The 274,307-nt window shown below is 54.8% G+C and overlaps 9 protein-coding genes and 1 non-coding gene across 22 annotated transcripts; 6 read left to right on the plus strand and 4 right to left on the minus strand.

Moving 5' to 3' along the window:
* The first annotated feature begins 1,116 nt into the window (after window positions 1-1,116).
* On the plus strand, window positions 1,117-10,178 carry LRRC8E (leucine rich repeat containing 8 VRAC subunit E). Of its 3 annotated transcripts, none has more exons than XM_070491879.1 (3): window positions 1,117-1,237; window positions 5,640-5,782; window positions 6,944-10,172. In XM_070491879.1, exons 2-3 carry the CDS (start codon window positions 5,645-5,647, stop codon window positions 9,185-9,187), a joined length of 2,382 nt encoding a protein of 793 aa, XP_070347980.1. In that variant the 5' UTR covers window positions 1,117-1,237; window positions 5,640-5,644; the 3' UTR covers window positions 9,188-10,172. The 3 variants fall into 3 exon arrangements, with proteins under 3 accessions (XP_070347980.1, XP_014717452.3, XP_014717451.3); XM_014861966.3 differs by lacking the exon at window positions 1,117-1,237 and adding an exon at window positions 2,150-2,278 and having other exon boundaries at window positions 6,944-10,178; XM_014861965.3 differs by lacking the exon at window positions 1,117-1,237 and adding an exon at window positions 5,200-5,438 and having other exon boundaries at window positions 6,944-10,178.
* Window positions 10,179-11,438: 1,260 nt separating this feature from the next.
* MAP2K7 (mitogen-activated protein kinase kinase 7) lies at window positions 11,439-21,206 on the plus strand. Of its 2 annotated transcripts, XM_044753218.2 has the most exons (12): window positions 11,440-11,652; window positions 13,344-13,391; window positions 16,446-16,587; window positions 16,749-16,815; window positions 16,926-17,039; window positions 17,122-17,241; window positions 17,427-17,534; window positions 17,627-17,806; window positions 17,915-17,995; window positions 18,113-18,255; window positions 18,821-18,866; window positions 19,003-20,527. In XM_044753218.2, exons 1-12 carry the CDS (start codon window positions 11,529-11,531, stop codon window positions 19,135-19,137), a joined length of 1,308 nt encoding a protein of 435 aa, XP_044609153.1. In that variant the 5' UTR covers window positions 11,440-11,528; the 3' UTR covers window positions 19,138-20,527. The 2 variants fall into 2 exon arrangements, with proteins under 2 accessions (XP_044609154.1, XP_044609153.1); XM_044753219.2 differs by lacking the exon at window positions 13,344-13,391 and having other exon boundaries at window positions 11,439-11,652; window positions 19,003-21,206.
* A 197-nt stretch (window positions 21,207-21,403) lies between these two features.
* Window positions 21,404-25,132, plus strand: TGFBR3L (transforming growth factor beta receptor 3 like). The gene is made up of 7 exons (XM_070491880.1): window positions 21,404-21,715; window positions 22,656-22,792; window positions 22,869-23,183; window positions 23,811-23,937; window positions 24,044-24,202; window positions 24,411-24,483; window positions 24,942-25,132. The coding sequence occupies exons 1-6, from the start codon at window positions 21,493-21,495 to the stop codon at window positions 24,476-24,478; spliced, it is 1,029 nt and encodes a 342-aa protein (XP_070347981.1). The 5' UTR covers window positions 21,404-21,492; the 3' UTR covers window positions 24,479-24,483; window positions 24,942-25,132.
* A 483-nt stretch (window positions 25,133-25,615) lies between these two features.
* Window positions 25,616-28,944, plus strand: SNAPC2 (small nuclear RNA activating complex polypeptide 2). Its single transcript, XM_044753240.2, has 5 exons — window positions 25,616-26,187; window positions 27,206-27,325; window positions 27,451-27,519; window positions 27,821-28,175; window positions 28,269-28,944. Exons 1-5 carry the CDS (start codon window positions 26,005-26,007, stop codon window positions 28,598-28,600), a joined length of 1,059 nt encoding a protein of 352 aa, XP_044609175.1. The 5' UTR covers window positions 25,616-26,004; the 3' UTR covers window positions 28,601-28,944.
* A 1,310-nt stretch (window positions 28,945-30,254) lies between these two features.
* Window positions 30,255-131,546, minus strand: CTXN1 (cortexin 1). Its single transcript, XM_044753275.2, has 3 exons — window positions 131,536-131,546; window positions 31,646-31,750; window positions 30,255-31,282 (listed from the first exon to the last, which is right to left on the minus strand). The coding sequence occupies exon 3, from the start codon at window positions 31,260-31,262 to the stop codon at window positions 31,014-31,016; it is 249 nt and encodes an 82-aa protein (XP_044609210.1). The 5' UTR covers window positions 31,263-31,282; window positions 31,646-31,750; window positions 131,536-131,546; the 3' UTR covers window positions 30,255-31,013.
* Window positions 32,362-47,807, minus strand: TIMM44 (translocase of inner mitochondrial membrane 44). Its single transcript, XM_014861963.3, has 13 exons — window positions 47,651-47,807; window positions 45,828-45,929; window positions 42,553-42,723; window positions 41,472-41,552; window positions 40,599-40,748; window positions 39,225-39,364; window positions 38,878-38,963; window positions 38,136-38,228; window positions 37,900-38,024; window positions 36,446-36,496; window positions 34,011-34,100; window positions 33,271-33,381; window positions 32,362-32,912 (listed from the first exon to the last, which is right to left on the minus strand). The coding sequence occupies exons 1-13, from the start codon at window positions 47,696-47,698 to the stop codon at window positions 32,793-32,795; spliced, it is 1,368 nt and encodes a 455-aa protein (XP_014717449.1). The 5' UTR covers window positions 47,699-47,807; the 3' UTR covers window positions 32,362-32,792.
* Window positions 52,231-52,338, plus strand: LOC123279194 (U6 spliceosomal RNA). Its single transcript, XR_006517112.1, has one exon. It is a non-coding gene; the product is annotated as a U6 spliceosomal RNA (small nuclear RNA).
* ELAVL1 (ELAV like RNA binding protein 1) lies at window positions 73,986-108,958 on the minus strand. Of its 6 annotated transcripts, XM_070491881.1 has the most exons (8): window positions 104,519-105,086; window positions 102,911-103,046; window positions 102,698-102,838; window positions 95,526-95,713; window positions 85,523-85,626; window positions 83,558-83,711; window positions 78,593-78,818; window positions 73,986-75,526 (listed from the first exon to the last, which is right to left on the minus strand). In XM_070491881.1, the coding sequence occupies exons 4-8, from the start codon at window positions 95,695-95,697 to the stop codon at window positions 75,202-75,204; spliced, it is 981 nt and encodes a 326-aa protein (XP_070347982.1). In that variant the 5' UTR covers window positions 95,698-95,713; window positions 102,698-102,838; window positions 102,911-103,046; window positions 104,519-105,086; the 3' UTR covers window positions 73,986-75,201. The 6 variants fall into 6 exon arrangements, with proteins under 6 accessions (XP_070347982.1, XP_070347983.1, XP_070347984.1 ...); XM_070491882.1 differs by lacking the exons at window positions 102,911-103,046; window positions 104,519-105,086 and adding an exon at window positions 108,778-108,958; XM_070491883.1 differs by lacking the exon at window positions 102,911-103,046 and having other exon boundaries at window positions 104,519-105,072.
* A 4,544-nt stretch (window positions 131,547-136,090) lies between the features above and the next one.
* Window positions 136,091-139,889, plus strand: CCL25 (C-C motif chemokine ligand 25). Of its 2 annotated transcripts, XM_070491482.1 has the most exons (7): window positions 136,091-136,236; window positions 136,409-136,507; window positions 138,188-138,235; window positions 138,407-138,524; window positions 138,615-138,751; window positions 139,074-139,193; window positions 139,465-139,889. In XM_070491482.1, exons 2-7 carry the CDS (start codon window positions 136,435-136,437, stop codon window positions 139,482-139,484), a joined length of 516 nt encoding a protein of 171 aa, XP_070347583.1. In that variant the 5' UTR covers window positions 136,091-136,236; window positions 136,409-136,434; the 3' UTR covers window positions 139,485-139,889. The 2 variants fall into 2 exon arrangements, with proteins under 2 accessions (XP_070347583.1, XP_014717445.1); XM_014861959.3 differs by lacking the exon at window positions 138,188-138,235 and having other exon boundaries at window positions 136,096-136,236.
* A 1,664-nt stretch (window positions 139,890-141,553) lies between these two features.
* Window positions 141,554-206,030, minus strand: FBN3 (fibrillin 3). Of its 4 annotated transcripts, XM_070491886.1 has the most exons (65): window positions 205,849-206,030; window positions 203,953-204,166; window positions 203,754-203,836; window positions 203,120-203,218; window positions 202,868-202,963; window positions 202,539-202,634; window positions 200,585-200,782; window positions 200,350-200,475; window positions 200,099-200,224; window positions 194,953-195,105; window positions 194,667-194,849; window positions 194,194-194,337; window positions 194,001-194,120; window positions 193,741-193,866; window positions 190,972-191,094; window positions 190,591-190,866; window positions 190,244-190,297; window positions 188,635-188,760; window positions 188,424-188,549; window positions 186,932-187,051; window positions 186,651-186,788; window positions 186,452-186,502; window positions 186,070-186,195; window positions 184,198-184,422; window positions 183,894-184,019; window positions 183,488-183,616; window positions 182,313-182,438; window positions 181,224-181,349; window positions 180,983-181,105; window positions 180,703-180,828; window positions 179,583-179,708; window positions 178,177-178,299; window positions 177,920-178,042; window positions 177,332-177,457; window positions 177,091-177,213; window positions 176,279-176,401; window positions 175,765-175,926; window positions 174,800-174,868; window positions 173,246-173,371; window positions 167,990-168,115; window positions 167,463-167,612; window positions 164,776-164,847; window positions 161,423-161,548; window positions 161,043-161,168; window positions 160,574-160,699; window positions 160,154-160,270; window positions 158,493-158,621; window positions 157,879-157,998; window positions 156,476-156,601; window positions 155,490-155,642; window positions 155,279-155,344; window positions 154,949-155,074; window positions 154,159-154,278; window positions 153,915-154,037; window positions 153,173-153,307; window positions 152,880-153,005; window positions 152,121-152,327; window positions 150,912-151,037; window positions 150,321-150,443; window positions 150,008-150,124; window positions 147,488-147,616; window positions 147,278-147,397; window positions 145,618-145,852; window positions 144,858-145,011; window positions 141,554-142,537 (listed from the first exon to the last, which is right to left on the minus strand). In XM_070491886.1, exons 2-65 carry the CDS (start codon window positions 204,096-204,098, stop codon window positions 142,199-142,201), a joined length of 8,535 nt encoding a protein of 2,844 aa, XP_070347987.1. In that variant the 5' UTR covers window positions 204,099-204,166; window positions 205,849-206,030; the 3' UTR covers window positions 141,554-142,198. The 4 variants fall into 4 exon arrangements, with proteins under 4 accessions (XP_070347987.1, XP_070347988.1, XP_070347986.1 ...); XM_070491887.1 differs by lacking the exon at window positions 200,099-200,224; XM_070491885.1 differs by having other exon boundaries at window positions 141,560-142,537; window positions 147,278-147,616; window positions 194,667-194,846.
* Between the last annotated feature and the right edge of the window lie 68,277 nt (window positions 206,031-274,307).

A 274,307-nucleotide genomic window follows, 5' to 3' on the forward strand; every position in this document is an offset into this window, starting at 1 on the left:
GGAAGCAACCCAAGCGTCCATTGATGGATGGATGGATAAATGCAATGTGGTCCATCCATATGATGGAATGTTATTCAACCATAAAAAGGAAGGAAATGCTGACACCTGCTCCAATGTGAGTGAAACACGAAGACATGATGCTCAGGGAAATGAACCAGACACAAAAGGACAAATCCTGTGTGATTCCACTCCTCTGAGGTCCCTAGAGGAGTCAGGTTCATAGAGACAGAAAGTGGCATGGTGGGTACCAAGGGCTCGGAGAGGGGGAGCGAATGTTTAATGGGGACAGAGTTTCAGTTTTGCAAAGTTAAAAGTGTTCTGGAGATGGATGGTGGCAATGGCTGCAAAACGCTGAACGTGCTTAACGCCGCTGAGCTGTACACTTAAAAATGGTTCCGATGGCAAAGTCTACGTTATGTGCATTTTCCCCCAATTTTTTTTAAAGGCTGGGTATTATCGATGAGGGGAGACTCACACGCTACTAAGGGGAATGTAAATTGGGTGGTCTTTCTGGAGAACAAGTGGAAAGCGTTGTATGTGTGTCCTAGGACGCAGCCATTCCACTCAAGCATCTACACCTCGGCAGGTGCCATAGACCCCGCAGTATCCCTGAGCACCCACAGTCCCCGTGTGCAGGGGCAGTCAGAAGGGCCAGGGAGTCACCCTGTCCATCCCCTTTCCCAGAGCAGCCCTCAGCCTGGAAAGACGAGCTGGTACATCAATACTTCCACTCACTCACCTCTTGTTTGGGTGCCCACAGTGAGCTGCTCATCCAACCTCATTAACACACGTTCATTCATGTTCACTGGCTTCGTCTCTTTCCAATCTCACCTCCCCACTGCTCCACCACGCGTGTTTCCTGGGATCACCTTCCAGACAAACTCTTTGCGTGCAATTCCTTGTCTCAGGGTCTGCATCGAGAGGAGCCCAAGGTGGGCCAACAGCTCAATCATCCACCCGTCCATCATCGACTGAAGGCCCACTGTGTGCCCAGGCACCATGCCAAGTGCTGGGGACACAGCAGAGAGCTGAAGTGCCATGTGTCTGGGGCTCCTGGGGCTGCCATCCCAGTGACCTCAGAGCTCTTGCACAAGCACATGCAGTATGCACAGCCCTGTCACAAACTGACGTTATCTTGTTCCTTGATTTGTTTACCTGCTTACTGGCCATCTCTCCAGGCTAGGACAGAAGCTCTGAGAGCGAAGGGGGCCTCGCTTATCTTGTCAGCACAATGAAGGTTTGTCTTCGGGCTGCCTGTGCCTGATCCCAGGACTTCACAGAGGTCGGGTCCCTGAGGGTCGGGCTCATTGACGGGTTTCACAGAGGAACCTAAGCTTAGGGGGTCCCAATCCTCAAGGTTTCAGGTCTGGGGCTGCCTCTCATCTGGAGAATTCGTGGGTTTCTTGTTCCCAGTGGGGGAGGGGTCTCATCCACCCTAATCCAGGTCCCTTGAGTTTTGCAGGCAGAGCGGATTAAGATCCGACCACAGACGCCTCTGGGCTGAATTGAGCAATTTGTTAGTCTAAGACCCAGCCCAGGAGAGGAAAGAGTGGAGGTGGGGAGGCAGAGTCATCGTTTCTAGAAGCCAGCCTCCCAGGCCGGACTCCAGCCCCAGCTCCCAGAGCCCTCTAGCCCGGGGCGCCCCTTCTCCCGAGGACCTGGGAGCAGCTGCTCCTCCTCCTGCTCCAGCGGAGGGCTGGCCTCGAGGCTGGGCAGGGTCAGACAGGAGAGCACCCTCACTCTGCTCCCGGTGGCTGAGTGGTCAGAGCAGGAAGGCGGAAGCCCCTCCCCTTCCCTGGACCCTGGTCACCCGGTTCCTTGGTTGGGCCTGAAGGCCAGGTGGCTGCACCTTGGGGTGGGGGTGGGGATGGGGGGACGTAGCTTTCGCACCTTCCGGACAGTCTATGCAGCCTGGCTCCCAGAAGGGCGCCTGCAGGCTGGTTTTGGGAGCTCAGTGCCTCCAGCCCCCTTCGGCTTCCCCCACCCCGAGTCCGGCTCGCCTGCAGCCGAGCTCAGGGTGCTAAGGCCCCTGCTCCTCCCGCCGGCCGCTGCCCCCCGCCCCCTCGCGATCCCACAGCGCCAGAAGTGGGGGGCGACCTGGGAGCGCCCGGAGGGAGGCGGGGCCGAGATGGCTGGCGGGAGGGGCGGGGAGGGGCGGCTCCCGGGCTCCTGTCCCGCCCCCCTGACTCACCCAGGCTGGCCCGGGAACTCTGCAGGAGTCCCGGCCGCTCCGTTCCCAGGGATCCAGGAGTTGGGCCCAGCGTCTGGCCCCGGAGCGGTGAGTAAGGGGCTCTCCTCCTCTGGGGACTGCGATGGCAGAGTGGGGGTCGGGCCGGAGGGAGGAGCGCTCCACGTGCGGCTGGCACTAGGGCCGAGCCCGCCGGCGTCCGGGGCATACAAGGAGCTGGGGAGGGAGGTGGGGGCAGAGAGAGGCTCGGCCTGGGCCAGCCCAAGGGCGCCTGTCCAGGGAGCCCGGAGGGCCTGGCCAAGGACAAAGTGAAGATCAACAGGCTGGGCGTGACCCTGGGGGTCTTGACCATGCTCCCCTCTCCTTGGCTGCTTAGACGACCGCCACAACTCATCCTTGTGAGCCCCTCAATGTCCCAGAGCCCTACCATGTGGAGTCCTCACCAGGCTGCCCCTCTCTGGGAGTCTTGAGCTTCAAGACTTCTCTCATCCCCAAGTCTTGGCAGGGCAGCTTGAAGAAATACTGGGTTGGGAGTCCCCAGGCCTGGGACCCTACCCAAAATCTGCTACTTAGGTGAGACCGTCCCCCACCCAGGCCTCAGTTTCTCCCTTGTGTAAAAGCCAGAGTTTGGACCTTAGGCTCTCCAGGGGGTCAGAGCTGACAACAGTCGCTGTGTCTTCCTTGCCCCTTAGCATGGGAGGTGGGTGGGGATCGGGGCTGGACCAGGAGCCACCACCACCGCCATGTTTCTGGAGTCAAGCTGGGGGCTTGGGGAAGGTCTCAGAGAGGAGAAGCAGGGCTGAGGCATGGATGGGCGGAGCTAAGCCTGGGTAGGGGGTATGGACCTGATCCTAGGCTGATGAGAACCGCCCCCCTTCCCCCCCAGCCTGGCATGCAGATCAGCCGTCCTCCCATCTCTTCTCTGCCAGAACCCCCGTCTGAGGGGTTCTTTTGACAAAGATGCTGCCTCTCAGCGAGAGGTTCTCGCCCAAGATGGAACAGAGTGGATACAGAGGGGACTTGAGGGTCTCACCTCAAATGCCACCTGTGGCTGTGAAACCTTAAGCAAGTTATTTCACTCCCCGGAGTCTGAGAAAGGAGGTCCTGACACCCACGCTCACACAGTTGGGATAAAGCACTTCGGCATTGAAAGCACTGGGGGCTGTAAGTGGAGCGTGGCCCCGTTGTTGTTTTTCTCTGGACCCCCACCCCAAGAGCCCCTCTTCCTGGATCCTCCCACCATCCCTGCTCAGACAAAAGGGGCCAGTCTTGTGTCTGGGGAAGCTTAATGGCAGGTTCGGGACCATCAAGTTTGAGTCATGGAGACAGATAATGATAACCTCTGTGTCTGCCTCTGAGGGTGCTGTGTGTACACCTTGTTCCATGGGAGCCGCTGGGCCATCCACTGGGGATCCTGGGGGGTCTTTGCCTTCTTGCGTTCGATTGTGAACCCAGGATGCAGGTGGCGAGCTTCCACCGTCATGACATGGGTCCTAAAGGGTGGCATGGACTCACGGAGAAAGTTGGTCCCTGTCGGTCTGTGTGGCATTTCTGCCGCAGCCCCCAGAGTTGCTGTTCTTAGGTTAGGCAGCCGAGCAGGGTCCCTTGCAGGGTCCCAATGGGGTGAGGAGGACAGTGGGTGGCCAGAAGTGGAAGAGGGTGTATGGCTGGCTCCTTTGTCCTGGGTGTCCCTGCATCTCAGTGTGTTCTTGCACTGTGTCTTCACATGCACAAATTACACACTTTAGTGTGACCCCACGTGTCCCTTTTGGTGGCTGCAATGTACATTCAGCCCCCCGGGGGCTGTTGAGCTGTCATTCGGGTGTTGTTATCAGATTCCCTGGTGACTGAGACTGACTATGATGCACTGGGGTCTTTTCACCTGCCTTTTTGTTTGGACAGAGTATAAAGCTGAACGTGAGTGACAGGCCCGTATGTGAGCTAGCCTGTGCTCTGGGTCCCCCCTTTTGTGTGCCTGGTGCTGGGTGAGTCAGGCCTGAGTCAGGGGGCCTGGGAGCCTGGGAGCCTGGGTGTGGGCAGGTGTGTGCCCATCCCTTGCGTGCCATCCCCTCACAGGGTACAGAGGTGGGAGCCTCTGAGGGGATTTAGGGGTGAGGTGCTCTGCCCCGCCCTCAGCCTGGTGGGCGGGGCCTGCATCCTGTAACCCCGCCCACTCCACCTCGTCCTCACCCAGGAGTCACCCCAGGGTCTTCAGGGGACCAAAAAGGGAGGCATGGAGGTGTCAGAGCACTTGGCTGAGATGTAGGACAGGGGCCAGGTTCCCCCCAGGAGATGGAGGGAGTCTCGAGAACCAGCGGGCAGCCCAGACGCCTCCCTCCCTTGCAGAGCCTGGTGCCCAGTGACAGGGTGTCAGGATGAAGACAGCAGGCTCCATCAACCTGCGTGAGAAAGCCAGGGCTATAGATTGGGCAACGTGGATGCTGGGAGGGGGAGCCGGCCTAGGAGCCCCCTGGGAGGCAGTGGGGCTCTTGCTGTCTCTCTTTCCTTCGGCTCCCAGACTCAGGGAGAGGGGAGGACGGAGGCCCCCCGGCTGCCTGCCGGGGAAGGTAATGTCCCAGCTTGTGGCCCACGCCCCCGTGTGACTTGCTCCTGGCCCTCTGTATCCGGAATAATGATACCTTGGTCTAAAATGAAACCCAGGACAGACAGAGTGGGCCGGGCGCCCAGGAGCCTGGGAGCCCAGCCCTGTCCCAGTCGTAGGTGTCAGGCTGGCTTTCTCCCTGAGCGTTTTCCAGTTCCTGATCCTCTGCCTCTCAGAGCTCAGGTCTCTTGTCTGTCTCAGATTCTGGGCACTAGCCCCTTTAGAAAACTCAGGTGTCCTAGTCCCCCTGCAGGGCTGATCAGCCTTCAGCTTCTCAGTTCCCTGCCCCTGGGGCCCCGTAACCAGAGCCAGGCTCCAGCCGGCTTTTCCGGTTAGAGTTTGGAGGTGGTGCCCGGAGCGCCCCTGAAGGGGGTGGGGGGCCCACGCCCCGGAAGTCTCGAGCCTCGGCAGGATCTCTGGTCCCGTGGCTGAGACAGCCGGGACTGGCACCCGGATACCGGGTGTCTGGAGTGCGAGCAACAGAACGAGTGTTTGGGGCCTCGGCGTCACGGTGGGAGGAGATGCCTGGGTTCCGGGAGGAGGCCACACGGGCAGACTGGAGGACAGCGGCCCTGCGGACGGCCCCCCCTGAGCTCTGAGAGGGCAGGCAGAGTCAGATCGGGGCAGGGGTCCCGGGGAGCAGACGCGGTGAGAATGGGGGTGGCTTGGCTCCTGGAAGCAGGAGAGGTCCGGGGAGAGGGGAAGGGGGGCACGCGGCTGCAGGGATCTGCCAGACTTGGGATGGCGCAGCGCAGATTCGGAGCAGAGGTGTGTCTGGCTCCTCTGGGGACCCACTGCCAGGCGCCCCTTCCTGAGTCTCTGCACCCCCTGCCTCCTCCTCTCCCATAGGCAGCATGATTCCGGTGGCCGAGTTCAAGCAGTTCACGGAGCAGCAGCCCGCCCTCAAGGTGCTCAAACCCTGGTGGGACGTGCTGGCCGAGTACCTCACTGTGGCCATGCTCATGATTGGGGTCTTCGGCTGCACCCTCCAGGTAAGGGGCGGGGCCTGGCTGCCGGCTGCTGGATCTGGCAGGGGCTGCAGGGGCGGGGCCTACATGAGAGGCGGAGCCTTAGGCAGATAGAGGGGGCGGGGCCTGGATAAGGTACAGAGCCATAGGGATAGGGCTGGAGGGTCTGAGCCTGGATGAGAGGCAGCACCTTAGGGGCCCGGATAAGGGACAGAGCCAGATGGATAGGGGCTGGAGGGGTGGGGTCTGGTGAGAGGCGGAGCCTTAGGCAGCTGGCAGGGGCGGGGCCTGGATAAGGGACAGAGCCTTAGGGATGGAGGCTGAGGGGCGGGGTCTGGGTAAGAGGTGGAGCCTTAGGGCGGGGCCTGGACGAGAGGGGCGGGGCCCGGGGAATTCCGGAAGTCTTCCTGTTACGCAAAGACGGGGAAGCCTGAGGTCCACTGGCCAACAAATTCTGACCTCTTCCCATTTCCACCACCTCTGGCAGCCGCCCCAGAGTCTTCCGCATGGCTATGGCAGTCTACACTTTTAGAATACTCAGTTTTATCCCTGGAACCTAGAAAGAACTAGTTAACTCTATTAATTTGCTACGGACCGCTGTAACAAAGTAGCACAAAGTGGGGAGCTTAAAGAAAAATTCTTTGTTTCAGATCTGGAGAGTAGAAATCTGAAACCAAAGAGTGGACAGAGTTGTTTCCTTCAAGGCATGTGAGGGAGGATCTGGTCCATGCCTCGCTCCTAGATTCTGGCGGCCGCAGACATTTCTTGGCTTATTGACATTCTCCCTGTATCTTCCTATCATCTTCCCTCTGTGTGCGTGTGTGTCTGCGTCTGTGTCCAAATTTCCCCTTTTGACAAGGACACAGTCGTGTTGGATTAGGGTCCACCCCAACGGCCTCATCTTAACTTGATTACACCTGCTCTGCACAGACATTTCCCAACAAGGCCACATTCACAGGTATTGGGGTTAGGACTTCCATAGCTTTTGCAAGGACACAATTCAACCCAACTCTCTTTTTCAGACAAAGATCGATGCTCAGAGGTTTAGCGACTCTTCCAAAGTCACAGCCAGCCGGGGACAGTCAGGGATCTGAGCCTCCAGCCATCAGCCTGCTCCTCTCTCCCCGACTCCCCAGGCTGTCCCAGCTCCTTCACCCTCTTTTTCATTCTCTCCCCCATCCCCAGGTGACGCAGGACAAGATCATCTGTCTGCCCAGTCATGAACCCCAGGAGAACTCATCAGAGGCCCCGTGCCAGCAGCTGCTCCCGCGGGGGGTCTCGGAGCAGATGGGGGGCCTCCGGGAGGTGAGGGGCCTGAAGAACAACCTGGACCTGCAGCAGTACAGCTTCATCAACCAGCTCTGCTACGAGACGGCCCTCCACTGGTACGCCAAGTACTTCCCCTACCTGGTTGTCATTCACACGCTCATCTTCATGGTCTGCACCAGCTTCTGGTTCAAGTTCCCCGGCACCAGCTCCAAGATCGAGCACTTCATCTCCATCCTGGGCAAGTGTTTCGACTCCCCGTGGACCACGCGGGCCCTGTCCGAGGTCTCCGGGGAGAACAATAAGGGCCCCACCACTGGACGGGCGACGGTGGCCATGGCGGCCACAGCGGGTCCCGGGAAGGCAGGGGAAGGTGAGAAGGAGAAGGTGCTGGCAGAGCCTGAGAAGGTGGTGACTGAGCCACCGGCCGTCACTCTGTTGGACAAGAAGGAGGGTGAGCAGGCCAAGGCCCTGTTCGAGAAGGTCAAGAAGTTCCGCGTGCATGTGGAAGAGGGAGACATCTTGTACACCATGTACATCCGGCAGACGGTGCTCAAAGTCTGCAAGTTCCTTGCCATCCTGGTCTACAATCTCATCTACGTGGAGAAGATCAGCTTCCTGGTGGCCTGCAGGGTGGAGACCTCAGAGGTCACAGGCTATGCCAGCTTCTGTTGCAACCACACCAAGGCCCACCTGTTCTCCAAGCTGGCTTTCTGCTACATCTCCTTCGTGTGCGTCTATGGGCTGACCTGCCTCTATACGCTGTACTGGCTCTTCCACCGGCCCCTCAAGGAGTACTCCTTCCGTTCCGTGCGGGAGGAGACTGGCATGGGTGACATCCCCGACGTCAAGAACGACTTCGCCTTCATGCTGCACCTCATTGACCAGTATGACTCGCTCTACTCCAAGCGCTTCGCTGTCTTCCTCTCTGAGGTCAGCGAGAGCCGCCTGAAGCAGCTCAACCTGAACCACGAGTGGACGCCCGAGAAGCTGCGGCAGAAGCTGCAGCGCAACGCCCGGGGCCGGCTCGAGCTGGCCCTCTGCATGCTCCCGGGCCTGCCCGACACTGTCTTTGAGCTCAGCGAGCTGGAGGCGCTCCGGCTGGAGGCCATCTGCGACATCACCTTCCCCCCGGGCCTCTCGCAGCTGGTGCACCTGCAGGAGCTCAGCCTGCTCCACTCGCCCGCCAGGCTGCCCTTCTCCTCGCAGATCTTCCTGCGGGACCGCCTGAAGGTCATCCGCGTCAAGTGTGAGGAGCTCCGCGAGGTGCCCCTCTGGGTGTTTGGGCTGCGTGGCCTGGAGGAGCTGCACCTTGAAGGGCTCTTCCCCCCGGAGCTGGCTCGGGCGGCGACCCTCGAGAGCCTCCGGGAGCTGAAGCAACTCAAGGTGCTGTCTCTGCGGAGCAACGCCAGCAAGGTGCCAGCCAGTGTGACCGACGTGGCCGGGCACCTGCAGCGGCTTAGCCTGCACAATGACGGGGCCCGCCTGCTGGCCCTTAACAGCCTCAAGAAGTTGGCGGTGCTGCGGGAGCTGGAGCTGGTGGCCTGCGGGCTGGAGCGCATCCCCCACGCCATCTTCAGCCTGGGCGCGCTGCAGGAGCTTGACCTCAAGGACAACCACCTGCGGTCCATTGAGGAGATCCTCAGCTTCCAGCACTGTCGCAAGCTGGTCACGCTCAGGCTGTGGCACAACCAGATCGCCTATGTCCCCGAGCACGTGCGTAAGCTCCGGAGCCTGGAGCAGCTCTACCTCAGCCACAACAAGCTGGAGACCCTGCCCAGCCAGCTCGGCATGTGCTCTGGCCTCCGCCTGCTGGACGTCTCTCACAACGGGCTGCGCTCCCTGCCGCCCGAGCTGGGCCTCCTCCAGAACCTGCAGCACCTGGCTCTCTCCTACAATGCCCTGGAGGCCCTGCCCGATGAACTCTTCTTCTGTCGCAAGCTGCGGACGTTGCTGCTGGACTACAACCATCTGAGCCAGCTCTCGCCCCAGGTGGGGGCCCTCAGGGCCCTCAGCCGCCTGGAGCTCAAGGGCAACCGGTTGGAGGGGCTGCCAGAAGAACTCGGCAACTGTGGGGGGCTCAAGAAGGCGGGGCTCCTGGTGGAGGACACCCTTTATGAGGGCCTGCCGGGAGAGGTGCGGGAGAAGATGGAGGAGGAGTGAAGGTAGGGAGGGGTAGGTGGAGGTACAGCCCTTCCGGATGCTTCCAGCCCCGAATCTCTACCATTGTCTTCCAAAGAAGTGGCCAAATGGGCCCAAGCCAGGAGAGGAGGAGCAGACAAAATCCGGGGACTGGTTTGTCTGGGGAGAGACGGAAGGCTGTGGATTCCGGGTGGAACATAATGGACGGATTAACTCAGTCATAGGATTCTCAGACCAAAACCACACCCATGTCTCTGGGTGGCTGGTTTGCCTCCCAGCCCTGGGCCAGAACTGCTACCCTCCCCCTGGACATTCCAGCTCAATCAGTGCCACCTACTGGGTGGGGGTACATCCCAATGGGATTTCAACCCTCTCCCCTCCCCCCCAACAAAATGGCTTACATCTGGGTTCTCTCCCAAGGAGGGGACACAGACACAAGGGACCAGCACCTCCTCCCCTCCCACACCTTGATGCTAATCCCTTATTTATAAGTTGTTTGCTACGGACATGTGAACACAGAAAAATGGTTCTCCTATTTGGCTATGCATCAAAATCAACATGCCCAAAACAAAACATGTCAGGCCCCACCCTGAAAGACTGACTCAGGATGTTCGGCTGCAGCCAGGAACTTGTTTGTAAGTAAGCATCCCAGGTAATTCCGAGGCAGGTGGTCCTAGGCATGTATGTGGGGAAACGCTGACCGACAGAACAGTTATCTGGATGTCCGGAGCAGGGATCCTGAATGGGTTTCAGGGCCTAGAGCCTTGGAGAATCTACTGAAGCTGGCCACCTCCTTCCTTAGGAAAATGTTCATGTGCACAGAGTTCTGCAAACCACTTCAGGCAGTCGATAGATTCCCTCGGGTCCCCCAGAGGGCCATTCACGGACATCCTAAGGATGGCTGCGGAGGGTGCATTTTTCTGAGGACAGGCAGGGACGTTAGCTTTCGAACGTCCCTGTGGGAGGGAGCATCAGTGGGTGCTCAATAAATAATACTAATCACGAGAACTATAATTCCGAGCTGTGTCCACTCCTGCCATTGTCTAAGCCTTCTACTTCACCAGACCAGTTAAGGCAAGTGGCAACACCAACGTGCCAGAATCAAAGGTATGAGTCTGTCCTGGGAGCAGAGGCTGAGAGAGACCTCAGCTAATCAGAAGGAGAAAGCGGGTGGCATCTTCAGCCTAGCTTTTTTTCTGGAGAACCCTTTTCCCTCTGCCTTCTGTGTTATTCTCCCGGTTTGCATCTGCTCCATCCGTAAGTCATCACCAGAGGAGTCCCCATGAGCCTTCAACGCCATCACTGTTCCGGAACTAGACCAGGAGCCGACAGGGCACTTGGCACAGCTGCCTGACCCTGACCTCCTGGGCTCGGCCACCTCCCACGCGCCCGCAAAATGCGAGCTTCCCCCTGGCACCCAAAAGCAGAGGCAAGGGGCTCTCCGGGACCCAGGGTTCCAGGTGGGGACATTTTCCCAGCACCCTTCAGACCAGTTAAAGGAAATCTGTAGACTGCAGGGGGCGCCAGGCGGAGAGCCTAACCCCAAGCCCTGTCCTCTGCACTGTCCAGGGCCTGGGCTCACATTTCCGGGGCGAGACACATTCGGCAAAGTCTTAAAAATGTCCCACACGGGTCTGACCTGGAACTCTCTGGCCTTGACCTTGGCCCCGTCGCCGAGGTCAGAGGTCACGCCGCTGGATTCCCAGTGGCCCCAGCCCTACCCCGCCCCTCCCGCCTGTCCTCGGCCAACCCCGAGCTTGCTGAAATGGAAAGGGCTCCCCACGGGTGCCTAATTATGGTGAGGAGGCAGCAATTATGCATAACAGGGATCCTAATAAAGCACTGTCCGAGAAGAGAGAGGCAATTCCGAGAGGGCGTGGCTGCAGAGAGGGCCGGGCCGGGAAGAGCGAGGAGACGGAGGACACAAACCCGCGACAGGCACGGGAGACGGCTGCCGAGGAAAGAGCCAAGGCTGCGCACGCGCAGCACACGCCACGCGCGAGATTTCGTCTCCCCCTCTGTGGGCATGCGCGCCACTTTCCCCGCCCACCGCTCTCGGCAGAACGGCGAGTGGGTTTCCACAGGGCTCCTGCCGCCGGAGCGCTCGGGAATTCGCGCATGCGCAACACGGTGGGGGATTTGCACGTTGCCAGCAAAGAGCTCTAGGCGGCGTCATCCCTCTGGCTGCGACGCAGCACGCACGCGCAGAGGTTCTCACGAAGGAAGGGCGGGAGCGCGCCGCGGGCATGCGCCGTGCCGGGGGAGACGGCGGCTCGGCGGGGTCATCCGCGCGCAGGCGCAGTGCGGTGTTTGTCTGCCGGACTGACGGGCGGCCGGGCGGTGCGCGGCGGCGGCGGGGAAGATGGCGGCGTCCTCCCTGGAGCAGAAGCTGTCCCGCCTGGAAGCAAAGCTGAAGCAGGAGAACCGCGAGGCCCGGCGGAGGATCGACCTCAACCTGGATATCAGCCCCCAGCGGCCCAGGCCCAGTAAGCACGGCGGCGTGGGGGAGGGGGCGAGCGGGGCGGGGCGCGCGTCGCGGGAGGCCCCGCCCCCGCCGCCAGGCCCCGCCCCCGCTTCCGGGGCGCGCTCTCTCCTCCCCCCCCCCCCCCCCCCCCCCCCCCCCCGCTGTCGGCTAGCGGGGAGAGGGTCACGGTGCCCCGGGGGGCGTGGGGCAGCCCTCCCCGGCCTGAGGGTTCCCACTGGCGGCACTTGAAGCCCGGTTACCCGGGCCCAGGCCAGGCCCCCCGTCTGTGACCCGCCCCCGTCACCGTGATCCTCGGAGCCTCTGTCACCTGCTCCAGCCGTGCGCCCCCTACTCCACGCGAACGTGACCACGTCCAGGTCCCCGCAAACATGTCCACATTCTATTTGACCAGAGGATCCCACTCCCACCATCTCAGTGACTGTCAAGAGGCCCCATCCCCTCTCCCCGCCTGTGCCCTTGTCATCCGGTTCCGCGGATGATCCGCTCACACACAGGCACACACCTGGCCTGGGGACACTTGAGGTCACATAGAACCCCTGTATTCCTCTGACCAGATGACTCTCCCAGTCCCACCCTGTGACTGTGTCTGGCGATGCCTCCTTACCTGCCTGGCACTTTGTGATTGGGCTCAGCAAACTGCCTTCTGCACACTCTACCCGCATACACCAGGCCTCTTGTCCCCCTTTAGCTTCTCTGCCACCGTCTAGGCGACTCTCTTTAGCCCCTTCAAAAATACTCAACCCCCATCCCGGGGACTCGGTCACCCGGATTCAAGTGACTTCCCCTTTCCCGCACACCCACCTCCACAACCTGGGGACACCTGAGGCTACCCAGGCATTCCAGCAAACATGCACCTCCTTTCTGATCCCACTGTCTCATCTTGTCCTCTGTCCTCTGGACTCCAGAGCCATCCCTCTGGCACCCACACCAGGCCTGGGGTCACCATGAGCACACCTAGCGTCCAGAACCCCCTCCCCAAATTCTCTCAGCTGGAGGGCATCGATTTCCCCCTCCCCACAGACTTGATGGACAGCACCCCCCATACGCGCTTTTTGTGACTCTGACCCAGCAAGTTGCTCTCCTTTATGTTCCTTCCAATGCGATGTGACCTAGTAGCTTAAGTAACTCTTCGGGGGGTCGTCCTGATGGGAGGGGAGGACACCCCCATATTTGGGTACCCCAAGCACTTCCCGCTTACCCAGCCTGCCCCCCACCGCCCCTGTGTACGGTTCACTCCCCATCCCTCCCTCTTCTGACCTGGGTTCCTCCCTGGAGGGGTCTCTTGGGGCCCCAGAGAGAGCCCTGAGGTGGTGATGCTGGCTTGGACACTCCTGGAGCAGGACCTGGCCAGCACTGGAGGGTCCCTGCTGGGCTCTGCAGCGCTGCTACCCCGCCAGCCCCAGCATGGAGGGGACAGTGCGGGGTGCGTTAGGGGGTGGCCGTCCCAGGTGCAGAGAGAGGCATGGCGAGGCCCACGGCGGGCAGGCCCCCCGAGGAGCCCCCCTCCAGGCGTCTGTGTGTGCTCCATCCCATCCTCCCAGTCCTCCATCTCTGTCGGTTTCTCCCCATCTCTGCGGTGTGGTGCCTCGCGCCTCCCCCTCGTTATGATTTGATTTCTTTTCTTTTGGACAGATCGGTGGTTTCTGTTGTGATTTATCGTGGTGTTGTTTTTTTCTTCCTTTTCCCATCCAGTTATTGTGATCACTCTAAGCCCTGCTCCTGCCCCGTCCCAACGAGCAGGTACCAGCCTTTTTATCATCGCCGCTTGGGACGTCTGCACCATTGACCTAACCGCTGCCCCGGCCGCAGAATGCCTTCCCCACCCCCCCATGCTGCGTGTGTGCGCGTGCGCATCTCCTCTTTCTCTCTCTCTCTCTCTCTCTCTCACTTTCGCCCCTTCCACACGGTCCACGTCCGGCCGCCTGGCCTCTTCCTCTGTGTCCTGTCACCTCTCGCCCCTGCCTTCCTCTCGGGCACAGGTTTGGACTCCCTGGAGGAGGAAACGGGCGCCCTCGTTGACTAGGAGTCATGACTAGGGGCATGCGTGTGTGCCAGTGTGTGTATGTGAGAGGGAGGGAAAGTGGGGCCAGTGGGGGGACTGGCCTGTTGAGCCATTTCGACACTTCAGCGAACACCGATGGCCCCTGTGTGCTGGCCTGTTCCAGGCACCAGGGACACAGCAGTGAATACAAGGGACCGGGTCCATGCCATTGTGCGGCTGACACTGGGGGTGGGGCGAGGAACAAGGAGCCCACTCCCAATCAGGGAGCCTGGAGAAGGTGACGGGGCTCGGAGAAGAGGCGGGACAGATCAGGGCTGGGGTCCTGCAGGGGACGGTCGGGGAGCCTCTAGAGTAGGTGGCGTTTGAGCCTCATGGGAGGTGGGGGGACATGTGAACCGTGGCCGAGGGAACAGCCCCACCAAGGCCAAGCGCAGGTCCAGCAGGTCTGGGAGCGGATGAGTGTGGGATGTGCCTGTGTGTGGATGTGCGCGTGTGGGAGACCTGGCCGGCGGTCCTGGTGTGTAAGTGGGACTAGGTTGGCCAACTGTGTGTACACAGTCTTGGCGGGGGCGGGGGGGGGGGGTCGCTGGCTCTGTCAGAGGCTCTGTGGCATGTCGTCTGCCTGTCTGCATGTGTGTGGGAGTTTGTGCCACGCCGGGTGTGCGTGCGTGCGTGCATGTTGGGCTGACAGCCTGGTACATCTGTGGCTCCTGATGGCCACATGCCCCTGTGTCCTCTCTTGTTCTCTCTCTTTCTCTCCCTCCTTCCGTCTCTCTCTCTCTCTCTCTGTGTCCCCCTCTCTCGTGCAGCTGCTGTCCCTCACTCTGCCCTCCCGCCCTGCCGTGTGGTGCATCACCACTCCTGTGACCTCTGTTCACTGGGCCTTCGTGTATCTCCACTGACCCCCACCTTAGTCACCCACACCAGCTCCCTAAGATCCCCATGTGCTTCAGTTTGTGGGGCCAGCTGGAAGCCTCTGTCCCCCGACAGCCTTTTTCCGGGCTCTGGGGCAGCCTCAGGGGCCTGGGAGACTGTGTGAGGGAGGGGACCCATCGGGCACCGGGAGATGTGGAGAGGGCAGTAGTGTGGTCCTCGCCCCAGAGAGCTGACAGTGCAGGGCAGAAAAGGGGCCCAGGTACCCCCAAGGGGCAGGAACCTGGCAGTGTCTCCAGCGAGCCCAGATGCAGGGGGAGCCCCAGAGGTTACCAAGCCAGAGAGTGAGGGCTTAAGACCCTGATTCCGGCCCTGCTGGAGCAGAGATGCAGGGATGGGGCAAAGCGGGGCCGGAGCAGCAGAGAGGGACCGCAAGAGGCGAGGTCACTGGGCCTGGCCATGTCCTCGGGGTCCCCAGAGCTCTTCGTTTGCTCCTGCCAGGCTCTAGCCAGTCCTGCACCCATTCTTGAACTGCAGGCCAGGCTTGTAGACCTGCCCCCTTGCTCTGGCTGCAGTCAGGGGCCAGGGCCAACGGGGCAAGGAGAGTGTCCGGCTGCCAGCAAGTCAAGCCTATTTGTCCTTCCCCGTTGATCACCGGGCCCGTCACCAGGTGCCTGCAGAACTGTGGGAGGGAACGGTGGGCCACAGCAGGGAGGTGTGGAGAGAGAGGAGGGGGCAGTAGCTGAGGGGTAGGCCACAGGCTTCCCTCCACGGACAGGTGAACCTGGGAGAATGTGTGTAGCTGCCGCCTTCCCCAGCCAGGGACCCCTCTCTGGAGTGCCAGGGCCCCTGGGCTATGGGGCGTCACTGGAGCACCGTCTGTCCCCTCCAGGGGCCACACTGGCCTCCACTTCCCTACCCTGTGGCCAGCCCAGCCAGGGAGGCTGCTAGTCCCTCGGGGAACCTGCACTCCTGTCCTGGGCCCCTCTCTGGCCTGTCTCTGCAGCGCCTCCTTTGGGCCCCAAGTCTTGGCTCCCATCTGTCTGTTTGTCTGTCTGTCTCCCACCCACTCTCCCACCCCTTAACGCCGCCTGCCCGTCCTGGGGTTTCCGCTGCCTGCCCGCTGCCTGCCTGCCTGCCTGGAGCATGCCCGAGCTGTCCGCATGCAGGCTGTTGGAAAGAACCAGACCCCCTCGCCTGGCCCAGCCCCCGCCCCCCTAGTCCCACCAGCCCCTGGAGGGGCTGTGCCACCTGGACCCCCTTACCCGAAGGACACAGGCCCAGCCTGGGGTTCTGCCCTGGCCTCCATTGGCCCCAGCTCTACAGGCCAGGCTGGGAGGCTGCCAGAGGGTGGCCCCCCGACCCTGGAATAAAATGTGGGGTGAGGCAGCCAGAAGCCTGGGTCCCTCACCCGCTGTCTCCCCAGGGTGGTCCGCCTCCCTCTGTTGGGCAGCCAGGTTCAGTGCTGCCCACAGGGCCAGAGCCCAGGCTGATCGTGGCGGGCGTTCCCCCCTCACATGGTCCAGAATGTGGGCGCAGTGGCCCTGGGCCTGCTTCCCAGGCAGAGGTGGGGAGGAGACGGACACACCAGGGAGGCCGCCTGGCTGAGCGATGCCATCAGCCTCCAGGCCTCGTTTTTCTGTCAGCATAGACTTGGGGACACACCCTCAGCCTCTGGGGACCAGCCCTCCCCGCCAGCCCACTGCATCTCCTTCCAGGTTGGGGGTAGGAGAAGGCACCCCAAGAGTGGTTTGGGGGTGGGGAGCTCCTCCGGCCCAGCAGGGAGGGGCAGTGCTGGCCTACCTGAGGGATGCCAGGGAGGGGAGGACCAGGGTCCTAAGCCCCCCAGAATGCCAGCCCTGGAGCTGGGGCCAGCTGGGAGCTCACCCCCTCCCCGCCCCTGGTTCTCACCCCCCCAGCCTTGCAGCTCCCGCTGGCTAATGATGGCGGCAGCCGCTCCCCGTCTTCCGAGAGCTCCCCGCAACACCCTACGCCGCCCGCCCGGCCCCGCCACATGCTGGGGCTGCCACCCACCTTGTTCACACCCCGCAGCATGGAGAGGTGAGCTGTCTGAGTGGGGCCGCTGGCCAGTGGGGGGGTCGGGAGGCGCGTGTCAGAGGACGGTGGTTTAATCTGTGGGAACCCCGGTGTGTAGGGGGCCGGGGTGGCCTCGGCTCGGCCAGGATCCCCCGTCCACCAACGCCTACTCCGTGTCCCCCCAGCATTGAGATTGACCAGAAGCTGCAGGAGATCATGAAGCAGACGGGCTACCTGACCATCGGGGGCCAGGTACCGCCCTGCCCTTGGCCCCTGGGGTGCGGGTAGGCCACACCTGGGTAGGTCCTTGGGGGCAGGGGGCAGAGGCCCGACCCCCAACTTGGGCTCTCCTTCCTTCCCAGCGCTACCAGGCAGAAATCAACGACCTGGAGAACCTGGGGGAGATGGGCAGTGGCACTTGCGGCCAGGTATGGAAGATGCGCTTCCGGAAGACAGGGCACGTGATCGCCGTCAAGGTGAGCCCCCTCCTCCCCACCCCCGCCCCGGGTGGCCCCCACCCTGCGTGCTAAGGCTCCCCTCCTCTCCCATCCCATGCAGCAAATGCGGCGCTCGGGGAACAAGGAAGAGAACAAGCGCATCCTCATGGATCTGGACGTGGTGCTCAAGAGCCACGACTGCCCCTACATCGTGCAGTGCTTCGGGACCTTCATCACCAATGTGAGCCCGCACCTGCCCACCTGCGGGCCCCGGGCCCAACTCCCTCCCCGAGGGTGGGAGGGGCTTCCCTGCCAGTTCCGAGCATCGCCCACCCCCCCGGCCCTCCCACCCCCTGCCTGGATGGAACCATCTGGGGTGGGCAGGAGGATGCAGCAGCCCCCAAGCCACTTCCTGCTGCCCCACAGACGGACGTCTTCATTGCCATGGAGCTCATGGGCACGTGCGCCGAGAAGCTCAAGAAGCGGATGCAGGGCCCCATCCCCGAGCGCATCCTGGGCAAGATGACGGTGGCGGTGAGCGGCAGGGCAGGGGCACGGCCGGGCAGGCGGGTGGCCCTCAGGCCCTGGCCCCCCCATCACTGGTGCCCGCCCCATCCCCGCCGCAGATCGTGAAGGCGCTCTACTACCTGAAGGAGAAGCACGGCGTGATCCACCGAGACGTCAAGCCCTCCAACATTCTGCTGGACGAGCGGGGCCAGATCAAGCTGTGCGACTTCGGCATCAGCGGCCGTCTCGTCGACTCCAAAGCCAAGACGCGGAGCGCTGGCTGCGCCGCCTACATGGCAGTAAGTGGGGGCCCAGCAGCGCTGGGCTGGGGGGCTGGGGGACCACCCGGGGGCACGCCTGCCCCAGCCACAGGGGACATCCTCCCCTCTCCCCTCTCCCACTGGCAGCCTGAGCGCATTGACCCTCCAGACCCCACCAAGCCAGACTATGACATCCGGGCCGACGTGTGGAGCCTGGGTATCTCCTTGGTGAGATGGGGCCCTGTTTCCGAGGGCTGGGGGCCAGGTCTTCTCTGGACACGGAGGGAGGGAGCCAGGGCGGGCCAGAAGCCGTCCTCCACCTGGCCAGCTGCCATCTCTGTCCAGGTGGAGCTGGCGACGGGACAGTTTCCGTACAAGAACTGCAAGACGGACTTTGAGGTGCTCACCAAGGTCCTGCAGGAGGAGCCCCCGCTCCTGCCCGGTCACATGGGCTTCTCAGGGGACTTCCAGTCCTTCGTCAAAGACTGGTGAGGAGCCCCCGGCCCGGCCCTCCGCGCTGGGAGGCGGGACGAGGTCAGGTGTGGCCCCGCGCTCCTGGCAGCCAGCCGGGGGATCCGGGGCCCGAGGGAATGGAGGGGGTCCCCCGGGTTGGGGGTGGGATAGCCTTGAGTGAGGAGGGGCTGGTGGCAGGGACTGCACACAGGAGCCGAGCTGAGCCCTGGGGGCCATGAGTTGGGTTTGGACTCGGCCCGAGGGGACAGCTGGCCTTGGGGGCATTTGGCAGGGTGGACCCTGGGCTTCCCCACGGGACAGTGTGAACTAAGGGCTTGGAACAGAATTCTGCGTGCCGAGTGTCTCCCCCAGGGAGCCCCCGCCCCTCTCCCACGGGCACCTCACAACCCAGTTCAGGCTCTCAACTGGTGGGAGGCCCTCCTGCCACTGGGGGCAGGCTTCCCACTTGTCAGCACAGGGCCAGAGGACGCAGTGGCTCCTTCCACGATCCTGCAGCCTCCTGGCTCCGTGGGAGGGCAGCTGAGCACGGGGTGCCGGCCTCTCCCTGACTCTCACCTCTCTTCCCTCCCCTCTCTCCAGCCTTACTAAAGATCACAGGAAGAGACCAAAGTATAATAAGCTACTTGTGAGTACCTGCTCTCCCCTCCTGTCCAGGCCCCCGCCCCGGTCCCCTCCCCACCCGCCCTCAGATGGATGCCCAGGGCCTGAGCGCCAGGCCAGCAGGGAAGCGCCCTGGGCCTAAGCCCCTCCTCGGCCTGCAGGAACACAGTTTCATCAGGCGCTACGAGACGCTGGAGGTGGATGTGGCATCCTGGTTCAAGGACGTCATGGCGAAGACTGAGTCGCCCCGGACTAGCGGAGTCCTGAGCCAGCACCACCTGCCTTTCTTCAGGTAGCCACGTGGTGGCGGCCAGCCCTGCCGGGGGCCAGGGGCATGGCCACAGGCCCCCCTGCCCCACCCGGCCACCCAGCTGCCCGCCAGGGGAGACCTGGGACCTGGACGGCCGCCAAGGGCTGAGGACAGAAAGTAGGGGGCGCCGAGCCACCCCCGACTCCCTGCCCACCAGCCGTGGACAGACGGGCCACCAGGCCCAGCCCTTCCTGACCCGGGCTCAGCCGGCCGTGCGTCCCCCGACAGACACTGTGAACGGAAGACAGCAGGCCGCGAGCAGACTCGCTATTTATTCAGCCGTAACCTCTGGGCTGGGGCGGCCCCCAGGGGCTGGGAGAGAGCCGCCCGTCCTGCACCCTCCCACACTCGCCCCCGCGGGCTCTCCCCTCCGCCTTGTCCCACGCACACGCTTCCTGGCCCCGTGTCCCTCTCTCTGTCACCTCCCTCTCTACCTCTCTGGCTTTCCCATCGCCTTCCCTGCCTCTGCCTCTCTCCTGGCCCAAGCCTGCCCCGCTACCCGCGGGACCCCTGGGGCCACAGGCCACCAGCGAGCAATGAGTGGCGTCCTGGCCGTGGGAAGGCGTGCTGAGCATTGCGACTGCAGCCGGCCCTGGGCCGGTCTCTCTCTGTCTCTCTCTCTCTCTCTTTGATCTCAGGGGGTCCTTTTTGGAGTTTATTGTATTTTATTGTACTTGGTGGGGCGTTTGGGGGTGGGGGGAGGAGAAGAGCTCGTCTCATGGGGTTTGTCGGTACCTTCAGAAACTTTTACCAAAGTCATGTTGAGCTGCTTGTGGGGGAGCCCCCACCTGCCCACCCGTGGGCAGTGGAGGGCTGGGGGCCGAGCCGGGGGGCCTGGGCCGCTGCGCATTATCGGCCCAGCCCAGCCCAGGAGAGACTGGTCCTGAAGGTAGGCTCTGGGGGCTCCTCCTCCCTCAGGGCTGGAGACTGGCCACAGCTTGAGGGGGTGAGTTGAGGACCTCAGGGGGCGCGGAGGGAGCCCAAGGGGCCGTGGCCACCCAGGGTGGCCTTCAGGGAAGGCAGGCGCGGGGCGAGGTGGAGGGCAGGAGACGCCGGTGCAGCAGGGAGGCGGCAGAGGGAAGGGATGGCGGGAGTGGGGGCCGCGGGGCCCAGGGAGGCAGGACGGAGGGTGCAGGGAGTGGATGCGGGGGTTCTAGGACGTGTGACAGGGACAGAGGTGGGCAGGCCGAGGGCTGGGCGTGCGGAGGCAGTCACGCCCTCATGGTGCCCCTGAGCGCCCCTCGACTCACCCAGGGCTGGCCAGTCCCTAGCCCGCCTGGAGGCCAGGCCATGGTCCCCCCAGCCCTCCGCAGCAGCCAGAGCAGGAGGGGGGGGGGTCTTTCTTTTTGTTGGTCATGCATGCAAATCAAGTGGACAACAAACAAAGTAACAAAAAAAAAGAAAAAAAAAACCCCACAAAACCATAAAAACCAACCACGCCAAAGGTGAGGCCCCTCGCTGGATGTAGCCGCCGCGTCTAGACTTAGGCCGCCCTGTAGCCTCTATCCTCTGACTCCTTACTCGCCATAGTCACAAGATGCCGCATGTTTCAGAAGTACTCCAAGTCATCCTCTCTCTGCCCCCCGGGGGCACGGCCACCTTCTCTGGCCCCAAGTCCCCTTTGTGAGGGGATGGGGCAGGGTGGGGGGCCACAAGCCCGGTCTCCGCTCCCTCCCTGGCCGGGCCCACAGCCCCAGGGGCCTGAGCGGGGAGCCCGCGCAGACCCGAGCCCGGCTGCCTCGGTTTCTTTTTATTTAACTTTCTTTTCTGTTTTGTGAGTGTGTGTCCCCCCCCCCTTCAGTGTTAAGTGGAAGTCCTGGGGGAGCCTCTGTTCCCCCTCTCCCACGTCCTCCCCTGCGTCACCGGTCACCAGCCATCCCTCTCAACCAGGCAGAGGGCGGAGCCGGCAGGCAGGGGCCTGGGGCGGCCTGGCCCAGCCCACTGGCCCAAGACCCCTCTCAGGCCGCCAGTATTGCCCTGTCCGTTTTTAAAACGAAACGCCCTCGTTTGTAAATCCTTAGACGCTTGAGAATAAAACCCTTCCCTTTTCTTCCACTGAGTCTGTTGTGTGTCGTGGGCATGGTGGCACCTGGCAGCGAGGGGTGGGAGAGGGCTGGGAGCCCTGGCCTTGAAGGGGTGGCGGCTGGGGGAGCGGTGCCATTGTAGCCAATGAGGCCTCTACATCGGGGGTAAACTGAGGCAGGGTTGGGGCTGGTAGCGGGTGTTTGTCGTGACTTGTCAGGCATCAAGTGGCCAGTGTGAGGGAGCTCCCTCCGCCCCCAGTAGCCTCAGGTCATCGGAGAGAGCCCTTAATCCCCGCAGGCCTTGGGCTCCAGCTCTGATGTCAGCCCCTCAGTGCCCCGCCCCTTGGCCTGCCTCCTGCGGTGGCCACCCAGCCAAGGCCAGGGCTGCCTGCCCACCTGCCGGCCCTGAGTGCTGCCCCGGCTGGTGCCTCTGCTGTGAGCCCTTGCACACTCGCCTCCGCCAGTCCAGCATGCTGGGTGTCACTCTCCTGCTGCTGGCCCTGCTCCCGGGGACGACCACCTTGCCCAGCCGGCCACCTGGTACGTACGGGCTGGGGACGTGGACCGCATCACACTCGGGTTCCCATGTGGCTCTTTCTCAACTTGTCCTCTCGTCCATCCTGCCTGGGGGAGCAGAGGTGGGTGGCAGGTGGGTCTGCCCCTGTCCCCTATTCTAGGTCCTCTGGGACCCCCAGCTGCTTCAAAGCCCCCAGCAACCAGGGTGAGGCCCAGGGCTGTGGGGGGCGCGGAGTGGTGTACAAAGGCTTTAGGAGGTGTGTGCGCATCCTGAATGGCGGAGAACCTCGGTTGACAAGGACCCCAGCCAAGGCCTCCTGAAGCAGACAAGTATGTGTGTGTGCGCCTGCGCGCATGCACCCCTGTGGGAGCTCCCCAGAGCCGCCCCCTGTGCGGCCACTGCTCAGCCTGGGCGTGGGGAACCTGGGCCAGGAGAAGCCCCAGTCCCTTGGGATGGGCCGGGCTCGGGCTGGGCCAGAAGGGCTAGGGAAGAGCACCTTTTCAGCTCCCTGCTGATGGCAACACATCCCTCCCCTTAGAAAGGGAAGGGTGGGCCAGCACCCTCCCCCCAGGCCGGCCCTGCTGCAGCCCCAGAGCCCCTCGCTTGCAGAGCGTCTGGGACAGGAGGACCTCTGAGCCCACCCAGGCTGCCCCTTCACTATGGGGGCCCCTCAATCCCTCCCCGCCATGATTCCTCGCCCCCTGCGTGTGCAGAAATCTAGGCCCTGGAAGCGGGGCTCCTCCCCAGGGGCGCGCAGCTTTGCACCCGGCCTCAGCGTCCGGGCTGTGACGTCCAGAGGTCTCCAGGTGAAGGGGGCATGGAGCCCAGCATGGGGGAATCCTCCACCACGGCTGCACCCGTTTCTCAAAGGAGGCAGCGGAGGCGAGCAGGTTAGGGGACTTGGCCCAATGGCCCAAGGGCAGCGCGTCTTCCCCGCTCTGTGCTACCCTCTCTCCCCGTCAGCGCCCCCGTTTCCCGCGGCGCCTGGGCCCTGGCTGCGCCGACCCCTTTTCAGTCTGGAGCTGTCGGACTCGGAGGACGCCTTCCCGCGCCGCGGGGGGCCGCTCGAGGTCCCGGCCAGCAGCCGCGTGTTCGTGCAGGTGCGGACGCGGGGCGCCCGGGAACCGGGTAGGGGCAGGTAGAGACGGCCTACCCTGACCGCGACCCCGCCCTCAGGCGGCCCTGGCCCGCGCCTCCCCGCGCTGGGGCCTGGCCGTGCACCGCTGCTCGGTGACACCGTCCTCGCGTCCGGCCCCGGGGCCCGCCCTGGCCCTGCTGCGCGGGGGCTGCCCCGCCGACGCCTCGGTCGCCTTCCCGCCGCCACCGCCGCCGCCGCGCCCCGGGGCCGCCCGCCCCGCGCGCTTCAGCTTCCTCCTGCGCCCGGTCTTCAACGCCTCCGTGCAGTTTCTGCACTGCCAGCTGAGCCGCTGCCGCCGCCTCCGGGGAGGCCGCCAAGCGCCTGCGTCTCTGACGCCGCCGCGACCGTCGCCGGTGCGCGAGCGCATGGCTGGGTGGCCAAAGACCGTCGGGGGCTGAGCATAAACGCTTCTGGCATCTGAGGGAGGAGCTCCTTGGGGTTTGGGGATCTGGGGGTCGGGGCGCTTTGGAGCCGGGGGCAGGGGTCCCTCGGAACTGGGGTAGGCACTGGGTCTCTCTCGGGCTGGAGCCTGGGCGCAAGGATCCCCGAGGGGCCCGTGGGGCTCTGCTCAAGGGTTCCTCGGGACAGGGAGTGGTCACTGAGTTCCCTCCTGGGCCGGGCTCTGGGATCCCCTTGGGCAGGGTTCCAGGGTCCCTTGGGCGGGGTTCGGAGGTCCCTCCAGGGCTGGGTGGCTGGATGCAGAAGGTCGCTAAGGGGCTGAATCTCTGGGCTTCACAGGTTAGGTGCTCAGAGAGCTGGGTCGCGTGACCACCTTCAGCCGCTGAAATTTGGGGTCCTTGCGGGCCGGGAGCCTGGCTGCTTGTATATCTCAGGGGCTTGGTTGAGGGACCCCCAAAGGGCCAGACTTCCAGGGGTCTAGTGGCGGGACTCCTGGTTACAAAGGGTACTGGACACTAAGATCTCTTGGGATCCTGGATCCCGGGGCCTGACGTCGCCATCTCTTGCCTCCCCTCCCCCAGTGTCTGCCTCAGGATGAGGCGTGCGCGGGCGCCGGCAGTGGCAGCGGCGAGAGCCCGGGTGCTGACAGCCCGCACCTGCACACGCTGACGCAGCCCATCGTGGTCACCGTGCCGCGGCCGCCCCCCAGTGAGCGCGCAGTCGTCTTCCGCGGGGGTCTCTGGGGCCGGCCAAGGGGGTTTGGGGAGGACCCCTGGGGGGCCTGGACCCAGTGTCAGCGTTGTACTCGCCACAGGGCCCCCCAAGAGCGTCCCCGGCAGAGCCGTGCGCCCCGAGCCTCCCGCGCCGGCCCCGGCGGCCCTGGAGCCCGCGCCGGTGGTGGCGCTGGTGTTGGCCGCCTTCGTGCTGGGCGCCGCGCTGGCCGCCGGGCTCGGCCTCGTCTGCGCGCACTCAGGTACCACCCTCCGCCCGCCGAGACCTCCGCCCGGCCCCTCGCCTGTTCCCGCGCGTCCGCACCCCGGGGCGCCGCGATCCCCGCGTGCCGGGCCCGACCATCCCTAGACTCGCCTCCGCCACGCTCGCAGCAGCCCCCAGGGGGCGCCCTTGCCCCGGCCCCGCGCGCAGCAGCCCCTACCGCTCGGCAGCCAGCCTCTCCCTTCCAGCGCCCGTGCCCCCCGGCCCGCCCCCGAGAGCCTCGCCCAGCGGCCTCCAGCCCAGGAGGCCCCAGTGAGGCAGGTGAGTGTGTGTGTGCGTGTGTGTGTGGGGGGGTGTCACGTGGGGATGGTGGGACAGCTGGAGGAGGGAGATGATGACAATGGCCCTTCAAAGCCCTTTCTGTGCCAGGCAGGGTTCTAAATGTTACGCGTTTTAACTAATTTAATCCTCATAACCTTCAGGTAGATACTATTATAATCCCCGTATGAGAGATGAGAAAAACGAGATACTCTCTCAAATTAAGTGAACTGTCCAAGGTCACAAAATTTGATGAAGCTGAGATTCGAACTCACGCATGAGTCACTCGCGGCCGACTGGGGGCTCTGTGTCGCAAGAGGGGGGTCCTGAAACCTCAGACTCGTACTAGGCGAGGGGAATTCGGCACACAGACTGATGGGGAAGCCAATGATCGGCTGGGAAGGGGGTGGCCTGCCTTGTGTCCTCTTCCTCGCTCAGCCTGGGTCGCCTCCTCACCCCAGGGATGGCGCGCCCCCAGCGGGGTTCGGAGATGTACCAGCCACGGCCTCGGACCAGGCCTGCCAGGACTGGACGGGCTGTCCTGGACCTCGGACTCGATGGGACCACGATCCCTGCGCCCCGCCCCCCTCGCTCCTCCTCCCCCCCTCCCACCTGGGCTCAAAATAAACATCTGGTCTGATCCGCAGAAGTCTGAACTCTGGGTGTGCCTGCGGCGCGGGGGTGGGGCCAGGAAGCAGAGGCCTGGGGCCAGGACTGGGGGATGCGGGATGGAAGAGGTCCAGACTGCAGGGGTGGGGCTTGGGGGCGTGGCTCATAGGCCCACACACACGTGTGCAGATCCGGGCCGGGGGAGAACCAAGGGCGTTTTGTCCCAAACAGAAAGCGACCAACCTCACCGGCTGAAGTTTTAAATAGGCCCCGCCTCCTTCCTCCACCCCTGCACCGGCCCACCCGCCTCCTGCGTGTTTCCAAACCAGGACCCTGCCCCCGCTAGGCCCTCGCTCCCCGGCCTCTGCTCCAGGCTCTTCCACAGTCGAGAGCTTCAAGGTCTCCTGCCCGAGCACCTCCCCGCCCAGAGCACAGACAACAGGGGGACTATTAGCTCCATTTTACAGATGAGGAAACTGAGGCTCAGCACGGCCGCAGGGCTCCATCACCTGCTCAAGGTCCCCAGGGCTGGTCGACCCCCCGAGCCCAGGCTCTTGGCTACGACTGGACAGCTGCCTTCGGCCAGGGCCCACCGCTCTTCGAGAAGCAAAGTACACAGGCGGTTCAAAAGACTCAGTCCAAGAACGGAGGAGGGCGCGAGATCGGAGGGCTCGGCTCCGGGACGCGAAGGGGACGACACGCGGGGTGGGCAGGCTTCTCGTTCGCCCCGCCTCCGTTCGGAGGCCGCTCTGCCCACCATTTCCCATCCAGGCGGCTCCAGTCGGCCCGCCAACGCGGAGCCACGCCCCCACCTGCTTCCGCCTCGGCGCGGTGCTTTCTGGCCCCAGCGGCCTCCGTAGCCCCGCCCACCGGGGAAACGGCCCTGGAGCGCCGACACCGCCTTCCCGCGCCGGCATGAAGCCCCCGCAGCGGCGGCGGGCAGCCCCGGCGCGCTATCTTGGCGAGGTGACCGGCCCCGCGGCCTGGAGCGCCCGTGAGAAGCGGCAGCTGCTACGACTGCTGCAAGCGCGGCGGGGCCAGCCGGAGCCCGACGCCGCCGAGCTGGCGCGGGAGCTGCCGGGCCGCAGCGAGGCCGAGGTGAGGGGTCCCGGGAAGGCCCGAGGCTGGAGGCGGGGCCAGGATGGGTCCCGGGCGGGGCCTGGGTGGGCGGGACGAGGTGAGGCTTAGGGGCGTGGCCTGGGGATAGGCGGGACGAGGTGGGGCGGGGGCGGGGCCTTGGGTGGGCGGGGCGAGATGAGGTCGGGGGCGGGGCGAGGCTGAGGAACCGAGTGCGTGCCGGAGGAGGTCGGGACTCGTGGAAGGCTGGGTGGTGGGTGCGTGTGAGAGGCTGAGGGGCGGGGCGAGGAGGTAAGGCTGCGGGAGGCTGAGGGGCGGGGCGTGGGCGTTGCGAACGCGAGCCTGGGGGCGGGGCGAACTTGGGGGGAAGGCGGGGGAAGTGGGCGGGGCCTACGTGACGCTGAGAGGCGGGGCGAGGAGGAGGCAGTGCTGTGGGAGGCTGAGGGGCGGGCGGGGCGGGGCGAGATGGGGGCAGTGCGTACGAGAGGCTGAGGGGCGGGGCGAGGAGGAGGCGGTGCTGTGGGAGGCTGAGGGGCGGGCAGGGGCGGAGCCTACGTGAGTCTGAAGGGCGGGGCGAAGAGGAGGCAGTGCTGTGAGAGGCTGAAGGGAGGGCCAGGGGCGGGGCCTACGTGAGGATGAGGGGCGGGGCGAGGAGGAGGCAGGGCTGCGGGAAGCCGAGGGGCGGGACGTGGCCGGAGCGAAGCCCACTAATAGGGCGGAAGGCGCAGCGGGAGTGAGGTCGAAGTCAGTCGGGCAATGGGCCGGAGTGACCGTAGCGAGGAAATAAATAGGGCGGTGCTTAGCATGGGGGTGGCCCTGGCTGCGGGGAGGAGCCAGAACCGGCCCAGGCCTTCCATCCTTGTTCGTAGCTGGTCCCACCTGGGGCCTTGGCCTGCGAGCCCCCGAGCGGACTCACTGCGACCCTTCTCACCGGGCTAGCGGGAGGCTAGGGAGCAGTGGCCGACCTGGAGCAGGCAGTGGGCTCCTGCTTCTCTCCCCGAGCCCTGGGCTTACAGAAGGCCGCCTCCTCTCTCCCCAGATCCGGGACTTCCTGCGGCAGCTCAAGGGTCGCGTGGCCCGGGAGGCCATTCAGAGGGTGCACCCAGGTGGCCTCCAGGGCCCAAGGCACCGGCAAACACAGACTCCGGCCCCCATCGAGGTGTGTCAGGGCAAGGAGTTGGGGAGGATAACGCTGTCAGGGGGTCCCTAGGAGGGGCAGGGCTGTGGGGGCCCCTGAGGGTTGGTCCCCAGGCCGACCAGGCCCCTTCTGGTTGCCCCCCCCAGGTGTGGATGGACCTGGCTGAGAAGCTGACAGGCCCGCTGGAAGAAGCCCTGACTGTGGCTTTCTCCCAGGTACAGCAATCCCCCGGGCCGGCCGGCGTGTCCCAGGGACAGGGTCATACCTAGCTAGGAGTCTAGATGATGTGGACCTGGGTCCTGGGCCGTCTTTCCCTCCAGCTCTGTGCCTCTGGCCAGTCCCTGGACACCCTGAGCCTCAGTATCCCCGCTTCTGAGGCCAGCTCCTGGATGTGACCCTTCTTCAGGGTGGCAGGGACGATTCGGTGAGCAGGTGGGGGTCCCAGCCGAGTGCAGGGCCGGGGAGCCGCCGATCAGAGGACTTCCGCCTTTCCCCACTGATCTCTCTGCCTGCCAGGTGCTCACCATCGCGGCCACGGAGCCCATCAGCCTCCTGCACTCCAGGCCCCCCAAACCCACGCAGGCCCGCGGAAAGCTGCTGCTGGTCAGCGCCCCCGGAGGGCAGGAGGCCCTGGGCCCTGAGGCCCCTGGCCCCGCCCCTAAGACACATGGCTCCACCCCTGAGGCTCCTGGCCCCGCCCCTGAGGCCTCTGGCCCCGCTCCTAAGACTGTTGGCCCAGCCCCTGAGGCGTCTTCGGAATCCCTGGCCGGCCCCTCTACTGAGGAAGATTTTGCCGTGGACTTTGAGAAGATCTACAAGTACCTGTCGTCCATCTCCCGCAGCTGCCATGGCCCTGAGCTTTCTGCAGCTGGTGAGAGGAATGGGGGCGGGGCTGTGGGGTGGGGGGCCCAGGCGGCAGGCCCCACCCTCCCCTCACCCCCGCCCTCCCTCCCTCCATCACCAGAGTCCGCTGTGGTCCTCGACCTGCTCATGGCCCTGCCCGACGAGCTGCCTCGCCTGCCCTGCGCTGCCCTGGTTGAACATCTGGCGGAGACGTACCTACGCCTGACGGCCCCCCAGCCCGACCCCGCCAGTGGGGGCCTGGGGCCCGCAGCCGAGGATGGCGGGACAGGCTCCGGGGGGGAAGAGGAGGCCGGCCAGGCCGTGCCCCAGGCTCCTGAGAATGCCGGGCCCAGCGAGCCGAGATCCACTTGGCAAGCAGCTGGGGTCTGTCCCCTGAACCCGTTCCTGGTGCCCCTGGAGCTTCTGGGCCAGGCGGCCACCCCTGCAAGGTGAGGGCCCGGCAGGCAGAGGACACAGCAGACATCTGTGAGGCCCCTGGCCTCAGGCCTGCTCGGGCTGGCACGGGCTTGTCAGGATCCGGTCACGGGGGAAGATCCCTGGCACGATGCAGCACAGAACGGAGTGGCCTTGGAGATGCTCGATACTGCGGGGGTCTCAGAAGGCGAAGCGCAGTGGTACAGGGGTTCGCCCACGAACTCAGTGGGCTGAGGGAGGGGGCGCATGGGGGGGGGCAGGCAGCTGGGTTAAAACCACTGTCAAATACTGCCCCCAGTCCCTTCCTGCGTCCTCTGTTCTATTCCTGTAACTGTCAATAAAGTTCTTGTCAGTACTCTCTTTCTCCTGTGAGTTAAAGATGATGGCAGTGGGGGCCCAAAGTGCCAGAGCTTGGGCTTCTGGGGACCGAGGCGCGGTCATCAGCAAAGGCTGCTGCCTCCCCGTCCAGTCCGATGCTGCCTGCAGTGACCTCAGTGTGGCTGTGAGGGGACTGCTGGTGACAGTGTGCCCTACAGGTGTCAGGGAAAGGTTTTCAGAGTGAAGTGACCTCACATCATACAGATGGAAGGGAGAGGCCAGCAGAGTGAGGGCGGCCAGGTGGGAGGAGCCAGGACCCAGGCCCGGGGCCCTGGGGGTTAGGGGTGGGCTCCCCATGTGGCAGGCGTGGGAAGGGAGGGCAGTGAGTCCCTGAGGTGGCCTTGGGGAAACAAGGGGAGAAGGGAGACAGGGAGGGGGAGCTGGAGGGGCCTTAGGATCAGAGAGGGGCCAGGAGTCCTGGCTGCTGCCAAGGGCCCCAATTCCCCGGGGTGCTGCTGGGTCTCCTGGCACCGGGTCCCTCTCCATCAGCCTCCCTGAGGGTCTGGATTCAGGGGCAGGTGGGAAGGGTGGGGAACCAAGTGTCTCCTCCCCGCGCCACCCTCCCTCGAGCCCAACTAGTCCTCCGAGAGCCAGTAAATTTTCTGCCCGCAGCCTGTGCGTTGACACAGCTTTCCTTTTATAGACGCGCTTGCTTCTCCCCACACACGTTGTACACAGCTCCCCGGGGGCGTGCCACTCATCCCCAAGGCGGGCGGCCGTGGAGCGGAGCCAACCTGCTCCGTGCACGCGGCCCCACAGCACCAGACCCAGGGTCCCCAAAGTGCCCGCGGCAACCATGGGCAGGAGGGACCAGCCTCAGAGATTTGGGGCTGCAGCGGTGGTCACGGCGCCGGGAGGCCGTGCCAGTTCTCGGAGACAACCGCTAGGGCTGGCTGAGGGTGCCTCATCTCAGCTCCCCACGGGGCTAAGGCCATTCGACCGCCCGGAGAGTCTCCCCAAGTCAAAGGAAAGAAGCAGGGGGGGAGGGGGGGTGGGGGGCTCTTGGCTGTGCCTGGAGCTGGGAGGATGGAGACAGGCACGCATCAGTCCCCCCAGAGCGTGGGTCTGGGTGTTCCCGCAGAACTGGACAGCTGTTAAGAGCGTGCAGAAGTCAGACCCAGGTTCAAATGCCAGCCCGGCCAGAATCCAGGCACGTGGCATGGGCAAGTCATTCAAGCTGCCTGGGCCTCAGTCTCCTAGCCTGTGGAACGGGGATGCTAACGGGCTCGCCGTCTGGGCCCTGAAGAGGGCACAGGCCATGCGCCCGAGGCGAGGCACTAACTTAGCACGCTGCTTGGCAGGTAGTAAGCGCTCAATAATAGCTTTTATTGTCACCATCACTCAGAGGCGGGGAATGAGAAGGCATGGGGAGGCCCGTGAGGGGATGGCAAGAGGGATCAGGGTGAAGTGGCAGGAGGGCCAAGGAGGGGCGGAAGCGGTGACAGAGGGAGGGGGCGCTGACCTGAACTGGGGCCCGGGCTGGGGGCGGGAGGGAGCCCGCCACGCTCTCCCCCCACGGAAGGCGCCACGCATCCTGGACACAGCAGCCGCTGTCGCTCTTCAGGCTCGGTCTCCGGGGCAGGCTGCGCAGCGCACATTGGTATGCAGCGTCCACCCGTGGGCCCAGGAGAGCCTGCCCCGCAGGGCCGGAGCCCAGGGAGGGGCTCCACGCTTACGGGGGGCGGGGGAGTGAGGATGGCCAGACGACAGGGCAGGGAGGGGGTACAGGAGGGTCCCCACATCCAGGAACGGCCATGACACTCATGCTCGGCGGCAGGACAATAGCAGAGCCACCTACACGCTGAGGCGGGGCGGGGCGGGTCCTCTTCCCACCCGGGGCCGGTGGGTTACGGAGCGACAACAGGGCGGGACAAAGGCACGAAGTGGGGCTCCGGCCTGGCCAGGAGGGAAGATGGGAGGGTCTGAGCGGGGAGGGGCTGGACTTCTCCTAACGCCCCCGCCCCCTCGGGCCGGGCTCCGAGGCGGGATCCCGAGCGCCCCGGTCGGGCAACCGGGGGAGACCCTGCGGAGGGCAGGCCCGGGTCGCCCCAGCTCAGACCAGCGCGTAGTCGAACTGCCCGCGCTCGAGCGCCTCCTTGTGGTCGGTCCAGGACGAGGCGGGCATGCGGCTGTAGGGGTCGAGCAGGATGCGCACGCAGCGCACCATCAGCAGCACCAGCACCACGAGCAGACACAGCACGAAGGCGAACACGGTGCGCTGCTCCGCGTCCAGGCCCGCGCCCACCGGGGGCCCCGTCGACGGCGGCAGCGGCTCGGGGGACAGTGTCCACGTCGCGCTCATGGCTCACATCGCCGCGCGCCCTGTGGAGGAGGGGGCCCGCCAGGGGCGCGGGGATGAGGCGGCGCCCTCCCGCGGTCCCGCGTCGCCCCCTCCTGCCGCCGCCCCCACCCGCGCCCGCGCCTCCGTCCCCGGGCTACGCCCACGCCCGGCCCGCGGGCACGCCGCCGCCGCCGCCGCCACGCCGGGACCCAACTCCGGCCGTGCGCCCAGGTGGGGCGCCGACAGCGGGGCCGGGAGCCCCGACCGGCCCGGGCCGCGCACAACAGGTGCGAGCGCGCGGCCCGCGGCGCGGCGGGGACGAGGCCCGGCTCCCGCGCCCGCTCCCTTTGTTCTCGGCGGCCCGGGGACCTCCTCCCCCGCCCCCGCCCCGCCGCGCCCCTCACCCTGGCCTCCACCGCGACCGGGACCGAGCGCCCGGCGGCCGCGCTCTCCTCCAGGACCCGCGCCGGCTCCGCTCTCGGCCTCTCCCCGGCGGCGGCGGCGGCGGCGGCGGCGGCGGCCCGGGCTCAGCCCACCCCACCCGCCCCTGGAGCGGCGGAGACCGAGGCCAGCGAGCAGCGCGCGAGCCGGGCCGCCGCGGCTGTTCCCATGGCGACGGGGGCGGGACCGCAGCGGGGGGCGGAGGCTGCGCAGGGAGCGGCGCGCGGCCCGCGACCCCGCCCCGGGCTCCGCGACACCGCAGCCCCCGTCCCGCCCAGCCCCGGGGAGTCCGGGCGGCCAGGAGCCTTCCTCGGCATCCCACCTGCAGCGCCCGCACCCCCATTCTCCTCTGCGATGGACCCCACACCCAGACTCCCCATTTGGGAGACCCCAGTGCCCCTGAGCATCACTCAGGGGCGCCCAAGCTCCCCAGTCCGGGGACCCCGGCGCTCAGGGACACCAGCCAGGTCAGCCTGGATTACTGGGAGTAACCCCCCCAGCTTTTCTTGCCACCGGCCCCCCGCCCACCCCGCCCGGTGGAGGCAGGGTCCTGAGCAGGCAGGGTGCTCCCCTCTAGGGCTGCCGATCCTCCGGTGACCTTGACCGCCTCCCCATGACCACCCGGTGGGCTCCTCCCCCCAAGCCCCAGCTCCCCCTACGCCAGTGACAGACACCTGGGACCACCCAAAGGGCTCTCCTGCACGTTGCCATTTTATTCTTATTTCCATATCTCCGGGTAGGTACAGGATGACCGTAAGGGCACTAGTGAAAACATGGAGCTAAAACGGCCTGGCTGACTGGCCGCAGGCAGGCCACACCGAGGCGGGCCTGGGCCCACCACCCTGCCCCCGAGGGAGTCCGGGGCCGGGCCTCTTGGCACTGTCTCGCCTGTGCTCCTTGGTGACCTGATGGCCAGCAGCCTCGCAGGTCAGAGGGCAGCACAGCAGCTGGCACTGGGGGAGCAGCCCTCAGCAGCACCCCCTCCCCATCCAGCCGGGAGGGAGCAGGGCGAGCCGACAGTCGGGTCCTCAGAGGTCCAGGGGCTGCAGGTGGACGGCGGCACCCCTGTGCATCCGCCACGGGCTGATCCGGCCCCGGAGCGCGGGCGCGTCAGAGGATCTGCTCTGTACTGGAGGCGGAGATGTCCAGCAGCCGCCAGGCCGCGTAGGGGTTGAGCTCGTCCTGGTCCCGGCAGAGCGCCCACACGTACAGCATGCGCAGCACCTTGTCCTGCAGGGGCGTGGGAGTGAGGGCCGCCGCACAGCGGGCAGCACCCACACGGGCGAGGGGCTGTCAAGAGGGGCGGGCCCAGGCTGCCAGGGCAGGACAGGGGGACGCTGGGAGGGACCTGGGAGGGGTATGGGGTGTCAGCCTGGGTCTGGGGCCAGAGCAGAGGCTACAACTCAGGACTTGGTAAAACTGGACAGGCCGGTTGCCCTTTGACCTCCTCACAGCACTGCCCTGCTGTCCCCACACCATCACAGAACCTCCTGGCTCTGAAGGGCCATCAGTGCGGGTTGGCCAGAGGCTGGCGTCCAGCCGGTCCTGCACGGGGCACCCGCCCCGTCCTGCTGCCTCCCTCACTCACCGGGTCGCCCTCCACCACCTCGCCTTTGGGGTTCTTGACAACCATCACCAGCTGGGCCTGGAAGGTGATGATCAGCACGGGGCCCTGCTCCATCATCTTGCCCATGGCCAGCTGCAGGGGGCCGACAGGGCGGGTGGGCCTCAGAGAATGCCCCCAGCCCTTCCCTGCAGCCCCCTGCCTTCGGGGGTGCTCCCAGGAAGTGGCGGCGGCAACTCAACTCATCAGGCCAGGCCCCAAAGGGAGCCAACACTGTCCCCAATGTGATCTGGAGTCTGAAGGGCTGGGACCCTGTGCCGGCTCCCCCGTCGGGCTGTGCGGGGCCCAAAGGCCTCACAGAGCTGGCCCCGCACACAGGCCGGGGAGACGGAGCCAGTGCGGCACATCTTCATCCCTCACAGGGCGGAAATCAGGGCGCCACAGCAGAGCTCACCCTTGGGGGCCTGAGGAGCCCTGAGGGAGCCCTGCCCTGCCGAGGGAAGGAGCAGGGATGGCACTGCCTCAGGGGGCCCCGAGGTCCAGGCAGCAGCACCCCCTGTGCCCACTGCTTGCCTAATAGTCCAACCAGGGGACCACGGAACCCTTTCCCTGAAAAGGAACCCCGGAGGTCACTGAATCCACGCGCCTGCCATGCTGGAACTCCTCCAGGGACAGTGGGCTCACTCCTCCCTGCTGAGTGCCATTCTGATTAGCACACCTTCGCAACCCCGGGGCCGACCTCGTCCCCCGGAGGGGACACTTACGTCAATGTTGTCGATGTCCAGGATGCGGGAGTGGAACTGGAGGCCCAGCGCCTTGGCCTGCTGGATCGGGTGGGCCAGCTGGCTGTAGGTCTGCAACGAGAAGCCGGGAAGCCGACAAGCCGGCACGGATGGCCAGCTGAGTGTGAGCCACGCCACGGTGCCACAGCACAGGCAAGGGCTGCCACCTGCACCCCCAGGGGCCGGGGCAGCGTCCGGGCAGGCTCCCGGCATTGGTTCATGCTCTCAGCTCTTGCCCCTTCCAGAACCAGCTCCTGGCACCTGGGTGAGCCAGGCCAGGCCGGGGGCGGCAGATGCCAGGAGCACGGGTCCGAGCAGGGAGGCTCGTGCCCCTACTGCTGGCCTGGACCATAGACTCCCCTCGTTATAAACAGCACTGTATCCAGAGGACCAAATGCAAGTGTCTCCCTCGGTGAGTGGGGGACCCTCCCGGAACACCACCTGAAATGCACTGCTGAGGTAAGTCGAGGCCTCGGGGTGACCTGAAACGTCCCCACACTCTCCCTGCTCGGCATCTCGCCCTGGAATCACGCGCTTTTTCTAGGATTTGTCCTAACCACGGGCTGCTCTGGAACCAACTGTCTGCTCCGCCTCCTTCCCACCGCCCAGCCCCTCGTGGGCGGCTGTCGGCCACTGGCAGCCTGTCCCTCCCACGGGGCCTGCGGCGCCTCCAATGACACTCTGAAGCCCCCTGGGTCTGCTCCCAGGCCCAGGACACAGCCCCCTGGCCATGTGCAGCCTCGCATCTCGACAACCAGGACGGAAGATATTCCGACAGCATCGAGTTTTTATGGAAAGAACTGATCCGCCAAGAAAAATCAAAATGGTGCCAATCCAATTTCTTGTGCAGTGGCTTAAAGATGACATTTGAAAAACACCTCTGTGAGAGCGGCTGCAGCCTCAGCTGCGTTTCCAGGGGCACCACCAGCTCCCTGGCAGAGATAATCAGCCACATCCTAATGGTCCCCGAGTGAAAAAACCACACTCCTAAATGCCTTCTGGATTAGTCACCGTGCAGGGGAGTAGTTAAAAGAAAACCTGCCATCTCCTCTGCTTTTCCCAAGCTGTTTGTGAGCTGGGTACAGAATAGCATCAGCCGAAAAAGACTCTACAAGGAAGCTGGCAAAAAAAAAAAAACCACGAAGACACAGGCTGGGGAGCGAGCAGGGTGAGGCAAGGTGGTCGGAGAGCGTGGAGCCCTGAGGGCACGGGGAGGCTGCCAGGAGGGGCAGATAGTGTGTGCTCCTGGGGACACCTGACCAGCCTCCACGCAGCCCGTCGCTGACTGTGGCCCTAGGACCCTGAGCCCTGACCCCGGGGAACAGCCGGTCAGGACACATGGCTCCTCTTGGGGCGGGGGGAATCCTTTAATGTCTGTGGTTTTTCGTTTTCAGGTTTTTTTTGGTGAGGAAGATTGGCCCTGAGCTAACATCTGTGCCAGTCTTCCTCTATTTTGTGTGTGGGATGCCGCCACAGCAAGGCCTGGTCAGCAGTGTGTAGGTCCACGCCCGGGATCCAAACCTGCAAACCCGGGGCTGCCAAAGTGGAGTGCACGAACTTAAACCATGATGCCACCAGGCCGGCCCCTCCATGTCTGTTTTCATCTGTGTTTTGGGATCTTGCCCTGAGAACAGCTAATGAAGCCATCCAGCATGTCGTGCATCCCGGAGCACTGCCTCTGTGTTCCAACTCGACCCTCAGGACCCCCGCAAGAGGGCACGATGATGCAGTGCTGGCCCAAGGGAGGGACGTGACAGAGGCTCGTGGGGCCACTCTTTCCAGCACCCACAGTCACCACGCGTGGGACCCATGCACACTCAAGGAGTGTTGTCGAGCGCACCCCAATTATTCGTTGTCCCTTTCAACCTGCTCCCTGACCTCTGGGCCCCCAGCCTGCACCCCAGGCCACCTTGGCCAATGGAGCCTTGCTTTCTGCCACTCAAGGCCACCGGAAGGGGCAGGAATAGGGCCACACGGAAAACGGCTTCCTCAATCCCTCTCTTAGGATCCTTTTTCCTCCCTATGAGCCTTCCAAACCAAATTTATTTTATGATGTGAGGTTTCTAGATGACCGACTATAAGGCAGGAGGAAGGCCCCAGGCTGGGCTTCAGGCCGAGGGAAGAGGGAAGAGGCAGGAAGGAGCTGGAAGGATCCTCCCCGACCAGGAGTTCAGTCTGGGAAGGACCAGCCACCTGGCCCCACGGACAGGGATGTGCCCCACATGTTGGGGGGCGGAAGGAAGAGAGGTGGCTCTGTGCCAGCCGAGCCTCAGACACGAGGATCCCCCTGGCGACCAGGACACCAGGCCCCGGGTGCCCTTCCTGGATCCCACCACCCAAGTGGATTTTCTCCAAACTGTGATTTCCTTTTAAGCCTAAACGAGGGGGGAAAAAAGGGAAAAAAGGCAAGTACTCACAGCCTCATAGCACCAGTCTTTGAGAATATCGAGCTCTCCAGAAATCATGGCCTAAAAAGAGAAAAACAAAAAATCAGCGCTAAGATGAGTGGGCTTTCCCGGCAGGAAGCGTTCTCCAGCGGGAATCTTTCCTCTGTGGCTCCCGGCCCCTCGGGTTCTGGTTGGGGAAAGAGGGGGACCTGGGCCAGGCTGCATCAGTGGGTGCTCCCTTCCCAGGCCCTGGGGGGGCAAAGCCCCTGTGTGGGGGACTGCGGGAGGCCCAGGGTGGGCCCCCAAGGGCCTGGTAGAAGGAACAGGAGGGTGGCAGCCTGGGGGGCTCTCGCCCTGCCGGGGAAGCTGAGCCAAGGGGGCGAGGAGCTGCATTCTGCCTGCCCTGGGAACGAAGCTCTGCAGAGCCAGGCCCAGACCGGGACAGGAAGCCTCCTATCAGTGAGGACAGCCGGGGGGAGGGGTGGGGGCAGAGAGGGAGTCCTGGGGGGGGGGTCCCCAAGGTGCGATGGGGGTGCCTGCACAGACGGCGTGGGGGAAGAAGGGGCCAGGCGCCCTGGGAACCTGCAGGGAGGCTGGGCTGAGGCCTTCCCTCGGAAGGATCGGCCAGTGCTCGGGCTGCTGCTTTTGGGAATCACTCCATTTCTACCTCCTCCCAGCCCTGCCCGAAGGGGCGTGAGGGACCTAGGAAATTGGAGGAGGGAGAGGGGACCACAAAGCGGTGGCAGGAGGAGGGGCTGGGAATCCACATGGGGTCGGAGGGCCTTTCTGGGTTCCCCTCAGGGCCTTCCAGAGGCCTGGCTAGACTGGGCTGGAGGATGCCCAGGCTCTGGCCACATCTTGGGGGCCGCAGAGGGGCAGAGACATAAGTACCAGCCAAGCTCCAGCAGGGGACTTGTGAGGGCGACCTTGAGCAAGCAGCCCCTCCTCATTTATGAGCCAAAAGGAGGGGCGAGGACACCAGATGGGCCTCGGGATTCCCATAGACATAAGACCTCCGAAGAAAGCCCCTTTTCCTGCCTCCCCGCCCAGAGGGTCTGGCCTGAGCCACCAGCTTCTCCCAGGCCTCCTCCTCCCAGGCCTGCAAGGGCCCTGGCACCTGGGACACAGACCCCGGGCCCCTGGCAGCTGCTCAGGACAGGCTCGGGCTTCAGGAAAGGGGAGGGAGGCTCCAGGCCGGGTCTCAGTGGGCGTGAGGGGAGGCGGGCCTTGCTGCCAGGCCTTGAGAAGAAAACTCAGTCCCTGGAGCAGACACACCACGTGGGCGAGGCAAGAAATGTCAGGGCCACTGTCACCGGGACCAGTGGGGGCCACAGGGCCAGACGCCTTCCCAGAGGTGCTCGGCCCTGGCGGAACCCTCACTCAGGCCACAGCCTGCAGGTTTTTGACCTGCACAGCCAGGGCGGGCAGGCTGGAGCCCAGGGAGGCAAGGCAGGGGCAGGGGGCCTGCTGGGCTGGGCACCCACCTCCAGGACGTTGGGGATGATGTCGTTCTCGCACTGCTGCAGGAAGCGGTCCTTGTCGAAGGCGGGGTCCACCCGCAGGATCTCCGTGAGCACCTCCGACATCTCCGTCTTCGAGAACAGGCCCCCTGGGGGCAGCGGGGCCAGGAGTGGGTTGGAGCCAGGAGTGGGTCGAGGGCTGGGACCCCTCCCCGCTGCCGGTCCCGGGGGACGGGATGGTTCTGGGGCAGCCCACTCACCCAGCAAGTCCGTGACCTTGTCTGTCAGCGCCCGGGAGGCCCGGATGAGCGCGTTGTCGCTTTCGTCGTACCTCATCTTCATCTCAAAGAACCCTGGGAGGACAGGGCAGGGATCAGGGCCCCTTCTGGGAAGACACCCCCACTCCATGACTCCCAGGGCCCCTCGTGGCCCCTTGAGATCCTCTCTCAATTGTGATCAGGGCTGTGTGAACCATGAGGGGCCACCCCCGCGGGCTGGTGCTGTCACCACACAGGATGTGGTGATCCTTACAGGACAAGGGACAGGGGCGTGTAGCAGGGCCCAGATGAGGGCAGAGGACTCCAGGGCTGTGAGTGGGCGGCGGCTCCATCAGCACAGGGTTCCTGGGCTAGTGTGGAACCCACAGCCACACCCACACGGAGGCGACTATGCCTGGCCGCCCCACTGCTACCACTGGCCCTGGCTTTAGCAATAACAAAGATGGTGACTCAGCCCCTACAGGAGGGCCCCGCCCATCAGCCTGAGATTCCGGGGGCTTCCCCTCGGCCCACGTGGGCAGGGCCGCCTGGAGGCCTGTGTTTTGCCCCCACTGTGCTGCTCACTCCCTGGGTGACCCTGCAGAAGTGACAGGTCCTCTCTGACCCCTGGTCTCCTCCTCTGTGAAACGGGGGTCTGGCTTGCGCTCAGCACACAGGGAGTGCTCTGTGAGTGTCCACTGTCACCACCCCGCGGTCATCGAGTCTGGGGGCCATGCCCACTCACGGTTGAACACCACGTTGTTGTCCCTGAAGTCTTTCCACTGCTGATGCCACTTGGAGTCCTTGTGCAGCACGACCCCCAGAGCCTCCCTGGGGAAGACGTGCTGGTGGTGAGCAGCACCCTGCCCCAGCCCAGGGGCCGCGACCACCCCGGCCTCATCTCTCCCCTTCCCACCACCCCACCCTCTCCCCCAGATCCTCTCGAGGGAGCCAGGGAACCTGGGGCAGGAAAGACACTCCAGAAAGTGACTTGGGGAGGAGCCATTTGCGGGCCCTGGACTTGGACCACAGCGCAGGGGCCGAGAGGGAGGCATAGCGGGCAGCCCCGGCCCGTGGCCTGCTGGTACCTACTCGTTGGGCTCAAACACTTTCTCTTCTTTGAATTTCTCTCCTGCAAACTCTTTCCTTTTCCTGAGCCGCTCGGGCCTCCGGTAGGGCCCAGTCTGCCCAAGAACGCTCTCATCAATCTCCTTCTTCACAGACTCCACGCCCTGGAGGAGAGCACAGCCCGCGCGGTGAGGGAGCTCGGGGACCTTCCCACACCCCCAGACCACTGCCATCGGCCTGTGCAGTTGGGCCCAAAGTCGCGGAGCGCCTGCTCTGAACCTCAACCTCGGGCCTGACGACACTCAGCTCAGAGTGCCCCCAGCCTGGCGCAGGGCAACGACACAGCCAAGCCACGGGGAAGCAGACACGGGGGCCCAGGGAGACCCCAACTCTGCCTGACGCCCGCCCCTCCCTCCAGGAGCAGCCAACATGCCTCTGGCTGCCCCTAGCTGACCCTCAGACTCCAGACTGCCTCCTCTCTCTCCCTGGAACCCCAGGGACATCCCAAGCACTGCCTCTGTCCCTCTCCCCTCATCTGAGCTGACCCAGAGCCTGTGGATTCCACCTCCTCAAACCTCGGGAACCCATTTCCCTCCCATTCCCCCCGCAACAGGCAGCTGTGCCCGGGTCACCCAAGGCAAACTCTGGCCTCCTTTGTTGCACTGCCGGAGTCCTCGCTGGGTGGCTGGGCCTCTCCCACACTCCACAAACTTCCTTGGCTTCTTGTCACCTTCCACAGGAAACCCAACCCCCCTGCAGGGCCCACAGGACCGGTCCTGATGGGCTCTGCTCTCCCTGGGCTCCCTGCAGTGGCTCTGGCCACACCAAGCCACAGGGGGTGCCCCAAGCTGGCTGTGCCCGCCCCCCTCTGCATGGCCTGCTCCCTCCACCCACAGCACCCAACTCCTGCCTCTCTCAGGAGAGGAGGGTCCCCTCCGAGAAGCCTCCCTGGCCCCGTGTTCCTCTGTCACATGTCACTCAGGAACTGCCTGTCCCCATCCCCCGGCACCCTGGAGAACAGGAACTCGGACTTTCTCTCCTGTGCCCCCTTGGCCAGCAGAGGACCCAGCTCACGGTAAGATACAACAGGCATTTATTGAATGAATGCAGGACCTCGAGTCACCCGGGGCCCAGCAGATCTCTGGGTCACGGACACCAGCTAAGGGAGCGAGCAGCTGAGGGTGGCCCAGAGGTTCCTGGTGTGTGGACCTGTAGCTCCCTAGGGGCTGGGCCTTACCGGAGCCCACTCAGCCAGGAGGGGAGGAGGACCTGGCGCCGAGTGGGCCCTCCTGACAGGCCCACTGTGCTGCCCTCGGTGAGCCTGCTCTGTCCGTGACTGAGCTGGGAGAGGGCACTGCGGCTCTCGGATGCGGCGCGGCCTGAGTCCCGGCCGCTCACCTGGGAGAGGGCCTTGAAGGCGGCGGTCCTGCCCAGCTTCTCGCTGCCCCTGGACACCGACTCGGCCGACTGCTTCGCGGTCTTCGCAGCTTCTTCCACACCCTCTTTGATTTTCCGGCCAAAGTCACTTCTACTGACTTCGTCAAGACTCTACTGAGACAGGGCGGGGATGGGGTGGGGGGTGTCAGCACGGCCACCCTCAGGCCCGCAGGAGCTCCCCTGGTGCAAAGGCCAGGCCAGCCCCCCAAGGAAGGAAGAGGCGCTCCAAACGCATCTGACACGGGGACCCTGAGACTCGGCTGCTGGAGAACACTGCATACAATTTCTGGGGTGCTGGACCCTCGGGCTCCCCAGAACAGAGGAGTGCTGAGCCCCCGAGCCGAGAGGTAAGAAGGAGGGTGAGGGTGTGCCCACCCAACATCACGGGCCTCCAGGGGCCCAGAACCAAGCAGAGCCCGGGCCCCTCTCTTCTACCCACAGAACAGCAAAACCAAAACAGACACAACCCGAGAGGCCGCCCAGCCCCGAGGAGCCACACTCTTACCCCAACCCTCACCCGGGGCGGTGTCCCCTCCCCTCCGTTCCCGGGCAGGAGAAGAAATGCCCACTTTCTCTCCTGCCCTTGCTGGTAGCACACACAGCTCTAACTCAGCGGTGACCTGCTGTGAGCCCGCCCATCCCCTTCCTGAGGGGCGGCGTGGATGTGAACGCCAGAAGCTTCCTGACCAGGACGCTCTTCCCTTGCTCGCCACCCACACCTGTCCGTCCGCGGCTGCCAAGTCATGCCTGGCCTGGCACCAGCTCTGCCCACTGCGTCCAGCTCCTCTCCCTGCAGGCGGGTGACACAGGGCCCAGGAGCCCAGAGACCGTTACCTCCTTCACAGTGCCCGTGAGCTCCCCGAGCTTCTTCTTGATCACCTCGCTCGTCCGCACCGTTTCGGATTCGATGGTTTTCTACAGCACAGGACATTGTTGCTTTCGGTTATAATACAGCAATTATCATAAAACCAAAGATCCAAAGAAGCGTTTTCTCAGCAGCCCCTTCCCAGGGCCCCTTGCTGCACCACAGCCTGGGGCTCAGCAGCTGACGGCTCACGGCCTCCGACCCTCCTGAGCACAGAGCCCCCACCCCGCGTCTGTCTCTGGTCTTGCCCATCAGCTGTTCGGCAACGTATCTCGGGGGGCTCTGCTCTCAGCATTATCCTCTTGCCCTGCCCCCTGCCCAGCCGCTGCAATGGCTCCTGAACCCTGGCCACCCTGCCCCGACATGAGCCCTCAGCGCACCTCTCTTACTTAATGAAAAGCAAGGGCGATCTTTCACCAGGTTGAATCCCCCACAGGCGGGACCCACATGGGTAGTTACATCCGAGTGACCTGACCACGGCCTGATACGGGGGCCAAGAGAACAAAAAACCGAGGGACCTGGGGCAGGGGCCCACAGCCTGAGGCTCAGCCGGCCATCGGTGAGATGAGGACGCTGTACCGCCTCACAGAGCCCTTACACGGCGGATGAGTAAAGGACACCAAGCCCACTCATGGTGGCGGGCGCTTCGCAGCTGCTCACTAAGAGACAGCGGCGGCAAGGAACAATTACGCCAGCATCGGACCCCACTTTCCACCCTCTTTGCTCAGAGGGCTACGACCAGAGGCTCTCGGGAGCAGCGCATCTCCAACCCCGGGCTCGAGGGGTCACCAGGGACCTGTGGAAACGCGGCCGCTGATCCAGCAGGTCCAGAGGGCTGTGAGAGCTTGCATTTCTCACAAGCTCCCAGGAGAAGCCGGCGCTGCTGGTCAGCAGACCCACGCCTGTCCCCTCGCCCCCTATCATCAGGGCGGTGACCTCACCTCCACACAAGCCTCCCCTCCCCCAGTGCCCCGGCACTGAGCCCCTCACTGTCTGGGGGCTCTGGAAAGAAGTGTGCCCCCGAGGGAGACCCGGAGCAAAGGGACTCACATATTTCCTTCTGGCTTCCTGGAGCGCATCGGACTCTTCCAACTTCCTGGCCTCATCTCGGAATTTTTTTATACTTTCTTTCATTTCTTTGTTTTTGGCTAATTCTTGTTTGATATTATCTAGCAATCCGGAGAGAAAGCCTTTCCTGTTTCCAGAAGAATAGGATCTGGACTAGAAAGAATGCAAAAGAAATGGAGGATTTTTCAGTTTTCTCCTTTCTGCTGATAGAGGTTTAACGATGAACATCTTTTTTAAAAACAGAGATAAGACACATTTAAAAAGTGGCAGGCAATAAACTGTGGGACATCCAGACCAGGGAATATTAGCGCAAAAAAGAAACGGGCTCTCAAGCCAGGAAAAGACATGGAGGAACCTTAAGTGCGTATGACTGAGTGAAAGAAGCCGATCTGAAAAGGCCACATCCTGGATGATTCCAACTCTATGACATTCTAGAAAAGGCAGAACAATGGAGACAGTAAAAGCCAGGGGTTGGGGTCTGGGATAAACAGGCAGAGTACAGAGAACTTTAAGGGCAGTGGGATGACTCCGCATGATACTGTGATGGCGGTTTGCCAAACTCACAGAATACAGATGGACCCGGAGGGTATGAGGTTAAGCAAAATCAGCCAGACAGAGAAAGACAAACACCATGTGATTTCACTCATATGTGGGAGATAAATGAACACATGGATAAGAACAGATTAGTGGTTACCAGAGGGGAAGGGGGTGGCGGGGAGGCTGAAAGGGGTAAAGGGGCACATACGTACGCTGACAGATAAAAACTAGACTATCGGGGGTGTGCAAGATGCAGTCTACACAGAAACCGATATACAAGAATGTGCACCTGAAATTACACGTTATAAACCAGTATGACCTCAATAAGATATATTTTTTTAAAAAACCTCAGAAGCCGGCCTTGTGGCATAGTGGTTAAGCTCGTGCGCTCAGCTTCGCAGGCCCAAGGTTCACCAGTTTGGATCCTGGGCACGGACCTATGCACCACGCATCAAGCCACGTGGCGGCAGCGTCCCACATAGAAGAACTAGAAGGACTTACAACTGGGATATACAACTATGTGCTGGGGCTTTGGGGAGGAAAAAAAGAGGAAGATGGGCAACAGATGTTAGCTCAGGGCCAATCTTCCCAAAAAACACCACGTCACAGAATAGGATGTACACAGAGAATGAACTCTGACGTCAACTAGGGACTTCAGTTAATAACAATCTATCAGTACGGGCTCCTCAGTTGTAACAAAGGTACCACTTGCTGCAAGGCGATAATGACAGGGAAGGCGGTGTGAGGTGGGAGGAGAGGGGGAGAGGAGGCTGATGGGGACTCTCTGTACTTTGTACTCAATTTTTCCGTAAATCTAAGACTGCGCAAAAAAATAAAAGTCTATTACAAACAAAACCAAATGCCAGGCTCCTTCTCCAACAGAGAAAACACTGGACGAGAAACAGGCACAGCCTGGAACTCTCGTGGAGATGCAAACACCCTCACGTTAACCCAAGGCAAAGGTCAACATCCAAAGGGGCCCCCGCCCCACAGCTGGAGCTGAAAGGACTCTGTGGTCCCTCATCCCAAAGGTGACACACGGCCCTACACCCAGGGCTTCTGGGGCCAGATAACTTCTTCTTTTGGGACCACTCCCAAGTCCTCATTTGGGACTTTTTTTTTTTGGAAGATTAGCCCTGAGCTAACTACTGCCAATCCTCCTCTTTTTGCTGAGGAAGACTGGCCCTGAGCTAACATCCATGCCCATCTTCCTTTACTTTATAGGTGGGACGCCTGCCACAGCATGGCTTTTGCCAAGTGGCCATGTCCACACCTGGGATCCGAAACGGTGAACCCCGGGCCACCGAGAAACGGAACATGCAAACTAAACTTCTGTACCACCGGGCCAGCCCCACCATTTGGGACTTAATGTCACCCAAGGGCCTGGGGACTGGCACAGACCTCTCTCTCGGCCCACAGGGTCCCAGTCACTGAGATTCAAAGCTCAGGGTGTCCCTTCATAGGAAAACCCAACACACCGGGAGGCCAGACCTAGGGAGGCCAGAAGAGAGCCTGAGACTCCGCTCAGGGCACAAGAGCCAGGGTTGGACACTGCCCAAGACACGGGCTCCAGGGTCAGACAGAGCCGGGTGAGACACCAGCTCTGCCACCTGTGTAACTAAGAGCAGCCCCAGAAAAGGGAAAGCATAAAGAATGATTGTGAGAATTCAGGTCACAGGTGGCTGTATGTGCTCAGCTGCTCCCACCCTTTCCCTGGGTGTGCTGGGTATGCTACAGCGGCTGGGGGCTCACTCTACCAGCTTTGGGGAGACTGCCTCCCTGGCCCCCATCACACAGGGAAAGCGGTATCAAACCTGGGTGCCACTCCACAGGTGGGGTGGCCGGGCCTGGCATGGGCAGGCTGCCGTCTCATCTAGCTACGCCCCGGCCAGCCTTTCTCCAGGGGAAGTCCAAGTTCCAAGACTGCTGGGGACAGCAGCACCTAGCAGCAGCCCTGCCACTCACTCCGGGCCCGCAAACTGTGGGTGAAGGGGGCGCTGGACAACTACGGGAAAGGGCCCCAGGGCCTGTGCCACACCCACAATGGCCCCAGGACAGGATGAAGGAGCTAAACCCTGAGTGAGGCAGGGGCCTCACTCACTGCAAGGAGGCGGCCGGCTGAGGGAGAACAGAGGGAAGGGCGGGTGCGGGCTGCCCTGAGCGTGGAGGTTTGGGGGAGAGCGTCAGGTTGTGAGTTTCCCTCCTCATGGTGGGGAGGCACCCACAGAAACATAAGGAGGAGTGACCGGGAAGGCAAAAGCTTTAGAAAATGCCACCAGTGAGGAACAACATCAAGGATGGGGGCGATGCAGCCGGGGGAAACTGAGCCCCAGGAGCTGATGGGCGACTGCTCAAATGCCTAGAGGACTGTCACCCAGAAAAGGAACAACCTTGCCTGGTGAAGGACTCCCGGGCAGAAGCCACAGTGGGTGGATTTCAGCCCAGTATGGGGGATGCCTTTTCTAGCCATCAGAGCTGACACAACGTGCGACTTTGTGAGGCAGGAGCCCCAGCCCTAACGACGTTGGGAACTTCCCAGGATACCAAGAGGACCAGGCATGCCGGGCTCTGTAAATCCAAAGGCTTTGGATGTGGAGCATCTGCCAATCAGATGCCACTGGCAGTGTGGGCAACATCCCGCAGCCCTCTGTCCTGTCAACCAGGTCAGAGTTTTCAGACCTCCCCCTACGGTCTGCTTGCTCTTGTCCCCAGCCACTCACCAGAGGCAGCTGTCCACCCGGCCGGCGTACCTGATAGGTACCCTGGGGTAGTGGCACTAGGTTGTGGCTGGACAGAAACTGGACTCCACTGCCGAGGCATCTCTAAGTGGGGAGAAAAGAGAAAGCTCCATTCAGAAAAGTGGGCGACAAGGAAGGAAGCTGGCCACACTAAGAAAGCACCGGTCGCCTGAGAAGCGTCCACTGATTTTTACTGCATGTCTGCCACATGGTGGGTGCCCCGGGATCCTCCCATCTTCTGAGAAGCCAGTGGAATCTGCTGGAAGGAGAAAACACTAGATCTGCACCTCCAGGGTTATCTCCCTTCCCACCTCTGAACCGGAGGGGAAACCTGATGGGTCCCAAGAAATGCCAACCTAAAGGGGAAGAAGCCTGAATGTGCCAGTCCGATTTAATCCCTCAGTCTGAAAACGGGCATGCTGAGCTTTGATGCTGGTGACAAGCGGTCTTCTCTCACCAGCCCACCCTACTTCTGCCGGCCTTGGAAGACAAGACACTTGAGCTTTCAGAGGTAAACACTAATGACTTATTGCCCCAGGAGCAACCCTGGAATGAACCTACAATGTCGTGGTCCAGGGTTGGGCTGCAAACAGGACAACTTAGGGGAGTCGCTTGGGCAAAGAGCCAGCTAACCTGAAGTGAAAGGCATTTCTTCTACCAAATGATGAACTTAAGCTCCAGGAGGAAGGGCCTGTGTGGGTCCTATTTGATGCTGCACCCTAGTACCCAGCACGGAGCCAGGTGTACTGATGTCAACGACCCGACAGAACCACTCCTCCATTTCCACATTCCCTGGGCCCTTCCTGTCCCTGTCCCATGCCTCCTGTCTCCAGGACCCCTAAGCAACATCCCAGACTTATACAGATGCCACCACCTCCTACAGGTACTTGAGAGTAACTCTCTGGAGTTTAAATAACTGACTTTACTTCTCTATCTGCCTTCAGCCATTGATCCTGGAGCCACTGGCTTCAGCATCTTAACGAGAGGTGGATGGCTGTCTGACTGGGTTGAGAAATCCCACAGCAGGACCAAACTTGAAGCTGGCTCCCCCTGGTCTTGCACCCAAATGTAAACACGTGTCAGTTCAACCTCTAAAACTTGACTCAAAGGGGCCAAGAAAAATCAGTGGTGAGTCAAAGACACCATTCTCCGGACACTCCGAATCCTATGAGATCTTTGGACCAGGCTGACCTGGTCCAAAGCCGCCACTAGCTCTGAAACTGTGGGCAGGCTGCTTAACCTGAGTCTCCAGTTTCCTAACCTGGGAGACAGCGACAAGCAGCAGCAACAGACCTATTTTCTCAGCGCGCTTCACACGCCTTGACTCCCGCCGCCCCTAGGAGCCCAAGCTCTGAGCCGGGGTGAGAACTACCTCCGGCATTCTCACGCGAAGGATTAGGAGAGGCGATGCAGGAGATGCCCTCGGCACAGGACCTGGCACACAAATGTGAGCAGTGACTGTCACGGATTTTTGCCTTCTCTTCCCTACTTTTTCTGCACTGGGCGCCGAGGCCACCATGCACTCCCCGGTGCACGTGGAGTCTGATCAGGAGGGGAGGGGCGATCCGCTCTCCGCCCGGTTCCGCGCATTGCCGCCCCCGGCCGGGCCAGCTCGGCCCCCGCCCTCAGGCCTCGCTCCGGGCCCCCCGCCCAGGCCTCGGCTGACTCAACGAGCCAACCCCAAGCGTCTCGCCGAGCCTAGGGAAGGGCCGCGAGGGCCAAGCGCCTGAGGAGAGGAAGAGCCTGGAGGTCGAGAGCCCAGAGCCCTCGAGGCCCGCCCCGTGCGGCCCCGCACGTCCGCTCACCCGCGGGCAGCGGCACCAGCCTCCCCGCAGCGCCGCCGCTGCCGCCATGTTGGAAGAGCCCCTGTGACCTTCTCGCGGCGCGCCCCGATGGCGTCATCCACCGCCTCTGCCTGGAGCGGCGTGGGTCTGGGAAAAGCCGGCCCCGGGGGGGCGGGGCATCGTGGATGGAAAGCCCTCTGATTGGACAGGGCTTCCCAAGGGGGCGTGGCCCTGGGGAGAGGTCGGCAATGGGGCGGGGCTCGATACGGGGCGGAAATTCCGAGAGAACTAGGCCTCTGATAGGGCAGAATTTCTGAAGAGCGGGGTCCGTGATGAGACCCGGGGGGCGGGCACTCCTCTGAGGCGGAGACGTATGGTTGGATAAGACTACGAAGGGGCGGAGCCTGAGGGCGCGGATTCTGTCTGCAGCAGCAATTTCCCTACACGTGGCGTGGCGTTCGGTGGAGAGAAGGACAGGTAGGCTGTCCACAAGGACCGACTCAGGTGGATCCTGATTTTCTGACTGATGGACTGAACGGCGGACCAGCCGGATAATGACTGACTCTGGCTCTCACTGACAAGGAATGACTGACAGTGACCGACAGACGGACCAGTGGGATGCTGCCGGAGCAAGAGCGGAGGAGCCCACATTTACGTAGCACTTTGGGAAAGGCGCCTGTTGGTTTTGGTCCAGGACAGGAAAGGGAAGCTGAGATCAGGCTGGATATGTGGGCCAGTCCTCCATCGATTCAGTGTGAATGGACACCCCTCGCGCTGGAGAAGCTCAGGGCTCTGGCGTTTCAGTGCTTCCATACTGTTTACCTATTTCGAGAATGCCGCCACCAAGTGGTGGCACCTTGACATGTCCGTGCAATCTAAGGCTAGGGAGAGGTGGGGATCTGGTCCCTTGGGGGAGTTAATGCCTATTGCATTTGCTTATTGAAGCCATTTCCATTATTAAACATGCTAGGGTCTGTGGGACTCGAAAGGGAGGCAACATACACTCCCTGGCTTCAGAGTTGGATAGACCTGCATTCTCTGTCCGTCAGGAGCTGCACCTCGAGGTGGTAGCAAGAGATGAAGATTTCCACTCTAGCTTTGTTTGAAATGCCTTTACTCCAAGAGGAGCAAACTGGTTGAGCGATTTGGATATACAGGTTTGAGAAGAAATCTGGCTTCTTAGCTGTAGTTGAAACCATGGAGGGGGACACACCCAGGGAGAGTGTGTCAAATGGGCACATCAAAGACCCAAAGGTAAATAGAGGAAGAAGAGCCCTGAGACTGAGTAGGGCTGGTCGGCAGGTCGGGCGAGGACCCGGAGGGCCTTGGAAAAGGCAGCTGGAGTAGGCAGTGCTGAATCCTTCCGAGAACTGAGGCACGGCGGGAACTTTACCCATCGTCCTTTATGTTTTGCAACATGGAGGTGCCTGGCGAGACGAGCAAGAGAGTTTTGGTTGAATGAACACTGTAGAAGCCAGATTTCAGTGGGGTGACATTTTTTTTACAGAGGTGTGCTGGAGCCAGCATGTAGCAGCTGGTGACAGGCAACTGTCAAATTTCCAGGAAATTTGGAACCAGTTGTTAAACACAGCCATTGTTTAAAAGTCGATTATATATGCACCCCAGTGTTCATCACAGCATTATTCACAATAGCTGAGATGACGGAGCAACCCAAGTGCCCATCAAAGGATGATTGGATAAAGAAGATGTGGTATATATATATATATAATGGAATACTACTCAGCCATAAAAAAGACAAAATCATCCCATTTGCAACAACATGGAAGGACCTGGAGGGTATGATGTTAAGCGAAATAGGCCAGACAGAGAAAGACAAACATGGTGTGATTTCACTCATATGTGGAAGATAAACAAACACATGGACAAAGAGAACAGATTAGTGGTGACCAGAGGAGAAGGGGACCAGGGGTGGGGGAAAGGGGTAAAGGGGCACATATGTATGGTGATCGATGAAAACTAGACTATTGGTGGTGAACACAATGCAGTCTACACAAAACTGATGTGTAATAATGTACAGCTGGAATTACACAATGTTATAAACCAATATGCCCTCAATAAAATAATTTTTAAAAATTCCTTGTGTAAACTTCTAACCAAATGGATTCTATTAAAACGAAGGTAATAAATACTCAAAACTCATTCTTTTTTTTTTTTTTTTTTGAGGAAGGTTAGCCCTGAGCTAACATCTGCTGCCAATCCTCCTCTTTTTTGCTGAGGAAGACTGGCCCTGAGCTCACATCCGTGCCCATCTTCCTCTACTTTATACGTGGGACGCCTACCACAGCATGACTTGCCGAGCAGTGCCGTGTCCGCACCCGGGATCCAAACTGGCAAATCCCAGGCCGCTGAAGCGGAACCTGCAAACTTAACCTCTGTGCCACCAGGCCGGCGCCAATCAAAACTCATTCTTAATTATTTTGCTACATGTTACTATCTGTGCTGCTGAGGCTGTTTGGTTATATCGTATCTGCATGCTGGAAATACTACATTGTGTGTGCTGCTGGTTGCTTACCAATTCCGTGTTTAACGACCCCACCTGAGTAGCTTGAAATCAGCCGTCGTGGGATATTTACACTGCAGGAATTGGCAAACACTACAGATCAGGAGCTTTTCGGTTTGCTTGAAGGCCAGTTATTCAGCATTTAACCAGCACATAGTGAGAGCGAGCACAGACTCCTCTGAGTTCTCTTTGCTGGGAGTAGAAGGTGAAATGATGACAGCTGGGGGGACATCCGGGCAGGAGTGAGGCTGGCTGGTTTGTTTTTCCCATCTTTTTATTTTGAAACATTTCAAAGGTACCAAAACGTTGTAAGAATAGTATAATGCACACTCCTATTTCCTTCACCTAGCTTCATTTCACCCCGCTGGTTGTAACATTCTGTCTATTATATATACAAACAAATGTATACAAACGAAGTTACTTGTTTCATTAAAGCATTTGAAAGAGAGTTGCAGACAGCATGACACTTCCCCTTCAATACTTAAACTTGTATCTCCTAAGGGCATTCTCCTCAAGGCCACAAGGCTGTTGTTACCCCAAGACATTTATCGTTGATTAAATAATTCAAATTCAATCAAGTAAAACTTGATTTTCTTTCCCCAATTTGATCACTTTTTTAAAACAAATCTAGGATTCATCAAGTTTCATTTATTGCACTTGGTTGCCACCACTCTTTCAGCCTCCTTTAACTTAGAAAAGTCCCCTTGCTTGTTTTGCACTGGAGTGGGGGGAGGAGTGTGGGGGTGGCGAGGAGCCTTTAACAATTTTGAAGGCCTGTTGTCTTGTAAAAACAGCCCACATTCTAAAGTGGACCGATCGATTGGGCATGATTGGGTTCCAATTTGGCCAAGAGCATTCCACTGGGAATGGTGTGGACTTCCCACTCCATCCCAGGAGGCGGCCCGTGATGTAAGCTTCTGATGCCTGGTTTGACGGTGATGCTGAGCCTGCTGGCTTGGTTAAGGGTTGGGTTGTTTTTAACAGGAGAGGCAGGAGTGTATTTACACGCAGAGCTGCTGGGCATAAAGAGCTAGAGGGAGGAAGAAGTTGAAGAGATCCAAGGGGAGGAGAGACGGCGGTGCCTAAGGGAACCAGTGTCTGAGAAGATGGGTTCGCCCTGCACCTCTTTCCCTGGGAGGGACAGGGGAGGGTGGGAGCCGGTGGCTGGGAGGTCTGCTGCTGGCCCAGGATGACATCAGAGGGATGGCCATCAGTGCTTTGTTCCAGCCTGTGAGGAGCGGGGAGAGAGCCCTGCTCTGCATCTGCCACCCTGGTCCCCAGTGGGGAGGGCCAGGGTGTGAGGCTGGCGCGGGCAGAGGATGCTCTTCAGGCGGCCCCAGGCAATGACTTCTGGGTCTCTACCCCTCTCCCCAGTGTGTAAGCCCTTTGGGGATTGGACCCGCACGTCCTGATGCGTAGCGCAGTGCCTGACACACAGTAGATGTCAATGAATCTGTGTACTGACAAAGTGAATGAAAGAAAGAGCTCCTGCAGGACGTTATGTGAATGTCCTAGAAGACAGAAGACTTTATTTATAGTGAAAGTTTCCAGGCTGGCAATGGGCTCCAAGTGGTTTTTACTGGGTGGGTGTGGGGTGGGGGGTCAGTGATATCAATACCAGCTAACATTTTGCTTGTTTTGTTTTTTTTGAGGAAGATTAGCCCTGAGCTAACATCTGCTGCCAATCCTCCTCTTTTTGCTGAGGAAGACTGGCCCTGAGCTCACATCTGTGCCCATCTTCCTCTACTTTGTATGTGGGACGCCTACCACAGCTTGCCAAGAGGTGCCATATCCGCACCTGGGATCCAAACCTGCGAACCCCAGGCCACCTAAGTGGAATGTGTGAACTTAACCACTGAGCCACCAGGCCGGCCCCCCAGCTAAGGTATAATAGCACTGACCAGATACCAGGCTCTGTGCTAAAAGCAGTCCGAGCATTTTCCCATTTAAGTCTTCCAACGGTCTTTTGTGAGTAGAGTCTTACTTTCCTATTTCTGCAGAACAAGTCACCACAAACTTAGCAGCTTAAATTAACACCTATTTAGCATCTCACAGTTCTGGAGGCCAGAAGTCTGGCTGGGTGCTCGCTTCGGCGACACATACACTGACATTGGAACAAGACAGAGAAGATTAGGACAGCCCCCTGCATAAAGATGACACGCAAATTTACGAAGCGTTCCGTAGTTTTATGACAATGGGCATATGATTGACAAAAGTGTACTGAACACTTAAAAATTGGTTAAGAGCTCCCCTCTGTCTTTCCAAGCTGGGAAGAGAGCCCTCACCAAGGACCGAATCTGCTGGCACCTTGGTCTTGGACCTCCCAGCCTCCAGAACTGTGAGAAACAGATGTCTGTGATTAAGCCACTCGGTCTATGGTGTTCTGTTAGCGCAGCCCGAACTGCCTAAGACAGTCGGTCCTACCCCATCAGTGGACCAAGCTGCGTGCCCAACGCTGCCCGGCGTGGTGGCAGGGTGCAGGGACCCCTCCACCACTGTTCAGTGAGTGTGCACTGGATGGGCTGGGCATTGTCCCTGGCAAGGCCAGGAGCAGCATACGGATGGAGACGCTCCAGGAGCCGCCCTCTGGAGAAGCATCCAGAAAGCTGGGAGTGAATCTGTGGTGCTCATCCAGGAAGGGCAAGATTTGGGGTTAGAATGATCACAAATTGGCCCAAAACATAATGGCTTGACAGAGAGCAGAGTGGGGGTTGCTGGGGATCCCAGCAGGGAGATATTGGTCAATGGGTGTAAAGTCTTAGATGGCAAGATAAACAAGTTCAAGGGCTCTGCCATGCAACACAACACCTCTAGTTAATAAGACTGTATTGTGTACTTGAAAAATTTGTAAAGAGGGTAGATCTCATGTTGGGTGTTCTTACCTCCGCCCAGAAACCCCCCCAAAATGAAGGCACACGAGGAAACCTTGGAAGTGATGGATGTGTTTATTACCTCGATTGTGGCGATGGTGCCGCGGGTGTATATGGATGTCCAAACTCGCCTGATTGTACCCATTCAATATGCGCAGGTTTTGTATATCAGTTATACCTTGTTAAAGCTGTTTTAAAAATGTAACGGCTTCAGGCAACAAATATGTACACTCTCACAGTTTCTGTGGCTCAGGAATCCGGGTGGGCCCCAGCTGGTCCTCTGGTCCCAGGTGTCCTACAAGTTTGTGGTCAAGCTGTGGGTGGGGCTGTAATCGTCTCGAGGCCCAGCTGGGGAGGTTCTGCTCCAAGACCACTCAGTGGCCGTTGGCTGCATTCAGTCCTTTCCGGGCTGTCGCATGAAGGGCCTCAGTTTCTTACAGTCCGCTGACTAGCGGCTCTCGTCAGTTTTTGCCACGCGTGCCTATGGCAGCTTCCAACATGGCAGCCAGCTTCTACCCGAGGGTGCAGGAGAGGACCAGCAAGACAGAAGGGGCAGTCTTTGGTAACCCGGTCTCGGCTGTGACATCCATCACATTTGTCATATTCTGTTAGTTAAAATGGACTAGGTCCTGCCCACACTCAAGGGGAGAGGCTCCGACGAGAGCATAAATATAGGAGGTGGGGGTTATGGTGACCACTTTAAAGGCTGCCCTGCCCCCCACCCACGTCCCTCGGGCAATCAGGGATAACTCAAGCTTTATCCGTTATAATTGCACCATAGCAGAACCTGGGACGTAGGCAGTTTCCATCTTTTTGTACTTAGAGATATCCTTCTTGAACTATGTAGTTAGCATTTTTTGTTCCTGTTCCTTGAAAACTGGAAGCAAAAAAGGCTCATATGAGCCATGACTAGTTATGTTGATGGCTTGTGCTCTTAACAGGATGTAATATGATGAGAAGGGCCCTTCTCCTCTGTGGGCCTGCTCCCCATCACCCCAGGCTAACCGGGAGAAAACCATCAGACAAAACCAACTGACAGAGAATTTATAAAATTCCCACCCAGGCCTCCTTAAAACTGTCAAGGTCATCAAAAATAAGGAAAGTCTGAGAAACCATCCCTGCCCAGAGGAGCCTAAGGACACATGACAGTGAAATGTTACATGGGCTCCTGGGGTAGAAAAAGGACACTAGAGGAAATTCAAGAAAATCTGAATAAAGCCTGGACTTTAGTGAATTATAATGTATCAGCATTGGTTCATTAATTGTAACAAATGTCCCATACTAATCAAGGTATTGCTAATAGGGGGAATGCTGTGGGGGACACGAGAATTCTCTATATCATCTTTGCAATTTTTCTATAAATCTAAGTGTTCTAAAATAGAAAGCTAATTTTTAAAAAAACCTACTTGCTATTTGTACGGTGTAAACTTTGGTATACAAATCAATTATTTCATTAATCACAACATTCACATCCTCTGTGTCATTTTTTATGAATAGATGCATAAATTTAATATATTGATCTTCACTAAACGGTACTGTATTCTCAACATAGAATTGATTAAAAAACAATTAGCGACTCTTTTTTTTGTTGTTGAGGAAGATTAGCCCTGAGCTAACATCTGCTGCCAATCCTCCTCTTTTTGCTGAGGAAGACTGGCCCTGAGCTAACATCCATGCCCATCTTCCTCTACTTTATATGTGGGACGCCTACCACAGCATGGCTTGTCAAGCGGTGCCATGTCCGCAGCTGGGATCCGAACCAGTGAACCCCGGGGCCACCAAGGCAGAATGTGTGCACTTAACTGCTGCGCCACCGGCCTGGCCCCAACTTCTTTCTTTTTTTTAATATAAAACTATTTTTTAGAGCAGTTTTAGGTTCATGGCAAAATTGAGTGAAAAGTACAGGGAGTTCCCATATACTATCCCCCCCCCCCAGCATTCCTCACGATCAACATGGTGCCAGAGTGGGACATTTGTTACAACCGATGAACCTATGTGGACACGTCATTGTCACCTGAGTCCATAGCTGACATTGGGGTTCACTCTTATTTTATTCTTTTTTTTTTTTTAAAGATAGGCACCTGAGCTAACAACTGTTGCCAATCTTCTTTTTTTCCTGCTTTTTTCCTCCCCTAATCTCCCCAGTACATAGTTGTATATTTTTTAGTGGGACACTGTCTCAACCTGGTCTGCACCCAGGATCTGAACCGGTGAAACCCTGGGCCACCGCAGCGGAGCGCGCAAACTTAACCACTTGGCCTCGGGGCCGGCCCCAATATTCCTTTTTTTTTTTTTTTTAAGATACGCTTTTTGGGGGTGGGGTGGGGAGGAAGATTGGCCCTGAGCTGACATCTGGTGCCAATCTTCCTCTTTTCTTTTTTCCTCCCCAGAGCCCCAGTATATAGTTGTATATCCTAGTTGTAGGTCCTTTTAATTTTTCTAAGTGGCATGCCACCACAGCCTGGCTTGATGAGCCGTGTGTACGTCCACACCCAGGATCCGAACCAGCAAACCCCAGGCTGCCGAAGCAGAGTGCACGAACTTAACCACTAGGCAACCGGGCCAGCCCCTAGGGCTCACTCTTGGTGTTGTACATTCTAGGGTTTGGATGAGTGTATAATGACACGTGTTCATCATTACTGTATCATAGAGAGTATTTTCACTGCCCTGAAAATCCTCTGTGCCCCACCTGTTCCTCCCTCCCCCAGCCCCTGGCAGCCACTGATCTTTCACTGTCTCCGTCGTTCTGCCTTTTCCAGAATGTCATAGAATTGGAATCATCCAGGATGTGGCCTCTTCAGATCGGCTTCTTTCACTCAGTCATACACATTTAAGGTTCCTCCATGTCTTTTCATGGCTTGAGAGCTCATTTCTTTTTAGCGCTGACCAAAATCCCATTGCCTGGGTGTCCCACAGTCTGTCCGCTCACCTGCTGAAGGGCATCTTGGGTGCTTCCACGTTTTGGTGATTATGACTAAAGCTGCTAGAAACATCCATGTGCAGGTGTTCGTGTGGCTGTAAACTTCATCTGGATACGTACTGAGGAGCGCGATCCTGGACCGCTCATCTCTTTTTCTGACATTCAATTTACCAAAGGATGATATTCAATTCTCATTGCAATTACATTTCTGTCAATTTCTGCCATTCCTAACATAATGTTTTTCATTTTGTCTTTTTGTGAAGCATATAGGTTTCGTAATGCCACATCTCCAATGTCATTGTAATGTTTACCCTTATATAACCTAGTTCATCTTTTTTGACCTAAATGATATTTATTCTAGTATTAAGATTGCCAACCAGATAATCTTCATAACAATAACAGCTGCGACTTATTGAGCTCTCACTGGGCCGGGCAGGATGCCAACTGTCCACAGACTGGCTTAGTTAGGCCCTTTTTGACTATAAAGAACTGGAATGAGGGAGACGGGCGTCTAACCAGCCCTTGTGGGCAGAAATGGACACTCCCTCTGGCCTCACGGAGACTAGACCAGGTCGTGGGCACATCCTTAGCAAGACTGCTGCCTCCGGCTGACTCTTCTTCCTGCTCCCTTTCTCCCGGGGACCCCCTTAACAGCCCTTATGGGCTGAATGGTGTCCCCAAGTCCATATGTTGAAGCACTAACCCCCCGCACCTCAGAATGTGACTGCCTTTGGAGATGCGCCTTGAAAGTGGTAATTAAGTTAAAATCAGGTCGTTAGGGTGGGCCCCTATGTGGTATGACCGGTGTCCTTATAAGAAGAGGAGATGAGGACACAGACACGCTCGGAGGAAAGCCCATGTGTGGACACAGGAAGGAGATGGCCGGCTACACACCAAGGAGAGAGGCCTCAGGAGACACCGACCCTGCCGACACCTTGATCGTGGATGTCCAGCCTCCGGAGCCATTATTGTGTAAGCGACCCAGTCTGTGGGACTTTGTGGGGGCAGCCCCTGCAGAGTCACACAGCAGACCCTCTGCTTCATCCCTCGGGCTTGGAGCCCCGGCCCACGCCCAGTTTCGGCTGCCCACAGGCCTCCGCCATCTGTCGGCCTTCTGTGTGGCTTCCTGCCCACTCCGCTGCCTCCTCTCCCTGGCTGACTCTCCTCCATCTCCTGTTCTCTCTCTCGAGGGATATTAATAGCTGCTGGCACCGGTGGCGCACCTCCTCTCTTCCAGACAGTGGGCTCGGCTCTGGGGAGCGGTGTCTTATTTAGCGCCATCCCACAAGCCTCTGGGGCGGATGCTATCATTAGCCCTCTCACACAGACAGGTGCCCAAAGCTTGTAGAGGGGAAGGAAGTTGCCCACAGCCATGCGACCAGTGCTGAAAAGAGAATCTGGCTGACCCGGCCAGGGCAGGACCTGTGTCCCGGCCACAGCACAGACCTCTGGCCTGTTGGCCATGTGTGGGCAGGGCCACCTGGCAGAAAGGCTGGGCATATGGCAGGCCTTGAATGTTTCTTAAAATCTGTGAAGCTGGGGGCCGGCCCAGTGGCTCAGCGGTTAAGTTCACACATTCTGATTTGGTGGCCCAGGGTTCGCTGGTTCAGATCCCAGGTGTGGACCTACACACCACTCATCAAGCCATGCTGTGGCAGGTGTCCCACATATAAAGTAGAGGAAGATGGGCATGAGTGTTAGCTCAGGGCCAGTCTTCCTCAGCAAAAAAAAAAAAAAAAAAAAAAAGAGGAGGATTGGCAGCAAATGTTAGCTTTAGGCTAATCTTCCTCAAAAGATAAAAAATAAAAAAAAAATCTGTGAAGCTGGTGGTATTAGTCCCTATTTTCTGGGCAAGGAAGCAAAGGACTCCAGAAGCTAAGGAACTCAAATGCTATGACGGGCGAAATCGGAGGTGTTTTCCAGAAGCTGTAAGGGCAGCTAGACTCTTGGAAGCCTGCCTCAGGAAGGGATGACACAAGCCGGGGGTGCCGCCGGAATGTTTCAGGGCGAGGGAACGGCCTGTGGAAATGCTTGGGTGGGGACCAGACCTTGGGGGTCGCACAAGCCGGGAGCTGTTGGAGACCTTGAAACGGGGCGTGAGGGGTGTTGTTGAAGCCTTACAGACAATTCTGTTTTGCAGCAGTGAGGGGCCACTCTGGGCGTTAGGAGAGAGACCACGGCGTCCTGAACTAGGGGACTTGGCAGGTGGGCCCACTGGGAAGCCAGGGGGCCGAGTGGCCAGGACTCAGCGACTGCGTCATGTGGAAATCTGCTTGTCATGGGGCAGGGCGGGCGGCACAGCCCATCCTTGAACCACCCGGCTTTCGGCCTCCAGGAGCACAGAGCAGTTGCCCACCGCGCAGGGCCCACAGCAGGTGGCGATCAGGAGGGGCTTCCAGCTTCTCTGCTGGTCCTCTGTCCCCCACTCCCTGGGGGCCTCCTTCTCCTAGCCAGTGGGACCCGCTCCCACTTTGGGACCTCATCTCTCTTCTCAAGCTTATTCGTGCTCATCGGAACCCAGGTGGGACCCGAGTGGAATAGTCAGTAAGCACCAATGCAGCCCCTCGAAGGAAATCAAGGCTTTGCAAGACCAGGCTGGGCCTCTCAGCAGTCAGCAGGGCTGACTTCGGGGGCCCTTTCAAACGTTTCCATTTCTTTTAAAATTAGATGGAAAAACCCCCATCATCCAGCTGGATTATATTCATCTTTACGCCAACGCAGTTGTACAATATCATTTTTAATTTGTTTTTCTTCAAAAGATGGGCCCTGAGCTAACCTCTGTTGCCAACCTTTTTTTTTTTCTTCTTCTCCCCAAAGCCCCCCAGCACATAGCTGTATATTCTAGTTGTAGGTCCTTCTGGCTCTGCCATGTGGGACGCCGCCTCAGCATGGCCTGACGAGCGGTGCTAGGTCCACATCCAGGATCTGAACCAGTGAAGCTGAAGCTGGTGGCATTAGTCCCCACTTTCTAGGCAAGGCAGCACAGGACTCCAGAAGCTAAGGAACTCAAATGCTATGACGGGCGAAATCGGAGGTGTTTTCCAGAAGCTGTAAGGGCAGCTAGACTCTTGAATGTTTGCTTCAGGAAGGGATGACACAAGCCGGGGGTGACGTTGGAATGTTTCAGTGCGTGGGGGTGACGCCGGAATGTTTCAGTGGAGGGAACGGGGGCGCCAGTGTGGGGCACAAACTTAACCACTCAGCCACGGGCCCGGCCCTCTAATTTTTTTTTTTTTTTTTTTTTTGAGGAAGATCAGCCCTGAGCTAACTGCTGCCAATCCTCCTCTTTTTGCTGAGGAAGACTGGCCCTGAGCTAACATCCATGCCCATCTTCCTCCACTTTATATGTGGGATGCCTGCCACAGCATGGCTTGCCAAGCAGTGCCGTGTCCGCACCCGGGATCCAAACCGGTGAACCCTGGGCCGCCGAAGCAGAATGTGCGCACTTAACTGCTGTGCCACTGGGCCGGCTCTCTAATTTGTTTTTTATATGGAGGATGAGACCCATGAAGGCAAAGCCTGGGGCCCATGAAAGGCACAATGGGGTGTGTTTTTAGCTTATTTCTTGGGCCTTATCAAGCTAGGGTCCGTCTCTTCAGTCTTGGGTGCAATTATCAACCCCCTGTCTGTTACCATGAGCTTTTCAGAAAGGGAAGATGGGGCGGGGAGAAGAGAGAACAAACAGTGGGACGGAAGAGATGTCTGCACACCCACGTTCATAGCCGCGTGATTCACAATATCCGAAAGGTGGAAGCAACCCAAGTGTCCATCAACAGATGAATGGATAAACAAAATGTGGTCCATCCATACAACAGAATATTTATTCAGCCATAACAAAGAAGGAGATTCTGTTTTTTTGTTTTTGTCTTTGGTGAGGAAGACTGGCCCTGAGCTAACATCTGTGCCAATCTTCCTCTATTTTGTAAGTGGGATGCTGCCACAGCACGGCTTGACAAGTGGTGCGTGGGATCCGAACCCACAAACCCCAGGCTTCTGAAGCAAAGTGTGTGAACTTAACCACTATGCCATTGGGCCGGCGCCCGGAAGAGTGAAGTTCTGCAACATGGATGATCCTGAAAACATTTGCTAAGTGAAATAAGCCAACAGTTTCTGAAACGCATGGAGCCCCACACGCAGAGGGCCATTCCCCTCCCAGCGTGTGAGTGGGCTTCACACACAGATGTGACGGCCTCGCCCCCGCTGCTGAAAATACCTTATGATACACAGATCCACAGGTTTTCTTGAATGTGCACAGAGGACTCTGAAGGGACGCCCACAGGCAGCTCGAGGAAGGAGAGCTGGGTGGCTGGGAAACCTGAGACGGGGGGGTGTTTCATTCAAGGGTCTCTGCACCTTGTAGGTTCTGAACACGACTATTAAAAATAAACATGGCGGGGGCTATCCTTGTGGCTCAGCGGTTAAGTTCGCATGTTCTGCTTTGGCGGCCTGGGGATCGCCGGTTCGGATCCCGGGTACAGACATGGCACCACTCGGCACGCCATGCTGTGGTAGGCGTCCCACTTATAAAGTGGAGGAAGATGGGCACGGATGTGAGCTCAGGGCCAGTCTTCCTCAGCAAAAAGAGGAGGATTGGCCACAGATGTTAGCTAAGGGCTAATCTTCCTCAGACACACACAAAATGGTTAAAGTGACAAATTTTATGTCTTACCACAATAAAAAATTAATAAGTGTGATTATAATAATAAAAAAAAGACCCAGGGGCCAGATGGGCCCTATGACCCTGGGCAAAGCATTTCACCTCTGGGTGCCCCAGGCTGCAGACCTGTAAACTGGGCATACTAGGCCCCGGGTGTGGCTGGCCCAGCTGCGTTGTGCTCTGCATTTGGAGCAGGGTGACGGGAGCATCTTCTCGAGCTGCCCTGTCCCTGGGGGTGGGGAAGGGAAGCACGTTCCAAGGGGTTTTAAAACGTCGGTTTATTATTATTTGGTTATGATGAGGACAACAGATCAGGAGACCATGGCCATTGAAAAGACACTTTGTTACTCACAGATCCCAAGAAGTGGGGGCACACACACCAGGCAGGGCCACACGGGGAAGCACCAGGGTGGGTCAGGGGGCAGAGGGAGGGGGGAGGTGGGCAGGGGACTTTTCTGTGGTTTTCGTAGGAAGGAACAGGCGAGGCAGGGTAAGCAGGCTTGGGATGGGCTAGTCTGAACGATCCCAGTGGCTCTGGGGTGTGGACTCTGTCCGTGGTTGTCTGGCACCTGGCCCTGGGTGATCAGGGCATGGGAGGGCAGCCCTGAGTGTGAGAGTCCCATAAAGGAGTGCCTTGGGGTGTGGGCTCTGGATTGGTTGGTTTGCCCATGAAAGGCACACTTTTTGGCAAACCGCTGTCTCTAGAAATTAGCCAGTTCTGGGAGGGTCGCTCTGCCAGATCAGCAAGGTCCCCGGATGTCAAAGCATCAGGAGACAGACAATAAAGGACACGGCTAATACGCAAGGAAAAGGAGTGGCGTGGCCAAAGGGCAGAGACGGCAAGGCTGGAGCAGGACCGGGGGCTGGGAGTCACCCTCCCATCGGGAAACGGCCGATTCCAAGACACGGATGAAGTGGGAGGTTGCGTCCTCAATGCCAGGCCCCCTCTCTCCCTCCCACGCCCCCCACCTTTGAGCCTTCTCTGGAATGGAAGGGTGGAGGGCATTGTTAGGACCAAGCTTGGGGGCCTGGATGACCATACCAGCACTGCGGGAGCTCTGTCTTCCTTAGGCTTCTGGCACATTCAGCCACATCTGCCGATGGAGCCGCCCCAGGAGCCCTGCCCCCCTGCCCTCAGCTCCTCCCGTCCTGCTCCGCCAGTGGCTTCTCACTCCTCGTCCCTCCTCATGCCACGAAATCCCCGATGTCCCTTGACCACATCCATCCAGACTCGGCCCGTCTGCTGTGCCTTCTCGTGGCTCCCCGTTCTTCACGGGCGTCGACCTCGCTGGCGGGTCTTCGCACGTTTGGTTGTTTCTCGTGTCTTTCCTACGAGGCCAGCGCCCCTCTAACGATCCGTCGTGAAGGGTCAAGCTTTCGTCTTTGCCTCTTTCAAAATTTCCAACCTGCTGTGGTTCCGCTGTGCGTGGCAGGGACGCAGCCGGGAGGACGCTGAGTGACTCTGATGACACCAAAATTGGTTTAGACCCTGGCCGAGGGGCCGCGTCCATTGAGTATGCCCTTGGATGTCGCGACAACGTCAAACTGCTTCACACCTTTCTAAACAGTTCTGCTCGAATCCCGCGCCTGCCTTGTGGGTCGAGCTTGACCAGTGTCGCGTGTGCTCAGTGAGGACAGGGACTGCCCTTTGGGCTCATCTTTGGACCCTCAGGACTCGCACACAGGAGGCTGCTGTGGGGGGAGTGGTGTTCCCCACAAATTACATGTTTGCAGTCCTGACCCGCAGCCCCTCAGAGTGGGACCTTCCTGGGAAGTAGGGTCATTGCAGATGTAATGAGTTAAGATGAGGTCACACTGGAGCAGGGTGGCCTCAAATCCAGTGTGACTGGTGTCCTTATAAAAAGGGGAATTGGACGCAGAGGCGCACAGGGAGAATGCCACGTGAAGATGAAGGCAGAGATCCATGGGAGGCTACGAGAAGCCAGGGACCGCCAATGATGGCCAGCAACCGCGAAAGGCTGGGGGACAGACATGGAACAGATTCTCCCTCACGCCCTCAGAAGGAGCCAACCCTGCAGGGACCTTCCTCCGGGACTTCCAGACTCCAGAGCTGCGAGATGAGAAATGTCCATTGTTTGAGCCACGCTAGCAACGAACACACGGATCTTCAGTTCATATCTGCTGGAAGTGTGCCAGCCGACCCATTGAAGTGCTGAGGGGGACACCCCTGTGGGCTGAGCACCCACGATCAGGTCAGCTGGTCTATCGCACGTGTCCAACTCTCGGCAGCTGAAAGTCCTAAGAGGATTTCTGTTTTTCAATTGAGGTGAAATTCACATAACAGAAAATTCACCATTTTCAAGTGAATGAATCAGTGGTATTTTGATTAATTTTTTTTTTTTTTGAGGAAGATTAGCCCTGAGCTAACATCTGCTGCCAATCCTCCTCTTTTTGCTGAGGAAGACTGGCTCTGAGCTAACATCCGTGCCCATTTTCCTCTACTTTATATGTGGGACGCCTACCACAACATGGCTTGCCAAGCAGTGCCATGTCCGCACCTGGGATCCGAACCGGCGAACCTCGGTCCGCCGAAACGAAACGTGTGCACTTAACCACTGCGCCACCGGGCCAGCCCCTCAGTGGTATTTCGTGCATTCACATTGTTGTGTAACCACCACTTCTATCTAGTTCTAAAACATTTTCATCAACCCAAAAGGAGACCCTGGGCTCACTGATCAGTTGCACCCAGTCCTTCCCCTCCAGCCTCTGGCAACAACTTAACTTTCTGTGGATTTACCTGTTCTGGACATTTCATATAAATCGAATCCTGCAACATGTGATGTTTTGTGTCTGGCTTCTTTCCTTTAACATATTTTCTAGGTTCCTCCGTGCATGTATCAGGACTCAGTTCCTTTTGATGGCTGAATAATATTCCATTGTATGGATACACCACAATCTGCTTACATTCATGTGTTAATGGACTGACTGCTCTAAAATGTTTCACGTGGTGAATATGTGTGGATTGAATAAAAGAATGGTTGGGGGGCCGGCCCCGTTGCTGAGTGGTTAAGTTCGTGCGCTCTGCTTCAGTGGTCCAGGGTTTCGCCGGTTCGGATCCTAGGCGTGGACATGGCATTGCTCAACAGGCCACACTGAGGTGGCGTCCCACATAGCACAACCAGAAGCACCTACAAGTAGAATATATAACTATGTACCAGGGGGCTTTGGGGAGAAGAAGGAAAAAAAAAGAAGATTGGCCACAGTTGCTAGATTAGGTGCCAACCTTTAACAAAAAAAAAGAGTGGTTGGAAGGGTAGAGACCAAGGCTGAGTGAACTGGGGGGCAGAGGCCCAGGCCCGGCTGCCCTCTGTAGGGGCCAGGAGTCCAGTGGGGAGTCTGGATCAGCCGTGGGAGCGTGGGAGTGGAGGGGCGTGGGGTCGGTGATGGGGGGTGCGATGGGGAAAGAAGCAACTTCATCCTGAGGGTGGGAGCATGTGGGAGAGTATGGGGCTGGGGTTGCTGGCGGGCAGTACCCAGGTGGCAGAGAAGACAGACAGACAGCCACCCAGAAACCCTCCGACGTGATGAGAGAGTGGATCCCAGCTGGGAGCAGACCCGGACACACCGTCCAAAGGGAACGGCTCCTTCTCTAGCCGAGGGAGCTGCGCTGGGCTGCGGGCTTCCTGCCTCCAGGGGCGCAGGGCCGGGGCTGACGGCGGCAGAGGCCCCCAGGTTGGGTTGGGACCCCAGAAGGGGCAGCGCTCCACTGTGACACTTGGATCAGGTGAGGGTGGAGGCCAGAGTTCTGCCCTTGGAACCACATGCCACTGCCCTTGCTCCTCTTTGCACCCAGTACCGTCCGCCAGCAAACACACTGTGGACCGGATCCGTGCAGCTGTGTCAACACCAGCTGTGGGGAGCAGGTTTCTCCCCACCTGGGCACCGGGGGCGAGGGAGTCTTGGCTGCCCAGGGAGGCCTGCCGGCTGCATGCAGCAGGTGGCGCGAGATGCAGCCAAGGAGGGCAGTGTCTGGCCCCGGGGGCCGGCCTCATGGGCAAGTGACCCATGAAGACACACATGGCCCCATGCTCAGTCTCATGCTCTGCTGTTGCTGTCCTGAAATTTTTTTTTTGCTTGAGGAAGATTAGCTCTGAGCTAACATCTGTGCCAATCTTCCTCTATTTTGTACGCAGGATGCTGCCACAGCGTGGCTAAGTGGGGTGGGTTTGCACCCAGGATCTGAACCCACGAACCCCAGTCGCTGAAGCAGAGCACGTGTAACCTTAACCACTCGGCCACGGGCCCGGCCCTCTAATTTTTTTTTTTTTGAGGAAGATTAGCCCTGAGCTAACATCTGCCGCCAATCCTCCTCTTTTCACTGAGGAAGACTGGCCCTGAGCTAACATCCGTGCCCATCTTCCTCTGCTTTATATGTGGGACGCCTGCCACAGCATGGCTTGCCAAGCGGTGCCATGTCTACACCCGGGATCTGAACTGGTGAACCCTGGGCTGCTGAAGCTGAACATGTGCACTTAACCACTGCGCCACTGGGCTGGCCCCCATTGTAATAATTTTTAAGTGCACAGTTCAGTGGCATTAAGCACATTCACATTGTTGTGCAACCATCCCCATCATCCATCTCCGGAGCTTTTTTATCGTCCCAAACTGAGACTCTGTCCCCATGAAACACTGGCTCCCCACCCCTCCCCCAGCCCCTGGCACCACCATCTACTTCCTGTCTCTGTGGATGTGACTCCTCTGGGGACCTCCTGTGAGTGGGATCACACAGTGTTTGTCCTTCTGTGTCTGGCTCATGTCACTGAGCATCACGTCCTCAAGGTTCATCCACATTGTAGCAGGTGTCAGGATCTCCTTCCTTTTCAGGGCTGAATAATATTCCATTGTATGGCTATAATATATTTTGTTCATCTGAAGTTCTTAACAATTTTCGAACAAGGGGTCCCTCATTTGCATTCTGCACCGGCCCCCCAAAATTATGTAGCCCATCCTGCTGGCCAGTAAATCCAGCAGGAGAAATCCTCCTAGGCCATGTGACAGCGTGCTCTGTCTCCTCCTCTCTGAAACTCACTCCGGGGAACTCAGGGGCGGGCGTGGGGGGCAAACGACGAACCCCCCCATGCACTGCTCTGGGGAAGAACTCAAGACCCAACGACAAACCCTCTTATGGGTTGAATTGTGTCCCCTGAGAAAGAGGCGTTGGAGTCCTAGACCCCAGGACCTCAGAGTGTGGCCTGATTTGCAAATGGGGTCTTTACAGAGGTGATGGAGAGGAGGTCGTTAGGGTGGGCCCCAATCCAACAGGACCAGTGTCATAAAAAGGAGAAATGTGGACCCAGACAGACATGCACGGAGGGGAGACGGCCGCATGGCTGGATAGATGCACATACAAGCCAAGGAATGCCACCCCTTCCTCTGAGAGTCACACGGGGCGGGCACAGGGTCACTAGGGCTGTCAGCCTCAGAGCCCCCAGGGCCGTGTGAATCCATCTGCCTGCCTGCAGGATGCTGGGGGCGGCTAGGATGTCCTTGGCCTCCTCCTCCCTCTGTCCCCAGCCTCCACCATCCTCCCGACGTGCTGCCCACTGCTTCCAGGCTGATGCCTGGCTTTTTAAGGATCTAACCCGTGCCAGGCACGGAGAAATTTAAAGGGCCTGGAACGGCGGGAAGGAGAGAGAGGAGAGAAGGGGCGGGGGTCCACACACATCCTCTCTTTAAATTCAAAATGATTAAGATGGCATCTTCCTGAGGCAAAGGGTTTAAAAACAACCTGCTAAACCCTGAAATTTTCTTTTTTTTCTTCGGTCACAAAAGCAGATGAATGGAATGTTTTAAGATGAAAAAAAATTACCAAAACAAAAAACAAAAAACAAAAAAACCCAGGGGCCAGCCCCGGTGGCGTAGTGGTAAAGTTCACGTGCTCTGCTTTGGTGGCCCGGGGTTCACAGGTTCGGATCCGGGTGTGGACATGGCATCGCTTATCAAGCCATGCTGTGGTGGCGTCCCACATATAAAGTAGAGGACGATTGGGACAGATGTTAGCTCAGGGCCAATCTTCCTCACCAAAAAAATAAATAAAAATCAGAAAGCCTATTTAAGGTCTATATCTTTCTTTTTCTGTGGGTCTGGGCCCTGGCTGCCTCCACAATCAATCAATCGTCTTCCTCCTATTTCATCTTCGCTATCCACGCAGTATTTTGATATCTCCATCTTGGATGTATCATTTTCTAAGATCCCCTTTATCTATTCACTTTTTATTTTCTCCTTGAAACGCCACACTGCGGTCCATTGCTCATCAGCCGCAGCCTCCTCTGTCAGAGGACGTACACCACCGCCAGATGCCCCACGAAAACCCTTTTAGTGGCCTTGTCCCTGCACAGGTCCTGGCCCAGCGCATGGGACCAATAAGACATGGTGGCCCAGGAGGTGGAATTTAAGCTGAGGAGACCATAAAGGGGGCAAAGCCACTCCCAGCACGGGGAACAGCACGGGCGAGGGCCCAGCATCCCAGACACACGGGCACCAGTCCCCCTTGCCTGCTGGCCTGACCTTGGCGTTCGAGGCCTCCACCGCCTTCCCCAGGCCAGCCTGCTGGGGAGACTAATGAACCTTCGAGAGACAGACACACCCCTGTCCCTTCCCCAGAGAGGCCTGTGTGCTCACCTACACCTGCTTTCAGAGCATCTGCCCTGAGATTCTCGTTCCAGCCTGTGTGGCTCTCCCAGGGGAGTCTGTGGCCCCAAGGCAGTGCTCCGGATCCCTGAGGGGTCCCCGTGTGAACTTTCTGGTTGTCACATGTTCTGTATGTCAGGTCTGACCATCCTGATCATGCTGTCCGCCTGGGATGCGGCCATTTTATTTATACGGATGAAGGAGAAAGCTTCCACTCACTGTGGGTGAGAGCTGGCTTAGCAAGCCCCCTATGCTGGATCCAGAGTCCTCCCCGAGGGGCCCTGGTGCTCCAGACCCTGCACAGACTGATTCTGGGGCCTCGCTCCCCCTGGCCGTCTGCACCCCGCAGTGGCTGGCCATTTGGCATGGGTCGGGGGTGCGTGGTTTGCACTGTGGTGCCACAAGCCCTCCCGTGCGGCTTGACTGACAGAGAGAGGGGTCTTTGCGCCTGAGACACCACACTGGCTCCCCTCCCAATGCCTCAGCGCTGTGCCCACCCCCACCTTTTGCCCTGGGTCCCTCCAACTGGAAAGGACCCTTCAGCAGCCCGTCCCGAGCCCTGGTCCCTCCATGCCCAAGCAGCGGCTCTGCTCTCTGAGCCTCGGTTTCCTCTGCGACCCCAGCCCTCGCGCCCCAGGACCCAGATGCTGCCACCTTCAGACTCTCCGGGCCCCTCACCAGCTCCTTCAACTGGGGAAAATCCATCAGACAGAATGCAGCCCTTGGAGTGAAGGGGGAAGGCAGAGTGTGAAATTCCAGAGTCTTCGAGAAGCCCAAAGGCAACCTGAACACTCCCGACCAGGGGTGGGTGGCAGGCAGGGCTGGCGCGGTGGGCGTGCGACCATGCAGTCACACGGGGCCCTGAGCTGGGTCTAATGCTCTGCTGTCGCCGTCTTCAAGTTCTCAATACTTTTTAGGACACGAGGCCTACAAATTCCGTCCCAGTTCTGGTGGCAGGTTACGGGGAGCCCTCAGGCTCTTGGGGGACACTGTCCCAGGAGGTCCCAGAGGGAGGGAGCTGGCTGTCTGCTCCCTCTGCGGGGGCTCGAGAGGGATTCCCTTGCTCCCTTGCTCTGGGTGGCTGAACCATCCCCAGAGAACCTGGGGCTGGGTCCTGGCCCCCTGGACTGTGCCCACGGGCACCTGAGTGCCTCCCCACCCCTGTGTGCTTCTGCAGGCAGAGCTCCCCACCTCGAGGAAGCATCGTGCCTCCTCTGTACCTCCAAATTCCCATCCCCGACGGAACCCCAAAATGGACAGTTCAGAAGCACAAAACTAAGCGGCAGCCCAAACCTAGGACGCTCTATACCAAAATGGTAAAGAAAAAAAAAATCACCAGCACTGAATGGCACCCGTTTTCCAACTGGCTAAGCTTCTGTTGTATCATCTGTAAAATGGGTACATGGACAAGGACAATAACAGTGACACCTTCCTTACAGGGCTAGCAGAACGCGAAGTGCTCTGTAAAGCAAACAGCACGGCTAATAAGGGATGGGAGCTGGCATTTCCCACCAGTACTTTCTAGCGACTTCGGGAGCCCCTGGTTAGCTGACTCCCGCTCAGAGGCTGCTGGCCCGAGGCCCTCCCCTGCGGCCCCACATGCCCCAGCCCTCAGCACACCCACGCGGGGGTCTTTGGTCTCTTCTCTTGGACCCCCAGCTGGGTGCTGGGGGAAAGCAAGCTGTTAACTCGGGATCAAGGCTCCCCGCCAGCTTCGGTTTTGCTGGTGGGTTTCCGAGGGCTTCACAGAGCTGGTGGGACAGAAAGCCCGGGGCTGCCAGAGGCTCGCAGCCGCACGCCACCACCGTCTGTCCTGCTCCGAGGGGGCTCCAGGCCAGGGGCAGAGGGTAAGGGGTCAGTCAGCGTGCTCCCCAGTCCCCAGGAAAAAACACGCTCATGTCACAGCTCGGTTCTTCTTAACTAAATGCAACCTGTGGCTCTCCAGGACAACACTGCTGTCCATGATTTTTCTCTTTCTCTTCCAGAAATCTTTTTAAGTTGAGCTAAGAAATTATTGAGGTCAAGCAAAGGTAAGGCGTTGTTAAGCACACCCCTGCTTATAGCACCCTCTTAAACCTCTTGCTTTTCAAAGTAGGTCCCTGGACTCTTGGGCTCACCCAGACCTGCCGGAGACCACCCTGCTTTTTCACAAGGCCCCAGGGAGGGGGATGCACACTCCGATCTGCTCCGAGAAGCCCTGCTCTCCGATGCACGGGAAGGGCTGACACCCAGGACCCCTCTCCTCCGGCACAGGTGCAGACGGTGCCTGGGACTGCCCGGGCTCCAGGAGCCCTTGCTGGAGGCCCTGCGTGGGACCCCAGGTCTGAGCACCCGAGGGACACCCCTGGAGCCACCTGCGGCTGGCGTGTGGCCCTTCTTCGTCTTCTCTACGAGGGACACGGGCTGGATACGCTGAGGCCTCTGGGGAAGTTGTGGGCTCTTGAGCCACATCTGGGACAGAGGGAGATGAACACAGAACTACAAGACCCCCACACACAAGGAGGAAAACCCGGTGACTTCAGAAGAGGCTACGGAAGCACCCGGTGGAGGGAACCATCCACAGGTCCCAGCTGAGCCCGCCAGGGGCAGGGAGCGTCGGGGGCTGCTCTCTCTGTGGACCCCAATCTCGCTCCTTGGATGCTTCTGGAATGCCAAGTGGCCTATCTGATCTGCTCTCCTTGACACGAGGATCCTACGGGGTGGGTGTCAGGGACCCCATTTCACAGAGGGGGACTCTGAGGCTTGGAGAGTCAGTGGCTTGGCCGCATCTCACACTGGGTAGTGATAGAGCCGGGATTCAGACCTAAGACTCTGACACTCAGACCTGTGCGCTCCAACCTGCCTCCAGGTGACTGAGAACTCGCTTTCCCATCCCCAAAGGAGATTAGTGTCAGAAGACCCTCGGAACGGCCACAGGGCTCAGGTGTGGGGAGCAGATGGACAGGCAACAAGCAGGGACAACACACAAGGCCCACAAACCTTTGAACTTGGAGAAGCAGGGGGGCTCTGGGTCTCCAAGGGGAGGGGCTGGCTCATGAGTGCATCCAGGGAACGGGCAACATCTGGGCAGGGGCAGAGGGCCGCGGGGAAGCGTGTCCCGGTGTCTTCCCCCCTATACTCTGGGCTGGGCTGTCCGGGGCTCCCTCTCTCCCCGCGTGGGTCAAGACCGTGGCCTGGAACGCAGGGGACAGCTTGGTGGAGGGCGGCCCATGCTCACCTGGGGAGAAGGGAGCCGCGCTTTCCTCAGCGTGGGCTGCGCGTAAGGCACACACCATCACCCCCACACCACCACAGCTCAATGATCCCACTTCATTTATTACCAAAATAGCACACAGTTCCAATCACAGTGAACATACAGTGTTTAACACAAACCTGATACCTGTGGAAAGAAGTCAGGATTCGGACAATCGAGTCGTTTGGAATCGTAAGCGACACCCCAAACCGTCAGCACTCCATACTCCAAAAATACGCTTTTGAGAGGTTTGGAAACTGAATTAAAATGTCTACACAGCTATGAACAATTGTTTAATAAAACTTTTTCATGTTTCCATTACATGTAAATATATCAATTTGGCATCTCTATAAAAACTCTGAAAATGGTGCAAAAGTTTCATTCTCTTTGAGAAAGCCATTGACAAAAAATATTCACACTTCACTAAAATTTTGAAAAATGGTCTTCTTTCAAAGCTTCTTTATTAATCTGAAATCTTCTGGATTATCAAAATCTAGGTTTGCTTTTTCCTCCTAAAACACTAAAGAACATTTATTCACAAGGATAAAAAGGCAAATGGGGGGATGGAAAACTGAGAAGGGCTTTTTTTTTTCCTGAAAATCATTAAAAAAAAAAAAAGCTAGTTACATAAACATCCTCCAAAGAACACAATGAGATTCATTTTATTGGTGACTTTTGGACAGCAGTGTCATACTTTATTGAAAACAAACCCATGTAAAAACAAAGTTAAAATGAAAAATGGTACCTGAAAAATAAATTATTTCATATAAAACAAATCAATAACTTAAAACACACTAATATACAAAACGTCTACCATCTATCGTACAACACGGGAACCGGTTGGTGAAGCGGCCCCCCAGAGCAAGTCACTGTAAACGGAACATCACGCGGTAAAGAGATGGCCCCCCCGACGGACAGGCCTTCCCTTCTGGTGGAAGGAAATGTCACTGCTCAAACCATCGGTCCCCCTCACTTAGGTCTTTGCGGTGACTTACAAGTAATTTATTTTTAAAAAAATGACCAAGCAGAAAACTGAACTATGTCATGAAAAGGCTGTGGGAAAATAGAGGATACAGTCATCAGAAGTCAGAGGCGAATGAGAAAGGCTGGAAATGTGGCCCTCGCCTGAGGTCTGGGATTCAAGTTCCGCCGCCACTGTAAGGAAGTGTCTGTTATCCCTGCCACGCGCCAGAAAGCACTGTGACTTCAGCTGGGACCCGGACCTGGGAAGCTGATGAACAGCGGGGCTGCCTCAGGTCCCAAAAGGTGCCTTAAGTCCTGGGAAGATGGAAGAATTTCGGGGGGAGGGTGGGGCTGGGGGATGGGGAACAGAGGCCCTCGGCAGCTCATTCTTAGCGTCTCCTATGTAACCAGGAGGGCTGCAGAAAGCACAGAGAAATAAACTCAGGCTGAATCCCATGTGAAATGGAACAGCGGGGTGATGCCAACTCTGATTTTCAAGGTCGACAGCGGACTGGGGTAAGTCACGTCTTTGCGACAACTTAGACACAAACGGCCCTCGTTTGGAGGCAAAACCAGGATAAGTTATTGCCAATAACAGTCTTCGGATTCGCCTACTTGTCTGGTCCAGCAGGGACCGCCCTGCAGACCCCGGATGCTGGCCGTCCAGCACCAACACCAAGTGCAGACTCTCAAAGGTTAAGGCAGCTGCCCTTGGCCAGGGAACGACTCACCTTCGGGGAAGAAAGAAGGCAGAACGCACCCAGCGCCATCTGCCCACGGGCTGAGAGAGCCCAGCTTTCAGCTATTCTGGCGAGACGGTGGCCGTGTGACTAGAGGCACAGCCAGCGCAGAGAACCTCAGCGTGGCATGTTGCCCAGAAAAGCTAAGGAAGGCAGAGCCAAGGGGAGGAGAAGGGCTAAGTCAACTGGAACCAGGTTCACAGATGCGGAGCGGCTCAGCGAGCAGCTCCCAGGGGAAGCGACACAGGTCAAAAGAGAACTCGATCAAAGCCTCTTTGGCATTTATGTACCAAATCAAACCTCTGACAAATCAACATTATCTACTCTTCATTCATTTTCATCAAAACCCCCAACTAAAAGGACAGCACTCATTTTGCGAAATACAGATACGACTGATAGATGCAAAAGACTTTTAAGAAGTTTCTTTTGGATTGTGACTAGAAAAAAATGGGGTCTTCCTTTTGCAAACAAGCCTAGAGAAGATGTCAGGAGCTTTCTGGACACAGGGCCAGCATCTGGTACCCCGATGGGAGTGACATTGCCTAGCGGGAGTAACAGGTCAAAAGCGGAATCCTTCCACACAGTTCGGCTAATTAAAACTCCCAGAGAAACGCGTCGGGGTTTTTAGCTAGAAGGCTGCTCAAAGAGTGGAGACCACGTAAAAAGAGAATTTTACGGAACTGAGAAACTTCAGGCAACGTCCACAGGTTCATATACACTTCATGTCTCCTTCTCGCCTGCGCCAGCAGCAGAATAATCAATATGGTTCAGACAAAAGGCAGGGGAGGGAGGCAGCCCCAGCGCTGGCGGCAGGCCCACCGCACTTCACAGCTTACGTTTCCGACAGATTTCTCGTTAAGAAACCGAACACTAGCGGGGGCTGGCAGGGCTGTGGGTCAACGAGGAGACTTAAAGGTCGCCTTCAGGATTGGGAACCTCATCTTCATGGAGACGTTGGCCCGAGGCGAGCGCAACCCGAAAGCGTGTTCTCTCAGGAAAACACCTTGGTCCCGGGGTAACAGCGCTCTGGGGCGGACAGAGTGGGGACCCCCTTGGTGTCGGATCCAGGCAAACAGGCCTTGGCTCTGGGTTCCAGGAGGAGGCACGTAAGCTGGCTTTGACTTAGGATCTGGAAACTTCTGCGGGAGGGCAGAGGTCCTCCGGGGCACTTGGCCAACTGAGGAGACCAGGCCTCCAGGTACGAACCTGGCCTTTAGTGGGAAAAGAGCACGGCAGCCTCTTAAATTTGGGGGGCTCATGCAAGCAGCTGGCAGCCCCTCCACGAAGCACGAGAGACACGGGGTGGGGACGGGCAGCCTCGAACCGTCCAAGGGCTTCTCAGAACACTGACCTGCTCTGGAGAAGGCTGCGCCCAGGGCCCACTTTTTTTTCCATTTAAATAAATAAATAAATAGATATAGATAAACAGATAGATAGATAAATAATACCGCAATTCCATGACATCGATAACCAAGAAAGAGCCTATGGTTACACGTTTTTAGTCTCACGTCGAGGTTAAAAACTGCTGGTACTAGGCTGTCCGGGTCTGGACCCTCTCTGTACATTAGGACACCTGGCCTGACCTACTCCCCAGGCCCTCTCTCTTCGCCTCTTCCTACCGGCTCCCTGTTTGACAAAACGCCATCTGTGACCACACGTTCTCAAGCCACAGACTCGTAAATGCTTTGTCTCCAGGCAGGGCTTTGTTTCTTAAGATCTCATGAACCCTCCCTGAATGCTGGGCTGTCTGGACCTTCCCTAGCCAAAAAGAAAGAAAAGGTAAAATAAAAAACAAAACAAAATTCGAGCAAAACAAAATCAAATTTAATGGTCTTAAATGCAAGAGTAAAAACAAACAAAAAACACAAAAAAGCAAAAGAAAATTAACAGAACAGAACAACCCCAAATGTCAAGGCAGTTATGAAGAGAACTTGCAGGGTTAATCTTTAAAACTACAAATCAAAGGCTTTTTAGTTAATAGATACTGGCAAGAAGTAAGTACTTTTCTGCTGAGTGTTCATACGAAAGCGGAGATTCCAAACAGAGTCTGGCTAAAGTAGAAAAAGGTCTAGCGCTCACGAGAAGGGATGCGAGAGATACAATGCTCAAATGTTTCCGGGTTCTTAAAAAATAGAGCGATCTGAACGCATTCGAGCCGTGTTCGATGCTCTGGGAAACTGGAGAGAGGATCGTGAACCACAGTTATCCGACGTGTGTGGCACAGCATGCAGTGTGTGGACAGGGATTCGGGTGGCACAGTGGCAACCCGTCTTCAGGCGTGCCTGCGGCTTAGATCTGACTCTGGAATATACTGGAGTTTCCCTGAAACTCTTTGGTCCATTCCCATTGGCGCCTGGGCTCACAAAATACGTTCGTGTCCTTCTCTGGAGGGCCCGGCCCAGCCCGGCGTGTGGGCCCCCTCCCCGGTGGTGGCCCACGTCGGTCGGGCCCGCTGCCGCTGCCAGGACCACTGGGCAGAGCCCGGGGGGCTGAGTGGGCAGGAGGTGGCAATGGAACCTGCTTGGGAGAGCCATTTCCTGTCAACCAAAGCAGAAATCGCTTAAAATGGTGAAGCGGTGGAACGCACACCCAGCATCTGTCTAACGGCTTTAGTCTCAAAACTCAAACTAGAACTAAAAGATCATTTCGTTTGGTTTTTTGTGTCCAGTTTGTGGCGAGAGCGAATGAAACGGGTGTTAGACAGTCTCAGAAGTTAAAGCATGCTTCAGTTTCACCACCATCCCGAGGGACTGGCTAGTCAACAGTCTACTTAGATTTCTGTTTAATATATATTTTAAAGGAAATAACTTAAGAAACTTAAAATTGGTCTAACATGGTGGGATTTCAAACATTTGAACATGTCGGTTGCATCCCAGAGTATAAAAACCTTTTCACTTCTCATTTAGACTAAGACAAACACTTGTGAGAATTGGCGCAAAATGAGTTGTACACTAACAAAAAAGGTTCAACTTCTTCACTCTTAATTAGCTACTCCGTACAAAAAAAAGCATGAGCGAGTTATTTGTGGGACTTGTTGGTTTTGAAGGAAACCTGTAAGATTTTGTCCCCCAGGCGGTAGCCGTTCAGACTTGCTATGGCCATCGCGGCTTCTTCATAGTTTGTCATGGTCACAAAGCCAAAGCCTTTGCACTTGTTGGTGTTGAAGTCGCGAATCACTTTCACGTTAGTGACGGCGCCAAAGGGGCCGAACATCTGCCAAAGGATCCCCTCATCGGCATCCTGGCCGAGGTTGTAGATGAAGATGCACCAGCCCGAGGAAGCGTTGCCTGGGACATTGACCCCAGAAAGCCCGCTCATGTGATCTACACCCATAGGGGAGAACCTAGCAAACAGAGAGCACAGCATTCAGGTCAAGGTCAGTGCCGGCCAGCACGCCACCGCGGGGGACGGCTCGGGCCCTGGCCTCTACACAGCCCGGTGTGAGGTGCTCGGGCCTGGCACCCCCACCAGTCACAAACCAAGAGGACTTCAATATGGTGGCGGGGGGAGGGGTGGGCTCCCTGCAGGGTCGAGAGCCTTCTCTTGGAGCAGCGGCCTGTTAGTGGCCTCCGACCAGCCACTCCCTCCACCCCTGCCACCACAGAGGTGGGGAGGGCCCTGTTTAGCCATTCCGTGCCCCCCAAATTTTAAATGATGGAAGCTTCTCCGCATCCTCCCAGCTGCTGTGACATCCTCAGATCTTCCTGGAGGAAACTGCTCATACCCTATGTCTGTGTATGTGCGTATGTGTGGGGGGGACTAGATTTTTTCTTTTCTTTCCTCCAATTTTGCACGTTCCCCTCGTGACGACCCTCCCTCTTTGAGGGTTCAGCAGTGTCTGGTTGCCATACACCCCTGGGGAGGGCCACTGCAGGGTGCAAGGGAATTCCCTCTCACAGTTCCGGGCAACCTTCTGTTGCTGGCTCAGAACATCCCAGAAGGGCCAGGGGCAGAACTGAGGGCTGGGAACTACAAGTTCACCCAGCTTTACTAAACATGTGGGACCCTTTCCAAAGCGACACTTTCAGTGACATCACAAATAAGCCTTCTACAACTGTGCGGCCGTTGCAATAAGGAGTAAGGGAGGTGACAAAATTGTTTCTGAAGCCACGTGACCCTCTAGATATTTCACAAATTAAAAAGTAACAGTCTTCAGGTCAATTTAAGAATATCTGAGCACGACACAGCATCTGTGAAGCCACACAATGCAATCAGAGAAATACCACCTGCTCCAAAATAAAATCGGGCTTCGAGCTGTGGGGCTGATTGGGGTAAGTGGGTGCCTTCTAGCACCATTCAACAGATTCACTCTCAGGGGCCGGCCCAGTGGCACAGCGGTTAAGTGCGCATGTTCCGCTTCGGCAGCCCAGGGTTCACCAGTTTGGATCCCGGGTGTTGACATGGCACCGCTTGGCAAGCCATGCTGTGGCAGGCATCCCACATATAAAGTAGAGAAAGATGGGCACGGATGTTAGCTCAGGGCCAGTCTTCCTCAGCGAAAAGAGGAGGATTGGCAGTAGTTAGCTCAGCGCTAATCTTCCTCAAAAAAAAAAAATAGATTCACTCTCTCCACAGATGTGAGAGAAGAGTGATCAGCCTCAGGTTGCAGCCCACGGATCCAAGGGCTATTTTTCATGCAGTTATGGAAGAATCAAGACACATTATTGGCCATGGTTTTGAATCTTCGAGAATACTTTTAAACAGCCCCAGCCGGGATGTCTGAGTTGGTTAAACGACTCAGGTGGCTTGTCAGTGGTACTGAGTCTGTCTGGACGACTGTGAGACCACAGCACCACCAAAATGCGGGTGGGAAAGGGAACCCGAGCACCTGTGTGACATTAAGCCAAGCTGGTTCTCAATGAGAATGGAAAGAGGCTCCAACTTGGAGAAAGACCTCCTTCCCTCCATGTTTCGTAGGATATCGAATGCAGACCCGAGCTATTACAGTGAAGTCTTTATAGAGCGACTATGCTGAAAAGAACCTGCGGGGACACGGTACTGTCTTCATTGACATGACTCATCCTCATTAACCACTGTTGGCTGGCCTTTCCCCTCTAACTGGAGCTGACTTCCTTCATCGTGACTGTCGTGAAACCCACCCTTCCTTTTCTCTGATGGTACAAAAGGAGAACTGACTCTTCCTTTATTTGGGCCTTTTTCCGACGTGATAAGAACTGACTGCAAACTCCTCTCCTGGGTGTCTCTTCTTCTCCTCTCTCTGCCTCTGGTGGTGGCTTTGCCCTCCCTCCCCTTCTTCCTCCCACCTCTCCTCACTGTGTCCCTCTGGCCATCTCGATCCCTTTCCTGCCTGACCAGCACTTGCTCCTGCTCGTCTCCCTTTGTTCCCCACTCCATGTTACTGTGTCTTCTCCTCCTCCAAGCTTCCCTGGTTTTCCAGAGTTCCTGGGGAACTCACTGAACGCTGCCGTCCACACATCCCGCCTGGTCGGTGGTGATGCTCACGGCGTCACCTGATTTTCAAAAGCGGATTTAGCTCGCTTCTGTGCAAAGCCCTTCCCCCGCCTGTGTCTTTAAATTAGAAACGCCAGGGAAGGAAGGCCAGCTTTGGAAGCTGGGCTGGGCTGAGAACTCTGGATCGCTGGCCTGGGAAAATAACAGCTCGCAAATCGGCATCTGTGGAAATGGGCAGGGTTTTACCCACCCCCACTGCTTAAAACAAAGATGGGACACCTGAAAAGGTGCGGAGAAAAATCCTTAACACACCCGAGATAAGCCCTCAGGCCACTTCTTGAAGTTTTGACAGAAACAAAACAAAACGGCCCCGAAATTGGGGTCTCCGCTCTTCGAGAGGTGGTTCACCCGGGATCCTGGAGTCCAGGTTACTGACTGTCAGTGTCTCTGTTCTACTAGATCCTGGCAACCAGAATCACTTTCAATAGGGAAAGACTCAGGACTCTGGGAAGACTGTTCACCTCTAGGACAGGGCTTCTAAACAGAAGGTGTGTAATATTCAGATCCCAACACGACTCCACAAGCCAGGTGACGGGAAAGGTCTGCCTTGGGCCCGCCTGTTCAAACACTCTGGCAGGACAGCTCTCGCTGTCACATAGAACCATCTTTCAAACTCACGGCTCCACTGTGGTGTCACTAGAAACTGGACACCGGAGCGCTAGGCACGCCCTCCCTGGGGCCTGGTTGGAGCTGGCACCCACTTTTTGATGGCAATTAAAAACTACATGCCCGTGGAAACAAACAGCTGTCACACAGACACCTTCTGGATGCAGGTGGAAATGATTCTGAACATGGCTTTCTGACGCGATCGGCCTGGCATGCCCAGCGGTCCCCATTGCACATGGTCACCCAGCCAGCCGGGCTGGGACCGCCCTAAGGAGCAGAGCCGGTCTGCTGGGAACGGCTGGACAGGGGAGCGTGCCGCCGCCTGACCCACCTGAATCTCTGCGCCTGGTGATGGACGGGGCCTCCGAACCGTCTGGCCGGCGAGTGGTAGAGCTGGGAGAGCAGCGCCACGTTTTTGTTCTGGTTGGGGTTGGCGGCAAACTTCACTGTAATGGGCTCAGAGGAACCTGGGGGTTTATGACCATTGAAACTGGTAATTGCCTCTTCCGCTTCCGACCGTTTGTCAAACCGGATAAACGCAACCCCTCTGGACAAACCTTTTTAACAAACCAACAAAAATGGAGTTAGGGGGAAAAAATGCAAGGAGTTTTCAAACTGAAAAGCAAAAGTCAAGTCAGTCAGTCTACTGTGGTTCAGACTGGATGCTTGCTTAATGAGATAAACAAAAATGAAACCTAAATATGGACGCTAATGAATTTAAAAAAACCCAAACAATGACTAATAAAAGATTAAGGTTTCAGACTTTCTTTTGAGTTGAGGCACCAACTCCACAGTCTCGGTGCCAAAAGGTATCTTGGCGACAGACATCCCAAACAGACACCCAAACCTGTTTCTTGAAAAAAGCCACGTTAGAGGAGATTACATCCTTCACCACTATTTCGATGCCAGGTGCCCACCACAGCATGGGCACACAGACGTGCTGAGAAGCAGGCGGATGACGAGGGCCGGGTGAGGGATCTGCCAGGGCTCTGGTGTCCCCCGAGACTCCCTCGGGCCATGGAGTCCTGCTATCAAGTCTCTCCGGACACCTGCTGCCGAACTCTCACTCATCTCTTGCATGAGGTCCTGAGACCCCCTGCGGGCCCCAAATTGCCACTCACTCTTGCCCCAGAAAACTGCCCCAGCACACACAGCAGTGCTGACACCTGCCCACAGACCCTGGGCGGGTTGGGAGCCCTGCCGTAGGCCCACTCCATACCTGGTCCTGTTCCTGCGTGGGAAGGGCCAGGCCCCCCCGGCTCGGCCTCCGGCTGCCTTGGGAGGGCGCCTTCTCTTGGCAGTTAGACTGAGCCACCTGAAGGCCATCCCTGGGTCCCTGCTGTAACCCAATCCCTCGACAGAGCGAGAACGTGACCCTGGACCTGGCTGCCTGAGAGCAGGGCCCAAGGGCAGAAGGCAGCATTGGGTCAGCCTGGTAGGAGTGAGATCCGAGCAAACTGGATGCGAGAGGGCTCAGCCACTCTCCACCCCATCCATCCACATTCTGGGCCTGGCGGAGCGATGAGGACACCTCGAGGAATGGGGTGGGGCTAGGGTGAGGGAATGCAGAGCCATGGTGAGGCCTGGCTCCTCCTCCTGGGGAAAAGAAACTGGGGTCAAGCGTGAAGGGCAAAGTATAGTGGGGAGGTGACAGCTGAGGGCCAGAGGAGGGCGACGTCACTGGGCTGGAGTCACAGGAGTGCCCTGGCAGGGGAGGCAACAGGGACAGCCCTATCCTGGACACTCAAGTTCTCGACTGCCAGTCACAGGCCATCCTAAGTCACACTCTCTTCTCTGGACAAAGGCTTTGAGCACGCGGTGAATGACAGTTATCAAAGCATGACAGCCCTGGGCTAAGGCCACCGGCTAAGTGAGCACAGGGACGTCCCCCAGTCAGCTATGTCCCAGCACTGTTTCCCACAGGGTCTCACCAACTGTCCCCATGATGGGCACAGGGCATGGGTCTCCCCAGTTGGCCCACAGGCCATGGAGGGACATGCAGAGATGCAGGCACCCCAGGTGGGGCACTGAGATGACAAGCATCAGTGCAAGGCACGGTCACCCCCTCTGGGCCTAGAATTCCACCTCAGGCCTGACGTGGATGCGACACTGTGGGCCCTGTTTGAGGCGACAGCAGTCAGGGACCCTGAGGCCAAGGATTCTTTCTTTACAATGATCACCGACCGTGGACGCCCCAGGCTGAGCCCTAAGGCCCACACCCCAACTCTCCAACTGGGAAACTCCTTCTGGGGGGTCCCCCCAGCCCAGCAGCTCCTAGTGGCCTCAAGGCTGCCCCCGCACTGGCTCCACGACTGTTTACATATAAACGTCAAATTCACACAGCCAGAGACACTGGCTGACTCAGTGAGCTCAGACCTAGCAATTCCCACCTGTGCCAGGAAAGTTCCAGAGCCTGAGCTCATGCTAAAATTTCAGTTCAGAAGGAACACCTGAAAACACGTACTTGGCACACACTGTTTTTATTGACTCTTCAACGCGTGAACAGCAGCTTAGACGGGAAAACTGAAGAGAAACCTAACTCGAGGCTAATGGGACTGAAAGCATAGTCGGTGGGCTCCCCGAGAGCTGCCCCGGGGCGGCGGCTCCATTCGATGCAGCAGGACCTTGCGACCAAGCAGAGAGAAAGTGTGCGTGCAAGCGGGGCTCCCGTTTGCTTGTGTAAAACGACTTTCAAAGGAAAACTGCCCAAGCGAAATGAAGAAAACCCCAGAAAGAGAAAGAGAACGTTATTGAACATCAGGGAATGTAAATTCACTAAACGATCTGATGAATGTCTACTTTTTCAAGATGGTTCTGTTTTTCTTCTAGTGTTTTTTAGAATTAAGAGCAGAGACTAATAAATGGCACGATCTCCCGATGAGTAAAGTATAAAGTTTACAATTAAAATGAAGGAGGAAAGAAATTAAAAAAAAAAATTAAGTTCCATCAGCTTGGGAGGTTAGGAGCTTCCTCGTTTCTTTAACCCTCAAAGGCACGTCATCTGGGGGCAAACTCGACACGGAAGTCTGTCTGCCACGCTCTCCTCTGTCCCAGCCCCTCGTGGGCTCCATGGGGTGCCAGCACCGAGCAGCCTGGCCCAGCAGAGGAGCCCTGGGCTGGTGGCCTCCTCTAGAGCAGAGGGAGGGCCTGGAAGCTCACAGTCCCGGGGGCTCAGCCTTCTGCCTTCCGATCCTACTCCCCAGGCCGGGGGAGAGCTGTGAAGAGGGAGCCCCTGGGACCCCCTCATCTCTGCCTTCCCTCTGCCTCCCTCCCGCCCACCTGCAAGGATTCCACAACAGACAGAGGTGTGGGGTGGGGGTCCCAGGCCCTTCGTGCAAGTGGCAGAGGCTGGCAGGGAGGCCTGAGGGAGAGCGAGGGTCCTGTGCAGCAGGCTGAGTCTTGGGGGCAATCCTGAGGTGCCCCAACCCTCTAGGAGACAGTGGCCTTGCAGAGGGAAGTGAGGCCAAATCCCCAGCAGACAGACAAGGGGAGCTGTCTGCAGAAGTGGCCTCCCTCGGGATGGTGGGTACAAAAGCTGGGTGGCCGGGTGCGTTCCCGGGGTGGGTGGACTCTGACCCAAGAGAGCCAGGTGCTGCTCAGCAGCGCTGGGCTCTGGCTGAACAGAGACAAGCAGAGGCACAGCAGTCCTCGGGGAATCTAAAAAGGATGTGGAGGCAGAACGTGGCCCAGCACAGTCACCCTCTCTGGGTCCCCAGGCGGCCCAGTAGATGCTCTTATGCAGGTGGGGCTGGGAAGAAATACGTGCAGCCAACTGGACGGTTCTTGCTCAACTGGTACCTGAAGGTACGTAAGGGGGGCTTTAGGGACCACAGGAAACTATTCTGGTGCGGATGAGGGGGTTTACACCAAGGAAACGGCGTCCCCACCCCACAGCCCAGAGCGAAGGTGTGAATGGAGGAGGAGGCTTGGGTGGAGCCCACATCCCTCCAGTCTAGCCTGGTGTTGGAGCTGGGGTCTGGGCCAGGCCACGGGGGCTGGGGGGAGGCAGAGCTCCCACGAAATGCCAATGACCTGTGCCTTCGGACCAGGCTCCAGAAGCCGCGTCTCCTCCTCAGGCTCCTGGGGGACATGTTGTGTCCAGTCCTTTCAAGGCCAGGTCCTGGCCTAGTCCTGGAGCCGGACGGCAGGCAAGGCCAGCACATGTCCAGCTGGGCTGCCACAGCTGCGGCGGGAGAAGGAAGGGCAAGTGACAAGGCCACCCGCCTCAGAGCACAGGGCTGAGGGGACGGGGGAAACGTGTGCACCTGCAACCCCTGTCTGTCACAGGACAGGAAGGCCCTGCCTGTCTGCGCCAAGGGCAAAGGCCGCTCTGCTCCCAGGGGTGTGGCTGGTCTCTGGGAAAGGAGGTTGCCTCAGAGCTACGACTTCCTGTGACCCAACGACCCAGGGTCTCCTTTGATGCCACAGCCAAGGGACTGCTGAGCACGCTGTGTGCTGTGTGAACATAAAAATCCCCTGCAGACAATTCCGCTGGCTTCCCTGAGCTCTGCGAGCACAAATCCTCCTTTCTAGCTGTCAGCAGATTCCCACTCCAGCTGGGCCGGAACTGAGGAGTCGGAAGCAGGGATGGCCCAGACGGAGCGACGCTCAGGGCTTGGCAGGGGGCATCCCGGGCCCAGGCCCTGGGCCTACAGGGCAGGCGGGCAACCTGATCAGGGCTGGACTGCGCGTCTCCTGCCCCGCTGGGGCTGCTTCTGCAGGCATGCGTGGGTCCCCGGCTCAGCTGTGCCTGACTGCTTCATGCAAAGCCCAGAGCCCAAGCTGCTCATGTCCTGAACTGAGATGACCCAAAAGGGGCCAGCCAAGTGGCCGGGACTGTCAGCGAAAGGAGGTCACTGCTCTGAGCTCTGTGCGGGGGAGGATGGAAGAACACTCATCGGAAGCAGTCACCCCTGAAGCTGCGGGGCCTCTGGACCCTGAGTGAGGACAGTCTCATGCCGCACGCTGTCGTCTGCAGCAAGAACAGCGGCGAGCGGCTGAGCAGTGGCCTTGTCACCCCCTTCACAGGCCAGGCTGGATATGCGGGCACCTGAGGGAAGGTGCCAGAATCTCTTGTTCTCATCATAAAATGCTGGCCTAACACATGGGCTGCTTTCATGCTCTTTATCTTCCCAGACTCGTACAACAAAAGCCAGCGCCTTCTCATTTCGCTTCTGTCCTCAATGGTGGAATAACTAATGACACTGAAAATCTAACAGTGGTGTGTCTTCCCCAGGAAACCTGGCCCCCCAGCTAGAGGAGAACCTCACCGTGTGACCCAGGCCACCCGCCGTACCTGTGGTCTGATCCACAAGGACCCGGGAGTTGATGATGCGCCCGAACCGAGAGAACATGTCCTCCACGTCCTTCTGGGTCATGGTCCTCGGGAGTCCGCTGATGTACAAGTTGGCGTCTTTGATGACCTCTGAGCTTGGGCGAGCGTACGACACCTTAAAACAAAACCGCTTGCTGGAGTCTGGGCAAGTGCGTGGGCCGAGCATCGAGGGAGGGTGTCAAACTTTCGGGTGAGAAAAAGCTGCCCTATGGTAGGAAATCACGCACAGGACTATTTGTCCTCCTCGGGACATCTATCGCTCGCAGCAGCGCGTGTTGGCAGCTCACAGCGGCCGGGGAGAGAGCTGGGCACTCGGCAGCGTCTTCTCGCCCAGCCCTCCCAGCCCCTGGCGAGGGGCCGTGGGCCGAGTTCCCGACCTCAGGGAGCGCACGACACATCCTGTGCCTGCACGGCACAAGGTGGGCCTGGCAAATCTGCCGATGAGCAAGTGTCTTCCTGTCCAGGGATGTTAAGACACCGAGCACTCAAGATCATGAAGAGTTTAACGGCAGGAACGGACAACCAGCCTCTGAGCTGAACATGCGCCGCCACAGCCAGACTGTAAGACCTCCCTGGCAGGTGAGTGGAAGTTCGGGTTCCCAGCCCACTCTGCAGAATGGAACTCGGGAGGCCCAGCCGCAGCCTCGGGACCTGGAGTGCACAGGCACACAAGTGGCTCTGAGCTCAGATGAGCCGAGGAAGCCCTGCCACTGAGCAGGTCCCAGGAGAGACCCTTCTGGGTGCCCAAGTGAATCAGAGGGGCAGCTTCCTGGGGGGGGACGGGGTGGGAGGATCTGGCAGGTCCAAAGGCTCAGGTAGGACAGTCGCATTCCAAGTGGCTTCAGGTGGACACTGGCAGGCACGCGTCTCAGGAACAAGAGCTAACTTGCCAGGTCTGTGGGTAAGGGGTAGTGGGCACAGCAGCTGCAGGCTGCTGCAGGAAGCAGGTCGGGGGTGCGGCCGGGACAGCGGGAGGTGGCATATTCCAAACGAGGGCTGAGTGGGGAGTGAAGGGTGAGAAAACATAAGGTTTGCCTGCGGGAGGAGCTGTCCCAGATCACGGGAGCCTGAAGACTGACACCTGGGGACAGGAGGTGGGGCCCCGGGCCGACAAAAGGAGGGTAGGTGGCAGCAGGTTGACAAGAACAAGAAGGCAGAGGAAAGCTGCCCTGTGAGACCTGGAGGACTCACCGACTCGGCCCAGGAGCCAGCACAGCCCTTGCACTGTGAGTGACACTGCCGACGCTCTGCCCAAGACACCCCCTCCGGTCACTCCACAGCTCCGTCTCTTCCCTCAAGTCAACATGAAGTCTCCCACAGACACGTCACCTCCCCCCAAGCACCTCCGTGACACTTACCTCTGCCACACGTGGCTTCCATATTCCCACTTATTGTTTGCATGCGTGCACACGGCTCCATGAGGGCGCGGGATTTGTCTGCATTGTTCACTGTCCAGCACACAGTAGGTGCTCAATAAACATTTGCTACGTGAGTGTTGAATGAACTGGCTGGGATGGGGCATGAAGGGAGACCTGGGCAGGGAGGCCGGGGGAACGAGACGGCCGCCACTGCAGGAAGCCGGGAGCGGGCAGGAGGGCCGGGCTCGGCACGGGATGGAAACATCGCGGCCAGGAGAGGAGACAGGCCCCTGTGTAAGTGCACTGCATGGGGACCCTCCCTTCACGGAGGGGGCTGAGAAGGCCATGAGCCACCAGCATAAGGCCGTGGACCGGCACCACATTGCATGCATCTGACCCGCAATGCCTTGACTCCGAGCAGATGGGAGCCCCCTCCGATGCTCTGACAGCATCGTGCTGACGATGCCTTCGGCAGCGACGGGACCAAGGGGGCCACGCATCCAGGCCAGGGCTCGGCATACACTCCACCCGGGAGAGGCATGACCGAGGAGTGAGTGCAGCCTCTCACCTTAATGGTCTTTGACTGGAGCCGCAGGCCGTTCAGCGTGTTTACCGCTCTCTCGGCGTCCTTTGCAGTCACGTAGTTCACAAAGCCATAGCCCAAGCTGTGTCCTGTGCCGGGGAAGAGGCGGACATCGGTAAACCGACCGAGAGCGAGCGAGAGCGCCCGGGGGACGAACAGGAAGATGTCCCGCTGGGCTCACAAGGACGAGTCAGCAAAGACAACGAAGACAATGCACTGAAACGCTGGAGCCACGGCCGCCAGGAAGCAGGGCTAGAGACGGTGCTGACAAGCCATATGATGGTTTATTTGTCACATTCTCTGCAATCAACAAACGCTACTTTTCTAACTAAAAAAAAGTCATCTATAAACAAACACTGTGATACTTGACAGCACCCTGGGGACCCCATCACTGAAGCAATGACAATGAACGGTCCCACTGGTGGTGGGTGCCCTGTGGGGCTCCAAGGGGGCCTTGTAGGGGTACGAGGAGGATGGTCGCAGTGAGGAGGAAGACCGGCAGGTGGGGAGAGCCTCGTGACGACCAGCTGCCTGTGTGTAGGCATTGCTCTGCCACTTGCGTCCCCAGAGCGGGAAGGCTTGCTGGGCTCCGGCGCCACCCAGCGTCAGTTCCCCTTCCTTTCCTGAATCTGTGACCCAGCTGGGGAGCACAAGGAGAAGCCCGAGCCGAGAGAAGTCCCCGCCCTCACAGCCTAGCCAGGCTTCCAGGGCTCCCCAGGGCAGCAGCCTCCACTGTGACAGCATCATCAGCTACAGTCTGGGGGAGCCTTAGCAGATGCGAAAACCTGAGTTCTTCCCAAAGACATCCAGGGCGACAGGTAGGGTGTCCCCATCCCTGTGTGTGAAAAGTGCAGAAGCAGTGGGAGCGACCACCCACTGGACACATGGGAGGGACGCAGCCCAGCAGGGGAGGGGCTGTGGGGTCTCAGAGGGAAGCATCGGCGGGGGGTCGGAGGCGGAAGGAGCCTTACAGAGGCCTCGTCAAACACTTTCACTGCAGGAGGAGCAGGGGGAGGCTTGGAGAACAATCAACACCCACACCCACACCCACGTTGGTGGGCACTGCTCTGCGCACAGAGCGAGCGAGCGGTGAGCGAGACAAAGGCCCCCCGCACGGAGCTTTGCTCCACTCCTCTGGGTGGCGGAGGGCGACAACGAGCAGGTGAGAAACAAGAGCAGGTCTTGAGCCACACTGAACACTGGCTCAGCCCACCGTGCCAGCCACACCCAGGCCCTCCGGCTGAAGATGAGACCTGGAACCCGGGGGAAAGCCTAACCCAGTTTTGCCACTTAAAAAAAAATAAATCAATACACTTTATTTGTTGGATTTAAAGAAAAATGACAAAGATAACACAAAGCGTTCCCATAAACCCCACACCAGTCTCCCCATTAGTAACATCTTAGACTACGATGCTGCATTTGTTACAACTAACGAACCAGCACTGATAGATTATCAACTACAGTCCATACTTGATTCAAATGACCTTAGCTTCCCCCAATGTCCTTTTCTGTCCCAGGATGCCACCCAGGACCCCGCGTGACATTTAGCTGTCATGTCTCCTTAGGCTCCGCTGGGCTGGGTCAGTTTCTCAGACTTGCCTTGTTTTCGATGACCTTGACAGCAAGGAGGCGGCTTGGGTGGGAATTTCATAGAATCTCCCTCAATCTGGGCCCGCCAGATGTTTTGCTCGCGGTTAGACCTGGGAGACAGGTTTGGGGAGGACCCTCTTCTCATGACATCACATCAGGGGTGCATGCACGGGCCTTACCATGCTCAGGCTGACCTGACCGCGGGCTGACGCAGCAGGTCGCCAGGTTTCTGGGGTCATGTTTCCCCACCCCTTCCGTCCGGAGCCTTTGGAGGGAGTCCCTCTGCGCAGCCCATGCTTAAGGAGGCCTTGAGGAGTTGGCTCTCCCTCCTTCAGGCGCAGCAGCTAGAGATTATCTGCAATTCTGCACGGGCCATTTTCTTCTTTTAAAAAAAACCTGACCCTCCAAACCCAAATTTCTAACAAAGCTCCACGGGTCTCAGAGACTCCAGTCCTGAGCTGTAGACAGTGGGGACCCCCGGAGGAGCAGTGCCATGGGGCCCAGGGCTCATCCAGCAGGAGGGTCAGACTCGCAGCTCGGAAAATGACAGTGGGCTCCAGGTCGGGACCCTCAGGGTCCCTGCAGATGGGCCAAGCAGCAATATGAAGCTGAGAATGCAGACTGCCCGCGGCACGATTCCCGACCCAGCTCCAGACTCCCAGCCCCGTCCTCCTAGGCCCAGGCCCTACGACTCCTCCACCTCTCTGGCTGGCACCAGTGCACTTGGGTCTCCTTGTCTTTCTGCTCTGCCCACAAAGCCCAGCCCAACTGGGACCACCTGTCTCACTGGGGACCTAAGCGCCGCTGGGAAAAGCAGATGCCGACGAGGACCCAGGCCCAGGCCCTGTGCCATGTCTTCAGCCGCAGCCGGTTCCCCTCAGCTTATCAACACGGCCCTGCCCAGCCCCAGTTCCCAGTTCCTCACCACTCTGGTGCTTGGGGCCCCAGCTGGCCTCCTGGGGTGGTCACTGCTGACTGCCAGCACGCTCCTCACCAAGGCTGCCCACGCGCTCGAGGGCCACCCCACTGACAGTCTCAGGCTGCTGCCCCTGAGCTCTCAGCACTGGGCACTGCTGACTGGCTGAGATGTTGCCTCCTCCAGGATGTGACAAAATGCCAGGTTTTCTTTCTCTCCAGGTGTTCCTTCTCAACGGTCCCTCCTCAGGCTCCTCGTCCTCTGCCTATTCCATCGAGAAAGTCCCCAAGTTTCTGCCTTTGGCCCTTGTATCCGTGATACACTCTTCCAGGGTGACCTCCTTGATCACCAGTAGCTGCCAATGGCACCTAGGAAGTCACACACTCCAGATGGCCACTGTCTCTTTCCCAGCCCTGCTGCCCCTCCTGTCCTCCCCAAGGAGCCGACGCATATTAACTGAGCACGTACTGCATGCCAGGCCCTGGGCTTGGCTGGCTAAGGCTTTCATGGGGATCAGGAAGGACGACGGTTGTGCCTTAACGAAACATACATCCCACGGGGCAAGGCGGACACACCAGCAAGAAACAATGAACAAAGCTGGCGCACAGGCGCTATGAGGAGTCTCCGCTGTGGCGTGAGAGGGACTGACAGACGGGCTCTTGGTAGGCAGGGTCAGGAGCGCCCTCTGAGGAGGAGAGATGTGAAGTATGAGCTCGGGATGGCCAGGGTGAGCATTCCGGACAGAAGAGCACGTGCCAAGTCTCTGAGGGGGAGAGGCCTCTGGTGTGTTCCAGGAAATGAAGGGTGGTCAGCGCGGCTGAACGAGATGAGCCAGGGGACCACCCCGGAGGGGACTGCCGGGCAGAGAGCGAACACGGTGGGCCCGAGGCTGGTGCAGAGCCCTGGGGAAGCCTGTGAGCGGGACCAGGGCAGGGGACGGCATGCACCAGGGCACAACCGGCAGAAGAAAGACACACCAAGGGGACCTCTGGATGGGCCAACGTGGGAGGGAGCTCCAGAGGGGCCCAAGTTCCCTACAGCACCAGGCAGCAGCTGTGCACACCCCCATTCCTGGGGCTGGCTCTGTCCCTCAGAGTCTGTTGTCCCCTGAGGTGGGCACCCGATGGTGGCCAGAGGGAAGGCAGGTGAGGCACGAAGGGCAGCCCCAAGTTTTCACCCACCAGATGGGGCCGTGGACTAAAGTGCTAACACGTGGCTGAGCGCCCAACTCCATCCTCGCCATCACTAGACACCAATGGCTCTCCAACTCGGCTGCTAGCTAGCATCACAGGGCGGCCTCTGAAAACTATCATGGCCCGGCCACATCCCGGACCAATTAAAGTGCACTGAGGGTCGGGTGGCAGGAGTGGGGTGGCTTCCAAGGTCCAGCCCAGGTTGAGACCTGCTGCCGGAAGTACACGAGGAGAGGAGGGTCTGCCAGTCGGTGGTCAGAGCAGGTGCCTGGCAGAGGGCCCTCACCTCCCAAAGCACCCTCTAAGCCACGGTTTCTCCGCATTTCCCTTTCTCCAGGCTGGGGCAATGACTCAGGGCCCAGGATGTCAGGCAGGGGTGGGATTGTGCATCTCTAAGCTCCTTCCAGATGATTCTCCTGCCCCCTCCCCTGTAGGCGCGATGGAAGATCAGCCCTGAAAGAGGGAGGTCGGGGGTCTGGTGGGGGGGTAGAGCGTGGATCCCGCCCAGGCTGCTGGGGCTGAGGAAGGTCGGGCCTGCCTGGAGTGGGGGCTGGGGTGTAGGGGGCAGCCAGAGCCCCAGATGGGAGATGGGGTAGAGGGGGAGGGGTGCGAGATGAAGGAGGAAGGCAGCAGAAGTGAAAGGCATCAAGGATGAGCAAACCCGGGGCTGAGGCCTAGGGCTGTCCAGAGGCGGCACGACCCCCAGCTCTCACTTCCCCACCTTGGAGAGCGACCCCCACCCGCCCTTCTGGCCACAGGGCAGTGCTTCTCAGTCCCGGTTCTCTGACTTGCCTGGGCATCGCCCTCCCGCTGGGAAGGTAAAACCAGATGTTCCAACACCCCAGGCTGACTGATGCCGTGGGCCTGGGTGGGGCCTGGGTCTTGTGTTTCTGCTGCTCCCCAGCTGCTGCTGTTGGTCAGGGCCGGCACCCCGAGAGGCGCTGGCTGGAGAACACTGAGGCTGCCTGGGCGCCGAGCAGCCCTCACGCGGTGTCAGGCGACCCCTGGGCGAACGCGGGCCAGTGCTCCTCCATCTCCAAATATATTCTTCTCTCTTTAGGGTTAAGACCAAGAGATGACTCCAGGGCAGACCAGAGCAGCCAGCTGTAATGTTTTAATACCTTCAAGGGGAGGACGCAGGAGAATCATCTGGAAGGAGCTGAGAAATGCACACTTCCACCCCTGCCCGACAGCCTGGCTGCGCAGGGCCCTGGGGGCTGCGTCACTGCTCAGCGTGGCCTGTGGAAATGTGGAGGGACAGGAGCCTGCTTCTCTGACTGGGGTACAGGGCTGAGGGAGGTGAGTGCCCCACGGACAAGGTGCTCCTCTGCCATGTGGGAGGGGAGGCGCAGCGGGTGCTTCCTTCAAAGGTCTGTGGGGGCTCAAGAGAAGACTTCACCGGGGGAGAGATGGGCCTGGCGGACAAGTGAATGAATCAGGCGATGAATGAGAAACAGGAAGGAGTTTGGGCAAAGGAGAAGAAAGGGACTTTATAAAAGAAGTACAAAAAGCCAGTAAACCTGTGGAAACAGATGAACTTTACTAGAAATGCGAATCATCATCAGGATCAGGTGTCATTTTCCACCCAGGCTGGCCAAGATGAGAAATCTCGCCAGGCCTAGGGGAAGGCAGGGCCAGGTGGAAGGGCATGGAAAGGGTGGAAGGGCATGGAAACAGGAGACACCCTGGAGGGCAGCTGGAGATGCGGCTCAGGAGCTTTTAAAGGTACACGCTCTCCCATCTGCTGGTTCACTTATAGGGAGATTTTCCACAGAAGTAACAGCGAGCAAAGATTTGTGCCAGGATATTTATCTCACTAGGGCTTATGAATATGGGAAAGTGGTTACAACCTATTGAAGACTCAGAACCTCGACATGGGCCAGCCCTGGTGGCCTAGTGGTTAAGTTCAGTGTGCTCTGCTTCAGTGGCTTTGGCAGTGTTCCCAGGTGTGGACCTACACCACTCATCTGTCAGTGGCCATGCTGTGGTGGCAGCTTATATACAAAAAGAGGGAAGGTTGGTAGCGGATGTTAGCTCAGGGCGAATCTTCCTCAGGGAAAAAAAAAAAAACCTCCACACAACAGAATACTATGTCACCGTTATGATGATGAGAAAGCTGTGGTCAGTGATGGAGAAAAATGGTCACAGATACAGGAAGAAACATTTCCCGCACAGCTTGGGTGGGGCGAACCCATTTTTGTAAAAGCACATGATTGCTTACGACCATGAATATGCAAAGAAAAAAGCCTGGAAGGACACGAACCGTGGTGAAATTGTGGGAAATCTGAACTTTCCTTCCTGCTTATCTCATATGAAATTTCTTATTTTTAAGGAACAAAGGTGATTCACATTATGAACAAAAAAGTGGTCAGGCTGGCTAGGTGTGGAAGGGCATTCCTGCAGAGGGAACAGTATCTGCGAAATCACAGGAGTGGAGAGTAGGGCATGTCTGGGAAATGACAAGCAGCTCGGTCCAGCCCCTGGAGGGTGAGTGGGAGTGCAGTGGCTGAAGGGAGGGGACAGTCCCCAGGAGACCTGGGTACACAGACAGCGGTATGGGCTTTATCCTGACCAGAGATGCATGGCAATGTGACAGAGCTGAGCAAATGGGCTGGAGGCTGGGGACTGAGTGGCCAGCATGACAGTCCGGGAGGGTGGAGGCTGGCTCCTGGTCCCCCGTGGGCCATATGGCATCTGGAGAGGGACCAGACAGCAGGACAGAGAGCAGGGCAGAGCTGCACAGTAAGGCTGGCTAATGATTGTGGACGGAACAGGCAGCAACAAATGCACGTCCCCAATGCGGGGGCTGGGGCCGGGATGGCAGGAAACACTCTGAATCTTGAGGCCAGCATGTCACACATTTCTGGCATCCCAGCCACTACCCAGGCCCTCATTCCCCCTGTTGCCAGTGCCTGGCCCATGGTCGGCACTCAATAACTATTTGCTGAGTAAATCAATGTCCAAGCTGATCTCCATTTTCCTCCAATCCCTACATTCATTCACTCACTCATTCAACAAACACTGATTATGGTCACATCTAGGGGATACAACAGGGCCTCTGTCTCTGAGAACCATACAGACCTACTGGACTAAAAAGTTCCAACTTCAGTGCAGTGTAGAAACCCAGGTGCAGGTCTGCCCAGTTGCTATGGGAACCAGGAAGAGAAGCATCTAACACTGACCAGGTCAGGCCAAGGGAGGCTCCTAAAGCAGGTGAGTGACAGGGTCACCTCTGGAGGGCTAGAGACTCCTCCGTGGTGAAGAGAGCAGTCTGGAGGGAGCACAGGCGGCCAGTTAAGAGGCTAGAGCGCTGTGCAGGCAGAAGACAATGTGGCCTGGTCTAGGATGGTGGTAAGGGACATGCAGGAAAAGGGATGGAAGCATCCAGAAGGATGAATGCCAGGGACACACGGCAGAGGTCATGCTCTGATTTCTGACTGGAGCCACAGAGTGCACAGTGGTGCCATCTGCGAGGATGGGGCTGCTGGGAAACAAGTGGCTGGCTCGTGGGAGAGTCAAGGTCAGTTTGGAAAACATTGCATTTGGGGGCTGAGGAGTCGCAGGAGGGCTGGCTGGAGGAGAGGCGGCAAACCGAGGGTAACTGTAAGCGGTGGCGCTGCATCCGCTCACCCCTGTCTAGGCTGAGGAAGGAGAGGCCTGGAATAACCGTGAGGACCGCCTAAGTCATGGCTGGGAAAGAGCTGCAAGAGAGGCAGAGTGAGGCCTCTGAGGTGGGAGAAAGCCAGGGAGGGTGGTTCATGGAAGCCACGGGAAGGAAGCTTCTAGAAGGAAGATAAGAGAGTCGATTTGACAGCTCTGCGAATGGCAGGAGAGGAAGGACAACAGCTAGAGCAGTGGTTCTCCCTGAGGGGTGATTCTGTCCCCCAGGGGACACTTGGCAATGTCTGGGGTCATTTTCTGGTTTTCACAACTCGGAAGGTGCCATTGGCATCTAGTGGGTGGAGGCCAGGGGTGTTGCTGCTCCATCCTACAACACACAGGACACGCCCCGCCAAAGATTAGCCAGCCCCAAATGTCAACAGTGCTCCAGTGGAGAAACCCTGAGCTAGAGGAAGTCGGGAATCTCAGCAAGGATTCTTTACAGAGACTGGAGCACGTCTGAACGCTGGCGGGGCCATCTCGGAGAGACCCAGAGAAGTGGGTACTTGCATAGCTTGAGGTTCCTAGGACGCCAAGAAGGGAAGGGATCCAGGACAGAGGTGGAGATGGCTGTTATTTCCCTGTGAAGTAGCAGGCGGTCATCAGCTGAGAGCGAAGGGGGCCTGAGGGAGAAAAGGCACAGAAAAGGTTGTTGTGGGGCCGGGGAGAGCCCGGGCTGCGAGCTGAGCTTGGCTGGGGAGCTGACGCGACGGGACACCTGCCAGGATGTGCGACCCTCTCTGGGGAGGGCAGCCTGAGCTCGGCCAAGAGACAGCCGTTGGACGAACGCATCCACAATCCAGGGTCCACCAGGGCAGTGGACTAAAGGACAAAGGGGCGGTGAAACATAAGGCTGTGGTCCCAGGACCAGCCAGCGAAGCTTCTAGACACTGGTGGCAGGAGGGAAAAAGAGAGAAGGCAGTAAGCTTGTCACAAAACTACATTCACTAAATTTAAGAACTGCTAGCAAGATGCCGAGCTGAAATGTGAGGCCAGGCCCACCTACTCCACAACTCCTGGTGCGCCACGCTTATCCTGCCCGAAGATAAGAAAAAGTTTGTTTCTGAACTGAAATAATTTCCAAATGACACTTTTGTTGCTTTTACAGGTTCTCAAAACCAGTTGTCTCCCGGCCAATCTCCCCAATCCAGGTGTTCCTGTCAACAGAGCTCACATTCCTCTGACAATCACAACAAGTGAACAGACAAAGACTCGGGTACCGTGACAATGCCTGCGAACCCAGACTGCAATGCTCAGGAAGATGGAGGGTGCTGAAAATTCCCTTCCGCCAGAACGTAAAAGGACAAAGGCAAGACTTGTTAGCAGCACCGGAGAATTTCAAAACCTCTCTGAACAAGGCCTCTCTTATTCAGGATAGTCTCCCAGAACAGGAGAGAGAGAGTGGCTTCGAAAACATTCTAACGCTGCTCAATTTTGTGTATGATTGCAAGTCCCTCTTTAGAAGACGTTTATGAAATCAGCCTCTCAGAATTGGAAGGGTCCCTAAAAGACTTCTGAGTTCAAAGCCACCCTCAGATGAACGAATCCCTGTACAGCCTCCACAGCGGTCGTCCCGGGACAGGCACCTTCACGCGGCTGGCAAAGGCCAAGGCGACAAGCAGGACAACGGGTACATGGGGTTCAATATATTACTCTACTTTTATGCCAATTTGAATCGAATAAGATATTATTGTATTTCCAAACTAAAAATCATTTTTTACTCTTAAATGATTTTTCAGGGTAGGGAGTCACAGACCCACAGCCCAGGGTGGCAGCCAGAGCCCTCCCAGGGGGACTGTCCTTTCCTCAGCGCACCAGGGCAGACAGGAGGAGGGGCGGCAGACGATCTGGCCTTCCCATGTTTCCCTCCAGAGTCCTGGAAGCATGGCTCTCAGGACAGGGCCGCTCTGTGCGGAGGGCCTTACTGGGTACTGGGCCTCTGCAAACCCCTATGAGGCAGGCAGCACCAGGATGTAGGAGCCACCAGCCCACTTTATGGATGGGGACACTGAGGCTTGGAGGTCACACTTCGAGGGAGTGGGAGAGCGGGGCTTGGAGCTGGCCTGCCAACCCCACAGCCCGCCTGCTGACCCGCTCCCCGCCCCGCCGAGTCCAAGCGTGCTGCGTTTCACATGTTCAAGGTCACGGCCTGAGCATAGTCAGCTCGGCTCAAAGCTAAGGAGCGGTTGCCGATGGGGACCCAGCGCTCTGCGGTGAGCCTGGGGAGACAGACAGGGACGGGCCTGCCTGGGCTTGCCCCGGGCGGGGCACTGGCCAGAGTCCCTTCCACGCGTGGGGCCAGGCCAGGCCAGGCTGTCCTTCTTTGGTCCCTTCCAGCTCTCAGAGCCGTCCCCGTTTCTGGCATCTCCTCACTTTCCCTCCTCTCCCACCGTCTTCCTCTGTATGTGCCCTCGGTCTTACAGTGAATTTTCCCTCTTTTGGGAACCTATGTCCACTCCTACACCAAGCCGGTGGCAGAATAGAGCTTGAGATAAAAGTGAAACTCCACAGCCATCACCTCCAGGCTGCGGCCCTTCTGCCCCGAGGGACACTGCGGTCACAGGCCGAGAGGACAGAGCCTCGCAGACGGCCACGGGAGCCCCTTGACCCACATGGCCGGTGTCTTTACCTGCCACTTTGTCCCGAATAAGCTTTGCAGATTCAACTTCCCCAATACTGCTGAAGAGACTTCGTAACTCATCCTGGGTCATGTTCTGAGGGAGGTAGTTGACAATTAAATTCGTTCTCCCGATGTCATCCCTGCAGTCTTCGGCCATGTGGTCTTCATAACCATTAGACATCGTATTTTTAAAAAATCTGCGGAGGAAGAGAAAAGCAGGTACATTCCAGATGTTCACACTGCAGCCTATTAAGGCAAGACGAACGGCTGCCTTAGCATTTAGACGGTTCTCTTTCCAACACTACCAGTTCAACTTACGTCCACACGAGAACCTGCATGTGGAGGCTGCAAGCAGCTTTACTCGGAGATGCCCCAGCCTGGAAGCAACCAAGATGCCCTTCAGTGGGCGACTGGAGAAACAGTCTCCCCTCGTCTGGTCCATCCACACAATGGAGTGTTATTCAGTGATAAAAAGAAATGAGCTATGAGGCCACACAGACAGGAAGGCATCTTAAACGCACGACACTAAGTGAAAGAGAATAGCTTGAAAGGCTACACACGGTATGATCCCAATTATACGACATTGTGGAAAAGGCAAAAACTATAGAGACAGCACAAAGGTCAGTGGCTGCCAGAGGCTGGTGGAGGAAGGAAGAAGAGCTGGAGCACAGAGGATTTTTAGGGCAGTGAAACTGGTCTGTGTGATGCTATGTTAGTGGATCCACGTCGTTATACACTGTACGTTACCCATTACACATCACCCAACCCACAGAGGTATCAACACACAGAGTGAGGCCTAAAGCAAACTGTGGGCTTTAGCTAAGGTCCATCAATACTAGCTCACTGATTACAACAAAACACCACACTCATGCCACCCCATGAAGAATAGGAGAAACTTCGTGTTGGGGGAAAAGGCCTACGGCACACTTTCCTCCCCACTTTTCTGTAAACCCAAAACTGCTCTAAAAAATAAAGTCTAGGGCCTGGACCTGTGGCCTAGTGGTTAAGTTTGGCACGCTCCACTTTGGTGACCTGGGTTCCGTTCCCAGGCGTGGACCTACACCACCTCTCTGTGGGCATGCTGTGGTGGTGACCCACATACAAAATAGAGGAAGACTGGCCCAGATGTTAGCTCAGGGCGAATCTTCCTCACCAAAAAAAATAAATAAATAATGTCTCTCAAAAACAAAACAACTCTAAGTTCAACCATTCCCACTGACTAGAGGGCTTCGAAGAAACCTGCAGACAATTTCAGCAGCAGAATTCAAACTCCTGTAAAAAGTGTGGGTCCTCTCTCTCTCTCTTGTACACAGAAATTTCTGACTCTTTCTCTCGTCTCCCCTTCTGTTACCAATGCAGCTGGACACTGAGGAGCCTGTGGTGTGTGCCTGAGCACCTCAACCAACCAGACCCCGTCTGTCCCAGAGCAGGCAGGCAACGGACCTTTGCACCCCATGTCCCAAAGGCCATAGCGACTGAACTGGGAGGGAGGTGAAGCTCTCTCTACCAGCTGGAGGAAGCTGGTCTCTAAAGTTTGCAGCTTTGGAATGCCTGCAGGCGCCTGCAGAAGTCTGCACTTGAGTGACCAGCGTCAGACAACACCGATGGCTTCACAGCAGTCCAGATCAGTGCAGCCGAGAGCACCGCCTGTGCTTCTGAAGGCACAACTCACAGTGGGTTTGCTCACACGCACAGCCGTGCGGCCGCCTCTTCTCAAATGGCCCCTGCCCCGGCCTCTAAATCCACCGGTGCTCACCCCTGTGGGGCTGAACGATATCGCTGAGGAAAAGGCCCTGCTGCCCATCGGCCCAGAGGTCTCAGGGCCAGCCCACTCCTTGCTCGGGATGCCGGCTGCCCAGCTCTTCTCTCATGCTTGAAAACCCAGTGCCCACTGTCAGGAGCAGTCAGCCTCCTGTAAAAAGCCAGCAGTTACATAAAAACCCGAACACATCTCCTGCCCAGCGAACCCCCCCAAGCCCCGAACCGCCACGGAGAGGGGAACTAGGTATGGTTGATCATTGCCTGCTGGAAACGCTTCAGGCCTCCTCTGCCGTTCTACTCTCTAACTTGTTTGGGACCGTACGCAACGTGCAAAATTAGTCTCATCTCCTAGCATTTCCCAAACTTTTTGGGAAACGTTCCATGCGCCCTGCTCTTTATAAAATAGGCTATGGCGTCAAAAGCCATAAAAGAAAGATTAGAAAGTTAGACTTCACAAGATTAAAAGCTTCTGTTGGCAAAAGGCCGCATAAAGAGATAAGCAGCAGACGAGTAGAAAACACTTGCTCCCTGTTATATTATTTAGATCGAAGCTTCTGCCCGCTGGGGGATACTGGGCAGTGACTGGACACATTTTTGCTTATCACAACCGGGGGTGGTGGTGTGCCACTGGCATCTGGTGGGTGGAGGCCAGGGATGCTGTCGAACATTCCACAAGACACAGGACAACCCCCACGACCAAGAATTATCCAGCCCAAAACGTCAGCACTGGGAGGCTGAGAAAACTTGATTTAGGGCATCTGCAAATTAATAAGAGAAAAATGACATCTCACTAACAGAGAAGCAGACAAGGGATATGAGCTGTAATTAATAGATGCCGGCAATTCAAATGGCTAAGAAACCATGAAAAGAAGCTCAACTTCACGAACAATGAGGACAATGTGAAATAAAAAGAGACGCCACTCCCTGCCTGTCAGAGGGAATACAATCCAGGACGGATAAACTCCAGGGTGAGGGGTAAGAGAGAAACAAGCCCTGTACACCAGATCCGAGGGTGACAGGGTACCACCTTTTAGGAGAACTTGGCAGTGGCTACCAACATTTGTTGGTGGTGTTAGTAGCTTAAAATGACAAATGATCATCATTTCTCACAGCTCTATGGGTCGGCTGAGTGGCTCTTCCGGTCTAGGCTGGCTTTGCTGAATCCAGAGATTGGCAGGTGGCTATCTAGGCTGGGGCAGGACGGTCTATGACGGTCTTATTCACAGGCCTGTGACTGGCAGGCTGGGTGGCCGGGGACCCTCAGCTGAGGGAGGACAGGCCACCACGTGGCCTTTCATCCTCTAGAAGCTTGTCCCGGGTTTCTTCACACCGTGGTTCAGGGTTCCAAAGAGCAGAAAGAGAAGGCAAGGCCCAATGCTTAGCAGCTACTAACATCTTTAACGTGAATGCTCCCCTCTCGCTCAGTGCTGTAGGAATCTGTTCTGCAGAAACCATCACACATGTGTAGGGGAAGGTGTGAGAGGAACACACGACCCCACGGCTGGTAAAATAACGCCCTGGGTCGAATCGAAATCTGCACTGGGGGGATGGTTAAATACACACCAACGTTCAGGAGCGAGCACGGGACCACCAGCATTACAGGGTTTAAGGATGAGAAACTCTTGAGTCTGTTAAGCTGTCTGTAGCCGTGAGACCTTCCAATAGATCATTATCTCAAAAACCAACCAACCAACCAACCAACCAAAACATCTGCTGACGCCTGAACCAAAGCGCAAAGGTTAAGTCTGAGGAACTAAACGCACACTGAGGTTTGCTCGAAAGGCAATTTGGACATTTCCCTCCTGCCTCCCTCTTTTTTCTTGATCCCTCCCTCTCTTCACCCTGCTTCTGAGTTAGGCATCTACTCTTCTGCCTTCTCCCCTCGCCTGCTGTCACGGATGATGAACTGGGCAATAATTACCCAACCCTCATTATCCAGAGTGGGGTGTCCTGCCTGGTAACAAGTTAACTTTCTAAGACAAGGGTCAGCGAAGCATGGCCTGTGGTCAAATTCGGCCCCCTGCCTGTTTTTTTTTTTTTAAATCAACAAAAAGGTTTATTTTAGCGTGAATGACCTTACATTGTGACATGAGCACCGTTTACATTTTATGATATTGCTTACACAAACAAAGACTCAAGTCTACATGACGATAAATACTCTACGGTGGCTTTCTGCTGTCACTGCCCAGGGGTTCCTCACTAATAACTGGTGGGAACCCCAAGCAGTGGGCCCAGAGATGGTGACGGCTTGGACCTGGTGGGCCTAGCTCGCTCTGGTCCTGCCTAGCTCTGCTGCTCCGTTCCATCCTCCACACATTCCTATCCCTACACTTGGGATTGCATGTTTTCTTTTTTTTATTGCGGTCATAATAGTTTACAGCATTGTAAAATTTCAGTTGTACATTATTATTTGTCAGTCATCATATGTATGTGCCCCTTCACCCCTTGTGCCCACCCCCCAACCCCATCCTCTCTGGTAACCACCAATCTGTTCTCTTTGTCTGCGTGTTTGTTTATCTTCCACATGTGAGTGAAATCACGCAGTGTTTGTCTTTCTCTGTCTGGCTTATCTCACTTAACATAATAGCCTCAAGGTCCATCCATGTTGTTGCAAATGGGACGATTTCGTCTTTTTTATGGCTGAGTCGTATTCCGCTGTGTATATATAAACATATATGTAAGTACACACCACATCTTCTTCATCCAATCATCAGATAATGGGCACTTGGGTTGCTTCCACGTCTTGGCTGTTGTGAACAGTGCTGCAATGAACGTGGGGGTACATAAGTCTCTTTGAATTGTTGATTTCAAGTCCTTTGGATAAATACCCAGTAGTGGGATGGCTGGGTCATATAGTATTTCTATTTTTAGTTTTTTGAGAAATCTTCATACTGTTTTCTAGAGTAGCCGCACCAGTTGGCATTCCCACCAGCAGTGGATGAGGGTTCCCTTTTCTCTGCAACCTCTCCAACATTTGTTGTTTTTTGTCTTGGTGATTATAGCCATTCTAACACGTGTATAGGCGATATCTTAGTGTAGTTTTGATTTGCATTTCCCTGATGATTAGTGATGTTGAATGTCTTTTCATGCCATCTGTATATCTTCTTTGGAAAAATGTCTGTTCATATCCTCCGTCCATTTTTTGATTGGGTTGTTTTTTTGTTGTTCAGTTGTGTGAGTTCTTCTCCTGCCTGTTTTATAAATAAAGTTTTATTGGCACACAGCTACTCTCATTTGTTTATGTGTATTTGTGGCGGCTTTTGCACTACAGTGACAGAGTCGAGTGGCTGTGACAGAGACCATATGGCCCACAAAGATGAAAACATTTACCATCTGGCTCTTCACAGAAACAGTGTGCCGACCTCTGTTCTAAAATGTAAAAATAGAAAATTTCTAGGAGAAAATCTTTGTGACGCTGGGTGAGGCAAAGATTTCTTAGATACCAACCATTTAGAAGAAAGTGATAAACTGGATACCGTCAAAATTTAAAACTTCTGCTCTACGAAACACACTGCTAGGAAAATTACAATCCACAGACCTGAAGAAAATATTTGCAAATCCCATATGTGAAAGAGGACTTGTATCCAGAACATATCTTTAAAAACTCTCGAAAACTTAATAAGAAAACAAACAACCCAATTTAAAAAATGAAGACTGAAACAGACACTGTCCCAAAGAAGACATACGGATGGCAAATAAACACATAAAAAGACGCTGAACGTCACTGGTTATTAGGGAAATGCAAATTAAAAGCACGCTGAGATACCACCACCATTTAGAATACCTAAAATGAAATAAAATGAAAGCAAACAACAACAAAACAGACAATACCAAGGTCTGGTGAGGCTGTGGAGAAACCAGAACTTTCACGCATTGCTGGTGGATTCTAAGAGTGTTAGAGCAGTTTTGGAAAACAGATTGGCAGTTTCTTACAGTTAAATACACACCTACCACACAACCCAGAAATCCTACTTCTGCTCTTCACACAAGAGAAATGAAAACCTGTGTTGACAGAAAAACCTATGCACAAATGTAGCAGCTTTATTCCAAACCGCGCCAAAAGTGGAACCACTCAAATGTCTCCCAGCTGTTGGTGGATAAACTATGGTATACCACACAGCGGAATACTACTCAGCAGTCAAAAGGGATTACTACTGGTCACTCAACTTGTGTGAATGTCAAATACACTTTGCTGAGGGAAAGACACCAGACGCGAAGGCTACACACTGCATGATTCCATTCTGGAAAAGGCAAAACCACAGGGACAGATCAGCGGTTCCCGGGGCAGGGAGAGGGGGAAGGGCTGACACACAGTGGGAGCACCACAGAATATTTTTGTTTCTTGGGTGATGAAATTTTCCCACGTCTTGATCGTGGTGGTAGACACGTGACTCTGCATTTGCCAAAACTCACAGGAGTCTACACCAAAAAGAGTGAATTAAAAAATATGTTTAAAAGGACTTAGAAAGTGAACCTTTTGCATTGCAGCCCCATTCCACAGCACGCTGGCTCCTCCTGACACACCCAGTCGAGGCAGGGAAGGCCTCCGTGGGCCCAGTTCTTGGGCAACTTGGCAACAACGGGAAAACCAAAACCCCAAGAGCACAGTTTCTCGGTACTTTGGGGCCACTCCATCCTGTTCTCTGGGTCCCTTCCCCTGACATTTTCCAAACCAGCTTCTGTCGCCACAAGTTCCGACCACAACTGGGCCTTCATCCCCACCCAACAATCAATGACTCCCAAGCCGTGGCCACTTCTGGCCGTCTCGGGGCTCCCGGGTCCTGTCTCCTCTCCCTGAACGCGTCTCTCCACGTGGAAGTCCTGCAGACTCCTCGGGGTCAACACGTTCAGCCCCACCAAGCCAGCTTCCCCTTCTGGCTCTCCGTCAGTGGTATCACCATCCAGAGGTGACATTATGTTGCTCAGGATCAGTCTTCACATTGTGAATAAGTGGCAGGGCCAGGCCTCAAGCTGTCACTACAGAACAGTCTCCCAAGGACGAAACACAAGGCCCTTCTCGAGGGGACCCGCGCCTGCTCCCCACCCCTGACTCCCACTCCTCTGACTTCTTCCCAGCGTGCCACACACCTTCGTATTTCAGTGTCCTTGTTACGGCTGCTCCCTTTGCTGCCCTGTCCATCACCTCCCCCCTTACCTTTACAGAGTCCCCCAGGACAACAGGCTGCTCTAGTCCCAGGCCCCCGTACACCATTGGTGTAAACCTTTACTACGACACGAATCACTCACACTCGGAATTATTTGCTTTTCTCCCACATCACTGGGGAAAGCTTTGAGGGCCAAGGTTACATCACTGTCACCCAACAGTCCCCAGGCAAACCCAGGGTACCTGGCACACTGCAGGTGTGTCCCTCAGGCACACACAGCAGGAGAGGGGGACAGACGCTGGGTCTTAGGCTCACCCGGGAATCGTGTGTACCGGCTACCTTCTTCGACGTTAAAGCAGGGCAGATGGAACTGGACTGACGGTTATTAACATATTCAGTCTCTCACTCCTTTAGGATCATCCATCCCATCGCATCCCATCCCACAGAGTCAGTCAACTGCAAAAAGGAAAGCTGGTTTAGCACAGCACTTCCTGTCGGCTTGGAAACGCTTCCCGTAACTGGACTCACCATGGAGAAGTCCTGTTTGGGTATCTCTGAGGGTCTGCAGCCCTGTCGCACCATTTCAAACAATCCTGGCAGTTACTGTTTTATTTAGACAATCCTGGGTGACTCTGGCGATGCTGTTCATGTCAGTGGTACAGTCCTGTGCCACGGAACGACAGACCACATATATGATGGTGGTCCCGAAAGATTAGTCCCATACAGCCTAGGTGGGCGGTATACCTATCTATACCATGTAGGTTTGTGTAAATATACTTTATGATGTTTGCACAACAGAAAAACTGCCTAACGACACACGTCTCAGGATGTGTCCCTGTTGTTAAATGACGCATAGCGGTATAGCCACTACATAGAGAGGGAGAGAGATGTACATAAATGACATGAAGATACACAGAGCTGGTATTTGCCTAAGGCAGCGAGACTGGTTTCCATTAGGCACCATGAGAAGCTGTCGCATCTGAGAGTCACAGAGGACACTATCTAAACTACTTGGGCCAGTGCAAAACTAGAACAGTCAAATATATCCTCAGGCTTAGCCCTGACACTTCACACACCAGATGATGGCGCCTGGACTCAATTATTGCTCAGGTCCTTTCCGGATAGAAAATTCTGAGTTCTTCAAGGTAATAGTCTTCGGAATGGAAGGTCACCCAGGAAATGCTCTGGTGCCAGAAAAAAGCCGAACACACCAGCTGACCCAATTACAGCGTCGCCGAGAGGCGAGCGCCCAGGCGGACAGCGCACCCGTTCCCCACTCGCCCCTTCCCACAGCCCATGGAGGGGAACGCTGCCGGCTGGGGCGGGCCCAGCCCCGTCCTGGCAGTTCCAGACCCCGGCTGAGCAGTCCGGGGGAGAGGCAGAGCAGGTGCCACCCGGCATCTGGCCCAGCCGAACCGCTCAGGGGCCGAGGGGACCTGATCAGCTCCACGGCCCTGTTAAGAGCCCCGGCTTCTTCCTGGCTGGTCAAGGCCACGGCAGGGCTCTCTCAGAACTACATGGCAACCTGGCATGGCAGGAGACACCCAGGGGCTTTGCGGTCTGACAGATCTGAGCTCCTGCACGAGCCCTACTGCTGACCGGCTGAGCTCGTGTGGGTAAGGCACGTCCTTTCCCGGAGCTACAGGTTCCAGGTCTGCAAACTGGGGATGTGCAGCCTGCTTTGCAGCACCCACCTCACCACCCGCCTCCAGGCCCACTAAGGAACACTCCGGCCCTGTTCCCCTGCGACCCTGGAAAAGATCCACACCTTCAATGCCATTTCTAAAGGGCCTGGATCTCATGGAAGCCACGGGGTGGTTAGAGCAGCCAGGGCTCACACCACAGCACCCCACGGGAGGACCACGGGAGGTCTCATTCGCAGTTCCCTGCTCCACCCCACACCAGTGGCACCCTTCACCTTGGACCAATCAGCTGGCATCTTGATATGTTCGCTGGAGATTTGAACCCGATTCAAATCTTGTCCCCTTACTCCTACTTTGTTAACAAAATCAAGGTGAATGTGGGTATCCCCCCACCTCCCTGTCTCCAGCCACAAGCACTGTCCTCTCCTCTCCTCCCCTGAATTACTTCATGTGGTGGCACACGCACACCTGTCTCCCAAGCCACCCGTCTTACCCCTGTACCGAAGCAAGCACCAGGTTCCACCAGTTTCACGTCTGAGACATGTCTCACTCTCCCCCGTCTCTTGCCTTTGTCCTGGTTCGGGTCCCTGTCCCCTCTTGCCCACACCGACCTGAGTGGTCTCCCTGCCGCACCGTTATTTCAAACTCAGCCTCACTGAACCCAACTTGGTGTTTTCCCTCCAAATCACTCCTCTCCCTTCAGTTTTCCTGTTTCTCTGCCCCATGGCATCCCTCTGGCCTGGGGCATTCTGGACTGTTCCCTCTCCTGTGACTTCCTCCTCCAGCACAAATGCCTCTGTGAAGGGTGGCTGGAGCCTGTCTCTTCCGAGCTTCCTTTAAATCCTTCCTTCCCACAGCACAGACCAAGGCCCAGCCGTGTGCCAGGCACGGAGCAAGGCGCTGGCCGGGAGTGTATTAGATAAAGATGCAGTCTCAGTGCCGAGCCTCAAGGGCAGGCCTCTACCAGGCCACTCCCGTACTGCAGAAGCCTCTGGACTGGCCCACTGGTCCTGTCTCTCTCTCTCAGAAAAGCAATCCTCCAAGATCACCTCTGGACTGTGCCCAGGAGCCCTCCACCACCTGACCCTGGCACACTTTTCTAGATTGATCTCCAAGTGCACATTCTCGACCCTCTGCCTGGCCAAGCTGATCCAGTCAGACTTCCGGACCTCCGTGTGCTCTCCTCTCCAACGCACTGGGGCCACTGGCTGCACCTGCCCGCACCTCTCCACTCACGACGACCAGTGTGGACACGAGCTCTTTCACCACCAACCACCACCCAACCACACACAGGCATTTCTTTCAACACTCTCCCAGCGCTGTCCCGACCCACTGCTTCATCCTTTTGTTTGATCTCCGGCATCTGTCTTTTCGCCCCAATTCAGGTCATAAGTTCCTCAAGGGGGCAATTTCTTCCACTTCTCCCTACTCCTCGGTGACAATGAACAAGAGTTATGTTCCAGGTTCGCAATCTATAAAAGTGGGATCGTTGCCTTGGCCAACACACACTGAGGCTCTGAGTCGAGAGGGAAGGACAGTGGTTAGAGAAGTGAGTCCCCCCAACATGTCCAGACATGGACACTACCTTCTGCCACCTTCCTGCGTCACTGTCTCTAGACCCACACAAGAGCCTTCTACTCCAATGATGGGCTTTCTTGTCCACGTCCACGTTCTAAATTGCTCCTTCTTTGCCTTCACGGTTTCTCTCAGTGCCCACTCTCCATCTACCGGTCACTCAGGCAGAGACCCAGAATCGTCCACCGCCGTTCTCTCTTGCTCATGTCCCACACCTCAATACCCACCAAGTCCCTGTCTTTCACCCTCCAACTGTGTCTCAAACCATACCCCCTCTTCCCCAACCATGACAACCCGCGGTCATTTTTACAACTTTTCTTATCTAAAGGAAGGTAATCACCTCTTCACTGGTTTGCTGGCCTTCAGCTTGATCTCCCTCTAACTCTTCCTACTGTGTGCAGACCTGACTCCTTCATGGTGTGGACTAAGACTGCCCAGTAGACACCCCTGGCCTGGCCTTGCAGGCCCCCAGCCAAGCCCTCCGCACACCAGCTGCGTGAGGACAACTGCCACTCCTCATCTCACCTTTCTGGTCCCTGAAGGATAAGACCCCATGGCTCCCTGGGTAAACCGAGCTGTTCCCACCGCCACGCTTTTGCCTGAGCTGGTCCTGCCTCCGGGAAGGCCCTTCCCCACCGTCTTTGTCTGGCTAACTCCTCCCCCTCATGCCTGACCTCCTCCAGGAAGCACTCTGTGATCTCCCTTGCCCACCAAAGCTAGGTTATGGTGCTTTTCCTGTGCATCTGTATCAGCCAGTTGTAACCATCACCACATGCACCAGAGTGGGCTAAAACGGTCCACACATACTCTGTAACCACCACTGCTTCCCCAGAGCCCAGCACGGGGCCTGGGACACAGCAGGAGCCGGGAGAGTTGGTTAGAGGCGGGAAGGAAGGCTCACTTCCCCTCTGCAGGCTGGTTTCCTCCCGTCTTCCCAAAGCCTCTGGCGGGCCTCACTGCCCCACCACTGCCACCTAGGGACCAAAGGAGCTAACTGCACTTCTCTCACCATCCAGCATCTAACTCGATTCAGTAAATTGAATGGGACAGCGACACAAACCAGGGAACAGTTGACTCCTGTGGGGGTGGAGTGAGCACTGAGCTGGGCCACACAGCAGGAGGAAGAGATCTCTGGGTGGAGGAGAACAGCACTGGAGGCAGTGGGAGCAACAGGCAGAGAGGGTCGGAGTGGAGCCTGCGTGCAGGCGAAATCAGAAACGCACGGAGGGTTTGAGTATGCAAGACCTGGAATCCCAAACTTTGGCTTTTAAGCCACCTAAACAGGTAAAAAAAAAATTAACTTGTTTTTTTGCCACCCAAGGACTTTTAAATCAGGAGTGACACTATCAGATCCGTGTTGATAAAAGACAACTTTGCTGGAGTGTGGAAAGAGGCAGAGAAGGGAGGCAGAAAGCACGTGAAGCAATAAAACGAGCATCAGGAAGACAGCATTTTCATAATCCTCTTGTGTTTCACTGGCTGCCACATGACCTCAGACTCGACACATTCGAACTGAAATTCTGCCCCTCAAAACCAGCGCTCCAACGTAAACTTTACTTATTTCCACGTTTTGAGATGTTCAGAAATCTTGGCCTCTTTGTGGACCTTGAAGTCACAGAATCTTATAACAGATCCCAGCACAGAGCTTTGCACACAGAAGATGCTCAAGGATAACTTAACGGAATTCTTCCTGGGGTCCTCTGGACCCTTGTGATTATAACACTGGTAAAACCCAGTGATTCAGAGTAAGGACTCAGAGGGACCTGCGTTCGAATCCCACCTCCATCACTTCACTGTGCAAGACGGGTCTTAGCCAGCAACCCATCTAAGCCTTGGTTTCTTTGTCCCCAAAATGGAAATTACAACAGCACCTGCCTCAAGGGCTGGAGATAAACATCTGTGAAGTGTCAAGCACACAGAGAATCCTCTCTAAATCCTGGTGACTATTTATAACATCATTTATTCAGTACCCACCATGCACAGGCCCTGCAGAAAGCTACATCCTTAAATCGGCCCAGCAGTATTCTCGTCCAGCCCATTTCACAGATGGGCAAACTAAGGCTCCCACAGTTGAGGTTGGATCCCGAGGCGTCGGAGATGGGTTGGCGGAACTTTGAGTGAAAGATTATTTAGTCCGGTGGCGGCTGTCACACGTGTATGTGTATGTACGTGTGTGTGTGAGATACTTCTGTCAATGTCTGAAGACATTTTGGATCTTCATAACTGGGGGGGCGGGGATGCTGCTGGCATCTAGTGGGTAGAGAGCAGGGATGCTGCCCAACATCCCACAAGGCACAGGACAGCCCCCAAACCCAAGAATTATCAGACCCAAAATGTCAGTAGTCCTAAGGCCGAGAAACCCTCCTCGAGTCCCACCATCCTCCCCATCTTCCCACTTCTGGAGCACTGGCCGGCCGGATCCCAGGTGAATACTTTCAGAAAGGGGGGGCTCTGTCTCTCCAGGGGCAGCGCCTGCAGAAGTTGTTCCCCGCCTGCCCTGCACACAGTAGGTACCAGAGCTCATCTGGATAAGACCAGCAGCAGAGGACGCCGGAAAAGGAAGAGCATCCATCCCCCATTGTTCAATAGCTTGCAGTTTTATGTTTTCAACACACACACACCTTTTACACATCCAAACGTCCCACGCCCCAAAAACAGCTTTGTTAGAGATGGCGTCCAAGAAATCTATCTATTTTCCAGGACTCTCATGCCTGCGGAAGGGTTTGCACACTTCTACAAGGACCTCGGGGCAGCCGCGGTCCCCTGACAACGACCACAAAAGAATCTGGAGGATTCCCCAGGGGAGCGAGCCCGTGGGCCGTGACCCCTGCGCGCTGAGGGCGCTCGCCGCGCTCCCCAGCCTCTGGCCCCGCTCTCCCGCCCCCAGATCGCCAGCTTCCCAGCCCACCGGGGCCCCGGCCGCCAGGCGCGTGCCCACGCCGCGTCCCCCTCGCCGCCCCTCGCGGCGGCCGAGGAATCCGGCCCGGGGCCCGTCGCCGGCGCCCACCCCGGCCGGCCCCCGCCCGCCCGCCCGCCGCGGCCCGCACGCGGCACCTCCGCCCCGGCGCGGCCTGGGCCTCGGCCGGTGCAGGCCCGCGGGAGCCCGCGGCCCGGTCAGGCGAGCTCAGGCCTGCCGCGGCCTACCCCATCGGGCGCCGCCGAGGGCCCCCGCCTCACCTGGACGCGGGCGGGCGGGCCCGGGGCTGCTCCGGGGCGGGCGGGCGGCGGCGGCGGCTCGGCGCTAACGGCTCCGCTCGGCCTCGGTAGCGGTGGCGGCGGCGGCGGCGACGGCGACGGCGGCGTCGGCTCCTCCTCAGCGCGCACGACCCGCTCCGGCCCGCGGCCCGGACACGCCCCCCCGGCGCGCGCGCCCATTGGCCGGCGCCCGCCACGGCGCGCTTCTCATTGGCTGGCGTGGCTGTCGCGGCACCCCGGGGCGCGCGGCGGAGGCGGGACTTCCGGCCGGCGCCGCCTGCGGAGGGCTCGGCGGCCGGCGGAGACGCGGGTGGCCGGCGATGGCCGCGGAGGGGGCCGGCGGGGGCCAGGCCCACGGAGGCCGGCGGAAGGCGGTGGCCGAAGAGCCGCGTCCCTGGTCGAGCGCATGCCGTGCGTCCCGCGCCCGTCCGTCTCGCCGCCGCCGCCGTCACCGCCCTGCAAGGTAGGAACGGTCAGCGCGCCTGGGCTGTGGGGACAGGACCCGGGTTCGAATCCCGGCCCCGACGTTTCCGCACTACGTGCCGTTGGGCCGGGGCTGACGTCACCTCGCCTGGCCTCAGTTTCCTTAGCTGGTGTGGCGAGGAGGCGGGGCATGGGACAGCGTTCGATTAGTATTGACAGCAGAGCTGGTGGGTCCCCAGAGGCTCAGCCTGACGTTCATTCATTAAAATGTGATTGAGCTCCTGCTACGTGCCAGTCGCTGTGTGGACAGGCAGGCAAAAATACCTGTCTTTTCTGGGCTGACATTCTAGACCAGCGCTGTCCAGTAGAAATATAAGCGAGTCCCAAATGTTGGCCACATGCATCATTTAAATTTTCTAGGAGCCCCGTTAAGGGGGAAAAAATTAAAAAGAAACATGGTGATGTTAATTTTAGTAATGTGTTTTATTTAACCCAATTTCTGTCCAAAATGTTTTTTCAACATGTGATCAATAAAACGATGAGATCTTTTACATTGGTGACCCCCCTTCCCCCCGTCTTTGAAATCTGCTGTGTCTTCTACACTCACAGCACACCCCGAGTTGGACTGGCTGTTTTGCAAGAGCCCAACAGCCCCCCGTTGCCAGTGGCTACTGCAGCGGGGCCGTGCAGTGCTGGATGGGGCGGCAGAAAGGAAATCAAGTGGAATGGAGAAGAAAAAGTCAGCTGGGAAGGAGCGTGAGGGATGTGGCGGTTGCGATTTGAAAGAGGGCGGTCGGGGAGGTTGAAAAGATGGCCTTTGTAGACCAACTGGAAGGAGCTGAGAACACTAAAATAATCATGCCATTCATTGTTTAGTAGGGCACTTGTCCAGTAGAACTTCCTGCGATCGTGGCCCCGTTCTTTATCAGCACTGATTTCGTAGCCACCAGCTCGCTGTGGCTTTTGGGCAGTTGTCATGTGGCTGGTGCCACTGAAGAACTGAATTTTTGATGTATTTCATTTTTACTCAATTTAAAGAGTCACGTGGAGCCAGTGGCTCCTGTAGTGGATAGCATCGATTTAGGAGAACGGTGGCGACTGCTGTGAGCTGAGCCTGTATGGCTTGCTAAATGCTTTATGCAGGTTCTCACGGGTAATCTTCAAAATAGCCCTCTGAGAAGGAAGCTGTCATCATTGTCGCCATAATGAATGAATGAAGTCTTTCGTTCATTCATCTATACTTTATTAGTATTATCATTGATAGACTGAAGTTTTTAGAACAGCTTAAGATTTACAGAAATACTGCAAAGGAGGTACAGAATGACCATTTTCCCCACACCTGGTTTTCCCTGTTAGTTACATCTGTTATTAGTCTGATACATTTGTTAGACTTAATGAACCAATCTTGATATGTTATTATTAACCAAAGTTCACAATTGATTTAGATTTCCTTTGTTTTTACCTAATACCCTTTTTTCTTTTTCAGAATCCCATCCAGGATGCCACATTACACTTGGCCGTCCAGTCTCTTGTATTTATTTGCTTTTTCGAGTTATTAAGTGACGTGTAACATTGTATTTGTTTTAGGTGCGGAACATAATGATTGGATATATTTATGTATTGCAAAATGATTACCATCCTAAGTTCAGTTAACATCCGTCACCAAACATAGTTGCCTTTCTTTTTCTTGTGATGAAAACTTTCAAGATCTATCCTCTTGGCTGACCTCTCTCTTGGCTCGTCTTGGCTGTGCCAGATTCTCAGCCTTCCCTTGTTCTTGATGCTCATGACGGTTTGGAGGAGGACTGGCCACATATTTTGTAGGATGTCCCTCTCTAGGAATTCGTCTGGTGTTTTTCTCCTGCTGAGACTGGCGTGATGGTTTTGGGGGAGAGAGACCAAAGAGGTGACATGTCATTCTCATGACGTCATATCAAGGATGCGTACTGTCCACGTGATTCGTGCCTGTCGCTGTTGGCCTTGATCCCCCCGCTGAGATAGTGTCTGTCAGGTTTCTCCACTATAAAGTTACTCCCCCGCTCTCGGTGTTGTATACTTTGGGAGAAAGTTGCACAAACATAAAGAGTAGGGGTGTATGTTTCCCTTCCCGAAGGGTGGATAGCTACATAAATTATTTGGAATCCTTCTGTGTGGAAGGTGTATCTCTTTTCCCCATTTATTAGTTTATCTAATCATTTAGATATATCAGTATGGCCTGCTGGGTAATAATTTTATACTCTGGGTTAAAACCCAATACTACTTTATTTTCTCACTCAAGTTGTTCCAGCGTTGGCCACTGGGGGCTCTTTCACTTGGCTCCTGTAGATCTTTGACACGCTCCCATGTGTGTGTTGTGTTGTTTTGTTGGTTTTCTTTGGAGCGCTTCCTTGCTTTCTGGCACGACACGATGCTCCATTCTCATCCTGTGTGTTTCTTGCCCCAGTCCTAGAATCAACCATTCCTCCAAGCCTGGTTCCTTTCACTGGAGAATGATGTTAGAACCCAAGATCTGGGTGCTCAGAGTGTTGATTGCCACTAGAGTGTCGTTTCTTTTAGATCATCAACGCTTTTTTTTTTTGGTGAGGAAGATTCACCTTGAGCTAACATCTGTGCCAGTCTTCCCCCATTTTGTATGTGGCTCGCCACCACAGTATGACTTGATGAGTGGTGTAGGTCCATGCCTGGGATCCGAACCCATGAATCCAGATTGCTGAAGCAGAGCATGCCGGGCTTAACCACTATGCCACTGGGCCAGCCCCCATCAATACTTTTTAATCACCCACAATGCACCCGGTTCAGGAGCTCAGCCCTGGGGATATGACAATGACTGTGTGAGATGTGGCATCTGCCGTTGTGGGACTCAAGTCAACTTGTGGGGACAGGCTGAAGAGGGCAGCTCCACCACTGACTGGCTGTGTGACCTTGGGTGAGTTATTTAATCTCTGAGCTTCAGCCTTCCCATCCGTGAAGTGGGGGTGATTATAATACTTCATGAGGGCACTGTGAGAATTCAGAGAAATCACCCACTTTTAGAATCTCTGAAAGAGAACCTGGCATAAAGTGCTTATTAAGTTTTCTTCTTAGTAATAGTAATAAGATCTCACAAATAATTACAATCTGCAGAGGTTCAGAGTACCAGCAAAGCATGTAACAGGAGAACCTGACTTCATTTCAAGGTGGCCAGGGAAGGCTTCCCAAGTCAGTGGTGTTATGGCTGAGGCAGGAAGAGTAAGTCACCAGGCAAAGGAGGGCAGAATGTTTCGGCAGGAAGAACAGCAAGTGCAAAGGCCCTGAGGCCGGCAGAAGCCCGGCACACTTAGGAACTGAGAAAAGGCTGGTGGTGGAGACATGGGCCAGACAGGAGACTAGGGGGATTGGAAGGGGCAGGCCACACAGGGCCTGGCTGGCCATGATGAATTGAGACCCAATCCTAAGAGAAAGGGGGGTGTCTTGTCTGAGTACACATGTCTAGTAAGGACAGAGCTGGGATTTGAACTCAGGGCTGCTTAGTCGCGGAGCTCTTTATTTCCCTGGTCTGAGTTTGAGATAGGAGGTTCTTGTGTGTTGTTTTTTTTTGAGAAGAAGCATAGTTTGGGTTCTTATGGGTCAGAATCAGAGTACACCCCAGCCACCGAAGTTCCAGGTTGTTCTTGCCATCCCCCACACACAAGCTCTAAGGATCTATGAGGGGAGGAGATGCCAGGACGGCCCAGCATGAGCCCTGCTGTTGAGGACATCACTGCCCCAAGGGAGAGAAGGACACGCAGACACAGAAATTCAAGCGGAGTGACAAGGGATGGGCCCAGAGCACCGCTTCTCGTGGAGGGCATGCCTGAGCCGGAGGACGGTGGGAGTGAGGGTCTGCCAGCCAGAGGAGGTGGAGGTGGGGCTTCCAGACAGAGGGACCACCAGAGCAGAGGCCCGGATTTGTCCCCGAGGGCCGTTCAGGGAGCAGAAAGCTGCGGGAAGTGCTGAATGTGGGTTGTGAGGGAAGAGGACCAGGAGATGGGACTGGAGCCCCAAAAGGGCTCTGGAGAGTCAGGCCGAGAAGGTGGGACTCTGTCCCAGAGACCAGGAGCCGGCAAACCACAGCCCGAGTCGGCCCACGCCTGTTTTTGCACAGCCTGTGGCTACAAATGACTCGTACATCTTTAAAGGGTTGGAAAAAAACGAAAGAAGCATAGTATTTTGTGACGCGAGAAAATTACACGAAACGCAATTTCAGCGTCCATCAAGTCTGATAATAACACAACCACGCCTGTCATCCGCATGTTGCCTGTGCTGCTTCCAAGGGACAACGTCAGAGGCAGGTTTGCTTAGGCAGGGCCTCCTTCATGGCTGTGCAAACCGTGTAGTCACACAGGGCCCCGCGCTCCTACTGTCACCGCTCTGAAATTCTTAATAATCTAGAAATGAGGGACCCCGTGTTTTTATCTTGCGCTGAGGTCTGAAAATTACGTAGCTGATCTTGGCGACAGAATCGTATGGCCCACAAAGCCTAAAATCTTCGCCAGCAGGACCTCTTCAGAAAGAGTGTGCTGGTCCCGCTGTGCTGGGCAGAATAACCACCCCCGAAGATGTCCATGTCCTAATCTAGAACCCGTGACTCTGTTACCTTACCTGGCAAAAGGGCCTTGGCAGATCAGATGAAGCCGCAGATCTGGAGACGGGGAGATGATCCTGGATTATCTGTGTGAGACCAATATCAGCATAAGAGGGAGGCAGGAGGGTCGGAATCAGAGAAGATGTGACAACGGAAGCAGAGGTCAGTGACGTCATTGCTGGCTTCGAAGGTGGAGGAAGGGGCCGCAAGCCAAGGAATGCAGATGGTCTCTAGAAGCCGGAAAAGCCCAGGAAACAGATTCTCCCCCAGCTCCTCCAGAAGGACCGCGGTCCTGTCTACACCTAGATTTTAGCCTGGTAAGACCCATTTCAGTCTTCTGACCCCCAGGACCGTAAGATAATAAATGTGTGTTGTTTTAAGCTGCCACGGTTATAGTCATTCGCTACAGCGGCCATAGAGAACTGGTCTACTAGCCACAGGCAGTGGGCATCTGAAAAAATTTGTCTCTTAGCCAAGAGTTTTGCATGAGAGACATACACAAATTCTTTGCTTATTTACTTATTTGAAGGAAGGGAACCAGAGAGAAGGGGGGTATACATGCTCCAAAGAAGGGAGAGGTAGGGCGGGAGGCTGTCAAGACAAGCCGGGGAGGGATGTCAAAGGCCGTGGCAGGCGGAGGGGTAGGGGGAGAATTCCAGACACTTGAGAGGTGGGATCACCAGGACTTGGCGACCAGTCGAATGTGGAGAAGACGGTGGCCGATTCATTAGCCACAACGATGTGGGGGAAAGCCCTGACATTTGAGCCGTATCCAGGGCCCCGGGTCGGGGTGGGGGACGTTTCCAGCACAGAAGTGTTTAAATGTCAGGTGAGCGGTTCACTGGCCAGCTCACAAAGCCGAGACATTGAAGCAGAAGGCTTGTTCTGAGAAGAGAAGCCAAGCAGGCCAGAGCAAGCCCAGAGAACCTTCTGGCACTCGAGCTCTCTGGGGGCCCGACTTCGATCTGATTCCGTCTGAAGTGCGAAGCAGGTCGCTCATAAATCCAAGAAGCTTGATTTCTTTTTTCTTAGGCAGCTGAGTTTATTTTCAGATTAACAATTTGGAGTTCACGTTCCTGGGTGGTTCAGAATGGGAGGAGCAAACAGCCGAGGGTGCTGACTCCTTCCGGGTGCGGGTCCCCGTGGTTCCTATTCGTGCACCTTTCTGCCCCGCCGAGCCTGGCCCTGGAGCAGGCACAGAGGTGCAAGTTTTCCTTTGGGAACCGCTGTGCTAATATTCCCCAAGACACAGTTTGCTTGTTTGTAAAAGCAGGTGACACTGCCACCTTGGGGACACGAGTGAAGCAGGCACCGAGCAGAGCATCTGACACACCGGGACCACCATCACGCCAGCAGCCCTGAAAGAAAATTCTGTGCCGAACGCCCCAGACAGCAGGAAGGGCTCTGCTTCTTGTCTCAAGATTCGTGGCCCCTCGGACACCGCCACTTGAGATGATGTGGGGCTCTGACCTGAGCGAGCTGACCAGTTTTGTTTTCTAGAATTATCTTTCTGGATCTGACCCATAACCCTTCCACTCCAGTATCTTTCTGGCAAGAATATCAGGGCGAATTTTATCTCCCATAGGGTCAAAGGTTAGAAAAGGCCCCCCAGCCCTGATTCCCAGGGTCACAGAGTGGCCTGGTTTCCCCTGTCATCCCAGAGTGTTATGATGGTGACCACTTTCGCCTCCAGCTCACACGGTCACCCTTCTCACTCCTACAGTGACACGGTCGTAGCCGCTATATCACCTTTCCAGTTTTCACTTTTAAGATTTCCAGGTTTTTTCTAATCCAACTGTTCTTTTTCATGACGTACGAGTTCTCTTTCTTCCTTTGTCTCTAAGTGTTTTACAGGTATTTGTCAGGTTTTCTGCAGCACTGCTTTTCAAAGCTTTTTTTTACGTGCAAATTCACTGGTTTCTAGTATACTGACAAAGTTGGCTTCTGCACCCGCCCCCCCGCCCCCGGCCCGGCAACTCCCATGCTCCCATGTCACAAACCCTCAAACCTCCCGGCTCCCCAGATGGAAGGTCCAAAAGCACCCCCAGCGGCGTTCTCAGCTCGCCCCACGCGTGCCGAGCTGTGAATGCACACAGTTCAGAGCAGATTGCACAAGGTGAACAAGCCAGATGTTATCAGTCTATTAGAAGCTCACGCAAGTTGATAAGAAACCAAGGAGCGAAGATCAGAAACGCTTAGTTCGCAGGAGGAGGGGGAGAGTCAACAAACTCCAGAGCAGCTCTTCCCGGTGTCGAGGGGGCCCTGCGGGGGACGGCTGGTCAAGCGAAGGTCATCCAGCCCCGCCAGGACCCCGCCATCCTCAGAGGGGGCGGCTGTGTTGATCAGAAAGACCCTTTGCAAGCTATCCACCCCCCATAGAAAAGGGCTCGTCGGCTGACCCTGCAGCTGTACCACTGACAGTTATCCCTAGCCACCAAAGGAAGGGCTCTCGGCGCAGAAGGACGGCTCTTCCCATCTTTAATGAGTCACCTTCAGGTTGGCAACGATCCGGACGCCTGGCGCTGGGGCCGGCTTGGTGAACTGCGTATCCGTGAGAAATGGCGGGTTGGAGGAAGAGTGGCTCCTGGGCTCTCGGCCGAGCCCTGTGTAGACGCAGTTGATCCTTGCAGTGCGCCTGTGAGTTGGGTCCTGTGACCCCCCGTTTTGCAGCAGGATCAAGGGGGCCCAAGGTCATACACTCCCAGAAGAGGGGCAGGAAGGGGCCAGAGGCGGGCCCGTTGGAGCTCAGACCTCATGCACAGAACCTTGGTGCCCAACGGCTCATGATGTAAGAGAAAGAAGCAGGGTACCAAAGGGCACCTGCACTCTGCACAGCCTGTTGCCAGAGAGGTGGAGGGAGAGCAGAGAAGGAAACTGGATGGACCGCCCTGAGGGAGGCCCTTCCCGGGGGGGATGGCAGGAGAGAGGTCAGACAGAGCAGGATGCAGATAAAAGGTGGGTGTGGCCTGGGGGAGGGTTTGTCTGGACCACTCTGGGGAAGGAGAGCAGCGCCATGTGGTGTCTCATGGGTTCCCCGTAGCATCTGCAGGTGTGATTTCCACTTCCGCATCCAGCCAAGGCCCAGCGGCTGAAGATGCTCGAGTTTGGAGGGAAGTGAGGCACCTCAGTTGTGCAGTTCAAGTGATGGCTTCAGGTCCACAAGCAACAGGGAAGGAACCAAGGCTGTGGAGAAAGGGTCCATCTTGATCTTTGTTCCGTCCCCACGTCCCTAGGCACCTGGTGTGCATCCTGGGCGTATCAGCTCCCTGTCTTATTTGGGTGCATCCTGGGTGCCTGCTCGGGCTGCCAGAACAAAGCAGCACGGACTGGGTGGCTTATGGACAACAGAAATGTACTTCCTCGCAGTTCTGGAGGCAAGGGGTGCAAGATCAAGGTGTCAGCAGGGTTGGTTTCATTGGGGCCTGTCTCTTCCCTATGTCCTCACGTGGTCTTCCCTCTGCACGCGTCTGTGTCCTAGTTTCCCGTTTTTGTAAGGACACCGGTCATGTTGGATCAGGGCCCACTCTCATGACCTCGTTTTAACTTGATGGCATCTTTAAAGGCCAGATCTCCCAATACAGTCGCTTTCTGAGGCCCTGGGGGCTTGGGGCTTCAACATCTGGATTTGTGGGGACGCAATTCAGCCCGTAACTCTGGGGGAGCATGCACCTCTTTTGCAGCCCAACTGGGTGTTGGCCCTTGTCACCCCCGGGCACTGCCCTGTCTGCCACAGGTCAAGGAGGCAGGATTCTGGGGTTTGGACACCCCATTCTCTGGCAGATAGGGCCGACCTAGGCTCAGGGAGGGGCCACGTAGAAAGCCACAGAGGCTGGCCAGAGCAGCCACACCCGGTGCAGGGGCAGTCGGCGGGGCGGGGTAGTGGGGGGGGAATCCAGGAACCTGCGATGGGAGGGATGGGATGGGCCGTCTCCCCAGACCAGCCCTCCCACCGCCAGGAGCAAGGGTTTTCCGGGGCTCCCCCCCCAGGGAAGTCCCTCTGGACACACGCTTGCCTTCCTCCTCCCCTCTGAGCCATTGCACTGGGGCTTTCTCTAGCCACAGCCCCGCTGCCCTCTTCCCCCTGGCCCTTCCCCCAGACACACAGCTGCTCTGCTCCCACCGCGCCTGCCAAGATGAGGATGGCAGCAAGGCACCCAGCGCAGGGGCTGGCTCTCGGTTAGGCAGTCAGCAAACATGAGCCCTTCTCTTCCCAGTCGCTGTGAGCTCCTTGAGGGAACAGCTGTGTCCTGGCGTCCCCAGCGCCCGGCACGGGGCCTGGCATCCAGTAGGCAGCAAAGGTTTGCTGACCGAATGAACAAGCAACGAACCCTTCTCACGAGGGACGATGACAGTGAGACGCCAGCCTGGGTTCGTCACGTGCCAGCAGAGCCCACATCCGTCTCCCTCTTACTGGATCAGGCCACCCAAGCGGGGGGTCCCTTCCACGGTGGGTGACATGGGCACCCCACTTCTGCCCCGGCCCAAGGAGGACCTGTCTGACTCCAGGGGTGTCACTGACAGGAGCATTTTGGGGCGACAGCAACAAGGAGCCAGAGGGCACGTGCACCACTCCGAGCTCACCCTCTCCTCCTGTCACGAGGGTCCTGTCCGCTCCTGACCCGTGTCTGTGAATGAGCTGGCTTGTTCCCCATCCAGTGACAGCACAGGCTCGACACGTGTCCTTAGCACACTGTCTGCCTCGCGTGCCTTCCCAGGGCCGCGGGGACCTGGACTCTAGAGTGGGTCGGGCTCGGGGGACGGGGAGAAAACGCTCCCCTCTCAGCTCCGTCCTCCTCCTGAGCCCAGACCAGGCCTGCCTTTGCATTTCAGAGAGAGGAGCGTTCCACCCACGCTAGTGCTTCCCTTTCGGGGCTGGCCAAGGGTCAGGAGGAAGTAGGAACAGCTTTTCCCAAGAAAGGCAGGGCAGGGGTAGACAGGCCAAAGGGCACTGAGCAAAACCCTCCATCAGGCAGGGGGTATCTCTCTCCACACTGCTGACCTTTGGGCCCGAGGATTCCTCATGATGGGGGCAGAACTGTGCACTGTGGGACATTTGACAGCATCTCTGGTCACCCCCCGACAAGCGATGACAACCCAATCTCTTTCCAGACAAGGCAGGTGTCCCCTAGGAACCGAATAGGCCTGGGTGAGAACTGCCACTTTGCAGAACGGAGCCTGGAAAGGGCGCTCCGTTGCCCGGGTTCCCGTGCCGATGGTAAGGGTCGTCACATCCAGGTCAGGTATTCAGGGAGCCAGCTGTTCTATGTGCCCTGTGCCCTGTGTCAGGAATTCTCCATGCCCCCTCCCCCTCCCCAGCCGCCGTCTTCCAGAACCGAGTCCACACACCACATCCCCCAAGTGGTGTCCCTGGAGCCCCCGTTTTAGGAGCTTGACCGCCACGGGTGCTGTGGGAACAAAAGAATGCCCTCTCCCAAGATATCCACGTCCTGACCCCAGAACCTGGGGATGCGGGACCTTACCAGGCAAAAGCGATTTGGCCGGTGTGATTAAGTTAAGAGTCTGGAGATGGGAGACGAGCCTGGATTGTCTTGGTGGCCCAGTGTCATCACAAGAGGCCTTATAAGAGGGAGGGAGGAGGATCAGAGTCAGAGAAGGAGACGGATGTTGGAAGCAGAGGTCAGAGAGACATCGGACGATGCTACGCTACTAGCTCGGAAGACGGAGGAAGGGGCCACGAGCCAAGGAAAGCAGGCGGCCGCTGGAAGCTGGAAGAGACCAGGAAATCGATTCCTCTCGGGAGCCGCCAAAAGGAACCAGCCCTGCTGACACCTTGCCTTTTGGGACTTGTGCCTTCTCTGACTGGAGGATAAGACATCTGTATTGCTCTGAGCCACTGAGGGTGTGGCGATTTGTTACAGCAGCCACAGGGAACTCATACAGGTGTTCACGCTGAAGGCCTGAGTCAGAGGGAGCAGGGCAGTCAGGCTGGCATTGGTCTCTCTTGGCACGAGCTTCGTTGCACCGTGGGGCTGCTGTGTCTCCCACTGCGTGCATCTCCCACTTGATGGCGAAGACTCAGTGTAGGAAGGTTTGGGAGTCCGGCTTTGGGTGGACCCAACTTTCTTAGGCTTAGAGCACTGAGATGGAGAAGCAAACACAAGGACCGCTTCTCCCCAAATTAGAAAAAAAGTTACGCATAAAGATCAAAAAGCTTCGCTTCATGAGGCTGATTTTGAAAGGCTGCCCACGTTCTTCAATGCGTCCTGGGTTAATTTTTCTCTCCTTCTTCTCTAGAAGACATCTCTGATTTTTATAGCCAGTGTCAGAGGGAAGATGCGTTTCAAGTTGCAGAAGTTCACAAATGGACACATGGTCTACAAGGCATCTCCAGCCCCTTCATCAGCAGCCGAAATGCCAAGGGAGGGTTCGTATGGCCTCTGCCGGATCCATGAGGAAGGGACAAGGGACAGGACCTTGAGAAAAGGCTCCTGTCTCAGAGGTGATAGGAAGTGGGGGGGACAGGACACAAAGGGGGTTGTGTTTCTGAAGCGAAGGGAGATAAGAGCCCTAGGGAAGAAGTGGCCAGGGGCCAGGGAGCGAGGGGCGGCTGGTGGGCTTCACTGGGAGCTGGTGCAGGAGTCCGGGAGCGGGATGTGGGGGAGTGGGAGGTGACAGGGGGAGGGGGCACTGGGATGGCAGGTTTCTTTGGTTCGGGGAGACCTGAGAGCAGTCCTTGTCGTTTATCTGCTGCCAAAGGAATGGCTGTGGAAATGGGGAAGTGGGGACAAGAGGTGGTGAGAGAAGACAGCATGAGTGTAGTCATCACATTGTTTATTTTCCATATCTTTGATGCTTCGACATCTTGAGGCCTTGTTGATCTGGGATGGACTGCCCCCCCCAGGACCAGCTAATTCCTGGCGACAGCAAGAGACTCGCCTGTGAGCGCACCCTTCATGTGCAAACCAACCAATCCGGAGCCCACAGCCCAACTCCCTCTGTCATCAGCTCTCACACTCAGGGCCACTCTCCCCTGCCCCTATCACCCCAGGGCCAGACGACCAGGGCCAGCCCCTGTGCCCCAGAGCCGCTGGGATCGTTCAGACTAGCCCATCCCAAGCCTGCTTACTCTGCCTCGCCTGTTCCTTCCCGCGGAAACCGCAGTAAAGGCTCCTGCCCACCTTCGCCCCTCCCTGTGCCCCCTGATCCACCCTGGTGCTTCTGCGTGTGGCCCTGCCCAGTGCATGTGCCCCCTCCTCTTGGGATCTGTGAGTAACAAAGTGTCTTTTCAATGGCTGTGGTCTCCTGATCCATTGGCCTCGCCATAGCTGAATTAATCATAAACTGACATTTTAAAACACTGAGGGACTGAGCTGTCACTGGAGAAGGGCAGAAAAGAGAAAGTCGGGGTACAAGGGAGGTAGAGGGAGCAGCTGTGGGGCACACGGGTCCCCTCATCCCAATGATACTGGAGGATGGGGCACGGATCTCTCGGCCAGAAGGTGGAGCTGCCCACAGGCCTCCTGGGAGCTCACACGTGACCCAGCAGGTCCTGTTGTCCCGGGACCCCCATCAGCTTTGGACCTGAGTCAGTGTACCTCAGCCCTCCAGAAGTCCCACCGTGTGAGCCCCACGAAGTTGAGGGCATGGCCAGGAGGGCCAGGCCTTGTGGCCACTGTGCTGGCCGGCCCGGGGCCTGCCCCCAGCAGCCAGGAGGAAGCTGCCACCTACGTGATGGCTCCAAGGAGATGTGCTGGCCACTTACCTCCAGCAACAGCCCCAGCCCACAGCACCCAAACACGTCCTTGGTAACCAGCCTCCACGTCTGCTCTGGCTTCCAAAGGCGGCTGTGGGAGCGATGCCCAGCAGCCCCGGGCCAAGCACCACACCACCCCAGCCGCCCAGCCCCACCTGCTGCTGCTCGTTGGGTGCAGCCTGGGGCCCCGTGGGGCTCTGGGCTCCTCGCCTTACCCATCCCTTCCTCTGTAACAAGACATCACATGGCCCGGTGGCTGGGAGCTGCCAGACCTCTGCAGTCAAACAGACCCAGCCTAGCATCTCAGCCCTGACGCCTGGGGCACACGACTGACCCACCCGAGCCTCGGTCAGTGCATCCGTGGGTATAAATTCATCAGTCCAGGTCCCGGCACATAGCAAGCAGATGACAACGGTGGTTGTGTTATTCATTATTACCACTGAGAGATCGGGGCCAGCCAGGGTCGGTGGTACTTAACACACACACACAGCAACACAGCGCATGAGACAGATCTGAAACTTGGATCCCTACTTCCTCCCTGGGGCAGTGGTTCTCAGCAGGGGGCAGGGGAGACACTGATTTTTGTCTGGGGGCATTTTCTTTTTACTGAGTCCATAATAGTTTACAACATTGCGAGATTTCACTTGGACATTATTACTTGTCCATCACCACGTATGTACTCCCTTTCACTCCCTTGTGCCCACCCCCAGCCCACATCCCCCTGGTAAGCGCTAAACTGTTCTCTTTGTCCGTGTGTTTGTTTATCTTCCACATATGAGTGAAATCATGTGGTGTTTGTCTTTCTCTGTCTGGCTTATTTCACTTAACAGCATACCCTCAAGGTCCCTCCATGTTGTTGTGAATGGGATGGTTTTGTCTTTTTTATGGCTGCGTAGTATTCCATTGTGTATATATACCACATCTTCTTTATCCAGTCATCAGCTGATGGGCACTTGTGTGGCTTCCACATCTTGGCTGTTGTGAATAGTGCTGCAATGAACGTGGGGATGCCTAAGTCCCTTTGAATTGTTGACTTCAAGCTCTTTGGCCAGATACCCAGTAGTGGGATGGCTGGGTCATATGATATTTCTACTTTTTACATTTTGAGGAATCTCCATACTGTTTTCCACAGTGGTTGCACCAGTTTGCGTTCCCAACAGCAGTGGATGAGGGTTCCCTTTTCTCCACATCCTCTCCAACATTTGTTGTTTTTTGTCTTGGTGATTAGAGCCGTTCTAACAGGTGTAAGGCGATATCTCATTGTAGTTTTGATTTGCATTTCCCTGATGATTAGTGATGTGGAACATATTTTCCTGTGCCTATTCGTGTCTGGGGGCATTTGGGGTTGTCATAACTAGGGAGCGATGCTAGTCGCATCTCGTCGGTCAAGGTCAGGGTTGCTGCTGAAAGTCCTACAATGCCCAGGACAGCCCTTGAGAGCACAGAAGTGTCCGGCTCCACATGTCAATAGTGCCAAGGCTGAGAAGGCCAATGCTAGAGTGTAAGCTGTCTGATGCCAGGGAGTTTTGTTTGTATCATTTACTGTGTAGCCTTGCCTTCTAGAACAGTGCTTGGTACATAACAGACACTCCATAAACCTTTGTGGTACTTGAGCTGTCCCCATCTAGTGGGGTGCTGGCACCTGCTTGCAACATCCCTGGACCAGTCCATGGCCCCATTGCGGCTCCAGCACTGCACACACACCCACCTCGTAAGCCACCTGCCATGATGACTGAGTCCCCCTCTCAGGTGCACCAGAACAGGCACCAGGACCTGGAGGCCACCATCCACCACCAGACCAACCCGGGACTCTGTGCCTTCTGCATTTACTTGTCCATGTCTTTCTACATTGACCACAATGAGGTGGCTTTGAAGAACATTGCCACATATTTCTCTCATCAATCTCACGAGGAGAGGGAACGTGCTAAGAAACTGATGAAGCTCCAGAACCAATGGGGTGGCCGAATCTTTCCTTAGGGATCAAAAAAACCAGATGGTGACGGCCAGGAGAGCCGGCTGGATGCCACGGAGAGTGTGTTACCCTTGGGGAAAAAGCATGAATCGGTCACTACTGGAAATGCACAAAGAGGCGACTGACAAAGACGGCCAAGCCACTTGTGTGACTTCATTGAATGAGCAGATGAAATCCATCAAAGAATGGGGCCACCATGGAACCAACTCGCGCAGGACGTGGCCCCAGCACACCCGGCGTGGCAGAGTATCTTTTCCGCGAGTGCAGTGTGGGGGACAGAGACGATGAGACTGAGCCTCAGGCTGGCTTCCCCACCGCCACAGTCACTTCCGTGGTCTCCAGGCAGTGCCTGCATGTTGTGTTTACCGTTACTTTTCCATAAGTTGTGCTAAACATCCACTTCAGCTCTTTCTTTCATACCATTCCTTCAAATAAAGTAACTTGGTACCTCCTCCCCAAAACAAAGCAAAAATTCCTCGTTCTTGAGGAATTGTGTTTTCCTGTTTGGACCTGTCTGGGGTCGCTGAAGGAATGGTGCAAGGCGCTGGCCTTCATTTCAGCTAACCTGTAACTCTCAGAGCAGAAAAGGGCTCTGCAAAGAGCGTTCCTTGAGAACACTGAAAGGCAAATGGACAAGGGGCCGCCACCTGAAGGGAAGGATTACCATTGGGACAAACCACAGACGTGCTGCTGAAAGCCTGAGAGAAAAGGCTGGAGAGAGTTCCTTTGGCGAACAATGGCTTGGAAAACCCCCCACGTGTAATGGGATCTCGAGAGCTGTGCACACGCCCAGGGCAGGATGCGTGCTCAGAAATGACTGGAGGAGACCCTAAGCGTTCACCTGCAGCTGGTCTTTAAGTTTAGCAGAAGCAGGAAGTGAAGGCTAAGGCAGAGCTGTAAACAGCCTGGTTAAGCGCTGAAGAGTCAACACAGAGTCAGTTTATGAAGACCAGGAGAATGATTTTTCTCTTTTCTTTCTCTCCTTCTCCTTCTCCTCCTTCTTCATTTCCAAAATCTCTGTCAAACAACTAGCTCACCAGAAGCTAAAGGACCAGGCATTTCAGAGACCATACACAACAAGAAATGCAGTCTTGAAAATATTTTAGAGGGACAGGCACGGTGGCATAATTATTAATTTCGCATGCTCCGCTTCGGTGGCCCAGGGTTTGCAGGTTCATAGCCCAGGTGCAGACCTAGCACCGCTCATCAAGCCACGCTGTGGCAGCATCCCACATGCAAAATAGATGAAGACTGGCACAGATGTTAGCTCAGGGCCAATCTTCCTCAAGCAAAAAGAGGAAGATTGGCAATAGATGTTAGCTCAGGGCCAATCTTCCCCACACGTACAAAAAGTACATATTCTATTTTAGAAAAGTCACTAAGCAAACAACCCACAGCAATCAACAACAACAAACCCAGAGGAGAGGGATGAATCTGATTTCCAGAGTTACCACATTTTAATGTTCAAAATGCCTATTTTTTTTTGAGGAAGATTAGCCCTGAGCTAACATCTGCTGCCAATCCTCCTCTTTTTGCTGAGGAAGACTGGCCCTGAGCCAACATCTGTGCCGATCATCCTCTACTTTATATGTGGGACGCCTGCCACAGCATGGCTTGCCAAGCAGTACGTAGGTCCACACCCGGGATCTGAATTGGCGAACTCCTGGCTGCTGAAGCAGAACGTGTGAACTGAACTGCTGCACCACCATGCCAGCCCCCCAAATGCCTATTTTTAAACAAAAAAATTTAGGAAGCATGCTAAGAAACATAAGAGTATGGCCCATTCAAAGGAAAATAAGAAATTAACAAACTGTCCTCAAGGAAGAACATACATTAGACTTACTAGACAAAGACTTTAAATCAGCCTTGTTAAGTAGACTCAAAAAGTGAAAGGAGACCCCAAAGAACTAGAGGAAGTCAGGAAAATGATGTCTCATCAACAAGAGATAGAAATTATAAAATAGAAATAGAAATTCTGGAGCTGGAAACTACAATAACATGAAAAAATTCACTAAAGAGTTTCAACAGAAAATTTGGGCAGAAGAAAGAAACATGAGCTTGAAAATAGGTCAACTGAAATCACCCAGTTTGAGGAGCCAAAAGAAGAAAGAATGAACAGAATCTGAGACTCCTTTGGGACATCATGAAGTGTATAAACACGCATATAATGAGAGTCTCAGAGGGAGAAAAGAGAAAGAGAAAGGCTGACTGAAGAAATAACAGCTGAAAACATCCCAAATTTAATAAGTCATGAATCTATACATCCAGGAAGCTCAACTAACTCCAAGCAGGATAACTCAGAGAGATCCACACCAAGATGTTATAATCAGTTTGTTGCAAGATAAGGACAAAGGAAATCTTGACGAGAGAAGTGACTCATCACATATGTGGGATCTCCAATAAGATTAACAGCCAGCTTCTCATCAGACATCAAGGAAGCCAGCAAACAGTGGAAGACATTTAAAGCGCTGACAGAAAAAAACCGTCAACCAAGAATTCTGTATCTGGTAAAACTACCCTTCAAAAATGAAGGAGAAATTAAGATGCTCCCCAAGAAACAAAAGTTAAGAGAGATTGTGGCTAGTAGACATGCCTTACAAAAATGCTAAAAGGAGTCTTTCAGGCTGGAATCAAGGATACTGGGTAGTAACTCCAAACCATATGAAGAAATAAAGAACACTGGTAAAGTTAACTACAGAAGCAATAATAAAAGCCTGTGTTATTTTATTTTTGGTTTGTAACTCTTCTTTTTCCTACATTATCTAAAAGATAAATGCATAAAAGAAGAATTATAAAGCTATATTAATGGGAATATAGTGTATAAAGATGTAACTTGTGACAATAACAATATAAAGGGGGAGAGTGGAGCTGTATATGAGCAGACTTTTGTGTACTGTTGAAACTCAGTTGGTATTAATCCAAACTAGATTGTTACAAGTGGAAGATATTAACTGTCATCCTTAGTTGACCAGTAAGAAGACAACTAAAAATATACAAAAAAGGAAACAAGAAGGGAACCAAATGGTACACTACAAAAAAATCAAACAGAAAAGAAAGTAGTAATGAATGAATTGAGGAACAAAATAGGTGTAAGACATACCTTTAAAACAAATAGTAAAATGACAGAAGTCCTTCCTCATTAGTAATTGTATAATATAATGGACTCTCCAAAGAAAAGGCAGAATGGATAAAAAATGTGATCCAACTTCATGCTGTCTACAAGAGACTCACTTTAGATCCAAAGACACAAATAGGTTGAAAATGAAAGAGTGGGTGGCCGGCCCCATGACTGAGTGGTTAAGTTTGCATGCTCCACTTCGGTGGCCCAGAGATTCACTGGTTCGAATAGGATCCTAGCATCGCTCATCAGGCCATGCTGAGGCAGCGTCCCACACAGCACAACCAGAGGCACTCACAACTAGAATACACAGCTATGTACTGGGGGGCTTTAGGGAGAAGAAGAAGAAGAAGAGAAAAAAAAAGAAAATTGGCAGCTGATGTTAGCTCAGGTGCTAATCTTTAAAAAAAAAAAAAAGAGAGAGAGAGTGGGGAAAGGTATTTCATGCAAATAGTAACCAAAAGAGAGCTGGAGTAGCTATACTGATATCAGACAAAATAGATTTTAAGTAAAAAATCATCACAAGAAACAAAGAAGGATATTACATACTGATAAAAGGGCCAATCTTTCAAGAGGATTTCACAATTACAAACCTATATGTACCAAACTATAGAGCCTCAAAATATATGAATCAAACATTGGCAGAATTAAGGGGAGAAATAGACATTTCTACAATAATAGTTGAAGACTTGAATACTCCAATTTCAATAATGGTTATAACTAGACCTAATAGATATATACAGAACACTCCACCCAAAACCAGCAGAGTACACATTCTTCTCAAATGCATATAACACATTCTCCAGTATAGACCATATGTTAGGCCAGAAAACAAGTCTCTATACATTTTAAAAGATCAAAATCATACGAAGTATCTTCTCTGACCACAAGGGAATGAAGCTAGAAACCAGCGACAGAAGGAAAACTGGAAAATTCTCAGATATGTGGAATCTAAACAACATACTCTTAAATACCAATGGATCAAAGAAGAAATCACAAGGGAAATTAAAAAATACTTGGAGATGAGTGAAAATGAAAATACGACATACCAAAACCTATGGGACGCAGCAAAAGCAGTGCTCAGAGAGAAATTTCTAGCTGTTTAAGTGGCTGCATTAAAAAAGAAAAAAGATTTTAAATTGATAACCTAACTGTATACCTACAGGAACCAGAAAAAGAAGAGGAAGCTAAACCCAAAGCCAGTAGAAGGAAGGAAATAAAGATTATAATGGACATAAGTGGAATAGAGCATAGAAAAACAGCAGAACCAACAAAACCAACAGTTGGCTCTTTGAAAAGATAACAAAATTGACAAACCTTTACCTAGACTAACAAAAAAAGAGAGAAAAAACAAAGATCTAAATTCAGAAATAAGAGTGGGGACGTAACTACAGACTTTACAGAAATATAAAGGATTATAAGAGAAGACCATGAACGATCGTACACAGTCGTACGCAACAAATGAGACAATCTAGATGAAATGAACAAATTCAAACTGACAAAACCAATTCAAGAAGAAATAGAAAATTTGACCAGTTCTTTGCGCTACTTTAAGGACCCTACTTTTCCCCTTAAGCCAGTGGTTTTCAAACTCTTTTCAGAGACCCAAGGGTTCCCACAAGTCTGGGGTGGAGGGGAATGGGGTGAGAGTGCTCTGAGGGTCCCAACCACTGGTTCAACCACACAGCTCCATTTTGATTTGTTTTCTCTTTGGGGAGGGGGGTGGGGAGTGATGAATTCTGCATAGAATTTCTTAATGAGTTGTACCCCGCCCCTGGATTTGACCCCGCTAACCCTACGACAAGGAATCTGGTGATGTGGAGGCAACAGGACATCAGGGCTGAGTGAGGGGCAGTGACGGGCTGGGCTTGCTCTGAGGGGGTTAAGTCCAACTGTGGTGGTCACAGAGAGCTGCAGGTTTTGACAGAGTCCTGCCTGGCTGGTCAGGCAGGTGCCTGTGGCCATGCAGGAGGAGGGAGGCTTGTCTCACTCCCAACACTGATGGCCCTGGGTTGCCATTTGATTGCAGCATCCCCTGCAATTCCCTATGAATTTTAAGATCTGCTTTGCCATTTCTGCAAAGAACGTTATTGGTATTCTGATAGGGATTGCATTGAATCTGTCAATTAATTTAGAAAGTGTTGCCATCTTAACAATATTAAAGCTTCCAATCCATGAACATGGGATGTCTTTTGTTTATTTAAGTTTCCTCTCATTTCTTTCCACGATGTCTTGTGGTTTTCAATCTCTGGGTCTCACACGTCCTCAGTTACATTTATTCCTAAGTGTTTTATTCGTCTTGATGCTATTGTAAATGGAATTGCTTTTTAAATTTCCTTTTCAGATTGCTCATTGCTATTGTATAGAAATGAAACTGATTTTCGTGTGTTGATCTTGTATCCTGCAACTCTGTTGACTTCCTTAGCTCTAATAATTTTGTGTGTGGATTCTTTGGGATTTATTTCATATATATGGAGATGTCATTTGCAAATAGAGATAGTTTTACTCTTCCTTTCCAGTGTGTCTGCCCTTTATTTCTATTTCTTGCCTAACTGCTCCAACTAGAACTCTCAGTACAATGTTGAATGGAAGTGGCAAAAGTAAACATCTTTTTCTTTTTCTTTTTTTTTTAAAGGTGGGCACTTGAACTAACATCTGTTGCCAATCTTGTTTTTTTTCGTCTTCTTCTTCTCCCCAAAGCCCCCCAGTACACAGTTGTAGATTCTAGTTGTAGGTCCTTCTGGTTGTGCTATGTGGGATGCCACCTCAGCATGACCTGATGAGCGGTGCCATGTCTGCACCCGGGATCCGAACCTGTGAAACCCTGGGCCATCAAAGCAGAGCACGTGAACTTAACCACTCAGCCATGGGGCTGGCCCCAGACATCTTTTTCTTGTTCCTAATCTTAGGGAGAAAGCTTTCAGTCTTTCATCACTGAGTATGATGTTAGCTGTAGGTTTTTCATAAATACCATTTTCAAGTTGAGGAAGTTTTCTCTATTCCTAGTTTGTTGAGTGTTTTTATCATAAGAGGGTGTTGGATTTTGTCAAATGCTTTTTCTACATCACTTGAGATGATCATGTAGTTTTTCCTTCATTTTATTAATGTGGTGTATTAAGTTGATTGATTTGCCTATGTTGAACCACCCTTGCATTCCTGGGATAAATCTACTTGGTCATGGTGTATAATCCTTTTGCTATGCTCCTGGATTTGTTTTGCCAGTATTTTGTTGAGGATTTTGCATCTATGTTCATAAGGATTATTGGTCTGTAGTTTTCCTGTGATGTCTTTGTCTGGCTGTAGTGTCAGGGTAATGCTGACCTCATAGAATGGATGAGCTAGGACATGTCCCTTCCTCTTGGGGAGAAGGGAGAATTTCTTGGGAAGAGTTTGAGAAGGATTGGTGTTGACTGCTCTTTAAAGGCTTGGTAGAATTCACCAGTGAAGCCATCTGGTCTGGGACTTTTCTCTGTTGAGAGGTTTTTGATTACTCATTCAATCTCCTTACTTGTCAGTGGCCTTTTCGGATTTTCTATTTCTTCTTGAGTCCATGTTGGTACTTCCTTTCCAGCAATTTGCCAGTTTCGTCTAGTTTATCTAATTTGTTGGCATGCAATTCTTCATCGTATTCTCTTATAACCCTTTTTACTTATTTCTGTAAAGTCAGGAGTTATGTTCCCACTTTCATTTGTGACTTTAGCTACTTGTTTTTTTCCCTCTTGGTCCCTGTTCTGTATCATCTCAGCATTCATCACCTGCTATTGTGACCCCTTTGTTAGTAAAATGAAACATCTCCATGACAGTGGGGACTAGTCTGTCTTGTCACTGCTGTAACTACGCAACCTGGCACACAGCAGACCTCGGTAAATATTTCCTGAGTTATTTCTCGCTTGTGTACGGCATGACAAGGATCGGAAAGGGGCTTCCCCACAGCCCCCAGGAGAAGACAGGCTGTTGACTGTTGAGTCTTTTGTCTGAGCTGATGCCTCTCTGGTGCATCTTCCACATGACCTTGGCAGAGCTCAGACACGGACCTGACCACCACCCTCCCTGGCTAAATCCCTCACTGGCTCCCCAGTGCCCTCACGATGAAGGTCACCCTCCTTGGCTCAGCATGTGAGGCCCTGAATAGCCTGTCCCCTCCCACCTCATCTTCCGCTATCTGTCCCCCCATCTCCCACGCCAGCTGTTCTGCACTTGGCAGGTCCCTCTGGTGTCCTGCTTTGTCTGGCCTCTGACTGACACCTGCTTGTCCTTCAGGTCTCCGTTCATCGGTTGTTCCCTCTGGAGACCTGGTGGGGTGCCCTCTGCACGTCCACAGGCTGGGTGTGGACGTTCCTCTAAAACACTGACCATGCAGTCTTGCAGCATCCCGTGAGCATCCCCCTGATAGCTGTGAGCCCCACACAGGGAGTGGTGCATCTGTTAGCTGCCCTCCGTCTCCAGCTCTCTGCACATCACTTGGCATCAGTTTTAAAATGTAGGTTTTATTATTATTCAGCCACGGTGAGGCCAACAGGTCAGGAGACGGTGGCCATTGAAGAGATAATTTTTTACTCACAGATCCCAAGAGGAAAGGGCACAGAGCACCAGGGTGGGCCAGGAGGCAGAGGGAAGGGGCCAATTGTGGTTTCCACTGGAAGGAATGAGTGAGGCAGCATAAGCAGGCTTAGGATGGGCTAGTCTGAATAATTCCAGAAGGCTCTGGGGTGTAGGGGCTGTCCCTGGTTGTCTGGCACCTGGCCCTGGAGTGACGAGGGCAGGGGGATAGTGGCCCTGAGTGTGAGAGCCCCGGGGGGGGGGGGGGGGGCTGTGGGCTCTGGATTGGTTGGTTTGCGTGTGAAAAGTATGCTGGCAGGCGAGTCCTTAACTTTCTCCGGGCATCCACCAGGTCTGGAGGGGCAGTCCTTCCGGGCTCAGCGAGACCCTAGTTATCAAAACGTCAGCATAAAAAAGACAGGCGTGGAGCACAGAGGACTTTTAGGGCCATGAAATACTCTATATGATACCAGAATGATGCATCCATGTCACTATACATTTGTCCAAACACATAGAATGTACAACACCAGGAGTGACCCCTAAGGTCAGCTATGGGCTCTGGGTGATGATGACATGTCCACGCAGGTTCATCATTGATAACAAAGGTCCCACTCAGGTAGGGGAGGTTGATAATGGGGAAAGCTGTGCCTGTGTGCAGGCAGGGGGAATATGGGAAATCTCTGTACTTTCCCCTAAATTTTACTGGGAAAACACTCTTAAAAAAAGGCTTAAAAATAAAAGTATAAAAAAGAAACAATATAAAATTATGAGTTGACAATTATCTGTGGCTAGAACTTCACTGTTCAGTAAGGTGGCCACTAGCCACATGTGGCTCTTCGGCACTTGAGGTGGGCTGCAAGTACATTTCAAGTACGATAAACCATGTTTTTTGTTTTTTTCTGAGGAAGATTAGCCCTGAGCTGATATCTGCCGCCAATCCTCCTCTTTTTGCTGAGGAAGACTGGCCCTGAGCTAACATCCGTGCCCATCTTCCTCTACTTTATACGTGGGACACCTACCACAGCATGGCTTGCCAAGCGGTGCCATGTCCGCACCCAGGATCCGAACCGGCGAACCCCGGGCCACCGAAGTGGAATGTGCACACTTAACTTCTGCACCACCGGGCCGGCCCCACAAAAAACCATGTTTTGAAGACATGTGCAAAAAAGAAAAATACCTCGTCAATCATTTTCATTTGATTACATGTTGAAATGGTAATATTTTGGATAGATAGGGTTCAATAAAATACACTATTAAAATTTAAAAATCATTCATTCGTTCTTTCATTCATTCATTCATTCATACAGCAGCTGATCAGTATCTGTGGGATGATGGGGTCAGACCTGGGCTTGGAATCCTGGGCCCCTACTTACTTGGTCAGGCAATTTAACCTCTCTGGGCCCCAGTTGAATTTTTTCCCCCTGTAAATGTGGATGAATATTTATAGGGTTATCCCTACCACGCCAGGATTTGTGGCATTGATCCTAATCTCCAAGTATCTTGCTTTGTTATCTGCTGCTTGTTTTGTCTGCTCTGCCCTGGGACCATCTATCTCCTTCACTACTTGCCCTGGCGCCCAGCCCTGTGCCTGGCACACAGTAGGCACAATACCTGGTATACAGTCGGCGCTGTTTGCTGAATGACTGAGATAACAAATGGCCCCCAACAAGTGTTCAGTGAGGATCAGGCACATCACTGTCATCTTTCGTGGCTGGGACACCTCTGCTTGCTCACTGCCGTCGCCCCAGGGCCCAGCATGTGGCTGGTATGGAAGAGGGTCCAGAAAGCTTGTGTGGAAGGGGTGAATGGTGCTTGAAGAGAGACTCAGGATCCTCTGGGATCCTCTCCTCCCAGCCCACCACCCTCCCTCCCCATGCCTCCCCTGCCCCAGCTGGCCCGGCCCCCACTTGTCCAATCAGAGCAGGAGAAGCCCAAAGACTGAGGTCAAGGTCATGACCAGTGCCAGTAGCCCAAGTGCCCTGCCCAGGCCGTTGCTGTGGCTGCCCCCTGGAACACAGAGGCAGCCTGGGGAGGAAAGCCCGTCAAACTGGCCTTCTAGGAGGCAGCAGGGCCAACCACATCGGGGACACAGCGAAAGGAGTCACACAGAGACAGTCTATAAACCAGGTCCCTGAAAGCTGGGCCAGAGGCTTGCCAGGCATCCTGGAAAAAACCCTTTCCCCTCCTTCCTCCAGTTGCCTGGCAACCGCTGTGCGTCTGGACCAGGGCAAGAGGCGGCTGGGCACAACAGGCATCCAGGCCTGGCAGCCAGGACGCATGGGGTCTGGTCTGCTCCCCATGAGATGCACAACAATGTGTGTGTGGGGTTGCTCTTCTCTCAGAGGCCACCTGAGCTGGGACCTGGAGGCACCAGAAGTTAAAAAATTGTAGGCATTATCAGGGGTGGGGGTGGGGAACTGATATGCAAAAGTAACTGCGGGAGGACCCCCACTTCAGCAGGTGGTGCTTCTTTCCTGATGACCCCTATGCCTCTGCTCAGTGGCCCTCCCCCATTAGGGGACTGTCCCCTTTTCCTTCACAGTATTTAAGAAATACAAGTCAGATTTTCCTGGCAAAAAACAAAACAAAAACAAAAACAAAGGTAAATGACTTGGCCTCCCTGACCCTCAGTCTCTTCCTCTGTAAAATGGGCCAAGTTGAGCCCCCTGGGAGGGCCCTCCAGCAGAGAAAGGAGAGTGAGCCGGGCCTCAGCCTCCAGAGGAGGAGTTGGCATTTCCCCTCAGAGAGCCCACTGCTGGCTTCATTCTGCAGTAGGGCCCCTGTGTGTACCCACTAGAGGCACCTTCTTTTGGGGTGCTGCCCAAGCTGAGCCACGCTCATGGAAGGAAGGCCTCCGCCTGCCCTTCCAACCCTGCAGGCCCCAGGGTGTGGTCAGTCCCTGAGTTTGGCTCAGCTGCAGGCTGGAGACCGCCCCCAAAGGCCCCCATCTTCAGAGCTGGTGACCAGGAGGCAGGGGGAAGCTTCTGTCCCCCAGCTGCACCCATTTCATCCATGCGGAAGATGAGGGTCCGCTGCTGGCACAGTTCAGCCCTAACGCCTCCAGCAGCTGTAGTAACGGAAGAGGCTTCTCCTCTCCCCCAGTTCGGCCCTGACCTTGAAGATCTGGCCCTCGCACTCAGCAACTCCGGGTTTTCATTCAAGGCCTGAGCATCCGTCCCTGAGCATCCCAGACGCCGCCCGGACACCCGGGGCCTGAGCCGGGTCCAAGAGCGCGCAAATCCCTGTCTGCCCCGCGTCCTGTCGCCAGACGCCCTCCTCCCCGTTAAGGCTGCCGGTGGGACGAACAGTGAGGGGCGGGGAGGTGGGCTCACTCGCGGGGGACCTCCGCCAAGTCTGGGCAACGCCTTGGCCGCTGCCCGCCCGCGGGGCAGGCGGGGACAGTGGGCTGGAGCGGGGAGGCTGGCCCCGGCCTGCCTGGCCGCGTCCCCACGCCCGCAGCCACGCCGAGCCGCGTCCCGGCTCAGCCTCGTCCACCGGGGGTTGCAGGACCGCTGCATCTTGGCCTCTCGGGAGGGGCGGGGCTAGGCTCGTAAGCTCCGCCCCGCTCCAAGCCCCGCCCCCTGCACGCATGTCTTTCATCAAGCCCCGCCCCCGGAGCTTGACGCCCCAGCCAGTCCAGTCCCGGCACTAAGTGCCATTCATCAAGCCCCGCCCCTGGCCTAAGCCGCACCCATAAATCCCCGCCTCCCGGAGCCACGGCCCTATCTTTAAGCCCCGCCCCCGGCACAAAGTGCCTATCTTTAAGCCCCGCCCCCGATCTAAGCCCCGCCCACCCCGCCTCCCGACCTAGCTCAGCGAGCGGGCTCCTAGCGGAGCAGGAAATGAGAAAGGAATGCGGTGGTCTATACGGGCAACAAAAAGTTAAAGCAATCGGATGCGAGCAATAAAAAGTTAAAGCCATCAGCTGTGAGCTCGCTGCAGAGACCCCTTCCCCCTGTGTCACCCCCACCGCTACCCCCCGACACCCCTCTTCCCGGTGGGCCACGCTGACCCAGGAAAGAAGAAACGCCTTCTGGACGGGTTTTGCTTCGCTTCCTGCCCGCGCGCTTACCTGGGGCTCCCGGCTTCTCTTCCACAACCAGAGCATTTCTTTGTTGTCGTGGTTGTTAACAGCGGTTTCGTTGAGATTAGTCTCAAGATAATGTTCGGGAAAATTCACATACGGGCATTGCCCACCCCCTTGAAAGTCTACCGTCCCGCGGTGTTTACGGTATTCGCAGACCGAGCCGCGCGACCATCACCGCTAATTTCAGAACAAAACAAAAACCCTTTCTCTGTCACCTCCCTGTCTCCCCTCCTCCCAGCCCGTGGCAACCACGAATTTTGCTTTCTGTTTCTATGGATTTGCCTGTTCTCAAAACCTGGACATTTTCTGTGAAACGATAAGTCACCTGCGTGCAAGGAGAGAGAAATGGGGCGAAGTTAGGGCTCTGGGGAACAGGTGGCTTGGGGATGGGGAGCAGAGGTGAAGGTCTTCCCCTGGCTCTAGGTGGCCTGAGTCCTGTCCACGGGCAGCCAGTGTCCACCCAGATGTGAGAGGAGACAGGCCGGGAGAGAGAGGAGACAAGGCCCTTCAGAGAGAAAGCCGGGGTGCGGGCTGAGACGCCTGGGATGGGATGCAGGAAGGGAGGGCGTCACGGGGCAGCCAGGCTGCAGGTGGCCTGGTCAAGGTCGGGGCTGGGTCTGTCCATCTGTGCCCATCTGCCTCTCATCACCAAGAGAGCCAACCCTTGTCTGTCCCTCGTGCAAATAGTTAGCTGAGGGAGTCACTGTTGCCTGCCTGGCTCTTTGACTTGGGTCCTCTTGTGCCCAGTCACCCAGGACCCCCTCCAGGGCACCCCGACGCTGGAGAGAGGAGCTAGAAAGAGAAACAGGGGAGCAGGGAGGAGGGGCACGGAGGCAGAGGCAGAGTGGGAGAGGAGGTGAGAGAGGAGGAGGGCAGGTGGCGGCAGGGTGGGGCTCCCTCTATAAAGGGAGAGCCTGCCGGACTGGAAACCAGACACCTTGGGGACACCCCAGCAGGACCGGCTCCCTGGACCCCCTAGGTTCTGGTGAGTTTTCACCCTGCCTCCCGGCTGAGACCAGCAGCAGGTCTCTCCAGCGCGAATTGTCTCCCTCCTGTGCCACCTGCCTCCCTTGCAGAGGGCCGAGGGGTGTTCCCAGTGCCCACTGCTGTCCACTGGGGTCCTCATCACCCTCCCACCTCCCCCATTATCGCTCAAGGTGCCCAAGGAGGACCAGCCAGCGCTATGAACCCGTGGCTCTTGGCCTGCCTGGTGGCCTGCTCCGTGGGCGCCTGGGCCCCCACTGTCCACGCTCAAGGTACTGATTTGGGCCAGACCTGCCCGGCCCCCCTGGAGCTCCCCTCTCCCCATCCAACCTTCTGCACCGGCCTACTCCCCCACCCCACCGATTTGCCCCTCCCCTCCTCCAGAAGCCTCCGCTGACCCCATCTCCACCACGGAGTTCTCTGACGGACAGCCCTCGCCCCAGGCGTGCAGAAGCTCCTGGCATTTGTACAGCTCCTTTGGGGTGCAGGGTCCCCAGCGCCTCCTTCCAGAGCCCCTTGGTGGCTTCTTCACAGCCCGTCACTCAACGCCTCCCTCAGGCACTCCAGCCGGCCCAGGGGCTGTGGGGAGCGGAGGGTGGCTCCCAGCGGGAGCCAGGGTCGAGCTGCAGTAACCTGCAGGGGCTGGCTGCGAGTTCAGAGCCCCGGGACCCACGGGGGGGGGGGGGGGGGCGCTTCTGCAGTGTGGCTCAGAGTTGCTACTCAGCCTTTCTGAGCCTCAGGTTCCTCCTCTGAAAGTGGGACTCGGAATTCCCACTGCAGAGATGGGACGTGAGGATCTGATGAGCCGATGCCCGCAAAACTCTCGGCCCAGTGCCGGCAACAACAATGATAACCATGACTGTTATTAATGCGGAATCCCGTTCCCCCTTCTCCCCAGATTAGGCCCTCGAGGATTTGGGTGACTACAGGACGGTTCTGGGTACGCAGTGTCCTCCAGGAGCCCTGCCGCTGTGTCCTACATCCCTATGGGCTCGGGGGAGGCAGCTGAGCCCTGGCAGCAGGCCAAGCAGGGCACGGCCCCACCCTCGGGCCCCACCTGCCCCTCGCTGGGTCTAAGAGGCCCTAACCCTGCCCCCAGTAGACCTTAGCCTTTGCCCGGGAAGGGGCTGGGCTTCGTTCCCATTGTCCCGTTATCAGAGGCCCATTCCAGGAGCCAGGCCCAGCCCGGGCCCTTTGATCCTGGGGGCAGAGTGGCCCCCAGCCCTGGCAACTGTGTGCCTGGCACTGCGGTCCAGGGTTGTCTGACTCCACTACCCCTTGCGGGGGGGCCAAGGTTGGGGGATGCAGGGGGCCCTTGAGCCCTCCCCCTCACCCCTCCGCTGTGCTCTGTCACGGCTCAGACGTGGCCCCTGGAGAGGGGTCGGCAGAGGACCTGATCCCAGAGGACCTCAAAGGCCTCTGCACCAACTCCTGCATCAACCGTCCTCTGCTCACTCCACCTGCTCAGCCTCCCAGACCCACTGGGGCACCGGCACCTCCTCCTCCAGGCAGCCGCCCACTGCAGGTCCCCGTGTTTTCCCCTCCCCGGGTAGATCAACTTCCTGGTCTCCCCCTGAGGCAGAGAGATCCCCATGACAACGCCGGGGGGCCAGTGGCATTCCCTTCTGTGTTTGTCTAGACATCCGGTGCCTAGTGGGAACTCTAAATGCCTTTGTTCGACCAACGGGTAAACGAACAGGGACCTCCCAGGTTCTAGCTGGGTAACTCAGAGTGGTCCCTCTGATGGGGACAGAGAGGAAGAGCTACTTGAGATAGCCCTCGGTGGGGAAGGGCTAGCCTGGAGCAGGAGCCAGGACATCAGGAGCAGGCCCCTCGCTCATTTTAGGAGGAGGGGCTAGGTTGGGTGCCCCCGTGGGCCTCTACCCCAGAGCAGGAGTAGACGTGGCCTTGGTCCCCCGCTCATTTGGTGTTTCTGGGCCCTTCCTGGCCAGGGCCTGCAGCTCACCTTCTGCCAGCTGTCGCCATATCAAGGGCCAAAGGTGAGCTGAACGGCTTCCTGATCGCCTGGGCTGTCCCTCGGCCTCCACTGAGCCCGGGAGGGTCGTGTTGTAGGCACAGGTACTCACGTCTGTGGCCATCCCTGCAGAGCACACACGCAGCCGTGCACATGCACGTGCAGATGTGAGCCTGTGGGTGGCATGTGGTTGCAGGCGTCTTTGAGGACTGCTGCCTGGCCTATCACCGCCACGCCAGGCTGGCCGTGCTCCGGCACGCCCAGGGTTACCTGCGCCAGGAGGTAACCGGGAGCTGCAACCTGCCTGCGGTGATGTGAGTGGAACGGTGGGGACCGGGGGAGGAGCTCACACACACCTTGGCTCCCCAGCACCCCTTACTGGGTACTCCTCCCCCACCCGCCAGATTCTTCTTCCGTCAGAAGCAGAGGATGGTGTGTGGGGACCCACGGGCCAGGTGGGTGCAGAAGGGGATGAAGATCCTGGATGCCCGGAACAAGGCCCCCTCAAAGCCCCACGCAGGTGCCCAGAGAACCTTCCAAGGTGGGTGAGACCCCAGCCCAGCATTGAAGGGCCTCCCCTCCCTGCTGTGGGCCCCTGAGCTTCTCGAGGATGGAATCGCAGCCTAGCATGACAACAGCTGCCCCTACCCCAAAGAGAGCTAGTTGCTGGTGAGTTGGGAGACTGAATGAATGAGCAACTCTTTCAGTCAAGACACTTGTAATTGCTAGAGATGGAAAATTCAAACAAATGGCAAATGCCTTGGCTCAAATAACCAGCCAACGGCTTCAGGCTCAGCCAGATCCAGGTGCTCAAAGGGACTTGGCAGAGCTCCTATCTATTTCTCCTTCCATCTCTTGGACAGGCTCTCACTCTGGGGTGAAGAAGTTGAACTCTGGACCCTCCAGGCTACCACTGTTCATGTTTAGGGGTCCCACCAGAAGCAGCAAGAAGAACACCTCCTTCCCGAGAACAGCTAAACCAGGTGAGGACTCTGATTGTGTGACCATTCCTCCACCTGTCACCGCAGCTGAGGGATGAGGGCTTATCATCAGCAAGCTGAGTCAGGGGACTCACCTCCAGGACCAAGGAGGGCTGGCTCTGTGGTCAGCCCTGCAGATTCACACGGGAGGGTCCTCGGGGGCTGGTCACTACCGCGCCCCAGCCCAGGGGCCTTCGGCGAGTGCTGAAATGAAACCAAGAGCCACAGGGCCCCCGGCTCCACTCCAGTCCCCGTCACCTGCCGGCCTCTCCAGTCCCACCTGCAGGACAGTGAGCCGCACCTCTCCAGGACCAGCCGGCCCAAGCTGGACTGCATCTTCCTCCGCCACGCCCATTGCCCTGCGGCCCTGGCTGCCCCAGCTTCTCTGCCCTTCAGGTCAAATCCTAATCCCCATGCCTGAGCCGCTGCTGTTTCCGTCCCTGTCACCCCTGCCAACCCCAGCTCCCCAGGCAGCTGGAAGGAGGGGGCTCCGGGAACCAGAGCGAGCCCTGGGCAACGGGCCTGGTACAGAACCGTCGGGATACGTTGTCCACCCGCAGCCTCCTGCCACTCACCCCAGGCCCCGCCTGCTCTTGTCCCTCTGGGTCCTTGCAAACCTCCAGTTTGTCCAAGGACGCCCCCTCTCCCAGGACATTGTGCTTTTCCATAACGTTTCAATAAACCCTTGGTGGGGCGTCATCTCCGTCTCTGTCACCTTTCATTTTGGGGTGCAAGTTGCTGCCCCAGCCTGGGTTGCATCCCACGTGGCCGCCCTCCCCCCTGCCCCAGCCCAGGATCTGTGTCCTCAGCCCTCACGACAGACGGCTATGTGCCCCGGGGGCCGGGCGCCAGGCGTGCTGGCTGCAGGCCTGGGTGTGAGTCCAGTTGGTGACCTGGAGCAAAGCGCTCACTCTCGGCCCCTCTGTCCTGGCCTAGAAAACAGGGTCCTGTGCTGGCTCCGTCCAGATTCCTGGGCTAATGGACCGGGGAAGCCCTCTGGGAGAGCTCTGATGTCAGCTCAGAGGCTCCTCATAAGTCAGGGGAAACAGAAGCGGGCTGAGGAGGCCGGCCCCATGGCCCAGGGGTTAAGTTTGCGCACTCTGCTTTGGCAGCCCAGAGTTTGCCAGTTCAGATCCTGGGCGTGGACCTACGCACCGCTCATCAAGCCATGCTGTGGTGGCGTCCCACACAGAAGAGCTAGAAGGACCTACAACTAGGATATGCAACTATGTGCTGGGGCTTTGGGGAGAAAAAAAGAGGACGATTGGCAACAGGTGTTAGCTCAGGGCCAATCTTCCTCACCAAAAAAAATGCATACCCTGAAAAAAAAAAAAAAGAGAGAGAAGCGAGCTGAGGACAGAGCCCCAGGGCCAGAGACTAGTGACTACTCTGCACGAGGCAGGGCCACACCTTAGGGTCCACTCACCCAGATTCCAGCCACCCATGAGTGGAGTACTGTTCTCAGGCAGCCTCAGTTTCCACCAGGACAGAGAACATTCCGGATGAAAACCAAATGCACCATCCCTAGAGGACAAGAGGCAGTCTAGGGCCAGGGGCCAGGTGCAGACTCAGGGACCGTGGGTCTTCTACGCTGTGGGGGCCCAGGGCAGATTCCACGAACTCTCCAAGCCTCGGCACCCCCCGCCCCCTGTAAAATGGAGCCATAACTGCCTGCCTCATACACGTTTGTGGGGACTCAATCCGCTACCCTGTGACGTGCACACGCTGGCGACGTGTTAACACGATGAGCATCCCAGCTGTCAAGCTCAGCCACCGCATCCCGTAGATCCAGCCCAACTCGGGGTGGAGCAGGAGGCCGTGGGGGGTGACAGCAGGGATGCTGGCACAGCTGCCTGACACTGAACCCGGCTCTGCTACCTGCCACCTGTAATCACCTTGGCCAATCACTTAGCCTCCCTGAGCCTCAGTTTTCCAATCTGTACAATGGGGATGAGAAACACAGCGTCTATTCCCTGGGGCTGTAGGGATGACCAAGTGGGTCAACAATTGTAAAACACTGAGAACGGTGGCTGGTCCATCGCACGTGGCCAGGAAGTGTGAGCCATTATCACCAGGACTGGTGAACCCACGAGGGCTCCCGGTGGTTACCCCGACTTTGTGCCAAACGCACTGGTCTGAAGTTGGCAGAACCTACTTGCACCCCGAGACCGTGTCCCTCATTCCCAGGTGGAGGGTGGTCCTCACCCACCCTACATGCTTTCTCCCTGGAGCCCTGGCTGAATTTCATCCTTCTCAAAGCTTCCTCCCTCCCAGGGCCTCGGCCTCCCCCACGCGTGAGCCTGGCCTGGTCCTGCCAAGGCCAGCATCTGCTTACTTTGAGAACGTGCCAAGGGGCCAGACTTAACCCAAAATAACTTTATTGTTGTCTCTGCTTCGGATATAAAAGCACCCTCGCAACCCCAGACCAGCCCCCTGGGGGCATGAACGTGGCTGCGTGTCACCAGCCTCTGCTCGGAAGGACGAGCCCCATGCCCACCCCAGCTGCCTGTTTCCGTTGTGCTGACCCGGGGGCTAGCCTGGGTGCAGTGCAGAAGTTTACGCCTGAGATTGACCAGTACAGTGAAACACGGGGGCCCCCTTGACCCCGGTTGTTGGAGATGCAGGATGCACATTACAGCTTCCAGCTGTCCCCAGGAAAGACGGAGTGTGGGGGTCCCCCGGGCCGAGGCTGGGCACGCTTGAGGTCGTAGCGTAGCATTTTGCTCTTCCTGAGTTTCGGGGTCCCACCTGGTCAGCCATTGCTGGGAGATGGATTGCTCCCAGCTCCAGAATCGCTCATCTCTGGAGAGGAGGATGGCAAGGGAGCTCTGGGGCCCACGGAGGCCAGGACTTTTCACCGGGATCTCTCACGGTGTGTAGCGAGCAGAGAGTGACATGGAAGTTTCCCCAAAACCCCGTGGAAAGAGGCATGGGTTGAGCGGTGCCCGGGCGGTGAGTCTGGAGAGGGGGCTGCGGGAGGGGCCTGGGGCCAGGCAGGACCCCTCCCACTACAGCAGCTGCAGCCGCACCTTCAGCCGCAAGGCCTGGCTGCCAGGCCCCGGCCGCCTCTCTGGCCTGGGGCCCCGGGGCTCTGCCACGCTCACCACCTCCAGCTCGTAGGTTCCAGGCCCCGGCCTCCGACGCCCCAGCTGCAGGATGCTGAGGCGGTGGAGGTGACGCACGCGGAAGAAACCTCGCTCGTGGCCGCGGGCAAGGACGTAGCGCACCCGGCCCCCCAGGCTCTCCAGCGCCGGCCGCAGCTCCAGGATGTGCTCGGCCCGGCCCAGGCGTGAGAGGTTCAGGCCCATGGTCAGCGGGGTCTCCGAGTCCAGGCTGGCCAGGCTCACCTGGGGAGGAAGACCAGGTGGATGGTCAGAGGCCGGGAGAATGGAAATGCGGTGGGCAGGGGGCCACAGGGTCACAGCCAAGGGGGCATTTCAGCCCATCTCTAAAGTGGAGGACGACGTGGACCACTCTCTGCCTTTGACTTCTGTCTCATCCTCCATCTACAGAGCCATGAAGGCAGTGGCTGGTCCCCAGGCGGAAAGCAGAGGGGCACATAGGCAGCCGCTTTTCCACACCCCGACTCCAGACTCCTGGTCTCGGCTGGGGGGCTTCAGATTCCTGGCAGCCAAGCAAATCGAGGATTTGCTCTCAAAGACCCAGACAGGGCGTCGTCAGAGCCCTGACACTCGGAGGCGGCCTGGGGTGGCTGGACTTACGACCCAGAGCCTTGCAGAAGCAGCCAGCCCCAGGAGGACACTGCAGCCAACACAGTGAGAGAAACACAAGACGGGGCCGGGGGACAGAAGAGCCGCCCAACGGCTTCCCGGTTCCCGGAGGCCCCTATACTTCCTGCATCTGGGCCATTTGAGAGCCCTGCTGTGTGGACGACAAACCCCTCTTTATCTGAGCTCCTCTGAGCGCGTTCCCGGTCCTGGCAGCCAGACAGAGCCCCCATTAAGCCTGCAAGCCTCAATGACAGGCTAACCCGGGCTGGGGGATGCAGCCAACCCCACAGGAGGCTCTCTGTGTTTTCTTCTCCTTTGCTCTGGCCAGGGCTGTGTTTGTGCCGCCAAATTGACACACGGATGGGGTGATTTGCTGTTGCATTAAAGTGAAAACTCTTTCCGTTTCCCCACCCCTGAGTTCTGGAAGCTTCCACCCTTCCCTGGGGCAGGTACTCAGACGTGCACGCTCACTGACCCCTGCTGGCAGCCTGTGGGTATTGCAGGCAAAGTCACAGCCCGGCGCCCTGGCCCGAGTGGGCTGGTGACCATCCCAGGAGCCCTGGCAGCCACTCCACTCGCTCTTAGTGAGCTCCAAAGGCTGGCAACACAAACCCAGCAGACACAGGGCTCCATCCTTGCAGAGCTTACAAAAAAATCATACTAACTCTGGGATAATATATGCAGCCACCGTGTTCCCAGCAAGGGGAAAAATACAGGGGAGGGAAAAAGCCAAAGTAAGACATTCACATCTAGTTCACTGAATATTGACAGCCCCTCACACCCCACCTTCCTATCCTGCTTCTGTCTTCATTTCCCCCAAAGCATTCACCGTGGGTCCTATTTATCACGCATTATAAAATGTGTTTTACTGATTTCGTGCCTGTCTCTGTATTAGGATATCAGCCCCCTGGGGGGCAGGGACTTTGGGGATTTTTTTGTTCCTCGTTGCTCCAGTACACAGCGCAAAGACCAAGGCTGCTCGTAAAGAGAAGGCCGCACAGTGGAGCCTGGAACCCCCGCTCCGCCACTTTCAAGTCTTGTCACTTGGGCGCGTGAGCTAACCTCTCTCAGCCTCAGTTTCCCCATCCATAAAGTGGGGATGATAGTGGCGTCTACACCTCCCAGGGCTGTCGTAAACACCGAGAGGCTGTGAGCGAAGGCAGAGCCCTTGGAGCGGCACCCGCATCCAGCAGGCGCTTAATAAATGTTTGGTTTTCAGAGCTTTTGGGGGATGGCGGCAAGACCAACCAGCGGTGGCCTCAGGGACTGTTCAGCTGAGGGGCGAGCAGACCAAATCTGGGGCAAACTGCCCTCCCCACACAGCCTGGTGGGTCAGGGTCATGGAGGTCAGGCTGTGGTGGCCCCAGGAGGCAGGAGGGACGTGGCTGCAGGCCTGCTCTGCCGTCCCTGAGGGCGTGGGGACGACCCCTGTGACTTCTAGAGACAAGGTGCATTCAAGAGGCTGGAGTACAGCTCCCGGTGCATCATGGGTGCTGGAAAGGGGCGCAGAGGTGGCGGATCTGAAGGGAGGGGTGACAATGAGACTCTGCTGGCTGCCCTGGACCCCGCTGGGGCTAAATCCAGAGGGGCCCTAAGGGAGGGCTTCACCAGCCAGGAGTGCGGGGGGGACAAGCATCGGGGACCAAGGCATTTTTCCTGCATCCAAGTGCCACGCAAGGGGGCCAGAGAAAGCATCAGAGCCAAGCCAGGGTCTGTGTGGGAGGTGCCTGAGTGAGGTGGGGTGCTCAGGGGCCTGTGTCCCCCCAGAGAGCCCCCGGGGGGAGTCTGGGTCTGGCTAAGTGCAGGAAGACCTGGGAAGGCACCATGACCCAGGGGGACAAGATGGGACATGGAGTCTGGTGCCCCACCCTTGGCCTGTCCCCCAGACGCCCCTGCCACAGACAGTGCCGCCACGCCTGGCGCATCCCCCTGGCACCTGGTGGTCCCCGTGCACGCTGCGCCGAGGCCGGTCACGAGCTGGGAGGCCGTTGATCTTGCACTCGTAGCAGGCTTCAGGCGGGAGCAGCTGGGCGTCATCATCTGGGGCGTTCGGGGGCTCGGGGCTGAAGCCCAGGCCGGAGACACAGTGCCTGGGCCAGGACAGGGCACGGCGGGCTTCAGGGACAGGCTGGTGGGAGCTCCCAGCCACCCCCCATCCACCTCCCATGCTCCACTCAGAGCCACACCGCCTGTGTGGGAAAGTGTGGTGTGCCGATGTGCTGGCGTGGCTTGCCATGCATCTACACAGGGTATGTGTGCGTGTGTGCCTCCCTCGGCTCACCCAGGCATAGGTGTGGACCTGCATGCATGCAGGGGTGCATGAATGCACCTGAGGGTCCCCAGAGGCATGTGCATGTGCAAGCCTGCATCCTGGGACGCTGCAGCATGCTTGCACATGTGTGCACGTTGGGATAGATGAACGCACCAGGGTGCCTGGGCATGTTGGCAGGTGTGTGAGCTGTCTACCCACTTAAGGGTATTACAGGGACGTGTGCATCTACCACTGTGGGCGTGCAAGCATACACGAGCGGCAGGAGGACAATGACACCATTGTGGGGTATGAGGTTGTGTGTGCACACGGACATGTACTGCTGGGCCTTTGTGCACGTGTGCATATGCACAGGTGCACACCCTGTGTGGGTGTGCACTAGTCCTAGGGTTTGAGGGTCTCTGTGCACCTCGTTCAAGCCCCTCACCCTTGCCCTGCCCGGAAGTAGCCCCGGGGACAGCCGCACACGAAGCCCCCGGGGGTGTTGGCGCAGCCGTAGCTGCAGGGGCCGCCCCGCAGGGCACACTCGTCCACATCCTGGCAGCCCCCCAGGGCCTGGTCGAAGTCGAAGCCAGAGGGGCAGACGCAGCGGAAGCCACCCAGCGTGTTGTGGCAGGAGGCGCTGCCGCAGGCCGCGGGCGACAGGACACACTCATTCTCATCTGCAGGTGCCGGGGGGAGAGATGACACAGGGGGACGGGGGGCGGCCTTCGCATCCCCAGAGCCCTCCACCCACAATGCCCCCTGTGCCCTCTCGCCAACTCCAGCACCCAAGGCTGATGTTAAAACCCCAATCGAGCTCCCCATGACCCCCACGTTAGGTCTGTGCCCCCTTTTACACTCCTCCAGGCCCCCCCAGCCCTGTAATTCTCCTTCAAAGCATTTCTCAAAACTTCCCAGAAATCCTAAACTGTGGGCTGACCTAGAACAAGGCTTCTCATTCTTGACACAAGTGACATTTGGGACCGATGGTCCTCTGTGCTGGGGCCCGGCCCGGCCCTGGAGGATGCTGCCCAGCATCCCTGGCCTGCATCTACTCGATGCCAGCAGCAGCCACCACCCAGTTGAGATGAGCAAAAATGTCTCAGAGACACTTTAAAATGTGCCCCAGGGGGCACAAAGGGCCCCAGTGGAGAGCCACTGGTTTAATTAGTCCCCGTCCCCACCACAAGACTGGACAACGGGAGGGGAGGGACAGAGTCTGTTTCTTGGCTCACTTCCGCATCCACAGGGCCCAGTGCAAGGCAGAGCCTGGACAAACCATTGCCAAAGGAATGAATGAGTAAGCATGCAGAGGAGACAGGCAGAGAATGAGGAATTGGTGGCAGAGGCGACGACCTGTGGGGTCCCCAGGAGACAAACTTTCCCCCCACTGGGTGCGGGAAAGATGAATTTAGCTGAAGACCCACCAAGAGGGGCAGGAGGAGGGGCTGGAAAGAAGGCAGTGCTGGCGAGAGGGGACAGCTGTGTCACAGAAGCCACGGGAGGAGAGATTGTCCAGGAGGGACAGGCAGTGGGGCCCGGAGCAGAGGAGGTCGAAGATGAAGACTGAGGAGTGGTGACAGAGAGGTCACAGGAGAGTGAGCCCAACGAGGGTAGAGAATGAAAGCCAGACTGTAGGGGAGGAATGAGGACAAGGCTGTCATTAGCGGGCTCTGGAGCAGCATAGAGAAGCATGCAATGGGAAAGGTTGGGGGGCAGAATGCTAGCCCCCCAAACTGAGGGCCTCTGCACCAGCTATGACAAACATGTAGCACGCACGCCCCCATTCCCCATTGCCGCACCCAAGGCAGACATTGCTAATCAGTCACAGCACTCTTTGCCAGTGATCACAGGCACCGCCTCAGAATCTTTCTCAGCTGAGCCCTCCAGGCCACTGCGTCCTAAGAAAGGGCCTTGAATGTTGCCTTGCTGCCTCTGCAGCTCCCTGGCTCCCAGCCTCCCCAGCAGTGGGGAACTTACTACCTTCCAGGCCGGCCCATCTGATCTTTAGGTAGTTGTGCCTTATCACAGTATCCCGCTGGGTGGTGGCTCCTAGTTGTCCGCTCCAGATGGATTCTGGCCTCCTCCCAGCCCCCTCCACTCACCCACACACTGGCTCCACTGGGAGTGCGGGGTGAAGCCCTGAGGGCAGGCGCAGCGGTAGCCCCCCAGCTCATTCTGGCAGCCGTGCTGGCAGCGGTGGGGCCCGTCGCATTCATCCACGTCTTCGAGATGGCAGACAGGGAGAGGGGGCTCACCCGGCGGCCTCAAGGACCACCTCCCAGGCCCGGAGCCCACCCAAAGCCCAGCTCTACCTTCGCAGCCACGGCCCGAGCTGTCCAGAGCAAAGCCTTGAAAGCATTCACAGCTGAAGCTGCCCGGGGTGTTGTGGCAATGTCCACGGGGGCCACACGGGCCAGGCTGGGTCAAGCACTCATCGTTGTCTGCAGAGGACAGAGAATGGGCAGGGCCACCTGGTGGTTAGGGGGCCACTGTGTGGCTTTGGGCAAGTTCACTTACCTTTCTGTGCCTCAGTTTCCCCCTCTGTGAAATGAAATCTGTAACCGTTCCCCCTTCACAGAATTGCCATGAACATTTAAGACTGCACACATAGAGAACTTGGTCTGAATCTCATCTGCACCACCTCAAAGCTGTGTGACCTGGGGCGAGTGACTTACCCTCTCTGTGCCTCAGTTTCCTCAGCTGTAGCATGGAGATGATAAGACCTACCCGATCACGTTTTTGCAAGAATTAAATTAATCGAATCACGGAAAGGGCTTAGGACAGGGCTCAGCCTGGGAGTAAAAGATTAACAAACCCCTTCTCCTTTCAGAGGAAAATGACCTGGGGTCGCTGTTGTGCTCTCTCCTCTTGGAAATGTGAAAATTGTGGGATGTCAGCCAGTGTGATGGACTGAATGTATTTGGCCCCCTCAAATCCGTATGCTGAAGCCCTAACCCCCCGTGTGATGGCATTTCGAGGTGGGGCCTTTGGCAGATGATGACGGTTAGATGATGTCACGAGGGTGGGGCCCCCATCACGGGATCAATGCCCTTATAAGGAGAGACACCAGAGAGCCTCTCTCTCTGCCACGTGGGGACACAGCGAGAAGGTGTCCGTCTACAATCCAGGAAGCGAGTCCTCACCAGGAACCAACCCTGCTGGCACCTTGATCTTGGACTTCCGGGCCCCAGGATGGGGAGAAACAAATGTGTGCTGTTTAAGGCCCCCAGTCTGGGCTGTTTTGTCTGGCAGCCCGAGCTGAGACAGGCTGGTTACTGGACGATGCTGGTCTGGTGGCAATGGCCCGGGGCTTGTCAATTGCGTTTCGACTGGGATTTTAGAGAAGAAAAAATACATTTTGGGGCCGAGAAGCCTAGTTTTGGCTTCCCCGAGTATGGAGATTCTTGACACGAGGCACACCCCTTTGGGGACCTGGAATCTCCCTTGGGTATGAGAGGCATTGGGACACAGGACTTCTGAGCCAGAGTGGCTCCTGCCGCTGCCCGTGGTCTCTTCCCTGCCGTGTAAGCTGTCACTGCAGGGGCCACAGACTAGCCCTGGATTCCCCCCCGAGAGAAACATCTGGCACCACCGGTGGCTTCTTCCCCTTTGTATCCAGCAAATTGACCCACAGGTCCAGGTGACCTACTGCGGTCAGGTGAGTCTGACCTTCTAGTTCAGTCGTCCGCAAACTGGGGCCTCGTGAGATGGATCTGGCCCTCTGGCTGTTTTTGTCAATAAAGTTTTATTGGCACAAGGCCACGCCCGTTCATGGACAAACCATCGATGGCTGCTTTTGAGCTACAGCATTGAGTTGTCACGACAGAGACCACGTGGACCACAAAGCCAAAAATATCTATCAATGGGCCCTTTAGAGACAAAGTTTGCCGACCCCTGATCTCGTTAGCTTAAGACCACCCACCAGGAGCACAGGCAGAGAAGCATGAGCCATGAATGATCTGCAGCCCCCAACCCGTGGTAACCATGCAGTGGGGACCCTGGCTGAGAATGTCAACGCTATTCTAGCAAGAGAAGAAGTCCCAAAGGAGTCTGTTGTGTGTATGGTGCACGTGGGACATGTGTGCGCTGGCACACGGGTCTGCGTGCGTACACGCGCACAGCTGCACGCATACAAATGCCGTGTTGAGGCAGATAGGAAATATTTGTGACTTTGTTGCAACTACTTGGCTCTGCGGTTTGGGCGCAAAAGCAGCCACAGATGACACGTGAAGGAATGAGCGTGGCTGTGTGTCAATAAAACTTTATCAACAAAAGCAAGCAGGGGGCCAGGCTTGACCTGGAGGCTGGCATCTGCTGACCTCTGGGCTAGAGCACTGCCTGGGACACAGTAGGTGCGCAGTTGGCGCTGGCTGAGTGGATTAGTGGGAGGCTGAATGGGGCCACTCTCGGCCAGGCTTGGCCCTCGGGGGACGCCTGGTTCTCTCAGGTCACAAGATGCTACGAAGTGATGGAAGGGGCAGATGCCCTGGCAACTCTGGCTTCTGAACCAGCTTCCCCTTTGCACCACTGGTGTGGGCCCCAGGCTTTTGGGAGCCCCCTTGGGAGACCCTATGAGAGAGACCCAGAAGACACTGGTCAGGGGCAAACGTAGATGTGGGCCAACGTCAGAGGCACTCCTGAGGGTGGACCTCCAAGGACCCGAGGGCAAGGAAGGAGACTGAGGTTCTAGACGCCACCAGGATATGAGCACCGACAGAGCAAGGACTTTGTCCCAATCACCCCCATGTCCCCGGTGTCTGCCACGCACTGGGCGCTTGGTGCTTATTTGGAGAACAAACCAACAGAGGCCAGGGACGTGTGAGGGCACTTACCGAAGCAGGCCAGGTGGCGCTGGGTGAAGCCGGGGGGACAGTGGCAGGTGAAGGAGCCGACGGTGTTGGCACAGAAGAACTGGCAGTTGTGTTGCCTGGAGGAGCACTCGTCCAGGTCTGCGGCACAGATGGCCCAGGGGGCTCAGGGCAGGGCCCAGGCGAGCCGGGGGCTTCCCAGGGGAAAGACCCTGGAGATGGCGCCCGACACCATGCAGTGGGAAGGGCAGGAGACCGCAGGGGCTGCGCCAGGGGCATCCCTGGGGGGGCGGGGCCAGAGCCCCATGTGGCTTGGTGGGGGACGGAGGGTCATTACCTTTGCAGGTCCTGCCGTCGTCCTCCAGCAGGTAGCCACGGGGGCAGGCGCACAGGAAGCTGCCCTCCGTGTTTTTGCAGAGGAAGATACACGGCTTGGGGGTCTGGCTGCACTCATCCACATCTGGAGGGCATCAGATAGACATTCCCAGGGGCTCAGGGCCTGGGGACTCCACCCCGAACTCTAGCCATCCAGAGTCTGTGGGCTTACACGAGGAATTGGCACTTTTTCTGTTTGGCTTTGCAGGCCATGCGGTCTCGGTGAACTGCTCAGCTCCGCCTTTGCAGCAGGCAGACAGCCACAGAGGGTCAGGAAACAAACAGATGTGGCTGTGTGCCAATAAAACTTTATTGACAAAAACAAGTGGAGGGCTGGACTCAGCCTGAGGGCCAGAATTTGCTGACTCTCGACTTAGATGAACGCCTGCCCCACGACATAACTGAAAGTCTGAGGATGCACAAAGGAACAGCGGAAAGTGGCCCACGTGGGGTCGAGGTGCAGGCAAGGACCAGGAATGCTCTGCTTCTGGTCTCGCTGTGGCCAGGTGCTGTGCAGAGGGGCCAGGCAGGGTCGGGGACCGGGGGAACTCACCCAGGCAGGTTGTGGCGGTGGCATCTGGGGTGTAGCCAGCCTGGCAGTGGCAGCGGAAGGAGCCCAGGGTGTTGATGCACTCGCCGTGAGGACACAGGTTGGAGAGCATGTGGCACTCGTCCACGTCTGGGGACGAGCAGGGCTTGGCTGGGGTGGTCGCCTCGGGTCACCGGGGCCTGCCTCCTCCCTTCTCCCAGGAGCCTCTACTTCCCCTCCTGCCCCTGGAGCTGGGGGCCTGGTCCCCAGGGGACCCCACCCTCAGGCTGTGGTTTGTACCTCTGCCAGCAGGACACGCTGATACAGTTCCTTCCACTGGACACTGAGAGCACCCGGGGAGACACAGCCACCCCACAGTCTCGCCAGTGACATCGCCTCAGGGCACCCACACCCACACACGAGGAAGCACGGACAGGGACACACGCATTGCACACCAGGCACATGCGCAGACACGCCTGCAGAATCCCAAGGACACACAGGATCCTCTGTCCCCGAGATGCACCCTCGCAAGGGCCCTTCCTTCTCAACCCCAGATGTCACTGCTGCTCACTTGGGGTCACCTGTCTCCCCCTGACACGCTCGATGAGACACAGTCATGGTCTCACGATACACTCACGCTCACTCCCACACACGTAGCGACCCTCGCAGACACTCTCTGGAACTCAAAACACATCGACTGGCTCGCTCCCTCTTAGCACCTCCCACACACGGGACACACAGCAGCTCCCCCCTCACTAGAACACACACACATTTACAACCTCACACGCAAGGATGTGCACGCTTTCACATGCTAATACACAAATGCTCATTAACCAGCATGCACACACATGGAATGCACACCAGCTCACTCGCTTTCACACACTAGCACATAGACAAGTGCTCACTGAAAATTGGCACACACAGGAAACACATCGGCTCACACACTTTCACACACACGCTAATACACAAATGCTCACAAATCAACTTGCACACACAGGGAGTGCCCATCAGTTCACAAGCTCAATAACAAGCCTGTACACACAAAGAACACACACGCATGGTTTGCACACCTACTCACCCGTGCACCCAAGTTTATGCACACCCACAGAGCAGGCTCTGGCTCACACCGGCTCACACACGTGCCAGCACAGAGATGCACACACACACACTGGCTCACACACTCTAGCAGCCGCTGGAGTGCCGACACACGACCGTGGACAGCTCCGCACCCACCTCGGCCCTCGGCGGTGTAGCCCGAGCCGTGGGGGCACAGCTTCCGGTAGGCAGAGGTGCCAGGCAGAGGACAGAGCTCGCAGCGGGGCCCCCAGGCACGGCCACCCCCGCAGCAGCACTGGGCCCTGGTGGCCGCCTCACCGCCGCTCAACCGAGCCTGGCACGCGACCTGCAGCACCTCGGAGAAGCAGGGGCCCTGCCGGATGTCTGCGGAGAGCAGAGGTTGGGGAGATGGTGGGGGGGGGGGGAACGTGCCACACGGGTCCCCCTCCCCCGTGGCATCCGGTGGCATTGAGAGTCTACACAAGGGCTCCCAGACGTCTCTGACACGGCTGTGTGTGCTCAGGCTGCAATCGCTCAAGCTGTTGTCGCCTAGAGGGTTAACTGCCCTCTCTGGGCTGGGGCTGGGGCCGGGGCAGAAGCTGCAGACCCAACGATGGGAGGGATACCCTGGGGCTGCAGGCGCCGGGAAGCTCCCAGAGGGGAGAACGGATGGTCAAGGGGCAGTGCGGAGGCTGGGGACCATTTTGGGGGAGGCAAGAAGTGGTGGCATCCTGGACAGATGGGGGACAGAGCAGAAGGGTGACATCCAGGGACACGCGGGAAGTGGAGAGAACAGGGGAGGGACATGGTAGACACGTGTGTCCAGATCGGCTCAGCAACCCACTGCGTGCCCCGTTGGTGCCCCGGCCCCCGGCCCCGCCTCGGGGAGCTCCCAGGAGGCAGGAGGGACGGGCGGCAGTGCCTGGCCACACTCACCGTGGCACACAGTGAGGGCGGGGCTGGGCTCGAAACCCTCGTCACAGTCACAGCGGAAGCTGCCCGCGGTGTTGACGCAGCGGCCGTTGGCACAGAGGCTGGGCTGGACGCGGCATTCGTCGTCATCTGAGGCGGGAGCGATGAGGCAGGCCGGCGGGGAGGCCAGAGCCCCCGAGCCAGCCTCCCCCACGGCCAGAAGGGCCCCTCCAGGGTTGATGTCTGCCCGCCTGCACCCTCCAGCTTTGAGCTTTCTCCTCTGCGGCGGTCCCCACACCCCTGAGGCACCGTCGTACCTGTGCAGCCTTCTCCGGAGCCGGGCTGGGGCCGCATGCCCGGGGGGCAGACGCAGGCGAAGGTGCCGATGAGGTTCTTGCACAGCATGCCCCGGGCGTGGCAGTCCTGCTGGCCGTCTGCACACTCGTCCACGTCTGCGGACGACCAGGGACAGCTGGAGGCCAAAACTGGGTGCCCCAGGGCCTGGCTGCAGGCTGTGGGGACCAGGATCCCGCCCCCCCCCAGGGGCCTCAGGCGGTGTCCATCCCTCCCTTGACCATCCCAGGCCTCCTGAGAAGCCAAGGGCATCAGGACGGCCCCAAACCCCTGCATCCCCTGCCCACATCAGGCTCTGTGGATCTGTCTGGCCTTCACCACGGTCCTTGGAACACTGAACCCAAAATAGCCCTGGAGAGACTAAGTCCAGCCCAGAATGTCTCACCTTTGACATGTGGGACCAGAAAATTCTTAGCAGTGGGAGGGCATTCTGTGCATTGTAGGATATTTAGCAGTCCTGTTGGACTCAGGACCCTGGGAGACTTTTGTATCCCATTTTCATAACAACACAAGCAGAACCACCACTCACAAAACAGCGCCCATTGCACACTCACTTGCCTCAGCTCTCCCTTCACTTCAGCACTTATTGCTCATTCCCACCCTTGGAGGCACAGGCTCTTATTTTTGCATTTTCTTTCAGGACCAGGGCATGGGAAGCCCCGGGGCCCTGCCCATCACCCACCCGCCCACGCCTGTGGATCCTACCTCGGCACATGGCCCCGTCATCCCGCAGGGTGTAGCCGGCCGGGCAGGTGCACACGTAGGAGCCCTCGGTGTTGTGGCAGCGGAAGGCACAGAGCAGGGGATTCAGGGAGCACTCGTCGATGTCTGGGGAGGCCAGTGGAAGTGCCGGCTGGGCGGGGTCTGCCTGTGGGACCCCCGCTCCCTCGCAGGCCAGCCCCCTGTGCCCCCGTCACACAGCCCAGGTCCTGGGCGGGCAGGGTCGTACCCTCGCAGGTCATCATGGGGCCGGGCTCAAAGCCATCGGCGCAGGCACATTCGAAGCCTCCAATGACATTGGTGCAGGTCCCTTCCCCACAGGGGTGCCCGACGGAACACTCGTCTATGTCTGGGGTGGGGAAGGGGAGGTCAGCGCCTGCAGAGAGCCCCCTGTCCTTGATATTATTCTGTCTGCCTCCCCCTCCGACTGCCACACAGCACGTAGGGCCAGATGCGGTGCACCTCTGGGCTGGGGGCAGGGCAGGCATGCCGTCTGTGTGCAATGAATGCCTGACTGAATGAGTGAGCAAGGGAGTGAGTGAGTGGATGACTGAGCAAGAGAGTGCATGAGAAAATGAATAAGTGAATGAGTGAATGAATGAGTGAGCAAGACAGCACATGAGCAAAAGAATAAGTGAATGAGTGAATGAATGAGTGAGCAAGAGAGTGCATGAGCAAATGAATAAGTGAATGAGTGAATGAATGAGTGAGCAAGACAGCACATGAGCAAAAGAATAAGTGAATGAGTGAATGAATGAGTGAGCAAGAGAGTGCATGAGCAAATGAATAAGTGAATGAGTGAATGAGTGAGCAAGAGAGCACATGAGCAAATGAATAAGTGAATGAGTGAATGAATGAGTAAATGAATAAGCGAATGAGCGAGTGAACGAGTGAGTGGACCATGGAGGGAAGGCAGGACCGGGTTGGGGGAGTTCAGTGGCTGAGGGACCGGATCCTGCCCCGGTGGCATCTGCCCTGCCGGCTCCGCCCTGTCCTTTCCTGGCGCACTGGTCACCCACCCTGACAGCGGACGCCCGTGAAGTCCAGGCTGTAGCCAAATGGACACTCGCAGCGGAAGGAGCCGTCGGTGTTGACACAGAGGCCGTTGGCACACACGCCGGGATTCTCCGCACACTCATTCACGTCTGTGGGAGGCCAGGGTGGGGGACGAGCACAGCTTCTGTCACGTCCTGGCCACACTCAGGGTCTCTTGCTTCCCTCCAGGCTGGGGGGTCCAGGGCCCCCCGTTGGTCAAGGAGGGAGCCTAAGCCTTGGGAACCGGGCTGAGCTGGGGAAGGTAGGGGGCACGGAGGCTCCGGGGGGCTCTTCCACGCGGGTGAGGGGCTCACCTTCCCGAGAGTCGTCTGGGCCTGGGACCGCCCCGTGGCCGAAGGGGCAGAGGTCCTGGAAGGCAGCTGGACACGGAGAGGGGGAGGGGTGAGGGTCAGGGGTCAGGGACAGTCCCCCAGCTCCCCCGGAGTGTGTGCAGGGGAAGCTCAAGGAGGAACAGAGAGGAAGCCGAGCGCGTGGCATGGCAGGGAGCGGACGGGGCAGGCTCACCACTGCCCTCCTGGGGACACAGCTCACACGGCTCGCTCCAGCCCTCGCCAGGCCTCTGGCTGCAGCAGCACCGGCTCTTGCTGGTGTTAAAAGCTTTGGGCACCGAGCACTTTCCAGCCTCGAAACGGGTGAAGCAGAAACTCTGCCGGGTGTCTGTGGGGTGAGTGCCCAGAGAAACGCTCGACGGGCCCTCAGCAGTGCCTGCCTGGCAGGTGCCCCCACCCCCAGTCTTGGGGAAGGGCGTCCGACCCCACAGCGGCCACGCGGAACACTCAAGGCCCCTGGCCATGGTGATTGGCTCAAGGATGGACGTGTGACCCACGCTGGCCAATGAGGGTCAGCCCTGGGGTTTTTGTTGGACCCCTGGGAATCGCTTCCAGTGACACCCCACATTCATAGCTGTGGGGGTGCCCCCGTGCCAGGGAGAATGTCACTCTCAGCCCTTTTATTCCTGGATCAGAAGTCCCTTCCTAGAGAAGCGAAGCGACCCATTCCAGAGGACCCTGGACTTCAGACGCCAAATCCTTGTCACTGACCCCCCCATCCTCAGCCCTGGACTGCCGCCATCAGCCTGAGAAGTCCTCACAACAAATATCGCCCCGCCCTCCGCCTCCTTGCCCCTAACCTGAGAGAGAAGAGGCTGGCTCAGGTTGGGTGGGGCTAGCCCACCCTGGACAAGGCTAGCCCGGCTGAGATGAAGCCAGCCCAGGCAGGGCAACCGTAGCCCATACAGGACAGCCCAAGCCCAGGGGACCAGGCTAGCCCAGACTGGACCAGGTTAGTGCTCCGTAGAAGTGACCCGTCTGGCTAAGAGGTTGCATGGACAAGGGCGACCCCACTACTGCAAAGAAGCCCCTCCGCCCAGGCAGAGCTGCTGGAGATCCGGACAAGAAACTGCAGCTTCCCTTTCTGGGTGTCCCGACTCTGCCTCCCGTCACCTCCCACCTTTCTCCTAATCCCTGCATGCTCCCTGGACCCAGACCCACCAAAACAACGATGCCCGCTGTCAGACAGGACAAAGTCAGGTGGGCAGAGGCAGTGGAAGCTCCCAGGGCTGTTGGCACAGGTGCCAAAGTGGCAGAGGTTGGGCTCCTCCAAGCACTCGTCGATGTCTGGAGGGGCAGGGACACGAGCTGGGTGGGGTGCAAGCAGGCCCAGCAACCAGGGCGGGGCAGGGGTCCCCAGGGCTCAGTATGAACCAGAGCACTAGGTGGACAGCATGGGGGTGGGGGGAGTCTTTCCTAGAAGGTGTCTCCGGGGTGGAGGTCATGGTCAGGCAAGGTCATCTCTAGAGACTAAATGTGTACAAAGCTAACTGAGACCGGATGAAGTCAGCCTACAATGAATGGAGTTAGCTCACGTTGTACTAGGCTAGCCCAGATAGAACAGACCAGAGAAAGTCAGGCCATGCTGGTCCAGGTTAGCCCAGCTTGTACAAGACTGGCCCAGATGGATTGGACCAGAGGAGGCCAGATGAGACTAGTCCAGGTTAGCCCACAATGTATGAGGCTAGCCCAGATGGAAGACTGGACCAGAGGTGCTTAGGCTACACTGGTCTAGGTTAGCCCAGCTTTTACAAGACTGGCCCAGATGGGCTGGATTGAAAGAGGCCAGACGAGACTAGTCCTGGTTAGCCCACACTGGATGAGGTTAGCCCATCTACTCAGACCAGCCTGCTCCAGGTTAGCCCAGGTTGTACAAGACTGGCCCAGATGGTTTAGACCAGAGGAGGCCAGACGAGACTACTCCAGGTTAGCCCACGATGTATGAGGCTAGCCCACATGGAAGACTGGACCAGAGGCGCTTAGGCTAGACTGGTCCAGGTTAGCCCACATTGTACAAGGCTAGCCCATCTGCTCAAGCCAGATGGGTCCAGGTCAGCCCAGGCTGTACAAGGTCTAGCCCAACTGGAGGAATGGACCAGAGGTGGTCAGGACAGACTGGTCCAGGTTAGCCCAGGTTGTATAAGGCTAGCCCAGCTGGATGAATGGAGAGGTGGTCAGGCCAGATGGGTCCAGGTTAGCCCATGTTGTACAAAGTCAATGGGGGATTACACAACTGGAGCCCAGGGCAGACTGGTCCTTGACCACCACTCATTGAGTGAAGAGTTCTACATTCGGGTAATCGGAGGTGCAGTGTGAACCCACACCCATGCCCATTTTATAGGATTCACAAGGAAGCCTGTGGGCCCCAAAGAGAGAGAGCCCTTAACCGGAAGTCCAAAAATGATCCTAATAAGAACGATGTGTGGAGCTGTATTGGACCCTGTGCTAAGTGCGTCTCCACCCTCATCACCATCTCAGCTGGAATCCCATTTTACAGATGGGGAAACAGAGGCCCAGAGATCCCTCTCTGGCCCCAGAGCTGGGAGGTGGGGCCAGACACTCACCGACGCAATGGTCACTCTGCACCTGGAAGCCAGGGGGACAGATGCAGCGGAAGGAGCCCTCGAGGTTCTGGCAGGTGCCTGGCAGGCAGGCTCCCACAAGGCTGAGACACTCGTTGGTGTCTGTGGAGAGGAGGAGGAGGGGGCTTGCCTGGGACTGGGACCAGAACCTACAGTCACTGCACGATGGACGAGGGTCCCAGGACAAGCCTTCCCTGTGGCAGACCTGGATGAAGGGCTCGAGACTCAGGAGAACAGGGACTTCTGGGGAAGGATGTTCTGGGTCCTGGTGTGGATTATAGGTGAGGCTGAGTGGTGTCCAAGGGAAGAGGGAGCAAGAATCCTAATCTCGAGCCACGTGCAGATCCCTCTCACAGTGTCCATGGCATCCAATTAACACCTCTACTATTCCTTACTTCAGAAAACTTAGATTTCCAAGACAGCCTCACCCTAAATCGCAAACCCTATGAAAACATAGGTCTGATGTGCTGGGTTTATTCCTTCTTAAAAATAAGCACATGGTTATGAAATAGAACCATGCTCCCTCAGAAGGACCAACCGCAGGTGAACCTGGAGCAGGGGCTGGCTGAGACGGCTCCCAGCACTGTGCGACTCACCCACACAGTTCTTCCCATCAGCCGAGAGCTCGAAGCCATCCTGGCAGAGGCAGTGGAAGGAGCCAGCCGTGTTGATGCACTGGCCAAAGCGGCATACCTGTCCTGCCAGGGTGGTGCACTCATCCACGTCTGCAGAGGGGAGATGGGCAGGTGGGGTCACTCACAGCACTGGGGCTCTGAGCCTCCCTGGCACTTCTGTTCACAACGAAGTTAAGTTCATGGCAGTGACTACAATTTGTGCCAGGCTCTGTATATCAACCTCCCAACTACCCTATGAGGGAGACACTAATATTTTCTAATATGAACATTTTAATGCTATGAAGTTGCCTCAAGGTGCTTCCTTAGCTGCACCTCACAAATTTTCTGATGTTGTGTTTTCATTTTCATTTAATTGAAAATATTTCTAAATTTCCCTTATGATTTCTTCTTTGATCTATGGATTCTTTAGGAGGATGTTGTTTAATTCCTAACTATTTGGGGATTTTCTGGGTATCTTTCTGTGACCGATCTCTAGCTAATTCCCTTACATTCTGAAGACATGCTTTGTGTGACTTCAGTTGTTTTAAATTTGTTAAGATTGTTTTTATGGCCCAGAATACAATCTTTCCCGGTGAACGTCCATGTGCACTTGAGAAGAACATGTGTTCCGGAATGTTCTATGAATATCAATCAAGTCTAGGTGGTTGGCAGTGTTGTTCAAGTCTTCTATATACTTACTGATTTTCTATTTGTTCCCTCTATTACTGAAGGAGGAGTGCTGAAGTCTCCAACTATAATTGTGGATTTGTCTATGTCTTTGTCAGTTCTGTTCATTTTTACTTTACACGTTTTGAAGCTATATTGTTAGATGCATATGCATGTATGATATGTGTTCTCAGAGAATTGATTCCTTAATCAATATATAATGTCTCCCTTTATCTCTGGTAATATTCCTTGTTCAGAAGTCTATTTTGTCTGATATTAATACAGGTAGGTGCTACTATTAATCTTCTTTTTTCTTTTTGGTGAGGAAGATTTGCCCTGAGCTAACATCTGTTGCCAATTTTCCTCTTTTTGCTTGAGGGAGATTCGCTCTGAGCTAACATTGGTGCCAATCTTGCTCTATTTCGTATGTGGGTCCCTGCCACAACATGGCTGCTGATGAGTGGTGGAGGTCTGTGCCCGGGAATTGAACCTGGGCTGCCAAAGCAGAGTGTGCCAGACTTAACCACGAGGCCATGGGGCTGGCCCTTAATCTTCTTTTTAAAGAGGAGGAAACTGAAGCACAGAGAGGAAATGACTTGTCTAGGGTCACACAGCTAGCAAGTGGCAAAGCTGGGATTTGAACTCACATCACCTAATCTTGGAATCCATGCTCCTAATCACTGCACTAAACTGCCAGCATCACACCCCCTAGGTCCTGCCTTCACTCTCCACCTTCCTCTCCATACTGCCCATCTGCCTCCCATCAACCTGAGCATAAGCTCTAGCCAGGAACCCCCAGCAACTGAGAATTAAAGGTGTGTGAGGAACTCTGTGGGTGACCCACTTTCCATCCCCTGGGGGTGTTTTTCTGGAAGGATCCTTGGCAAGAGATCCTTTATCTCAGAGGGGTGCCCTCAAACCAAGGACCCGCTTTTCGGTGGGGAACAGAGGCCCGCCTGCCAGCCTGGGTGGCTCACCTGTGCAACCTCCACTGTGCGTCACTGCAAAGCCGGGGAAGCAGAGGCAGGTGTAGGAGCCGACGAGGTTCTTACAGGTCCCGTTTCCACAGGGCTGCCAGTCACACTCGTCCACGTCTGTCAGAGCAAAGCCCCCGAGCCCCGCCCAGCTCACCCAGGGCATTGGGCAGCTCGGGGAGGGAGGGGCTGACAAGGACCCCAGGACTATCTATTGCTCCCATTTTACAGATGGGGAAACTGAGGCACCGGGAGGCGAATAAGCCATTGTCCGCAAGGTCTTAAGCACCAAGACTCAAACCTGTGAGTCTGTGCACCAGGATGGACACAGAAGCACCGTCCCCACCCTAGAGGAGAGTAGACCTATGGCCCCTCACCCTGGGCAGCCTGGCCTGTGAGGAGGAAGCCAAAGGGGACACTCACCCGTGCACAGGGTCTGGTCCGCTGAGGCCCGGAAGCCGGGGTGACACAGGCACGTGTAGCTGCCCTCTGTGTCCACGCAGTCGCCGTGGCTGCAGACATTTGCGATCTCCCGACACTCATTCCGTCCTGGGGGAGGGCGGGCAGTGTGGGGTCCCCGGGCCCCCTCACCCGGTGCTTCCCTGAGCCCGTGCAGGCTGCGATGGGGCCGCCGAGGCCTGCCAGGAAGCTCCCCATTCAAGCCGCTGCCAGCACCGTGCCTGGTCTTCACCTCCTGTTCCAGCCCCGTGACTCCAGTATCAACAGATGCCCTCAGCATCCCCACCCGCCCACAGTACAGCCAAGGAGAAAGGCCTGGACAGAGCCAGGCCCTCCCCAAGTCACAGTGGGAGACAGAGCCTGGCTTGGTCCCATACCCCATGCCCTCACATGGGGCCTCCCCACCCCATGCCCTGCTGGGGTCCCCGCTTACCCACGCAAGCCCCGCCTGGCAACAGCTTGTACCCGGGAGCACACTTGCAGCGGAAGCTGCCGGGGATGTTGACGCAGTCGGCATTCTGCTGGCAGGGGCCCTCCCCGTTGGCACACTCGTCCACATCTGGGGACAACGGCCAACAGGGCGGGGGTGAAGAAGGATGCAACCCAAAATGCAGCCCCAGGCCTCAGAGGGGAGGGTCTCTCCAGAAGCAGCCAGAGAAAGAGGGAAGGTGGTCACGGGAGATGGAGGGCCCCCCCCGGAAAGGCGTTAGCCCCGTTACACAGAAGGGGAAACTGAGGCTCGTGGAGTTTCAATGCCTCGCCCAGAGAGCACAGGGGGCGGCCGGCATCCCACCCGGGCTGGGGAGGCGGCACCTTCGCAGGCCAGCAGTGCACTGTTGTAGCTGAAGCCGGTGCGGCACTCGCAGCGGAAGCTCCCGATCTGGTTGATGCAGACACCGTGGGCGCAGACGGCAGGGATCTCCCCGCACTCGTCGATGTCTGGGGAGGGCGGCGGCCGTCAGGGGTGGCCCAGCCCCGGGGAGATGCCTGGAGACCCTGAGCTAAGGGACCATGCAGCCTGGGAGGAGAAGCAACCTCGAGCCGGCACACAGTCGAAAAGCCCTGCTGTGGCCAAAATATACCCTCTCCCACCAGAGAGAGATCAGGATGCGGGAGGAGAGACGAGAGCAGAGGGAGAGAGCATATTTCACAAGTAAAAATGCACATCTGCCATGGCCCAGCAAGCCTGCTTTGCGGGGTCTACAGGCAGCAAGCTGCGTGGGGAAGTCCTGAGACGAGGTTTGCAAGAAACTGGAAATATCAGCAGAGGAATGGATGAACACAACATGGTCCACCCCTACAGGAGAATATAATTCAGCCTTAAAAAAGGAATGAAGTGGGGCCAGCCTGGTGGCGCAGTGGTTAAGTTCGCACGTTCCGCTTCAGCGGCCAGAGGTTCGCCGGTTCGGATCCCGGGTGCGGACACGGCACCACTTGGCATGCACTGGTGTGGTAGGCATCCCACATATAAAGTAGAGGAAGATGGGCACGGATGTTAGCTCAGGGCCAGTCTTCCTCAGCAAAAAGAGGAGGATTGGCGGTGGATGTTAGCTCAGGGCTAATCTTCCTCAAAAGTGAAAAAAAAAAAACAAAACAAGAATGAAGCACTGACACCTGCTATGCCATGGATGAACCTTGACAACATGATGCTCAGTGAAAGAGGCCGGTCCCTACAGAACAAATACTCTAGGACTCCATTTATAGGAAATGTCCAGAAGAGACAAATCCATAGAGATGGAAAGCAGATGGGTGGTTGCCAGGGTCTGGGGAAGGACAGAACGAGGAGTGACTGCACATGGGGACGGGGTTTCTTTTCACATAAGGAAAACGTTCTAAACAGATTGAGCTGATGGTGCACAATTCTGTGAATACACGAGAAACCACTGAAGTGTACACCTTAGATGGGTGAAGTGTATGGTAGATGAATGATTTCTCAATGAAGCTGTTATATATAAAAAAGAATCTGGAAGCAACCTAAGTGTCCATCCCTGGGGGACCAGCTCGTGACCCAGGAAGGGTCAGCACCTCGGAATACTACACAGAGGGACTACGAGGGCGGCGGTCTGCATGGAATAACCTGGCAGGTTCTTTACGACCCATTGCTGGGTGCAAAAAGCAACTTGCAGACAAAATACAGGGAATCACAGAATTTACGTTGACTCCCCAGAACACAGTTTCATACATTTTCACGGGGGAATCTCTCTGTGTATCTAAATGTGTGAAAAAAGAAACACTCCCGGTGTGAGGCACAGGAAACTTGCGAGAGTGCGAAGGACACTTAGATTTGAGGTGGAGACTGAAGAGGGAGTGAATCTCGTCCACCTTGTTCCGATCGTTTAAGATAAGGAAGATACAGCCGTGGGAATAAAACAACTGGACATGGGTTCGTTAATTAAACACCACACTGGTGAAATCTGGCGTTCAGGTATTAAATGGCACAAAACCTCGCCAAACTTAAAAAGGAAGGGAATTCTGACACAGGCTCGAATGTGTATGAACGCCAAGGACGTGATGCTCAGTGACGTGAGCCAGACACAGAGGGACACACACTGTGTGGGCCACTCACAGGAGGTCCCCAGAGGAGCCACATCCACAGAGACAGAAAGTGGATGGGGGGCCAGGGGCTGGGGGAGGGGTGGGAGTCAGTGTTTCATGGGGACAGAGCTTCAGTTTGGGGAGATGGAAAGTTCTGGAGACGGATGGTGAGGATGGTTGCACAACCATGTGAACGGGTTTCATGTCACTGAGCTGTGCACTTAAAAACGGTTCAAATAAAAAAAAACGGTTCAAATAATAAATTTTGTTATGTATATTCTATCAGAATTTTTAAAAATGAGTAACAATTTAATAAAAATACTCTCACTGTAGACCTGAAACCATAAGGTTTCTGGAAGAAAACGTAGGCAGTACACTCTTTGACATCAGTATTAAAAGGATCTTTTCGGACACCATGCCTTCTCAGAGAAGGGAAACAATAGAAAGAATAAACAAATGGGACTTCATCAGATTAAAGAGCTTCTTCAAGGCAAATGAAAACAGGATTGAAACAAAAAAACAACCCACTAACTGGGAAAAAATATTTGCAAGTCATATATCTGACAAAGGCTTAATATCCTTAATATATAAAGAACTCTCGCAACTCAATCACAAAACATCAAACAACCCAATCAAAAAATGGGCTGGAGACATGAACAGACATTTCTCCAAAGAAGATATACTGATGCCCAATAGGCACATGAAAAGATGCTCATCATCGCTGATCATCAGGGAAATGCAAATCAAAACTACACTAAGATATCACCTTACACCCGTTAGAATGACAAAAATATCTAAAACTAATAGCAACAAATGTTGGAGAGGTTGTGGAGAAAAAGGAACCCTCATACACTGCTGGTGGGAATGCAAACTGGTGCAGCCACTATGGAAAACAGTATGGAGATTCCTCAAAAAACTAAAAATAGAACTACCATACGATCCAGCCATCCCACTACTGGGTATTTATCCAAAGAGCCTGAAGTCAGCAATCCCAAAAGTCCTGTGCACCCCAATGTTTATTGCAGCACTGTTTACAATAGCCAAGACGTGGAAGCAACCTAAGTGCCCATCAACAGACGAATGGATAAAGAAGATGTGGTACATATATACAATGGAATACTACTCAGCTGCAAAAGAGAACAAAATCATTCCATTTGCAATAACATGGATGGACCTTGAGAGAACTATGTTAAGTGAAATAAGCCAGCAAGAGAAAGATAATCTGTATATGACTCCACTCATATGAGGAATTTAAAACTATGGACCAAGAACAGTTTAGTGGATACCAGGGGAAAGGTGGGGTGGGGGGTGGGCACAAAGGGTGAAGTGGTGCACCAACAACGTGACTGACAAACATTAATGTACAATTGAAATTTCACAAGATTGTAACCTATCAATAACTCAATAATAAAAATAAAATTAAATTAAAAAAATACTCTCACTGTTTTTTTTTTTAATAAAGGGAAGTGTCTGGGGGCAGATTCCTGGCCTGACCTGGGGAGCTGGAAGTGTGGGGGGCATGGGGTGGGGGAGGGTGGAAGGGAAAGCGTTATGGGGGAGAGGAAGGGAGAGGTTAGGACTCCGCGGACAGAGGAACCTGGAGCTATGAGTGAGGAGGCGCGGTCACTCACCGAGGGGCTTCCCCGTGTGGATGTCAATGACGAAGCCGGGCACCTGGTTTCCGCACAGGATCTGGTAGTCCACTGGGCAAAGGAGAACAGGATTGGGAGGTGGTGCTGGGGCTGCAGGCTCTCCCGGTGGGGGACACCCCTTCCTCCTGCCAATACCTACGGCCTCTTCCATCCCTGCCGCCTGGTCCTCACCTGGCCTCTGATAACTAGTCCCTCTTGCTCCCTCCTCTCTGACCAGCCCTGGGAGGGTTAAAGACGACCAGCCGGTCATGCAGTGTGATCTTCCAACAGAGAGACGCCACCCTCGCATCTCTTCCCTACTTGAGTGCCACCAAGCACGCCCCGCCGCCCTCGCCATAAAAAACAGACTTTTCAATTTGGACCTCAAGACCCTCCCCCTCCCACACCAGCCCCACCTTTCCTCCAACAGTAACTCCCGTGCTCCTGTCACACTGATTTCGTTACACGTCTGAACATGCCCTGCTCCATCACGCCACCACACCTTTGCCCATGCTGTTCCCTTTGCTGTTCCCTAGCAAGGCTCACTTCAACCTTGAGGGCTCAGGGAAGCCCACAGGGAAGGCTCCCTTGGGCTCCCCCTGACCCACCACTCTGGCCCCCAGGCACCTGATGGCACCAGCCTTGGGCTCTCCTGGACAACGCAGTCTCTAACTGTATCCCACTTTTGACACCAAGATGCTGGCTGCTCCATCCCCAGGCAAGGCGGGCGTCACCTGACAGACACGGGGAGGCATTTGGGAGGTGCCACTCTGCTGCCCTTCCCCAGGTCCCTGCCCCGGCCCTTGCTTGCTCTTCTGGTGCATCGTGATGAGAACAGACCGATCTCAGCCTCATGTCCTGCCTCCTCATGTCCTATGTGCACCTCAGAATCAGGTGCACGAGGTCCGGGCAGATGCTTAAGTCCCAGCACATAACTTGTGGGCAGCATCTGGTCTGTCTTGACAATCCCATAACCAGACCTGGGTGCTCACGGCTTCCTCCCAGACTGCAGAGCTTGCATCTGCTTTATTCTAGAAGCCAGAACAGGGCATGGCACCCAGAGATGGCCAGGAGTGACCCCTTCCTGTTGCACTGCTCTGGGTTGAACAATGACCCCTGCCCTCCACCCCCAAAGTTCATGTCCACCCAGACACTCTGCATGTGACCTTTTTTGGAAATAGGGTCTTTGGGGGATGTAATCAAATTAAGATGAGGTCATCATGGATTAGGGTGGCCCCAAATGCGATGACTAGTGTCCTTATAAGAAAAGAAGAGACACACAGAGACTCAGGAAGAAGCCATGTGTGATGAAGGTAAACATCAGGGTGATGCAGCCACAAGCCAGGTGAACACCAGAGAACGCCTGGAGCCACGAGAAGCTGAAAGAGGCAAGGAAGAATTGCTCCCTAGAGCCTCTAGAGGGAGGGTGGCCCTTGCCTCGCCTTGATTTCTGACTTTTAGCCTCCAGAATTGTGAGAGAATTCTGCATTTCTGGGTTCTTTTTTTTTTTTTTTGGTGAGGAAGATTGTTGCCAACATCTGTGCCAATCTTTCTCTTTTATGTGGGACTCTGCCACAGCGTGGCTTGATGAGCGATGCTAAGTCCATGCCTGGGATCTGAACCTATGAACCCCAGGCCGCCAAAGTGAAGTGGGTGAACTTAACCACTATGCCACGGGGCCAGCCCCTACATTTCTGTTTTTTTTTCAAGCCACCGCGTTTGTGTAACTTGTTACCACAGCCCTAGGACACGAATTGTCTTCGCTTGCGCTGCTAGAATGAAATGCCATAGACAGGGGGTTTCAGCAACAGTTCTGGAGGCTGGAAGTCTGGGATCAAGGTGCTGGTGGATTCAGTGTCTGGTGAGAGCCCGCTTTCCGGGTCACAGATGGCTCTTTTCTTGCTGTGTCCGCATATGGGAAGGAGAAGATGGTCCCACTCGTGTGTCTCTTATAAGGGCACTAATCCCATTCACGAGGGCACCTCCCTCATGACCTCACCCAGCCCTCATCACCTCCCCAAGACGCCACCTCCTAATACCACCACCCTGGGGATTAGGTTCAAGACATGAATCTGGGGGGACACACACATTCAGGCCATAGCCCCAGTATAACGGTAACCCCCCAGTTGCCCCCTTCCAGCCACTGCAACATTCCTGTGCCTCTTTCTGAAATCTGGGCTGGCTGCTAGAACATTCTAATAGATCTCGTCCCAGCTGCCAAGATACTCTCGCGCTCAGTCCTGCCTCCAGGCTTTTGCTCGTGCTGTCCCCTGCCTGGAACACCCTTCCTCATCCTGACCGACATTTCGTCCACTCAGCCCAAAGCTTCCCCGAGTCTGCCCCTTCCCCAGCTCGTGGGGCGCCTGGTTCCTCAAACCAGTTGTGCATTTTCTTTCTGGCCCCAGGCACTCACCAACCCCCCGAAATAGTCTGTGAGACGTCAAGAACCTTTACCACCAATGAAGCCTTCCCCAGTTATCCTGAATCCAGCAAATCTGCAAAACGGAAGGAAGGAAACCTCACCCACCCCAACAGCATTGATTTCCATACACTGGGGCATAATTGTAACTCTTTGGCTTGGATCAGAACAACGCAGACTAATCGGGGACCCCTAAGCGGGATGTGCCTCCTTAAACATCGCACCGAAAAGGGCCAAGCTGGAAAGAAGGCAGAGGAGGGGCACTCACGGCTGGCAGGGGTGGGGCAGGCCTCGCAGGGTCTATTCCAGGCCTGGCCAATGTTGTAGGAGCAGCAGCACATCTTCCGGGTCATGTTAAAGGCCAGCTCATTCCAACAGGTACCGTTGTAGTGCCGGAAGCAGACACTCTTCCTCATGTCTGCAGTTGGGGTGGGGAGATGAGTGTCAGTAAGAAACACCCAAGCCGGAAGAAGAGAGAGCCAGACATGTGGAAACTCATTCACAAAATAACTGGCCTGACATCTCTCCCCCAACACACTTGGGGGTGCCATTCACGTTTTAGCCTTTGTTGGGCAGTGCACAACCTGGACAACCATTCATGGCAGCCCTGGGCCACTGAGACCTGCAGCCTCGTTCAACGCTGCATACCAGCATCTCAGATACACTCACCCTCCCTCTCTCTCCTCCCCCAACATGCCTCTGCACACTCTTCCAAGGCTTGAGACTCCCAGACTCCCTTCCACACCCGGTGCTGATTGCACAACTTCTGGTGTCCCCCATCATCACGCTCCGTACCCATGCAGTTGTTGCCGCCATTGCCTTGCAGGTATTCCGCAGGGCAGACACATGTGTAGTTCCCCAGAGTGTTGTAGCAGGTCCCAGGGCCGCAGATGCCCGAGTGCACAGAGCATTCGTCGATGTCTGCAGAGGAGGGAGGAGCAGTGTCCCGGAACCATCCAGATAACTCCCCGTCCCAGGGGCGGTGGAGCCACTTCACTACGGGCTTGAGTTTGGTTTCAAGATTAGTTTAAAATGCATAGACATGTTAGTGATGCAGAAAGATAAGACATGGTGTTAAGCAGAGGAAAAGGTTTACTATGATCCCACTTCTGTTAAGAAAAAATATAATGAAAATTGACCATTCTTTTTCACCATTCACCAAAATAAACTCAAAATGGATCAAAGACCTAAAGCTGAAACCTGAAATCATAAGGCTTCTAGAAGAAAATGTAGGCCGTACACTCTTTGACATCAGTATTAAAAGGATCTCTTCGGACACCATGTCTTCTCAGACAAGGGAAACAATAGAAAGAATAAACAAATGGGACTTCACCAGACTAAAGAGCTTCTTCAAGGCAAAGGAAAACAGGATTGAAACAAAAAAACAACCCACTAACTGGGAAAAAATATTTGCAAGTAATACATCTGACAAAGGCTTACTATCCATAATACATAAAGAACTCACACAACTCAACATCAAAAAATCAAACAACCCGATCAAAAAATGGGCTGGAGACATGAACAGACATTTCCCCAAAGAAGATATACGGATGGCCAACAGGCACATGAAAAGATGTTCATCATCGCTGATCATCAGGGAAATGCAAATCAAAACTACACTAAGATATCACCTTACACCCACTAGAATGACAAAAATATCTAAAACTAATAGTAACAAATGTTGGAGAGGCTGTGGAGAAAAAGGAACCCTCATACACTGCTGGTGGGAATGCAAACTGGTGCAGCCACTATGGAAAACAGTATGGAGATTCCTCAAATAATTAAAAATAGAACTACCATATGATCCAGCCATTCCATTACTGGGTATCTACCCAAAGAGCTTGAAGTCAGCAATCCCAAAAGTCCCATGCACCCCAATGTTCATTGCAGCATTATTTACAATAGCCAAGACGTGGAAGCAACCAAAGTGCCCATCAACAGATGAATGGATAAAGAACATGTGGAACATATATACAATGGAATACTACTCAGCCGTAAAAAAGAACAAAGTCGTCCCATTTGCAACAACATGGATGGACCTTGAGGGAATTATGTTAAGCGAAATAAGCCAGATAGAGAAGGATAATCTCTGTATGACTCCACTCATATGAGAAATTTAAACATGTGGACTAAGAACAGTTTAGTGGATACCAGGGGAAAGGTGGGTTGGGGGGTGGGCACGAGGGGTGAAGGGGTGCACCTACAACACGACTGACAAACAATAATGTACAACTGAAATTTCACAAGATTGTAACCTATCATTAACTCAATAAAAAATAATAATAATAAAAAAAAGAAAAAATATGACCTGAGCCCATGAGTTAATTATATTATCATCAAGATGAGGGCAATCCTGTCCTTCCTAACGTGAGGTGAGAGGAAGCAAGCGCCCCATGGAGGAAGCATTTTTGAAAAAATAAAGTTGATTCTCAAGCTGATCAATTCTCTCGTCCAGAGGCAGGAAACTTTTTCCGTAAAGGGAAGAAAGTAAATTATGTTCAGTTCTGAGAGCCAAACAATGGTCTGTGACATAGCTCTTCCCCCTGCTGTTGGGTGTAAAGGCAGCCACAGATCACAGGGAAAGACACCAGCATGGCTGTGCTCCAAAAAAACTTGATTTATGGACAGTGACATGTGCATTTCATGTAATTTTCATGGGTCACAAAATATTATTCTTTGGATTTTTTTCAACCATTTACAAAGTGTAAAAAGCATTCTTTTTTTTTTTTTTTGAGGAAGATTAGCCCTGAGCTAACTACTGCCAATCCTCCTCTTTTTGTCGAGGAAGACTGGCCCTGAGCTAACATCCGTGTCCATCTTGTCTCTACTTTATACGTGGGATGCCTACCACAGCATGGCGTGCCAAGTGGTGCCATGTCCGCACCTGGGATCCAAACCGGCAAACCCCAGGCCGCTGAGAAGTGGAACATGCACACTTAACCACTGAGCCACCGGGCCAGCCCCCATGTAAAAAGCATTCTTAGTGGGCTGCACAAAAACAGCTGGTGGAACATGGGTGTGCGAGGAGTGACAACATTAAAAATGGGAGAGTAGGGAACACCAGGGCTCCATTCCTCCACAAAAACCACGATTGAGTTGGCAAAAAAAATTGACAAAGTCAATTTCTGCAGGACTCTGAAATCTGGTCAAAAACTTACAGTAACCAGGGGGTCTGATATATAGGATAGGATATCCTAAAGGACCCACAAAATAAAAACCATTAGAGCTGCTAAAGGAAGTCAGCGTGATTGCAGAATACAAGATCAACATGCAAATATTAGGTGTATTTCCATCTCCTACCAAGGAGCAACTGAAAAGGAGATTTTAAAAATTCTGCTCATAATAGCATCCAAAAAATTAAACACTTAGGAATAAATTCGACCTAAGAGGCACAAGACTCGAACACTGAAAATTACAAAACATGACTGAAAAAAATTAGAAAGAAGACCTAAATAAGTGGAAAGGCATCCTGGTACAAGGATGAGAAGACATTATTTTTAAGGTGGTGATACTCTTCAAATCAATTTACAGATTCAACGTAATTGCCAACAAAATCTCAATGACTTTTTTGCCCCCAGAAATGGAAAAGCTGACCCTGAAGTTCGTATGGAATTGCGAGATAGACCAAATAGCCAAAAAGAATCTTGAAAAAGAAAAACAAAGTTGGGGTATTCACACTTCCCAATTTCAAAACTTCCAGTGCTACAATAATCAAAACAGTGGGGCATTGGCATCAGGAGAGACATGTGAGTCAATGGAACAGAATTTAGAGCCCAGAAATAAACCCTTATGTCTACGGTCAACTGATTTTGACATGACCATTCGATGAGGAAAGAGTCCCTTCAACAAGTGGTGCTGGGAAAACTGGATATACCCACATGCAAAAGAATGGCGTTGGATCCCTACCTCACGCCATATACAAAAATTAACTCAAAATAGATAGGAGACCTAAACGTAAGAGCTAAAACTATAAAACTCTTAGAAGAAAACATAGGGGTCCATCTTAATGACCTTATATTTAGCAATGGGTTCTTGGATAAGAACCCAAAAGCACAAGCTACAAGAGAAAAGAAAAAACAGATACATTGAACTTCATCAAATTAAAACCTGCCATGGATCAAAGGATGCTCTCAAGGCAATGACAAGATAACCCACAGACTGGGAGAATCCATTCACAAATCATGTATCTGATAAGAGTCTTGTACCCAGAATGTATAAAGAACTATTACAACTCACCAATAAGAAGACCAACAGTCCAATTTAAAAATGGGCAAAGGACCTAACGAGACGTTTCTCCAGAAAAGATATACAAAAGGCTAATAAGCACATGAAAAGACGCTCAACCCTATCAGTCGTGAGGGAAATGCAAATCAAAACAGCAATAAGACACCACTTCACACCCACTAGGTTGACATAACTTTAAACAACAGAAAATCACCAGTGTCCGTGAGGATGTGGAGAAACTGGAACCCTCGCGCCTTGCTGTTGGGAATGTCAAATGGTGCAGCCGCTTTGGAAAACAGTTGGGCAGTTCCTCAAAAGGTCAATGGAATGACCATATGACCCAGTGATTCCAGGAGTGAGCCAAAGTCTTCGACAAGGACCAGCTACAGAATTTGCCCAGTGCAAAACGAAAATTGGGGCTTCCTTGTTCAAAATATGGGAAGAACTTCAAGATGGTGACAGTGAGCATGAAGCCAACTTTGGGGCCCTTGGAGTACACAGCCCTGAGCTACTGAACAAGTCTCCCGCCTTTGAGTCTGGCTGCTGGGAAGGGCTGACATGACCGGAACCCTCAAGTCATGGACTGGCCCTTCAAGGCTGCACATCTAAGGTCAACGTCAGGTTACGATCTCCCCACCCTGAGACGGTCAAGTAACGCAGGACACCGCCATGTTTTTGGCTAGGATTTCTCTCTTTTACCCTTGATGCTCTAAGGGATGGGGGAGGCAGGGAGGGACGGGATATATTTCAAGTATTCTGGATTCTGATTCTAGTGTGACAGCTCCCACTTGCACGTACAAAGGAAATCGGTCTTTTGATCTCAGATCTCTCCCTTCCTTCACCATTTCCTTGAGTTTCTAAACAGTGCTGCTCAGAGAAAAAGATGTGTGCCCTTGTGTGCTGATGTCGGCGTCTGGCTGAGTGGAAGTACTTAGTTAATATTGTTGAAAGGAAGCAAAAGAATGGATGGGTGGGTGGATGGATGGAACGATGGGTGGATGGATGGGTGGATGGATGGGTGGGTAGATGGGTGGATGGATGGGTGGATGGGTGGATGGATGGGTGGGTGGATGGAAGGTGGATGGGTGGGTGGGTGGATGGGTGGGTGGATGGATGGGTGGATGGATGGGTGGGTGGGTGGGTGGATGGATGGGTGGGTGGGTGGATGGGTGGGTGGGTGGATGGATGAGTGCATGGATGAATGTGGTCCTTTGCACTGGAAGGGCTCATTGGAAGGCTTGAGCATCAGGATGGCTGGGCTCAAAGCCAGTTTCCATCACTTACTAGCTGAGGTCTCTGGACAAGCCACTTAACCTCCCGGAGCCTCAGTTTCTGCATCTGAAAAATGGGATCATAATAGGAACGAGAGCTCCCTCACTGGGCTGGTGAGATGAATGAATGAATGACAAGTGAGGATGCTCAGCACAGGGGTGACACACAGTCATGGACACCAGTGAACTGCTGGGCGTTACTAAGACGTGCAAAAGAGAACAATAAGGAGACAAGTAAAGGGATGCTTGAAGGAGAGGTGGGGCTGTTCCTTTGTGTCTTTCCCTTCCCGCTTTTATCTCTGGATCTCGCTCAGCTTTTGCTCAAAGGAGGAGGGGCATGGCTGCTGTATTAAGGCCAGGTCATTTCAGAGCGGGGAGGTCAGAGGTCAGGCAAGCAGGCCAAGGATAGACCAGGGCATTCGGATGAGACCTTCTCCATCCTTCCAGCCGGCCCCAGGCAGCCAGGCAGGTGAGCAGGCTCCTGTGGGCATTTGAGGCCCCAGCACCTGAGGAGGAAGTGAGGATGCATGGGGAAGCGGGGAGGGTCCATGCTCACCCTCACAGATACGCGTGTCTTCATTGAGGTGGTAGCCGACTGGGCACTCGCACTGGAAGCTGCCGAAGGTGTTGACACAGTCGCCCCCCTGGCACAGCCCTGGGAGCTCCTGGCACTCGTTGATGTCTGTCAGGAAGCGAGGAGGCCGTCCTTGGAAGCTAAATCCGAGCAGAGGACTCGGGAGACACCCAAACCCTGCCCTGGGTTCTCCAGGGCCCTGGAGGAGCCTGTCCTGCTTCTTCAAGAACACCCAAGTGATGTCGGATATCTCGAGGGCTCAGGCCAGGGCTTATCTTGGAGGCTGCTTATCTCTGGGGTCAATGTCATCCTGAACTCACCCCCTTCCCCTTCATCTGATAGTCTCCATCCTCCCATGCATCCGTCCATCACATGGTTCCCTCTAGATGGGATTCTCCAATCTCATTGCACCTTGTGGACAGAAGGATGGATGGATGGATGGATGGATGGATGGATGGATGGATGGGTGGTTGAATGAACATGAAAAGAAGTGGATGAGCGAATAAGCAAGAGTGTGAATGGACAAGAAGATAGATGAGTAGATGGATGGATGGATAGATAGATGGATGAATAAATGGACGAGGATGGATGGATGGATGGGAGATGGATGGATAAATGGGTAAATGGATGAAGGGAGAAGGATGGGCGGATAGTGGATGGGTGGATAGAGGATGGAGGGGGATGGATGGATAGGTGACTAGGTGGATGCATGGATATAAAAAGTAGTGTCTGAGTAGATAATGGTCAATGGATGAGAAGACGGGTAGGTGAACGGATGGGTGGGGGGGCAGGTAGGTGAGTAGATGAATGGATGGATGGATGGGTAGATGAGCAGATGGATGGACGGATGGATGAGAGGATGGATGGGTGGATATGAAAAGTGGTGGATGGGTGAAAAAGCAAGTGAGTCAATGGATGAGAAGATAAATGAGTGTAGATGGATGAATGGATGGATGGGTAGATGAGTGGATGGATGGACGGATGGATGAGAGGATGGATGGGTGGATATGAAAGTGGTGGATGGGTGAAAAAGCAAGTGAGTTAATGGATGAGAAGATAAATGAGTGTAGATGGATGAATGGATGGATGGGTAGATGAGTGGATGGATGGACGGATGGATGAGAGGATGGATGGGTGGATATGAAAGTGGTGGATGGGTGAAAAAGCAAGTGAGTTAATGGATGAGAAGATAAATGAGTGTAGATGGATGAATGGATGGATGGGTAGATGAGTGGATGGATGGATGGATGTCCATGTATATGTGTGTGGAAGGAAGGAAGGGGAATGGAGGAGTGGGGAATGGATGGATGGATGGATGGAGGATGGACCAACAAACCAACATGTGGAAGAAGAGATGGTTGAAATAAGAGAGACAATTCACTCCAAACTAAGAGCACAATCTGGTCTTGCTTCCTGGCCTCCAGTCAGGAGGATCTGGGCGCCCCCAAAGCCACCCAAGTCTGCCCTCTGGTGAGGCAGGGAGGAGAGACAGGCCAGCCAGCGCGTGCACGGGTAGCTGGTCGGCCAGGAACTCACCTTCCAGGATGACAGTGATGGGGTTGGGCCTGAAGCCCTCGCCACCTGGGCACAGGGTTCTGTACTCAGCTGCAAGGAAAACGGGCTCTTATGTGGAGCTGGGGTGTGGGGCACTTGGGCACAGCCTGGGGGAAGCAGGGGAGGGGAGGTCCCCCAAGAAGGACTCAAGAGTGGGTCATGCATGCCTCCACTGCACCAACGACTCAGCCTTACCTCTTACCTCCTCAGCCTCTTGGGGCCCAGAGACCTCGGCCAAGCCTGAGGGTCCAGTATCTGTGTGTGTGAGCGTGTACCCCGGACATTCTCTCTCTCTCTCTCTCTCTCTCTCTCTCTCTCACACACACACACCTGAATAGGCGGACAGATGTCTCCCTGCCTCTTAGCTGAGGTCTTTGCCCATGCTGTTCCCACTGCCTCGCATACCCTTCCCCCTACTCTGCCTGAAAAACTCCTACTCACCCTTCAAAACCTCATTCAAGCGCCCCTCGTCCTGGGAAGCCTTCCCTAACCCCTCCCTATCCATAGCTTTCTCCTGAGCCATCACTGCAGCTCAAACAAGCCCTTCAGATAGCTCTGCTCTCACAGTCTGGGGACCCTTGGTTTACGGGTGACGGACAGTGTGCAGGGGCCTTGTTCTATCCTTCTCTGGGTCCCCAGGCCCTAGCACACGGCACAGAGGAACTCTCGATGTTTGTTGACTGACTGAGTGAGCGACTGAGTATAAACACACAGAGAAGAATCTGAAGGGAGGGATGGCACAAGCAGACCTTGGAGAGAGGCCCAGCCAACAAAGTGCCAAGAATACGCTGTGTGACCCAGGACAAGGCCCTCCCCGTCTCTGGTTCCCAGCTTCCCTCCCTTAGCAGAGATGACCCCCTAAGCTCCAGGGAGGCCCAGACCACAGCTAGGTCTCTGTGGCTCAGGCCACAGTGCCCGCCTGCCCTAGGCCCGGCCCGGAGACTCACTGGTGTTGGCGGCCGGACACAGCTCGCAGGGGGTGCCCCAGGCCCGGCCCAGAGAGCAGCAGCAGGAGGCTCGGCTCACGCCAACCCCGATCTCAGCAGCGCAAGAAATGCCACCGTCCCCTCGGTCGTGCGTGTCCAGGAAACAGTTCCCGGCCCGGGTGTCTGAACAGGCAGAAAGGGATGGTTAGCAAGTGGCAGAGAAGAAATGGGGTGTGTGTGTGTGTGTGTGTGTGTTTGCACCTCTGTGTGTGCAACTATGTGCACCTGTGTGTGTGACTGTGTAACTCTGCATGCATGTGTCCGTGTGCACGCGTGTGTGTGTGTGTGCATGCGCAGAGCAGACAGCTGCGTCTCAACAGGTGACGGGACACCCACTCTGGCCAGGGCCCAGCAAAGATCCCACGGGCCAGGAGCAGGTGGATGCGAACAGACGGACAGGCCGGGGGGACCCAGACCACGGCCCCGTCCTGCTCCCTGACCCTGGAGCCCCAGCAGGAGGCAGGGGGGCACTCACCCACACAGCCCACCCCGCTGCGGCTCAGCTCGAAGTCCGGGGGACAGCTGCAGCGGTAGCTGCCGGGCGTGTTGACGCACAGGCCGTTGAAGCAGGTCACGGGGTCGGCACACTCGTTGACATCTGTTGGGGGGGGAGCACGTCAGCAGGGGGCCCTCCCTCAGCCCCCATCTCCCCCCACCCCCCGCCTTCCTCCTGGATGCTGGATCCAGGGCTGTGGGCTGAGGCTCTGTCCTCCCCTGGGAAGAGCCTGGGGAACGGCGGCCCCCGCCTGACCCCTCCACTCCCTGCAGTGTTCACTTTGGCAGCGAAGTCTGCCCCTTGGAAGCGCTCCTTGCTCTGGGTCCGCGCAGCCAACGTTGAAAACCAACGTTTTCAAGGCGCCTGTTTGTACAAACAAAGTTTCGCCGGCACACGGCCACGTCCATTCATTCCCCTCGCGCCTGCGTCTGCTTTCGAGCTTCGACGGCAGAGCCGAGTGGTTGCAACAGAGGCTGTGTGACCCTCCCCCAAACTGAAAATATTTACTATCTGGCCCCATCCTGACAAAATCCGCGGACCCGTTTTAAACAAACGGGTGCCAGACCATTTGGAGGGTCACGGGGGAGCACGATTTCACTCATTCGAGGCATTTATTCAGAGGATGACAGATACCAGCTAAGAAGCTTAATGGGAACAGGAGCGCTATTGGAGATGGGGGTCAGACGAGGCCGCCCCGGGAGACAACAGTGGAGAAGAGATCTGAGTGACCTGTGCCCCCTCCCCGCCCCCACTCTCGCGTCCCCTTGCCCCCCTCTTCGCTGCCCCCTCACCTGTGCAGTTGCTGCCACTACGGTCCAGCTCGTAGCCCTCGTCGCAGACGCAGCGGAACATTCCAGGCAGGTTCTCACAGCTCCCAAACACACAGAGGTTCCCCAGGACACACTCGTCCACGTCTGTGGGGACCCCGGGTCAGCCCACCCCGCCTGGCAGCCCGCTCTGGCAGCCCCCAGTGCGAGCGGGCTGCAGGGACCCGCCCACCCTGTCCCCCACCCTGGCAGCCCCAGGCCTCACCCTGGCAGGCCCGGTGGTCCTCCGTGGGGCTGAAGCCCATCTCGCATTCGCAGCGGTAGCCGCCGGGGACATTGAGACACTGCCCATTCTCGCAGAGGTCCACGTCCTCCGCACATTCGTCTCTGTCTGAGGGGCCCCGAGAGGCAGAGTGGGGGCCAGCTGGCCAGGACGCGCAGGGCGGGCAGGGGGGTCCTCATCACTTGTACCCTTCACCGTCACCCAGGATCCCAGGGAGCAGGCAAGTAGCACTGAGAACTCGGACCCCGACTCGGTGAGCAGGTGACCAAGTCAGGGCCAGGGGAAGGAGAGGGGACCTGGTCACTCAGGATCCATGGTGGAGGGAAGTCGGCAGGTGCTCCCCACGTCCAGCAGGCTCCACACATTCAGAGCCCGGGGCGGAGGACCACCCCCCGTGACTCTGAGCCTGGCCCCCGTGGGCTGAGGACACATGCTTTCAGCGTCCACGGAGCCGTGGGTGAACCGGTGTGATTCGGGACGCCAACTGACCGCTGCAGCCACCTTGCAGTCCAATCCACGTGGCCGTCCCCTCGGGGCCCCTCCTGCCCTCCCCCCACCCCCCGACCTCACCTTTGCAGGAGAAGCCGTCCCCGGCGAAACCCCAACGGCAGGCGCAGCGGTAGGAGCCGGGGACGTTCAGGCAGTCGGCTCTGGGGCTGCACCGGTGCTCCCGGAAGGCGCATTCATCCAGATCTGCAGGAGACGGAGCCCGGGGCCCCCCAGGTGTGTGCATTGGGGGGCTGCAGGGGGGAGGGCAGACTCTCCGATCTGGGGCCCCCGACCTCCGTCAGCTGCTCTGCCTGGACCTGCCGCCCCCGGGCACTCACCGTGGCACTCGAAGCCATCCCCCGCCCAGCCCGGCTGGCACCTGCAGGCGAAGCTCCCGGGGACGTTGAAGCAGGAGGCATGGCTGTCACAGCTGTGTCCCCCAAGCGCACATTCGTCCACGTCTGAGATGGGAGGGATCCAGTCACAGGTGGGGCAGGGCCAGGAGACAGGAGGAGGACACAGCAGCCCCGTGAGGCCTGGGCCTCGAAGAAATAGGGCTTTGGGGGCAGAGCGGGGACACTGAAGTGTAGTCGTAGGAGACAGAGCAGGGACCCCCCCGCCTTGGGGAGGGCTGGCCCAGAAATGGCCCCCCGCCTCCAGATGCTTCCACCTTCACCCAGAGCCCAAGAGGGAAACCTGAAAATCCAAGAGGCACGACCCCCAGCAGCCCTCAGAAATGTCTTGAAATGGCAGCACGAGAGACTCAGGGCAGACGCTAAGAGTAACCGTCCTAAGGAACACGGCCCCCTCTCTCTACAGCAGGATTTCCAGTCCTCGGTCAGTCCTGCATCATCCTTCTGCTCTCTGCCCCATTTCTCCGTCACCCAACTGAGCTATTGTGGACTGAACGGGTCTTCACACCGCCTCCTGTTTTCACTGACAATGTATTTTAAAAGAAAATTTCCGAACGACACCAACAGCCCCTGAGAAGCCCTGCATTTGACGCTCTGTGACGTGACACTTGATTCTGGTCCACGTTAAAATCACTGCTTAATTTTAGCAGGCAGAACAGTGTCCTCCAAAAACGCACGTTCGAGTCCTAACTCCCGGAACCTGGGAACGGGAACTTATTCAGAAATAGGATCTTTGTGGGTGTCACCAAGGGGAGAGGAGGTCGCCCTGGATTACGGGGACCCTGCCCCAGGGACGGGGGTCCTTAGAAGCAGAGGGAAATCTGGACAGACACAGAGAGAACGTGACGTGATGACGAGACACGGAGACTGGAGTGACGCGTTTACGGACCAAGCATCACCAAGGACCGGGGGCCACCAGAGCCCGGGAGAGGGGCACAGAGCTCCCCCAGAGCCCCCAGGAAGACGGGCTTGATTTTGCACTTCTGGCTCCAGAACCGTTCTGGAGAGAGAATACATTTCTGTGGTTCTGAGCCACCTGGCTTGTGGTCACATCACGGCTGCCCTGGGAGGCTAAAAGGATAAGCGTTGAAATGCTGAAATGTTTGTCCCTGTGTCGCTGAAAATCATCAGGCTGCGGACACTGGGGGCTCCAGAGCAGCCCCCGGAGGGCTGTGGGTTAAGAGGAGCCCGGGGCTCTGGACTGGGTCCTGTTCCTGGAATCTCTAAGAATGACGTCCGGTCTTGCTCTGCCCCGAGCGACGCGGCAGACCCCATGACCCCAGCTGGCCCCTCGGGGCCCCCTCGGCTCGCACCGCTGACCGCCGGCTCACCGGAGCAGCCCGTGGCCCCCTTCCTGATGACGTAACCCGGCTGACAGTGGCAGACAAAGGATCCCTTTGTGTTCTCGCAGGCCCCGTGGAGGCAGATGTGGGGGTTCAGGTCACACTCGTTCACGTCTGTGGGGACAGAGACCGTGACGCCTGAGCACTCGGTGAGGGGAGAGGAGGCAGGTGAGGGGGGATGGGGTTGCACCAGCATCGCACCAGCTTTGGGGTTCTCTTTGCCCGTCTCCAGGGCCGGGGAGCTCCCTTGGGCCCCAGCACTGGGCAGCTGCGTTATGCCAACATTTTACAGAGCATGCTCCATGGAACACACTGGGCCCGCGTTCCCCGAAGGATTTTATAGCCGAACACATTTAGAAAACTCTGAGTCAGACCAAGCTAACTGGATTTTTCTCCTGCAGACCTTTTCAGAGCCTTTATGCTGAGGAGGACCTGCAACAAGGGCATGGAGTTGGGAGCAGTCCCTATCTTCTCTGGTCCCGGGCCCGTAAGTGCTCGCTAAGACTTCTGCGATCTGGAGCTCTCCCAGCTGCCTTGGGCTGGACACGTCTCCTTGGCACCGAGTTACATTCTTCTTTCCTGGAACGTCCCTACTCTGCCCCTTGCTCTCTCCTGATGGGGCCCCCAGTATACATCGGCCACCTGGGCCACGTGAGGACCTGCTGCTGAGAGAGGATGATGATGACGGCCCCAGCAGCTCGGGGTCCCCAGTCAGGGCTCAGAGAACACGGTTCTGGGGGGCTTTCCCATCTCGCCCACCTTCCTCTGCGTGACGCCCCTTGGTCTACAGCGATTTTCAAGTGCAGCCCTCGGAAGTGGGCACGAGCCTGTGTGTGCGTTGGGTATACAGTGAGTGTTCAATAAATGTGCTTCAAAGGAACGAGGTCCGGGCGCCCTGATGCTACAGATGAGACCCCATGGGCTTTGGCACCGGCTCAGGGCGTCGTGGCCACGAGCAGATCACCGATCGCTATGGCAAAGCCTTGTTCCCCCGCCTGCCTGTGAGGGGATGGGACCTGGGGCCTGTCTTGCACGTGTGCCTCCTTGTGGGAGGCCTGGTGGCTGAGTTCCCACACTGTCTCCTCCACCCCACATCCCAGCTCCTCACCAACACACGTCCCCGCGTCCCGCGTGGCCACGAAGCCGTTGTAACACAGGCAGCGGTGTCCCCCGGGCACATTGGTGCACTGGCCGCCCTCGCAGATATCCGGGTTCTCTTCGCACTCGTCCACGTCTGGGGGGCAGGGGGGCTGTGCTGTGGATGGGCCAGGCCAGAGGGGAGCCCAGGGACCCCGCACAGGCTTGGTGGCCGGCCTGGGTCTGGTTGGCTTAGCCGGGGCCGAGCCAGGGTGGGTCGGCAGACGCCTCCTGCTTCGGCACCCACCCACCTGCGCAGGCCCTCCCGTCGGGCATCAGCGAGTAGCCGGGCGCACAGCCGCACCGGTAGCTGCCCTCGGTGTTAAAGCAGTGCACGTCACACCCGCCGTTCCCAGTGCTGCACTCGTTGACGTCTGCGGGGGCAGAGCAGCGGGGGAGAGGGTCCAGCGTGCGGCTGATCTGAGGGCAGGAGTGGGGCCGGGGTCCGGGGCCGGGGGCAGGTGCCTATGAGCCACGGGGACCCCGTCTCACCCACGCAGCCCTGGCGGTCCGGGGTGCTCTGGAAGCCGGCGTGGCAGGAGCACTGGAAGGCGCCGATGACGTTGACGCAGTGGCCGTGGGGACACAGGCCATCCCTCAGGGAGCACTCGTCGATGTCTGGGGGGAGTGCACGGCTGGCGGGGGCCCGGCGAGAGCTGGTGGGCGAGGGGCCCCCAGCGAAGGGCGGGCTGGGCCCCGCCAGCCATCTGCTTGACCCTGAGACCCTCGGACACGTGCACACGCCGAGGCGCTCACATGACACACCCTGTGGGTGTGTCTACACACTCACGAACACACCCTCACACAGTCACCCTCTGTAAACACACATCCACACCGATATACACGTCCATGTGCATGTTCATAGGCTCACACACACAGACCTCTCATGCCCGCTCACATGCAGTCACGCTCAGTAGATACCATTCACAATCAAATGCACACTCACTGCCATGTGTACACTCACGTGGGTGCACAAATTCACCTCACACCTACTGACAGGTGCATATGCTTGCCCTTGTGTAAATACACAGCCAGATACACACTCACACTCTTGCACACTCATGCAGACTCACAAACAACCCTCGCATGCATGCACATGCAAACACACTTCCCCTCGACACACAGCCACACTCACACCCTTTAACACTCACAGATCCACAAACACACCCTCATACCCACTCACCCACAAACACACTCACCCACGTGCAAACACATATTTACACCCACACACTCTCACAGCTCATGCAGACTCACAAACACACACACAGGTACACTCACCCTTGTGGAGACACACATGTACACACTCACACAGGCTCGCATACAAGCACCCATCACACACTCACTGTGTGGGTAGACACAGTCACAGGTGCACTCACACTTTCTCATGCCCACACACACATAAACACTCCCTCCATCTCACACCCACGCATAGTCACACTTTACACACACACGGACCCATCCTTGCACACTTGCTTTTCCATTTGCACATTCACACAAAACAGGCTCAAACACACGCTCCCAGTATCTCACTCAAACCGCTCACACTCGCTCCCCCACTTGCACACCCGGTTGCACGCTCACCCTCACAGGCTGTGCGCTGGGCCGTCAGTGCGTGTCCAGGGGCACACTGGCACTCGTAGCTCCCATCCGTGTTGGTGCAGGTGCCGCCCCGGCACAGCTGCGGGTCTCGTGCACACTCATCCACGTCTGGGCATGTGGGGAGAGAGCAGGTGTGAAGGTGCTGAGCCGGGAGGGCACGAGGGCTCCAGGAGCTGCCTGTGGACCCCCCGGGGTGCCTGGAGGCTTGGGCTCAGGCAACCAGGGGAGCAGGGTTGGCGCTGGGAGGAGCAGAGACAAGTCAGCCAGGGAGCAAGCTGCAATTATCAGGAGAATCGGGGCCACAAGACTGACACTCCTGGAGTCGCTGAAGGAGGCCCTCAGAAGCCCCCTCCCTGGTACCCGCACAGGACACAGTAGAAAGGCAAGGCCCAGCCCCATGGGGCATCAGCGCCAGAAGCAGGCGGCCTTGCCCCCCAGCTCACCACCCTCCTCGCACTCCAGCCTCCCATGCTTCCTTCTACCCCTCAGACTCACCTCAGGGCCTTGGCACATGCTGTTCCCTCCACCTGGCCCTCTGCACAGCAGCTCCTTCTAGCCCTCAGGCTCACCCCAGGGCCTTTGCACGTGCTGCTCTCCCTCCAGGCTACTCTTTCAGCCCCTCTTCACCCCATTTACTCCCACTCTCTCAGCCACAACCTCAAGCCCCACAGAACAGGGTACATCCCGGGGGTCCACGCTCCCACCCCACCACGTGGCCCCTCTGAGTGCTTCTGACGGTGGCTGCTTCGCATTTCTCTGGGGATTTGTTTTATTAATTAGGTCACGAGCTCTGAAAGAAGGGCCCTCTGCTCCTGCCTTCTGCAGTCCCCTGAGCAGATACACGTGAAACGTTTACTGAGTGAATAAAACAAAGGACGAGGACAAGAGGCTCCTCTCTCCCAGGCCCTCGCGTCTCCTCCCGCCACACCCGCCTGGGAGAACTTGCCCAGATCGCCGTCCCCAGGTCTCCCTTCTGTCCCCCGGACCCAATGGCTGGCTGCCTTTGGGGACGACGCCACGTGGCGCCCACGCTCGCTGCGTCCCAGCTGGACTACAGCTCTGCCCATGCCTGCCCCCTCCGCCCGCATCCGTCACACCAACGTCCCCACCATCCCTCCGCTCGGCCAGGACCCTCGCGGCCCGGCCCGGCCGCCTACCCACGCAGCTCTTCATCAGCACGAAGCCACCCTCGTAGCCGGGGAAACACTCGCACTCGAAGCCGCCCGGGGTGTTGACACAGGCGCCCTGGCCACACAGGTCGGGGGAGATGCGACACTCGTCGATGTCTGTGGAGAGAGGGCACAGGGGCCGGGCCTCCCAGTCTGTAGACACACGGGGCCACGCGGGAGCCCCAGACGAGCACAGGGAATGCCCCCCCAGCCCGAGGCCCCTGTGCCAGCTTTGACAGCCAGGTCCCTGAGGCCCAGAGAGGGTGGCAACCTGCCCTGGGTCAGACAGCAGGCGGGCAGGACAAGAAGCGCCTACAAACTAGCCTTAACGCCATCCAATTGGTGGCCCCTAGCCCCACAGGTGCCCCCCCAAGAGGGAGAGTTGGGTACATACCTGTGCAGTTCCTCTCATGGGCGTCCAGGGCGAAGCCCCCCGCACAGGAGCAGCGGAAGCTGCCCACGGTGTTGCGGCAGGTGCCGTGCACGCAGAGGCCGGGGAACGCTTTGCATTCGTTCACATCTGCGGGGCGGGGCACGGGCTGTCACAGCAACCCAGCATCCCGGGGTCCTTCGCTTCTGGGCGTCCGCACCTCTGACGGTGCGTGGTTTGCTGACTCTCAAACTCGCTTCCTGCCCCTGGGCCTTTGCCCATGCTGTGCCCTCTCCCCGTCCTCCAGGTTCCCGGAGCCCAGACACACCTTTATAGAAGGGCCGGCCAGACAGGAAGTCCCGGCTGGCAAAGCCCAGCCCCCGGGGACACAGGCTGGCGAACGCTGGGGACTCGGGCTCCGGGCAGGCCTCGCATGCGGACCCCCACGCGGCGCCCACGGAACAGCAGCAGAGATCCATCCGGTACTTGCCGGGCAGGGCGGCCCCACACACGTCCTCGTCCCAGTGCAGGAAACACGGCTCCAGGCGCACATCTGTGTGGAGGGACAGTCACCAAGTCCCACCCACCCCTGCCACACGGTGCCCACCGCCACATGGGCTTTACGGCCTCCCTCAGCAGCACCCATCTGAAACATCCCCCTCGACAGGAAGACTGAGATGGGAGAGACTTCTTCATGCTGAGGTTTGATGTCATCCAATAAATTTTTTTTTTTTTGGTGAGGAAGATTGGCCCTGAGCTAACATCTGTTGCCCATCCTCCTCTATTTTATATGTGGGACGCCGCCACAGCATGCCTTGATGAGCGGTGTGTAGGTCCACGCCCAGGATCCAAACCTGCGAACCCCAGGCAGCCAAAGCAGAGCACATGAACTTAATCACTGTGCCACTGGGCTGGCCCCCAACAACTCTGTTTTAATGATAATAACTCGCACTGTGAGGGAGCTTGCTAGGTACTGGGTGCTGCTCTAAGCATATCAATCATCGAATCCTCAAAATCACCCCGAGACGAAAACACTATTATCGTGCCCATTTTACAGGCAAGAAAACAGAGGCACAGAAGGATCAGGCAGCTTGCCCGAGACCATACAGTCAGTAGGAGGTGGAGCTGGGTTCAAACCAGGCCACCCGGCTCCAGCATCTGTGTGTTTAATCTGTGAACAAGACCACCTGAGAGCAGACAAACTGTCCTGAACGCCAGACACGAGGGGCTAAGACAGGGGCCAGTAGCCACAGCCCGGGGGCCGGCTGCCTGTCTTTGTAAGTAAAGTTTTATTGACACACAGCTGTGTCCCTTTGTCTCCGTAGTGCCTGTGGCTGCTTTTGCGCTACACGCTGGGGCTGAGTAGCTGCTACAGAGTCCACGCGGCCCACAGAGCCAAAAATACTTATTCTCTGCCCCTTTGCAGAAAAGTGTGCTGACCCCTCGTCCAGGACAACTTTTTCTCTTTGCAAAAGAAACATATGCTTAAGTGGGTCCACTGGAGGATGAGACCCCCTTATAGAATCTTTGGGGGAAATTGGAAGTGCTGAGACACCCACTGGGGTCCTTCTTGGGGTCTCTTGGGCCCAGTGCCTCTGTCCAGGGCTAATGGTCACATTGGACCAGCGCGAGCCAGAGTTCGCATCTCTGCACGTCACCCGGCCCTGAATTCAGCAGAGGTGGGTCCTGCAAGGCAAGGCTGTTTTCTCTTTCCTCAGTGACCTTCCTTCCTTACTCGCATTTTGGGGTCACTGAGAAGACCCGCTGTGCAGCTGAAACTCAGTTTAGAAGAAGATCAGAGTCGAGAAGTGTCATTGGCCCGCCTGCCTTACGGGTGACCAGCCCCGAGATGCCGACAAGCAGGCTACTAATGGGTCGGTGTGACTACAGAAGGGAAAACTGATAGAACCCGGAGCCCTGTCTGCTGGCCGACACGTGCTTTTGGCTAAGAAACTTCCGGTTCAAGACGTTGATGGGGCAAAGCCAAGAAACTCTCATCCAGGGGGAAAAATCTCAGAGCCTTTGAGCTGGACGTGAGCCATTTGGGGAGAGTGTTTGAGCCATGGATGCTGAGGGAGGTGGACGGTCCCAGAGGACTCCCTGGGTCCCTCGTGTTCCTGGAAAGGGTCTCCAGTCGCTGGGCGTGGAGACAGTGAAAGCAGGGCAGATGGCCCTGCATGGGGACCCCGCACGGACTCACCCACGCACAGCCGGCCTGTGGTGTCCAGCGTCAGGCCCTGGGGACACTCGCAGCGGAAGGAGCCGGCGGTGTTGAGGCAACGCCCATTGAGACAGACGCCGGGGAAGACCTCGCACTCGTTCACATCTGGGTAGTGGCAGACAAGGGGAGAGATGAGTGCTGGGGGCTCCCAGGAGCTGGGAGCTCCGGACCCAAGCTGTCCTTGGGGAGGTGGCAGGGCACAGTGCCAGCCTCAGGAGCTGGGGCATTGTGGGGAAGACCAGGGTACCAGGATGGGGAGTCTCTCTCCATCTCAAAGGATTTCAGGGAGGGACCCCAGGCAGCTCCCCTGACACCCACCCGCCCACGTGCAGCTCGAGGGGGACGGCGACGGGGGAATTACCTTCACACGCGAGCCCCTTCATGCGGGCAAAGCCGCGGGCACAGGCGGGGTCTGCGGTTAGAAGAACCAGGACGAGGAGAGGAATCGCTCCCTCCATCCAGACTTGGGGGACCTCTTCCACCCCAGTTCTCTGAAGGGCACCCCAGCGGGCACCGTGGCCGTGCCTGGGAGACCCCCAGGAGCCCATCAGGGGCATTACCCATCTCGCAGCGTCCGCAGGGGCTCCCCCAGGCGGCCCCGAGGGTGGCGCAGCACGCAGACCGCAAGGTGGCTCCGAGCAGGTTCGCCTCGCAGCGGCCATCCTGGACCTTCAGCCAGCAGGTGCCCTTGGTGCTGTCTGGGGACAGAGGGCACCTGGCTCACCTGCCAGCTGCACAGCTGCAAACCAACCCACGGAGGCCCAGCCTCCCCCACCGGGGGGGGGTACAGAGCGCTGGGCAGTGGGGCCCCTGGACCCCTGTGAGATCAGGGACCTCTCACCTAGGCACACGGTGCCGGAGGGCCCCAGCCGGCTGCCAGGGGCACATTCGCAGGAGTAGGAGCCGGCCAGGTTCCGGCACATGCCATTCACACACGGGTTGGACAGGCACTCATCGATGTCTGCGAGGACAGCCCCCACTGGGCCCTGACCTGCGGGAGGGCGAGCCCCACCCGGCCAGGGCCCCCTGCTCCCCCCGGGGCTGCCAGAGCCCAGCGACGGGTGGTGCAAGCGTGTCCAAGCACGTGCGTGCACAGACAGGGCATGTGCATGCATAGAAATGGGATGTGCAGGCACGCATGCATTTGCAGTGAATCGCGTTGTTCACCCCTGCAAGCACGTTGACACACGTGCTCCTGGGAGCGTGCACATGTGAAAAGCACAGAAGGACAGACGCAGTGGGGAATGGCAACCCTCAAGTGTCGGTCATGGCGAAGATAGGACAAGAGTGAGAAGTAGGAAGGAAAACAGAGGACAGAGGCCTGGACGTGGCTGGGGTCAGCTGGGGAAGTGAGGAGCAGGCGGCTGCAGAGGGTGAACAGGACAGGGTCTGAGAAGGGACACGTGGGGGGCTCTGGTGACCTTGGGGACAGAGGACGGTGCTGTGGAAAGCTTTGGCTGTCAGGGGAGGCAGGAAAGAAGATGCAGGCCGGGGAGGTGGGGTCAAGCGTCTGTGCGTGTGAGTGCGTGTGTCCGTGAGTGTGGAAGGGGCTGCAGGACAGGCAAGGTCTTTGCCACCAAGGATATGTGGGCAACAGCAGGCACACGTGCTTGAGCAAGGATGGGCACATCTTCTGTGGATGTGAGCACCTATGTGTGAGCGTGCATGAGTGCACAGGTGTGTAGGTCTGTGAGGGTGTGTGTGACTGTGAGCCTAAGTGTGTGTGAGAGAATGTGGACACACACTCTTCGAGAAGGCGCATGTGAGTGTGTGTGACTGTGTGGGAGTGTCTTCGAGTGTGACTGTGGGTGTGTACGTGTATTTTGAGTGAGTACTGGTGTGTGGAACTGAGTGATCTCATGCACACGTGTGAACATCTGAGTGCATGCATAAGGGTGCAACTTTGAGGGTATAACTGTGTGTGGCTGTGAAGACAAGTGTGTAAAGTGTCAGAATAAGTGTGTGTGTGAATGGGGGCATCTCTGGGTTTGAGTGTGCATACCCATGAGTGTGTATAACTGTATGAGACAGAAGATGAATGTATGTATGTCCTCGGGTGTGTGGGAGTGTGAATGTGTGACAGTGAGCACACACGCATCTTTCAGCATACGTGTACCCACCACACGTGTGTCTGAGTGTGTACCTGTGTGTGTACAGAGCTCCAGAGTGTGTGCCTGCACGTGTGCGCATCTGTGCATGTCCACGCCACACGCAGTGTGTGTAGCCATCTGTGTGTGTCTGTGCATGTCCACGTCACATGCAGCGTGTGTAGCCATCTGTGTGTGTGTGTCCGTGTGCGTCCACAGGGCACACAGCGTGCTGGGATCCCGTACCTTCGCAGGTCTCAGTGTCCTGCCGGAGGCTGAAGCCCTGGGGACAGGAGCAGCTGTAGCTGCCAGGGCTGTTCCGGCACCAGCCATTGTCACACAGGAGGCTGTTGAGGGCACACTCGTCCACGTCTGCAGGGCGGGGCGGAAGAGCGGGGTGAGGGGTCCGTGCACGGAGGCTCCCCGGGACACCCGCCTGCCCGCGGGGCACACGCACCCCTGCACTCCTTGCCGGCCTCGCCCGCCTCATAGCCCAGGTTGCAGACACAGCGGTAGCCGCCCCGCAGGTTCTCGCACACGCCGTTGGCACAGACGTCAGGGTCGAGGGCACACTCATTGATGTCTGCAGCGGGCAGAGGGCATCAGCAGCCGCCCCGGCTCACCAGGGGTCTCCAGAAGCCACGTGTCCCTGGGGCTGAAGCTCCAGCCCAGACCCCGCCTCCTCTCACTCTAGAACAGGATTTCTCACCACTGGGGCCATTTGAACCTGGAACATTCTCTGCTGGGGGGGGGGGGGCGGGGCGTCCTGGGCACGGTAGGATTCCAAGCAGCAACCCTGACCTCCACCCATGAGACGCCACCGGCATGCTCTCCGATATTTCTCCAGAAATTGCCAAATGTCCCCTGGGGGCAAAACTGTCCCCAGTTTGGAACCCACAGACCAGACATTTGCACAGCAGCAATATAATAAAAATAAAGGAAGTCCCAACTGTTAACTTCACAGGAGGCTTACTGGCAGGTGCCAAGCACGCTGACTCCTCCGACCCTCACGCCATCCCTGAAATGGGTCCTGTTATTATCCTCACTTTACAGACACAGAAACTGAGGCACAGAGAGGGGAAGTAACTCGTCTGAGGTTATTCAATCAGTAAAGGGCAGGGGTGGGAGCTGAACCTGGGCATGTGCCTCCAGAATCTGTGCCTTTAACTTGGGGGGGGGGAGGGGGAGGACACCAATCCTGCAATGGGAAACAACCGCATCTTAAATCCTTTTATTTCCGCTCAGGCAGAAAGGTTGTTTCAGGAAGGAATGTGTGTGGGGGGGTGTGTGTGTGTGTGTTTGATCAGCAAACAAGTGAAAAAAGACACACATGCAGGGAATTTCCTTCCCCCTCAAGTTGCAACGGTTCAGCTTTGGGCTGAGACCTGCTGGCCACAGGAGATCAGCCAGGGGTCCCCGGGCAGGGACTGGCCAGTCCTGGGGGAATGGGAAGAATCCCGCTGGAGATGGCAGAGCGAGCGGGACAGAAAGGAGGGCTCAGGAGGGAAGGAGATGGCAGGGAGGGGAAGGAGCCACGGGAGGAAGCACAGCTTCCCGCATCCGCCATGTCTGTCACGGGCTGACCTGTGACCCCCAAATCCACACGTTGGAGTCCTGACCCTGAGAACCTCAGTATGTGACCTTATCTGGAGGTAAGGTCCTCACAGAGGCAATCCAGTTAAAACAAGGTCATTAGGGTGGATCCCCCAACGCATGCCAGTATGACTGGTGTCATTATAAAAAGGGGAAATGTGGACCCAGACTCGCCCCCAGGGAGAACGCCATGTGAGGATGAAAGCAGAGATCAGAGTGATGCTTCCGCAAGCCAGGGACCACCAAAGATGGCCAGTAGCTAGGAGAGAAGCAAGGAATGGACTCTCCCTTGCAGCCTCCGAGGGAACCCACGCCGCCGACACCTTGATCCCAGACTTTTAGCCTCTGGAACAGCCAGATGATACATTTCCGCTGCTTGTAGCACTTTGTTCCACAGCCCCAGAAAAAAAAAAAAATACAGGGCCCAACCACAACCCTGCCCCCTGCTGGCTCCCGGCACCGCCCCCACTCACCTCTGCCATCCGCCGTGATGCCGAGACCACTGCTGCACAGGGCCTGGAACTCAGCTGGGGGGGTAGGGCGAGAGGGGTCATGGCCATTGCTGCCATTATAGGATGTAGCCCAAGGACACGGCCCCTCAGTGTTGAGCAGGAGTCTGGGACTATGATGACCACGCCACGGGAAGAGCAATTTCCTTCAATCTCTTCTTGGGGAGAGCCCCCAGCGAAGAGAAGCCCCCCCTCCCCATGGGAGCCAAGACCCCCGCCCCCTCATCCCCCAGAGTCATGGACTGGAAGCAAGGATTGATGGAGCACGGGGCCATGAAAAGCTGGTGGGGGCCGGGCAGCTGGATGCTCACCAGAGTTCTTAGCGGGACACAGCTGGCAGGGCTCCCCAAACCCGTGATCTGGGCTAGCACAGCAACACTCGGACTTGGTGACAGCGCCGGGGAAGGGGCGGGCGCAGGAGCCCTTCTCCAGGGTCCCATAGCACGTGCTGCGCACGTGGGTGTCCACGCACACACGGCCGTCCACACCCACTGCCAGCCCCCCCAGGCAGCGGCAGTGGAACGAGCCCTCGGTGTTGGTGCAGTGGCCGTTCATGCAGATGCCCGGTGTCTGGCACTCGTCGATGTCTATGGAGGCCGCGGGGACACTGCGATGGGTCGCAGCCCCCCTACCTCCACCGCCAGCCCTTCCCGCCTCCCCATCTCTGCCTCTGATCCAGCCTCCAGCCTCACCCACGCAGTAGCGGCCACCGGGCGCCAGCAGGAAGCCAGACTTGCAGAGACACGTGAAGCTGCCATCCTCGTTGAGACACATGCCGTTGGTGCACATGGTGGTGGTGGCACACTCGTTGTGGTCTGGGGACACCCGGAGATGCTGGATCCAGGCAGCCAAGGCTGGGTGCTTGCCCCTCCCTGAGTCAGCCCTGCCGTGTGGACCGGCCCCTCCCTCTCGCTTCTCCAGAGCAGAGCCAGAGCTGAGCCCCCCGGGGACCCCTCCCAGGGGCGTGGGAGTCGGACAGGACATCGCTGTCTGACTGTGTCTGCCTGGACATCAGTGTGTCCGCTGGAACGTGAGCTCCCCTGGGCAGGACGGGGCTCCCTGCTAACATCTGTATCTTCCATCCTGGCACGTGTCAGCGCTCGGTAAATATTGTTCAAAGCTGACTAAGGGAGGTGGTGGCCATGCAACACTGCACTATGTGCCACCGCATTGTTCCCTTAAAAATGGCTGAAATGGTAAATGTGTATATTTTGCCACAATAAAAAAACGCAAAAAAAAAAAATTCCAAGAATAAATGAGGTGATGGGGCACGACATTGTGAAATGCACTAAATGCCACTGAATTGTTCCCTTAAAAAGGGTGAAAGTGGTAAGTTTTGTGCTATATATATTTCGCTGTAAAAAACTTTTGAATAAACGAGGTGGTGTGTGTACAACATTGGGAATGTGCTAAATGCCACCACATTGTGCACTTGAAAATGCTATGTGGGGCCCAGCCCCGTGGCCCAGTGGTTAAGTTCTCGCGCTCCACTTTGGTGGCTCAGGATTTTGCCCGTTCGGATCCTGGGCACGGACATGGCACCGTTCATCAGGCAGCGTCCCACATGCCACAACCAGAAGGACCTACAACTACAATATACACAACTATGTACTGGGGGGCTTTGGGGAGAAGAAGAAGAAAAAAAAATTTGCAACAGATGTTAGCTCAGGTGCCAATCTTTTTTTTTTTTAAAGATTTTATTTTTTCCTTTTTCTCCCCAAAGCCCCCCAGTACATAGTTGTATATTCTTCGTTGTGGGTCCTTCTAGTTGTGGCATGTGGGACGCTGCCTCAGCATGGTTTGATGAGCAGTGCCATGTCGGTGCCCGGGATTTGAACCAACGAAACGAAACACTGGGCCACCTGCAGCGGAGCGCACGAACTTAACCACTCGGCCACAGGGCCAGCTCCTCAGGTGCCAATCTTTAAAAAAAAAAAAAAAAAAAAGCTATGCGTATTTTGCTGCACGCACACAAAAAAGCCAGAATAAATGAGGTTGTGGTCGCACAAACATTGGGAATTACTAAAGGCCACTAAATTGTTCACTTTGAAGTGATTCAGTTGATCTTGTGTGAATCTCACCTTATTTAAAATAGTCTAAAGGAAGGTGGTAGGTGCAGAAATGAGTTAATTATCAAAGTATCAGTTTTGAGGGGCCGGCCCAGTGTTGCAGCGGTTAAGTTCGCACGTTACACTTTGGCGGCCCAGGGTTCACTGGTTCAGATCCCAGGTGCGGACATGGCACCACTTGGCAAGCCATGCTGTGGCAGGTGTCCCACATATAAAATAGAGGAAGATGGGCACGGATGTTGGCTCAGGGCCAGTCTTCTTCAGCAAAAAGAGGAAGATTGGCAGCAGATGTTAGCTCAAGGCTGATCTTCCTCAAAAAAAAAAAAGTATCCGTTTTGAACAATACAGGATTGTGCCCAAAAAGAAAAGAAAAAGAAATGAACAATTGAAAGATCCCTACAAAAACGTGTACGTGAATGTTCATAGCAGCGTTATCCATAATTGCAAAAAGTGGAGAAGACCCAAATGTCCGTCAACTGATGAAAAGATAAAAACAATGGTTCACCCACACACTGGAATACTACGCAGCCACGAAAAAGAGTGAAGCCCTCACACACGCTACACCATGGACGGACCTTGAAAACACCATGCTCAGTGGAAGAAATCAGTCACAAAAAGCCACATAGCATGTGATTCCACTTACACGAAATGCCCAGAACAGGCGAATCCACAGAGACAGAAAGCCAATTGATTAGCCTAGTGCCCAGGGCCAGGGGGGAGGGAGAGAAGATTCTGGAATGACTACTAATGGAGATGAGATGATAATGATATTCTAAACTTAGATTTCGGTGCTGCTTGTACAACTCTGAATATACTAGAAGCCATTGAATTGTACACTTTCAATGACTACTTTCACGGCATGTGAATTATATACCAATAAAGATGCTTAAAAAGGTTTTTAAAAATGAATGAACGAATAAATAATGAAAGAATGCAGAAACGAGAAAATCCTTCCTGTTAAGGGAGGACTTGAAGGCAGGTCTCCGCAGACAAGGTGACAGAAGAGAATAAAGGGGGTCCCAGAGTGCCCCACAAGCTATGGTACCCCGGATGCCGTAGCCTACGAGCAGGGCGCTCTCCACGGTCCTGATCCCATCTCTCTGGGGCGGGGGGCACCTCGTGGGACAGGAGAGGGGGTGTGCCTCAGGCTCAGGATCAGACAGCCCTTCCCAGGGTGCATGGAGTGAATTCACGGAGAGGGGAACGAAGAAGCGAACCAGAGGTGGACACAAGAAAAACCTCAGCTCGGCTGGCTGGGCTCAGAGGGTGAGCAGAGAATTGATTGTGGGGAGGGAGGCGGGTGACAGAGCAGCACAGAAGATGCAAGGGGGCCCTCGAAGACAGCCCATGGGGCCCAGAAGCCCCCTACACACCCACCCACCCCCAACTCACCCACACAGCTCTTGCCGTCAGGGCTGAGCTCGAAGCCTGCGTTGCAGATGCACTGGAAGCTGCCCTCCACGTTGACACAGCGGCCGTGCTGGCACAGGCCACTGCTGACAACGCACTCGTCCACGTCTGCGGGGAGGGAGGCGGGCAGTCAGCAGGTGCCCCACCCCTCGGCTCGGCCCTAATTCAGGTGGCAGACACAGGATGCCCCCCACCCCCAGCCAGGCCCCCCGTCGTCCCCACCCTCCGATGGCCGGCCGTACCCACGCACGCCTGCTTGGTGAGCGTGGCCTGGAAACCCTCATGGCACCCGCAGTGGTAGGAGCCGGGGGTGTTGACGCAGTCTCCGTGGCGGCAGGGGCTGCTGGCACATTCGTCCACGTCTGCGGGCAGAGGACCCTGAGCCCCAGCCCGGTAGGGTGCAGCCACCCCCCCACCAACCCGGCCACTGCTCACCGATGCACTCGCCGCGAACATCCTGTGTGTAGCCCACGTGACACTCGCAGCGGTAGCTGGACGGGGTGGGCAGGCAGCGGCCATGGAGACACAGGTTGGTGAAGTGTCGGCAGATGTCGATTGTCTGGTTCAGTGTGGCCGTCCCTGCCGTGGGGCCAGCGGGGGCACCTGAGCATCGGCCACCCCACCCCGGGCCCTGAGTCTGGGCCTTGCCTCTGGGCTCAGACCCCCACTCTGGGGCCTGGACCCTGCCTCCTATGCCCAGGCTTTCCCACTTCAGCCCAAAGTCCTGCCCTAGATTCAGACCCCCACCCTGAGCCCAGACCCCCAGCCATGGCCCAAACCCTGACTTTGAGGCCCAGGTCCCCAATCTCCTCCCACCCCAGACCACTGTGGGTACTTTCACCCCTGCTGCCCAGGCCTGGATCCCCCTCCCGGATCTAGGACCCCTCCTCCCAGGTCCCAGGCCTCACCAATGTTGGCATCGCCGAGGCCCAGGCTGGGAACCCCATGCCCATTGGAGCCGTGGGGGCTGTGCCGCGCTGGCCCAAGGCCGGGACCCACGCCGTTGGATCCGAAGCCAGGAAGGCCAGGGAAGGGGCCAGGGTAGGAGGGCAGCAAAGGGAAACCCTGCACGCACAGTCGCTGGAACTCTTCTGTGAGGAAGCAAGGTTTGAGGCCAGCCCCCAGCATGCCCCGGGGCCCCAACCTGCAGGCGGGGGGCAGAGGAAGGCGAGAGGCAGCCCCCCCTCCACTCACCAGAGCCCCGCGGAGGACACAGCTCAGGGGCCGGGCCAGCCGCCCAGCACCTGCCCTTGTCACAGCAACACTGCCTATGAGTGTAGTGGCCGGCGAGGTCCCCGGCACAGCGGCCTGTAATCAGCGCCGAGAAGCAGGTGCCGGCCCGGTGGTCTGCAACCGAAGTGGAGCGGATCAGTTACCGGACCTGGGTTCTGATTCCAGCTCCACCAACACTGCCTGCAGGACAGGTCTCCTTGCCTCCCTGTGCCTCAGCTTCCCCATCCGTGGAATGGGGATGCTCAGAGCACTCACCTCACCTGGGGAAAGTGACGCCCACGTGAAAAGTGGAGCGTATCGTGTCTGGCACGTGGCCGATGCTCACTGAGCGACACTTTTTATTACCAAGCTTTCCAAATTACCTCAGGGAGGTAGATTTGGGCTCATTCAAGCAAGAGCATCCCCAAAACGCAAGCTGGCACTGGTCGTGAGCTCCCCGTCACTGTGGGTATTCAACCACACTGAGGAAAAACTCTTGGTTTGGGGGGCTTCCCTGGTGGGAGGTCAGGCTGGACGCTCAGGTGGGGATGCCAGGATCCACAGCTGTGTGTGCCTGCCTGCCAGCCCTGGGCATCCCGGGGAAACCTAAGAGGCTGTGAAACTGAGAAGGAACCCCGATAGTGGATTGATGGCTGCAGCCCCTGGGGAGACTGAGGCAGACGCCCATCAGTTATGAGAAGCACGGTCCCTCTTCTACTTTCCACTGTTCCCTCGAGCCCGGCTTCGTGCGGTGATCAGATTTCTGAGGCCCTGACTCAAAGAGCATATTTTTAGGTTTAAAATCCCATAGATCTTGGCTGGGGGCCCGCCCCATAGATCTTGGCTGGGGGCCCGCCGTGGAGAAACCCCTCCCACTAGCTGGGAGGGCCGCCTGCTGCTGTTGTTCTGCCCCAGGCTGAGAAACCACGCAAACTTTTCCCGCCTCCCCGGCCCCATTCTGTGCACCTGGGGACATCCCAGCTTCCCGTGTGGGAGTCGGGGTTCTGCACTCCTGGCACCAGCCCTGAGCTCTCGACGGGGGCTGGGCTTCCCAGACGGGGAGAGGTCAACAGACTCGTTCAAGGTCACACAGCTGCTGAAGGGCAAGGGAGGATGGGAGGCCAGACCAGCAAACCCCAGGGGACCTGACCAGGTGGCTGCCTCTCCAGTAGGAAAGACAGAGACAGAGCAGAAGAATTTCAACAAACACGATGCTGCTGCTGCTTTTTAAGCATCCGCTGTGATCAGGCCTGGCCAGGCGGCCACAGCCCCAACGCCACCGTTCCCCTGTCTCAGTGAACGTGTACTGAGCATCCACAATATCCAGCCCCAGGCAAATCGCTCCACCAACTGTATTTGCCCCTCTGCACGACTCCAGGAGGTAGGGACTGCCTGTGTGCCCATTTTACAGAGGAGGAAGCTGAGGCACAGAGAAGCTATGTCATTTGTCCCACGTCATAGAGTTTGCGGGCAGCTCGGGTGGCATTCAGAACCAGGGACTGAATCCCAAGCCCATGTTTGGAGGCAACCTGACTTTGGTTGAAATCCAGCCTCCGCTGTTCCATAGCTGGGAGAAGTACCCCCAGGCTGGGGGACGTGCCCAGAGGGGTCCTCCATGCCCGCCACAGTGGCCCCCAGAGGTGGAGGAATAGAAGGTCTGGCGCTGGCCACAGCACACGGGCAGAACTCCAAACACAATACCCCAGCCCTGCCTGGTGGAGGCCCAGCCCGAGGCGGGTGGGTGCTGGGGAACTGCCAAGCCCCCTCCTCCCAATGCAGGACTCTGCCCGGCCCCTCTCACGAGTGTGCATACTCCGGGCCCCTTCGCCCTGTGGGCCGCTGGCAACTTCTAAAGTCTAACTACCAGCTCATCAAGACAGCAGGACAAGGAGTGAGAGCCCAAGGGCCCCCGCCCGGGCCAGGCGGGGTGTGGGGCATCACAGGAGGGTGGGCACTCAGGGGGAGGGACAGCCCAGAGGACTCCACGGCGGCTGGGGGTCTGGGGAGCTGGGTGTGGACATCTGTCAGTACTGGACTTTCTGAGCTGGCTCAAACAAACCCCTCTCTTGGCCTCAGTTTCCCTATCTCAAACACAAGGGTGTGGGGGGAGATGCGTGAGCCTAAAAACTCCTTGGGAGTGGAAAGAGAAATGTAGAGACAGGGGTCTAGAGAGGCCATTGGGCAGAAAGGCATGGAGATGGCGGCTAGACGACCAGAGGGGAACAGAGAGTGGATGATAAAGGACCAGAGGGGCACAGAGTTCGGTGATAAAGGACCAGAGGAGCACAGAGGTGGATGATAAAGGACCAGAGGAGCACAGAGGTGGATGGTAAAGGACCAGAGGGGCACAGAGGTGGATGGTAAAGGACCAGAGGGGCACAGAGGTGGGTGATAAAGGACCAGAGGGGCACAGAGGTGGGTGATAAAGGACCAGAGGGGCACAGAGGTCGGTGATAAAGGACCAGAGGGGCACAGAGGTCGACGATAAAGGACCAGAGGGGCACAGAGGTGGGTGATAAAGGACCAGAGGGGCACAGAGGTGGGTGATAAAGGACCAGAGGGGCACAGAGGTGGGTGGTAAAGGACCAGAGGGGCACAGAGGTCGGTGATAAAAGACCAGAGGGGTACAGAGGTGGGTGATAAAGGACCAGAGGAGCACAGAGGTGGGTGATAAAGGACCAGAGGGGCACAGAGGTGGGTGGTAAAGGACCAGAGGGGCACAGAGGTGGGTGGTAAAGGACCAGAGGGGCACAGAGGTGGGTGGTAAAGGACCAGAGGGGCACAGAGGTGGGTGATAAAGGACCAGAGAGGCACAGAGGTGGGTGATAAAGGACCAGAGGGGCACAGAGGTGGGTGATAAAGGACCAGAGGGGCACAGAGGTCGACGATAAAGGACCAGAGGGGCACAGACGTGGGTGATAAAGGACCAGAGGGGCACAGAGGTGGGTGGTAAAGGACCAGAGGGGCACAGAGGTGGGTGATAAAGGACCAGAGGGGCACAGAGGTGGGTGATAAAGGACCAGAACAGCACAGAGGTGGATGGTAAAGGACCAGAGGGGCACAGAGGTCGACGATAAAGGACCAGAGGGGCACAGAGGTGGGTGATAAAGGACGAGAGGGGCACAGAGGTGGATGGTAAAGGACCAGAGGGGCACAGACGTGGGTGATAAAGGACCAGAGGGGCACAGAAGTGGGTGATAAAGGACCAGAGAGGCACAGAGGTGGGTGATAAAGGACCAGAGGGGCACAGAGGTGGGTGATAAAGGACCAGAGGGGCACAGAGGTCGGTGATAAAGGACCAGAGGGGCACAGAGGTCGACGATAAAGGACCAGAGGGGCACAGACGTGGGTGATAAAGGACCAGAGGGGCACAGAGGTGGATGGTAAAGGACCAGAGGGGCACAGAGGTGGATGGTAAAGGACCAGAGGGGCACAGAGGTGGGTGGTAAAGGACCAGAGGGGCACAGAGGTGGGTGATAAAGGACCAGAGGGGCACAGAGGTGGGTGATAAAGGACCAGAGGGGCACAGAGGTCGACGATAAAGGACCAGAGGGGCACAGAGGTGGGTGATAAAGGACCAGAGGGGCACAGAGTTGGGTGATAAAGGACCAGAGGGGCACAGAGGTGGATGGTAAAGGACCAGAGGGGCACAGAGGTGGGTGATAAAGGATCAGAGGGGCACAGAGGTGGGTGATAAAGGACCAGAGGGGCACAGAGGTGGGTGATAAAGGACCAGAGGGGCACAGAGGTGGGTGGTAAAGGACCAGAGGGGCACAGAGGTGGGTGATAAAGGACCAGAGGGGCACAGAGGTGGGTGGTAAAGGACCAGAGGGGCACAGAGGTCGATGATAAAGGACCAGAGGGGCACAGAGGTGGGTGATAAAGGACCAGAGGGGCACAGAGGTGGATGGTAAAGGACCAGAGGGGCACAGAGGTGGGTGATAAAGGACCAGAGGGGCACAGAGGTGGATGGTAAAGGACCAGAGGGGCACAGAAGTGGGTGATAAAGGACCAGAGAGGCACAGAGGTGGGTGATAAAGGACCAGAGGGGCACAGAGGTGGATGGTAAAGGACCAGAGGGGCACAGAGGTGGATGGTAAAGGACCAGAGGGGCACAGAGGTCGGTGATAAAGGACCAGAGGGGCACAGAGGTCGACGATAAAGGACCAGAGGGGCACAGACGTGGGTGATAAAGGACCAGAGGGGCACAGAGGTCGACGATAAAGGACCAGAGGGGCACAGAGTTGGGTGATAAAGGACCAGAGGGGCACAGAGGTGGGTGATAAAGGACCAGAGGGGCACAGAGGTGGGTGGTAAAGGACCAGAGGGGCACAGAGGTGGGTGGTAAAGGACCAGAGGGGCACAGAGGTGGGTGGTAAAGGACCAGAGGGGCACAGAGGTGGGTGGTAAAGGACCAGAGGGGCACAGAGGTGGGTGGTAAAGGACCAGAGGGGCATAGAGGTGGGTGATAAAGGACCAGAACAGCACAGAGATGAAAACTAGAGGTAAGAGAGGCAGAGAGATGAGGTTGGATGACCAAAGGGGCATAGAGATGGAGGCTAGAGCGTCAGAGGGGCACAGAGGTGGAGGCTAGATGACCAGAGGGGAATAGAGATGGAGGCTAGAGGGTCAGAGGCGCACAGAGGTGGAGTCTAGACGACCAGAGAGGCACAGAGATGCAGGCTAGATGACAGAGGGAGGCTGGAGGGTCAGGAGGGCACAGAGATGGAGCTAGACAAGCAGAGGGGCATAGAGATGAAAGCTAGAGGGTCAGAGGGGCATAGAGGCAGGGGGCCAGAGAGGCCAGAGAGGCAGCCAGTGGGCCAGAAGAGCCTAGAATCTGAGAGGCAGAGGGGCGCAGGGAGGTGGGCAGTGCAGCCGAGAGGCCAGCCAGGGGATGAGAGAGCTAAAGGGCATGGAGATGGAGGGCCAAAGGGCGCGAGACTGGGGTCCAGAGAGCGCAAAGCCTAATGGGTAGGGAGGCAGGATGCCAGAGGGATGGAAACCAGGATCCAAACAAGACAGAGGGACATAGAGATCGGAGGGCTAGCAGGGCCTGAGGGTTGCAGAGAGAGATGTGCGAGGGGCCGGTCTGGCCGCCGTCCGCCCTCCAGCGCCCTCAGCTCACCCAGGCAGCGGGTGCCGTCCAGGCTGCTGGCAAACCCACGGGGACAGGTGCACACGTAGCTCCCGACTGTGTTGGTGCAGTCGCCCCCAGAGCAGAGGCCCGGCACCCTGAGACACTCGTCCACATCTGTGTAGACAGATGCCGCTCAGAGCCGGCCCCCGCCAGCCCCAGCCCACCTCCTCCTTGCAGGGGAGCCTAGGCCACCCAGAGCGCAAAGGAGGGCCCAGTTGGTCCCCCTCCCTGCCGGCCACCTTCACACTTGGCACTGTTTTCACTGAGCAGGTGTCCAGCCGGGCAGCGGCATTCAAAGGAGCCCACAGTGTTGACGCAGCTGCCCCCCTGGCACAGGCCTGGGACAGCCTGGCACTCGTCCACATCTGCAAGGGAATGAGAGGCCCGTCAGAGGGAGGAACCAAGGCCGCCGAGCGCTCCCACTCAGCCCTGACTCTCAGGACCTCCGGCCCCCCTTCGTGACCCCCCATTCACCTTGGCAGGCCCCCGTGTGGATATTGGGAATGAAGCCACGGCGACAGGGGTGTGGCTGTGCAGGGCAGAGCTCACACGGGAGGCCCCAGGCCCGGCCTACAGTGGCACAGCAGAGCGCCTTGGTGCAGACGAGGACTGTCAGGTGATGGTGGCACCCCTCGGGGCCCACTTGGCCAAAACAGGGCCCCGTCCGGTAGTCTGCGGGACAGATGGATGTGGGCAGCTGGCCTCCGGCTGCCCCACCCCACAGCCTTCTGCATCTTCATCCCCGCCGCCCCAGCTCACCTGGACCACTGTAGCAACCACCTTCCCAGCCTCCCTACACCAACACACCAGGCTTTTTCCTGACCACAGCCTTTACTCATGCTGTTTCCCTTCCCTACCTGACAAACTCCTATTCACCCTTCAAAACCCTTTCTCACTAAAGCATTCCCCAACCAACATCCAAGAGAGAGGCCAGGACCTCTGAGCCCACAAAGCCTAGGGCATATCTGGGGACACCTCTCCCCCCCAGGCCCCAACTTTCCTTCAGGCCTGGGTAGGGACCCATGGATGCCTGGCTGGAGAGCCTCTCTCGTCCCTAAGCGCATGCTGGCCCTGCCAGATCTCCCTAAATTTGGGAGAGACCCAGCATCTGCCCAAATGCTCTGGATCCACAACACTACAACCTTGACCCCTGCAGCCAGCAGAAAGTGGTCCCGTCAGTCCCCCCACCGCCATACACGGGCCCAGATGTGACTTCCTGGCTCCATCTTCCAGATGGTTCCAATCAAGGGGCTGGCACTGAACCAAGGGAAGTCCCTCCCAGAAGGAGAGGCCAAAGCCAGGCCCCGGATGGAGGAGGGGCTGCATAGAGACCCCCGGTGGCCCTGATTCCCTAAGCCAAAACGCTGTGCCCAGAATCTCACCTAATTTACCCAGAACCCTGGATCCCCACTCGCTCCCGCCGAGGCACCCAGCCCTGCCTCCCTCTGGGACCCTCACTGTCCACCACCCACCCGGGCTTCTCCTCTTCCCCCTCCCCACTGAGCCTCACTCCCCCTCAGCCACCGCGACTGCTCCCCCACCATCAGCTCGAATTCCGATTCTGTTTTCTTGTCCAACCCAGTTCCCCAAAACCCACCCTCGAACCCAGGTAACCCCCCAGCCCCTCCGGCTTCTGATTCTTCGCTACCCGCCTCCAACCCGGCTCGGCTCCCAGCCACACGCTCCCCACTAAGATCAGGACCAGGGCCCGGCCCATCCTCGCCATCCTGGGCTCCTTGGCCCCGCCGGGCACTCCGGTGGCTCCCACAGCCCGAGATGCCCCAGCCTGGGCACCCCCAGGGCCACCCGCTCCTGCTGGCTTTCTCCTTCTCAGTCCCCTGGGGGCTCCGTTTTTCCTGAGTGCCCTGACATGGCCCTCCTTTCTCCTCCCCTCGAACCTGGACCATCCGCTCGGCTTCAGGCCCCGTGGATGGGGCGGCCCCCAAGCCTGGGCGTCCAGCTGCCTCCTGGACCACCCACAGGCTCCCGGGCCAACACTGAGCTTGCGGTCTTCCCCTTTCCTGCCACCCAGTGGCACCACTATCCCCTTGGATTTCAGAGCAGACCTGGGGTCCGTCCTTGCCTCCGTTCCTCCCCTCCCCCTCCCCCACATCCAACTTTTCAAAAGACATCGTTGCTTCCACTGTCTTCATTTTTAGCAACTGCCTCCTCACCCCAACCACCTCAGCCCGTGGGATCACTCTGACAGAGGGGGTGCAATAAAAGGGGGCTTGTCCATCTTATGAACTCCAACTTATCCCTTCCTCCAGGAAGCCCACCCTGACTCCCTTCCTGGAGCAGACTGTTTCTCTGCCATTCACAGCAATGGGGGGCTGGGGAGGTGGAAGGAGGCCAGCTGGACCCTCCCAGGGCCTGGCCAAGTCTCAGGGCTGCCAGGAAGCCCCATCCTTCCCCCCCGGCTTGGTACCTCTCTCACACTGAGGCCCCATGAAGCCGTACACACAGGCGCAGTGGTTCGGCCCGATGCAGCGGCCCCCGTTGTGGCAGCCGCGGTCACAGACGGCTATGGAGGGAAAGGGGAGGTGGTCTGAGGTGCCCCAGTAGCAGAGGGAGCTGGGCCCCGGGCAAGCCCATCTTCAGCTGGGAATCCCCACGATCTGACCCCAATAATAACACTGTGACGAGTGTGTCCCCTCCAATCCCTGGTCCCAGAAAAGTGACCGTGGGTGGTAGGTGGGTGACAGCAGAGACCTGTCCTTTGGGATCCAGGCCCGGCTGTCTGTGGGGGGTACTCACGCTGCCCACACACGGTGCCCGTGTAGCCCCTCTGGCACAGGCAGGACTCCCCCCGGCAGCTGCCGCCGTTCATGCAGCTCACACTGCACGCTGACCCTGAGGATGGGGAGGACGGACACACAGTAAGGGTGCAACAGGCCCCACGACGCACGGGCAAGGCGGCGGGATGAGGAGGGCCCAGCCCAGCTCTGGTCCTGGAGTGAAACCAGCCCGGGCTCCCAGTGGCATCCAGAAACTTCCACCCTTGCTCACCTCGGCTCCCTGCGCAGCTGGGGGCCAGCGTCCCGTCGGCACAGGCGCACAAGTTGGGCCGCGAGCAGAAGCCCTCGCCGCAGGCGTGCCTACAGACAGCTGGCACAGGCGGAGCGGGCGACCATCAAGGCCTGGCCCCGAAGGCGGCACCATCCCCCCCTCCCGTCGGCGCCCAGGGTGAAGCTTCGAGTCTCTGCTGAGCCATCGAGCCATCACGACAGATGGGGCAGAACAGCCGGAGAGAGGGGCCAGGGGAGAAGCTCAAGATGCTCGGGCGTCGGCCGTGGTGGCCAAGGGGCCCTCCTGGGGAGTGGAGTCAGATTCTAGAGATGGGGGATGGGAGACAGACTGAGAGACAGAGATGAGGAGAGACAGAGAGAGAGAGACCAAGAGAGAAAGAGACAGGCAGAGAGAGAGAGACAGACAGACAGGCAGACAGACACAGAGAGGCTGGAAGGCAAAGAAATGAAGGGCAGGGGGGCCTGGGAGCCAGACGACAGCAAGGGCCATTCCTGAGGTTCATGCAAGCACCCCAGCCAACGTCCTGTGACCCGGGCTGGTCCTGCCCGCAGGTGGGGGAGCTGCCCCGTGCCCCCATCCCGCGCCCCCTCCTCCAGAAGGCAGCACCACTCACGCACGACACACTGGTTCCCGCCAGGCAGCGTCCTCCAGCCGGGACAGCAGTAGGCGTGGAAGCGAGAGCCACACACATTCGGCCTTTGGGAGAGCGTGGCACGGCAGGTGAGCCCCTGCCCAGCTGGGTGTCCCCTGGGCCTCATCCCCGGCCCCCCACCCCCAACCCGGGGCCTCTCAGCATCCCGGGTACCACGCACCCCTGCAAGATGCTTGGGCTGCCGCGCCTGCGCACACGTCCTGGACCTGCAGCCTCCGTCGCCCCGTCCCAGCGGCCCCAGACACCCGCCACGCACGACAGGGCCGTCCAGGCCAGCAGGAGCGGAGCCAGGGGGCCCCAGGCCATGGTGAAAGCACCAGCCCCTCGCCTTGCCAAGCACAGACCCTCCAGAACCACGACGCGTCTCCTGGAGGCTGCAGAGAAGAAGCAAGAGTGAACCCCAGCAGAAGGCCCTGGGCTTGGCCACAGGGCACACAGGAGAATGGGGAGCAGCTGGATGGGGAAACCCAGGCCCCACCGCAGAAGCCTCCGACCAACCCTGCCCCGGGAGCAGGTGAACAGTCAGGGAAGGCTTCTCAGAGGAGGCGTGATGTCTCAGAGAGGGAGTTAACCAAGAGAGGGGTGCTGCAGCAGAGCGCGCAGCAGAGCAGAGGCAAGAAGGTCGGGGACCACAGAGCGGATGGGAGACGGGGACAGAGGCCAGTGTTGCAAGAGTGCAAGTGTGCAATGGAGCTTCTACTTGTAGGTTAAGAACGATGGAGAGCCCTCGAAGGGCTTTAAGTGGGAGCAACAAGGGCACAGGGGCTGTGTGACAGAGTAGGGAGGGCTGTAGGGGCCCCAGCGGCAGCGTGCAGGTGGGGAACCCGGGCTGGCGTCCAGATGAGAGCGGGCAGAGCTGGTGGCTGATTCGCAGGGAGGCGGGAAGCCTCGAGGGGGCGGGCTGAGCAGGGAGGGAGGGGTTGGGAGACAGGGGGACGCAGGGACCTTCTGAGCAGGGGCACCAGGCGGAGGCTGGGACCTCCCAACGGACAGCATGCGCCTCCGCCCACCAGGGAAGGGACGGCTTTGCACCCATTTCACTGACGGGCAGACTGAGGCCCTCACGAGCTTAGTGCGGGGCTGAGCGCGGGCTGAGCCCTGGCAGAGGGGAGGGAGGCTAAGAGGATCCGCCCCGACCCCCCAGGAGGGGGGCGGCTCTCTCCTGGACCTGCAAGGTTGCGAGGGAGGAGGTGCCGGAGAGGACCAGGCAAAGCTTAGGAGGATGGAAGCTGAATACTTAAGGAATAGAAGGCAGACCAAGTGGCCTTCTGGGGCCCCTTTGGGGTCCCACTTTCCAGGCCAGGGAGAAGAATTGGGCCTGGCTGAGGAGCATGCTGTGTGCCCTTGGGCCCGTGGCTGCCCCTCTCTGGGCCTTGGGATGACAGGAGAGCCCGACCAGGTGGCCCCAAGGTCCTCGGAGAAGGGGGAGACCCTTGTCAACTTAAGCGGGGAGGCAGGAGAGAGCCGGCCCGGCTGGAGAGGGGCAGCGGCTTCTTGCTTCCAAGCTGTCCAGGCAGGTCCGCGCTCCCGGGACGCCTTCTCCAGGCGCAGCCTCAGAGCCCACGGGGCCTCCTTCCCGGCCCGGCCCGCCTCGCGGACGGGGGTGGGGGTGGGGGGTCTCCGGTTTGGCCGGCCCCGGCCCCCCGCCCTCCCTCCGCCAACCGCGCCCCGGAGTTTGTCGAATGAATGAGCGGGCATGGCGCGCGCGGCACGGGCGGGGAGCCGGGGGGGCGGCCAGCGGGGGATCCCGGCCTCGGGGGACGAGGAGGGGACCGCGTTCTCACCGGGCAGGGCCGGGGACGCAGGCCCGGGGGCCGCGACCGCGCTGGGCTCCGCCCTCACCTGCGGGTCAGGGCCCGGCCCGACCCCTCCTGCGGGCGCTGGTCCCCGCGCCCCGGGCGGCCCAGAGCGGAGCGCGGAGAGGGGAGGGGGCTGGGCCCGGGGCTGCGGGCCGCGAACAAAGGAACTCGGGCCCCGCACCCGCCGCGGCCCCTCCGCCGGCCCTGCCGCCCGCCCCTGCGCTCCGGCCCGCGCCCCCGCGCCCCGCGTCACCTACCTGCGGGCCAGCGCGCGGGGTGGCAGGCACGGGGGCGGGCGCGCGGGGCTCCCTCCGCGCCGGGGGCCCGGGGCGGGAGCGCGGAGCCGAGAGGCCGACCCCGCCGCGTTCCCGGCCCAGCGCTGCCACTCGGGGGGAGCGGGGAGCGGGGGGCGGGCGGAGCCGGGGAGGGCGCGTTCGCACCTCGGAGCTCCCGGGGCGGCGGCCGGGGGCGCAGAGCTCGGGCTAGGGGAGGGGCCGGGAGCTGGGGGAGGGCGCGGGGCGCCGGTGGAACTGGGGGGGCTGGAGAGACGGGGGAGCGCAGGGCGGGGCGGGGGCCGACGCGCGATGGGGACTCGCGGTGGAGGGAACCGCGTTGTGGGAGAGAATCGAGCTGGAGGTGGCCCTGAGGCGGGGCTCCCATCGCGGGCGGCCTGGAGGAAGGAGGGCCGGGAGGTCCCGGGACTCACCTGGGAGGCCCTCCCACGTCCTCCCAGGATGCCTTCCTCAGGCAGAGAGAATTCCAAGGGTGACTTGGGAACCTCACCTGGCGCCTGGAGCCTGGAGTCTTGACTAAACTAAGATCCTGAAACCCCTAAAAGTGTAGGCAAAACGTTGGGCCGAGATGCATTTCCTGGGGAGAAGTGCCACCGTTTTCATCTGACTCTCAACATGAAGAGTTTAAGAATCCAAAAGGTCTAGACTTTCTGAGCCTCAGTTTCTCCCATGTGTCATAAGGGCCAGACTTCAGAATTTCCACCCTCTATCTGGAGTCTACAACCCAAGCAAAACTTCCCAGCTTTCCCTACCACTTTCCACCCGTGAGCCTTAAGGTGGGGAGGGGTCAGACACTGTTTGCTGGACCGGAAGCTGTTAGTCCACTCAGTAAACTCCTATGCATCTGGCAAAGCCCAGTTCGAAAATGCCCTCCCCAGCCCTAAATTGCTGGTTCACCCTATTGAATTCCCAAAGCTGATTGTGCTGATCATGCCTCCCTCATAGCACTTCCGGTATGTAATCAATAAAGGTCAGATAACAATTTGAACTAATATTTATTGGGTGCCTATGTGCCAGGCTTGGTGCTGAGATTTACATACACATTATCTCATTTAATCACCAAAAAAACTCTATGAGGGAGATACACTTAGAATCTCCCAGTGTGGGTCCCAGGAGACAGACCTGGCCTCCACAGTCCCAGGCCAGAGGGAGGGACCCCAGAAGGGGGGAGGGAAAGAGCATTCTGCCCAGGGATGGGAGCCCTGAAGCCTCAGTAGAAAGAAACAAATCAGAGAAGTGGAGGGAGGAACCTGCGGTGGAAATAGCACAGGAGGCAAAGGTCTGGAGATGAGAAAGTATGGAACATTCGGGAAGTGAGTGAGGCTAGAGCCTTTGGGGAGGGGCGAGAGGGAGGGAGGGAGGCTGGAGAGGTGAGCAGAGGCCAGGAGCCCTCAGGAGGCTCCCCCCACCTCTAATGGGAGCCATCAAGGGCTCCCAGGAAAGGGAGTCACCCCAGCGGCTGCACCCTGGGGCCTGGAACTGCGTCTGGGGGCAGCGAGGACGTGAGACAGAGACGTGATTCAGGGACAAGATGTGGGTCATCCTGGCCAAGGGAGCGCAGTTCCCAGATGTGGGGAGGGCGTGCGGGGGAAGGGACCCCAGGGTCAAGGTGGAACAGCAATGACGGAGCGGTGGGATCCCAGAGTGGGAGGCACAGGGCCAGCTTCCAGGGATGCCTCTGTCACCCTTCGGAGGCTCCTCCGCCGAATTCCTCCTCTTGAAGTCCACCCTGACCTGCTCTTCAGCCGACAAGCGTGGCTCACACAAGACAGGCGCCGCCGGGGGGGCCCAGAAGCAGCCCAGCACATGTGCAGAGGGAGGGGAGGGGCAGGCCCCTGCGGGGGACACGGCATGACCGATGCCTCTATGGCTAAGCCCAGAGGAAGGCTGGTGATCGGAGGTGGCTCACTTCTGGAATTCTCCCTGCCTGTTCTCTGGAAGCGAGCAGAGAAGGAACCCACGGGGTGTGGCAAGGCGGAGGAGGCGCCCCTGCCCACGAAAGTTCCCGATGACGATGACGGCAGGGAGTGGGCGCTTCTTGTCACTGCGCCCCCCGCTACTGTCACGCCATCTTGCCCAGGTCTGCTACGCTGCTGCCCATGACCGACGTGGCCACACGGAGAAGGTTACCTCAGTCACTCCATGCCATTGCCCTGTCCTGAAGGGACATTTTAGTGTCACCTCCCCCCAGCCTCCGGGGACCACCCCAAGACTGTCATAAGGGCGGAGCCCGTCACACAGTCTGCCTGTCAATATTGCACCATCACCAAGTTCCCATTACAGGGCCGCTGTCACTGTCCCCCATTGCTTTCATTCTCTCATCGTCACCAGTCAACAGGACATCTTGCTGTTTCTTGGTGACTCCGCTGCCTGTGACGTTTGTATGGTCTCCTGTCACCTTGACACCTTCCCCTTGTTGCTGTAAGGTTGTTCATTATGAACAGAGGTGCCCTCACCCAGAGCATCAGGATTCTTAAACCGCAAGTGACAGGAATCGGTCTTGGCAGAAAGGGTGCTTGGTCACACACAGATTCCCCGGGCAGCAGGAGCCTCAAGCTTGGGGGTTCTGCAGCCAGCAGAGTTATCCCCAAATGGCCTGCAGATCTGGTCCCACAAAGACACCTTCTGTTCCCTCTCCACGCCCGGGGCTCAGGTGATGCTTGATGATCTGGACGCTGGAAACCAGTGCCACCGTCGGCAAAGCGGCATCCAAGGGGCCACACTTCTCTGAGGCCAGCGTCCGCCAAGGCTGGGGTCAGAGGCGCCTGGCTGGGGGGGGGTGTCCCTGCCTTGCTGCAAGGGGGGCTGGGCAAACGGGGGTCCGGTGTCTCGAGGTTCTGTTGTGGGATCTGCCTCCGAAAGGGAGCATTTCCCAGCCCCAGAGAGGGGTCATCTGAGTCACCTGGTGGCTGAGAAATGGCAGAGGTTCTGTTTGCTGTGTTGTTCCCAACTTGTCATCTGTCACTGTTCCCATCACAGCATCCCCCTCCTGTCAGCCGTCACAGTCACAGACTGCCTTCATGTTGTCCTTAATCACTACAGCGCTGTGTCCTCACTGTCCCCTGTCATTTTCCCTCACTGTCTCTTCATTGTCCTTTATTCCCACATCACAGACTCCCTACCAACATGACATCAATTCCTAGGGCTTTCCTTTTTATTATAATGTCACCTGTTGCTGTCAGACTCTCTCCTCGTTATCACCTGTTGCTGTCAAATTGTGTCCTCATTGTCACCTGTTGCTGTCACGCTGTCTCTCCATCACCACCAGTTCCTATTAATTGTCACCTGTCCCTGTCACGTGGCCACACCATTCCCGTTGCCCTGCACCACCCCCCCCCAGCACTGTGTCCTGCCGTTCTGTCCTCGTGGAATGTCTGAGTCACTCCACATGTCCCCCCCTGACTTTCTGTGCAGTCCCGGAACCCCGTCTTGCAGACAGGACGCTACTGTGTGTGTCCAGGACCAGGAGACGGGCCTGGGGAAAGGATGGAGACAGGGCGGGCGGGGCATGCCGGGAGCATGGGGCCAGGACTGGGGGCAAAGAGACACGGCGGGGACACAGAGCGGGGGGGCCTGCAGTCTGTGCCGTGGGGGGTGCGCTGGGCCTGCCTTGGCCGGGTGGCCTGGGGACAGAGCTCTCTTTGTGTGAGCACAGGAAGCAGCTGGGCGAGGAGAGGACTGAGCACATGCACTGGGAGTTTGGCCGGATGCCTGGGAATGAGGCTGGGAGGGTGGCGGGTCCCAGAGGTCCCGGGAAGTCCCTGAGAAGGTCAGGGGTGGGGGGGGCAGAGAAAGCAGCTGGACCCCCAGGGTTTCCCTGTCTGGTTTTCTAGGGGTGACAGCCCCCCCAATTCATGGAGTACTCACTATGTGCCAGGCTGGACCCTCACAACAGACCGCCAAGGCAAGCTCTGCTGTGTCTCTTATATAGATGGGGAAACTGAGGCACAGAGACCCCGAGTCACTCACCCTGGCCCCACAGCCAGTAAAGAGCACAGGCAGATCTGAACCCAGGTCACAAAGCCTGAAACCTTCTCTGTGCCCCTGGGCTCCCCCTCCGCCCCCCAAACCTCAGATTCCGGGCAGGGGGAGGGATCAGAGCCCTGTGCCCCTCTGATACATACACACGTATTCTTTTTTCTTTAACAGTAGACACAAACATCGGCCCCTGTGTGCATCATTCTGCCCTTGCTTTTTTTCCTCTTTATAAAAATTTATTTTGCTTGTAAGTGCCTCTCAATGATCACTTTTTTTTTTTGACCATTTTGTTTAATTAACGTAAAACTCACGTTGCGAAATTAACCACTTTAAAAGGCACAATTCAGTGGCGTTAAGCTCATTCTGTGTTCAGGTACGCATCACCTCTATCCAGTTCCAAGATATTTTTGTCACCCCGAAATGAAACCTGTCCCCATGACCCCACCCCACCCCCACCCTTGGCAACCAAGAATCCACCTTCTTCTCTCTATGGATTTGCCTGTTCCGGGTATTTCGTATAAATGCAATTCTATGCTATGTGGCCTTTGAATCTGGCTTCTTTCCCTTCGCATGATTTCAAGGTTCACGTACATCGTAGCACGTCTGGCTACGTCGTTCCTTTTCGTGGCTGAATAATCTTCCACTGTGTGGATGGAGCACAGTTTGTGAATGGTGCTGCTATGAATGTTCTTGCCCTCTTTCGCTTTTTAAGACGTCTTGGCGCGATTTCTGGGTCCGTTCGGAGAGGACTTGCTCGTTCTTTTTGATGTCTGTGCAGGACTCTGTTGGCGAGCGGAACTGGGGAAACCGGCAGTGTTTTTGCCTGGTCACCTCCTGGTAGGCTTTCGGACAGCGCTTCAGGAAACAGCCGAGTACAGGTGCCATGTCACACTAGACACCGCGCAGGCTTTTAGAAATCTTTTGTTATGAAAAGTGGCAAACATATGCCAAAGAAGAGAGAAGATCTGCAGTGTGGCAGCTTCAGTAATTCTCAACGTACAGTCCTTCTCGTCACCTCCCACCCAACCTGCCTGGCTGCCGATGGGACAATGGACAGAGTGGAGAAGGCTGGGAGGTGACCACTCCTGACAGGCCCAGAGAGTGGACGGCCACGATGCACAAGAGACAGTTGTCCCAGGTGACTCTTATGAAGCCAGAGTGACAGGAAGAGGGGAAGAGCACATCCATGGGGACACGGCAAGGAGCTCAGGGAGGGGGTGAAGAACCCTCTGGGGACTGCAGATGTGGCTTTGCCATTGTGTGGCCGAGAGGTCACAGGGGAAGGAAGGCCACTGCTGATGAGAAAAATGCCGGCCAGGAGGAGAGGTGGGAGAGATGCTGGCCCACGAAGACTCCTGGAGGTGTCCTCCGAATGTGGAGGACTTCCCGACGCTTCCAGAACAGAGGAGCCAGAGCCCTGGAGCAATGATGGGCAAATATTTGCTGAGCTAAAGACGGACTCGTGTCTCCAAAGGAGAGGGCTCTTGATTCCCAGACTCCCCGGTTCCACCCCGCGGCCCAGAAGAGACACACACCCGCCCCCTCTGGAGGGTCAAGAATTGGAAGATCGAGAGGAAATTCCAGGAGAGTGTTCTCATCTGCAGCCACCAGAAGCCAGAAGACAACAGAGACCCACTCTGCCCTTTTGAGGGGGCAAAAGCTGTGACACCAATGAGGTGCCGCCTCACGTCCACTGAGATGGCTATTTATAAAAAAAAAAAAAAACGGAAAATAGTGTGGGTGAGGGTGAGGAGAAATTGGCCCCCTCGTGCATTGCTGGCAGGAATGTAAAATGGTGCAGCGGTTCTGGAAAACAATATGATAGGTCCTCGAAAATTTAAAGATAGCGTCACCATAGGATCCGGTCTTGGCACTGCTGGGCACATACGCCAGAGAACTGAAAGCAGGGATTCGAACAGATATCTGCACACTTGTGTTCATAGCAGCATCATTCACAAGGGCCGAAAGGCGGAAACAACCCAAGTGTCCATCAATGGATGATGGATCAACACAGTGTGGTCCAGCCACACAGTGGAATATTATGCAGCCTTAAAGAGGAAGGAAATTCTGACACTTGCTATGACATGGATGAACCTTGAGGACATGATGCTCGGTGAAATAAGCCAGACACAGAAGCACAGATCCTGTGTGACTCCACTTCTGTGAGGTCCCTGGAGGAGTCGCATCCATAGAGACAGGAAGTAGGATGGTGGGGCCAGGGGCTGGGGGAGCAGGATGGGGAGTCAGTGTTTCATGGGGACAGAATTTCAGTTTGGGAAGGTGAGAAAGTTCTGGAGACAGAGGGTGGGGCTTGCACGACAATATGAATGTACTTAATGCCATGCCACAGAACTATGCCCTTAAAAATGGTTATCCTGGGACCAGCCCGATGGCGCAGCAGTTAAGTGCACACATTCCACTTCATCGGCCCCGGGGTTCGCTGGTTCCGATCCTGGGTGTGGACATGGCACTGCTTGGCAAGCCGTGCTGTGGCAGGCATCCCACGTATAAAGTAGAGGAAGATGGACATGGATGCTAGCTCAGGGCCAGTCTTCCTCAGCAAAAAAAAAAAAAAAAAAAGGTTATCCTTCCACAGTGTGTATATGTACCAAATCCCCACATTGTACACTTTAAATAGGTGCAATTATATTTGTCAATTATTCCTCAGTGAAGTTGGAAGAAAATTTTTAACAACTTAAAAAATGGTTAAGATGGTCAATTTTGTGTTATGTGTATTTTACCACCATTTTTAAACAATTATGGAGGCCGCAGTCTCACCTCTGGGCTCATCTAAGCCTGGTCCGTGGGCAGCATCCCCGCCATGTGCAGCCCCTGGATCCAGAGGGTGGGGCTGGGGGCGTCTCGGGCCTCACCGTTGCTCCCCAGGGCGACCCCAGAAACGGGACATCGTGCCAGGTTTGCTGAGCGCTCAGCGTTTTTCTTGGTTTTTGTTCTCTCTGGATGGAGAGAAACGTCTGGATGTTTACGCAGCAATTGGACCAATCGTTGCTGGCTGCCGTGTCCCTTCACGAGTCATGCGTCCCTGTGCGCCTGACAGTTCTGTCTTGCTTCCAAATTTATAATTCTCCCTCTGCGGCTGGGGAGGGCAGGCTTGGCCACTGGCATCCGGGACACAGTTGGAGTGACAGGGCTGGTCGCGCCTGGAACTCGGGGCCCTGAACGCCGAGGCAACGGTCATGCAGGATCTGTCAGAGGTCACGCGGGATCTGTGGGATGCCGTCTGCCCACGGACCTCCTGGAATCTGCCCCTCAGGCTGGAGGGTGCGTGGGTTTCTTGTGACCGCTGTAACGAATTACCACAAACTTAGTGTCTTAAAGAACACAAGTTTATTATTATCATCTAGTTCTGGAAGATGGAAGTCTGAAATGGCTTTCACGGGGCTAGCACCAAGGTTTCGTCAGGGCTGCGAGCCTTCTGGAGGCTCCAGGAGCAATCCCTTGTCTCACCTTTTACAGCTTCTGGAAGCCGCCTGCATGCCTTGGATCCCAGGCCCTTCCTCCATCTTTAAAACCAGCAACGTAGGGGCCGGCCCCGTGGCGGAGTGGTTAAGTTCGCTCGCTCCGCTCCGCCGGCCCAGGGTTTCACCGGTTGGGATCCTGGGCACGGACATGGCACTGCTCATCAGGCCATGCTGAGGCGGCGTCCCACATGCCACAACTAGAAGGAGCCACAACTGAAAATACACAACTATGTGCCAGGGGACTTTGGGGAGAAAAAGGAAAAATAAAATCTTTGAAAAAAATAAAAATTAAAAAAATAAATGCAGCGTAGCATCATCTGATCTGTCTCAGGCCCTCCTGCCTCCCTCTGATAAGGACCCTTGCGATGACGTTGGGTCCCCCGGGGAATCCAGGAAGATTAGCCCTGAGCTAACTACTGCCAATCCTCCTCTTTTTTTTTTTTTTTTTTTTTTGCTGAAGAAGACTGGCCCTGAGCTCACATCCATGCCTATCTTCCTCTACTTTATATGTGGGACGCCTACCACAGCATGGCCAGCCAAGTGGTGCCATGTCCGCACCCGGGATCCAAACTGGCGAACCCCGGGCTGCCGAGAAGCGGAACGTGCGAACTTAACCGCTGCGCCACCGGGCCGGCCCTCCAAATTTTTAACTTAATCCCACCTACAAATATGTTTCCACACTGGGTGACAGAGTCACAGGTCCCAGAATGGGGATGTGGACATCTTTAGGGGGTGCATTGCGTAGCCTACCACAGGGACCGAGAAGAACCGTCACCATCGGCTCAGAGGAATGGGCAAGGTGTGGAGTCCAAGCCGCGTGTCCGAGCTGTGCCTCTCCACCTCCGGACTCGATGCCCCCATCTCCTAAATGGGAAAGAAAACCTCTTTTGGTCATTTTCCCGGGAAAATCAGGTGGGATCCAGCAGATGGAAATGTACGGTGGCCACGTGGCGGCCCAAGACACAGGTGCCCGGGGACCCGGGCCTGAGGTCATCTTCCATTTCTGCAACAACCATTTATGGATCACCTACAGTGTACCAGACCCTGGGGACAGGAAGGCAAGCAGAAACAGACATGGTGGGAACGTTCATGCAACCAACATTTACTGAGTGCCTGCTGTATACCAGGCACTGTTCTAGGTGCCAGGGGGATGCAGCAGCAGACAAGGCAAAGACCCCTGGAACTCACATTCTAGGGGTGCCAAGTGCCACGGGAGGGAGGTGCCTGGTGCCCCAGGGCCTGACTTAGGCTGGGGGGTCGGTGGGTGGTTCTCCAAGGCGATGACACTTGCTCTGAGATTAGCCAGATATGGAGGAGCTAAGTAGAGAAAGGAAGGGAACAGCATCCTGATGAGAGGGAACAGCATGTGCAAAGGCCCTGTGTGAGTTGAGCGGCTGGAGCACAGGGAATAAGGGAGAGAAGAGTGAGAGGTGAAGCTGGGGCAGTCTTTGGGGAGTTTCTTGATATGTTAAGATCAGCTGGGAGCCAAGGAAGGCTTTGTGCAGGGGGTGATTGCAAGTGGGTTCTGCAAAGATTGGGACCACGGGGTCAGGCGTGGGTTAGTCCTGCAGGGGGAGGGAGGACCTGGGCACCCAGCCTCAGCCCTGCCGTCTGCACCCGTCTCTCTGGGGCTCTGGTACCTGTCCAGCCTGTGTCCTTGTGGCCCCATCTGTCCCCCACCTGCTGTCTGAGTCCCTCCTGGCAGCTTCCTGCCCTGCCCTACCAACCTCAAGGATGCCATTAGTTCAATCAGCATCTATTAAGCACCTACTGTGTGCCAGATGCTTTGCATCTGTTATGTTGAGTTCCTCCAGAAATCCTATAAGGAAGGCATGAAGCCCAGGGTCAGACGTGAAGACCAAAGCCCAAGGAGACAGTTGACTGAGTGCAGATCTTGGACCCAGAAACTCAAGCATCCCTGACTTTCAGAAGACCACAAGTGCCAGGATAGCCCCTACGTACTCAGTGAACATCCGCTGAATCAATCAATGGATGGGTGAGTGAATGCATGGTGGGCGAGGCCGGTGTGGAAGGAGTGGAAGCTGCCTGTGGAGAGGTGGGCAGGACTCAGATCGAAGAGACTTGAAAGCCAAACCTGGGAGCGTGGATGTGACCTGGAGGCAGTAGGGAGCCATGGAGTGTTCCAGGCAGCAAGCCACACCATCTGATTTATGTTTGAGGACTAAGTGGCCCAGGAGGGTGGAGTTAATCAGCTCTGTCGCTAGGGGGCACTCAAGTCTTGCTATAGATTGTCTTCAGCGCTGCACTGTCCAGATGGGGACCACTGGCCACTGGCCACTGAGCCCTTGAAACATTGCCAGCCCCAGTAAGGTCTAAGTGTAGCATACACGTTGGATTCTGAAGGCTTCGTAAGGGACAAGGAATGTATCGGGCCTCACGAATGCTTTTTAAAATATCAACGATGTGATCTAACCATGATCTTTTGGGTACATTGGGCTAAATAAATTATAGTATTAAAATGTCCTCTTTTCCTTTTTTGTAATGTAGTTAAGATTGTCTGCGACTTGCGTTTATATTTCTATTGGGCATCGCCGGCTTAGAGAGAAGGTACTATTTTCAACCATTGGAAGGGGGCAAACTAACCTCTCTTTTTTTCTTATTTTCTCTTAGATTGACCATCCTTCAAGTTAACCATCTATAGTGTTTCTTTCCAGGTTGTTCTCCTTGCTTATTGAATAAAAGTCTATTTACATAAATAACTAGACCAAAAATAGAGACTTGGGGTCTTTGTTTTATAAATATAGAATTCTGGGCCTGGCCTAGTGGTGCAGTGGTTGAGTGTCCACATTCCGCTTCTCGGCGGTCCAGGGTTCGCGGGTTCACATCCCGGGTGTGGACGTGGCACCGCTTGGCACGCCATGCTGTGGTAGGCGTCCCACATACAAAGTAGAGGAAGATGGGTACAGATGTTAGCTCAGGGCCAGTCTTCCTCAGCAAAAAAGAAGAGGATTGGCGGCAGATGTTAGCTCAGGGCTAATCTTCCTCAAAGAAAACCCATACAAACAAAAAACAAAAAAAAAATGTAGAATTCTACTGGATATACTTTTCTAACCCAAGGTATCTTACAGCAACTGCTCAGGCCTCCTTTAATTGCTTGATAATCTTCCATGATGCGGATGTACTGTAATTTATTCAACCACATTCCCACTGAGAGATTTCCACTCGGTTTACAGAACTTGGTCCCTTTGCTGTCAAAAACAGAAACAAAAACCACTGCAGTCAATGTTTTTATACCTAACACCATGCGGTACTGATGACGTCATTTCCAAGGGAAAGATTCCCAGGAGTCAGATTGCTGGGGGAAGGGCTTGTGCATTTTTAATGTCAGTCGATTTTGTTAGGTCGTAGGTATCAGTGAATTGATTCTGAATTTTATGTGGAAAGGCAGAAACCTGGAAGAGCAACACAATACTGAAGACGAACCAAGCTGAAGGACTGACAGTACCCAATGTCAAGACTTCCCATAAAGCTACCGCGATCAACACAGCGTGGTCTTGGCAAAGGAAGAGACACAGATCGATAAAACCGGATAGAGAGCCTGGAAATAGGTCCTCACGAATATCGTCGATGGACCCTTGACAAAGGAGCAGAGGCAACCGGGGGGGAAACGGCCGTCTTTTCCACAGACGGTGCTGGAAGGATTGGATGTCCATAGGCAAAAAACGGAATCTAGACCTTTCAGAAAAACGATCTCAAAATGGATTGTAATGGGGTGCCTAGAATCAGCAAATTTATAAAAACAGAAAGTGGAATAGAAGGTACCAGGTGCTGGGGAAAGAGAAGTGTGAGGCATTCTTCAATGGGTGGAGTTTCTCTCTGGGTGATGGAAAGTTCCGGAACTAGATAGTGGCGATGGTTGCACAACATTGTGAATGTACTGAATGCCACTGAGTTCTACACTTAAAAATGATTAAAATTGGGGGCTGGCCTGGTGGCGCAGCAGTTAAGTGCACATGTTCCACTTCTCGCCAGCTCGGGGTTTGCTGGTTTGGATCCCGGGTGTGGACATGGCCACTTGGCACGCCATGCTGTGGCAGGGGTCCCACATGTAAAGTAGAAGAAGATGGGCATGGATGTTAGCTCAGGGCCAATCTTCCTCAGCAAAAAGAGGAGGATTGGCAGCAGATGTTAACTCAGGGCTAATCTTCCTCAAGAAAAAAAATTTGCAAAATACATATCTGAAAAGGACTCGGATCCAAAATAGATGTCGCCGGGTCGAAATGTTCAAACCCTTTTGGAGAGCACGTTCCCACCAGCCGTGCAGGAGCGCCCTTTTCCCACAGCCTCAACAGCAATGAGTGTTATCGCTTTTTACGTTTTTTGCCAGTTTGAGAAAGTGGCATCTCACCATTGCCTCAATTTGAATTTCCTCCACCCAGCCCATCCGAGCATCTTTTCAAATGGTTTTGGTGACTTGCATCTACTTTCCTGTGTACTGTTTATTCGTATTCTTTGTCCCTTTTTTCCTTGGGGTTGTCTTTTTCTCAATTTATACATACTCCTTGTCACCTGAATTATTGACTTCAAAATTTTGTGGCATCTTTTGTCATCCGGAGTTTGCAGTCTTGCTTAGGAAAGTCTCTTTTGTCCTCAGATTGTATACAAGGTCAATTAGATCTCCCAGCCAGATTTTTCTTCTTTTATATTTGAGTATGGAATCTATCTGGAAGATACGTTTGTTTATTGTTTAGCTGAGGTTGACCTGTTTCCTTCAGAAGGATATTCAAGATTGGGCCAGCATCATTTCAAAAACAAATCACCCTGTTCCCTAGGAATTAAAATACCACCTTTTCCACATATATAGGTTTTCATATATGCTGGGGTGTGTTCCTGGATTTCTGTTCTTTTTCTTTTCTTTTCTTTTTTTGAGGAAGATTGGCCCTGAGCTAACATCCGTGCCCATCTTCCTCTACTTTATATGTGGGACGCTGCCACAGCATGTCTTGCCAAGCGGTGCCATGTCTGCACCCGGGATCCGAACCGGCGAACCCCAGGCTGCCAAGAAGCAGAACATGTGCACTTAACCGCTGTGCCACAGGGCTGGTCCCACTCTGTTCCTTTCCTATTCATCTGTTTAGCTAGTTCCATTTTAATACCTTGCCAGCTGAATTATGCCCGTATTTTATTTTACATTGATCTTGGCTATCCTTCCATATAATTTTTATCCAGTTCAAGACAGATCATTATGCCTTCTCGACATTGGGGTGCTGAATGCAATTGCATTAAATTGATCAATTAATTTCTGGATGATCTGTATCTTATCGATGTTGACCCATCAAAGAAATGACACATCTACTTTTCCAGTTCTTACTTTATCTCCTTCAATAAGATTTTATAATTGTTTGAATAGTATCTGTACTGTTTTCTTTAAAATTATTCACAATTCCTCGTTTGTCAGTTGTGAATATATTGTTTTCTCACTTCCATTTCTAAGTCTATACTGGTAGAGTAGAGAAATTAACTTTTTTATGTATACAATATAGAAATTTGTGTATACAAAATAGAAATACAGTATTTCTATTATATCTACTCATCTTCCTAAATCTTACTAAAAGCGCCTGAGATTTCCACAATCAGCACAAACAGTTTTTATCTCTCCTTTTCAATGTCTGATTGTTTTCTTGTCTTGCTGCATTTGTTGGAATCCCCAAGACAAAGTTAGACGATGACAGTAAAAGTTGGCCTATGAGTCATTTTCCTCATTTGCATCTGGGACAATATTTGCTGTTGATTTCAGGTAAATTGCTTTTATTATATTTAACCCATTTCTTCCTCTTTTTGAATTTTACTCTGCTTTGATTAGAAATGGCTGCTGAATTTTATCAATTGCTTTTTAGTACCTATTAATAGGATCATGTGGTTTTTCTCATTTAATTGGATAGAACGCTTCTTCTTTTTTTTAAAGATTGGCACCTGCGCTAACAACTGTGGCCAATCTTTTGTTTCTTTTTTTTATTCTTCTCTCCCAAAGCCCCCAGCACATAGTTGCATATTCTAGTTGTGAGTGTCTCTGGTTGTGGCATGTGGGACGGCGCCTCAGCATGGCCTGATGACCTGTGCCAGGTCCTCACCCAGGATCCGAACCTGCGAAACCCCGGGCCACTGAAGCAGAGCGCATGAACTTAACCGCTCGGCCACGGGGCGGCCCCTGGATAAAATGCTTCTTATTGGACTTTTCTGAAATCCCCAAAATAAAGCTGCCTATATCATACGGTAGCTCTTTGTTGGTACGTTACTATCGAAGGACAATATTTGAGAACATTTAGAATTTTTCTATGTTCTTTAGTGAGATGTATCATTTCTGTCCTGTCATATTAAGTTTTGGAATTAAAGTCATGAAATTGAACAGATAAAATGAAGTCGTAGGTGCCTGGGGGGGGATTTGTATTTTCTATGGAATAGTTTAAATAATTCAGATTTTTTTCCCCTTTTAGTTTAGAGAAACTTTTTCAATGTGGTTCTGTAGTCACCTTCCTAGTTTCTCTCTGTTCATTGACCTAATCAGGTGTTCCACTTGTGTCAGTGATCAGAATGTGCCTATTTCTCTGAAATCATTCAATTCCACAGGTTTCCCAGAAGGTGACCTGCGGCTGCGGGTAGAATTCTCTTATTTAACTGTTCACATTTATGCTGACACCTTATCTCCTTTGCTGTCCCTAATCTTCTTTATTTTTCTGCTCGGACTTTGAAAATTAATCACGCTTGTGAGGGGTTACCTGTTTCATTGGTCTTTTCCAAGAATCCACTTTCTTATCTCACTCATTACGTTTATTATCATTTTTTCCCCTCTTGGATTCACTTCCGTTTTTCATCTCTATCCATGGCATCTTCCTCCATCTATTTTCGTGCTCTAATTTGTTAAGACAAGTACCTAATTCCTTCGTTTCTGCTTTCTTTAATAATGGGGTGATTAAGGCTCTGAACATTTCTCCAGGTTCCATTTGATCAGTTTCGGGGATTTCGATATGAAATGTTCTCTTTTCACTGTTTTCTGAATAGTTTACAAGTTTCCTCTTGGCTCCCTCTGTCATCAAGCCGTTGCCCTTTGTCACTGCTGGCCTGTTGGGGGAAAGGAAGGAGAAGGGGGAAGGGAGTGGGGTTATGAGAGAAGTTATTCCGTTCACCCCTTCTGTTCAACAATCCCAATCATCCTAGAGAGTTTGGCGTCTATCTTTTTCTTTGCTTCTGGTTCTGCAAGATGTATACTGTCTTGGGTGCATGTGTCTTTCACTTACTCTGATTTTTTTTTTTTTTTTTGAGGAAGATTAGCCCTGAGCTAACATCTGCTGCCAATCCTCCTCTTTTTGCTGAGGAAGACTGTCCCTGAGCTAACATCCGTGCCCATCTTCCTCTACTTTATACGTGGGACCCCTACCACAGCATGGCTCTTGCCAAGGGATTAGTAGGTCCACACCCGGGATCACGAACTGGCGAACCCCCAGCCACCAAAGTGGAACATGTGAACTTAACTGCTGCACCACCAGGCCAGCCCCTCCCTTACCCGGATTTTTGTGTTACCTCTCCTGTTTCTTCCTTTTTCTATTGGCATTTTATTTTTTGTTTGAATCACCAACTGCATATCTTTATATATATTTTTTTTCTTGAGATATAATTCACATGCCATAAAATTCACCCTTTGTAAAGTTACAATTCAGTGGGTTTTTTTTACTATATTCATAAGGTTGTGCAACCATCACCCCAACCTAATTCCAGAGCATTTTCATCACCCCAAAAGAAACCTCATATTCCTTAGCAGTCACCCCTCATTCTCCCTCTTCCCGTCACCCCGGGCAGCGGATAATCTGCTTTCTGTCTCCGTGGATTTGCCTGTTGGGGACATTTTGCATAAATGGAGTCATACAGTGTGTGACTTTTGTGTCTGGCCTCTTTCACCCACTGGAATGTCCTCAAGCCTCATCCACGTTGCAGCGTATCTTGGCACTTATTACCTTTGTGGCTGGAAAATATTCCATGGCCCAGAAGCATGGGCCACATCGTGCTATCCATTCTTCTGTTGATAGGCATTTGGGTTGTTTCCACTTTTCAGCTATTACGAGGCATTTTTTGGGGAAGATCCATCCACAGTGCCTCATGGAAGCCATGTCTGCCCCCTCAAGCTGCCACGGGACTCCTGGGTGAGCATCCCCAACTCCGCCATCCATTCCCCCAGCCCTGCACTCAGGCACCGAATCCCCACCAAGCAAAACAAGGATGCGATGAACTCGATTGTTCCTCTTTTTTATTTTTCAAGCAGGATTCTGCTCTTGGGTTGTGGGTCTAATCATATATCTTCTGCCATTTCTGTGAAGGTGATAATTGCGGGGTTGTGTTGCTTTTTGGTTTTCTCTTTGCATGGTTGTTTCCCTGAGTTTGTTTGTTTTTCCCGTGTTTCTTTTGGTCTCTCCCTTTTCTTTGTGAGGTTTCTCTAGATCTTACGTTCCAACGTGAGCCGCAGGCGCTGAAATGATTGGGGAGCTTCGTGTCAGGGGGCCGGTTTCATGGAAGGTGAACTTTACCAGGGGTCCCCCCCGAAAGACCCTATAGGTCTTTTCTCTGGAACCACGTGGTTTCTCCGGAGAAGATTCCCAGTCTCCTTGTGCGGGGGTCGGGGCGGAGGACCCTCGGCTTTCTTGGGACCCTGGAGGGGAGCGGCTGGCAATCTCCTTGTCCAATACAGAAGCTTTCCCATGATCCCTGTTCTCCACACGGCGCCTCTCCTCCTCCTCACGCCCAGTCCCTCCCAGTTGAGAGTTAATTTTGCCAGAGAATTAACTTCCTACCCATTAGGAAATTCCTACCCATTATTTCTGCAAATACTGCTGCTTCTCCTCAATGGTCTTTATTGATAACAGCTATTTATTGAAAACCTACTAAGTGACAAGCACACTTCTAGGTACTGGCAATATAGCACTGAGCAAGTCAGACAATTCATGCCACTTGGAGCTTGCCCATTCTAGTTCCTTCTGGAACCTTCTCTATTGCCCATTCTAGTTCCTTCTGGAACCTTCTCTATTGCCCATTCTAGTTCCTTCTGGAAGCTTCTCTATTGCCCATTCTAGTTCCTTCTGGAAACTTCTCTATTGCCCATTCTAGTTGCTTCTAGAACCTTCTCTATTGCCCATTCTAGTTCCTTCTGGAAACTTCTCTATTGACCATTCTAGTTGCTTCTGGAAACTTCTCTAGTGGAATACCTGGATTTATCCTCTGTGTCCCTGAAAATTTTTCCTCCTGTAGTTCCCATCTCTCGTTAACTTGTCTTTAATAGGTTCTTTTTCCAGTCATCTGTTTCTGTTTCATGGCAACAGAGATTTTCCCATCTCAATAAATGTACACCTATTGTCTTTTTTACAATGACCATATAGGATTCCATTATATATGCTTAACCAATATTCTATTATTAGACATTTAAGTTGCTTCTAATTTCTGACTATTATTGTAATATATATGTATATAATATATAACTATATTGCATACATTTATTTTATATATATAAATGTATATAGCTATATAACTATAGCATGCATGTATTATATACAACTATATGTAGCTATATTACTCATACATACATATTATCTGTATATAATATACATATTTTATATATTGTATATAATTGTATATATTGTATATAAGATATAATATATCATATATCGTATATAATTGTACATATATAATTATTGCTAAAATTTTGATTGTCTTTAATTATTTTCTTAGAATTGAATCTTAAAAGTAGAATTTCTGAGTCAAAAGTCATTTGTTAAGCTTTTTGATGCGTGTCATCAGTTGCCTTCCAGAAAAGTCCATCCCCCATGGGCAAAGTCGGGGCTCCAGCAAGTGGCCCCCAGGCCCCTGGAGGTCGAACACCATCCTGGGAAGATAAGTCAATGGAAAACCCACACACAGAGGCCCAAGTGGCCATGAGGACGGCTCTGGCGCTGGAGACAGCCTGTCTGGGGCCCCAGACAGGAAGGAGGGTGCCTGGCGGGATTGGAAAGCGGCTGCAGCCTAATGGGGTTATTGCCATGCTGGGCACAAGGACACAGGGACCAGCTTCCTGGAACCCAGGGGAAGAGCACAGAGCTCTGACTGGAGTTAGGGGCCAGCCCTGGCCTGGGACTCTGCTCGGACGGACGCCGTCCCTCTTACTGCATCCCTGGACTTGACGCCTCGTGTCCCCTCCAAGTCTGGGCTTTGGTCAGAGTGAGGGAGAAGGAAGGCTAGACGAAGTCCCCACCCCATCACTGGCAAGCTTGGGACTCTCAGGTTCCATCTCTCTGAGACTTAATCTCCCATCAGGAAATGGAAGCAACCACAATCCTTGCCTTCCAGGGTCCCCATGGGGATGCACACCTGAGTGCGGGACATCGTGCGACAGCAAGAACAATCATATAACAGTCGCCCAGAGTCAGGAAGTGCTTTTCCTGGGCCAGGCACTGTCTTTCCCCTTTATATCCATTATCCGATTCCCGCCACAGCCCCACACCCTGCCAGGCCGCTGTCAGCCCCATTTGTAAGGCAGCAAACACTGAGGTTTAGAAAGGTTGAACAACTCGCCCAAGGCTGCCCAGCCGGCAGCCGGGGTGTGACCCTGTCCTGGAACTCCACAGCCCCTGTGTGCCCCTGCCCTTTGTGGGGAGGGCAGCTTTTGGCAATTTACACAAAGGCATCCTGTATCCTCACAGCGGGCGTCTTGCCACTTCCATGGGTGAGCTTGAATTCGAACTATAGACTAATTCTCATCACCATCATCAGCCACCACTACGTCTGAACTTCCGCAGACCCAGATAAGGGCCAGCTCGTGGGCCTCCCAAGCGGATGCCTTTTCTGGTCTCCGGGGATCTCCTTCTGCTCCAGGAGGTCGGTCTTTTGGGGCCGCAGCCCCCACCATGCCCACCTGCTCACCTCTGCCTGTGCTTTGTGGATCCAGGTTGGTTTCTTGGCCAAAGTGGGTCTTAAATCTGTGCTGGAGGAGATGAGGGGAGGGCAGGAAGAGGAGAGGGACCCTCCCAGGCAGAACGGCCCCCATCCCAGCCTGAGCCCCGGCCCCGGCTCTGCCCTCTGCCCGCGTCCCCTCGCACCCATTTGGGAAGGGCCACCTGCCTTCTTCTTTCCTTCACTCCGTTTCTCAGCTGACCAGACACTGAGGTTTCTCCGTCGTGGAGAATCTGTTACAGAAACCAAAGTGGGTCCCTCCTGAGTTAAATCAGACTTCCCACCAGAAGTAGTTTCACAAAGTAAAGTATGTTTACAGCAAAGAGGAGACTGTGAGGAGTCATTTCCAGAGTCGTGGCGTCCCCAAACAAAAGGAGGCAGGGGACGTTTATTTCGGATGGGGAAGGAAAATTCAGAAGGGAGGGGTGTGTACGCGCTCACACAGACTCGGTTGGAAACAGGCTTCCACACACCCCCGCAGGAGAGGGTAATAAGGCCTTAGCTCCTCCCACAGAGCAGATCTTAGCGTGAAAATAAGCCAAAGGTCAGAGGCCTGGCTCTCCTGGTGAGGCCGGATCTGGTTGGGGAGGTTGGTAATCTCATCTCCTTAACTAACAAAAGAGAGAAAAAAAAAAAAACAGTTTGGAAAAGCAGTTAAATGCTTCCAGACCCACCCTTGAGTTCCTTGGGACAACTAGTCGGTGACAAATCTATGCCCAGAAATAAAAGCCACTGTGATCTGGGCACCAGCTGGGCTGTGTGAACCCAAGTGATTTGCAAGTCGGCCCTACCCATGCCCAGCCCTCGCGCAGCCTCAGGCAACAACGCCCCCACTAATGCCCAGGCAGATAATGTCATTGGCAAATATTAACCGACGCTGCCCGGGATGGAGCTGACAGTAGGGCGTGAAGAAGGGCATTTTTGCAGTGCACAGCTCGGTGGCACTAAGTACATTCACATTGTCGTGCAAGCCCCAACCTCCATCTCCAGAACTTTCTCACCTTCCCAAACTGAAACTCTGTCCCCATGAAACACTGACTCCCCATCCTCCTCCCTCAGCCCCTGGCCCCACCATCCTACTTCCTGTCTCTATGGATGTGACTCCTCCAGGGACCTCCTATGAGTGGAATCACACAGGATTTGTCCTTTTGGGTCTGGTTTATTTCACTGAGCATCATGTCCTCGGGGTTTGTCCATGGTGTAGTGAGCGTCAGAATTACCTTCCTTTTGAAGGCTGAATAATATTCCATCATATGGATGGACCACGTTCCTCCATCAGTGGACATCTGGGGTGTTTCCACCTTTCGGCCATTGTGGATAATGCTGCTATGAACATGGGTCTGCGAGGGTCTCTTGGAGGCATTTTTCTTTTTAATAAACTTTTTATTTTGGAATGATTTTAGATCTACAGAAAAGTCGCAAAGACTGTGCAGACAGTTCCAGAATTCCTTGCACTCAGCTTCCCAGGAATGCTCACACTTTACAAAACCATTCCTTGATTTTGACAACAGCAATGGATGTTGGACATCTTTCTGAATTAGCCGACAGAAGAGTCCCTGCTCAGAGATTAGCATCGCTGGTGGCCCAGATTCAGCGCCAGGCTCTGTCTCTTCCCTCTCTGTGAATCCAGGCACATCACTGAATGCTTCAACACTGCCTCGATTTCCTTTCTCGTCCTAAAATGGGGGAGAATTACAGCACCCACTTCCTAGATCTAAATGTGATGAGCATTTCAATACATATGATGGGGATCAAGGCGGCCCCAGGGAGAGAAGCCCAAGGCATCCTGCCCTACGAACGGATCTACATCATCCTCCGGGAAGCACAGGACGTCCTCACCTCATCCGACCTGATTCTTACCTAAAGTTATAGGACCACCCGATAACCAGACCCCACCTGCACTGAGACCATTTTAACAACTTTTTTCATGATCTTTCCTTTGTCTTGTAAACAAAGATAACTCACATACCCATGGCTTATAAATTTAGCCCTACCCTCAATGCATCACAGCTCTGACTGCCCATGGGTCCTGTCTCCATGCTTGCAGCTCTTCACTGCCCATGAGTCCCGTCCCCATGCTATTCTCTGAATAAAGGAGCCCTATGACCAGACCTTGAGAATCCAAGAAATCTTTCTTTCGACTCCACGGCTCACCGAGCCCCATATCGTTTCTTCTGGTGGCCCGTACGGGGATCTTGCTTCACCAGCTTCTGAGCTGAAGTTCTGGTAAATACCCTTTTCTTCCTTGTGCCTTCCTCTTTTTCAAGGATGGATCTAAATTCACTTCCATTGGGAACGCTCTCAGACAGCTGTATGAATCCACGTTTGCTGCCCATGGCTACTCTATGGGGCAAACTGTGGCATTCAGCTCAAAGAGAATCAGCACCTTAAGCCTGAGGGTGATGAAGAATGAATTAACCCATTCCTTCCTAACCCTACCTCTAATATATAAATTTTACATGGACGTGAGTCAACCACTTAAGTCATTAACACAGTCACCAATCTCCAAGACTCTGTGGCAGGTTTCTTTTCCTAAGGCTGGATTGGGATCCCTCCCTATGGCTCCTGACCACACTCCAAACTGAGGGAAAGTCCCAACTGGGATTCCAGTTCAAGGAAAGTACCAAACTCTAACCTTTGGTTGAGTATGGGGAACCCCTTCTTGGGAGAATGGCTCCAGGATGCAATTGGGTAGAATGTCCCCCAGACCGGCAAAAAATTCCTCACTGTTTTTCTCTATTCTTTTCTCTCTGGGACCATTCACCAGGCACCTGTTACTGCCAGGCATAATAGGGAAGACATACAAGGGATGCAATGCAGGGGGACGCCCCCATCACCCCTTGCTATAGGAACCCCACAAGCAGAACGATGGGTAGGATGCTGCCCTAGGTTCAGGGGGCATTTTCAAGGAAATAGATCCTTTACTTTCATCTCTCTTGAAGTTACAGCAGCCATTTTGGTCTCCTTTTGAGCTTTGCAACCGAGAAACAAAGAAATCTTTGGAGTCACAAGGTCCACCCCTGGGAGCCCCCACTCTGGTTTCCGGGCCTGATCACCCCGGCGACACCAAGTGGGGTGCCCTCTCTTGGTGGTTGAGTATTTTAGGCTCCTACTGAGTCAGTTATGAGGGTAGGAGACCTGTGATTCATTCTGTGAACTGTCCTGCTGGTGTTGTGTGCTCCGGCACAGGAAGTGCTGTGTGACCCTTATCTTCATAACCCCCTGGAAGAAGCCATGAGGGTGATGCCTGATCTCTTCTTTTCCTTTCTTTGTCTGTTTCATTTGTCGCCTCCTCTATTGTCACCAAGTCGAGGTTAAGTTCAGGTTGGACCTGAGTGGAAACTGGACCTTCCGTGAAATCAAAAACTTGAAATCCTTTTGCCAGGGACTTAACTCCCAACCCCAGCACTGGGAGCCCCAGCCCCCAGCGAGCTCCAAGCCTTTGCCTCCTGCTTCCCTGCCTCACCTTGTGCTGGCTCAGAGACTAAGTGCCCCGGTTCAGCGGGACTTGATTAAATCTTATAACTATATCAATGCCCACAGTCGGGCTCTGCACCCTTTCTCCATCCGCTGTCAGTCAGACACCAGCTTTACCGCCGTGGGGAACACCCCAAGCATCCCCAGAGACCCACTGCTCAGGTACATTCTAACTAATTGGAAACACTTTCAGTTGGATGGGTTATGCCCCAGAAACTCCATCTGGGAGAAAACTTGAGGGGTTTCTCTGTGCCTTTGTGATGCAGTTGGACAGGTAGATCAACCTATGATGTCATTTGAGTTACAACCCAGTTTCTGAGAAATCAAGAGCAACTGTCCTTGGAAAACCTTTGTAAGACTGGAAAAGCAGCTCTAGAGGAGTTCAGGTTCCACCAATTTCCTTTATCTCAAAGAGTTTTCAAATCCTCTGGGGACTGTCTAGCCCACCACTAATTCCTAAGACTGAGGGGAAAAAAGGGAAAAAGGAAAAAACGGCCAAAACTGTGCCTTTGCCAAAAAGTCTGGCATCTTACATGTCTTCTCCACAAGTATTGGTAAAAAGACTTAAAACAAAATTTAGATTCATAACTGGTGAGCTTTGTATTGCTGTATCTGATTCATGGCAGTAATTTTTAAAACAATAGCTGTGGACCATTAGAATGGCAAAAATAACCAAAACCAAAAATAACAAATGTTGGAGAGGTTGTGGAGAAAAAGGAACCCTCATACACTGCTGGTGGGAATGCAAACTGGTGCAGCCACTATGGAAAACAGTATGGAGATTTCTCAAAAAATTAAAAACAGAACTACCATATGACCCAGCCATCCCACTACTGGGTATCTATCCTAAGAACCTGAAATCAGCAATTCCAACAGTCCCATGCACCCCTATGTTCATCGCAGCATTATTCACAACAGCCAAGACATGGAAGCAACCTAAATGCCCATCAACTGATGACTAGATATAGAAGATATGGTGTATATATATATATGTACAATGGAATACTACTCAGCCATAAAAAACAGTAAAATCGTCCCATTCGCAACAACATGGATGGACCTTGAGAGTATTATGTTAAGTGAAATAAGCCAGATAGAGAAAGACAATCTCTGTATGACTCCACTCATATGTGGAAGTTAAACATGTAGACAAAGAGAACAGATTAGTGGTTACCAGGGGAAAGGGGGGGTGGGGGGTGGGCACAAAGGGTGAAGGGTTGCACCTACAACACGACTGACAGACAATAATGTACAACTGAAATTTCACAAGGTTGTAAACAACTCAATCAAAATTAACTTAAAAATATAGCTGTGGAGACTCTGTGTATGTGTGTCTGTGTGTGTGTTATATGTGTGTGAGATTTCACCTCCAGATGGTATGGCCAAAGTCAAGGGCTCTGTTTAATTGGCTTAAAGTAAGTGCTTACATAAATTCTAAATGTAGTAGAAATTAACCCAATGTCTTTTAAGTTAACATGAAATAGATTAACCTTTGGTAAATGAAAGCTTGTCTAAGTTTGTTGGTTTGATTGAAATAGGCACGTCGTCAGAGTTGTCAGTATTTGGTCATGAAGCAGGCACAAAGCCTGGGTTCACTAGTCAAAGAAGCTCATGTTGTCTGTTACAAATTCATCAGCAAAATAATAGCTTTAAATGATGACTAATTTTCCCTAATGTCTCATAAGTTTTAGTGGGTAATATGAATACAATTGTTGGAAACAAATGATTTAGGTAGATGAAAATAGGTGAGAGTTTTGGGGTACAGTAATTATGTTTTATGGTCTGTATACTTGAAAAACAACAGCTTCCAAATTCTTTTCGGTAACTTAAAACTTTAGGGTTTTGCCAAGTTAAGTCAAATGATAAAAATCTATTGAGTATCTGGGTCATTTTTGGATGAGATGGAACATGAAACATTATGGCTAAACGTGTCTAAATTGATCTACTTTTGGCTTCTTATTGTGGAGAGGCTAAAGGATGTTTGGGTCTATTAGCAAACATACCTATGTTTCACTACTGTGTAGCATGTTTCCTAGAAATGATGAAAAATGTTTAGAATGCTGATATAAAAGGTGGTTCATAATTGCTTAGTTTTTTAGTCTTTATAGGGTCTGTTAAGGGTTAAAAATTGTAATTAATATATGTAATTAAAGCTATTGGGAATGAATAAGGAAAATAGCTCTGTATTCAAGGAAAGTAAAAATGTATGTTTTCAGTAAAGAAGGAGTGAAGAATGGAAGTATTTTTGTTTGTTGGGTTAAGAAAGATAAATTTGTTCTAAAGTACTAGAAGGAAGAAAGCAAGCATGGGGCAAATTCTGAATGTAAAAAGAAAGTTGTAGAAGGTTTGTGAAAGAGAAATTCAGAAAGGAGTTTTATGCCTGGCCAAGTTGGCTAAGATTAAAGCAAATCCAATTAAGTAAATGAGTTTTAATGTTAAAAATAAGCTGGTGAAGAAATTAAAATTTGGTTTTCTCTCAGAAAAGGATCATTTTCTTGAACATTTGGCCTGCTCTATCCCTACCTAAAAGACAGAAAATCTATGTTTTGCTAAAATAATTTCCTATTTTCAGAAAGAGATCTCTCTTAAGATCTTTTGACAGTTTTAACTGCTGTTGACTGATTCTGTTGTCACTTTGAATAGATGCCTGAGCATTGTTTCCTATTTGAACAAGTGTTTTAAAATCTTTCGATATTTTTGACAAGCTTCTCCCTCAAAAAAATATTCAAATCCTGAATGAAGGCTTTCTTTTGACCTGGTAGAAGGAAGAAAATTTCTCTGAGGATTTCCAGAGGGCCCCTGAGACATCTCAAAGAAATTTGCTCTCTCTTCCTATAAGGAGGAAAATACTAAACTAATTAGGCTTATTTGGTCTATCAAACTACATGGGAAGCATTGTCAAATAAGCGATGATAAACTTTCTTATGTGGTATTATGTGGCTAAATGTTGTTGATATAAGTGTTTTAAAATTATATAACATTCCTAAAATTCTGATCTGTCCTGGTTGTCAGCCATAATTCCAGTTATTATCTTGAAGTGTTTTATGTCACAGAAGTAGCCAAGTTTCTTTGTCAATTGCCCTTTTGAGTCTTTTGTCATTTGCAGACAGTTGCTGTTTTACTCTGATGTTTTTTGATTTTGCAAAATATGTTTCATCTTCAGAGAAATTCATGAAAAGGATTCTGCCTCTTACTCTAGAGTTCAGGTTTCTGATAAACTTTCAAATGGTAAAACTGAACTGGGTAAGAAATTACAGAATTCTAATGGAGAAATTGATGGCCTCATAAAACTGCTAACAGAAGACTAGGATCAAGAGCCGATTATACAGGACTGTATGAACTGATGAGGATGATTATAATTTTGTATAACTTTTGTTTGAAATATTGTTGATTTTTTGATGTTCTGTTTTGATTTCTCAGATTTACAGAAATCTTTTTCTCTTTTCTCTTATGCTAACTATGACTTAGAGCAATTTGATGAAATTATACCTTTGTGAGCAGAACTGAAACATTTATCTTTTTCTCCCTACCTGATCCCTCCAGAATTTGGAAACTCCTAGTGAGTGAGTATGGTTATTTCATGGCAATATAGTTATTTGCATAAGTTCAACGAGAATCTGTCCTCCTTATAACAGGACGCATTTGGAAGCATTGGTTATATTACCAAGGCTTTGACTGGAATGTCATATTTGAGAGAAATATACAGACTCAGATATGACAATACCACTTTTGAGGAATAAGGTTGACTTTCTGGAATAAAGACACTTGGAAATATTGGCTGGTACCTTGTTTACAGAGATTCCAGCAATCTTACCTGGTAAATAAGGAAGCTCACTTACCTGGCAGGTGCAAGGAACCTCAAAATATTTTGGGGGACCTCAAAAAGAGAGGAGTCCACCCAAACCTGTAGGTACTGCAGGCAAAATCTGATGGCAAGTCCTTGGCTTGGCTTTTCTGGCCTCAAGAAACCTTTAAAGTTCAATCTGAGATTCCTCATAAAAAAAAATCCAGCAAGGCAGATTTAAAAGAGCCTATATGATCAATTGCTATTCTTGCTGCACTTATGTAAATACTTTGACCAAGCTGTATTGAAACTACACTTATTTTGCAAACCAGTTTATCTTAATTTGGCTATCTTTTGTAAAAATGAGGGTGACCTTAGAGAGAAAAATTGTTTCAGTAGAAGCTGTAGCACACATTCATGGATATTAGATTCTAGCTCTTCTCTTCTACAAGATTCATCTGTTACTAATCATAACGTCTCCTTGTGGCCATCCATCTGTCTCTGATACCTGGGAGTTCCCTGGCCACAATCAATCCTTTTCCTTCAACACTACTGCCCAAATACTAACTAGGTTCACCTTGTCACAGGTGGATCATAAACAATGAGTTCCTAAGGTAAAGTCCCCGACCTATCGATACACACAGGACGGACTATATCAAATTTGGGATGAATATATTTGGCTCACTCCTACTAGTGGTCAACTCAGTCAAAAGGCCACTCCGAGTTGGGAACAAACCAATCACACCTGTTATACGTGGCCTAATAGCACCTGACCTATGGGAAAAATTCCCCGTTATATGTGCTCTCATATCACAGCGTTAAGAAATACTGATTGCTTTGGGACTGACTGGGATAGATGGCCCAGCACACATTGGTGAGCTCCTAATGGCACTCAGTGGTTATGTGGCTCCAACTTATGGCCTTGGCTGCTACCTGGATGGATTGGACGATGCACCCCAGGCTTCGTCTGGATGCAAGGTAGAACTGCATTTACTATATCTCCTCCTGCTAACCTACCCAAATGCAACAGCGCTGCACCCCTTCTGTCTTCCACTGGGATCACCACCTTGCCTCAATATTCCTTCCCCAATTAGGAATTGAAAGTGTCATCTGGCACTTGGAAGCCATGAATAAATTTCCTATCTGATATGAGCCACCAAATTAAACCCACGTCTGACCCTACTCTCTCTCTAAATGATTGGTTGGACTCCTGGTCAGGTCCAGGTCTCTGGAATACGATCAGAGCCTTATTCATCGGGTTAGTCATATTGCTTGGATTTCTTATTATAATTTGTTGTCTATTTCATTGTTTTGTCTTCCGCATGTCAGCAAAGTGTCGCCTCCTGGACCACTTCTTGTCAAATGATTCCCTCGTCTCCTGAGGATCCGTGTACCCTGTCAGCCTTGGATTCCATGGGCACAATCTTCTGGTCCACTGAACTTCCTACCTGTACCTATGGCCCCATTTAGGGACAGCTCGATGACCTTGTACAGCCCGATGTACTTACAGAAGACTGACCATTGTCCATATCCCCAAAGGATTTCGGGGCCAAATGGGTTCAGGGGGGTTTATGATGAGGATCAAGGCGGCCCCAGGGAGAGAAGCTCAAGGCGTCCTGCCCTACATAGTGGTCTATATCATCCTCTGGGAAGCACAAGACATCCTGACATGATCCAACCTGATTCATATCCAAAGTTATAGGACCACCGATAACCAGACCCCACCTGCACTGATACCATTTTAACGACTTTTTTTTTTACATAATCTTTCCTTTGTCTTGTAAAGAATAACTCACATACTTATGCCTTAAATTTACCCTCAACCCATCGCAGCTCTTACTGCCCATGGGTCCTGTCCCCATGCTGCAGCCCTTCACTGCCCATGGGTCCTGTCCCCATGTTTGCAGCCCTTCACTGCCCATGGGTCCTATCCCCATGTTTGCAGCCCTTCACTGCCCATGGGTCCTGTCCCCATGCCTGCAGCCCTTCATTGCCCATGGGTCCTGTCCTCATGCCTTCAGCCCTTCACTGCCCATGGATCCTGTCCCCATGTTTGCAGCCCTTCACTGCCCATGGGTCCTGTCCCCATGTTTGCAGCCCTTCACTGCCCACGGGTCCTGTCCCCACGCTGCAGCCCTTCGCTGACCGTGGCTCCTGTTCCCATGCTCTTCTCCGAATAAAAGAGCACTACTGCCAGAGCTTGAGAGTCCAAGAAATCTTTCTTTTGACCCCTCGGCTTGCAGAGCCCGCTTCAATATGGGTAAAGTGCCAATCACAGCGGGATGCCTCGAAGCTGCTGTTATGAGTGGATCCCGATCCGCCTCCCACGAGGCAGCCACGCAGGGTCCCACTCCACAGAGGAGCTGCTCATTTTGTTTAACTGGCCTGTGACAGACGAACCTTTGGGATTTGCTCCCACTAATGACACAGCAAGGAATTGCCTCATGTGAATCTCATTGCTTATGCAAGTTTACCTGCAGGACACGTTTGCAAAAAGGAAATGATGGAGCAGAAGCGTGGCAGTGTTGCAGTTTTTGGCATTGGAGTCGAACTGCCTTCCTACCGGCTGTTCCCAGGGCTGAATCTCCTGCAGCGCCACCCACACTGTGTCTTCTCAAACTTTGCTCTTGGCCCGTCTGACACTAGACAGGACAATGAGGGGAGGGAGCTTGAGGCAGACAGAGGAGGAGGCGCTGGCCGCAAGACGGGATGGGTGAGGCTCCGGGGCGCTGGGAAGTGGGCTGCGCGTGTGCACTGCAGTGTTTATGCCCCCAAGGAAGGAGGGAGTGAATCATCCCAAAGGCCAGAGAGTTCAGCGCATGGAAGGCTTTGTGTCTCCAGCTAAGAAACGTGAGCTCTCTTCAGGGCTGTGAGAAAATACTGGAGGATTCGAAGTAGGGATGAGCAATGTTTCGGAGCCATCCCTGTGGCTGCTGCTGGTAGCAGGTGGGCATGGGGCTGGGCTGAGCCAGGAGAATCAGGCAGGAAGCCGTTTCAAAACTCGAAACAGTTGTTGAGTGTCAGGACCCACAGGGACTGTGTCTGTCCTGGCCACTGCAGTGGCCCCGGGGAACCTGGCCTAGGGCCTAGAGCATGTGATGCGGGCTCAGCAAGCTGAGGAGTCAAAAGACAGATTTCTTGGACTCTCAAGGTCTGGTAGGAGTGCTCCTTTATTCAGAGAATAGCATGGGGACAGGAGCCATGGGCAGTGAAGAGCCACAGCATGGGGACAGGACCCATGGGCGGTAAGAGCTATGATGGGTTGAGGGTAGGGCTAAATTTATAAGGCATAGGTATGTGAGTTATTCTTTACAAGACAAAGGAAAGATCATGAAAAAAGTCGTTACAATGTGACAAATAAAAATGGCAAGCAATAGGATATTTTGGAGTATATGAGGAAGCCATTTGGTATAAACCTAATTCGGCCTGACTTTGTTTTTTCCAAAAGGGCCTGACTGTGACTGTTGAACACGTATTGATATCTGCTTAGACATTTCCTATGGCCAGAACAAAGGCCCTTGAGATAAAGGTGCAACTTCCCCCCACACTGGCATTTCCTTAGGGATAAGCATCTTTCCTTAGGCTAGGAACTGATTGCTGCATTCACCTTTGACCACCCAGCTCACCTGTGACCACCCAGCTGGAGACAACAGACCTGCCACCCTGCTGTGTTCACTGAGACAGAAGACCTACCTGCTGTTTCATCAATCGCTGTGCCCACAGAGCAGTCTCGCGACTATTGTAAAAGGGACGTTTCAATCCTATGTGAAACATCCTCTCTGGGGGTGTATAACCACTCTGTGCACCCCACTTCTTTGGTGCCCTTTCTTCCTTCAGGAAGAAGGGCCCCGGCTTATAATCCTCAGATTTAACCTCAGAATAAACTCGCCCAAATTTTCATTTATAGATTGGTTATGGATTATTTTCGTCGACAAATGGTATCAGTGCAGGTGGGGTCTGGTTAGTGGGTAGTCCTATAACTTTAGATAAGAATCAGTTCAGATCAAGTCAGGACGTCCTGTGCTTCTGGGAGGATGATACAGATCAGGATGCAGGGCAGGACGCCTTGGGCTTCTCTCCCTGGGGCTGCCTTGATCCTTATCATAAACCTCCCCTGCCACCCCCCGGAACCCATTTGGCCCCGATATCCTTTGTGGATATGGACAATGGTCAATCTTCTGTAAGTACTTCTGGTTGTACAAGGTCATCGAGCTGTCCCTAAATGGGGCCATAGATACAGGCAGCAAGTTCAGTAGACCGGAAGGCTGCGCCCGCAGAGTTCAAGGCTGACAGGGTATACAGAGCCTCTGGAGACAAGAGAATCATTTGACGAGAAGTGGTCCAGGAGGTGAAAGTTTGTTGACATGAGGAAGACAAAACAACGAAATAGACAATAAATTATAATAAGAAATCCAAGCAACATGACTAACCCAATGAATAAGGCTCTGATCGTATTCCAGAGACCTGGACCCGACCATTAGTCCAACCAATCATTTAGGGAGAAGGTAGGGTCAGACGGGCGTTTAATTTGGTGGCTCATTTCAGATAGGAAATTTATTCATGGCTTCCATGTGCCAGATGACACTTTCGATTCCTAACTGGGGAAGGAAAACTGAGGCAAGGTGGTCACACCAGTGGAAGACAGAGCAGGTCCAGCGCTGCTGCAGGTTGGGTAGGTTAGCAGGAGGAGATATAGTAAATGCAGTTCTACCTTGCATCCAGACGAAGCCTGGGGTGCATCGTCCAATCCATCCAGGCGGCAGCCAAGGCCATAAGTTGGAGCCACATAACCACTGAGTGCCATTAGGAGCTCACCAACATGTGCTGGGCCATCTATCCCAGTCAGTCCCAAAGCAATCAGTATTTCTTAAGACTATGATATGAGAGCACATATAACGGGGAATTTTTCCCATAGGTCGGGTGCTATTAGGCCATGTATCACAGGTGTGATTGGTTTCTTCCCGACATAGAGTGGCCTTTTGACTGAGTTGACCACTAGTAGGAGTGAGCCAAATATATTCATCCCAAATTTGATATAGTCCGTCCTGTGTGTATCGATAGGTTGGGGACGTTACCTTTGGAACTTGCTGTTTATGACCCACCTGTGACAAGGCAAATCTAGTTAGTATTTGGGCAGTAGTGTTGAAGGAAAAGGATTGATTGTGGCCAGGGAACTCCCAGGTGTCAGAGACAGATGGCCACAAGGAGGCATTATGATTAGTAACAGATGAATCTTGTAGAAGAGAAGAGCTAGAGACATATTGTGTAATGAAGAGAAGCATTGCATGCCAGTCAGTACCCTGGAGGGGAGGACCCACCAGAGGAGGCCAGAAGTCCTAGACAGAGGCAAGAGTCCACAAACGCAACACGTGGTTTGCTTATGGAGCTCAGCATAATGTTGAGCCCATTTTAAAAAACAATTGTCTGTCATTACAAAAGGAGATAAGAGGAAAATAATCAAGATAGGGTTCATTTTGTTCTGAAAAGTGGTTTTAAATCACCGGTTTGTTCACAAGAGTAGTCCAGTTGAACAGCAGGATCTGGATCAGCTTTGTCCTGAAAAGAAGTCATAAGTTTTACTCGGGAAATATGAGTCCAAGAAGTGCGATCTTTTACCTTTACAGCTGTGGGGATACTTAGAACGACTTGATAAGGTCCTTTCCATTTTGGGCTTAACCCATCGAAACGTGTCTTCCAATCTTTTCAATATACCGTTTCTCCAGGATTTACCTGGCCAGGTACATCGGCAGACAGCGGTTCCGGCTTAGGTAAATGATGATCAACACACTCGTCTAGGTCCCTTTGTAGTAGACCAGCCTTATCGGAATGCCAATACGGTTGGTGGTAATCGGAGTCCAATGCGATATCGGTGGATAGAAAAGGCCTTCCGTACAGGATTTCCTAAGGGCCTCACGCCAAACTGTTCTCAGGGGCCGTTCTCATCTGTGGGAGGCCAACAGGTAAGAGGGTAATCCAAGTTTCCTGGTTTCCAGACAGATGTCATCTTAGAGTATGGTTTGCTTTCTCCACTTTCCCAGAGGCTTGTGGCTGCCAGGCCAAATGCAAATAGTATTTAATTCGTAAACCTGAAGAGACCTGTTGGGTCTCTTTGTTGGGTTATTTGAGCTTCGAAAGAGGGGCCGGTGTCGCTCTGGAAGGTCTTGGGCAAGCCAAGGCGTGGGATGATCTCCCTTAAAAGGGCCTTTGTTACTTCTTTTGCGCGTTCACTTTGACAAGGGAAGGCCTCCATCCAGCCTGCAAAGGTATTGACAAACACCAAACGATACTTACAGCCATGGCATGGAGGCATCTGAGTAAAGTCCCCCGGATCATGGGCCCGTCGTTGTACAGCCTGTAACAAAGGGGACGGGTTAGCTGCCCGCTCTGGATTGACTTGAGCACAAGTGGCACGAGAGCGGCAGAGCTGTCTGATGGTGGCATGGAAAGTATGGCCGTCGAAGGATTTAGAAAGTAGCTGAGTCGATGATCGTTTGCCAAAATGGGCAGCCTGAGGAATTCTGTGAACTCATTTCCATTGAAGGCTTTTAGGCGTGAAAATTTTTCCCAGGTCATTCATTAGCCGAGACTGCTTTGTTTCCTGGGTATATCCTTTTTCCTGAGCCAAGGTTATTTCTTGATTTGTATAAATAGGACTAATAAGGCCTAAAGTGGGAGGGAATGAGAAGCAAGCTTGAAAGATTACTTTAATGGGGACGACCCTGTGGCCGAGTGGTTAAGTCCACACTCTCCTCTTTGGCGGCCCAGGGTTTTGCTGGTTCGGATCCTGGGGGCGGACCTGGCACCGCTCATCAGGCCACGCTGGGGTGGCGTCCTAGATGCCACAACTATAAGGACCCACAACTAAAATATACAACTATGTATTGGGGGACTTTGGGGAGAAAAAAAAGCAGAAAAAAAAAGGAAGAAGATTGGCAACAGTTGTTAGCTCAGGTGCCAATCTTTAAAAAAAAAAACAAAAGGTTGCTTTGTTTAGCTGCCCGTTTAGCTTGCCTGTCAGCAAAGTTATGACCCTTGCTCTGAAGGGATAAATCCTTCTGATGCCCCCGGCCATGGACCACAGCCACTTGCTCAGGAAGAAGCACAGAGCTTAAAAGAGCTGAAACCTCTGCTCCGTGTCTGACAGGGAATTCTGTGTGTTGAATAAACCCCTTTCTTTCCACATGGCCCCCTGCGCATGGAGGACCAAGACGGCAGATTTGAGTCAGTGTAAATATTAAGAACCATATCCTTCGCCAGGTGAAGGGCTCGGGTAAGAGCGATGAGTTCAGCCTTTTGGGCAGACGATGTGCGAGGCGTTTACTATGGCGTAGCCTGCCTTGCATATGCCCTGTTCTATGAAGCTACTGCCGTCTACCAACCAGGTGTCATCCACATTATCTGTGGGGGGAGTCCAGCAGTCAGGCCTGCTAGAGTACCCTTGTTCTATGACTTCAGAGCATGTGTGCTCCAAATCCTGGACCGGGTAGTCAGGAGCAGGCATAAGGTCTGCTGGATTAATTGTTTGACACACCTTAAGGATGATATCAGGGGTGTCTAGGAGGATGGCCTGATATTTAGTTAGATGCCCTCCAGTCATTCATTGATGTCCCTTAGTTTGTAACACGGCTTGTACCTGATGGGGAGTCATGACTGTTAAAGGTTGTCCCATAGTTAATTTAGAGGCCTCCTCAACTCACAGAGCTGTAGCTGCTACAGCCCTCGAGCAGCCTGGCCATCCCAAAGCCACCGAGTCTGGAGTCTTTGAGAAATATCCAACAATTAGGGTCTCTGGGCCTGGCCTTTGGGTGAGGGTACCGAGGGCCTGGCCCTGCTTTTCGGTAACATAAAGAGTAAAAGGCTCGGTGACATTAGGCAGAGCCAGGACTGGGGCGGAAGACAATTGCTGTTGAATCGACCGAAAGGCCTTGTCTTCCTTTCGTGTCCACTCCAGAGGCTCCATATCAGGTCCTCTGGTTGCTTCATTTAAAGTCTTTGCTGTTATCCCAAACTGAGGAAGCCATAAACGACAGAATCCTGCCAAACCCAGGAAAGTGCGAAGTTGTCTTTTTGTCTTTCATGGTCCAAGTTCGAGGATAGTCTTTTTCGTATTTATAGAAAGTGCCCGGTGTCCTGGGGTTAAATCATAGCCCAAATAGGACACCTGCTGTTGTGAAATTTGTGCCTTTGGTGGGGACACTCGAGATCCCCGTTGGGCTAAGAAATTAAGGACAAGGACAGCATTGTGGTCAGAATCCTCCTTACAAACGTATTCTTACAAATAAGAATATCGTCAACATACTGCATTAAACCACCCACAGGGAGTTGGACATCCTGCAGATCCTCGCCGGGGGCACTTCCAAACAAATGGGGGCAAGCCCGAAAACACCATCCATGCCAACTGGGTGGGAAGAGCTTCATTAGGAAACTTCCATTCAAAGGCGAACAAAGGTTGGGAAGTTTGATCCAGAGGAAGACAAAAGAAAGCATCCTTGAAGTCCAGGACTGTAAACCAGCTAGAGTTTTCTGGGAGCTGGGAAGGTGTAGTATCTGGGTTAGGCACGATGGGGTGGGTAGGAACAGTGGCCTTATTAATTATGCGGAGGTCCTGGACCAAACGATAATCTCCATTTGTCTTCTTTACAGGCGAGATAGGAGTGTCTGGGAGACTGACCTTGTTTAAAGAGGCCGTGACTGAGGAATTTCAACATAAGGGGTTGTAATCCTACAATTGCCTCTGGCTTTAAAGGGTATTGCTTCTTCTGGGGACAAGAGAAGAGTCCCGCAGGGTCGTAGAGACCGACTGTGCTGTTAGAGCCCTTCCTGGAAGGGAGCAGTCCCAAACCTGAGGATCAACTGCTTCCCGTATATGGGGTGCAATATTAGAGGGGATCTGGGAAACAACAGAGCATGGAGAGAGCGCGGCAAACAAGTCGCCCTCCTCTGGTGTTAGAATAAACCGGCTTCCTAACTTTTTCATTAAGTCTCACCCCAATAGTGGAGCAGGACAAGCAGGTAGGAGAGTGTGGGAAAACACCTGAGTCCCATATTGGCAAGATAAAGGAAGAGTCTGATAACAAAACTTAGAGTCGCCCTCTAGTCTGACAATTTTTTGATGAGACTTACGAGTTGGGCCAGACTGGCAAACAAGTGCAGAGTAAGTGGCTCCCGTGTCAATAAGAAAGTTGATCTGCTTACCTTCCACATCCAGAGTCACCTGGGGCTCAGTCTGTTCGATGGTGACGGGAGCCGGACTGGCCTCTGGGCCCCTGCAGGCGGAGTCCTTAGGGTTGCATCTCCGGGCAGAAAAGTGTGTTCTTGGCCCCTCCTCACTCTGGAGGCGAGGACAATCACGCTTCCAATGTCCCTCTCGCTTGCAGAGAGGACAAGGCCCAGGAGGAAGCTCCTTTCTGGGGCACTGTTGGCTCCAGGGTCCAAGTTGACGACAACGGTAACAAGGGGAATTACCTGGGCCTCCGGCATTGGTAGTTTGAGACCTGGGCCCCTGGTTAGCCTGTTTCTGTGGCATATTCGCTGCTAAAATGTGAGCCTGTGCCTTACCCTGTAACTTTGCCTTTCTGGCCTTACCCTGCTTAAGAGTCAAGTCTCGATCAGCAAACACCTGAGTAGCAAAGTCTGAAAGTCTCTGTACAGGTGTTTGAGGACCCAAGGCCCATTTAGTCAGTTTTCGGTGTATGTCTGGGGCAGATCGACTAACGAAGTGCTTGTTTAGAACGGCCATCCCATGAGGCTGGCCCCGTGGCTGAGTGGTTAGGTTCTCGCGCTCCGCTTGGGCGGCCCAGGGTTTCGCCGGTTCTGATCCTGGATGCGGACATGGCACCGCTCGTCAGGCCACGCTGAGGCAGCATCCTGCATGCCACAACTAGAAGGACCCACAACTAAAAATATACAACTAGGTACCGGGGGTGCTTTGGGGAAGAGAAGGAAAAATAAAAAATAAAATCTTAAAAAAAAAAGAGAGAGAATAGTCATTCCTTCTGGAGAAGCGGGGTCTAGATTAGTGTATTTTCGAACGGCGTCCGCTAATCTCTCTTGAAAAAGGGCAAGGTTTTCATCAGCTCCCTGAGTTATTTCCCGGAGTTTGTCAAAATTGACTGGCTTTGTAAACCCCTCCTTCCTTCCGTCTGTTAAACAGTAACCACGCGATTCCGTTGTCCTCGATCTTCTCCATCCCTATGATCCCATTTGGGGTCTGTATCTGGCGCCACAGTGCCTCCTACTGGATATTTACGTCTGTCTCTAGTGTGTAATTCATCTGCAAATTCACATGCTCCCCCCAAATATGATTTCTTTCATCTGTAGTGCAGCAATGAGTAAGAATAATATAAATATCCTGCCAACTCAATTCAAACATCATGATGAGCTGTTGAAAGCCATCCATAAATTGGGAAGGAATTTCTGAATACCTATCCAGTTGTGTCTTAAGTTGAGCCATTTCAGACATTGAAAATGGCACATGGACTCGAATGGTCCCCATTGCCCCATTTGCTAGCTCGCGGGGAGGGAAATGTCCAGGATTAGAAGAGGCCTCGTATGACCTGCGGGACTTATGGGGATTGAGGACTCAATTTTAGGTTCCTTCTCACAGGGAGGGGGCATTTTGGTCTTTGAGTCCTTGGGAGAGGTTAATTCGGCAGGAGCTGCAGGAGCCTTAGGAAGAGGTATAACAAGGCAGTTGTCATCTAATATATCAGGGGTAGGTTTTTCTACTTTAGTTGGGGAAGCCAGACACATGGGACAAACCACTCTGAGTTCAGGATCTTGACATGGGGCCATGAATGCTTGAATATACAGGATTTCAGACCATTTTCCCAGGTGGCGGGGAAATAAGTCTAGTTGAATAATAGTATTAAAATTTAGGGTGTCGTTCGTGGGCCATTTTTCCTCATTCAGATTATATTGAGGCCAAACAGTATTACAGTAGAAGATGTCTCCTCTTCTTTAGATCTTGTAGATCGTATTTTTCCCTGTTATTTAAAAGACAACCCAAAGGTGAGTCCTTAGGAATGGAATTAGAAGCTCCTATGGTCCTAAGAAGCAAAAAGACAAGAGATGAGAGATGAAAGAAAAGGACCCTTTATCTTGAAAATCCCCTTGAACCTAGGGCAGCGTCCTACCCGTCGTTCTGCCTGTGGGGTTCCTATAGCAAAGGGTGTTGGGGGCGTCCCCCCGCATTGCATCCCTTGTATATCTTCCCTATTATGCTTGGCAGTAATAGGTGCCTGGTGAATGGTCCGTGAGAGAAAAGGATCCATTACCTTGAAAATCCCCCCATGGGGTTCCTATAGCAAGGAATGATGAGGGCATCCCCCTGCACTGCATCTTTTGTATATCATCCCTATTATGCCTGGCAGTAACAGGTGCCTGGTGAATGGTCCCAGAGAGAAAAGAATAGAGAAAAACAGTGAGGAATTTTCTGCCGGTCTGGGGGACATTCTACCCAATTGCATCCTGGAGCCGTTCTCCCAAGAAGGGGTTCCCATACTCAACCAAAGGTTAGAGTTTGGTACTTTCCTTGAACTGGAGTCCAGATTGGGACTTTCCCGTGGTTCAGAGTGTGGTCAGGAGCCATAGGGAGGGATCCCAATCCAGCCTTAGGAAAACCTGCCACAGGAGTCTTGGAGATTGGCAACCCTCCTAATGACTTAAGTGGTCGACCGCACCCATGTAAAATTTACATATTAGAGACAGGATTAGGAAGGATGGATTAATTCATTCTTCATCACCCTCAGGCTTAAGGTGCTGATTCTCTTTGAGCTGAATGCCACAGTTTGCCCCAGAGAGTAGCCATGGGCAGCAAACATGGATTCATACAGCTGTCTGAGAGCGTTCCCAATGGAAGTGAATTTAGATCCATCCTTGAAAAAGAGGAAGGCACAAGGAAGAAAAGGGCACTTATCGGAACTTCGGCTCACAAGCCAGCGAAGCAAGATCCCCGTACGGGCCACCAGAAGAAATGATGCAGGCTCGGCAAGACAAGGAGTTGAAAGAAAGATTTCTTGTACTAAAGGTCTGATAGCAGTGCTCCTTTATTCAGAGAATAGCATGGGGACAGGACCCATGGGCAGGGAAGGGCTGCAAACATGGGTTGAGGGCAGGGATAAATTAGTAAGGCATAGGTATGTGAGTTATCTCTTTACAAGACAAAGGAAAGATTATGCAAAAAAAAAATGGTTGTTAAAATGGTGTCAGAGCAGGTGGGCTCTGGTTATCGGGTGGTCCTATAACTTTGGATACGAGTGAGGTCAGATGAGGGGAGGACGTCCTGTGCTTCCCGGAGGGTGGTATAGATCAGTACATAGGGCAGCACGCCTTGGGCTTCTCTCCCTGGGGCAACCTTGATCCTCATCACCTGGAGGGGCTGCCAAGCACTTGTTGATGGACTGAATGAAGGCAGGCAACACTGGGGGTGGAACACAGAGGGGGCTTTTGAGAAATATTAAAGAGATAAACCCATCAGATCCGGGTGGTCCCTCGGCTGCAGGGGATGAAGGAGAAAGTGGCATCCGGGAGGATGCTCAGGTCACACCTGGATGGGTGGACACAGTTGAGATGGGGTCTGGGGACATATCTAGGCAGCAGGTGGCCCCGTGGGTCTGGGGCTCAGGCTGAAGATGGAGATGAGAGGGAGACAGAAGGCTCAGGGTGGCTCAGGACCAGGGGCCAGGAGCAAGGGGGTGTCGTGGGGGACAGGTGCAGAGATATAGGGAAAAGGGTGAGTGGAGTCACAAGGTGAAAGGGGGTGCTTGTCATGCCAGTTTATGTTCTCTATTTTCTGATGCTTTGCCATCTTGGGGCCCTGCAGATCCTGGAGACACGGCCCATTCCAGGATTAACCAATTTCTAGAGGTGGTGAGCAGCTCCGTGGGGAGCTCACCTTTCACATGCAAACCAGCCCTCAATGCTCACACCCACGCCCGTCTCCTCTGGGAGCTCTGCGCTCTAGGCCAATATCCCTGCCCCCCATCACCTCAGGGCTGGGTACCAGGCGCCTAGGGACAGCCCCGACACCTGACTTGGCCAAACTTATTCAAACCGGCCCAGCCGAAATCTTACCCTGCCCTTCCCGCAGAAACGATAACAAAGGTCCTTTCCCACGTTTCTCCTGCTCCCTCCCTCCACCTCCTGACCCACCTTGCTGCTTCCCCATGTGGCCCTGTGTGGCACGTGCCCTGCCTCCTGCTTCTGGGGACTATGAGTAGAAACTTCCTTCACGGAAGTCGTTTTTTGTGCCTGCGTTTCTTCCCATCCCTGGTGAAGACAAATCTTGGGTACACTTTAAACAAAAGGATTGCAAACAGTGCTGATGGAGGACAATGCCACACGCTGCAGGAGGTCAGGGCAGCGGGGGACTGCGGGAGCTAAGGGGTTCCTGCTGGGTTAGACCGGCGCTGGGGGTGGCGCGTGGAAGGCAGGGTGTCACTCTGGCTGGGAAGCGAGCAGAGGGCTGGCTGCTAGAGAGAAGAAGTGTTTTTGCTTTGGGTCTTCAGAGGAAGAGATGGGAAAGGACTGTGGGAGCGTGGTGAGATGTGGGGGGCACCCGGGGGTGAGCAAAGGGGAGAGGAGCTCATTGGGAAGAGGGTCGGGGGTCCAGCTGACTCAGACTGTGCGTTTGGAGCAGCCGTGGGGCTGGATGGATGCAGGAGACGAGAGGCCAGTAGGCAGCGAGCAGGAACAGTGTGACCGGAAGGGATGGGCAGAGGGGTCGAAGGTGGTAGGGAGAGAGGGGTCATGGGGGTCACTGAGGCTGGACTAACCAATGGGGAGAGGAGAATGCAGTCATGGAGTTGGGGGCGGGAAGTGAGCGGAGACCTCAGGGTTGTGGACAGAGAGTTGATGAAGACGGTGATGCTGATGCTGACGCTGCTGATGGTGGCAGCTAATCCTTACCCAAGCCCTGTTCTGTGCCGAGCCCGCTATGTGCATTAATAACCCTCCTACAGAGAAGGGTCTACAAGGCCAGCCACATCATTGGCACAGCCCAGTGTGAAATGAAAATGTGGGGCCTCTTGTTAAAAAAAAACCCAAAAACACAGAAAATACAAAACTTTCCCATTTCTTCCCTAGTCTCTCTCTTGACTTGTCATACTGTTTTCCATGTCACTCTAAGTGATGTAACATATTCACATTTCCCACATCATTCTAAATAACAAGGAATTAGAATATTAAGTTCTTCTTCTTCTTCTTCTTCTTTTTTTTTTTTGCAGGGTAAGATTTGCCCGGAGCTAACATCTGTTGCCAATCTTCCTCTTTTTTTTCTTTCTCTCCAAAGCCCCAGTGCCTGGTTGTCTATCCCAGTTGTAAGTCCTTCTAGTTCTTCTATGTGGGACGCCGCCACAGCATGGCTACTGACAGACGGATGGTGTGGTTCCGTGACCGGAAAATGAACCTGGGCCACTGAAGTGGTGAGCACTGAACTTCAACCACTAGGCCCTCAGGGCTGGCTCTAAAATGTTAAACTCTTAGCATGAATTTTACGTTTCATCTTTATCTTGCCCAGTGACTTAGAACTGCAATGTAAGTTAGAAATGCAAATGTAAGAGCATTGAACTTGTTCATGAAATTGCACACTTTGGATCTCATAGCTCGTCTGTGCATGTGTATTTCATTCTTGCCAGAACAGCAGAAGCGACACACAAAACTTTTGCTTTTTGGCGCGTTCTACCAACACTCTCTACTTTCAGCTCACCAGAGTGTAAGGAAAGGCTGAAGAAAGGGGAGCTATGGGTTGTCCTCTCTTTTGTTCTACTTCTGTGTCATCCTCTTCAGCAGAAGTCGTTGGCTAAGACAAGATGGCACCATGAGTGAGAATAGATATAATAAGGTTCCTTTTTCTTTTCTTTTTTTTTTTTTTTTTTGGTGAGGAAGATTGGCCCAGAGCATCTGCTGCCAATCTTCCTCTTTTTGCTTGAGGGAGATTGTCTCTGAGCTAACATCTGTTCCAGTCTTTCTCCATTTTATATGTAGGACGCCACCACAGCACAGACTGATGAGTAGTGTGTAGGTCTGCACCTGGGATCTGAACCTGTGAACCCCAGGCCACGAAAGCAGAGTGCAAACTTAACCACTGTGCCACGGGGCCAGCCGTATAATAGAGTTTCTCAATCATTATCTCTTAGGACACTATTGCTTTCTTTCAGAGTTAGAAGCAAATTCGGGTTCACGTGGAAAGCATTGCCAGAGAGGTTGTCACTGTCTCCAGCTTGCTCAGTCTTAGACATAACACCTTACACTCACTTTGAGTCTTGCTGGCCTGTCACATGTCAGGGGGCCACTGAAATTCTCTGCTCTTGGGGCATGGCAAACAGTTCATGCTCCATCATCCCACGAGACTTCACTTACAAAGCACAAGTTCAAAGGTGCCTGAAGGCATTGTGCTAAGTGAAATAAGTCAGCAGAGAAAGACAAATACTGCAGGACCTCACTTATATGTGGAATCGAAAAAAGACAAAGTCAGAAAAACAGAGTGGTGGTTACCAGGGGCTGGGGGGTGAGGGAGATGGGAAGATGCTGGTCAAAGTGTACAAACTTTCAGTTAGAAGATTAACAAGTTCGGGGAGCTAATGTACGGCTGGGTGGTAATAGCTATTAAGAGTGTATCATAGGGGCCAGCCCAGAGGCCAGCCGGTTGGCACAGCGGTTCGGTGCACGTGTTCCACTGAAGTGGCCCAGGGTTTGCTGGTTCGGATCCTGAGTGCGGACACGGCACCACTTGTCAAGCCATGCCGCGGCAGGCGTCCCACATATAAAGTAGAGGAAGATGGGCACAGATGTGAGCTCAGGACCAGTCTTCCTCAGAAAAAAGAGGAGGATTGGCAGCAGGTGTTAGCTCAAGGCTAATCTTCCTCCAAAAAAAAAGAGTATATCATAGGGGCCAGCCCAGTGGTGTAGTGGTTAAGTTTGCATGCTCCACTTCGGCTGCCCAGGGTTTGTGGGTTCAGATCCTGGGTGCAGACTTACACATCATTCATCCGGCCACGCTGTGGTGGTATCCCACATATAAAATAGAGGAAGATTGACACAGATGTTAGCTCAGTGATAGTCTTCCTTAAAAAGAGGAAGATTGGTAACAGATCTTAGCTCAGGGCCAATCTTCTTCACCAAAAAAAAAGAGTATCGTATACTTGAATGTTGCTAAGAGAGTAGATCTTAAATGTTCTCGCCACAAAAAGGAAATGGTAACTATGTAGCAAGATGGAAGCGGTAGCTAATGCTAGGGTGATAATCATTTTGCAATTTATAAATGTATCAAATCAACATGTTAGTATCTTAAACTATACAAAATTGTGTGTCCATTATATCTCAGTAAAGCTGGGGAAAAAAAAGAATTTCTAGGGGCTGGCCCAGTGGTCAAGTGGTTAAGTTCGCGTGCTCCGCTGCAGGTGGCCCAGTGTTTCGTTGGTTCAAATCCTGGCATGCATGCTCATCAAACCATGCTGAGACAGCGTCCCACATGCCACAACTAGAAGGACCCACAACTAAGAATATACAACTATGTACCAGGGTGCTTTGGGGAGAAAAAGGAAAAAAATCAAATCTTTAAAAAAAAATTTCTAGATGAGAATAGCAGAGCGCAAAACCAAGTGAAGGGCCCTTCTGAGCGTGGGGCCCCAGTCTCTGGGCTGCATTTTACAGATGGTGAAACAAGGAAGGGACTTGCCCAAGCCTGCCCAGCTGAGAAGTGGCAGAACCACCGACACCCCTCTGTCATTGGTGCATCCCTGGGCTGCGTCGTAGAGGCTGGAATGAGGTTCTGCCGTCCCCTCCTGGGCATCCAGCCCCCGCTGACAAATTCAACAACCACAGCTTGCCCTCCTACGACATGTGCTTCTGTTTGTCAATCACCCAGTTTGAACTGATGGAGAGAGGGTGGATGTTGGGATAACCCAGGAGCGTTGGTTCACAGGTGGTTTTTTCCCCGGCACTTTTTCATAATTAAAAGGAAAGTTTGGAGCCAGCCCTGATGGCCTGGTGGTTAAAAGTTTGGCTTTGCTCTGCTTCAGTGGCCCGGGATTGGGTCCCGGGTGTGGAACCACCCCACTCATGTGTCAGTAGCCATGCAGTGGTGGAGGCTCACACAGGAGAACCAGAAGAACTTACAACTATACACAACTATGTACTGGGGCTTTGAGGGGTGTGGAGAAGAAAAAAGAGAGAGAGGAAGATTGGCAACAGATGTTAGCTCAGGGCGAATCTTTCCAGCAAAAATAAATAAATAAATAAAGAGAAAGTCTTAACAGTATGTGAAAAATCTTATTTAAAAAGAAGAAAAACTGAAGAGTTACAAAAATGGATTCCTTCAGGGTGAGTAGTAGCTGAGTTGTGTGGCTGAGTTTTGTGTTGGGTTCTATGGTTAGGCTTTGTGTTGAGTTCTGTGGCTGTGTTCCTTGATTGGGTTTTGTGTCTGAGTTCCATGGCAGAGTTTTACGTTGAATTCCGTGGCTGGGTTCCATGGTTGGGTTCTGTTGTTGGGTTTCGTGTTGAGTTCTGAGGCTGCATTCCGTGGTTGGGTTCTGTTGTTGGGTTTCGTGTTGAGCTCCATGGCTGGGTTCCATGGTTGGGTTCTGTTGTTGGGTTTCGTGTTGAGTTCTGCGGCTGGGTTCCATGGTTGGGTTCGGTGGCTGACTTAGAGCTTCAAGGACCTCTGCACCTTCTGCTCTCTAGCCTGGGGAAATTTCAAGTTCAGATGACAACACTGCAAAGACATCTTGCCCTAGTTTGAAGCAATAAGTTAGTGGAGACACCCACAGGCTGGATCAGATGGGAACTGAGTTAAAGGCGACGTGTCTTAGAAGCGAATGCCTTCATTTCAAAGGAGGATGCAGGTCCCCACAGTTTGAGGCTGCACAAGTGTCCAGGCACAGATGCCAAGAGAGTTTTGCCTGGGGTGGGGTTTGACCAGGATGCCAACTGGTTTTGTTAGCGCTGTGGGTACACAGGGCACTGGGTTTTGTTATTCCCCTCTCAATCCTATTTTTTTCTTCAATGATTTTTGTTGTTAAAAACATTTAATACATTTAATATATATTTAATATAATATTTATTTATATTTAATATAATATTTATTATAATTAATATTCTATTATAACATTGTATTATAATGTATAATACATTGTATTCTTTATAATACATAAATAACATCTTGTTATTTTTAGAGTGTGATTTTCAGAACACAGGATTTTTCCAGAAAGCGGTGGAATGTTCCAGCAGGAGCACCTGATATACTGAGTACCTACTGTGCGCTAGGCACTTTCCAGGGGTTGGGGACACAGCAGTGAGCAACGCCAGCGGGGGCCCTGGAGGTGACACTCCAGGGGGGGTGAAGCTGATAATATTCCCCAAAAACAGCTATAACCATCTCCCCATCCCACTTGCTCTTCTTCAGTGTGAACTTGATGCCCCTGGACAGGAGTTGGGGTCCAGGTCCCCCCGCCTTGAACCTGGACAGACCCTTGTGTCTGCCTTAACCAAGAGAGCGTGGTGGAAGGGACACTACAGCACAGGGCTACCTCATAAATGGCGATGACGCTCCTTCCTGGCTCCCTCTTGGGACCCTTCTCCTTGGAACCAGCCGCCATGGTGTGAGGAAGCCCAGACCATGCAGAGAGGCCGCGCGTAGGGTTGGGATCAGCAGCCCCAGCTGAGCTCCCAGCCGCGGCCAGCAGAGAGAACGATGGTGGCAGACAACCCTCCACCATCCACGCTGCTGGGAAAAGTTTCCAGACGGATGGGGAGCCTGCTGGTGTCGGTGATGCCAGCAAGGGAGGTGCCATCACTGCCCTCCAGGCTTTCAACTCCAGGGAGGAGGGACTTTGTGCGCCCCATCCATCACTGAACCCCTGGCATCGTCCCTTGCACACAGTAGCTGCAAAATGAATATATGTCGATGCCCATGAAAATTCTGGATTCCTTTCTGTGGCTGTGTGGGAGTGTTGGCCACTGCCCAAGTTGCCTCAGTTTCCCTCTCGGAGGCCAAGGTTGGGGGGAAGGCGCCGAGCAGGGGGTTGGGAGGAGTCACTCTCCCTGGGAGTGCGGCATCCTCTGTGACTGGCTGAGGCTGTGTGCCACCTCGAGTCAACTCTAGGCGAGGACGGCGCCTTACCTGGGGTACGGACGCACCCACGAGGAGCCAGGACCACGTAGGAGTGTGAACCGTCTTCAGAGTCGGGAGTCCAAGTTTAAACGGCATCTCTAGCCTTTTATTAGCTTTGTGACACTGGACAAGTCAAGGAGCCTCTCTGAGCCTCAATTGCGTCCTCTGTAAAATGGGGGAAATAATAGCACGTCCTGCTGGCGAGGCCTGTGTAAACTAAAGATGGCAGTGGGTGGCCCTTGACTCAGGGTCTGGCGTGATCCACTTCGGACCCTGTAAATAGTTTAGAAAATAGAAACGGGGAGAGAAAGGGACAGCTGCCCTGCCCAAAACACGAAAAGCTGTCCTGAAACTCCGGACTCTGATTTAAGATCCTGTGGGAGAGACGTGGGCGGCTTGACGAATCGACTGGAAGGTTCACGGAGAAGGATAAAGAGGTGAAGACAATTGAAGCCACGTTAAGAGGAGGAAAGAGGTCTTACATCAAACAGCTGGAATAATTAAGGCAACGTTGCTCGGGCTATAAGATTTGAGACAGAATCCAGGGATCCAGGAGTCTTGAGTCTGATTTTTGCATAATGAAGGTAGCATCACCCATCAGTAAATGGTGATAAGACAGTTAACTATTTGGGAGGGAAGGAAAATCTTTGCCTTATACCACATCAGGACCACTTTGGATTGCATTTAGTTACGTACGACCAAGAAAAAAAAAAATCTAAGGGTGACTGAAGCAAGGGAGGAGGGCTTTATTTTTCATATAACATGATGTCTGGAAGCAGAGCCCGCTGCTGGTGCAGAGGCTCACTGATACCTGCCGGGACCTAGGGCCATCCCATCTTTTTGCATCACCATCCAAAGCATGTGACTTCTGTCCTCATGGTCTCAAGATGGCTGCTGTGCTTCCATGCGTTGCGACCATGTTCCAGGCATCAAGAAAGGGGAAGGAGAGGATGGCCCGGTGGCATAGTGGTTAGGTTTTCACTCTCCACTTCAGCAGCCCGGGGTTCGCAAGTTCAGATCCTGGGCACGGACCTACACACCACTCATCAAGCCATGCCGTGGCGGCGTCCCACATACAAAATGGAGAAAGATGGGCACAGCTGTTAGCTCAGCAACAATCTTCCTCAAGCAAAAACAGGAAGACTGGCAACAGATGTTAGGTCAGGGCCACTCTTCCTCACCAAAAAAAAAAAGAGAGAGAGAGAGAGAAAGGGGAAGAATTATGTGTAAAAACGGTAGAGATGGCAGAGTTTTCCCTTCTAATCAGAAAAACAGTAGTCACTTACATCTCGTTTGCCACAAAGGGGTCACATGGCCACTTCTAAGGACAAGGAAGCCTGGGGACATCATGCTTTAAACTGAGCATATTGGCGCCCCAGACAAAATCAATGCTTTTTAGTCATGAAGAAGGGAAAATGAGTATAAGGCAGGCAGCCAAGCACCCCTGAAAAATACCTGCAACAAATTCCAAGGGCGCAGTGGTCAGCCTCTAAGTCGGCCCCCATGACCCTCCCCTCCTGGTGGTTGAGTCCCCTCCCTATTAAGTCAGAGGTGGGCAGCCTGGGTGACCAATGGAATTCTGTGCGATGATCGTATGTGACTCCAAAGCTGGGTCATTGTTGGCCTTGCAGCTTCTGCCTTCATCACTTGGGGGGGTCGGCAAATTCTTTCCGTAAAAGGGCTAGAGAGTGAACATTTTATGCATCGTGGGCCAATCTTTGCTGCAACGACTTGACTTGCCACTGCCATGTGAAAACAGCCACGGGCGACGTGTAGGGACACGGGCCAGTGGACGTTCATCTATATAAACAGGTGGTGGGCCAGCCCTGAGCCGGCGCTGTTGTTTGCCCACCCTGGCCTTGCACACGGCCGGCCGCCATGTTGGGAGGATGTTCAAGCCACACGGTGGAGAAGCCGACAACCAGCCCCAACTTACCAGCCACATGACTGAGCCACCTTCCAAACCACAAATGACATTTAAAGTCAAGCTTGACGTGACAACGGCTCGGAGTGACATCTGATTGCAACCTCCTGGGAAACCACTGGCCTGAAACTCCCCAACTGAACCGCTCCTGAACGCCTCATCTGCAGAAAATCGGAAAGATGATCGAGTTTATTGCTGTTTTCAGCCAGTGAGTTTCGGGGTCACCGTTACACAGCCATAGCTAACAAATACGAGGCGATCTGAAGAGTTAAATAGCTACAAACGACACACTTCCGAGTGACTAGAGGACAATAGAAGGGAACGAAATTGCAGGCAGACCTCGGAGATCTTGCGAGCTCAGTTCCAGGCCACCGTAATAAGGCATTTCTGTAATAAGGTGACATTGACACTATATTGTAGTCCATCAAATGTGCGATAGTGTTACGTCTAAAAACAATGGACATAACTTAATTAAAAAATACTTTAGTGCTAAAAATTGCTAACCCTCATCTGAGCCCTCAGTGGGTCATAATCTTTTTACTCTTGGAGGGTCTTGTGAAAAACAGGATCTGCGGGGCCGGCCCCGCAGCCAAGTGGTTAGGTTTGGTAGCCCAGGGTTCGCCAGTTTGGATCCTGGGTGTGGACCTATGCACCGCTCATCAAGCCATGCAGTGTTGGCACCCCACATAGAAGAACTAGAATGACCTACAACTAGGATACACAACTATGTACTGGGGCTTTGGGGAGAAAAAAAAGAGAGAGAGAAAGATTGGCAACAGATGTTAGCTCAGGGCCAATCTTCGCCACCAAAAAAAAAAAAAAAAAAAAAAGGCAGTATCTGTGAAGGGCAATAAAACGAGGGCTGTCCATAAATGGATTTCAAATCTCTGAGGTTTCAAAGCCCTTTCTAAGCTTAAGAGCAGTGGGAGGAATAGGGAAGGAACGCACTGGGTTGTCTGTCTTTAAAATTTAAAGAGCTTCTATGAATCGATATATATGAATATCCCAACCAAGAGACAAAAAGAGCACGAACAGAGAAGTCACTGATTTTCTGCTGATGCGCCCAAGAGAAGACATTCGTCCTCATGAATACTCAAAGGTATTAATTGCTAATTAAAAAGGAGACATGCGTTTGTCTCTTTGAATAGTGACTTTTTGTTTTGTTAGGTTCTCGCTTCGGCTCGCTGCTTTCAGCGTAAATTGCAGCCGTGCGGGGAGGATTTGGCACCTCGTCCCAAGAATCACAAAATGTTTGTCTTTTTCAGGCCAGTATTTCCTCCTCTGAGAATCTGCTCTGAAGAAATACGAGGAGCCCACAAATATTTGCCGACGACACTCCTCGCGATGGTGCTATTTTAATATTTACTCAGCATGAGGCTTAAAGCGCACGGACGAGTCAACCGCAGTGAGATACCAGAAGAAAATCGATTCCGCGGTCATTAAAAACGCTGTCAGCATTGGACGTTTTTAAACAGGTTTTGACCTTAACGTTGTCAGAAAGGTTTTCCTAACAATACGGAAAGACTGTTTTTAACAATATGGAAAGTTTTCATAGAATGTTCTAAGAAAAAAACGGCCAACAGATGGGACCCAATGTTTTTTTTCTAGGTTTTTCGTGATTAAAAATCCTGGGGCCACCTGGTGGCATAGCGGTTAAGTTCGTGCGCTCTGCTTCAGCAGCCCGGGGTTTGCCAGTTCGGATCCTGGGCGCAGACCTACACGCTGCTCATCAAGCCATGCTGTGGTGGCGTCCCACATAGAAGAACTAGAAGGACCTACAACTAGAATATACAACTATGTACTGGGGCGTTGGGGAGAAACGAAAAGAGAGAGGAAGATTGGCAACAGATGTTAGCTCAGGGCCAATCTTCCTCACCAAAAAAAAGAAAGAAAAAAAGCATTAAAGAAAAACCCCAAGGACTGGCCTGATGGTGTAGTGGTTAAGTTCATGTGCCCTGTTTTGGCAGCCCGGGGTTCACAGTTTTGGATCCTGGGTGCATACCTAGCACCGTTCATCAACCACGCTGTGGTGGTGTCCCACCTAAAATAGAGGAAGATTGGCACAGATGTTAGTTCAGCGACAGTCTTCTTCACCAAAAAAAAAAAAAAAAGCAAAAAAAGCAGACACCTGTGGGACCAAATTGCTAAAAAAAAAAAAAAATCCCATTGCCTGTGGAGCAACAGGACTCTCATTCATGGCTGGTTGGACTGCAAAATGGTCCAGCTCCTTTGCAAGACAGTTTGGCAGTTTCTTAACAAAACTAGACACACTCTTATCGTGCAATCTGGCAAGTGTGATCCTTGGTGTTTCCCCAAGTGAGTCGAAAGCTGTGTCCATACAGAACCTGCACAAGGACGTCCTCAGCAGCCCTTGTCATCGTTGCCAAAACGCGCACGCACGAAGATGTCCTTCAGCAGGTGGATGATAAATCAACTGTGGGACACCCGGGCGATGGGATATTATTCATCTCAGAAAGAAGTGCGCTCTCAGGCCATGAAAAGACGTGGAGGAACCTTGAATGCGTGTGACTGAGTGAAAGAAGCTGATCTGAAGAGGCCACATCCTGGATGATTCCAACCCTATGACATTCTGGAAAAGGCAGAACGACGGTCAGCAGCTGCCAGGGGCTGGGGGAGGGAGGAAGAGGTGGAGCACGGAGGATTTTCAGGGCAGCGAAGCGGGTCTGTAAGATCCTATAACGATGGACACGCGTCCTCATACATTTTTCCAAACCCACAGAATGTGCAACAGCGAGAGCGAGCCCTAATGTCAGCCGTGGACTCTGGTGACAGCGACACACCCATGTAGGTTCATCGATTGTAACCAAGGGACCATGCTGGCGCCATGTTGATGGCTGGGGAGGCTGTGTGTGAGGGCAGGGGGTACATGGGAACCCCCTGGACGTTCTGCTCCGTGCTCTATGAATCTACAAGCGCTCTAAGAAATAAAGTCTATTAAAAAAATAAAGTCCCGGGGCCGCCCAGTGGCACAGCGGTTAAGTGCGCACATTCCACTTCTCGGCAGCCTGGGGTTCGCCAGTTCGGATCCCGGGTGCCGACATGACACCGCTTGGCAAGCCATGCTGTCGTAGGCGTCCCACGTATAAGGCAGAGGAAGGTGGGCACGGATGTTAGCTCAGGGCCAGTCTTCCTCAGCAAAAAAAGAGGAGGATTGGCAGCAGATGTTAGCTCAGGGCTAATCTTCCTCAAAAGAAATAAATAAAAAATAAATAAATGAATGAAAATAAAAAGTAATAAAAATAAATAAATAAAATAAAATCCCATTGCCCTTCCGTTGAATGAAAGGAGCCAGTCTCGAAAGGTCACACGCTGTGTGACTCCACGGACACGACAGTCTCAGAAAGGCTGAACTGGTGATGGAGAACAGATCAGAGGTTGGCAGGGGAGGGAGCGAGGGAGAGACTGGGGGCTGTAAAGGGCAGCACAAGGGAATTTGAGGCGGATGGAATGGCTCTGTCTCCTGATTGTGGTGGCAGTGACACGAATCTACACATGTGCTAAAATTCACAGAGCTACATCATGAAGGAAAAAGTCACTTTTATTTTACAATAAATTTTTTTATTGCAAAAAATGAGAATCCTACTGCCAGATCCTCAACTGGCCCACATGACCCTGGCGTGTTTTGGGCTCTGAGTCAAGGGTTGGCATGTCTGGACCTGCTGCAAGCTAGAGATACTCAGAAAAATGCACAAGGCTGTGTATCTTTTTTTTTTTTTTTTTTGGTGAGGAAGATTGGCCCTGAGCTCACATCTGTGCCGATCTTCCTCTTTTTGCTTGAGGAAGATTGTCGCTGAGCTAATGTCTGTACCAATCTTCCCCTATTTTGCTGCCACAGTGTGGCTTAATAAGCAGATCCACGCTGGGATCCAGACCTGGGCCACAAAAGTGGAGCACACAAACTTAACCACTATGTCACCAGGCTGGCCCTCAGGCTGCATATCAGCAAATGATTTCTGGGGTCTGCAGCACCCCCAGGAGCCTTTCCCTGTGGAGCCTCATTGTGTCCACGAGACCCCAGGACAAATTCTAGTGACTCCTCAGATCCACCAGCACCTCCCTCAGCTGTGGCTCCGCCCACCTCAGCAATGGCCCCATCAGTCACCCTGACACTTAGAATGATTGGCACCTCATTCTCCACTCCTTCCTCTCCCTCTCTTCTGGTCAATCACCCAGATGTGTTGACCTTACCCCCTGAAGGTCACCCAAAACCTCTTCTAAAATATCTGCTGTAGACAGAGCTGACACAGGACTCGTGTCCAGCATATATAAAGAGCTCCTACAAATCAACAAGAAAAAAGGAGAAATACCAAAGGAAAAATGGGCCCTTTGAAAAAAGTAATCTCCAAATGACCAATAAGTGGAACCATTTATTGTGGAGGAGGGAGGAAAAATAGATGGTGGGTTTTGAAAGGAAAGAACTTTCTGAGGAAGGTCAAGAAGCCAAAAATAAGGGCTTTCTTGCAGAGATGTTCATGACAGTGAAGAGTTAGAAGCCACTGGAATGTTCATCAATGGACGAGGAGAGAAGTGAAAAGGAGGATGGTCCTGTGAGGGAATATTGTATAGGAGTGAAAAAGGAACCAATAGCTCCACCAACCATCTCTGTCTCTATTGCAACATAAATGTATCTCAAAAATATACCACTGAGTGAGGAAACAAGTTGTGTGATGATAGTACAGCATGATACTATTTATATAAATTTAAAGCACATGTGTTGTTTATGGATGTGTCTCTGCCCGTGAAAGTAGACACAGCTTATGGGAGTGGTTGTCCCTGTGGGGAGCGCACTGACTTTGTTCTGTGCACATGTGTCTTTCAAGTGTGTCTCCCCAAAGTGGACAGAGAGATCAGGTTACTGCAGATCGGTGGCCAGTGGAGTCCAGTGGCCAGAGTGGAGGATGAGCTGATGGTCAATACTGGTGGAAGGCATCAGTGTGACGGAGGTGGCCAGAGGAACCAGGGGGACTACAGTGAAGGTGGGCCTAATGCCAACACATGTCCAGCATATATAAAGAGCTTTTACAAATCAACAAGAAAAAGGCGTCCCAAAAGGTTATCTCCAACAGGCCAACAAATGAAAGGACTTTTACATTATGAGTCATTGTGGAAACGCAAATTAGAACCAAATGCCACGACACCCCACACCTACTAGAATGGCTAACGTGAGAAAGATGTTACCAGTCACACCTCTGCGCTGCTGGTGGGAGTGTAAAATGACACGACCGATTTGGAAAACTGGCAGGATCCGTAAAGCTGAATAAACACCTACACTATAACTCCTATGAATAAACTCAAAGGAAATGCATACTTACATTCATCAAAAAACCTATGAGAGGGACCGCCCTGTGGCATAGTGGTTAAGTTTGTGCCCTCTGCTTCGGTGGCCCAGAGTTTGGGGGTTCGGATCCTGGGCAGGGACCTACACACTGCTCACTGAGCCATGCTGTGGTGGCACCCCACATACAAAGTAGAGGAAGATTGGCATGGATGTTATCTCAGGGCCAATCTTCCTCACCAAAAAAAAACCCAGCCTATGAGAATCTTCACAACACCTCTGCTTGTAACAACCCCAAACTGGAAACCATTTAACTACCCAACAAAGAGTCCAAATGACAGACAGGGATTCTCTGCTGTTCAAAGTCCCATTAGGGCTGACCCTGCAGGGGGAGTGACAGGAAGGAGGCACAGTGGGGTTTCTAGGGGCTGGCGATGTCTGCCCCTGATCTGGATGTTGGCGCCGTACATTTGTCACTTGTGCACTTTTTTCCATACATGTGTCATATTTGAATAAAAGGTTCTAAGAGTTAAAAATCCTCCCCCTTCCTCCCACCCACCTGCCCTGTCCTGGCCTCATCAGCTCTGCACTGGGCAACTGGCCCTACCGTCCCCTGTCTCCAGCCTGCCCTCCAGACCACAGCCGGGGGATCTCCAGGAGACAAAAATAAGACCATGTCCCTCCCTGCTCTAAACCCTTCCATGGCTCCCTATTGCCCCCAAGATGAGATGCAAGTTTCGAAAGACTTTCTTGGCTCTGGCCCTGTTTCTTTTGCAGTCTCATCTCTACCCACCCTCTCTGCTCCTTGCTTCATTCAGTTAACCTTCAGCCCAGAACACGGTGCTTCAAACTACACACTTTGTGACCACTCTCCTCTTTGCCTGAGCACCCCTGACACTCTCTCGCCCTCGCAGGTTGTTTGGCTGGAACGCCTCTGCTCTGGAAGGCTCCCCGCCTCCCCACCTCCCTGGGGCCCTTCCCTCTACCCCTGTTCAGATCTTGGGGGGGGACGCTTTGGGACCATCTTTGATTTGCTTCTGGTCCACGTGAACGCGTGAGCACACACAGTGGGTTTTGCAAACGATAAGAGAAGGCATTGAATAATATGCATATGCATATATGCATAATGAACATGAATATATGCATCATAATATGAATAATATGCAAAAGCTTCGAGGCTCACCGAGGGTCCTTTCCTCCAGGGAAGCCCCCACCCTCTGAGGCACCCTGGGAGGGACTTCCGGGCTGGCAAGAGCTGAGAAACCCAAGGTCCCCACACAAAGACTGCCCCTCCCTCAGCGGAGGGGGACAAGCCAGGGACCTCAAAGGGCATGAGCTGGAACTCTGCCCCTCTGCTCTCCCCGCAGCCGCCAGCCCCACAGCCCCAGCCCCCTCCCCCAGCTCTGCGGCTCCAGCACTTGGCTCCCATCACCCATTTCCGGAGGACTCCCCACCACCCCGCCGCCAGCCCGCAGCCACTGCAGAAGGGGAAGTGAGGGGGGTGGGGAAGGCTCCGGGGAGGAGGTGGGGTTAAGTCAGTGTCACCTCCAGCTCACACCCCCAGCGCTCCTGCAGACCTCCGGGAGACCTAACCCAGCCTGTCTCCAGCACCCCCCACCTCCCAGCCCACATCCTCACCAGAACAGACACCAGGCAGGCTTCATTCAGGGGCCACTAGTTTTGCACGCTTGCTTTGCACGCACATGGGGCTGTCCCTGTCCCTGGCTCCCCACCAGCAGAGCGGAAACACACCACCCAGGTTCCAGTCCCAGCTCAGCAGCTCGCAGGCCTTGTGACCTTGGGCCAGTGTTCTAACCTCTCTGTGCCTCGTTTCCTCACCTGCAAGAGGAGACTGAGAGGACCCACCTCACAGGGCTATGGAGGGACCAGATGAGCTCATTGAAAATAAAGTCTGGCGCACAGCGACCTGTGCCAACTTGCAACTGTTGTTATTTTTAACCACCAAGAGGCGAGGATGCGCCCCGCATTTGGTCAATAGTCCATAAATGCTGGTTTTCCCTCCCCGCTCCTCCTCTCTGATTGTCCCCACGCTGCTCCTGCCCCAGGCTGGTGCAGAGGCCAAGTTCAAGGTCTGAACTGATCCTTCAGCTGCCATCCCTCAGCCCCGTCGGTCCAGCAAAGCGGCTCCATGTCCCCTGCCTGGGGGCTGAGGGTGGCCTGAGCAGCTGGCCTGAGGGTCCCCGAACGAGACAGGAGAAGCCCCAGCCAGGTGGCCCCCTTGCTGTAAGGCCTACCCTCTCCCCACGCCTCTTCTCTTGCCCTCACCCATGGGGGCTGCCACCCACCCTCCACCGCTCTCCGCTGGGCTGACACCAGGGACCCGCATCTCCAGCTGAGAAGCTTCCAGTGCGTGCCGCCCGCAGACATCCGGACTTCCCCCATCCAACCTAGTACCCTGCCTCCACATCTGCTGTCGCCCTGTGCCCCCCACTCAAGGACGGCCATCTGGCTGCCCACCCGCGCCCACACCGTGCCTTGCTGACCATTCAGATTGCAAATCAGAGCATGACCCTCTCCTATAAAGTCCCACTGGTGGCTCCATGGAGTCTGAGTGCCCCCAGACCTGCGGGGACCACCCCTGAGGCTGCCCGCTCTGCTCACACTGGGCTTGGGTTTCAACGGAGCCCCCTTGCCCCCAGTCCTCCGCATCCGTGCCCACCTGCCCCTTCATCCCGGGGTCGTTCAGTCCTGGGGAAGCTCACCGAGCCCTCCTATCTGCCTCCAGAACATCCCGTCCCCAGCCACACCCCCACCTCGCACACCCACCGCATTGACCTGAAATTACCAGAAACTTCCTCATTAGGTTCGCCTGGCTGGTCCCAGAGAAAAACCCTCTAATTAACCCGGGCGCCCAAACCCCAGGCCGGAAAACAAAAGAATTGGTGGGAAGCGGGCTGTATCTTTCAAAACCGGAATCCAAATTAGGACGAGGAGTTCAATCCATGGTGAACGAGATGTGGGCTCCGATTGAAACAACGCGCTCTTTCTCCAAACGAAGGAGAAATTAATTCATTGGGGTTTTTTTGAAGAAGACTTCCCCCCCACCCCCACCCCACAGATTTGTACTCAGTGATTCACATTTAATATTTCAATAGGATTCTGGAAAGAGTCGTTTTGGGGGGAAAACAAACACATATGCAGAAAACTAAACAAAAAATACTCGGAGGGCATTGTGGGTAGAATTGTGTCCCCCTGAAAATTGTTCCAGCCCTAACCACCGTATCTGGAAATGTGACCTTATTTGGAACCAGGGTCTTTGCAGATGTCATGAAGGAAAGATGAGGTCGTCCCAGAGTAGAGTGGGCCCTAAATCCAATGACTGGTGACTTTGTAAGAGAAATTTGGGCACAGAGAGACACGGAGAGAAGGGAGACGGCCATGGGAAGATGGAAGCAGAAATTGGGTCTACAAGCCAAGGAGCACTAGCCACCCCCAGAAACTGGAAGAGGCAGAGAAAATTGTTCCCTAGAGCTTTCGGAGGGAGCCTGGCCCTACCGACACCTTGAGTTTGGACTTTGGACCTCCAGAACCATGAGAGAATGGATTTCTGTTCTTTAAGGCCCCCAGTCTGTGGAACTTTGTTCCAGAAGCCCCAGGAAACCACACACAGGTCTTGGTCTGACTCTCATGATCTTCGAGTCCTTCTCTCTGGGGCAGCCTGTCCTGCCTTCCTGGGACTTCCTGTGCCATCACTTTACCTGTGTTTCTGGTCCCTCTCCATACCCACTTTCTTCCATCAAGTGAAATTGCACTGAGTTGCAAGATCTGTCAGGTCGTTTTGCAATCGACTTGTGCTGTTAACATTGTTTTTGTGGGGTGCTTCCAACATCCCAGGACTGGAGCATGACTCATTCAAAACAAAAAAAGAAAAGTTACGTTCCATGGGCGTTCCTCAGCGCTGGAAATCACCCGGAGGTTTGGGTGGGGACCGACTTCCTCAGCTGTCAATTTAGTACTCAACAGTTTTCATGTTCTGACAACTCCGACCTCTCCACACCTCAAAGCTATCTTATGACAGCCCTAATCTCCCCAAAATTACACATCTAAAAGATAGATGATGCAATGAATGCTGTTGGGACAACAGGGAGACAAAAACGTTGGGGGGCTAGCCCAGCGGCATAGTGGTTGGGTTTGCGCGCTCTGCATCAGTGGGGTTCACAGGTTTCAGTCCTGGGTGTGGACCTACACACACTGAGCAAGCCACTCTGTGGGGGCGTCTCACATACAAAGTAGAGGAAGATTGGCATGATGTCAGCTCAGAGCCAATCTTCCTCAGCAAAAAAAAAAAAAAAGGAAAAAGTTGGATCCCTACCTCACACCTTCTCTCAACATAAATTCCTGATGGATCAGAGTCTTACATGTGAAAAATAAAATCACTAAAGAACCAGAAAAAAAAAGGCACATGAGGGGCCGGCCTGGTGGCACAGCCGTTAAGTTCGCACATTCCGCTTCGTCGGCCCAGGGTTCACAGGTTCAGATCTCGAATGTGGACCTGGCACCACTCATCAAGCCATGCTGTGGGGGTGTCCCACGTGCAAAGTGGAGGAAGATGGGCGCAGATGTTAGCTCAGGGTCAATCTTCCTTGCCAAAATAAAAAAATAAAAAAAGAAAGAACATTTAAAAAAAACAAAGATGCAACTTTCTTGTCCATCCACAGGGGACTGGTTCCTTTAAAAAGAGCAAGGTGGTGACAGTTTGCCCAACTCTGTGACTGTATCAAAAACTCTTGACTTGCACACTGTCAATTGGAGAACTGGATGGCATGTGAATTTCATCTCTAAAGTGTTCCAGAAAATAAAACAAAAGACTCACTGTTTAAAAAAAAAAAACAACCAGAGACCTCTTTACGTGTTGATATCAAAGAGCTCCTAGGAATATTAAGTTTAAAAACAAGATTCAGGGCCTCGAAAAGTTAAACCTAGAATTACCATAGGATCCAGCAGTTCCGCTCCTGGGTATATACCCACAGGAGTTGAAAGCAGGGAATCAAAGAGATATTCGTACATCCGTGTTCACGGCAGCATCATTCACAATAGCCAAAAGGCGGAAGCAACCCAAGTGTCCATCAACGAACGAATGGATAAATTAAGTGCAGTCCGTATGTACCGTAGACTATTACTCAGCCATAAAAAGAATGAAATTCCGAGGCCAGCACAGTGCTGTAGTGGTTAAGTTTGCGTGCTCTGCTTCAGCAGCCTGGGGCTCACTGGTTTGGATCCCAGGTGCAAACCTATGCACTACTTATCAAGCCATGCTTTGGCAGCATCCCACATACAAAATAGAGGAAGATTGGCACAGATGTTAGCTCAGGGCCAATCTTCTTCAAGCAAAAAGAGAAAAATTGGCAATGGATTTTAGCTCAGGGCCAATCTTCTTCACCAAACAAAAATTTTTCAAATAAATAAAAAATAATAGGTACAATTTGATTTAAAAAACAAATAAAGAATGAAATTTTGGCACATGCTACAATACAGGTGAACCTTGAAAACATTTCGCTAAGTAAGCCAGACACAAAAGGACAAATATTGTAGGATTCCATTTATATAAGGTACCTCGAACGGGCAAATCCATAGAGATGAAAAGTAGGATGGTGGGGGCAAGGGCTGGGGAAGAGGACGGGGAGTTAGCGTTTAGTGGGGACAGAGTTTCAGTTTGGGAAGGTGAAAATGTTCTGGAAATGGATGATGGGGATGGTGGTACAAAGTCATAAATATACGGGATGTCACTGAGCTGCACGCTCAAAATGGTTAAAACTGACAAATAGAAATGGCAGGCAATAGGATATATTGGAGTATATGAGGAAGCCATTTGGTGTCAACCTAATTCGGCCTGACTCTGTTTTTCCAAAAGGGCCTGACGTGGCCATTGAGCACGCATTGTATAGATGCTTTAAGCATTTGCTGTGTCCCAAAGGCAAGAACAAATGGCCTTAAGATAAAGATAAAACAAAAAAATAAAGATGCAATTTCCCCCACATTGGCATTTCCTTAAGGATAAGCATCTTTCCTTAGGCTAGGAACTGATTGCTATGCTCACCTTTGACCACCCAGCTCACCTGTGACCACCCAGCTCGAGACAACAGACCTGCCACCCTGCTGTGTCCACCAAGACAGCAAACCCACCTGCTGTGTCCATCGATCGCTGTGCCAACAGAGCAGTCTCGTGACTATTGTAAAAGGGACATTTCAACCGCGTGTGAAACATGCTCTCTGAGGGTATATAACCACCCTGTACCCCCTACTTTTTTGGTGCCCTTCGTTCCTTGGGGAAGGAAGGCCCTGGGCTATGGTCCTCACATTCTGGCTCAGAATAAACTCACCCCAATTTTCATTTCTAGGCTGGTTATGCCTTATTTGCATCCACATTTCTTGGTGTCCTTGCAGCAGGATTTCAGAGAAACCCACCAGAGACCACCTGGAATCTACATTGAACTGGCATTTGGTACCAATAGGGGCCCACTGAGCCCCCCAGATCACTGCATTCTTCAGGTGATCCTGGTGAGTTCTCCTGAAACCCAGCCCTCCTTATTTTAAGTTGACAGTCCAAGAGTTTATATGAGCTGGTTAAGGTCTTCAGACTAGGTGTCTTAAGGGGTACCAGTACACACCCCAGGCAAGAGGAATCTCAGAGGAATTTCCTAGGCCAGAGGAGCCTAGAGGAACTTGGGAGTGAGTGGGGAAGGCTGACCTTTTTAATTGGGCTTTAAAATTGGAAAGAATTGTGTTTATAAAGTCTGAACAAACTGCTTGATAGAGAAATGAGAGATGGAACGTGTTCAGCTCCGAAAAAAAGGGACACTGTTCTCCTGGCTAGAAGGGTGTCCTCAGGTGACTGAAGACCTCAGCGGGAGTGTCAGAGGATCAATCCTAGCAATGTGTAGTGGTCCCCTAGGGAACTCCACTCTCATTCACGGTAATTAATTACATGTTCATCCAGGGATGTGCACGTAAGGGCTGGTCACCCGTGCTCTGAGCCCCCATGGCAGTTTTAGACTGCCAGAAGGAGAAACTGAGGCATGTAAGAGAGTGTTTACTACCTTTCTCTAGGGAGTAACACTCACAATCAGTGCACTCTCTGACCCGTTACACTGTCCTTAGAAGTTGTTCGGACTTTATAGCAAAACAAAATTAAAAGAAGAGCAGGAATTCAAGCTTCTAAAAAAGCCCAATCAGGTCCCAAATGGGCAGCCTCTCCTCCGAACTCCAGCTGGCTTCACGATGGGACTGCAATTGCTTAACAAAGGGGGATGTTCCCAAGCCAGGTTCCTAAAGCCGAGGGAAAGAAGGAAAGAAAGAAAGAAAGAAAAAACTGGGGAGGGGCTGGCCCCGTGGCCAAGTGGTTAAGTTCGTGTGCTCCACTGCAGGGAGCCCAGTGTTTCCTCGGTTCAAATCCTGGGTGCAGACATGGCACTGCTCATCAAACCCTGCTGAGGCGGCATCTCACATGCCACAACTAGAAGGAGCCACAACTAAAAATACACAACTATGTACCAGGGGACTTTGGGGAGAAAAAAGGAAAAAATTAAAAAATCTTAAAAAAAAAAAAACTGGGAAATTATGCCACAACTAGAAGGACCTGCAACTAAGATATACAACTGTGTACCAGGAGGGATTTGGGGAGATAAAGTAGAAAAAAAAAAACTGGGTAAAAAAGTTTTTCCATAGTGGTCTGCTATGACAACACCTAACTCAGAAATCTAAGGGAAATCTTTGCTGTATCTGTCTGTTTATGTGTGTGTGGTATTTTACCTCCACATGGCACAATTTCTTTTTTCTTTTTTCTTTTTTTTTTGAGGAGGATTAGCCCTGAGCTAACTGCTGCCAATCCTCCTCTTTTTGCTGAGGAAGACTGGCCCTGAGCCAACATCCATGCCCATCTTCCTCTGCTTTATACGTGGGACGCCTACCACAGCATGGCATGCCAAGCAGTGCCATGTCTGCACCCGGGATCTGAACCAGCAAACCCTGGGCCACCGAAGCGGGAAGGTGCTCACTTAACCGTTGTGCCACGGGGCCGGCCCCTACAATTTCTAAAGAGTTCTATTCAATTGACTTAAAGTAAGTACTTACAAAATCTTTTCTAAATAGAACTAACCCAAATGTCTTTCAAGTTAACATGATACAAAATAATCTTTGGGAAACGAAAGCTTTTTTAGTTTGTTGGTTTGACTAAGACAAGCATGTCCTCCTAGTTGTCAGCATTAGATCTGATGCAGACATGAGGCCTTTATTCTGTTTATCGGTCAGATAAGCTGTGATCGCTTACGAAAGTGGTTAACAAAAATAATAACTTAAAATGATGGCTAATTTTGTCTAAAGTCTCATCAAATTTTTATAGACAATCTAAATGATTATTGGGAACAAGTGGCTAAATAGATTTTAAAAAGATGAGTGTTAGGTGGACTTTCAACAATAATTCTATGTTGCTGGGTTAATTTAAATGACAAAGATTCATTACGTATGTAGGTCATCTCTAAATAAGATAGAGTGTTGGACATTAACGACTAAAGGTAAGTTTATCTACTTTTGGCTTCTTGCTACAGAAAAACTAAAAGGTGTTTAAGTGTATTAGTAAACATGCCTTGTATTTTATTAAAAGATTCTACTATGGAATAACATGTTTTTAGAAATTATAAAAGTGTTTATAAATTTGCCAAGCCAGAAAATACTAAAGAAGGTTTATAACTGCTTCTTCATTTTCACTAAAAATTAAGGTTTCGAAAGGTTAAAAATTCTAATATGTGATTAAGGTTGGTAGAAATTAATAAGGAAAACACATTTGTAGTCAAGGAAAGTAAGAGGTAAGTTTTCAGTAAAGAAGGTATAGAGAATGGAAATATTTTGTTTGTTTGGGTAAGAAAGATAAATTTGTCCTAAAGTACTAGGAGGAAAAAAGCAAGGTATGGGACAAATTCTGAATGTAAAAAGAAAGTGACAGAGGGTTGATGGAGGTTGAACCATGAGGAGTTTTATGCATGGTCAAGTTGGTTAAGATTAAAATAAAATAAATTAAGTAAATAAAGTTTAATATAAAAAGTAAACTGGTACAAAAATTAGAATTTGGCTTTCTCTCTTAAAAGGATCATTTTATTAAACTCATAGTCTGCTGCTGATAAAGAGATTATAAAAAGTTTTTCTTTTGAGTAAGTTTACCTAAAAGACAGAAGATCTGTGTTTTGTTAAGATAGTTTCCTACGTTCAAAAAGACTGGGGTCTCTCTAGTAAGGATTTTGACTGTTTCTGTTGTCACTTTGGTTAAACATTATTATGAAACATCGTTTCAGTGACCCTTGTTTCACGATGTCAGGATCAGTAATCTCTTGATTTTGTTTAAATAAGTGTTTTAAAATCTTTTGATATTTTTGACAAGCTCCCAATAATTCATATCCTAAGCGAAGTCTTTATTTTGACATTCTTTGAGAATTTTCAAAGGACCCCCAGGACTTCTCAAAGATATTTGTTCTCTCTTGCTATAAAAGGGAGGGTACTCATTAGGCTTGTTGGGTGCTAAATTGCACAGGAAGCATCGTCAAGTAAATGATGATAAACCTTCTTAGGTTATATGGTGTAGGTAAAGATTATTCACTATTTTAACCCTGCTACCTTGCTTCTAACATCACAAAGGGAGAAGACCAGAACTGCATTCTATTATTTAATTTGGGTCTTACTTAAAAGATAAGCAAGGATGTTTTCAAGCCGGATATGTTGTCCAGCCTCAGGAATGCCTGCTACTTTCTGTTAACTCTGCTAACCCAGTAAAAGGTTTTCTTGTGCAGGGTCAAGAAATCACCATGGGGAAAAAGAAAAAAAAAAAAAAAATATATATATATATATATATATATATATATAAAGGTGGCAACAAAAGGGGAAAACAATACTTTTGGAAACTTTCTCCCACAGTGGCTCATAAAGTTTATACTCATTGTGTTATATGCCCAAAGTGTAACCCAGGGAAACCACTTCCCAGGTCACAAGGTCACTTTCCCCTTCCTAAGGGACTCTTTGAGGTATGGCAATTGGACTTTGTCCAAATGCCACCATCTCAAGGATATAAATACATCTTGGTAATGATCTGTGTGTTCTCACATCGGACTGGGGCTTTTCCTTGCAGAAGAGCAATGGCTCTAATAGCGGGTAAGTTCCAATTAGAGAGAAAAATTCCCGTTTGGGGAATTCCTACTAAGTTACATAGTGACCAGGGAACTCATTTCGCCAGGCGAATAATTAAAGCTATTTGTAACATTTGGCCAATAATGCAGCATTTCCACAGCATTTCCACCATCCCCGATCCCCCAGATTGGTGGAAAGAATTGAGAGCATAATCAAGACTTAAGTGGCAAAGCTTTCAGAAGCGTTTACTCTCTCACGGCCAAAAGCTTGTCTGCTAGCGCTCCTCAGTCTTAGATCTACACCCTTTCGGTAAACTTCGGCTGTCTCCTTTTGAAATAATAATAGAACAGCCTACGAAATTGGATGAGGAAATATATGAACCAACTTTGCTTAAGGGATGTATTACCTTGTTGTCAGGGTCTCATTGAGATGCTTAAAAGAAATGAAAGGCTGGTAGCTGATTCTCTCACAGAGAGCTCCCAGAACTTACAGATCATGGACTATCACCTGGAGAATTTATTTACCAGAAGAGGCATGGAATAAAAGACTCTTTGCGGTGCTGTTGGAAAGGACCACACCAGGATGAGAAGACGACGACATCTGTTGTAGACAGCTCTCCCACGACACCAGGCCAGCCCTGTATTCTCAACCTAGTATCTCCTTATTAAATGTTGGTTATGCTTAAAACTGTCTACCTGTTTTATAATTGTTCCATTGAAGGTTTCAAAGTACTATCATACTTAAAGAAAGTGATTGGTTTGGAAGAGATTGGTCTTGAAGGCCAGGCATTTATTGGGTGGCTCCTAATGGAACTCGGTGGTTGTGTGGAACAAACCTCTTGCCTTGGCTACCGCCTAGATGGATAAAACACTGCAGCCTGAGTTTCCTGTAAAAGCGAGGAAGGAGTCACACTGAGCCAACACCTGTTGCCGATCTCCCTCTCTTTAAGGCCAGATGGGCTCATTCAGTATTCCACTGCTGTGGCCACCAAGCAACTATATTTGTTCCTTCTATGGGGCTAAAAGATGTCATTATTACATATGGAGGACCTGACTAAAGTTACTCAAGAAGCCCTTAACCATAGTCAAACAGGAATAGCCTTATTAAATACTGAGATATCTTTCATGAGAAAGGCTGTCCTTCAAAACAGAATGGCTTTAGATATTTGAACTGCATCCCAAGGTGGTACATACGCAACCACTCAGACCGAATGCTGTGTTTTTATACCTGATGAGTCTTCCAATGTGTCATCTCTGCTAAAACCCATGAAGAAGCAGGTAGATGCCTTGAGAGATCTGACACCCAGTCTTGATTTCTTTGCTCAGCTCCCTTCCGGTATCGCTTCCCTTTTTCCATCCGGATTGCAATTCCTGTTTCTATTACTTCTTGGAATTATTATCCTCGTCATAATATTCAAACTAATTGCTGTTTTCTTTGCTCGGTGTTGAGAGACTGGCCTACAAGCTGGAGGGATGTTTGCTCAGTGACTCAAGATGGTGGATTGATCCTGTAACCCCGGACAGATTTCCTTTGCTGATAAGGACTGTGCCTGAGAACTCATTTTAAATGAAGGTTTTCAAATATATGTTGAATTATTATTATTTGTACTGTACTTGTGCTATACTTGTGAACAATGTAAACATAAGGAGTCATAGTAAAGCACATATACAATGTTTGTGCAGCCACCTAACATTAATTGAAAATTATAGAACCTATGAATGCTTCGTGTTAATGCTTGTCCACTATATCCGACTGTTTTCCCCCAGCATGGACAACTGGGCAAGTAAATGAGATAAGAGCCTAGCACCGAGGGACATGATGGACCCAGGGTGGGCAGCAACCACCCTGCCACCAAGGGACGATATTTTGAACACCAGTGCTTTCTATTGAAAGATTATAGATCAAAGGGAGAAAATGACAAACAGAAATGGCGAGCGATAGGATATATTGGAGTGTATGAGGAAGCCATTCAGTGTAAGCCTAATTCAGCCTGACTTTGTTTTTACCAAAAGGGCCTCACATGGCCACTGAGCACTTGTTGAATATCTGCTTTAGGCATTTCCTATGTCCCAAAGACAAGAACAAATGGCCTTAAGATAAAGGTGCAACTTCCCCCCACAGTGGCACTTCCTTAAGGATAAGCTTCTCTCCCCAGGCTAGGAACTGCTGGCTGTGCTCACCTGTGACACCCAACTAGAGACAACGGACCTGCCGCCCGGCTGTGTCCATCCATCACTGTGCCGACCGAGCAATCTCGTGACTACTGTAAAAGGGACATTTCAACCATACGTGAAACACTCTCTTTGAGGGTATATAACCACCCTGTACACCCCACTTCTTTGGTGCCCTTCCCTCCTTGGGGAAGGAAGGCCCTGGGCTGTATGGTCCTCACATTTTGGCTCAGAATAAACTCACCCCAATTTTCATTTATAGACTGGTTATGGATTATTTGTGTGGACAAAATGGTAAATTTTATCTTATATCTTGTCTCAAAAAATAAAGACACAGAAGGGGTCTGGCCCAGTGGCACAGTGGTTAAATTAGCACGTTCCGCTTCTCAGCGGCCCAGAGTTCGCCGGTTCGGATCCCTGGTGCGGACATGGCACTGCTTGGCACGCCATGCTGTGGCAGGCATCCCACATATAAAGTAGAGGAAGATGGGCACAGATGTTAGCTCAGGGCCAGTCTTCCTCAGCGAAAAGAGGAGAATTGGCAGTAGTTAGCTCAGGGCTAATCTTCCTCAAAAAAAAAAAAAAAAGACGCAGAAGAATGCGTCAAGTGTAAGCTTTTGGGTTTTTTTTAAAAAAAAAGGAAAGAAGAGAAAAAGAAGATGAGCATTTACATACAAAGCCTCTTTCAGGCAGCTGAACCAAGAGATTGGGCCTCTCGGGGCCTGGGAGCTGAGTGGGGGAGCTCTTCCTGCCACAGTAAACCCTTGTGTAGCTCTGGAATGTTATGTACTGACTGTTCCAAAGGAAAAGCATTTTCATGCTAATCAGAAATTGGCATCTCCTATTTTAAAAACCCTTTGAAAAGAGGACCCCTAAGTTGCTCCTGGTCAAATCTAGGAGAGGGGATGGTGTCTTCCATCAGGAGATATTGGCCTGGGGGCTCCTGTCCCAGCTGGGTCACTGCGGGCAAGTCCTCTCACCTCCCAGGGGGCGTCCTGGTGTTAGCCCTGGATGTCCCGGGCACCGTGGATGGTTCATCGCAGCATCTCTGGGCCCAGGGCTTTTATTTGCTGAATTTTTCAGACCTTGCGGGGGTGCTGGTGAAGAGGAGGAGAAATGGTAGCTTCCCAGATGCCAGAGAGGGGGCGGAAGCAGGAGTGATGACCCAGGGCTTCCTGTGAGCGGGAAGGTCAGGGTGGGTGGTGAGTGGCAGGTCCCCTTAGGGGTGGGGCCCTTTCTCATCCCTCAGTCTCAGCCTCATGGGGGGCCAGGCCAGCCCTGACCGCCCCTCCCAGGGGACAGAGATGGAGGGAGAAAGAGAGGACCAGCCCTGGGGGATAGGTGAGTGTGGACTTCAAGTGAGGGGTCTGAGCCTGCCAGGGGTGAGAGGCGAGGGGTGAAGGTCCTCCGTGCCCCCACCCTGGTGCCCTCCAACCCAGCAAAGGGAAAGAAAGCTGAGACTGATGGAGAATGAAAGGTCAGGCAGAACTGGGTTCAAAAACGCCTCCTCCCCAAAGGCTGTGTGGCTTTGGGTAGCTTACTGCACTACTCTGGGCTCGTGTCCTCCTCTATGAAATGGGAATTTTCAATGCACTTGCTTCCCAGCCAGGGCTGGATGTCTTCATCTCTGGGAAGCTCTTGGCACAGGGCCTGGCACCGAGCCCACCACGCTTTTCCCCGCCCAGGCTGGCTGGCAGGCAGCACCAGCTCAAACCGGTTAGCCCACCACCCCGGGGAGGAAAGCAGGCACTGGGTGCCTGCTCTGGGCAGGGGAGGACACTGAGGCAACGCGCCACCGGGAAGGGAAGGGAAAGTCGAGGCTGCGTGCGTCCAAGCTCAGACGCACATGTGCCCCCGGAAACACAGAGACGCCCCCAGAGACAGACACACACTCAGAGACACATGGAGCCCTAGACAGACACAGAGGCACACAGACAGACACACAGACACACGTGGACAGATGCACCCAGCAGGCCCTCTTTCCGAGGCTTTCTCGGACAAATTCCACGTCTTGCCTCGCCTCCCTCCATCCTCTCTGCCCTTAGTGAACATCTGTGAAGCCCCCTCTGTACCAGGCCTTGTTCTAGGAGTCAGGGTCACAGGGGGTCAAACCGATGCCCCTGCCCTTGAGGGGCCAGCGCTGTCCAGGGGGAGGCTATCAGTGCCCAGGATGAACGTGGAGCCGAGAGGGAAGAGGACCACGGGTGGAAAAGGGAATGTGATGGCAGGCTGGGTGGGGCAGGGTGAGCCTTTGACTAAATACCCAAAGGAGTAAGAGAGGGGCCGCATGGACATGCAGGAAGAGCGTTCCAGGCAGAGGGAACAGCCAATGCAGAAGCCTCTGCACTCCTCCATCCTCCCATATTCTTCCCCTCCCCCAGTCCCGACTCAGGCCATTGGGATAGGTTGGGGGGACAAGGAGGGGAGAGCGGTCCCTCCACATATCTGCCCCCCAGCTGGCCTGGTTAGTTTCCATTCCGCAGATGAGGACACCACGGGACTCAGAGAGGCTGTGTCACACAGCTGAGGTCACACAGCACAAATGCAGGCCCGGGTCTGTCTGAACTGGGGGCCTCTGTCTTCGGGCAGAGGAGCCCCCATTGAGGGCGGAAATCTAGATTGGCAAAGGCTAGGCCAGGAAAGACAGTCCACGGAGGGCCTGTGACAGCCTGGTGTGGGGTGCCAGAGCATGAGTGACTGAATTGGACACTGCAGGGTGCAGAGAGGCAGGGACAGACAGACAGACAGACATCCGGGACTTCAGTAGCCCCAACCCCTGCTGGAACGGGGAGCAGCAGCCCTGGAGACCACCAGAGGGGGCAGGTCCAGAGGGGCAGCTGACGGGGGCACACAGCAGGGGTTATAATTTGGACACTGAGTCAAGATGAGGGGTGGCGGGGGTGACAATGTAAGCAGGACCTGGATGGGAAGTTCCAGGTCTCTTTGAGTCTCCTACAAACGTGGTGGCTTCCAACAGCACACATTCATTGTCTGACAGTGCTGGAAGGCAGACGTCCAAAATGAGTCTCATTGGACTAAAATGAAGGGGCCAGTAGGGCTGCGATCCTTCTGGAAGCTGTAGGGGAGAGAGAACTCATCTCCTTGTTTTTCCTGTTTCTGGAGGCCGCCTGCATGCCTTGGCTCAGGGTCCCCTCCCTCCATCCTAAGATTCAAAAGTCCAGCATCTTCCACTCTCTCTCTGGCCCTCCTGCCTTCTTCTTATAAGGCCTCTTGTGATGACATTGGGCCACCAAGATAACCCAGGGTCACAGCTCACCTCCAGATCTTTACCTGAACCCCACTGCTGTGTAAGGTCACGTTCTCACAGGTCCCGGGGGTTAGGGTGTGTGGACAGCACCGGACGGCCATTATTCTGCCTGGCACAGGGTCCGCTGTCCAGGCTCCAGGCCTGGCCGTGATGGCCCCGGGGTCTGGAAAAGGCCTGTGTGCCTGGGACCAGCTGCCTGGCTGGAGGGGAGCAGGAGACGCGCTCAGCTGAGCACGTGGATGGGGCTCATGGGCCTCCCCAATCCTGCCTTCCCATCCCCCATCCAAGGACAAAAGGTGTGAAGGCCTGGAGGGGAGGGGGAGTCAAGGAGCGCACCTCACCCCCAGATCTGAGCTTTGGGCCCTCCTAGGGTCCCCCTCTCCCCCACCCAGACACCCCACACTGGACTCCCCAGCTTAGAAACAGCTCCACCTCGCCACCTGATCCCTCAACCCTGGCGATTTTACCTCTAAATTCCTCTAGAGGCCCTCCATAGACCGAGCCCCAGCCGATCCCACTGTTTCAACTTTTAAATCTGATCTGCCTCTCCCTGGGGGGCCTGGAGCGGCTGGCCCCCCCTGCCGCCCTCTCCTCGCTCACTTCCGGACCCTAACTCAGCTTAATCCCCACCCATCATCTCTCAAGGCTCAGGTGCCACCTCTTCCAGGAAGCCTGCCCTGAACCTGCCATGCTCACGAATGGGGGGGGGGGGGCCGGGCCAGGAGAATCGGGGCGTAGGGTAGCCAAGGAACAACCCCCGACAGAAAGTCCACGGCTGACCCTTTCCTCCACCCCCGCAGTCCCTCCCACCCAAAATCTCTCCCTCACCCTGGCCCCCCAAATCCTCTTTT

Source organism: Equus asinus, chromosome 20 (genome assembly GCF_041296235.1).
Source record: "Equus asinus isolate D_3611 breed Donkey chromosome 20, EquAss-T2T_v2, whole genome shotgun sequence".
In the NCBI taxonomy this organism is placed as follows: Eukaryota; Metazoa; Chordata; class Mammalia; order Perissodactyla; family Equidae; genus Equus; species Equus asinus.

Coding starts and splice junctions, on each gene's coding strand:
- TIMM44 (XM_014861963.3), bottom strand. CDS start 47,698: ATGGCGGCAGCGGCGGCGCTGCGGGGAGGCTGGTGCCGCTGCCCGCGG. Junction 42,724..45,827: donor CGGGTGGACAGCTGCCTCTG/GTGAGTGGCTGG, acceptor CATTCTTTCTAG/TCCAGATCCTATTCTTCTGG. Junction 38,229..38,877: donor CAACAACGTGGTGTTCAACC/GTGAGTGGGCAT, acceptor CTGTCCTCCCAG/GGTTCTTTGAGATGAAGATG.
- CTXN1 (XM_044753275.2), bottom strand. CDS start 31,262: ATGAGCGCGACGTGGACACTGTCCCCCGAGCCGCTGCCGCCGTCGACG.
- FBN3 (XM_070491884.1), bottom strand. CDS start 204,098: ATGGCCTGGGGCCCCCTGGCTCCGCTCCTGCTGGCCTGGACGGCCCTG. Junction 200,476..200,584: donor CCACACGGGGGCCTGCCAAG/GTGAATGGGGGG, acceptor ATTCCCTTGCAG/ATGTGGACGAGTGCCAGGCT. Junction 193,867..194,000: donor CACCAAGCAGGCGTGCGTGG/GTACGGCCGGCC, acceptor CCCTCCCCGCAG/ACGTGGACGAGTGCGTTGTC.
- LRRC8E (XM_070491879.1), top strand. CDS start 5,645: ATGATTCCGGTGGCCGAGTTCAAGCAGTTCACGGAGCAGCAGCCCGCC. Junction 5,783..6,943: donor TCTTCGGCTGCACCCTCCAG/GTAAGGGGCGGG, acceptor CCCCATCCCCAG/GTGACGCAGGACAAGATCAT.
- SNAPC2 (XM_044753240.2), top strand. CDS start 26,005: ATGAAGCCCCCGCAGCGGCGGCGGGCAGCCCCGGCGCGCTATCTTGGC. Junction 27,326..27,450: donor AGACTCCGGCCCCCATCGAG/GTGTGTCAGGGC, acceptor TGCCCCCCCCAG/GTGTGGATGGACCTGGCTGA. Junction 27,520..27,820: donor TGACTGTGGCTTTCTCCCAG/GTACAGCAATCC, acceptor TCTGCCTGCCAG/GTGCTCACCATCGCGGCCAC.
- CCL25 (XM_070491482.1), top strand. CDS start 136,435: ATGAACCCGTGGCTCTTGGCCTGCCTGGTGGCCTGCTCCGTGGGCGCC. Junction 136,508..138,187: donor CCCCACTGTCCACGCTCAAG/GTACTGATTTGG, acceptor CTTCCTGGCCAG/GGCCTGCAGCTCACCTTCTG. Junction 138,752..139,073: donor TGCCCAGAGAACCTTCCAAG/GTGGGTGAGACC, acceptor TCTCTTGGACAG/GCTCTCACTCTGGGGTGAAG.
- ELAVL1 (XM_070491882.1), bottom strand. CDS start 95,697: ATGTCTAATGGTTATGAAGACCACATGGCCGAAGACTGCAGGGATGAC. Junction 78,819..83,557: donor CCTTGTGGATCAGACCACAG/GTACGGCGGGTG, acceptor TTTGTTAAAAAG/GTTTGTCCAGAGGGGTTGCG. Junction 75,527..78,592: donor CACCAGGCGCAGAGATTCAG/GTGGGTCAGGCG, acceptor TCTGTTTGCTAG/GTTCTCCCCTATGGGTGTAG.
- MAP2K7 (XM_044753218.2), top strand. CDS start 11,529: ATGGCGGCGTCCTCCCTGGAGCAGAAGCTGTCCCGCCTGGAAGCAAAG. Junction 16,588..16,748: donor ACACCCCGCAGCATGGAGAG/GTGAGCTGTCTG, acceptor GTGTCCCCCCAG/CATTGAGATTGACCAGAAGC. Junction 17,996..18,112: donor GGAGCCTGGGTATCTCCTTG/GTGAGATGGGGC, acceptor ATCTCTGTCCAG/GTGGAGCTGGCGACGGGACA.
- TGFBR3L (XM_070491880.1), top strand. CDS start 21,493: ATGTCAGCCCCTCAGTGCCCCGCCCCTTGGCCTGCCTCCTGCGGTGGC. Junction 21,716..22,655: donor CTTGCCCAGCCGGCCACCTG/GTACGTACGGGC, acceptor TCTCCCCGTCAG/CGCCCCCGTTTCCCGCGGCG. Junction 23,184..23,810: donor CGCCGCCGCGACCGTCGCCG/GTGCGCGAGCGC, acceptor CCCCTCCCCCAG/TGTCTGCCTCAGGATGAGGC.